The sequence below is a fragment of the Sciurus carolinensis genome, chromosome 4 (genome assembly GCF_902686445.1).
Source record: "Sciurus carolinensis chromosome 4, mSciCar1.2, whole genome shotgun sequence".
Lineage (NCBI taxonomy): Eukaryota > Metazoa > Chordata > Mammalia > Rodentia > Sciuridae > Sciurus > Sciurus carolinensis.
In genome coordinates, this window is record NC_062216.1 from 83,237,744 (window position 1) to 83,515,580 (window position 277,837).

The 277,837-nt window shown below is 36.8% G+C and overlaps 2 protein-coding genes and 1 non-coding gene across 3 annotated transcripts; 2 read left to right on the plus strand and 1 right to left on the minus strand.

Moving 5' to 3' along the window:
• The first annotated feature begins 1,777 nt into the window (after positions 1-1,777).
• Strap (serine/threonine kinase receptor associated protein) lies at positions 1,778-22,630 on the plus strand. Its single transcript, XM_047551349.1, has 10 exons — positions 1,778-2,205; positions 2,898-3,033; positions 11,242-11,323; positions 12,027-12,099; positions 14,473-14,569; positions 15,223-15,360; positions 17,626-17,762; positions 19,347-19,496; positions 19,960-20,025; positions 21,254-22,630. The coding sequence occupies exons 1-10, from the start codon at positions 2,094-2,096 to the stop codon at positions 21,313-21,315; spliced, it is 1,053 nt and encodes a 350-aa protein (XP_047407305.1). The 5' UTR covers positions 1,778-2,093; the 3' UTR covers positions 21,316-22,630.
• Positions 22,631-30,402: 7,772 nt separating this feature from the next.
• Positions 30,403-30,509, minus strand: LOC124984181 (U6 spliceosomal RNA). The gene has a single exon (XR_007108635.1). It is a non-coding gene; the product is annotated as a U6 spliceosomal RNA (small nuclear RNA).
• A 7,672-nt stretch (positions 30,510-38,181) lies between these two features.
• On the plus strand, positions 38,182-157,401 carry Dera (deoxyribose-phosphate aldolase). Its single transcript, XM_047550481.1, has 9 exons — positions 38,182-38,372; positions 80,453-80,550; positions 81,660-81,807; positions 83,383-83,478; positions 85,875-86,009; positions 103,171-103,299; positions 142,370-142,482; positions 147,927-148,076; positions 148,330-157,401. The coding sequence occupies exons 1-9, from the start codon at positions 38,342-38,344 to the stop codon at positions 148,384-148,386; spliced, it is 957 nt and encodes a 318-aa protein (XP_047406437.1). The 5' UTR covers positions 38,182-38,341; the 3' UTR covers positions 148,387-157,401.
• Positions 157,402-277,837: the final 120,436 nt, after the last annotated feature.

The window sequence follows — 277,837 nt, forward strand, 5'->3', positions numbered from 1 at the left end:
GTATTTTTCAAATATTCTTTCAGGGTAAGGAAACTCCCTGCTATTTCTAGTTCCTAAGAATTCTTATCATGGATGAATGCTGATTTTTACCAAAAAATTTTACATGTTTATCGATGCGATTATTTTTTGCTTCAGTCTTTTTAACATGGTTAATTATATTAATTGCAATGAACATCTCCTAATATTGATCTGACCTCGAGGGCCACACAATTGGTTTTGATACCTAACACTCTCAGAATTCAAAATCCAAACACGGGAGAAGTAATACATTCTTTAGAGTCGAAGTAGGAACCATAATTATAAGTTATATTCTTATCTATGCTCAATGAGCACTAAATGAACATACACTGATGTCTACCTGATTGGTTCTGTTGTTTTAACTTGAATGTGCCTTTTATTAACTTACCTCCCTCAGTAATGTAGCAATTCTATTTAATCAATAAACAATCATTTGTTAAATACTTAATAAATGTCATTCATTCTTCCCCACATCATGGTATAAATGAAGAAACCATAAACACTGCTCTTGTGGAGTTCATTATTTAAATGTGTAAGTGGTGTGTCTTTGTGTGTGTATATGGCAGGGTGGGGGGAGAATGAGGTGAGATTGGCTCAAAGGAGAACAAAAGATAATGAAAAACATAGAATAAGTGCTGTACTGCAAGTGGATGAAGAAAATATTAAGGAGATAGAATGAAGACATATTCCAAATTCCCATTCAAGTTATTTGACTTGAATCTTGAAGGACAGATGGTCATCTCCAATAGTACATGTTCACCTCAAAAAGATAAAATAAATATTCAGGTATTTGTGTTAAATATTGGTACATATATATGAAATGTTATGGCCTTTGGAATACAACAGTGAACAAAACACAAAAATCTCCGCTTTGTGCTTACATTTTAAGATTAAGGCAAGAAAGAAACAACTTGCCCAGAAATAGTGCCTTTCCTGCTTAGGAAAACTAAGCCATCAAAGCACAGTTCTGGTTATACAGAAGAATGGTCTCCTCAGTGGGTTAGAAGACAATACCAGAGTTTCTATTTACATTTACTTTTTTGGAATGCTTTAGTATTTCTATTTTTTGTTTATGCATTATAATGTAATTTGCAAATTATCGTCCAAATATTGGAAGTGCCGGCTCAAAATTTACTGATGCAAGTATTTAATCTAAAGAACTGAGGGTCTACTAACTCTAGGTCTCCGGGGAGGGGGGGGGATTTAACTGTATTTAAAACCATTTAGCATTCATGTCTGAAACACTAACAAAAAAGGAAAGTTTCAGAAGGGGTGGCTAGAGAAATAAAGGGTCATAACTTGTAGACAATCCCAGAGGAGCTGGTCCTATATCTTTTAATTAAAAAAAAAAAATCAAACGAGTTAAGATGATTTTCGCTGGCTTGGGCCGCCTTAGGTACTGCTCCAATTTCTGTACAGCAGTTAGAAAGCAGGTCACAGTCGGACCGCTCTGCGCGTAGTGCACAGAGGCAGCCAAGTCCGGGAGCGGACGCGCGTGGGAACACTTCTGGACCCCGTAATCTCCGTCCCAGGACATCACGAACGTTCTCACCCACTGGAGCTCGACAAAACCGACTGGGGTACAAAGCCCGAAAACCCTTCCAGGTGCCCTACGCAGTTGGCGTTAGGCCAGCCTCACGTGCCACCGAGCACTAGACTCGCGCCTGCGCATTCCCTCTTTGCTCTTTAAGCCTCTTACTATGCGAACCCACCCTCTCGCTGGACCGTCACTTCCGGTGGACGCTCTGCGTCATTGGTATCGTCACTTCCTGCCGATACCGGTGTGGACGGTGAGGATCGTGGCTCGGCCGGTGTTCCGGTTCTTTCCCTCCCCTACTTTCCTCCCTCCCTCCCTTTCCCTTCCTCGGCGGCTGTCGCTAGCCGGTGTTTGACTCCCTGACCCCTCCCTAACCCCTTCCTGACCTCGGTGCCACTGGATTGGCCTCCTTTTCTTGTTCCTTGGCCCAGCCCCAGTGTCAGGGCGGGGGGCCTTGTGGAGCGAGAGGCGCTGCAGCTGAGGAGAAGAGGACTACGACCCTCCACTCACCCGCCGAATAGCCGGGTGCGCCGCCGCCATGGCAATGAGGCAGACGCCGCTCACCTGCTCCGGCCACACGCGGCCGGTGGTTGATTTGGCCTTCAGTGGCATCACGCCTTATGGGTATTTTTTAATCAGTGCTTGCAAAGGTGAGCAAGGCCTCTGGCCCGGGACCCTGACGGCTAGGGCTGGACCGAAAGGGAGTGGGACTGGCAATCGCCAGTGCCCAATGGGTGGTGGGAGTGTTAACGTTGGAGGTAGGAGCCAACGCTGGTCTGATGGGGAAAAGAGTTGTGTTAAGGAATCCGCAATTGGAACCCAAGGGCCTTCTTTCTGACGCCTCTGACGAGGTCTAGTATTAGCCTCCAGCTAAGCCCCCTCCTCGTTTTTATTGCTGTTTCTAGGGAAGCTGGACTGCACCTTTCTAGGCGCTGTGGGCAACAAACACTGTAAATATACCTTTCCAGGATTTAGGGAAAGGGAAAAATTAGGCCAGGTCGAGTGATGCCTTACAAAGATGTTCGCTCTTGTCTCTCTGGATATTTTTTCGTATATTAGCCTCATTTTTTCCAAATGGGAGATGGAATTTAGGTTAATTTGGTTTGCCGAAAATAAAGACTCAAATCTAGATTGTTTTTACTCAAACCAGTGTTCCCATTCACATGTTTCCCATAAAGAATGACCGATTCAACTATTTATTTTTAGATAATTCTTAGTGACGCCAATGAGTGGGAATAAACAAACTTCAACCTTGCGATTCAATATAATAATTTGATGTTCGAATCTTAGATTTCAAGTAGTCTGAACTTCTAAATCACTTATCTTTTTAAACATTTTCTAGATGGTAAACCTATGTTACGCCAGGGAGACACAGGGGACTGGATTGGAACATTTTTGGGTCATAAAGGTGCCGTTTGGGGTGCAACGTTGAATAAGGATGCCACCAAAGCTGCTACAGCAGCTGCAGATTTCACAGCGTAAGTGTGACCAAAATGGCTAACTTTGTTCTCTGTGGATTGTGTCCTGAAAAAAATCAAAATCTTCAACCTCAGTTATTCATTATAATTCTGACTCATTACCTACCACATAGAGTACATGATGTTTCATTTCACCAAGATTCCATCCTGTTTCTCTGTATTTCTTTGTCTTCCCTGGTACTCAAAAGCTTCAGAGGCTTAGATGACTGACTTTTATGTGTTTGCAACCCAGGATTCTGCCTAATTACTAAGCACCACAGATAAAGAAATTTATTAATCTTTACAAGCATTTCTCTATGTGAGTTCCTTAGTAATATGTATCAATGACCCCAGATTTTTATTTCCGTTGCTTTGTTAACTGGATTTAGACATACTATGTCCCAAATTTAACTACTGTTTTTATTTTCTAAGGTTTTCTTAAGTTTGAATTGAATTTCCTTTCTTTCAGATTATAGTCTTTTTTTTTTTTTTTTTTTTTTTTACCAAATATCTGCTGACTACAGTATTCCTTAGTCTCTCACTACTTTAGTTCTAGTTTATTTTTTACTACTCGACACCATAAGTCTCTTAACCTTCTATTCATCTTCCATATTCCTGGCAAAATTTATCACATCACTTGTCAACCAGATGATCTTCTTGTTTTCCTTTGGCCATTTAGCAGTTTGTGACCTTGGGTGTATATTAGCATAACTTGGAGAGTTTTTAAAACATCAAATGCGTGTGTCCCAGAAATTCTGATTCAGTTGGTCTAAGGATGGAGTCACTATTGTTGGTTCTTTTTCCTCCCATAATTTCCTCTAGGTAATATGCCTGTAGCCTTAGAACCACTGGTGTAAGGGGCAGAATTTAGTTGTTAGCACTTTTTATTTTGGCTTATCCTAGTATATTAGCATTTTATGGCACTGCACACTGTAGACTCTGCAGTGTAGCTATACTAAATGGACTATTGCTGTAGTTCATTTTACTTGGTCTGACTTTTCGTTTTGCACATATTAAACTGACTTGCAATGACCTTCCTTTTCCCTTTGGACTTGTGTCATATTTTTTATAATTTGGTACCTGTAGTTCCTACCTATTTGTGGACAATTAAATATTTACTAATGAAGGCAATGTCAAAAGCGACTGACATACATAAACTTCCTTAGGCATGAAAACCTGGAGAGTAAAAGTGATCTTGTTGATCTTTTTTTCCTCTCTCTTTAAACAGAATTTCATACTAAGGAGTAATTGTGAACGAGTTTCCTCCTTTGCTTTAAGCAAATTAAACATAACAAGTTTAGCATGAAAAATGAATGCAAATTGAGGTAAATACATGACTTGTGTATTTGGTTGAAACTCAAGACATAAAATTTTATCATATGTAAAGTTTTTAAAGTAGAGAGAGGGTGAGAAAGGTAGTAGTGCTACGTAGGATTATATCAAAGATGGTAAAGAAAGGTCAGTAAGAAAAGTTATAAATACAATTCTGGACTTTTTTTCCTTGTCTCCAATGAATAAATTGCTATTATGTTATTACATATAACCATTGTAATGCTTTATACTCTGCCTTTTATAATACATAATCCCGATGAAAGAAACTGCTTGGTTTTATGTAAGTCCTTCCATGTCAATATTTTCATGCCAAAAGTTGCTTTTAATATGACAAAACACTTCTTTGTTGATTGTGGGAGGTGAAAATAGGAAGTAAAAGTGATTCTTGGACAAGGAAGGTGACTTATGGAATACTGGAAGGTTAAAATGAAGACTTCCCTTCTAGCTTAAGTGTCATTTTAAGGTCAGGGACCATGTTCAGTATCCCTGGTTTGTTCACTACTTTATATTTGCCAAATAAGTAACTTGAAAAAATTTTCTAAAGTAATCAAATGGATGTGTAAGTTATAGTTCTTGATTTCACTTATAGAATATTTGTGTCTATGATTGCTGTAAGTTTAGTTTATCTCAAAGTTTGTTTTTAATTCAGTTCAGTAAGAACATCATTGGAATGAATTTTATTGATTTTATAATGAATGTATAAAGTTGGATTAATATACACAACTCTAAATTTCAGATATCTGGTAAGCAGATTTAAAAATTTTTATAATGGTAATTAGATCTCAGTCTGGTGATAAACTAATAGTGAATAAAATGATATATTAAATGTAATTAGTTTATAAGAGTGAATGCTACATGCAGAAATTAGCATTAAAAGAGGTAAGCTTTTGGATTGTAGTTCTGCAAAGATACATTTTTGTTGACCTGAATTCTACTGCTGTTTGGCCCTGATTACATTAGCAGAATGTTTTGTCACCTGCTTGATGGTCTCATTCTGATGTTTTGTGCATAGCTTGTTAGGGAAATATGCCTGTCTCATGATAAGATCCATGAAGACTCTTGTTATGCATTTGACAAATTGTATTTGTCAGCCTTCAGGAAAAGACATAAAGGACAGTAGATAGGAATTACCATTCATGGAATAACTTGAAATGGGGAGTGAAAAGACGTGGAAAAAAAAAATGTGGCATTTAAGTACTTCACAGAATCTTGAAAAGCATCCAGATTTTATCTTGCTGCCAGAGGAACAGTTATATTAGTTTAGGTTACTTACAGAGTATTGTTAATAAAAAGAATCACACATTTGAGAGCATATCTCTGAATAGTATTGTTTTTGTACTTAACATTTCAGGTCTCAATGTTTTTGTTTATAAGTGATATTAAGAGCATGAACACTGGAGGTAGATGGCCTGCATTTGAATCCTGGCTCTATCATTTAATGTCTCTGTGACCTCAGGCCCTTAGTTTTATTATCTGTAAAAATTAAAATAATATGATACTTATTTCTTAGATTGGTTGTGAATATTAAGTTAATGTTTCAAATATTTAGAACATTGCTTGAATTTCTATGTAAGTGTTACATATATAAGGTAACAATGATAATTATGTAAGATAGAGTAGATTTAAATATCAAGAAGGAAGGTTTTTTTTTTTAAATTTATTTTACTTTATTTTATTTTTCTTTTTAAAGCCGTTTTTCTTCATTAAGACTTTGGGTACTATGATAGAATGGGAAAAAATATAATAACCATTGGCTTAAGTGCTGGTGTGCTAGCTATGCTGTGTATTTCCAGTTTGATCATAGAATTTTTTTTTAAACCTTAGTTTTTATTTTAGTAAAATGAGACTAAGACCAGTGAGGTTAGTGGAAAGACACGAACATCTTTTTCCATTGTATCCCTAAAGTCTAGCATAGTGCCTTTCACAAAGCAGGTGCTTGGTAAAAGGTGGTTCAAACTTACTCCCTCATTTTTATCTGTGCAGTGTGGAGTATGTGCGTTCATGTGTGTTTAGTCTGCCTGTTTAATAACTTGTTCAAGCTTGTGTTGATAGACCTCGATCTAGCTAAAGAGTAACTCCCCTGATCAGCTTGTCCGATTAGTCCTAATCGATCTAAATCATTTGTAAGAAGATCCTTTTGTCCTATTTTTATGTTTCTTTTTCTTTTTTTCTTTCTTTTTAGTTGTAGATGGACACCATACCTTTATTTTTATTGTTTTTTTGTGTGTGTGGTGCTGAGGATTGACCCCAGTGTCTCACATTTTCATGACAAGTACTCTACCACTGAGCTACAACCCCAGCTCCCATTCTTATACTTCTTAGAAATGCATAAATTTGTTCTATTTTTTGTGGATAAATTATATTCAGGTTAGCTTTGTGAGTCAGTTTCTGAAACACCATTCTTTTTTTCATCTTTTCTTTCAAAGCTAATTTTAGCCTTCCTTCATATGATACTCTTCTGTGTACCTCTACTTTTCCTCCCATCAAAATTGTTTTTTCGAGACTGCCAAAATAGAGAAGATTACTATGTTCTACTCCAGAGAGTGCTTAAAATAGATATGGAGCTGGCCCCAGGAATCTATACGTAATTATTATAGTTTGTTTCCACCAAAATTCAATTTGAGGTTATAGTGTCGAGAGGTGGTTGGGACATATAAGGGGCTATTAGAAATGAGGACACTACCTGCACTAATGGGTTGATGTTTTTCTCAAGAGACTTAATTAGTTTTCTTCAAGAATGGGGTATTATGGAGTACGTTTGGCACCATCCTGTAGTCTCTTTTGCACATGTGCTCCCTCAGTATGCATCTATTTTCCATTTCTGCTCTGTGCCTGGTATGAAACAGCATGAGGCTCTCACCAGAAGCCAAATACATGCTGGCATCCTGCCCTTGGACTTCCATAACTATGAGCCTTTTTCTTTATAAATTACATAGTGAGTTAATTTGCTTTTCATCACTGTAACAAATACCTGAAATAATAAAATTTAACAGAGAAAAGGTTTATTTTGGCTCACAGTTTTAGAGGTTTCTATGATCTCTTGACCCTTTTGCTTTGGGCCCATGATATCACAACATGGTTGGAATGTAAAAGAGAGCAAGAGTCTAGGATCTCAGGGTCCACTTCCAGGGCATGCACCCAGTGATCTAAAGACTGCCCACTTGGCTCCACTTATTCAGCATTTCTACCACTTCCCAGTAGCACCAAGCTGGGGACCAAGCCTTTAACACATGGGCCTTTGGGTCTATTCTAGATCCAAACTACAGCACCCAGTCTATGTTTGTTTTATGCTATACAACAGAAAATGAACTGTGACAATAAGTATATGGTCTTTTCTATTTTTCCCCCCATACCGGGAATTGAACTCAGACCCTTGTAGCATGTGTTCTATCACTGGGCTATACCCCCAGTCACTTTTTCCTGTAAAAAACTGGTTAAAAGATCTGACTTTTCTCTGAATGAGGGCCTTGATAAGTTAAAAAGTGGTATTATCTCTTTAACGACTTGATTGATATATTGTAATTAGGCACTGTTTTCCCTCCAGGGTAGCTTAATTGTTTCAATAAAGCTTTAAATAAGTGAGTTAAGCACCCCTTCTTTTGAGACTTATGTTTGGAAAGTGCATTCATTCTCATAAAAAAATGTCAGATAGCATTGAGTATTATGTGTAAGAAACTGAGATATAAGAGCTATTAATAATGTGGGAGGACTGGGGTCAGTGGTAGAGTGTTTGCCTGGCATGTGTGAGGCACTGGGTTCTGTCCTCAGCACCAGATACAAATAAATAAAATAAAGGCCCATTGACAACTAAAAAAAATTCTTAGAAAAATGGGAAGTCCCAAATATTAAAAAATAAAAAGTAAAAAAGTAATAATGTAGGGAGACAACAAAGTCTTCCTGAGCTGTGTAGAAAATAAATGCTGTATGATTAGCTATTGAAAAGATATTGTTAATGATGCTTTACTGTCTTGATTTGAGTTAGGCAGCCTACTTCATTGATGTCAGTTACTTTCCTGATGATTAAGTAATACATTGGAAAATATTTATATTAATCCACATTCCCTTTGGACTTTTATTGTAGTAGAAGTGTGTCAAGAGTTAGTACAAGTGTTTAGAATGTGATCTGTTAGAATGGCATGTCTAACAGGATTTCTAAATAGGAAAAAAAGACTGTTGATATATTAGCTGTCTTGTTTGGTCACTCCAGTTCTCTTCCTTCACAGGTAAATCCACATGGTCTGTGCAAAATCTTAAAATTTAGAATTCTTAATTAAGCCGGGCATGGTGGTCCTTGCCTGAAATCCCAGCAGCTCTGGAGGCTGAGGCAGGAGGAACACCAGTTCAAAGCAAGCCTCAGCAACGTCAAGGCATTTAGCAACTCAGTGAGACCCTGTCTCTGAGTAAAATACAAAATAGGACTGAAGTTGTGGCTCAGTGGTTGAATGCCCCTGAATTCAATTCCCGGTACCAAAAACAAAAAACAAACAAACAAAAAAGAATTCTTAATTAAGAATTTAAGGGACTGGAGAGATAGCCCAGTCGGTAGAGTGCTTGCCTTGTAAGCACAAGGCCCTGGGTTCAATCCCCAGCATCCTCCACTCTCCTCCCCCCCAAAAAAAAAGAATTTAAGAAGTTTTGGGAAAATAATGTAATGTACTTGAAGTTAGCATTTCAAAGGACATTGCTCAGAGTTTTGTTGAGATTCCTGAATAACTAGAATAGAAATATCAGATAATCAGTTTCCCTGTGATTGAGAATAAGCATGTAAACAAATTTTTAAAAAGCCAAATTAAGCACAGTGATCAGTGGAAGCTGAGTTCTATGGAAGAAGAGAAGGAAATGATTACCTCTTAGAGGTGAGGAATTACAGACTCAAGAGAATAATTGGAAAGAGTACATAGAAGCCTGAAAGAAAATGCTTGACTTATTTGAGGAATGATTTATGATTTTGGTGTGGATAGATTCACAGAAATAATGCAAAATGAGATTGGAAAAGTAGGTTGGGGCCAAGGAGTTGAATTGGAATGGGTTACTGGAGATTTCCTGTGTAGAGAAATGAATACTTGGGTGTTTAGTAGCCCTACTCAGAGTTGACATAATTTTTCTCAGAATATATTTTTCAGTCATTCATATGATTTATGTGTACAATACGCAAGGTTTGATGTTGTATCATCAGTTGCATGGTCTTTCATATTTCTTTTGTACATACTTGTCTGGTGCTTTAGACCATTTGACCATCGTGGCAACTAACTTGTCTAAATATTTGTGTAGAATAGTTTTTCCCTTCTTTTTCCACTGGTACATTTCTGCAAGCTTTGTGTGTGTCTGTGTGTGTGTGTGTGTTTGGGCGGGGCGGGGGTTGGTACTGGGGATTGAACCCTTAGGGCCTTGTGCATGGTAGGCAAGCACTCTATCAACTGAACTATATCCCCAGCCCTCTGCATGCTCCTTAAAACCACTAACTCTGTTACTTGATTTTTCTGGACTTTTCTTGCATAATTAGAAGTGTGGTTTTTCATTGTTTCTATAGGTGTATGTACTTGTTTTTTTTTTATATTTATTTAATGTGTTATTTAATGCATATTTTTCTCTTCAGCTAAACTGTACTAAAGCAGGAACTTTGTGGAACTTTTTTCCGCCCCATTTGTACTCTAACACTGAGCGTAGAAGGACATAATATGTTTGGTGTGTTTATAGTGTTTGTTAAGTAAACAAAAGTAAAGATACCCTTGCTTTTCATTGCCCACTTTCTTCCTAAAAATTAATGTCAATTATATTAAAATGAAAGTCTCCAAAGCATTTTTAACGGTTCTTTTCCCTGTATACATAGTTTCCTGGTTTATTTTTCAGTGACTTCTTCTAATCTAAAATTAATTCTTTTTTTAAAAAAATTCCTGTTCCTGTCTGGGTTCATTGGCGCACACCTGTAATCCCAGTGGCGTGGGAGGCTGAAGCAATAGGATCTTGAGTTCCAAACTAGCCTCAGCAACCTAGTGAGGCACTAACTCAGTGGGCCCTGTCTCAAAGTATAAAAAAGGACAGGGGTTGTGGCTCAGTGATTAAGCACTCCAGATTCAATTCCAGGTACCCTCTTCTCCCCCCCCCCCGGCAAAAAAAAAATTCCTCTTCCTTTTTTTTCTTTAGTCTATTTTGAGGAAACTCCTTAGAGTACTTTTATCAAGTATTGTTCAGCCATGACCCCCACCTTGACATATATACACACTATGTAGTATATATCTTACATAATATAGTAGTATATATCCTATATTTAGGGTGGGATAAGTCAGGGGAAACAAATATAATTTAGAGATTCAAATTTTCAGCTTAACATTGTACAATAAAAAGGTGTTACTTTGGGAGCAGTTAATTGGATTCACATTTGAAGATTTAAGTCAACTTTGAGGAAGAGATGAGGAAAATATTCTCTCCACTATCTTTTACATTTTATGTAACCTGTATCATGGTATTTCATTCTTATAAAATTTAAAAGACTTTTTTATTTTTTGTTTTGCTCACATGTGAGTAGATAACTGTGAAGAACAAATTGGCATGGTGAAACTAAAAATTGGTTGAAATGTTTTTCAGGCTTACTAAAAGGGTATTATAGGTTAAAAAAAAAGTAAGTAGGATGGATTGATTCATAAACCTTACTTTTCAAATCTGTTTTACTGTCAAAAGAAATTTAGGATTATAAGACTTTTATAGAGAAATTGCCTTGAGACTTATGTAGGTATTTTCTCAAATGAAGTCCAATAATGAGGGCTATTACAAAGGAGATTTATAAGGCATATATATAATTTTCTATATATTTAATTTATTTAGTAGTAATCAAAATTACCATTATTTATCCTTTCAGTATATTAACATTGCATAATGTCTTTTTCCCTCCACTTTTAGCAAAGTGTGGGATGCTGTCTCAGGAGATGAATTGATGACCCTGGCTCATAAACACATTGTCAAGACTGTGGATTTCACACAGGTATCAGAAAATGGAAATTTGTGTGGGACGTATGTCACATATGTCAATGGTACAGTGCTTACCTAGGATGTATAAGGATCTGGTTCAATACCCAGCAATGCAAAAAAAAAAGAAAAAAGGGAGGAAGGAAGATAACATTTATTTTAGGTAGTTAGATTGTTGTTATTGCAGTGTGATAAAGATTTTAGATTTGATTGGTTTGTATATGTGGCTTGTATTTTTGTGGAATATTTGATTTGTATTAATTTATATTTGGTTTGGTTGTATATTAAGCTGTACAAACTTGTTTTTTTCTTAATCCTGTGAGACTTTTAGATACCCTGGAATTCTTGTCTCAAGTCTTCCAACAAAAGCAGTAAATATCTAAAAAGCTCAAGTAATGTTTCTTAGTTATTCGGTAGGGAAAAGATAGATATATATGAGATCATCAAAGAAATGCTACTCAGGAGGGAGGAGAGCAGGATGAGAATTTATGTGGTATATTGTAACACATTTGAACTGGGAAGTTTTAAGGGGTTGGCATTTATGAGAAGGTCATTGTTCAACAGCATATTTTCAAGTAATTGGTTATATATTGCATTTCTTTGTGATGTTTGTAACTATATTTGGATATTATTTGGTCTTGAAGACATTTCCAAGAGAAATAACTATTAAAGTGGTTAGTCTGTTAACAGTTTACCCTTTTTTTTTTTTTGGTCTTTAGGATAGTAATTACTTGTTAACTGGGGGACAGGATAAACTGTTACGCATATATGACTTGAATAAACCTGAAGCAGGTAAGCATAATTTATGTACCGATTTCTGGCTTTGTTTTCTTTTCATTTAAACAAAATATAACTGATTGAAAGAGTATTCCAATTTGGAAAATATAGTCTCAAGAAAAATCATAGTCCATTATCTAGTATTAATCACTGTTAATATCTTTAGTTTTTTAATATAACGTCCCAGCCCCTTCTAGATTACTCTTGTATAGCCTTCTTGCAATTTAAAATTTTTATTACAGAAAGTTTTTTCATGGTATTAAGTTTTTATCAAGGTGCAGAATGTTACTACCTTTTGGTAATCTGTAGAAAGTGAAGATGATGTAAATTCTCAGTTGTTGCATGTTAGTGATTAGATTTTTGAACCATGTATGTTAACTGTTCAACAGAACCTTTTAAAATCTGTAATAAAAATTTTTTTTCATGTCACTGGTTGTTCTCTGAACTGTTTTTAATGACTGGTTTTTTTTCCTGTGGATATACATAAGTGAATTAACCAGTTTCTTATTATGGCCTGTTTGGGCTATTAGCGTATTTTAAATATGAAAAACAATATTATGCTAAACATCCTTATATTTGCCAATATTTTCACAGTATTTTCTTTAGATAACTGAGCAAAATGGAATTGTTGAAACAAAGAAGAGCATAAGTATTGGAAACCATTGATAGTGTCCTATCCACAGTTTTTTTTTTTTTTTTTTTTTTTTAATTCTGAGACAGTGTCTTGCTGAGTTGCTGAGGTCTCTTTAAATTGCTAGAACTAGCCTTAATTTTTGCAGTCCTCCTGCCTTAGCCTCCCAAGTGGCTACGATTGTAGGCATGTGCCACCATGCCCAGTTTATTACAGACTTTAAAACATTATTCTGTCATTACCTTGATGAATTCTCTCATTGTACAGAAATTGTGGACATCTTTTCTAGTCCACATGATTTCCTACACACAAAGCTATCAAAACACAATAAACAGACTTTTAAAAATTGATTGCTTATTGGTATTGTGTGTGTGTGTGTGTGAGAGAGAGATGCTGATATTGAACCCATAGTTTGTGTCTTTCAAACTTAATCATGGGCTTTTTTTTTTTTTTTTTTTTAATTAGATGAGTATCTTGATTATGTTGCCCATACTGGACTCCAACTTGGCAATCCTCCCTCTGCAGTCTCCCAGTAAGCTGGAATTAAATGCACTACTGTGCTCAGCTTTAGCACAGACATTTAATATCCATAAATCTATGAAATTTAGAAAGAGAAATGTGAAAGAGTAGTATCAGTACATTGGAAATTAAGCATTTATTTTCTTAAGATACCTTCTCTTTGAAGAAGCTTTTCTAAAGTGAGGAAACAACTGCTTTTATAGATTTCTTGTTCTCCATTTGCACCTAACTATTTTATTTATTTTATCAGTGCATTGAATTATACATCATAGTGGGATTTATTGTTACATATTCATACATTCTGCATTCTTTTTGATAGACTTACACTAAAACACAGCCAAGTACATTGACCTCAGTCCATGAATTTGTCCAGTGAAACAAATTCAGGGCTTGGGTGGACATTTTTCATTCTCTTTTACCTTGCCCAAAGCTGCTCTTTAGAAGTTGCTCCTCTACTGTACCGGCAATAGAAATTACAGCAATTAGTAGAATTTTTATCATATGCCAGACACCATATCAAGCACTTTAGATGTATATTTTTATCTGATTCTTACAGACTGCTATGTAATACCTATTGTTATCCCATTTTACAAATAAATGTAGTTTTCAAAAAAGTTAATGTGCCCAAAGTCCAAGTAGTGTTGAGTGGCATTGCTGTTTCCATTTGTTTTTGCCCAGAGATGACAATGTGAGTTTGTGTGTTTGTTTTAACCTGTTGAAGGGAAGTCTCCTACTTGAGCTGGGTTCCATTTTTTTGGATATTTTCCTCAATTACTTGTCCTGTTTTTCAGTTTCCTTCTAATTCCTACTTCCTAACAACAATGGTTTGGATAAAGGTTCCAAAATTAATGATGGCGTAGGCTTAGCTCAGACTACCTGTTTCCTGGGTCTGTGTTGTTATTAAATTATGCCTCATTAGTAGTTCTTACTAGTTATTTTTGCATTGTGGTATAATAATGCTTTTGAAAGTTATTAGTTGTATAGAAAATGAGCTTGAGGAAGTGATCGGTAGGTACACTCAGTTGTGTATAGCAAAGATCATCATTTTGGGTAGGTTTTAGTTCCAGTACAGAAAATCCAATGTATTCTAGTAAAAATCAAGTTTTAATTTTGCTGGGTGAAGAGTTGCAGTCCAATTTCAAATGTTCTGTTTTTCTCATTACATTTTTTAATTGTTCCTATAGTGCTCAGTTTAAAAAGTCAAATATTAAATATATTTTAAATTGTTTCATCTTAAGAACCTAAGGAAATCAGTGGTCACACTTCTGGTATTAAAAAGGCTCTTTGGTGCAGTGAGGATAAACAGATTCTTTCAGCTGATGATAAAACTGTTCGGTAAGTAATTTTTCTTTAATAATTTAAAGTTTGAAAAATTATTTTACCTTAAAGCTTATATTTTAAATATTTTTTATAACTAGCATGCAGGAAAAATTGAACATTAAATTTAAAGTGCACATATTCGTTTGGAGCTATCCATTTACAACTAGATACATAGAGGTCAGAAGAAACTTAATTAAAATTACTGACACCTATATCAGGAGGTGTTCTTAACATAGGTTTATGGACAGGCTGCTTAAAGGGAGTTAGTTCATGAAGCCCCTAAAATTCTATTCAGAGTTTTATGCTTGAGGAATCCTTTTGTGAAAAGATACATAGCTGTCATCAGATTAACAAAAAAACAGTTATTTATAAACAATTTAAAACAGTGCTGAAATTGATTAGATTAGGACATAGGTGTCTTAATGGCATAGTTTTGCTTGAGTTATTTGGAAAGTGTTTTTAGGTATTTGAGTTATTTCACCAACAATCTTCTAAAGATTTTGACATTTTATATCAACTCAATTTCTTTATATCTGAAATTTATTGTTTGGAAGGAAAGTTGTTTTTACTATCTATGGTTATCATTAGTTTATCTGCAGATATAATTAGAATTTAAACTTTTTTTTTCTTAAATGAATAGATGTGGCCATATTTTCCCTTTTTTTCAGCCTTTGGGATCATGCTACAATGACAGAAGTGAAATCTCTAAATTTTAATATGTCTGTTAGCAGTATGGAATATATTCCTGAGGGAGAGATCCTGGTTATTACTTATGGACGTTCTATTGCTTTTCATAGTGCAGTAAGGTATGTCCAGGGAATCTCTACATTTTTCTTTTTTTGGGTAAATTCAACATCTTTTATATATTTCTTAAAAGAACCACTGTTTGTTGTTATACTTAATGTTCTCTCTAAGACTATTGGGATCTCAAGCTTCTTTGTTTGTCATTTTAAATTTGTGGAGAGCTAGGTGTAGTGGTGCACACCTGTAATCTCTGTATTTTGGGAGGCTGAAGTAGGCTGATGGTTTTGCAAGTTCAAAACCATCCTAAGCAACTTAATAAGGCCCTAAGCAACTTAGCGATACCCTGTCTCAAAATAAAAAGGGACTGGGGATGTGACTTAGTAGTTAAGTACCCCTGGGTTCAATCCCCAGTATCAAAAAACATTTTTTTTGTTTTGGAGAAATGGTGATTTTTTTTTCCCCACTAGTTCTAACTATGTACATGCCTAATGATTCTTTTAAACAGACATAAGTTTTGTGACTAGAATATATCATAGTAAATGCTCTTATAGAAAATTTGGAAAATAATAACAATTGAAAAATATGTACCCACAGTCTTACAACCATAAATTCCAGAATGGTGGTTTTTATACCAGTCTTTTTTTTTTCTTTTTAATTCATGTTAAACACAAGCATATATTTGTGTTCTTTTTCTTTAATTACTAGGACCATGGTGAATATTATTATGGTGTTTTATTGAAAAGTATTCTTATTCATCAGAATGTCTTTGAAAACATTTCCATTTGCTGTATTGCATTATAAGTTGTACTAAATTATGTATCAGTTCTGTTTTAGCACTTCAGTGAGTGTTATGGTATATCTGTTTCCTTAATAGAATCCTGTAAGTGGAATTATTAATTTAAAGGATAGAAATGAGTTTAAAGTATTTAAACATGGTGCTCGATTGATTTCCGTGAACATGCCACACTGCACTCTGACTACAGTCCTACGTTTTTGTCCAAAGGGCTACTTCCAGAGCTAATTTTCACTTAATGAGAGAACAAGAGGCAGTGAAATTGAAATTTTAATAATGTGAAGGAATTCCTATATACACACAAAGAAATTGCAATCACAGGATACTTTTGTCTACAATCATTAAATTGTAAGCCATATTACTGCTCTTTTCTGGAGTTGGCAATGTACAATACTGCTTTAGACTGCTAACCTCAAATCCCATTTTGGTGGCAATAATTTGCTTACCAGTTGAATATTCAAACATTTCAGCCAGCAAGTTGCTATTTGGTGATACTGTGTAAATCATAACTAACTTTAATTTTCATGCTTTGTTCTATGTGTTCTTGGGAATAGGAGAGTGACATTTAGGAGATGGAATGTTATGTTCTGTGTTTAAGGCATTTCATGATTTTCAGGGTTAAACTGAAAAGGAGCCAATGTCTAGACTGTAATGAATTTTCAGTGATGATATTGTTATACATTGATTTTTTTTTAACTATATAACTGTAGTCTCAAATCTAGTTATTCTTTTACTATATGGTAGTAAAACCAGCTTTTATAACTGTTTCATATTTTATGGCATTTCTTGTTGCACAAGCTTAAACTGTCAATTGAGAATAACCTACAAACAGTCCTTTATATTAAAGCAATTAGATGCCTACTGTCAAGCTTTTGTTGCTGTCATTTACTAAGATAACACCTGCTTTGTGTAGAAAAATCTAAAAGTACTGAGAGGAAAATATTTTAAGGAGAAATTCTGGGAACTAGAAGTCTAGCTCAGGGGTAGAGTGCTTGCCTAGCATGTGCAAGGCCATGGGTTCAATCCCTAGAACCACAAGAAAAAAAAAATATATTTTAATTTAAAAATCCCAGGATATTATTCATACTATTTATTTTTTTATTTTTTAGTTGTAGAGGGACACAATACCTTTATTTTGTTTGTTTATTTTTATGTGGTGCTGGGAATTGAACCCATTGCCTCACACATGCAAGTCAAGTACTCTACCACTGAGCCACAACTCCAGGCCCTATCCGTACTATTTTAATTAGCAAAGATAGTGATTTCCAGAAATTTTACTGCTCAAAATTGCAGTGTCTTCATATTCCTGAGATGAACTCTACTTGGACATAGCATCCATCTGAACTTTTCTTTGCTTATGTAGTATGGAGTTTTTTGGTGTTTTTTATTTTTAAATAAATATCACTATTCATGTTTGACTAAATGAATATTTGTCCTGTTTCAGAATTTAGGAACAGTGTAAATGTAACTTTTCTTGTATTTATTTATGCAATATTAAAACTTTGCAAACTTATACTTTATTTTTTCCCCCCAGTTTGGATCCAATTAAATCGTTTGAAGCTCCTGCAACTATCAATTCTGCATCTCTTCATCCTGAGAAAGAATTTCTTGTTGCAGGAGGTGAAGATTTTAAACTTTATAAGTATGATTATAATAGTGGAGAAGAATTAGGTAAGTTTTCCTTTTTTGCCTCCCTTAAAATGATGTTGTTACCTAACTAAAACTTGGTGCTTACAAGTATAAAATTTAAGTTGTTTTATGTATTTTGGATAGAAATTGTTATAGACCTGTGAGTGAAATAGGCTGAACTCAATTTTTCTTTTCCTTTTAATTGAAATCATCCTTATGCTGATGTTTGGTACTTATTGTGCAGTAATTTTTTAGACTTTATTGGGGAGGGACAACTTTATGTCAAAATCATTTTAAGCAGATACAAGGAGATTTATTCTTTCTGAGATGTAGTGGATGTGTGTAGCTCCAATTACCTTACTCCCTTTCTTTTTGCCAATTTAGGAATTGTAAAGATTCTATAGAGAGTAATGTGGGTAAAATCACTGGCTTATTATAAAGTTACCTTTGAGAATATGACTTGGAGAGTTATTTTGTTCTTATTCTTTTTTGGAGTCTCCAGTTTTGCTGCCTTTTCATGCTGATAAGGGAACAAGGGAACAAGTAAGGTTAATATGAAGTTATGTACAATCTAACTTTATGTTTACCTGATGAACCAGATAGTTCAAAAGTTATGTGATACATACTTTGAGCCTTCCCAAATAATTTATGCTTTTAGTCCAAAAAAAACTCTACACACACACACACACACACACACACACACACACACACACACAAATATAGAGCAAGAGAGAAAACTGAACTGAAATATCTCCTGAGATCTGAGGCCACTGTGAATTTTAGACCTTGAACCCATCCATTCTCATTCCACAATTTCATGTTCTTTCTACTCCCATAACTTTTTTTTTCTTTTTTTGAGTGCTAGGGATTGAACCCGTGCCTTACATGTGCTAGGCAAGTGCTCTGTCACTAAGCTATTCCCCCAGCTCCTCTACTCTTACAACATTTTTATTCTCTTGTTGGACAGAGATGGAAGAAAAAACAGGAACATTGATCTAGTAAAATAGTGCTTTGAAGACTAACAAGATGTTGAGGCACTAGGATATAAATGAGAAAGTTTCATAAATATGACTTAAAATAATCTGTAAACTTTTTTGTTATATTTTATCAATTAAAATATTTAAAGATCAGTATTGATCCTGTATCTCTGTCTTGTGTAGTGAGGTCGTTAGTATATTCTACCATAGCCTGGTAGAAAATTAAGAGACAAAGTGTATAAAAGAGCTCCATCTGGTGGCTCTCTATAATCATAAGAATTAGTTCCCTAGTATAGAGGCAGAGTTTAGGTTATGGGAATTGGAATTGCACTGATAGACTTTAGATCTACTTTCTGTAGAATCTATGGGTTTTTTGTTTTTATTGACCCTTCTGCCATCCTTAATAGGACACAAAGATTCATTTTCTTTTTTGAAAGACAACCTAAAACTTGTATGTTAGATTTCTCTTAAGAAGAGATGGTATGATGTAGCACTTTGTGATGAGAATTACTTTATTTTCAATTATGTACACTTCTTTGTATTTACCCTTATGAATTTTTGCATTTCTCCAATAATAATCATCTTTAGTGTATCAGTACTTAACCTAATAATTATTAAATTGTCTAATAATCCTCATGTTCCTTTTCAGAATCTTACAAAGGACACTTTGGTCCCATTCACTGTGTGAGATTTAGTCCTGATGGAGAACTCTATGCCAGTGGTTCTGAAGATGGAACATTGAGACTATGGCAAACTGTGGTAGGAAAAACCTATGGCCTTTGGAAATGTGTGCTTCCTGGTAAGAATTTTTATTCAGAGCTTTCAAATTAAAATGCATGGTTTTGTGTTATTTGTTAATTCTGTTTCAATGTTTCTGTCTCAGTAAATTTTAAATTATCCAGTACAGTTTAAGCAAAGAAAAGCCATGATTATAATTGGCTACTTATGTTCTTCTGTTAGTTTTTTTTGTAAAATATATTTTACTTTTATTAAATTTTTAGCTCATTTGGTGAGTGGAGTGAACTTAATTCAAAAATTGTTAGAAGGCAATATAAAGAATTTATAAGTAAATGTATCTCATCTCTAGATTATATTACTTAATCCTTACCCATAAGATAGACATGTTTTAGAATCAGTTACTAAAACAAGAGTTATTCCTATTAAACATTGCTTAAAGCAGTATTGTCTTGCTCTTCTTGAGTATTAAATTGTAGAAATTACTTGTATTATCCTAATTCTTATAAACATTGCTCTTTTTATAGAAGAAGATAGTGGTGAGCTGGCAAAGCCAAAGATCAGTTTTCCAGAAACAGCTGAAGAGGAATTAGGTAAATACAAATGAATTGACTCATTTTTATGAGAGTCCTGGCAGATTTGAAACTGAAGTACTTAAGTGAGTTTTACTCACTGACAGAAAAAATTTAAAATGAACATATCGAATGTGAATAAATTTAATAATCGGAAGCATAAGTTTTTATACATACATATTTATAAACTGAATATTTAAATACCTACTGCATAATGGTGGGCACTGAGATATAGTGTGGACATGAACAATGTGGTTACTCTACTAGAATGTAAATATCTAACTTAGATGTTTTAGCAAATTAGTTAAACAGATTATTAAAATGGTAAGAAGAGTCAGGGAAAGTAACACTGGGGAACAAAATGGAGTACAGCATATGAGGAACTAGAAGAACTTCAGTATATGTCCCAAATTACGAAGAGACTAGAGAGAGAGGTTAGACCATTCAGGACCTCATTGCTTTATTAGAACTTGGAGAGTTTCATATGGAGATAATGAGAAACTTTTTGAATTTTAAGCAGAGGAATAATAACAAATTTAGATTTAAGTTTCTAAAGATTGCCTTGGCTATTATAGTATGGAGAGAAAAATTGGACTAGGAAAAAGAGTGAACCATTTATGTGGACATTATGGCCTAGAGGAGCAGTCATGTGGTTTTGAATGAGGGAATGTCAATAAGAACAGAAAAAGTTACATGGAATTGTTTTTCGTGGTAGAGTTGATGTCATAATGTTACTAAGTTAAATTTCAGATTGTTGGCATGAGAAACTGGGTATTATGATTTGGGAGCAATTAGGAAGAGATTTGCCATTTACTCATTAGTTTTCTTTAAATTTTATTCTTCTTAAGCACCTTTTTGCAGAAAACTTAATGTTTCATAGTTAATATTCTATTAACTAAGTATCAGGATTTGAATCCCTAAAGAAGAGGGCCAGTTCTCTGAAAACATGACTTTAATTCAGTGTTTATTGGATAGCTGGAGTTAATGAAAATTCAGCTTAGAAGGAGAAAACTTTTGTTTAAAGTGTGGTGTAAAAGAGTTAATGGATAATAAATGTATAAGTCTTTCTTGGTTGCTGTTTCAGTGGCCAGGGTCCAGTCATTAATGGTATGTGAGTTGCTCTATTCCCCCAACACACACACACAACCTAGTATGCTTAAAATTTTTTTTCTCCATTCAGTACACAGAAATGTGGGTTTGCTTCTTTCCTTTATTAAATTAACTAATGTGACCTTGTTTTTATTTGTAGAGGAAATTGCTTCAGAGAATTCAGATTCCATCTATTCTTCAACTCCTGAAGTTAAGGCCTGAGCATCAAGCATATGCCACAGATAGTATATAATTTATGGACTAAATGACCAAGCAGAGAAAAGCATCAGCCTTCCAGAGTTACTCTCTGCTTACAGTAAACACAGCAGTAAATAATGGGGAATACGAATTAGCTCCAGTGCTGGAACAACTTACTTGGTGTTACCTGTGAGTGAAAACTCGGAGTATCAGATGAAGGCAGGTGGAGGTAATGCTCTTGTAGCATGACAGCCTGTTGTCTTTTAATGAATATGTACAAGCCAACATCCAATTTCTCTTATTATAATTAAATTTCTTGTAGCTGTTTATGTTATTATGGAAAAGAAAAATATATTGGCCTATTTTTCTGACTTTTCCCTTAAAGCAGATTGCCTTTTTTTTTCTTCTTTTTTTGCTTTAGTTGTAAAGAAGAGGGAAAACATGATAAAGTAATTGGTTTGATTTCTCTTTCTATACACTGCTTCTGAACATCTAATTATTTTTAGTTGTCTAAATAAAATGCCTCTAAAACAAAACAGTGTTTTCTTTCTTTGGAAAAAACTAATAAATTTAAATTTTATGAATGAATATGGGAAGTGTTTCTACATCATGACCACAGTAAAAGACAATTTGTTTATACAGTCTGTAATATTAGTTTCTGAAATACATTTGCCTATACAAAATTTACAAATTTTCATGTCCTTTGTTCAAGTTGAATTTACCTCCCCACCTTCCTGAGTGGATAGCAGTGCTTAACCTGCCATTAAAAATGAAAACTTATGATGCATGCTAGTTATAAGAAATACAATAAAGCAATTACAGATAGAAAAATCACTTAACATCCTACCACTCCCCCCAGAAATTATTAAAATATCGTGAACATCATTGCACAGTAGTGTATTGCTGTGTGTATGAGAGATAATAATAAATGATTTTATGAAAGCAGAGTAACTGTAGAACTGTAATGTTTAAGACATACCATTTTATTTTACCTCATGAAATTTGGGTAACATTCAAGAAATGTTTTTACTAACTTTTTAATAAATTGGATCAGTTGAGTTTAGACTTTTTAAAATATGGAGGGAGGTGTTAAACTAGTAATTTAGAAATATTTTAGACTAATAACATCCTAATTCAAAGATATTTTGAATGACCTTTGATAACTTCTTAGAAGAAATAAAAGCCAACCAAAGAATAGGTTAATTTTTGAGGATTTCTGATAACCAGAAGAAAGAAAGCACTGTAGACTAGATAGTCACTGAGAGCCAAGAGAGGTGTGTTATAGGTAGAACAGATGATCCACAGATGATCTCACAGGGTGGTAGTGTTTTTGTGTCAGCTCATTACATGCCTGATTCTCTGCTTTGTAGCAGTATTGTCAATGTATCAAAGAGTTACTCAGACTAATTAAAGTCTGACTCTAAATAAAGTTGAGATTTATGTGTGTATCAAATTGAAATCATATTGCTTGGTATTTATGGAATTAACCAGTGGAATTTCTTCTACTTTTCATAAAAGTAATGACCCTGTACAGATGCAGTCCCTTATGTATTGGTTTCCTATTGCTGTTCTCACAAACTACTACAAATTTGTGACTTAAAACAAATTTTTTCTTGTTTAATAATTCCAAAAATAGGTCTTTACTGTGCTAGAGTCACGGAACTGGACCCAGGTGCAGTAGCTCATGCCTGTAATTCCAGTGACTAGGGAGACTTTGGCAGAAGTATCTCAAGTTTAAGAACTAAGTTCAATCCCTAGTAACAAAAATAAGATGATAAAATCAAGGTATTGACAGTTGTACTCCTTTGGAGGATCCAATAAAGAACCTGTTCCCCTGCCTTTTCTAGCTTCCTTTGTCTTAAAGCCAGCAGCATAGCATCTTCTAATCTCTGTCTTGACTCTCTTACTGCTCCTCTTCACATTTTTGACTGCGTGGTATCCACCTGGATGATCCTGGATAGTCTTCAGTTCAGGATCCTTAATCATATTTACAAAATCTGTTTTGCTATATAAGGTAACACATATACAGAATTTACTATAACAAGTTTGAGTATCAAACTTGAATTTCATGAGATTGCCCTGAATGTTTTCTGTACTCACTATCAGCAACATTCAACAATTGTCCTCTTATTTTTGAAGTATTTTGTTTGCTTCTGTGAGACAACACTCCTGGTCTTCCTTACTGTTGAATTTGCCAATTTCTCATTTTCTTCTTAACCTTAGGGCTGAGTTGTATTTATTTTCTAGTTCTATCTACAAAGAGGCAGTAGCAGGGGAGGGGACAGTAGGATCATTGTTAGTATTATGTAACATCTTTTGATACCTTCCAAGTGGTATATCCTTCCTGTCTCTCTGATGACCAGAGTTTGTGCAATAGTTGATTGTTCTAATTAATAAGCATTTCAAACATATAACACAAATCTTGGTATTTCAACCCGATGTTTCTCCCTTAGTTTATTCTCCAATAACTTGGTATGTTACTTTAAACTCATTTGTTCAGACTAAATGATGTGGAAGTCTTTGACTCCATTCTCTGTCATTCCTATATGTAATCAATATGCAAATCCCGTGGGCTCTTGTGAATATATGCTTTGTCTCATCTCCATAGTTGCCATCTGAGGCCAAGTCACCTTTCTCATTTAGATTGTTGGACTGCCTTCCAGACTTCTCCCTCTTGCTCCTTACCTGGCTCTTATCCTATCCATCTACACAATAGAGTCATTGCTTTAGAACTTAAAGAGACTGCTTTGTTTAAATCCATAGCAGCTTCCCATTACATCACATTTATATTATTATGATCTGGCTCCTGCCTTCTGTGACCTTTTTGTTTGTTTTCTTGCTAGCACTCCTCTAGCCATATTGGACTCATTTCTGTTTGAATTCATTTCCACTTCGCTTGCTATTTCTGCCAGTCGGTCCACTCTTACCTAAATGTTTATGGCTAACCCTTTCTTATGATTCAGTTCTAAAACACTTCTATATGTCTTCTCATCACTTAACTATTTTAGTCATAGTTTAAGATAGTATGAAATAATCTTGTGTATTTTTCATCTTCAATACTACTACCTTTGTCTAGAAAGGTGGCTGATAATGTGTACAGCACTTCTCTAGCATGTGTGAGGCACTGGGTTCAATTCTCAGTACCACATATAAATAAAGGAATAAAATAAAGGTCTATCAACATCTAAAAAATAAAATAGTTAAAAAGTCACTACATTAACACTAAAGTGTATCAGACCAGGAAGACTATTTTCCTTATCCCATCTGCATCAGACATCATCTCTGCTGGAGTCAGACCTGCCTCTCCAGTGAACGGGTGTACAGCTTTGACAGGTGTGAGACTCACACAGGATAAGCCCGCCTTGTATGATGCAATCTTTTCATCCTTACCCACTTTGTTTTTGATTCCATTCTTTGTAGACTCCTCTAGGTCCTAATATTCAATAATTCACTGTATGTATCCCAACTTCCTGCCTAATTTAGTAATGTACATTCTCAGTTTCAGTGACATCCACAGGTTTCTTCCAGGAAACAAATTGAATGTGGCTGATTCCCTTGAGCATATTTTTCATGTTAATAAACAAAGTTCAATACTTTTTGGTGGTGCTGGGGATTGACTGATGAGGCCTTACACATGATAGGCAATCACTCTCATCACTGAGCTATATACCACCCTGCCCTATTTTTTGTTGTTTTGTTTGTTTTGCTTGTAATTGAACCCAGGTCCTTGTACTTGCTAGGAAAGTGCTCTACCACTGAGCTATGCCCCCAGCCCCTCATTCTAATAACTGCAAAATAGCTTAGTAAAGATGTACCAAAATGCTGGGCATGGTGGCACACACCAGTAATCCCAGTGGCTTAGGAGGATTGCAAGTTCAAAGCCAGCTGCAGCAACTTAGCAGGACTCTGTCTCTAAAAAATAGAGAAAAGGACTGGGGATGTGACTCAATTCCTGGTACCAAAAAAAAAAAAAAAAAAAAAGGTGCCATAATGTATAATAATTTATAGGTTTACATTTTTAGTAGCTTCTCAAAGTCAGTGAAATAATACATAATAAAGTAGTTGCTTTTTCTTTTTTGAGACCAAGGTTGAGGGGGTAGGAATTGATGTCTACAAAAATGGAGAGGCATTGAAAATGCAGTCTTTGTCCTGCTATAACAAAATACCTCTGACTGGTATTTACAAAGGATAGGAATTAATTTTCTCTCAGTTCTGGAGGCTGAGAAGACCAAGAACAAGGTGTCGGCTGTATTTGTTTTCCCATGAGGGAAACCTTTTAAAAGGCTCAACATTTTAATGCTATCACATTGGCAACATATGAATTTTGGAGTGGACACCTTCAAACCATTGCATAGACCAAAGGAAAGTATTTCTCAAGCAGGTACCTTATTTTATACATGAGTGATTAATACTTTAAAATAAAAATTGATTCCTATTGGGTTACTATATAAATAAATTACTGTGCATGTATCTTTTACATAGGAAGATATCTAAACAAGAATTGGTAGAACAAAAACATTCTCAGAAGGAGACTTAAGCCTTCTTTACTATCTATAGAAATGTTCAATTACTGGTGTGACATTAAGAAACAAGGCCTAAATATGCATCTAAATGATAGCTAATCATTAACAATATTTTATAGGCTTAATCATTTTAGTGGGATAAAGGAACTTGGTCAAGTGGAAAATAACTGATTTTAGCTTGATGAGTATGGAAATAATATTAAGTATTATCTTAGGTTTTTATTTTTAATATTTTAGTTGTAGATGGACACAATAGCTTTATTTATTTTTATGTGGTGCCAAGGATCAAACCCAGTGCTCACATATGCCAGGCAAGTGCTCTACCAGTGAGCCACAACCCCAGCCCTATGTTTGTTAGGTTTTTATGTTAAGATATTTCGTACTCTTGAGTATCTCCCAATAAGCCAATGAGGTAGATTTGTTTTCCCCATTTTATGGGAAACCTGAATTTCAGTAATGATAAGGAGCTTGTCTAAGAAGTTTGGATTCAAGGAGATAATAGAGAACAGTAAGTATATCATCTTAGGGTTATACTGCCTAAAAAACTATCTCTAGACTTACAAACTAATCTCTCTATGCCTCGGTTTCTTTATCTGTGTGGGAGCATAATTGTTCTCACACAAAGTTTTTTAGGGATATATAAATTCATTTTTTTGAAGTATCAAATGATATAAAGCTTAACTCACAGGAAGTACCTAATATTAGCTAGTATTATATATTCTATCAGTGATTCCCCAAACTTCAGGATTTCATGACCAATAGATTAATAAAGAAGAAGAGGGACAAGATAGAATAGTCTGCTTCTTATCTTCCCAAGTGAGACTATTAAAAAAGAAAATTTACTATTGCAGTGTTCATAAAGAAAGGACATTTTAAAATCCAAGTTGGTGGTTAACAAGTCTCAGAATGAAGAACTGTTCTTTAAATTGAATCAATTTAGCTTTGTAAAAGGCCAATATAATTCTTATTTTTCTTATTTTACCATGAAATTAGATGTTCTGTAAGTCTCCCTCCAGTTTTGAAATATTTTCACTCTAATATTCATACTTTTCTCTAGCTCTTCCTGCTTCTACACTTTTCTCCATCTGCCCTAGAAATACTGACTGACAATTCACTTATGTGATTAGTTACCCAAGGAATCTACCAACAACTGCTCTTGTAAACCATAGGATAGAGACTGTATCAAATGAAAGTGAACTAGATAAAACAATAGTTACTATAAGAAAAGTAGCACAAACAGCAATATGCATTCATTCATCTAACAAATGTTTATAGCTTAGTACATTACCAGGTTCTCTTTTAGAACATAAGCATATGACAAATAAAGCACAAATAGTCTGTACACTTCCTTCTGGGCTTAAAATGTAAACTACTCCTAACTCCCAAGCCAGGTAGGTTCTTAGCAGCTTCAAGATAAAATATATTACATATTCCTAGAGCTTCAATTTTTGTTTTGTTTTGTCTTTTATATGGGGCAGGGGTGAACCCAGGGTACTTAACTGCATCCCTGGCCCTTTTTTATTTTTTATTTTTTTCATTTTGAAACCATCTCACTAAGTTGCTGGGGCTGTGTGATCCTCCTGCCTTGGCCTCTCGAGCCCTGGGGATTATAGGCATATGCCAGGAGCTTCAATTTTTATTGAAAAGAGGAGTGGGGATAGGAAGACAATTTCTCTGGCAACTAACATTTATAGTAAAGCATTCGTAAATAGGAACAGCATACAAAATTTACATGTTTAAAAAGTACTTAATATTTTAAAGACAATTTTACTTTTTCAAGAACCAGTTAGGACTATGGATCCAAATTGACATGTGCAATTCATCTTGTTCCCTAGGTTAGTGCCTCTTTACAGTTTATTCATATAATCATCATTGGATGAACTTGTTAAAAATACTGATTCCGGTATCCTAAAGATGCTGATTCAGTAGGACTGTGGTAAAGCCTAGAATTTGCTTCAGAAAAATAGTTGTTGACCATGTAACAACAAAACCCATTATTATGTACAATTACAATGTGCCAACATAAAATATGTTAAAAAAGAAAAAAAATTGAAAAACGTTTTTGGCAATTCAGTATAGTGGTCTATAGATTTTCTTTGAGAGGCTTTACCTTAGGGATACTTGAGAAGTTTCAAAAGGCAACAAATTTATTATTTATTTATTTAGGTACTAGGGATTGAACCCAGGGGCACTTTACCACTGAGCGACTCCCCAGCCCTTTTTTATTTATTTTGAGTTGCTGAAGACCTCACTAAGTTACTAAAGCTGCTCTCAAATTTGTGATTCTTCTGCCTCAGCTTCTTGAGTCACTGAGATTATAGCCATGCACCACCACACCTTGCAGAAGGCAATAAATTTAAAAGGGACCTTTATAAAATGAAATTTGGGAATGATTCTCTAATAATTTTTTTAAAAAGCCTATTTACATTCTACCCACTCTCTTAATTTTGTCAAGTTAAAATACTCAAACTACAGAGATTAATTCCAGATTGGTAATGTCCAACAGGTCAATTTCAGAAAAAGTTCTTTAGAAATTCTCATTAGAGCTGGTGTAGTGGTGCATACTTGTAATTCAAGCAACTTTGGAAGCTGAAGCAGAAGGATCAAAAGTTTGAGACCAGCCTGAGCAATTTAGTGAGACCCTGTCTCAAATGAAAAAAAAAAAAAAAAAGATAAATAAGGGCCAGGAGTATAACTCAGTGGTAAATCACCCTTGTGTGCTTCAAACTCTAGTATCAAAAAATAAAATAAATTCTTATTAGATTTATTTACAAAATGCTAATTTAATGTTCTAATGTTTAATTTTTATTTGTTTTTAGATATACATGACAGTAGGATGTATTTTGACATTTTACATACACGGAGTATAACTTCCCATTGTGGTTATACGTAATGGGGAGTTAAACTGTTCATGTATTATTATATGAACATAGGAAACATGTCCCATTCATTCTACTGTCTTTTTATTTCCACCCCTCTCCCTTCTCTTCATTCCCTTTTATCTACTCCAATGACCTTCTATTCCCCCCCCACACACACTCTTACTGTGTGTTAGCATATACATATCAGAGAAAACATTCTTGGGATTGGCTTATTTCACTTAACATGATAGTCCCCAGTTTCATCCACTTACCAGCAAATGCCATAATTTCATTCTTCTTTTATTGCTGAGTAATATTCCATTGTGTATATATACTACATTTTCTTTATCCATTCTTCTGTTGAAGGGCACCTACCTTGGTTCCATAGCTTAGCTATTGCAATTTGAACTGCTATAACCACTGATGTGGCTGAGTTACTATATCTTTGGGTATAGATATGGAGGAGTGGAAAAACTGGTTCAAATGGTGGTTCCATTCCAAGTTTTCTAAGGAATCTCCATACTGCTTTCCATAATGATCGCACAAATTTGCAGTTCCACCAACAATGTATGAGTGTGCCTTTTTCCCCACATCCTCATCAATACTTATTGTTTTTTGTATTCTTGATAATTGCCATTCTGACTAGAGTGAGATGAAATTTCAGTGTAGTTTTTATTTTCATTTCTCCAATTGCTAGAGATATTGAACATTTTTTCATATATTTGTTGACCAATCATATTTCTTCTGTGAAGTTCCTTTGCCTGTTTATTGATTGGGTTATTTGCTTTTTGATGTTAAATTTTGTGAGTTATTTATATATCTTGGAGATTAATGCTCTATCTGAGGTGCAGGTGGCAAAGATTTTCTCCCATTCTGTAGGCTCTCTCTTCACTTTATTGATTGTTTCCTTTGCTGTGAATAAGCTTCTTAGCTTGGTGCCATCCCATTTATTGATTCATGATTTTACTTCTTGAGCTTTCAGAATCTTGCTGAAGAATTTGGTTCCTAAGCCAATATGATGCAGAGTTGGGCCTACTTTCTTTTAGTAGACACAGGGTCTCCGGTCTGATGCCTAGGTCCTTGATCCACTTTGAGTTGAATTTTATGCAGGTGAGTGATAGGGGTTTTATTTCATTTTGCTACATATGGATTTCCAATTTTCCTAGCACCCTTTGTTGAAGAGGCTATCTTTTCTCCAATGTATGTTTATGGTAGCATTTCTCTTGTATGAGATATCTATATTTATGTGGGTTTGTCTCTGTATCTTCTATTCTGTTCCATTGGTCTTCAAATCTATTTTTGTGCCAATACCATGCTTTTTTTGTTACTATAGCTCTGTAGTATAATTTAAGGTCTGATATTGTGATGCCTGCTGCTTCACTTTTCTCACTAATGATTGCTTTGACTACTCTGGGCCTTATTTTCCAAAATGAATTTCATGACTGCCTGTTCTATTTCTATGAAGAACGTCACTGGAATTTTAATAGGAATTGCAATAAATCTGCATTGCACTTTTGGTAGTATGACCAATTTTGAAAATACTAATTCTACCTATCCAAGAAGATGGGAGAACTTTCTATCTAAGGTCTTCTTCAGTTTCTCTCGTTAGTGTTATGTAGTTTTCATTGTAGAGGTCTTCTGTTTCTTTTGTTTGATTTATTCCCAAATATTTAATTTTATTTACTTATGATTATAAAAAGGATTTATTAGATTGGCTTACATAACAAAAAAATATGGAACACTTCATGAGTTTTTGTATCATCTTTGCACAGGGGCCATGTTAATCTTCTCTGTATCACTCCATTTTTAGTATATGTACTGCTGAAGTGAGCACTCCAAATATTTTATTTTTTGAGGTGATTGTGAATGAATTAGTTTTCCTAATTTCTATTTCAGTTGATTCATCACTATAGGAACAAAATTGATTTATTGGTGTTAATAAATCCTGCTACTTTATATCCTGCTGTTTTATATCCTGCTACTTTGCTGAATTCATTTATGAGTTCTAAAAGTTTTCTGGTGGAGTCTTTTGGGTCTTCTAAATATAGAATCATATTGTTGGCAAATATGGGTAGTTTGAGTTCTTCTTTCCTATTTGTATTCCTTAATTTCTTTCTTCTAATTGCTTGACTAGAGTTTCAAGGCCTATATTGAATAGAAATGGTGAAAAAGGGCATTCTTGTCTTGTTCCAGTTTTTAGAGGGAGTGCTTTCAATTTTTCTCCATTTTGAATGATGTTGGCTTTGGGTTTGACATGTATAGCTTTTACAATTTTGAGGTATGTTCCTACTTATCCCTAGTTTTTATAGGGTTTGGGACATGAATGGATGTTGTATTTTGTCATATGCTTTTTCTGCATCTATTGAGATAAATATGTAATTCTTATCTTTAAGTCTATTGATATGATGAACTATGTTTATTGATTTTTGTATGTTGAACCAAACTTGCATCCCTCGTATGAACTCACTTGATTGTGGTGCACTATCTTTTTAATGTTTTTGTATACAATTTGCCAGTATTAAGTATTTTTGTATCTATGTTCATCAGGAATATTTGCCAGTATTTAAGAATTTTTGTGTCTGTGTTCACTAGGGATATTGGTCTGAAGTTTTCATTCCTTGATGTATCTTTGTCTGGTTTTGGTATCAGGGAGATACTAGCTTCATAGAATGAGTATGGGAGGGTTAAGATTGGTGTTAGTTCTTTTTTGAAGTTGTGGTAAAACTTGACTGAGAATCTATCTGGTCCTGGGTTTTTCTTTGTTGGTAGATTTTTCATGGTGTCTTCAATTTCATTGCTTGAAATTGATCTGTTCAAATTTTCTACATCCTCCTGATTCAATTTTGGCAGGTCATATGTCAGTAGAAATTTATCAATGTCTTCACAATTTTCTATTTTATTAGAGTATAAGTTTTCAAAATAGTTTCTGATTATCATCTGTATTTCAGTAGTGTCTATTGTGATATTTCCTTTTCATCATGAATTTTAGTAATTGTACTTTCTTTGCTAGCTTGGCTAAGGGTTTATCAATATTATTTATTTTTTCAAATAACCAACTTTTTGTTTTGTTGATTTTTTTGAATTTTTTTTGTTTCAATTTTGTTGATTTCAGTGCTGATTTTAATTATTTCCTGTCTTCTACTGCTTTTGGTGTTGAATTATTCTTTTTCCAGGGCTTTGAGATGTAATGTTAGGTTATTTATTTGGTGACTTTTTGTCTTTAATGAGTGAGCTCAATGCAATGAACTTTCCTCTTGGAGCTAAGTGCCTTCTTAGTGTCCCAGAGATTTTGATAGGTTTTGAACAGTATTGCTATTCTCATTTGCCTCTGAATATTTTTTAATTTCATCCCTGATTTCTTTTGCTATCCATTGGTCATTCAGGAGCATATTATCTAGACTCCAGGTGTTAAAGTAGCTTTTATTTTTTATTTGATTGCTATATAATTTCATTTCATTATGATCTGATGGAATGCAAGGTATTATGTCTATTTTTTCGTATTTGCTATGAGTTTCTTTGTAGCCTAAGATATGGTCTATTTTAGAGAAGAATCTGTGTGCTGCTGAGAAGAAAATGTATTCACTTATTGATGGATAAAATATTTTATATACGTCTGTTAATTCTAAATTATTAATTTTTGTTTTTTAGTTCTGTAGCATCTTTATTTAGCTTTTGTTTGGAGGATCTATCCAGTGGTGAGAGAGGTGTTGTAAAGTAACCCAGTAATATTGTGGTTGTGGTCTATTTGATTCTTAAAATTGAGAAGGGCTTGTTTGATGTACATAGATGTTCCATTATTTGGGTCACAAATATTTACAATTATTTTGTCTTGCTGATGTATAATTCCCTTAAGCAGTATGAAACATCATTCTTTGTTCTTTCTGTTTAACTTTGACTTGATGTTCACTTTATCTGACATGAGTATAGAAACCTCTGCTTGTTTATGAGATCCATGTGAATGACAGGTTATTTTTCCCCATTCTTTCCCTTCAGTCTGTGGATGACTTTGCTTATGAGGTGAATCTCTTGGAGACAGCATATGTTGGGTCTTTTTTTAAAATCCAAGCTGCCAGTCTGTGTCTTTTGACTGTTGAGTTTAGGCCATTTATGTTCAGTATTATTGAGATATGATCTTTATTCCTTGTCATTTTGATTTATTTCTGGTTTTTTAATTTGAATTAACTTCTCCTTTGATTGACTATTCTTCTAGTGTAGTACCTTCCTTTGCTTGTTTTCACTTTTATTTTTCACTTCATGAAATATCTAATTGAATATATTTTGTAGTGCAAGCTTTGTAATTGTGAATTCTTTTAACTTTCATTAATCATGGAAAGTTTTTATTTCATCATCAATTCTGAAACTTAATTTTGCTGGGGGTAGTATTCTTGGTTGGCATCCATTTTCTCTCAGAGCTTGGTATGTATTATTCCAAAACCTTCCAGCTTTGAGGGTCTGCTTTGTGAAATCAGCTGGGATCCAGGTTGGTTTTCCTCTAAATGTGATCTGTCATTTTTATTGTGCAACCTTTAAATTCTATCCTTATTCTATGTTAGGCATTTTCATAATAATGTGGCTTTGCGTGGGTCTGTTGTAATTTTCTATATTGGGGTCCTGTAAGCCTTCTATATTTGATTTTCATTTTGTTTTTTAGTTTTGGGAAATTTTCTGATATTAGTTCATTGAAAAGATTGTGCATTCCTTTGGTTTGTGTCTCCAAGTTTCCATCTATCCTGATAAATCTTAAATTTGTTCTTTTCATGTTATCCCATATTTCTTGGAAGTTCTGTTCATGGTCTTTTAACATCTTTTCTATATGGTCAACCTTATTTTCAAAATTGTATGTTTTGTTTTCATTGACTGAAACTCTGTTTCCCAAGTAGTCTAGTCTGTTGATGATGCTTTTCATTGAATTTTTAATTTGGTTTATTGATTCCTTCATTTTGAGAATTTGTGCTGATTTTTTTTTCAGAATCTCTGTCTCTTTATTGAAGTGATTTATCATTTCCTGAATTTTCTCTCTGATTTTGCTCCTTACAATGTTCTTTACTTTGCAGATCAGTTTAGCTATGCACATTCTAAACTCCTTCACTGACATTTCTTCCTCCTGGTATTAATTGATTCTGTTATAGAAGTATCTTGGTTTGTTTGGGGTGATTTGTTCCCTTGCTTTTTCACATTGTTTGTGTGCCTACCCATCTAACAGTATGGATCTGAGGAAGCAGAATTTCTACCCTGTGCACTTATATGTCCTTGAACATTTCCAGTACCTCACCTTTTAGGGGGAGACATATAATAACAAAAACCAGTGCAAACAATATATAGCATTAAATATAGTTCCTGCTATGACATTGTTTTAGTCAGTTTTTTCACTGCTTTGACTAAATGACCCAACAAGTACAACTGTAGAGGAAGAAAAGTTTATTTGGGGGCTCACAGTTTCAGAGGTCTCAGTCCATGGACAGCAGGTTCCATTCTTTGGGGCTCAAGGAGGGTTAGAACAACATGGCAGAAAAGTATGGTGGAAGGAAGCAGCTCACATGAAGATCAGAAAGCAGAAAGAGATCTCCACTTCCCAGATACAAATATATACCCCAAAGTCATGCCCCTAATGTCCCTCCTCCTCCACTCACACCCTACCACTTCAGTTACCACTTGGTTAATCACATTTGGAGGATTAATTAACTGATTGGGTTAAGACTCTCACAACCCAATCATTTCTCTGAACCTTCTTGCATTGTCTCACATGTGAGCTTGTGGGAGACAGCTCACATCCAAACTATAACAGACATCTACAATGTTCATTGTCACGATAAACAGAAATGATATGATCAGTTATTGCCTACAATAAAAACAATATATTTGCAAAAGGGTTTACAATTTTGAATGGTGGATAAGGAGAGGACAGAAATGATGTTAGGATGTGAGGATTATGAGGTAGAAGGAAAGAAGTTAGAAGTAAAAAATTAAAGGAAGAGTGAAAGAGAACAATAGAGATTGTTGTTAGCAGAAGAAAAGAGAGAAAGAGAATCAAGGGAAATAGATAAGTGAGAGGAAAAAAATCTATAAAGTAAAAATTTTTAAATATAAAAATGAAAAGAATATAAAACAAAACTGAAATACACTAATCAAATATCCTAGTCCTGAAAGTATTGATCCATGAAAAATAACTGGCTTCAAAAATTCTAGACATGAGGAAAAAAAACGAATATTTATAAAAGTCCATGAACCATTAAGGTCACATTTAAATGAAGAAAAGAAAATAGAAAAAAAAAAAGAAAAAGCTCAATGAAAAAGAATTATTTCCGTTGAATTCTCAGCTTCCCTTCTCAGCAGTTTTAGTTGGGGTCATCTGGAGCATGATGCTCGCTCCACCCTCAGGGTGGGGTTGTTAGACTAAGAGATGTAATCCCATAGGTGGGACTCCTGGAGGTGGGGTTTAGGCTTAGGTGGGCTCCAGGGTCTTAAATAAATGCCAGTTGTTCAGGAGAGTTTAAATCAGCACATCTTCAGAGCCTAGTAATTGCAGGTTCACACTGGAAGATTGTACCCCAGGGATCTTCCCTAGGTTCCACTTACATAGTGGAGGAGTCACTTCTTAGTCCACTATGTCACCTGTGGACCCCATGTTTCCTGATCTTGGGTTCAGTCTCCAAACTCAATCTCTACTTTCAAATTTCAGGCCAGCAAATGGAGAGACCAGCATTCAAGAGACCAGTATCTCTTCCAGTGGATCCTGTAAGCAGCCAGATTGGAGGGGGAAGGATAAAGTTGGGTGGGTTTTCACAACCAGTAGTTCCCTGTGTAAACCTCTTTCCATGTTTGATTTTCTCCTGGTTGCTTAGGCACACATGTTGTGCAGTGTGGGTTTGCCAGGCCTGTATTTTGGGCCAGTCTCAGGTGTACCAGTATTCAGCTCTCTTAGCTGATGGTCCCCACACAGTGCCTGCAAAATGTTTCTTCCTCTGTCCTCTACATGCAGCTGGGGGAGATTTGGCTTCTTTCCTGCACAAGGATCTTGTGCATCACACCTTTCAGTTTAGTCAGGCAGTGTCTTTCTTTGATCTCTGAACTCTCTGCACCCATACATGCCTAAGGTCTCCTAAGGCTGTGGATTTCTTTAGTTCCCTTATCCCTCCACTTTGCTGGGTGATGGACCCATGGTTCCTCCAGCTGCCATAACAGCTGTGGCGCTGGGGATTTTTCCTTATTTTATCATATCCAACCTCTTAAAATCCCTGATCTGCTTTGAATGTCCAGGATTCAATTCCAATAAAGTCCTCCCCTTTTGTTCATCTGTCTTGCCGAGAAGCTGCCTATCTGCTTTCTTGGTTTCAGGTCATGGAGCAGTTGGGAAAGCAACCTCCTCTATTCTGCCATCTTGAAACCCTCCAAAAATGCTAATTTCAGGTGACCTCCCTGATTCTACTTTAGTTTTTTTTTTTTCTGTTAAGCTAGGATAACAGTTTAAAATAATAGATTTATACAATAGATTTATGAATAGATTCATACAATAGAATTCAATAGATTTATGAATAGATTCATAACAAATGACTTGGAATCTGACTTGAAGTTATATCTACCTCTGATAATAGAATTCCATTTATTGTTTTTGAATCTTTTAGAACATCAGTGCTCTCAGTGCTAAAATCCACCAGGAATATACCTGCAGATGGACACAAGTGTGACTTGTTGCTCACCACAGAGAACCAGGGGAGTCTCTGTAAGATAGTGTTACAAACAGGATTTGGGTTTGTTTTGGGAGATTGGGGAAGGTTAAGGAAAGTGGGCTTTCTTCTGAATTGGATTTGAGCAGAAAGTGTTGATAATTCTATGATAGGGTTTCATAATTATCCAAAAGACAGGAAGAATGGAGTGAGGCTAAACTTATGGGGAAAGAAGTGGCAGTTACTTGTATTATCTGAGATGAGAGCTATTTGGTCATTTTTTGTGGTTTGTGCAATATTCACTGTTTTTCTGTGTTCAGATATGAGTTGTGTCATTTTTGATTCATGTTGGTTACAGTGGCCTTGGCCAATGTTGTTTTTTTGTAAAATTGCTTATGATGTTCATCTGGGGAACAATGGTCTGGTTGTAATTTCCAGGCTAGCTCCAGGCTCAGGGCCTGTTTTTCTCTCTCAGGGTTAAATAAAAATAAAGGTAAATGCTATTACATATATGAATCCAAAATATTCAGCAGTAGTTGTATGTGAACAAGGCAGAAAGGCAGCTCAATGTAAGGGAGTAAGCAAGATTACTTTTCTATTTAGCCCTACTATAGCTAACATTAATGGCTTCCATTTATTGAACACCTACCATGTACCATGCTATTTACTAGGTGCTTTACACATGCACAGTTTTGCAAACCAAATACATTTGATTGCCCCCATTTTGCAGACAAGTAGATAGCACATACATTCCCAGAATCTTCTGATCATTAAGTAGAATTGCTGGCATATTAATGAGTTTGGCCCTTTTTGGAGTCCACCACATTGTATTTCCATTGTATCAGTATGTCTCTCTCCACAGAATTTTGCTGTCAGTAGCTTTAACAATATAATATATAACTGTAAGGATTTCCCTGAAACTCAAATGCTATCATATATCCAAAAGTATCTAGAACAATAATTTCCTTATGGTAGACAGGCCACACTGAGAGTTCTGTTTTTTCTTTCTTTCCGTAGAACACAGATGCCTTTGATTATGAGTACAGATAAATTGTAGTAATCTAAAATGAAGTTGTGGAGTGCTGCCAGACAACTTAAAAAAAAAATCTTAGTATCACAGAATCATAATTTTAGAGATTGAAGAAGTTTAGAGATCAAGAAATTGTCAAGATTCTCTTATATATGCGGAAAATGAAGGTCAGAAATATGCTTAATCGGACCTATATCACATATTTAGTTATTGTTGGAGCTAGGCTGAGAACTCGATTTTTCAGGTCACATAGCTGTTCTTTCATGGATTTCAGATTAGAAGTCACAGTGTGCTTTGGGGCCCTTACAGAGCTAAAAGATCACTGCTGACATTTCAGAGCAGAGCTCTGGGGCTTGGACAAAATTTGAGGGCTGTGTATGAGGGGGGAGGGGAGTTTCCTCTCCCCTATTATGTAATCTTACAGTTAAAAGTATATATATATATATAGTTTTTCAGCGCAGTTGGGCAGCTTCAGCTGATTTATTTTTTCCTTTAGTGCCCTAGGATCCCCGGGGTGTTCCAGCCCTTTTTTAAATTTTGAGACGGTCTTGCTAAATTGCCTAGGCTGGCCTTGAACTTCGGATCCTCCTGCCCCAGCCTCCCGTGTTCCTGGGATTACAGGTCTACCCGTGGATACCGGCTTAGCATTTTAAAACCGGTTTTGGGAACATTACTTCCGGGAGCCACGCAATGCTGGAGGCGCGCTCCGGTGCAGGGGACCTGGGCGCCTCTGGCAGGAGCTGCGGGCAGGAAAGCGCAGAGGCCGCACAGCGCTGTCGAGGCCACACAGCGCTGTCGAGGCCACACAGCGCTGCGCTGGAGCCCGCACAGCCCTGCGGAGCTGGAGATCGCGGCCGCGGCGGGGGCGGGGCGAGGCGGCGCGAGGCGGGGCGAGGCGGGCAGAAGGCGGAAGGGCTGGGTGCGAGGTGCGGCCTGAGCGCAGGGGCCAGCAGCGCGGCCGGGGCTCACGTCATGGCTGCGCACAGTCGGGGCACGGAGTTCGGTAAGCCCCACGAGTCGCCTCCTTCCTTTTCCCCGCTTCCCGCATCACGGTCTTTCTCGCGGGGCCCGCCGCCGGCCGAGTGTCCGCAGAGGTTCCCAGCGGGCGGGAAGCGGTGGTGCCGGCCCGCGGCGGGCAGAGGCGGATCCCGGCGCTGCACTCTGGCCTGGGCTCCTTAGCCTCATTGCTGGAAGCGGAAGGAGCGGGAAAGGATGAGATTTCCGTCTTTCAACCGATCCGTTCACCTCTTAACTCTCTGTTTGCAAACAACAACAAAATCCCAAATAAGACCAGATTAAAAACCCAGCTTTCCCCCTCTTAATACTGCGTTTTAATTCTGGATTTCCAAAAATTATTTTGACATAATTATCCCTAAAATAGCCTTTTCCCCCAAGTGCCATGGCTCTGTGCAGAAAACACAGCATCGTAGATTGTGTATGATTTTAGGTGTTTACCAAAATTGCAAAAGTGCCTGTATTCTTTTAACATTTTACCTTTAATTTTTTGGTGGTTCTGGGGTCCAGACCCAGGGTAGGCAAGCGTTCCACCATTGAGGTACATCTCCAGTTCCCATCTTTCCTCTTATTGATAGTAGTTCAGATATTACTGGCTGGAAAGCTTATTTCATATTTCCTAAAATGTGAAAAATTTATAATTCACACACAACCTTGATGGGGCCCAAGGTTAATGGTTTAAATATATAACTTTACTCTCTTTAATATCCTGGATCTTTAACTTATTATCTATGATTTTTTTACTTTGTCCAAGTTTCTTCATCTGTAAAATAGTTATTAGAAAGGTATTTATCTCATGATTTGAAGATTAAATAAGGAGATAAATGTAAAGTGTTTGGTACATTGTGGGTATGTAGAAAGAGCTCAAATAATAGTGTGTAAGAAAGGTCTGTTTTTAGGGACTAATTTTTTGAAAATTCATTCAGGTACTTTAAAAGTGATTATTCATATTAAACAATTGAGACTTAAAGAGTGAAATATTTGTTGAGTGTTAGAGTCTAAATCTGCTTTTATAGATAGTTAATTTCTTCATGAAATTCATCCTGTCTTACCCACTGTTTACCAGAAGATTATGTTTTAAACTTAAGTTCTATCTCTGGAATGTAAACTTTAACAACAAATGAGTATAGGCTAGATTGGAGGATCCTGAAAGATGGATGGGGCTAGAGTTGGAGTGTTTTGTGTCTCTTTGGTATTTCTGAGGATATCGGCTATGCGAATAGGTCACAAAGAGGATATGCCATAATTTCCCCAAAATTTAAGTTGTAAAAATTTTCTTTCAAGGAATACAATTAAACCATTTTTCCTTTTTTTAGTTTGCAAAAAATTAGAACCACTTTATTTGTTGAAGAATAATAGTATAGATAAAACAACTGCTGTTTGGAATAAATGTGATTTTCATGCTCCTGCTTAAATGATCATAGCTTTGTTTTTATTATTTTCTTCATTAAAATCAGATACATTGCAAGGGTGTTTTTCCTTAACTGGTATTTACCTTTAACTTAGAGAGATTTAGCCTAAAATGCTAAAGTAAGTTATTTGAATTATTTATGTACTAGGGGAAAATCATTCAGTATTAATTTATGCATTGTCTTAATTGATGATTTTTATAGTGTTTTGTAATTGAAAGTCTTTTTAATGAACACTGCAACTAATTTTTTTAAGAAATTAACTCTCTTTAAAAGAAATTAATGTTTATTGTAGAAATTTTAGAAATTATGGTTAGCACAAGAAAGACTAGAATTATTCCTGATTCAATCACTGTAATATTTATTTTAGTATACTATATATATTTCCTAGTTCATGAACTAGGGGAAAAAAAAAAAAAAGATTTGTTTTGAGACCAAACCTGACCCTCATGATAAAAACCCTGCAAGGAAAACATTCTTTTAGCATGGCATTTGGGCATGCAAACAGGTTTCCACACTGGGAATGGACCCTCTAATCTTGATTTTAGAAGGTGGAGTAGGGAAGGGGTGGAGAAGGAAAGATAATAGAATGAGATAAACATCATTACCCTATGTACATGTATGATTACACAAACAGGGTGACTCTACTTGTACAACCAGAGAAATGAAAGTTGTACCCCATTTGTGTACAATGAATCAAAAATAAAGGTGAAGCCCAGCATTTCGAGACTTACCAAGTACTATGGGTGATTCTGAGTTCAATTTTGAGAACCCCTGGTATCATATCTCTGTGGTCCTACTATTCCTATTACACCCTGTGTGGTCTATTAAAATTATTGGATACCCTCTCTATTCTCTTAGACTGCTCTTAACTTTTCCTAAAATGTAGGTATCATAGGGGCAGTGATTTTCCTTTGGTTTGCTTATGTATCCCAGGCACTTAGCATAGTTCAACACAGATGACCCTCAGAAATGTCCCTTGAATGAAGGAATAAATTAGAACTACTTCCTGCTTGGGGGACCTTGGGCATCCACCTAGGCCACAGCCACAGCATGGGGACAGGTGCAGTGAGGCACTGCCCATTCTTCTTCTTTCTGAATATTGTTAAAATTCAGTTTTGTGACTTTTGTCTTTAAAGGTGTGTCAAGAGGCTTTTAAAGGATGTAAATAGTGTTGCTTCCTTTCAAATGTATTCTTAATAGTTTCCCGAGGACAGTGGAATTTCTTCAGTTGTAAACAAAGTGAACAGTTTAAGGAATCTATGGATTTCAAGTGAGAAATGACTAATATCTTTCCATTTTCATTAATTATTTATTGAGACAGAGGACATTAAAGTTTATTTTTGAATTAAAAAAACCAGTCCCTATTTAAAATTAAAAGAATAAGGTAGCATATTCTTTACTAGGTGTGTGAAAATTTTAATTCTTCACTCATGTGGTCAAGTAGAATTGAAAAATTTTTAGATTTTCGCATGGAATTTCTAAAGTGCAGTTAACTTGAGATTTTTTTTAACGATGTAATTGATTAATTTGTTTTTATGTCAATCAAGTATTTTTTCTTCTTAATACTTACAATATATACTCATGGGTGTGGTGGCACACACCTGTAATCCCAGTGCTACAGGAGGATTGCAGGTTCAAAACCAGCTTCAGCAATTTAGTGAGACCGTAATCAATTTAGCAAGACCCTGTCTCAAAATAAAAAGTTGGCTAATATTTCATTTATATTTATATATGATTTACATTTATATTTATTTATAGCATATAACCATTATATCCACTACTTCCTTATACTATATAATAAATGCAGAATAAACAATAATGTATTTTTGAAAAAAAATTTAAAAAAAATAAAAAAATAAAAAGTTGGGAATGTGGCTCAGTAGTTAAGTGCCCTTGGGTTCAATCCCTGTCACCAAAACAAAACAAAAAACAAGCAGTCTCACACATACACACGCACGCACGCACACACATGCTCAACCAACTAACCAACCAAAACCCCAAAACCAATATATATTAATTTGTTTCCTGGTATCATGGAAGATTACTTCCAGGACTCCCTTAGATACCCATATCTGCAAGTGCTTAAGTCCCTTATGTAAAATGACATAGTATTTGCATATAAACTATACACATTCTCCTTATATACTTCAATCATCTCTAGATTACTTATACCTGATACAGTATAAATGCTATGTAAATAGTTGCTATGCTATATTATTTATGAATAATAACAAGAAAAAGCATCTGTACATGTTCAGTACAGAGTTTTTTTCCCCTAAATATTTCCATTGGTGGTTAGTGGAATCCATGGATGGGGAATCCATTGCAGAGCAGACTGTATATTTCATTAGGTTTAATAGAGTACTTTTACAACCATTATCTCCTTTAATTCTCCATGTTATCCTTTGTGGTAGGTGTTACTCTCATTTCATTGATAAGAAAATGAAAGTCAAAAGAAAAAGTAACTTTTAATGTCTGCGAGCTGCTCATGTCTTAAGGCATAAGTTGAATGCTTTTCTGATTAGAAGTTCTTTACACTTTGTTTTATACCATGGCTGCCTTTAGATATATTATTCTCAGTTTTACACAATTAGTTTTATTCTGTAGTACTGCCTGTCTGACAAAATTAAATCAAAGACCCTGTCAGAACCAAAACAGGACAACAGTTGATATAGCTGAGTAACTGTTCTCTTTCATGTATGTGTAAAATATTCTAGGTAGAGAAATATTTACCATGTAGTAGGAAAAAAACATAATATGAAAATAATTATTTTATGCAGTTGTGATAATTATTTTGAAGGATTTATTATTTTCTCATGGAGTATTGATTATAAGCCAGCTTGATAATTTTTTTTTTAACTTTGAAATGATCTCAAACCTTTAGCAGAGATTCAGATACCATACGAAGAATTTTTCCCTCTGAACCATTTGAGGAAAATGGGTGATTGACATTGGGTTTTACCAACCCTGGATATTTATAGGGATATTTTCCTCATTAGGAATCATTGGTATCTGATTATTATCAGATCTGCAGACTTCAAGCATAGCCAGTTGTCCAATTTTGGATCTTTCAGAAAAATCTAGTTCAGAATTGCATACTTCCTTTAGTTGACCCATTTCTAGTCTTGTCTGGAATCATTACTCAGTCTTGTTTTGACTTGCAGGATCTTTATAGTTTTGAAGAATATAGGCCAGTTATTTTGTAGAACGTTCCTCAGATTCTGTCTGCTAATACTTTTTTCGTGGGTAGATGTAAGTTATGTGTCTTTCCCAGGAATACCACAGAAATGATGCTGTTTCCTCATTGCATCTTGTTAGTAGCACATGATGTTGATTTGTCTCTTTATTGGTGATATTTTGATCACTTGAATAAATGGTATTTGCCATGCTACTCCACTGTAAAGTTTAAGTTTTAGCCTTCATAATTAAAATGTGTTTTATGGTAGTTTTTTGAAACTAATTAAGGATCTTTTCCTCCGCTGACTTTACTTAATATTTATTAATTTATATTAGTATGTATTTGAGGTTTCTTTATTCTCCCAATTAATTATAATTGTTACTATTATGCTTTACTTTCAGATTTTGGTAATGGTAGCTCTTTCAAGCTACTTTTCTTTCTTTTCTTTTTGCTACCAGAGATTGAACCTAAGAGTGCTTAACCACTGACCCACATCAACAGCTCTTTATTTGTTAAAAAAATTTTTTTTTATTGTAAACAAATGGGATACATGTTGTTTCTCTGTTTGTACATGGCATAAAGGCATACCATTTGTGTAATCATAAATTTACATAGGGTAATGTTGTTTGATTCATTCTGTTATTTTTTCCCTTCCCCCCACCCCTCCCACCCCTCTTTTCCCTCTATACAGTCCTTCCTTCCTCGATTCTTGCCCCCCTCCCTAACCCTAACTCTAACCCTAACACAAACCCCTACCACCCCCCATTACGTGTCATCATCCACTTATTAGCGATATCATTTGTCCTTTGGTTTTTTGAGATTGGCTTATCTCACTTAGCATGATATTCTCCAATTTCATCCATTTGCCTGCAAATGCCATAATTTTATCATTCTTTATGGCTGAGTAATATTCCATTGTATATATATACCACAGTTTCTTTATCCATTCATCAATTGAAGGACATCTAGGTTGGTTCCACAATCTGGCTATTGTGAACTGAGCAGCTATGAACATTGATGTGGCTGTATCTCTGTAATATGCTGATTTTAAGTCCTTTGGGTATAGGCCAAGGAGTGGGATAGCTGGGTCAAATGGTGGTTCCATTCCAAGTTTTCTAAGGAGTCTCCACACTGCTTTCCAGAGTGGCTGCACTAATTTGCAGCCCCACCAGCAATGTAAGAGTGTACCTTTCTCCCCACATCCTCGCCAACACCTGTTGTTGCTTATATTCTTGATAATCGCCATTCTAATTGGGGTGAGATGGAATCTTAGGGTGGTTTTGATTTGCATTTCTCTTATTACTAGAGATGTTGAACATTTCTCCATATGTTTGTTGATTACTTGTAGATCTTCTTCTGTGAAGTGTCTATTCATTTCCTTAGCCCATTTGTCAATTGGATAATTTGCATTCTTGGTGTAGAGTTTTTTGAGTTCTTTATAGATTCTGGAGATTAGCGCTCTATTGAAGTATGATTGGCAAAGATTTTCTCCCACTCTGTAGGCTCTTTCTTCGCATTGCTGATAGTTTCCTTTGCTGAGAGAAAGCTTTTTAGTTTGAATCTATCCCAGTTATTAATTCTTGCTTTTATTTCTTGTGCTATGGGAGTCCTGTTGAGGAAGTCTGGTCCTAAGCCGACATGTTGAAGATCTGGACCTAGTTTTTATTCTGTAACCTGCAGGGTCTCTGGTCTGATTCCGAGATCCTTAATCCATTTTGAGTTTAGTTTCGTGCATGGTGAGAGATATGGGTTTAGTTTCATTCTGTTGCATATGGATTTCCAATTCTCCCGCACCATTTGTTGAAGAAGCTATCTTTTCTTCATTGCATATTTTTGGCCCCTTTGTCTAGTATGAGAAAATTGTATTTATTTGGGTTTGTGTCCGTGTCCTCTATTCTGTACCATTGATCCACCTTTCTATTTTGGTACCAATACCATGCCGTTTTTGTTACTATTGCTTTGTAGTAGAGTTGAAGATCTGGTATTGCGATACCCCCTGCTTCACTCTTTCTGCCAAGGATTGCTTTAGCTATTCTAGGTTTTTTATTCTTCCAGATGAATTTCATAATTGCTTGCTCTATTTCTGTAAGGTACATCATTGGGATTTTAATTGGAATTGCATTGAATCTGTAGAGCACTTTTAGTAGTATGGCCATTTTGACAATATTAATTCTTCCTATCCAAGAACATGGGAGATCTTTCCATCTTCTAAGGTTTTCTTTAATTTCTTTCTTTAGTGTTCTGTAGTTCTCATTGTAGAGGTCTTTCACCTCTTTTGTGAGATTGATTCCCAAGTATTTTATTTTTTTCGAGGCTATTGTGAATGGGGTAGTTTTCCTGATTTCTCTTTCTGAAGATTCATCGCTTATGTATAAAAATACCTTAGATTTATGTGCATTGATCTTATATCCCGCTACTTTACTGAATTCACTTATGAGATCTAAAAGTTTTGTGGTGGAATTTGCTGGTTCCTCTAAGTATACAATCATATCATCAGCAAATAGGGATAGTTTGAGTTCTTTTTTTCCTATTTGTATTCCTTTAATTTCTTTGGTCTGTCTAATTGCTCTGGCTAGAGTTTCAAGGACGATATTGAATAGAAGTGGTGAAAGAGGGCATCCCTGCCTTGTTCCAGTTTTTAGAGGGAATGCTTTCAGATTTTCACCATTTAGAATGATATTAGCCATGGGCTTAGCATAGATGGCCTTTACAATGTTAAGGAATGTTCCCACTATCCCTGTTTTTTCTAGTGTTTTGAGCATGAAGGGGTGCTGTATTTTATCAAATGCTTTTTCTGCATCTATCAAAATAATCATGTGATTCTTGACTTTAAGTCTGTTGATATGGTGAATGACATTTATTGATTTCCTGATGTTGAACCAACCTTGCATCCCTGGGATGAAACCCACTTGATCATGGTGCACTATCTTTTTAATATGTTTTTGTATGCGATTTGCTAAAATTTTGTTGAGAATTTTTGCGTTGATGTTCATTAAGGATATTGTTCTGAAGTTTTCTTTCCTCGATGTGTCTCTGTCTGGTTTAGGTATCAGGGTAATATTGGCTTCATAGAATGAGTTTGGGAGGGTTCCCTCCTCTTCTATTCTATGGAATACTTTGAGAAGTATTGGAATGAGCTCTTCTTTAAAGGTTTTGTAGAACTCGGCTGAGAACCCATCTGGTCCTGGACTTTTCTTTGTTGGTAGGCTTTTGGTGACTTCTTTTATTTCATTACTTGAAATTGGTCTATTTAAATTGTGTATGTCCTCCTCGTTCAGTTTAGGCAATTCATATGTCTCTAGAAACCTGTTGATGTCTTCGAAATTTTCTATTTTGTTGGAGTATAGATTTTCAAAATAGCTTCTAATTATGTTTTGTATTTCAATTGTGTCTGTTGTGATATTTCCTTGTTCATTCCAAATTTTAGTAATTTGGATTTTCTCTCATCTTCTCTTTGTTAGTGTGGCTAAGGGTTTATCAATTTTGTTTATTTTTTCAAAGAACCAACTATTTCTTTTGTCAATTTTTTGAATTTTTTTTTTTTTTTTGTTTCAATTTCGTTGATTTCAGCTCTGATTTTAACTATTTCCTGTCTTCTACTGCTTTTGATGTTGGTCTGTTTTTCTTTTTCTAGGGCTTTGAGCTGTAATGTTAGGTTGTTTATTTGTTAATTTTTTTCTTCTTTTATTGAATACGCTCCATGAAATAAATTTTCCTCTAAGTATTGCTTTCATAGTGTCCCAGAGATTTTGATACGATGTTTTTTTGTTCACATTTACCTCTAAGAATTTTTAAATTTCCTTCCTAATATCTTCTCTTATCCATTCATCATATAATAGCATATTGTTTAATCTCCAGGTGTTGGAGTAGTTTCTGTTTTTTATTCTGTCATTTATTTCTAATTTCAATCCATTATGATCTGACAGAATACAAGGTAGTGTCTCTATCTTCTTGTATTTGCTAATGTTAGCTTTGTGTCATAATATATGGTCTATTTTAGAGAAGGATCCATGTGCTGCTGAGAAGAAAGTGTATTCGCTCTTGGTTGGATGGTATATTCTATAAATGTCCTTTAAGTCTAAATTATTGATTATGTTATTGAGATCTATGGTTTCTTTGTTCAATTTTTGTTTGGAAGATCTGTCCAGTGGTGAGAGAGGCATGTTAAAATCACCTAGTATTATTGAGTTATGGTCTATTTGGTTTCTAAAATTGAGAAGAATTTGTTTGACATACATGGATGAGCCACTGTTTGGGGCATAGCTATTTATGATTGTTATGTCTTGCTGATTTATGCTTCCCTTAAGCAGTATGAAATGTCCTTCCTTATCCCTTCTGACTAACTTCGGCTTGAAGTCCACATTATCTGAAATGAGGATGGATACTCCAGCTTTTTTGCTGAGTCCATGTGCATGGTATGTTTTTCCCCATCCTTTCACCTTTAGTCTATGGGTATCTTTTTCTGTGAGATGAGTCTCTTGCTGACAACATATTGTTGGATCTTTCTTTTTAATCCAATCTGCCAGTCTATGTCTTTTGATTGATGAGTTCAGGCTGTTAATATTCAGGGTTATTATTGAGATATGATTTGTATTCCTGGTAATTTGGCTCATTTTTTGTTTTATTTTTGACACGACTTGGTTCCTCCTTTATTTGACAATTCCTTTAGGATAGTTCCTCCCTTTGCTGATTTGCTTCTTTGTTTTTCATCTCTTCCTCATGGAATATTTTGCTGAGAACGTTCTGTAATGCTGGCTTTCTTTTTGTAAATTCTTTTAGCTTTTATCATGGAATGATTTTATTTCATCGTCAAATCTCAAGGTAAGTTTTGCTGGGTATAAGATTCTTGGTTGGCATCCATTTTCTTTCAGGGCTTGAAAAATGTTGTTCCAGGCCCTTCTAGCTTTTAGGGTCTGGAATGAAAAGTCTGCTGATATCTGTGTTGGTTTCCCCCTGAATGTAATTTGGTTCTTTTCTCTCACAGCCTTTAAAATTCTGTCTTTATTTTGTATGTTAGGTATTTTCCTTATAACGTTCCTTGGTGTGGGTCTGTTGTAATTTTGTGTATTTGGAGTCCTATAAGCCTCTTGTACCTGATTTTCCATTTCGTTCTTCAGATTTGGGAAATTTTCTGATATTATTTCATTGAATAGATTGTTCATTCCTTTGGTTTGTTTCTCTAAGCCTTCCTCAATCCCAATAATTCTTAAATTTGACCTTTTCATGATATCCCATAATTCTTGTAGATCCTGTTCATGATTTCTTACCATCTTCTCTGTTTGGTCAATTTTTTTTTCAAGATTAAATATTTTGTCTTCGATATCTGAGGTTCTGTCTTCCAGGTGTTCTATCTATTGGTTATGCTTTCTATGGAGTTCTTAATTTGGTTTATTGTTTCCTTCATTTCAAGGATTTCTGTTTGGTTTTTTTTTCAATATCTCTAACTATTGAAATGATCTTTTGCTTCCTGTATTTGCTCTTTTAACTGTCGATTCGTGCGATCATTCAATGCCTGCCTTTGCTCTTTCATCTCATCATTCAGTGCTTGCATTTGCTCTTTCATCTCATCGTTTACTTCCCTGATCATTTTAATTATGTACATTCTGAACTCCCTTTCTGTCATTTCTTCTGTCATGCTGTCATTGGATTTTATTGATGTAACATCTAGATTTGTTTGGGACATTTTCTTCCCTTGTTTTCTCATATTGTTCAGGTATCAGTGGATCGCTGAGATGTTGTAGATTTCCTCTTTTGACTTATAGTGTCCCCGAAGATTTCTAGTATATCCCCTCTTATCCTTCAGTAGCCTGCAGACTTGGAGGAAGTTGATAATGCAGTACTCCACAAGGAAGCTGCCTCTCTAGGGGTGGTGGCCTTCAGGTGGGGTATATTCTCTGCTACTGGGCAGAGGTGCCTCCACTTGTTGACCAACGGTCATCCAAAGGAGAACTAGGCTGCGGGCTGAGGCAAGGCCTGTTTGGGCCTGTGTCTCTGGTTTTACTGTCCTTGTGGGAAAACCTCACCTGGCAGGGAAGACTCACCCGGTGGGGAGGTCTTGCTGATCAGTTCCCCTTCTAGAGGTTCCCCTCAATCTACAACTACCGTCTGGGCTGTGCAGCCTTCCTCTGCAACGTTCCCAGGGCCCCGGACCTACCTCCTGGGTCTGGGAACCTCGCTCTGCGCAGAAGAGTCTCCTTAGGTTGCCTCTCCTCAGAGAATCTGCCCGCAGTCCTGGAACCTTCGCTCTGCCCATCAGCTTGTCTCTGTGTGGCTCTTTCACCAAGAAGCCACCTAGGTCCTGGGACCGTGCTCTGCACCTAATTGCCTGAATGCGACCCTCCGCTCGCCTCCTCCTGTCGGCAGGTGCTCCGTAGTTGCTCTGAGTCCAAGCGACCTGCTGCACGCCTCCTCCTCTGGGCAGCCGCCTGAGCTCCAGTGCGGTCACTCCGAGTCCAAGTGATCCCCCACGTGCCTCTTCCTCCAGGCAGCTGCCCGGTGTTCCATGCGGTTGCTCTGAGTCCAAGCAACCTGCTGCCTACCTCCTCCTCCGGGTAGCCGCCCGGAGTTCCGGCGGGATGGCTCCAAGTCCAAGCGACCCGCCGCACTGCTCCTCCTCCTCTGGGCAGCCGCCTGGAATTCTGGTGCGGTTTCTCCCAGTCCATGCAACTTACTGCGCTCCTCCTCCTCCTCCGGACAGCCGCCTGGAGTTCCCACGCGGTTGCTCTGAGTCCGAACAACTCACCGCGCGCCTCGTCCTCTGAGCAGCTGCCTGGAGCCCCGGTGCAGTCACTCCGAGTCTAAGCGCTGTGCTGAGCGGACTCGTCGCCAATGCTCCCAGTTGTCCGAGTTCCCTGCTCCAGTGGGGGGAGGGGTGTCTCATTGGGCAACTCTACTTCCTAAAGTTCCCTGCATTCCAGGACTACCGCCCCATCCAGGACACCTCCCCAACGGGAGAGACTCACCAGGCGGCTTTGAGTTTATCCCAAGTCTCTCAATATCTCCTCTTCTTGAATCCTGAGTCCATTTCCTGGTGCTCAGGAGCCAGTCTTTGTCCCCAGGGATCTTCAGCTCCTGTGCGGCAGAGCAACCTGGGACTCTGAAGCAGGAGTCTTTTATTTTTATTTTGAGACAAGATTTCACTAAGTTGCCCAGGCTGGCCTTGAACCTGTGATCCTCCTGCCTTAACCTTTTGAGTCACTAGGATTATAGATGTGCTGTACTTTTCCTGACTTATTTCTTTACTTCTTCTTCCCTTTTTTTTTTTTTTTTTTAATTATACACTACAGGATTGAACCCAGGAGTGCTTTACCACTGAGCTATGTGTGCTGCTCTTTTTAGTTTGAATGTCCTCACTAAATTGCCCAGGGCAGTCTCAAATTTGCTATTCTCCTGCTTCAGCCTCCAGAGTAGCTAGGTTTATAGTTGTTCGCCACCATGTCCAACTGCTACATTTCTTCATTTCTGTCTCGAGGTGTTTCTAGCATATCTTATAATTTTTCTGTTCTCATGCTGGAGTCACCTTGTTCTCCAAGGAGCATTTTTTCAGGGGATAATGATATTAAGAAGCTAAGTTGTGAGCACTAGGTATGCTCCAGTAATTCGGGTGTCCCTGTTCCTAAGCCTCTTAGTTGGGAGAACTGAAAAATGTGTGTGTGCACACACACGCACACACACACACAGACACTTACTTCTGTATCTACCTATCATCTATTCTGTCTTTATCTCTCTATATCAGGAAACCAAGAATTCCCTAAGAGATGTATCCAGTTCTGGTCCACCACTACAGGATTTATTCCATTGTTTTCCTTTTCCATATTTGAAGCTCTCCTCATGCAAGACCCCACTTCTCTGCTACCTCCAGTCAAGTTTCTTCTTAACTGTCTCAGACTCTGACACCTGAATTAGGCAGCTCTCCCCATCTTGCTTGCCCTCCAACTCCTTTCAGCAGGCTGCTGTCTACATGGATATCCCACTTACTCTAGTCATTGTCTGTGGCACATGTAGATAACCTCCCGGCCCTGCCTGGGGTTTGCCTTTCCTTATCTGGCTGCCCCTCCATGCAGAATCTCTCCTTGTGAATAGACTCAGGGCTGCTCCATGTGTGGGTGTCTTCTTCACCTACTTGGATTCCCATACCCCACTCTGGGTGTGGGGGTGACCCCATTCCAAACTGGTTCAAGTGCCTGTCTTGTTCACCTCTTTCAGTTTTGTCTCACTGTTTTAGGGCACTTGTTTAGGAAGGGAGGGGGAAAGGGGCCAGAATAAAATTTTAAATTCATTTTTATACACATAGGAACGTTGTATGTGGATGTTCTGACACTTGTTACTTGGTGCTCCTGCTAATGAATGCCATGTGGAGACTAACCTGGTTTTTGCTCTTGCTGAGCTCAGTCTTGTAAATCATTATATACAGTATGATAAAGCTGACAATAGAAACATGGTAGGAAAGATAAAGATGAAGTCACTGACAGTCCAGGGGAGGCAGGGGAGGTGTGTTTTTTTTTTTTTTTTGAAAGGATATTTCTAACAGGGAATGACTTCTGCAAGGACAGTGAGCAAAAGCAGCCTGGCATGTTTCATTAAATATAGGAAACCCAATTTTCAGATTTTTGTTGTAATCTTCTCATTATATTATAGGGGCTAAGAATAATATTTTAGTGAAGAAAAATCCTATATGTGAAATACAGAGAGTCAACATAGTGACTGTACATTTTGAGATTTTAAATGGAACATCCTTTTATGAAAGCTTACTTTCATTCTACTTTGAAGTCTTTTACCTTTTGATTGTAAGCTATCTTTATTATTCTGATATTGCTTTGATAAATAGAAAAACTATAAAGAAATAATTTGGGTTTGTTGTATAATTAAATAATTAAAAGTCCTCCATGGTGCCTGCTAAGTTAAAAAACATTTTTTAAAGCAGCTGAGCCCTGTGGATTTTAATTATTAGGAAGGAAGACAAACTTCAAGCACTCATTTAAAATGGGATGCCTCTGCCAGGAAAGAAAGACTAGTAAATGAGACAGCAGACAGAGCCCTTGAGGATGTGATTTAAACATGTCACTAGAAATTGTTTAAGTGGAGAGTTCTGGCCCTTTTAAAACACTGTCTGTCACTTGAGGATTGGGTCACCTTGAAATGTGTTCATCTTTGAGTTAAAGGCATAAAAAGACACTTTGAAAATTTTCAGTCAACTTTGCTGTGTGTTGTGTGTCTATGGATGTACCGCTCCTCAGCCTGCCTGAGCTGTAACAGTCAGTTCCCTGGAAACCAAAGTGGTTGCAAGAGAAGGATAAATGTTTAATCTCAGCTCTGGCAAACTGTACAGATTTTTTAAAATGTTGAGACATTCGGGTTGCAACTTCTAGCTCTCTGTTTAGTCAGGCCTTTCTCCCCAAAAGCAATGCCTGAGATAAAAGTAGCTGCTGGTAATTACTTCCTAAAAAGTGCCACTTAGCTGGTGCTAAGTTCTTTTAGAGTATTGTTAATGATGTCAAATTGTTGTCTTTAAAATCTGGGAAAATATCCAAATTAACTTCTCATAATCCTGATTCTGATTTAAGCTTTTCAGCTGAATACCTTGTGGACATATTTCTATCCCAGCACTCAAGATAAATAGGGGTGTGTGTGTGCACATGCAATGTCATTTAAATGTGTACAGTTTGACATTGAACTAGGTATCTGGCATGCTTAAGGTATAGTCAGAGACTCCTGAATTATTATTACTTTTTTTTTGTTGGTACCAGGGACTGAAGCCAGGGATGCTTAATCACTGACCTACATCCCTGGCCCTTATTCCGTTTTATTTTGAGATGATCTTGTTGGGTTGCTTAGGGCCTTGCTAAGTTGCAGAAGCTGCCCTTGAACTTGTGATCCTCCTATCTCAGCCTCCCAAATTGCTGGGATTACTGGGTCCTGTCACCGTGCCCTGCAAGACCCCTAAATTCTAATGTAGAAATCCTTTAATAAATATTACTTCTTTCAAACATTTCAAATGCTATTATGTAAGAAAACTTAAGAGTGTCACATTTATGACACTACTTTTTAAAAACATACTATAGAATTTTGTAGCAGGAAGGAATCTTTTTTTTTTTTTTTTTTTTTTTCAGGTACCAGGATTGAACTCAGGGGCACTGGACCACTGAGCCACATCCCCAGCACTATTTTGTATTTTATTTAGAGACAGCTTCTCACTGAGTTGGTTAGCACCTCGCTTTTGCTGAGGCTGACTTTGAACTCATGGTCCTCCTGCCTCAGCCTCCCGAGCTGCTGGGGTTACAGGCTTGTGCCACTGAGCCAGGTAGGAAGTCATCTTAATTATCACTCCAACACCCTTTTGTTAACAGATGAGTAAACTGAGACCTAGAGAAGTTAAACCCTATGGTCACATGACTGGAGACAGTACTGAATTTGAAACTCAGGCTCTCTGATTTACTTTAATATGTTGCATTGCCTCCTTCTCCACCAGCTTTCAATGTTCCAATATCAGAATCACCTGAGAGGCCTGTTAAACATGAAGATTCCTGAACCCCCAAATAGCTTTAATTATTTGCATCATGTGGGGAGAAGGCCAGGAACCTGCATTTTACATCTCCATCATGAACATTAAAGACTCAGTACTAAAGTAAATTGTAGTCACGGATTAGGTAGAGTTTGAGAGACTCTTTACTTACTATATATTATTTTTGACAAATTCTGTCATTCTTATCTTTATATCTACATATATAATTTTTCTATTTAGTAAGCAAAGTTTCTATAAGCAAATATGGGGAGAAGTTAGCCTTTATTTTCTGATTGAAATAAGTGAGAAGATTTGATAAAATGAACATGAAAGCATATCAGAAGGATCAGGAGGCATGGCAGTTGCATATCTACCTATTGAAAGGTGCAGAGTCTCCAATCCAACAAGAAGCATGTTTTATTCAAAGATGCCAGTGGCTGGTGGAAAAATACACTGTTCTTTATGATCATTTTGGAAATTGACATGGGAATATTTAAGGATCTCCCATTAGCCAAAGACATGAGATTGTTTACCAGTAATAAGTAATAAATTTTCTGGTGGGAAAAATATTTTCACTTACTCTGGATGTTGTGAATTAAGTTTGTTTTGTGGACTCAGGAAGGAGGGAAGGTCCCATTGCATTTGATGAAGAAGTTCAATTGAGCTCTTACGTATTGAAGTTTTGAGGGAGTTTTTTTTTTTTTAAATATTTATGGAGAAACTTCAATGCTTCTATTAATTTTCAAAGGAAAAAACACATTTGTTTTAGTTTCATATCTCTACAAAGTTTAGTTTTCCTGCCCTTCCCCCACCTTCAAAAATGTTTTTTACTTGTTAGTAAGCAATCATTCATTACAGGTTGAACATTCCTAATCCAAAAATCCAAAATTCAAAATATTCCAAAATTCAGAACGTTTTGAGTGTTGACATGATGCCAGAAGTGGAAAATTCCATACCTGACTTCATGTGATTACTTGTAGTCTACACTCAGGCGCACTAAAAAATATTGTATAAAATTACCTTCATGCTTTGCATATATGAACATGAATGATGAGTGGTAGCTCAGTGGTAGAACACTTGCCTAGCATATGTAAAGCCCTGGGTTCACTCCCTAGTACTGCAAAACAAACAAATCAAAAACAAAAACAACCAAAAACCCCCAAAACTATAGAAACATGAATGAATTTTACATGTAGACATGGATCCTATCCCCAAAATATCTTATTATGTATATGTGTATATGCAAATATTCCTCAAAAATCTAAAATCTGAAACACTTTTTTAATCAAATATTTTGGATACAGTTTCCTTACCTGTATTACATAACCTCAAACTCACTCTTTGAACACATATATAGAGAGAACCTACTGTGAATTCCCATTTTTCATGTCTTCATCAAGCATATAAGAGCAATAGGAGTTGGGGAACCTCCTTGAGATGCTTCACTTCTCTCATCAAACTTTAAAATATTGCTGGAGACCTAGCTCTTTTTAAGGAAAGCAAACTTTGCCTGTCATCAGGATGTGCAGTTGCCTTGTTTGAAATGATTGACTAGTCAATTTGTTACTCACTAACTCTTGGATACACATTTAAAAGTACAATAGTCCTCCCTGATCCATGAGATGCCTGACCACAAGCATCATGTCTGAAACCTTGGTAAGACTGAAACCTATCTTTTTCTAGTATCTAAATATATACCTATACTAAAGTTTAATTTAAAAATTAGACTCAGAAGGAGATTAAGAATAACAAATAGAGCAGTTATAACAATGTGCTATAATGTTATATGAATGGAGTCTGTCTCTCAAAATATTGTATTATATTTACTCTTCTTATGATGCTGTGAAATGATACTTATAGGAAACACTTTATGACTTTTCTTTGGCATGTCTGAATTGCCAGCATCACTACTCTTGTGCTTTGGGGCCACTTTAAAGTAAAATATGGGTTACTTGAACACAAGCACTGCGGTACAGCAAGAATTGATCTGATAACTAAGACTGCTACTAAGTGACCATAGGGCAAGTAGCATATACAGTGTGGACACACTGAACAAAGGCATGATTCATGTTGCAGGCATGATTCATGTCTTGGGCATGATACAGTGGGATTGTGTAAGATTTCATCATGCTACTCAAAATGGCATAATATTTAAAATTTGATTTTTTTTGGAATTTTTCATTTAATATTTTTGGACCTTGAACGACCAAGGGTAACTGAACCATAGAAAGTGAAAACACAGATAAGGGGTTGCTGTACTGTGGAAAATCTTTTAAGCAAGGCAAAGATCTAGTAAGGTTTTGTTTTTCTTTCTTTCTTCTTCTTCCTGGTATCTTTTAGATACCAGGTTTGCTATGTTGTCCAGGCTGACCTCTAATTCCTGGGCTCTAGCAGTCCTTTTGCCTCAGCCTTCCTAGTATCAGGGACTAAAGGCATGCACTACCATACCCAGCTATAATAGGAGTTTTATCAGGGAAAACCCACCTCCATATTTCTGTCTCCAGGAAGAAAAAAAATTTTAGTCTGCAGATGAATATTGTGGTTGACTGTGTGTACTAATTACATAATATAGTGAAATTGTGGGTCATGGTGAGTAACATGTGCAGTTCAGAAAATAGGCATTGTTGCTGATAATGTTCAAGAACATTGCAAAGAAAAGTGAAGTTCTTTCTGCATTCTAAAGTTAAATCATTTTGGCACTTGACAATAGTTACTTTCACAAATCAAGTTGAATTAGGCATCTTGTGGAAGGAATGCCAGAGAATATTACTTAACCATGTATGTTTCCCTGAATCCTTTTTAGTTTAACTGGGAAAGATACAGGATTAGGACCAGTGAAAGATTGGGACCCAGGAACAGGAGTTCTAGTTTTTGATGATACCTGGCCATTGACTTTAAATAGGAGACTTCAATCCGCTGGCTTGTAGTTTGCAAATTTGTAAACAGACATCACATGTTCATCAGTTCTACTCTGGTGGCAGATGTTGATAATGGGGGAGGCAGTTCATGTGTGGAGACAAGGAATATCTAGGAAATTCTATTTCTCTGCTCAGTTTTGTTGTAAATCTAAAACTGCTCCAAAAGAATGTCCTCGGAACATCTCAAGAATCCCTCTAGTTCTGAATTTCTTTGAATCTTCATATTACTTAGAATGATCATCCAGTGGAATTGTAGGTCAGTGGTGTTCTGTGGTCTTGGAGTTCAGACCTTTTCCTTCCTTCTCTGGCCAGCACAGTCCTCTGGGTTTTAAGACTCAAAGTTCCAGTGGTCAGTTTACAGCCTACCCCCATTTTTGTTGATTGAGCATGACTGAATACATTACTATTTTTCTTCTCTCTAGTTCTTTTATAAATATATCATAAATCTTTGTGTTTAGAGCCTTTATTTTGTATTTGTTCATCTGCCTGGCCGAGTATTGATTATAATGCTAATGTTTCTTCCATAAAAATATGTTGTTGATGCACCTCTTCCTCTGTTCCTAGGAAGACTCGTTCTATCACATACCTGAATCACAATGGTGGCATGACAGCTGGTTTTTCTACATCTGGGCATTATTATCAGCCCCCCCCCCCAGGAAAATCCTATTTGATTAAACTTTTCCTTATTGTTTTCAAATAGAAAAAATTTTATTTATCTTCTCAGATTTACTTTTTTAATTATTTTGTTACTTTATGTAGTACATTTATTTATGAAAAATATATATTCCTACTTAAGTTATTATAGTCTGTTTTTAGCCAAAGGAAATTAATTAGTTGGTGGAAATAGCCAAATAATGTCAGCAAGTATATAAATGAAGTAAACTAGGTGGGAATTCTCAAGACTGAAAATAGGAGTGCCTAATAAATTCTGGTAAAATTGTGAGTCAAATAATCAGATTGTGTAGTATATTTTTTCACTCTTGAGAACATATATACAGCATTCTAGAAATAACTTGGATCTTAGAATCATAGAGGCCTGCGTTTCCTTATAACTCTGGCAGGTACTGTGTGATCTTGAATACTTAATTTAGTCTTTGAGCTTTATTTTCCTCCATCTGTAAAATGGACCTAGTCTCAATCTGGAAGTATATAGTGAGAATATTATATGAGAAATATAGTTAAATCATTCTTGAGCAATGAATAGATGGTAACCTTATTCAGTAATTCCAATTGCTCCTATATTGTCTTCTTGAAATAGTTACCTTCATTATTTCACCTCTTCCTTAGAGGTCTACTTGTTCTCTTCTGTTGGATTTTCTACCACTGATCTTTTAAGGTACCTTGACTTCCCCTGTGGTACCTACTGATTTTGGTCTTACTGTGGCTCCCTGCCTTCTAGGCACCATACCAGTTGTTTCACACATAATACCTCATTTAATATTCACAATTACTGGACTGGAATTGAAGCTCAGTGGTAGAGTGCTTGCCTCAGCATGACATAAACAAAATAAAGGTTAAATTCTTTAAAAATTATTCACAATTACTTTTGTGACCTAGCTTTATTACTTTTTTTTTTTTTGGTTCCAGGGATTGAAGCTAGGGGCGCTTAACCACTGAGCCACATCCCTGGCCAGTTTTTATTTTGTATTTTAAGAGGGTCTTGCTAAGTTGTTGAGGTGGCTTTGAACTTGCTATATTTCAGCCTCCCAAGCTGCTGGAATTACAGGCATGTGCCAACTTTCCCGGCTATTCGTCACACTTTTAAGGTATAAAAACTTACAAATCATAGGTAGATGAGGATTTGACTTTAAAGTCCAGTTTCCTTTTAAGAAAGGAAAAAAGATGTATTGAATAGCTACTGTTACATATTATACATGCTTTATACCATTGTCTGGCTACCCTTTGATTTGCAGAAAAAAATCTCTTCAGATGCTTGTTTACCAGTCTCATACTGCCTTTTCTAGGAACTTAAAATGGCCTTATAACTACCTGATGAGTCAAGCCCACGTACATTGCTCTCTTTCTAAAGATTCTGATCTTTTGACCCCATTCCTGTTGCCACCTCCAACTCTCTGCCACACATGAACACTCAGACACTGCTTTTGTCAAGCTGGCTTGGTCTTGGTTTTGTTCTTCGGGGCTGATGCCTCTGTTTGGAATGACGTTGGACATTATATCCTCTGCTGTTGGAGATTATCTCCGACCTTGGAAGTTGAGCTTACATCCTTCCACTTTTATGAAACTTTCTCCAATTCCTCTTGTCTTTTTTAAAAATTGCAGTTCTGGGGATGGAACCCAGGGCCTCACACATGCTGGACAAGTCCTGTATCATTGAGCTACACCCCTAACCCCCTTAAATTTAAAAACAAAAAACAAAAATACTTTAAAATTCAAGTATTTATATATTTACCTTTTGGTCTGTGTGGTATACATGATATGGGCAAACAATGAGAACAGAAAATGACTAGGGATGCAGAATAACCTGTTTGGACCCTTAACCCCTAAATAGTTGAGTGTCAGCTGAGGTCAGGGAGAGCCCTTAGGAAGTAGGGGGAATTCTGTTTTTGGGTGCACCAGCCACTTGCTCTATGCTTTCCCCACTGGTAGGAGTCAATTTTGAGGGTGCTTTTCTCTATTTTAAATGCTGTCTGGGAGGAGAATAGAAAATTCACTTCCTCCTAAGGTAGGAAAGACTGACGGTATAAAGAACTACTTTTCCTAGAAAAGAAATCTTTAATAGGTACCAAGAATGATACTTTAATTGTGCAGTTTAAACTAACCAAAGGGAATATTTGGTTGTGGGGAGCCCACTTGCTATCCCTGTAATCTTGCCATTTTGACTTCTGTCCACTGTTTCTTTATACAGCTGACCTTAAGTTCCTTTTCCAACTTTCTGGTTCTGTAGCTGTTAAATCCTGTCCTGTAGATAGGAGTAGGCTTCTTTGTGAAAACTGGACAAAACCCAGCTCCTTTAGAGAGCTATCCTGGTCACGTGACTTCCACCTCTGCTTGGGTTCTCCTGGGTCATTGGAGCTGCGGAGGGAAGCTTGTGTCCCTGTGGTGCACCACAAGGGAGAATGTCACAGAGTTATTGTAGAACTAACTCAGACTAACTTCTGAGTAGGCACATCTAATGACTTCTCTTTTAGAAGAAAGATGGTGCTTTAATGTTTTTGATGACTTGTCACAGAACATCTGAAAGCAGTGGGAAAACCAGGCCCCTTGTCAAAACCTGTGCCACAAAAGAACTTCCTGAGGAAAAATTGCAGGAGATCAGGTGCTGTGGGAAAGCAGTGTTTTGAATCAGCACCCAGCAGGTGGTGATTTCCACTCTCATTCAGTTTGGAACAGATATTCCCAGACAGTGTTGGCAGTCACTGTGCTCTACAATATAGCGAGGGTCTGTTTGTTTTTGGAGACAATATCAACTCAAGCCCTGTCTGCTTACAGTTAGAGAATTTTAGCACATGTTAGATGCCTGCTGTTTAAGGGATATACCTATATCCAGGCTCCTTCTACCTATGTGTGTGCTTAAATATATATTTAAGCACAGCAAAAGAGTTGCTGGAGAGCATGAAACTGGTAAATAGAGATGTGGAGAGCATTTAGTTTTTTTGTGCAAATCAAAGGTTAGTGAGATGATGACATAGGCATGTGTAATATGTATAGTAGCTACACAATACATCATTTCTCTTTTTCTTTCAAAATTAGCTCACTTCAGTTTCAATGGATGATCTCTTATCCCAGTTTGAGAATTAAGTTATGTAGTTCTAGGATGCCCTGATTAAATTTTTCTGCAAATAAATCTATATGGTAGTGTGGTTACTCATTTGTTTAAATATAGCTCTTTTGTTGAAAGGAAATTGGACTTTGAAGTTAGTGCCTGGCATTCAAATCCTGTTTCTTCTACCTATATTTTTGAGTTTTTATATTTAAAAAATGTGACAAATAAAAGCTAGTCATGGAGTAACTGCAAATATTAAATGGAGCATTATGTGTAGAACAACTGGCATGGTACCTGGAAGGCAGTGAGCCACAATGAGAATTACTTATCCTTCTCTTTACCCACAATCTTGGAGAATTCTGACCTTTAGGCTAAAGAGTAACTAATTGTGAACAAAGGTATTTGTGGACTGGAATGTAACATGGGGTATTGAGGGAGAAATTTCAAAGGGTCTGGGGCAGTTAAAACCCCAGTGTATGTTGGAATACAGTAGGAACTGAAATTAGATATGTATTCAATACCTTTATATTGAATTGCTGTAGCTATCATTACTCCCCGTACTGTGGGAATTTTTCAGTCCCAAATTCTAATATTTTTTCTGATATTTTTCATGATCAACACCTTTGAAAATTAGTCAATAGCCAGACCATAGCATAGATGTTCATTCAGTAAATCTTATTAGTGCCATATTATGACTATTTAAATTATCAGAGGCAGGGGCTCATACAGGACTCTTTTTGTCTTTCTCCTTTCTTTCCTTCCTTCATTCTTCCTTTTGAGGTGCTGGGAGTTGAACCCAGGAATGCTCTACCATGAAGCCAGATCCCCAGCCCTTTTTATTTTTATTTTTGAGACTGGGTTTTGCTATGTTGCCCAGGCTGGCCTTGAATTTGTAATTAAGTGAACCTTCTGCCTCAACCTTCTGGTTTCTGGGATTGTGGGTGTGCACTGCTCAACTGGGGCTCATATGTGATTTCTTGAGAATATTATTATTACTATTATTATTATTATTATTATTTTTTACTTAAAATTGGTTTCAAAATTCAAATATATAAATTTTAATAGAAAAATAGCAATTCTCAGTAGGTCATTTAAAAAATGAAAAAGTTAGATATCAGGAATAATATGAACTTAACAAATTTTAGGAAATGAAAATTAACAACCTTATGTTATTCATAATTTATATCTTACTTTATAGGTAACATTTAAAAGTAATTGTTCCTGGGAGAGATTATGTATTATGTTAAGTTCATGGTACATATAATAAGTTTTTCCTGAAGTGATATTTAAATGAGATGGTGTATGGTGATAGTATGACATTAAGTACTGGATAGTGGTAATGGGGGGATAGGTTTCAGGAAAAATAAGCAAAGATATTATAAAATCTTATATTTCCAATAATGTATTTTGCCATTTTTTGGAGCTTACCATTTTTACTTAAAAATGAAATAATTTTATTATTAACATTTAGTTTGTTCCATTCTTGAGCATTTGAGTAATATTTATGATGTTTTCACAGGATTAATTTTGGACAGATCTCTTTTAGATGAAAGTATCCTTGCAAACTTTGACTTATGTGGCTAGTATGGCATTCAGCAGAGGTAGCAGCTTTATGAATAATATCTATTGACTGATAGTATGAATTCAATAACAAACATAGCATTTTTAGACATTCTAAAATTTTAATTTAGTTAAGTCCTTCATCCTAGCCTTCCATTGAGAGAGAAGTCTTTCATTAAGAGGGAGGAGTTACATAGATTTTCTCTGACGCTTTTGGCTCCTAGGATAATTGATCAAACTTTTCAAAGGGCTGAGAATTGAATCTTTACATGACAGGGGGCCAGAGTATTCCAGCTTCTGATAAATTTGTCTGCAGTCTGACAATTCTTTCTGAATACTAGGCACATTTAGGGGCTTGGAGAAATGCTCATCAGAAGTTTCTTGGAGTACTTAAGTTGAAAGACTACATGTTTGGAAATCTAAATATGGTTTGGGAAGTCTCTGATGGTGTGTCTTTAAGAGAGCATAGAGTAACAAAACAAGATCTTGACAGTGAAATAAATGTCCTGTGATGGGAACTTCATTTGTTACCAATTTTATTAAAGATGTTAATTTTACTGAAAAGCATGAAAAATATGATATAGACTAATTTTTAGAAGTATGATCAGTTCAGGAATTGACTCACAACACTTGTTTATTTAAGTACGTTTCTGTGTGTGTTTTTGGAGATTTCACAAATATGTGTGAATCCATAGGGATCCCTAACTTGATGTATCTCAGTACAAGCATAGCCAGAGACTGAAGAAGTTTTACTTGACTTGGGCTGATAAAACAAGTCCATTTCATAAAGGCAAAGAAAGGCTAGGTAGAATGTAAAAGAAACTGCAAAGGACTTTTTGTCTTCTGGCTTCTAAAATGCTCTCTCCCATCCTCACAGAGCAAAGCATCTAGCGCACGGTGAGATTGCAGCCTTGATCTAAACCCATGATGTAAGTCCTTATGGTCTACAAGAGTAGGAGGTGCGTCCTTTAGGAGATAATAGTATATTTTCATCTACCATATACTCCTAGTAGTATATATTCTAGTATATATTCTAAGGAAACTTTTGAAATGGGTGGAAAATATGAAATAGCAGGGTGGAGTTTGAAGCATTTTTAGGAAATATCATGGATCCTTAATTTTAGATGTATGCCTGGCATCAAATCTTTTGGGAGAAGTAGTAGAGTGACAGAGTAATGTGCAAATATATAAAGGTGAAGTTGGGTCTTCAGTTATAGTCTAGGGTTTAAACTCTTTACTTCTAATTGGTTTCATTCAATTGATCTGAGAATATCCCTTTGAGAAAACAAAAAAGTGTTAATAGGCTGCCTCCCCCTTTTATAGAGGAGCATGAGGCTTGTGCTGTTCATCCTGATTGTAAAATGCTTCCCTCTTCTCTTTGAAAGTATTATTTTAATTTGTATTGGCAATATACATTTATATCTTCTAAAAAGACATAAGTCTGAAAGAGTCAGTACAGCAAACCTCAGGCCCTCCACTCTCTTCAAATCTAGCTGTTCCTTATGCCTGCTGGCTGCTCTCATGTACTCTGCTCCCTTTGCCAGCATTCTGGGGTGTCTTTAAGACTATTGTTTTGGTTCCCTTGTTTCCGTGTCTTCCTCTTGTTTCTCTTTCTGATTTTGGTGGAGCATAGTCATCAGTAATTCCTTGGAAACAAAAACTTTGAATATTAGAAAATGCTTTAATTCTTCTGTCACATTTAATTGATTACTTGGCTAAGTATAGAATTCTGTGTTGAAACATGGTTACTTAGGATTTAGAAAGTGTTCTTACATTGTCTTTAGCTATTATTCCAACGGAGAGATTTGATACTATTTCTTTTTTTTTTTTTTTTTTCCTTGAATACTAGTGATTGGACCCAGGGTTGTGCTCATGCTGAGCAAATACTTGACTACTGAGCTAAATACCCAGCCCTTTTATTTTTTATTTTGAGACAGGGTCTCACTAGTTGTTGCAGGTCTCCATAAATTGCTGAAGCTGTTTTAGAACTTGGTTCCTGCTGCAGCCTCCCAAGTAGCTGGGATTATAGGTGTGCACTACCACACTGACTTGATATTATTCTTTTTTTTTTTAACATTAAAAAAATTTTTTTCAGTTGTCAGTGGGTCTTTTATTTTATTTTATTTGTATGTGGTGCCGAGTGTTGAACCCAGGGCCTCACATGTGCCAGGCAAGTGCTCCACCACTGAGCCATAACCTCAGCCCTTCATATTATTCTTATCCGCATTTTGTAATGTGATCTCTTGACCACATTTGAAAATTTCCTTATCTTTAGAGTTCTGAAATTTCATAGTGTTATGCTTTGGTATAGTTCCCCTTGCCTCTCCTGCCTGCCTCCCTCCCTCCCTCCCTCCCTCCCTCCGTCCCTCCCTCCCTCCCTCCCTTCCTTCCTTCCTTCCTTCCTTCCTTCCTTCCTTCCTTCCTTCCTTCCTTCCTTCCCCATTTGCAAAGAAGAGTGAATTTTGTAGAAGACAAAGAACAATAAAATGTTTGATTTACGTATTAAATTAAGTCAGCACAAACCCATCAGTAGCTACCATATTTTCAGATGTGGTGTTTTGAACAAAATTGGCTTGTTTTGAACATAATGAGATTGATCATTTCAGAAAAACAAAATCTTATAAAATAAGTAGTGATGAATACTTTGACAATTTTTTATTTTTCATTTTTTTACCGTCTGACTATGTGAAAGATTATGCTTCTGTCTCCCCTGAGGCTGGCTAGGAACATATAACTGACTAGAACTGTGTTGGTCCCTCTTTTCTAATTGCCTGTACTTTCAGTTTGTGAGCCTTATGTGCTTTTAGTTCTGGGAGCATAAGGTTCTTTCCTTTTTTTGGCAGCGGGGAGGAGGTACTGGGGATTGAACTCAGGGGACTCAGCCACTGACCACTTCCCCAGCCCTATTTTGTATTTTGTTTTAGAGATAGGATCTCTAACTGAGTTGCTTAGCTCCTTGCTTTTGCTGAGGCTGGCTTTGAACTCAGGATCCTTCTGCCTCAGCCTCCAGAGCTGCTAGAATTATAGGTGTGCCCTACTGGGCCCAGCTTAAGGTTCTTTTCTTAAGTGATTTCTCTGATTTCTTCCCTTTGGTTTTCTTTTCAAATAATTTATTTTTAATTGGCAAAGATTACATATATATAGTGTATATTATGATGTTTTGAAGTATACGTACATTGTAGAATGGTTGACTTGAGCTAATTCACATGTATACTACCTCACATATATATTTTTCTTGATGAGAACACTTTAAAGTGTTCACTTTCTTAGTGGTTTTCAGGAGCACAATACATTGTTATTAACTGTAGTTACCATGTAGTACAATAGAACTCTCGAATTTATTCTTCTTCTCTAACTGAAACTTTGTATCCTTAAATCAATATCTCTAATCCCCCCAATTCCTATAACTAGCCTTCTATTCTTTGCTTTTGAGTGTTTTATGTTCTACATATAAGTTAGAATCATGTGGTTCTTCCTGTTCTGTGCCTGTTTATTTCTCTGGGCTAAATGTCATCCAGGTCCATCCCTATTGTCACAAATGACAAGATTTTCTTTTCTAAGGCTGAATAATATTCCATTTTGTAACTGTACCACATTTTCTTTGTTTCCCTTTTTTATTTTATGGTACTGGGGATTAAACCCAGGGGTGCTTTCCTACTGAGCTACATCCCTAGTCCTTTTTTATTTTATATTTTGAGATAGTGTCTTGTTAAGTTGAAGAGACTGACTTTGAGCTTGCAATCCTCCTTCCTCAGCCTCCTGAGTAGCTATTTTTACAGGTGTATGCCACTTTTCTTTATCCATTTATCTATCTGTTGACATTTAGGTTGATTCTATATCTTGGCTTTTTATAAATATGCTGCATTGAAAGTAGGAGTGCAGATGTCTTTTCAGTATATTAATTTCATTTCTTTGGATATATACCCAGTTGTGGAATTGTTGAATTAGTTCTATTTTTAGTTTTAGTGGTTTTTTTTTTTTTGGGGGGGGGATGCCTCCGTACTGTTCTTTGTAATGACTTTGCGATAACTAATTTATATTCCATCAACAGTGTGCAAAGGTTCCCTTTTTTCTACATTCTTTCACTTTCTTAAGTGTCTTTCTGGAATTCCTATTCTTTTTTCTTAATGATTTTCTTGTTTTGTGGCTGAGGACATTATTTTTAGTTATTTTGAAGTTTTCTTCTGGTGCCTACAGTGCTTTATTTTCCTCTAAGTGCTTCTGCTCACTTATCCCCCATTGCTTTCACTATGTCTTTTATGATCGATTTCATCATATATCAGATAATCATTAGTTGTGTATTTATCTTTAGGAGAGATGCAGTTGTATAGTAAGGAATTTAACCTTGTTCAAAGAAAGGTCTGGCTTTTGTGTTTGATTCATGGGACTACTCGGTCTGATAAGTGTGCCTTTGTTTACCTGGGAGCTTTTGGCCATTCCACATAGTCTAACAGTGTAATTCATGGTGAGTATTTTAAGATACATGGTGTTAACTTGAGTTCCACAGAGACTGGAGACTGAGGTCAGCCATCTTCATAGCTAACTATGTTTTTGTTACCCAAGCCCTAGTAAAAATTCTGGTTACTAAAGCCTAGGAGACCTTGGTTGACAGTACTGTGAGCATTTTGTCACCAATCACTGTCAGAGAGTCAACTCTGTTAATGGCTCCACTGGGAGAGAATAGCAGGAAGCTCTAGGTTGAGAACTCTCTTGGTCTCTGCCCTATTGTCTTCCTTTGGCTGTTTCTAATTTTTCTGGCATGGATGGGACTTATCACCATAGGGTTATCTTTTTTTTTTTTTTTTTTTTTTTTTTTTTTGCGGTGCTGAGGATCGAACCCAGGCACTCTACCGACTGAGCTATCTCCCCAGCCCCATAGGGTTATCTCGTTGGGCCATTTCATTCAAAGACTCTTTGGGTCAGTCTGGTTTTTTTTTTTTTTTTTTTTTTTTTTTTTTAATCTTGGCTTGGTTAGTCTGTGCAGAACGAGCCCTCCACTTTTTTGCGTGGGGTGTGCACAATCCTGACAATTGTTCTCAGGGTTAAGGAGGGGAAGGGAGCTAGTGGTAGCATTGAATATAGATTTCCACTAAGTTCTATTTTTCTCTACAATAATTCTGACAGCAGAAGTAGCACAGGGACTGAAGGAACACATTAACAGAAACACATAATATATAGGAGGTAGTCAGGAAAAACTTTGCAGAGTGATATTTAACTGAACCTGAAAGATGATAGAGGTAGCCAGGTGAGGCTGGAAGGAGGAGTATTCCAGGAACCCACATGTACATTCATTTGAACTGGTAGGTCCTTATTACTTGGAGAAGGGAAGCAAGTAAGGTGTCTGTTATAATGGTACACATATTAAAAAATATAGCACCAGGGATATAATAACAGTGGCAGTTTGTAGATTTAAGTTTATAGATTATGGTGGTTGACTAATTAGTATGATGCTGTGTTTTTTTTTTTTTTTCTGATAGATAAATACAGACAGTTTCTAAATGAAATTTTTGCTTAGGGGGTCAGGATTTAAACATATCACATTGGGTATGAGAAGTTTGGCTTTGCGAAGTGTTGAATGTTTATACTAGTTATAAGATTTTTTTCTTAATTTTTAAAAAGTTTTTTGTTTGCCTTTCAGAGGTCATTTGAAGTTTTTTTTTTTTTTAATGGTAATCTGATCAATTAGAGTAACTCTAAGTGGATACTGAAATTTCAATTAACTATTGCTCATACCTAAGTATTTAGATGGCAAACTAATGGTTCGAGGGATTTTGAATTCGTCTTCTAGAATGCCAAAGCAGAATGTAATCACACGTTCCAGGTTTAAACCTTTCAATGCCTCTCACTTGTGTATTAGATTAGATTTAATTGTCTCAATCCACCAATCTTAGCTTTTCATAATATGTTGCCAGCATGCTTTTCAGGCTTTATTTCTGTGTTTCTCTGATAAGTATTTGGTTCTTTAGGGAAAGCAAAAAATTCTTCCTGATTGAAATCAGAGTGGTTACCTCAAGGTCTTACTTAGATGGCCATTCTCTCTGCCTGTTCAGCTGTCTCCACCCATCTCACCTCTTCTTCACAGCCCTTGGTTTCACTCTTCAACCTGGCATTTGTTTTCTGTTCTCCCAGTTAGACATATGCTCTTTCCCTCAAGCTTCTATAGCACGTTCACCTCATTTACTGCTTCCTCATTAAAAAAGGCAGAATAAGTCATGAGAGCCTTTATTTCTACTTTTAACTTTACATCTCTTGATTACAAGAGTCATCTAACTTATTTCAGCCTCTAGTGTGTTAGGACTCATGAAATTTGTTTTTAGCTGACTTATATTTCACATTACTGATTATTTCCCCTATGATCTTTTTAAGGTCTGTTAGCCCACCTTTGAGAATATATATAATTATTTTAAGTTCTCCTGGTTCCGAATATCTCTTCAGAATATTTTATTTATATCTTCATTAAACATTATAATTTAATATCACAGACCAAAGAAACTCCTCATTTGGACTTATTTTTTCCACCTGTTTACTTTTTTCCTTTAACCATTTTCAGATAACCTTTACTGTTTTTCTTCCCAGATTTTCAAATAAGTATACATTCATGATACAGAATTGGCAGTTTCTCCCTGTTTTCATTCTGCCTTATATGTTAATCTGGTAAAAATCAATTGCTTGTGGCCATTTCCCCGTATCCAATATTTCAAGTGTAGAATCCTCGGAACTTCAGCATTCTCTGACCTGGTACTATTTACCTGTGAAACCCTATCTTTACTCCCAAACACAACTTTCTGCCATGGTTATCATTCTGGAAATAGGGCATAATTGGTCCTGAATTGGTCTTCCCATATAGATTAGACTCAGTGTTTGAAAAGTCTTTCCTCTACTTGACTGCTAGTTAATTTCTATTTGTCTGTCAGAGAAGGTCAGCTTGTTGAACCTACTTTGGCCAGCCTAGTCTTCTCATGGTGACAAGAGTTGGAGCTAGAACCCAAACTCCTGCCTTGCTCTGCACTATCAGTTTAGTACCACTGCCCAGATCAATTAAAGGATGACCCTCAAACCTAGTTGGGTGGTTCTTTTCTCCTAGTCACCTTCTAACTCTGTGGTTAAATTATCAGAGAGGACCAACAGCATCAAATCGACTGGATAGCAAGACTGGATAGCCAACACAGTGCCTGGTCAGAGGCAGTTTTCCTCGAATGATTGCTCTGTCTTCAGCTCCATGAATGAACCACATCACAGTACCCCAACCTAGAACACCTTTGTTGCATGTCAGTGTTAGGGCCTCACATGCTCCTGTAAATCCCCACCCGTGACAGTTCAGTACTAGGTCTTGATAGATGGCCTATGGGTAGGGATGTGTTACCACCAGTGCTGTATTAGATAAGTGTACTCAGAACTCTAACAAAGTAACAATGAAGAGGTGGGGTAACTATTGGACATTTTAAGTGCCTCTTTGACTTCTTGATTCAAGACAAGATGTACATTTCTTGAGCAGCTTTGATATGTGGATTGCTGAGGAAAACTGTATAGTCCTAACCTGTCAGGTTAGTAATTCCTTAAAATCGTTAATGAAGTTCTTTATACTAGGAACCTGGTAGAAGTACTTTTCTTAGCTTCTAAAAAAAAATCTTTGATAATGCTTCCTCTAAGAGTTTAAGGAAAAGGTCAGTGGAATTAAAAAGTACTGCTGCTTTCACAGATTTAAACATATTTAAACAAAAGCAAAAAGGAAAAAAATGAGTACAAATGAAAAGCTGCCATTTGCTCTGCAGAACTGTCTGTCCTTTGTTGACTGCAGTTTTATTATGGCAAGAAAATATTCTCAATGCTAGCAAAAGTCTTCGGAGGGAAGTTTAGAAAAGCAGTTGATGAATATCAAGTTAAAGATATTTTGAAAAGCTAAAAGTATATTAACTTTGTCAAAAAATTGAGCTGAATTTACAAACATGGGCATTCATTACTATGATATGGCCCAGTTTCACTATGAGTTTTTAAAATAAATTTAATTGAGGTATAATATGTGTACAGTATACTAATATTCAATATATAGTTTAGTTTTTACATATCTGTGTGAGTTTCAGTGTAATTTGATTATACATTTTATTGGTGGAGTGCTAAATAATTACATTTTGATGTATGGGAATAAAAATGAAATAAAATAACCCCTTGTGTGCCATTAAAAAAAATTCATCTGATTTTGAAAAAATACAAAGCCAACATTCAAAGGTCTTTAAAAACTAGATAAGAACTGTAGATCAGCTCAGATTTACTGACAAATGTTTCTTCCTCTTCAACGATCAGGTGTTTCTGATGGTCAATGGATGATGACCAGCAAATGGAGTTCTTGCCATGAAGAAGTAATTACAGTGCTCTCTTTAATCTCTTGTTTCCTTTCTTTAATTTTAATTCCTGTAGTCAATTGTAGTCTCAAGGTATTACTGTTTGTCCTGACTCAAGAGAATGCAATACATTCATGTAACTTTTATTACAGTATATTGTTACAATTGCTCCATTTTGTTATTTTCGTCAATTCTTTGAATAATTTATAAATTAAACTTTATCATAGAAAAGTACATGTGTATACAGGATTTGGTATTGTTCATGGTTTCAGGCATCCACTGGGGGTCATAGAATATCCCCATATCCGTATAAGGAGTGCTGCTGTATTTTAATTCATGATCAACTTTCTCACAAAACTAAGGTGTTTTACTTATTCTGCGTATAGAAAATATTTAAAGTTTGACCACTGTAACTTGTACTTTGTTATACTGTGGAAGCCTATTTGGTTGAAATTACAAATTGTCATCATGGTATTCAAGTACATTTCTTCATAAATTTCTTAATTTAATAAGAACATTGTTTTTATCATGATACTACCCTAACAAAATTTGTATCCATGTTACCACTGCAAAATCAAATAATTATATATTCCATGCTTACCATTGACAAAATGGTTCTTACTCTTCAACAAGTCAAATATTTCTAATTTCAGTGGGAATATCAGCCCCTACTCATGTGGTATTGTGCACCTGTGTCTCATGCATGCTTGGGCTCAGACCAAGGGACAACCATGTGGTATATCAAATGACTACAGAGACACAACAGTGTTGCCTACTACTACCCTCTAAGACTGGAGGGACTTTGCTGTCTCTAGCTGCAAATATTTTGAGTACCCTCAGTTATCAGTGAATGCTTTTCAAGCTGAGAATGTTGGTTATATTTTTCAGGGAAGTGGGGAAGACAATCAAGTTTTGATCTCCTTTCAGAATGAACTATTTGGTGAAGTGAGAATTTTGGACTTGCCTCTCCTATGCTGTTATTACTGGAGAGTGTGGCAGAAGCTGGAATCGACCAAGTCCATCCTGATTGACTTTATGTGAAAAAATGAAATACACAAGACAAATGCTAAGCCAGATGGAACAGGGACATGAACTGGGCAAATCTTGGGTGAACCAGGAGGGCATTATTTCCCTAGTGAGGACCAAAAGCTTAGCAGATGAACTGTACTGGGAAGAGTTGTTGAATTTGGCTCCAGTTTTCTCTTAGAGTATGGAGGTAAGGAGGCAGGCAGAGAGATCAGCCCTGAAGTCTAATCTGTGAACTCTTCCATATGGAGACCTGCCTAAGTAGTTACGGATAGTGAGTTAGAGGAAGCTCTTACTTGAATTTTGTGCTTTGTGTATTTATAGCCACTTATGGAATATACATTTTTCTTTGGTTATTTATACTCCAAAGGGGAATAATAGCACCATATTGATTATTTCTTATTTGTTTGGGTACAGATTTTAAAGACAAGAGAAATGCTGTAGTCAGGGGGCAGGTAGGATTTTGACCAGTCTCCACTGCTTTTGGAAGTGTTCCAGGTCAATCTGTTCCCTGTCCTGCTGGAACTTCCTGATTGACCTTCCCACAGTAGCCAAAGGGATTCTTTGAAAGTGTGAATCAGATCATGTCAGCGCTCTACTCAAAATGCTTCCATCTCACATCCAGTGATCTTTCCATGCTGAAAAAGTCCTTCTCAGTAGTCTTTCAAACTCTGTTGGCCATGCCTCACAGTGTGTGGTGTATTTTATTTTGCCCTGTAGTACCTGCTTCCACACATGTAAAGTAGATGATACTCATCTGTATTACATGAAGCACACCTGATATTTTCTATTTTCCTTTGTTTCTTCTTTTAATATGCTGACTGTAACAAGAAAAATTTGATTTCATAACATGTCCTTGAGTTATGACCCATTTTGTAAAAAACACTGTGTATAATTTGTTCCATACCTACCTCTCAGACTTCATCTTAACCACTCCCCTCACCTGGCCTTGCTCAGGCCCTCCATCTACACCTATGTCCCTGCTTTGCTTAAGATATGACCTTAGCAACTTTGTTCTTCTCTCTGTCTAGAAGTCTGCTTTCCTAGACAATATTATTCATCACTTCCCATTTCAGGTGGGTCTTTGCTCAAATGTTTTGTCATCCTTTCCTTGCCCTTACCGTCCCTGCATTCTCCATTTTCTTATCCTATGTAACTTTACACTATTGCCCATATGTAGTATACCATGTATTCAATAGATATTTATGTTTGTAATCTCTTATTAGAAAAAGCTCCACTGGAGTAAGGATTTTGTTTTTTCATTCATTGCTCAATCCACAGAGCCTATAGCCACGCCTAACACCAATGTGGGTATCCTTTTATATTTTGAATATATAAATAAATGAAATAAATAAATTTTGAATAAATAAATGAAATTCATAGTCAGGATTGCATTTATCTAACTTTCCAGGAGGCATTCTCTCCCCTTTCTGTCTCGTATCTTAAATTTAAGCCATTGACTTTGGTCAAAGATCCCTATAGTCTCTGTAAGCAAACTTGGAGCCATTATGTCTAGGAATACTGGGGTCCTGTGTCCCTCAAATATGGTCTGGAAAGGGAATGTGGTACAGGGAAAGTCTGTACCCTTGGTCCCACAGGCCTTCCATCTATAGGGAAGAGAAGGACTGTAGGTGGGCCATAGCAGCCTCTGAAGTGTGGGTTCATCTCACCCAGGTGTAGTGTTGGTGTCACCTAGGAATAATATAAAAATTAGGTTCTATCTGGAGGTCCGTAGTGCCAACATTTTTGGTCATCCTTTCTATGGGAATAGTAATATGGACATTCAGATGCCATCATTTTTGCCTGATGTTGAGTGGTTGTGCTGGGCTGGCATAGTGGCAGAGCGCAGTGGCCAGATATGGGTCATGAAATGTGAAAATGCCTGGGTGAGGGGCATTACTGGTTCCCTGGGCTACAGTGAGGCTGCCTGACTGGCACCTCCTGTGGTCTGCCTCTCACTGGTTGAACACACTACTGACTGGCAAGAGTTAAGTATATTTTGTTTTGTCTGCTCAACAAGAAATACTATGCTCTTTGTAGAATTTTTAAGTGATATGAAATATATCATGAGAAAGTAGAAATCTTATGTAATCCTATTTCTGAGGAGAAACACTTTGATCAATTTGATATTTATTCTCTCTCTTTTTTTTTTTTAAAAGCATATACCACAGATAAAAGTTTTGTATTTTGGTTTTTATAAACCTTCTATTTTTTATTTTTTTGGTGGAGGTGGGTATTGGGGAGTGAACTCAGGGTCACTAAACCACTGAGTCACATCCCCAGACCTGTTTTGTATTTTATTTGGAGACAGGGTCTCACTGAATTGCTTGGTGTCTTGCTGTTGCTGAGACTGGCTTTGAACTCGAAATCCTCCTGCCTCATCCTCCCAAGCTGCTGGGATTATAGATGTGGGCCACTGTGCCCAGCTTTATAGATTTTTTCTTTTTAAAAAACATGGCTGTGCAGATTATTTTCACCAAGCAATGTATCACAATCAGTTTTGTACTTCATACTTAATGAAGAACCTAATTCTTTTTTTTTAACCTAATTTTTTTAATGGCTGAATTATATTGCGTATTATAGATTTACTGTATTTTATTGAACTGGGCATAAATACTCCTCATACTACATTTGAATACTCAATGTAAGTATTTATATGGGACATACTGTGTGTGATGATTTTTTAAAAAACTCTGTGGCCCTGTTTGGACATCTTCAGTGATTCCTGAAGGATAAAGTCTAGTCCAGTGTTTCATAGAAGTATTCTATGAGATACAAAGTTTTAATTTTAAATTTTCTAGTATGCATATTAGAAGTAAAAAGAAATTAATGAGGTATTTTTAATAACATTCCATCAAATATATCCAAAATATTATAATTTTGCTGGGTAATCAACATAAAGTCTAACTAAAAAGATATTTTACATTCTTTTGGGATACTAAATCTTGGAAATCTATGTATTTTATACTTAAAACACATCTTATTTGAATTATCTATATTTCAGGGGCTCAGACAGGCTAATGTGACCGTTGGCTGCTGACGTGATAATATAGGTTGAGATTTCTTAGCCTAGTACTTAAGGTGCTTCACAAATGATCTAGCCAACCTGCTCTTGCTCCTGAAGCCCCCATATCCCACAAACCTGCAGCACTTTCTCTGTTTTTCCTGAATCCTACCATACTTCAAATGGAATTTTTCAACCTTGGCACTATTGATATTTGGAGAAGATAATTCTTTGTTAGGGAGATTGAATTGTGCATTGTAATGTTTAGCAGCATCCTTGGTCTCTACCCACTAAACAGGACCCACCAGACTGCCAGCTGTGACAGTCAGAGATATCTGCAGATGGAGAACCAGGGCTTTAAGGTCAATCTCAAATCTCTGACTTATCCACTAAGAGTTTTCCTAGCTACCTGGGTAAGACTACATCTGTGACTTGCCCTTCTGAATTTGACTTATTGTCTAGCCAGTATGGATAAAAGCTCTTTTTTATCATAAAGGTTTGAGAAATGTGTATTAAAGAAATTCCGTCTTTTTATTTTTTAAGGTGGAAATTTTATTGATTTTATAACGGAAACTTACATTTTTTGGTTCTTCAGCAAGCAAATCCCAATCAGTCATTGCTGGGGAAGCGTCTTGTATGCAGTGGTTGGAGGCATGACAGATGAAGGAGAAGGTCTTCCTTTCCTTCCTGACCCTGCAGTCATGCAGAGCACATGTCCTAGATTTTTTTCATATACAGCTTGAAGCCCTGAGCGAGAAGGAAGATAGCATTAATGGTGTCAGGTGGCAGCTGCTGTGGTGTCTTGGCCAGACCATTCCTGTTACATGCTGGCATTGTGCTTCTGGTTTTTGGCTTTCCATTGTTTTCTTTGGTTCCCATCTGTTTTTCTGCACTTGGTCTTCCAAACTTGTCTCAATTTATGAGCCCTTAATATCCTTCCCTTTTTGTTCCAGTCACCCAAGTCAGTTTTCATTTTTTTCCACTGAAAGATTCTTAACTAATAAATTAGCCTGGGGAACCATTTGGGAATTGCTGGTTCCAAGCACTGATTTTGCCCTTATATCTTGTTTTATGTTTTGATTTTTCTAGCTTCCAGGTCTGTGACTTTTCTCCCCAATTTTCTCCTTAAGGTTTTTCATGCAGGAGCTGTAACTTTTCTCACATCATTTAGCATGTTGCCTACATTTTAGAAATGCTGAATGGAGAGGTTGTATTTGGATATAATCTGCTTCATTTTGCTGAGGAGCTCCGACTGTCTTGACGAGCCACCAACTGCTGCTGAAAACTTGGGGGCAGGGCTAACCTGAACATCCTGGGAACAAATGGGATTGTACTAAGTAAAAAATTTTAGATAACAGAATAAGTGACTAGGCATTTTTAGTGACAAGATTAACCTACTGGCAGTAGTTGATGAATTGAGAAGTATAATTTGCAGAAATGGTAGATTGATTACTAAAGAGCATCAATAGTTGGGAATGGCTAATATCTCAAGGATGAATGAAGGATAAAGGAAGGTGGTAAAACCTTGAAATCATGATGTGATTCTACTATGTAAAGCAGGGTACAAAAATGAGGATATCTGGTAATGTGAACCTGTACTGTCTTCCACTGTGATGTTGGAGTGTTACATAATGAAGTGTTATAACCCATTTGGCCTGTGGATGCAAGACACACTGGAATGACAGCCGGATGGAAGAAAAGTGTAAGCAGAGAACAGATAAGATTGGTACAGAGGTGACAGATTGGGAGATCGAGTTGGTCTTTGTCTTGCCTGAATTCATTACTAACCTGGGCTTGTGTTGATGCCCTAAGGAGTGGGCAGGTGAATGTATGTTGAGATGGGAGTTAGAGATGAGGGGTAAGTGGCATTGTAGTAAGACTGTGGCAGTACGTACTGTCAGATTGCCAGTGTCTTTGTTCCTAGAACAGATACCTGTTTGGGTCCATGGACTGACTTAATCAGTGGAATGTGAGAGCTGGCAAGTGCCCTGCAGGGGTGTGGATATCTTAGAGCACTCATCCAGGATTTGTTGGATGCTGAACTTAGGGAAAAAGATTGTTTGTAGACCCCACCTGCTGGTAGGAATGGGGCTGTCAGAACAGTTTCTGTTCTCTACCTTTTTGGGTAGAAAACAGGCAAAGCTTCTGCTCATTTACTGTATAAATTGAACATCTAATGAACCTGACTGGAACAAACATGCAGTGACATCCAGGTATCTTTTTTTTCCTAGTCAGCTTAATCCTTTGCAAGGCCAAGGGTGAAAGATTAGACATGATCGAGTAATTTTTTTCATTAGTTTCAGTATAAAAAATAAGTTTACCGTGATGGAAGAGGCACAAATATTTATTGATCTACTATTTTTGTGCTAGGCATTTGTACATATGGGAGGGTATGAGTGTTTCCTGGGAGAATGCAAATTTGAATTGAAAACAAACATAATTTAGAAATAATAGATAAATTTATACAATTAAGAAGGTTATTGAGGAATATATTCTGGTAATAAAATATACTAGTATTATACCTGGAAATGACTGTTTAGAGACAACACTGGGAAAAAGATTTGGGTGATAGAGTTGAATATAAAAATTCAGAAAGAATTAATAGAAAGTAGAAAAATTAGTCTCTTATTTGCCCAATATGTTTTGGGAGAAAAGTCTGGTAATAAAATTTCATGATTTGTTTTTGTCTATAAGGAACAAAGTTAAAATCAAAATACAAAATGCATCTCCTTTGGTGGGGCTACTATTTGATGTTGCATGTTTTAGGAATACTGTGAAGAACACAAGAATATCTGTAGAAACAGAAATGAAAGTGATGACAAACCTAGAAAGTAGATTTGCTGGGAAAATTATCTCTGTTTCTACTGAGATTTGAACAGGAAAAAATAAATAAATTGTGAAACAAGTATTTGAGAACAAGTTAATAGTTGATAGAAGGGCCTGAAAGTCACTAAAGGGAAACAGTAGGATTTTTTCCAACAGAAAGTTTTAGGAAGAGTATCATTGACTTCCAATTATGGTTTCATGTCTGTTCTTCCCAAAGGCAGGTGTACTCAAAACCCCTCCTGGCTCCGATAGAAGATTCTGTAGTCTTGATGAGATTGTGTGCATTAGAATCACTTCTCCTGGAAAGGGGATGCTGAAGGGTGCTTGAATAAAATATTAAAAATTATGAAGGACATAACAAAGGCCAATCAGTCTTTTCTTTTCCCCAGACCCCCTAAGATGAGAACAAGGGTTATTTGATGAAATTAAAGAGTAGCAAATTAAGTGCTAATAAAATGAGATAGTCACTTATATAATTCATTGCCATGGGAGGTCACACGGGCAAATTCTGTGGCCAGATTAAATATGAGGTTGAATAATTTTATGACCACTAATGATATTTTTAGCAGTCAAGACTGATACTGTGAAGAAAGTGATCTTATTACATTCCCCAGTAGATGGTTTGCCAGGACCTCTGGCAGGTGGTGTCTGAAAAGTGTGAGAGCAGACCTTGTGGGCTCTAATCTTAGGTGGGCATTGTAACACAAATTAGTTTTTAAGGTGAATGATCCCAAGCATCCCATTCGTACTTTTGTCCCATCTTCTCTTGTGGAGGTCCAAAAGTGTTTTCCAATTAGAAGCAATTGAGAAAGTCATTGCCCAGAATTAAGAAAATCTGTGGAATCTGAGGTGGGGGATCACAAGTTCCAGGCCAGCCTTGACAATTTAGTGAGACCCTATCTCAAAATAAAAAAGTTAAAAAGGGTTGGGGTATAGCTCAGTGGTAGAGCAGTAGGTTCAATCCCCAGTATTTTTGGGAACTGCTCAACTTATTTATTGAATGCCATTCACATGTCAGGTATTCTTTCTCTTGGAGTTTTAAAAATCTTTTGGGAGTTTTAAAAATCTTTTGGGGATATAAACAATTTTTTTATCAGTTCCATTTCAAGTGATGGGGCTTGGCTAAAAGTATTCTGTGAAGTTGCATGGAAGCAAAAAGCAGCAAAGGAATACTCAACTTGGGAGGTTTAGGGAAGGCTCCCAGAGCAGGTGACCTTTGAACTGAACCTCAGTGTATGAGTAGGAGTTAATCTTCATGCAAGGTAGGGAAGGACAGTTGGGTTAGAAGGAACAAACTGAACACAGGGTTCAGAGAGGGAACATGACTTCCTGTGTCAGGACACTACCATCGTTTAGCAACACTGATGGAGGCAGAAGAGACCATAAAGAACAAGCCAGATGAGCAAGCGTCCTGGGTTTGCCTGAGACCTCTTGCCCGCAGCAGAGCTTCCTGTGCAGGCCTTAGTGGGTTTTGGGGAGTAGGGAAGAGAAGGGGAAGAACTTTGAGGAAGTGTCTCACAGTGCATCTGTGACAGCCTAGGATTCATCAGCTCCCTCTTTGGTCCACATCAGTAGTTACTTGGCAGTGAGTCTTGTGGGTCACATAGCTCTGCTTCATTTTTACTCTCTGCCTGAAATGATCTTTATCACCACTGTTAGTGTTAAAAAACAAATAAAAGAGACCCCCCCACCCCGTGTTTGAGAAGAGGGAGGTTCTTCTAGACCTTACATAAATTGGGGTGAGCCCTCTGTGACTGTCTCGTCTTGTTCCCTTGGACTCTGCCTAGAGCCAGCTCAGTCTTTGGTGGTAAAGAAGAGGCAGAAGTTGGCCTGACCCCAGCTTCTGCTTTCTCTCTGAAGTTGGCTCAGGAAACAAGCAGGAAAACGTACAATATTGAGGAGCAGAAGCAGATGGATTGAAATGTTAAAAATCTGTTTTATTAAATGAGTTCAGCTAACAAAATAATTTAATTAGGAAAAAAAAGGAAAGCCCCCAAACTCTGTTCCTTCTTTAGTAATATTTAAATGTGGAATTTCATTTATCTTTGAGAATTTCTGTATCATTAATGTTGATACTGTTAAGAAGAGGCAAATGGAAATGGGAGAAGTCTTATAAATATTGGTTTTCTTGGTGGTCCAATCTTTGTGGTAGAGGCTTTTTATAAAAAATATTTTTTAGTTGTAGATGGACACAATACCTTTATTTTATTTATTTATTTTTATGTGGTGCTGAGGATTGAATCCAGTGCCTCATGCATGCTAAGCAAGCACTCTACCACTGAGGTACAGTTCTACCCCCCCCCCCTTTTTTTTTTTTTGATACTGGAGATTTACCACTCTGGTGATTTACCACTGAATTACATCCCCAGCCCTTTTTTTTCATTTTGAGACAGTCTCACTAAGTTGCTTAGGGCCTTGCTAAATTGCTAAGGCTGGTCTTGAACTTGCAGTCCTCCTGTCTCAGCCTCTTGAATTGCTGGGATAACAGGCATGCACCACTGCACCCAGCTTTTGTGGTAGATGCAAATACTTTATTATTATTTGTGTCATTACATAGTGCGTATGCAATTGGCAGTTTTCCTTGTCATGTTATAGAACTGTGTAATTGGGATATGAATAACCTTTTCCATAGTAGAAAAATTTTCTTCTGAGATCATTCTTAAAAAATATGGAGTTCCTACAGGGATATAGAAATGAGGTTAGTTACAGAAGGTAAATAGACACATGCCCAATTTACTGTGGGGCTACCTGTTACTGAGTATCAGTGGAAAAAGTTGAAATACATACACAGGGCACTGTTGTTAGACTCTCAAAGGCAGATAAGATCTTGACTCACAATACAGTAAGTACAAGAAACAATTTTACCACAGTTCCTTGGTGAATGAAAGACAAGTTCTGTGGTAGAGGCACAACCAAATGTTAGCTCTGTCTGAGAGAGTCATGTTTTCCCCAGAGTTAAAACTTTTGTCAACTGGAAGCAAAGAGAGCAGATGTAGGTAGGGGAGGAGAACAGAAGTTACACAGATGTCTTCTGGAACTTTGAGTAGGTCCCCCCCACCCCCTGCTTTTTAAACTTCTGCTGTATCATTGTTGTTATCTCTGATACATTTTGAAAAATTCTCCTTTGATGGGCTGTATCATATCAGCATCTAGTAGATATTAATCTTGTCAGTAAGCGGGTATAACCAAGCATTGCTTTAAGCCCCAGCATTAATTCATTTAAGTATTTATTAATCTTGTTTGCTCCCTTGGACTAGACACTTACAAATAAGTTTTTGCTGTCAGAAATGAGGCATGTACCACAGGGAACACAATCCCTCCCCCCCATGTTCATTGTAATCTGTGCAGTGAATCAATACTGGTTCCTCTAGTTCACATAAACTTGATTTTAAGTGAAGTATGCCTTGTGGTGACTGGGATTCCTTCAACAAGGTTATATATTTGTTGTAAGAAAAAAACAGAAGTTTTTAAAGAGTATTGACATCAAATGGCAAATGTATCCTTTCTAGAACCCTATTTCTATAGGTGACTATATTAATAAAAATTTTCAGTTTCAAAAAGTGTTGTTCTTTCCCCTTTAGATCTTAGTTGGATTTCCAAAATACAGGTGAATCAGCCGGCAGTTCTGAGACGGGCACAACAAATCCAGGCTCGAAGAACCGTGAAAAAGGAGTGGCAAGTAAGGTTCTTCTTGAGCATTCTGTTCCTGTATTTCACAATGCATGGTCTCTTCCCTCAAGGCCACAATATTGAATTTCCCTCAAGATGCATCTAAACTTAAAAGATTGCAGCTGTCCATGACTTATTTTAATAATTCATATATGATGATGATGGGTTGGAGAAAGATAACATATTTATCCAAACAAGTTAAAAATCTTATCACTCTTGAGTGGCAAAACCGCAAATGAATTTGAGGCATCTTTATTCATGAGTGAATTAAATGGCATATTTTCTCAACGCATTTATTCAGTTTCTTAGACATGCCTTTTTTGGTTGTCTTCTGTTTTAATTTTAAAACCATAATGTCTAAACCTGGTGTGTCCACTGTTGAGGCCCTGAGGGGTAAGAGTTGACCTTCTTTGACCATCATGTTTATCTTACTTACTTTTCATAAATCACTTTTCAAAATTCCAAAGGTGATGTTTTGCAGAGTACTTATGGTCAGCATATTCTTCAGTGCCTACCAACCAAAGACATGCTTTGCAGCTCTAAAAGGAATTCAGAGTTCATTTCATAAGGGAGGCGAAATATTGTGATTGAATCCTTTAGAGTGATGTTTCACATTTTGCTCATCCTTAGAAATATTCTCATTGAAAAGATAATAGGAATGAATTGTGGAATAGGAATATTGTTTTTAAAATGGAGTTGGAGTCATTTGGAAAAAAACAACATGGAACTTAGAGACATTAAACAGTATCTCATCTCTAATCCTACTGTGGAAGGGAAAATTGAAATAGAAACCTTCTTCCTGAGTTCTTCCACATCAGGGTAGCCATGTTAAGTTCCTTGTGGATGAGATGGAAAAGTCAGAAGTGTGGAGATTTGGTCTACCAGGGTTTTCTGTTTGGGATATCAACAGAAGAAAAAAATTAAGGCTAGTCTTCCTTTTCACTTTTTTCTGAGTAATATTCATCTTGTCAATGAATCTTGTTTATACCTGTATCATCATGTGGTTTAGAATAGTGTAGATATCAGGTATTAGTATCCATATTTGTCTAATGAGTCTCTACTAACTGGGTTGGAGATTAATTTTAATTTTAATTTGCTTTTGCCTTTTCTTTTTACCAGGCTGCTTGGCTCCTGAAAGCTGTTACCTTTATAGATCTTACTACACTTTCAGGTGATGATACTTTTTCCAACATTCAAAGGCTCTGTTATAAAGCCAAATATCCAATCCGTGAAGATCTCTTAAAAGCTTTGAATATGCATGATAAAGGTAATGTTGTGAATAATGTATCTGGTGTTTACCTGCTTGCAATATCAATTACAAGACCTAAGAGGACTTAAGAGTCAGTTACTAACCATATGATAGTAGTAAAATCCAGGATGGGAGCTCTGATCATGTGTATGGACAAATAATTGAAATGTTCTTTAAAAATGGCAGGAATCCTGAATCCTGTTTTTACATACTTCTTTCTGTCCATAGATTGAAATTTGTGGTTGAGCGTTTCCTTATTTTATTTTATTTTTTTTTTTTCAATTCTTCAGTTTGGAAATTTTCTATCTAGTGACTCTAAAATACTGATTCTGATTCCCTAGCCACATATGAAAAAGTCAGTCTCATTACTTAATAATCACATCTCATACATAAAAGTATTTTCTGTGAGTCAATGAAATACTTTTGAGAATAAGATGCAAATGGGAAATATTGCATGCTTGTATATTAGGTTAGATCTTTCAGAAAAAGTCATTCTCACTTCTTTAGTATACATGAGAGAAAGACCTTTCCGCAGTTGCTGTTTAGTTTAGAACTTTAACATTTTAGTAATGGAGGAATCTTGAGAGTTGGTCCCCTATTTTCTAAGTGAGGAAACTGAGACTTGGAAGGATTAGAGGCATTTCCAAATGTTGGACTGGTTTTAGGAGTCAGTTCTTCTGTTTGTGAAGGGACACTTCATGGCTCTGGAGTACCTGTCTTTGCATTGCTAGAAATGTTGAACTAGCCCAATACAGATATCACAAATAATCTGTAAATAATTTATGCACCTCAATATTTGTGTAGTTTTTGAAAAGTCTTTATTACATTTCTTTTCAGTTGACAATAAAATTCTACCTTATTGGGGCTGGGGGAGCTCTTTGGTAGAATGTATGCTTAGTCTGCAGAAGGCCCTGGGTTCAGTTTCCAATACCAAATCCAAACAAACAAACAAAACAAAACAAAACAAACAAAGAAAAAAAAAAAAAACCCACCAGACTCCATCTTATTTTTTTTTCTCCATCTTATTAATAGCACTTAAAAGGAACATTTTTGCATGAGGTCTTATGACTCTGCTTGTTTTTATGGTAGCTATTTGATCTTTTTATTTTTATTTTTTTAAATTTTAGAGCTTATACCTTAAAATGAAGGCTCTAGATTCAGAAAGGAGTGATTTTAGTTAAATGTAATTTTGCTGTTCCACTCTGTATGTTTTACTTATACTTTTCTTCATTGACTCTCCTGTTTCAATGGTGTGCAAACCTGCATTTTTTTATCTACATGAAATAAAATATTTTAGTTGAGTCATGATGGAAAAGTCTACTGTTTATGAATTTAAAAAATGATGTTATATTAACCTTAAAGAACAGTATGTCAAAATTATTTCTATGACTATAATCAGAACATGATTCATATTTTCAAGAACTAAAAGGGACTACAGAACGTAAAAATCTTTTAAGTTTGTTGCAGCATCATCAGAGAACAGTTTTTTCCCTTATTTTGTTTTCTGCCAATGGTGTTGGAAAAATAATAATTAGCATATTGTGTGATTTAAACTTCATATAAAGAAGGCTGCTATGGTTTTTTTCTTCAAAGGCATTACTACAGCTGCTGTTTGTGTTTATCCTGCCCGGGTATGTGATGCTGTAAAAGCACTGAAGGCAGTAGGCTGTAATATCCCTGTGGCATCAGGTAAGCTTTGTTGCAGCTTTTGTTATTATTTTTCAGCCTTTTTTTCCTTCTACAATGTAGATGCCATGGGATATTATATATGATTTTAATTTATACTATTTTAAATTAATTTCATATATATAATTAGTTGTATTGATTCATGATTTTAGTATTTTTAGTTATTTAGTAAAGAGCAGACATTATGTTAAGTTCTACAAATAAAGACCTGTATCACCATGCTTAAGAAAACTAAGTTGTAGTCAGGTAAGAAAAAAAAAACATAATGTGCAATATAATTTTATAAATACACATGTATGTGTATGTATTCTGATATACATATGGAAGATATAGAAGTAAACCTATGTGGAAGGTACTGTTGTAACTCTGAGAAGTGAATTATTTGTTTTGTGAAGGTCAGTAACACTAAGAGTATGCATCATCACAGTGATGTAATTGCATTAGGTCTCAAAGGGTATGGAGGAGATGACAATGTTGATAAGTTTGAGATTGACACTTAGAGAATTTGTATGTGTGAAGGCACAAAAGCATGATCAGAAGACCAAAAGGGATTTGCAATTGTTGGGTCCAAAAGTAGGACAAAGAAGGTGCTGTGGAAATGGAAGCTGGAGAGGCGGTTCAGGGCCAGATGGCACAGGGCCTACAAACTGTGCCTTGTTTGAGCTATATTCTGATGATGGGGATGACCTCGAAAGGTTTTTTTTTAAGCAGTGGGGTGGCATGATCAGCTTCAGTGTAGTGAGTTAGCCGATGGTAGGAATAAGCTAGAAAGGGCCGAAATGGAGTTAGGGAGACTCACCACAGTCCATGGGAGAGGATGAGAACCCTCTGAAACCCAGAGGATACAGAAAAGAGGGTACATGCAGGAATTAACTGACTTAAGAATTTAAGATAGACTTAGCAGGATTAAGCAGGTACCAGGAAGAGGAAATTCTTGAAAGCCTCAGTTTAATGTGTGTGTGTGTGTGTGTGTCTGTGGACAGTTGATTGGATGGGCTGGCTGGATAGATAGACAGATAAAATTATATTCTACTTTTAAAAGATGTCAGAAAAGTATCCTGGTGCTTTAAAAAAGCAGTCTATAAACTGCAAGTTAGAGGCCAGTCTCAGCAATTTAGTAGGGCCCTCACCAACTTAGGGAGTCCTTATCTCAGAATAAAAAATAAAAAGGGCTGGGGATGTAGTTGAATGATAAAGCACCTCTGGGTTCAGTTTCTGGTACAAAAAACAAAACAAAACAAACAAAAACCCAGCAGTTTATAAAGACCACTAATTTATTTTGAGAGAAAAGCATCAGAAGGAACATGGTATACTGTATTTATGTACAACATATTTGTGAGGATTCACAAAGTATTTGGAAGCTATACCTTTATAGACCTTAATTTTTCATCAGCCTCAGCTTAGTTTTTCTTTATTCAACAGGGAGATCTGCTTCTCTCTAAGGTAGCTGATCCAAGGAATTTAATAACATCAAGGGAAGACAGTAGGTCATCTTTAGAAACAGAGATGGAGTGAATGATGAGCATATAAAAAAAATTTAAAAACTTTTCAAAAGTATAGATGTATTTTCATTTTCCTCTCACTTGTTCTTGACCCTCCTCTTGTCACCTCTGCCCTGGCCCAATTCTGTGGACTGATTAGGTGTTTTTCTCTTCTGTATCCCTTTTTCCTTTTTTCTCATTTGGTGGTTGCTTTTTCTTTTTCTTTTTTTAAAGATATTCAGTGAGAGGAACCTCTATTATGATCTGGTTATTACAGCTAAGGAGGTTCATTTGTAAGTGAGTAAATCAAGAGAAAATAGAGATAGGAAACTTGATCAAGAGTAGGATCCAGAATTAAGTAGTATTGATCAAAACAAGGTTATACCACTGTGTTGTGACCATCACTGTGATGATAACATGTGTTCCTTCTCCCTTTTTTCCTTCTTTCCTTTTGTACTGAGGGTTAAACTCAGGAGGACTTTACCACTGGGTCAAAGCCTCAGTCTCGGCCCTTTTAACTTAGAGAGGGTCTTCTTGCTAAGTTGCTGAGGCTGGTCTTGAACTTTCATTTCTTACAGTCTTCTCAGTTGCTGGGATTGCAGGTGTGCACCATCCTGGCTATTGATAACGTATTTTCTCAATTGCTGGTTACTTAGTACACCCTCATAAGCATCTTTGCAACAGCTTAATTTTAACCCTGTTAGAGAATATTTAATATTTGTCCTAACACAAATACAACATGAAATAACATTATTTCTTCACTCTTATGTTATACATAATGTTAGTGACATTCTTAAGTGTCATTTATTCTTTGTTCTCTAAATGCTGATTATTTTTGGGGGGGACACGAAATTCTTTGTTGAGCTACTTACCAATTGAAATTTTTCTCCACCCCCTTCCCTTTTTAATCTCTACTAGTGGCCACTGGCTTTCCAGCTGGGCAGACTCACTTAAAGACACGATTGGAAGAGATCAGATTAGCTGTGGAAGATGGAGCTTCAGAAATCGATGTGGTAATTAACAGGAGCTTGGTGCTGACAGGCCAGTGGGAAGGTAGGTGCATGTTCTTGCCTAAAAAGGAGTCCTAAACAGCTGTGGTGGTGCATGCCCGTAATCCCAGGGACTTGGGAGGCTGAGGCAGAAAGATTAAAAATTTGAGGCCCACCTAAGCAATTTATTTAGGCCCTAAGTAACTTAGTGAGACCCTGTTTCAAAATAAAAAATAAAAAGGGCTGAGGTTGTGGCTCAGTGGTAGCACCCCTGGGTTCAATCCCTAGTACCAAAAAAAAAAAAAAGTGCAGGGGATGTCCTAGTTCTTTCTTCCCTTTGGGGAGAAAAGAAGTGGGGATCTGGTAAGACACCATGTTTTGCAGATCACTGTTCTTGGTTACAAGTCACTAGATCAGAGGGTGAATTTGGGAGAAAACATGGATAAGATCGCTTGTCCTTGTGTCATTTACAAATCTAGGTAGATTCCAGTCTGCACGAACTTTCTAATATCATTTTGGGTATGTAGATGAATAGTTATTTTCATGTAGTAGATTCATGCACTTTTAAAAAATTTTTATTTTAATTTTTATTTTATATGCTTTTCTTGTAGAAAGGAGTAGTTATTACTATTATGTACTGTTTTTGTTACTCAGTACATGAATCACTTCAGGCAGGTTTTTTATGTAGTTTATTTTAATGTGTTGGTGGAAATCTCATTTTTTATACTAATCTTTGTGGACTTTAAGGATGTGGGATTATGAATGAGTTTACTAACTATTTTTACTCCTAGTATTATTTTTAAAAATTTTTTTATTCTTTTTAGTTATATGTGACAGTAGAGTGTATTTTTTAGTTGCATAAACTGCTTGTTCTAATTAGCTGTACGTGACAGTAGAATGCATTTATACATTTTGATAAATTATATGCAAATGGAAAAAAATCTCATTTTTCTGATTGTACATATTGTAGGATCACATCAATCATGAAGTGATATATGTACATGAGGTAATAATGTCTGTTTCATTCTACTATCCTTTCTACTCTATTCACCTTCCCCTCCCTTTACTCCCCTCTACTTAATCTAAAGTAACTCTATTCTTCCCTAGCCCTTCTCCTTATTGTGAATTAGTATCCACATATCAGAGAAAACATTTAGCCTTTGGTTTTTTGGGTTTGGCTTATTTCACTTAACATGATGTTCTCCAGCTCCATCCATCTACCAGCACATGCCATAATTTCATTCTTCTTTAAGACTGAATAATATTCCATCATATGTATATATACCACATTTTCTTTATCCTTTCATCTATTGAAGGGCACCTAGGTTGGTTCTATAGTTTAGCTATTGTGAGTTAAGCTGCTATAAACTTTGATGTGCTGTGTCACTGTAGTATGCTGATTTTAAGTCCTTTGGGTATAAACTGAGGAGTGGGATAACTGGGTCAAATGGTGGTTCCATTCCAAGGTTTCTGAGAACTCTCCATACTGCTTTTCATAATGGTTGCACCATTTTACATTCCCAGCAGCAATGTATGAATGTACCTTTTCCCTATGTCCTTGCCAACATTTATTGTTGCTTGTATTCTTTTTTTTTTTTTTTTTTTTGTGGTACTGGGGATTGAATCCAGGGCCTTATGCTTGTGAGGCAAGTACTTACTAACTGAGCGGTATCCCCAGCCCTTGTATTTTTGATAATTGCCATTCTGATTGGAGTGAGATGAAATCTTAGAGTAGTTTTGTTTTGTATTTCTCTAATTGCTAGAGATGTTGAACATTTTTTCATATATTTGTTGATAGATTGTGTATCTTCTGTGAAGTGTCTGTTCAGTTCCTTAGTCCATTTATTGATTGGGTTATTTGTTTATTTTGGTGTAAGGTTTTTTGAGTTCTTTATATATCCTGGAGATTAATGCTTTATCTGAGGTGCATGTGGTAGATTTTCTCCCAATCTATAGGCTCTCTCTTCACATTATTGATTCTTTTACTGAGAAGAAACTTTTTAGAGTAGAGTGTATTTTGACATATTATACATACATGGAATATAACCTCCCATTCTTGTGGTTGTATGTGATGTGGAGTTACACTGGTCGTATATTCATATATGAGCATAGGAAAGTAATGTCCCGTTCATTCTACTGTCTTTCCTATTCCCATCCCCTCTCCCTTTCCTTCTTTCCCCTTTGCCTAATCCAAAGTACTTCTATTCTTCCCTCCTGTCCCTCTTTTTGTGTGTTAGCATCCACATATCAGAGAGAGTATTTGGCCTTTGATGTTTTTGGGATTGGCTTTTTTCATTTGGCACGATAGTCTCTAGTTTCATCCATTTACTGGAAAATGCCATAATTTCATTCTTCTTTATGACTGTTACTCCTAGTTTTCTTATACATGGAATGTATATAAATCTCATATTCATCTTTGAGACTAAAGATTCACTCTCAGATTGTAAAAAGACATTGTCCTTTTTAGTAACAAGATACTATTTTTTTATAATTAGACATTAAAGAATCAAATAGATTTTAACTGTCTTAAATCTATTTTGTATACTAAAAATAAGACATCAATAACTAATGTAGGTACGATTCTCTCTGAAAAAAGTCATAGCAAATAATTTAACCAAAATCTTTTAATGAAACCACAAATTAAAGCCAGAAAGAAGCCAGGTGTGGTGACACATGCCTGTAGTCCCAGGGACTTGGCAGGCTGAGACAAGAGTGTTACAAGTTCAAGGACAGCCTTAGCAACTTAGCAAGACCTGTCTTAAAGTTAAAAAAAAAAAAAAAAAAAAGAAGGACTGGGGATGTAACTCAGTGCCACCGGTTTCAGTTCCCAGTACCATACACATATACAAAAGCCAGGAAGATATTTTTTTCTTTAGATATGTAAATGTAGGGTAAAAGCTACATTTTGTTCTGATTATGGAGGTTCCACCTACTCACTGTAATGAACAAAAATTCCAGATTTTAGTAAAGGACATGAACATTTTCCACACTCTCACTCCCTGGAAATAACCCTGACAGTACTGCAGTGTGACTTTCAAGACCTACCTGAACCCTTTAAAAAAGTTTAAATGATACCTATAATATTTATCTTCTTAACCTACTTATTGAACTTGCCAGCATCTCATGGATATCTTTCTTTGACTCTTTCTGTTCAACTTTGCAGTAGGCCCTCCTTTATCCACAGAGGATATCTTCCAAAACTGCAGTGGATACCTGAAATCTGAGAGAGTATTGAACCCTATATATACAATGTTTTTTTCCTCTACATATACAACTATGATGAAGTTTATAAATTAGGCACAATAAGGGATTAATAGCAATAATAATGAAATAGACAATTATAACAATATATTGCAATAAAAATTGTGTGAATGTGGTCTCTCTCTTAAAATATCTCATTGTGCTGTACTCACTCTTCTTGTGGTGATTTGACATGAAAAGACACCCATGTGATGAGATGACAAGTGGTGAATGCCATAGGCATTGCAGTGTAGCATTAGGTAACTACCTAAGGGCTATCTGAACACAAGCACTGTGGTATTGCAAGAGTTGACCCATGACTGAGATGACTGCTAAGTGACTTGGAGAAGGTGGCGTAGATGGTATGAATATGCTGGACAAAGGGTGATCCACATCCCTGGCAGAACAGTATGGGACAGCATAAGATTTTACCGCTCTACTCAGTGCAATTTAAAACTTCAGAATTACTTATTTCTGGACTTTTCCTCTTAGTATTTTTGTACTACAGTTGACCCTAGATAATTGAAACTGCAGAAAATAAAACAACTGATTAAAGGGGGACTACTATATTTATCTGCAAGGTCTTTATCTATCTGTAAAGCCTAATTCCATTTTTTATCAATTATGAATTGTTTTTGATTAGGAAGTAGCAAAGATTTAGGTAGGAGTTTAATTGCTCAAATATTTATTCTTTTATATGAAGTCCAGAGGAGGTAATTCTAGGGTGTTGTGCAGCCACCCAAATTTCTTAGAGACCTAGGCTACTTTCATCTTCTGGCTCCAAAGCACCTGATGTCTGCTGTCCTACCAACAGCACTGTGTTGTCTTAGGTGGTCTCTGAAGTTCTTTACTCTCCCCTTCTAGATGGTCGGAAGAAGGCTGTTCCTTCCAAAAGTCTTATACAACACTTACTTATTACATCTTCTTGACCTGAAACTGAGTTAAGTGACCACAATGATTGACTACAAGTGAAGCTGGGAGATGGGGTTTTATCTTGGAATATTAGCTACAATCCCATATATTTCCTTTCTATTGCCTACCCCCCCCAACCCATCTACCCTTGTCAACATTTTTAACCCTTGACAGCTTTAAATTCTCCACAGTTCACAAATAACTTTTTGCTCTTTCAATTCATGTTCCTTTGCTTATTATTGTTCATGTGTGTTTGGGGCAATTGTGATTATCCTTAAAAGATTAATTTTAAGTAGATATTCCTGTCCTTATGTATTAATTCTGCTTATCTGCTCTTAGTCACAGATTTCAGTTAATATTTAAAGCTCAAGTAAGAAGAAAAAGTGAGTACACATATTTAAAACAAATCTGGAAATAAACTGTGTGAATTAGTTGGATGAAAACCTCCGTGTCCTTTATGTCTTTATATTAAGCTGGTGTAAATATAGATGTACATCTTATATTATAACTAGTGCTACTATCTCTCAAATATTACTAATTAGAATATAAAATGTAATAGGAGATGTATTTTGATGTAATTGGCTTTTCCATAATGAACTAGGGTGGTTGTTTTTAAAGAACTGATACTTTCTCAATAGGTTTCCATGCAAAATATAATAACACATCTGTGTCCTAGACCATACTTTTGTTTTAACTTTTTTCTTATAGTGCTAATAACCTCTTGACCCAAAATGAATTGAAAAGGAACATTCAATACTAGAAATTTATTTCTAAATAGAAACCTGCAGTGACTTAGGACTTTTTTCACTTCAGTATTTTGTTTTAATTTTGATTCTCAATTTGATTACATAGTATATTTTTTAGTGTTATGTTTTAATATTATGTGTTTACTAAAGTAGGGACCTCCAATGAATGTTTTGGAATGTGCTGATGGAAATGTTTATCAGTCTATTTTTAAAATCTAGGTGCACTGAGGTTTGTAGGATACTTTGTAAAGTGCAATAGGAAGAATCCACTTTTTAGACCTAGACATTCAGAGTGCATCCTAACCATTTCTTGTGGTCAAGCCAGTCCCAGTGGAGGGTGTGAGCTGAGAGAGGAGACTGGTGAGGGGATTGTATTCCTCTTTTTGCATTCTGCTTGGCAACCATTCAGCATCTCTACTTTGCTCTTCTATGACCTTGTAGCTTCTTCATTGTTAGCATATGACCTCCCTGCTGCTTTTCAGAGGCCCCAGACACCTTCAGACAGTATCTTCTTAGAGCTTTTCCTTCTGGTCTGCTTTTCTTTGCTTCCTTTTTTCTCTTTCCTCCTAAGCCAGTCCTCTCACAGTGCTATGGCTCTTGTCTTCTGCAGAGGCCTTACTCCATGTTTTGGACACCATTGCTCTTCTGTCTCTTCAACCTTTCTGTTCTAGCTCATTCCATCAAACTTTAAATACACAAGATTTTCTTATCCATTTAAAAAAAAAAATCCTCACATGCCAACATTCCCTTTTGTCCTCAGCTAAATCTGCCTTTATTTTTCTCCTCTTTATGACTGAAATTCTTTTTTCTTTTCTCTTTTTGTGGTGCAGGCTCAAAACCAGAGCCTGTGCCTGTTAGGCAAGCACTCCACCACTGAGCTGCAGCCCATTTTAGGACTGAAATTGTTGAAAGAGTTCTATTTCTTCGTTTTGACAAGTTCTAATCAAGTTAACAATGCCTTCTCATTTCACTGCGCCCAGGAAATGCTCCTTGGTTATTGATTTAGTTTTATTCAGCAGTATTTGCAACAGTGGACTGTCTCTTCCTTCTGGAAACACTATCATGGCTTTGTAACTTTAAATTCCTGAGCTTCTCCTTTATGTTTCTGATTACTCCTGTGTCTGGGTTGCAAGCCTCTCCACCTCCTCTATCATCCCTGAAGTGTTTTGTCCCAGCACAAACTCTCCTCAGACTACACACTCTCCCATAGAAAGTTAATTTGAGTTATGTTCCCTATGACAAAGGCCTCTGAGCACTAGAGTCTGGGTCCACCTGACTTCGAACTCGTATTCCATTTTCCCACTAAACCATGTTGCTTTTCATGCATCCTTTCTTTAAATGTACACATTCAAAATTAGTGAATCCTGTTAAGATCAGAGAATGTCTTAGAGAGAAATCTATTAAAATATTTATATTTTCCTACTTTGTTAATAATTTCTATTCAATAAAATTCAATGTTTTTTTGATTATTCAGAATTATTCTGTTAGTGATTTTTATATTATCCTGGATTATGATGATGTTTTCAGGAGCTACTGAGATTCCTAAGATGATTTGCCACATAGGTGACAGTCCAGACTGCTGTGCTTTTTGATTTGTAGACCTTTTTAGTTAATATTGTTCTGGACCTTTTAACCTGGTCCTTGGCTGTTCAGCTTTTTCCTGTTGGGTCATATTAAGCTTGTTATGGCATGCTTTCTTTCCTGACAGTACTTCCCTCACTCCTTTCCATCTGAAGGTAGACATGTATACATGTATTTTGTCACTTGGGATGGTGGTTTTGACTGGATACACTGTGGAGTGTATTGTTGGTTCTCAGAATTACCCAGTAAACATTTTCTAAGTACTTGTCCAGCTCCTCTTCTCACAGAATCTCTCTCACTGCTGGGTGCACATGCAAAATCAGAATTGAGGGTTGGATGTGAGGAACAGGCTTTTAGACTGTGCAGACTGAGATTTGTGGCATTTTCTTTGAGCATTACTCAGTATCCTTGAGTGTTAGTTTTGGTGAGTGTTATTCCTATGAGTAAGTGTAATACAGTATTTCTTTATGGCAGTGTTGAAGTTGACATCTAAGTTACATTTCTCTAACAGTTCTTTGAAGAGAGCATTTGGCAGAAAGGTTTGTCATCTCATAAACCTTAATGAGTGGGTTTTGAAAATTACCTGTGTTCAATAGGGTGTAAATATACAGAGGTGTTTTCCACTTTTTAAAATGACCTTTCTGTACTGCATACATATACCTAATATATTTACCAGTAACATGGAAATGTTATCAATTCAGACCTTGCTCAGGAATCTTGTTCCTTGAACTTAGGATCTAAACTGAATTTTTACATTGGAGCTCCAGCAGACCTGGTTGAGACCTTCTGTGTGTTTCCTCCCGAAGTACAAATAACATACCTATTGAAGGTATTGTTTGTCTCCTGTACCCACAACCTCCTGTGCTTTTCATCTCTTTCAGTGGCTCATCCCTGAGTTGTTCTCTTAAACTTGATTTGTGGAGTATAAACCTCAGAGCTGTCAAGAGTTTCAGGATGAGAGAATGAAATTTCAGGGCCAAAGTCATGATATCTTTCATTTCTTACATGAAGTGGATCCTAAAATCTTGAATCCGTTCAATAATCTTTTTCTCTTATTTGCTTATTTTTGCACAAGAGGAATGATAGAACATCTCTGACAAGAAATTATTTTTCTTTCTTTTATAGAGCCATTAATTGTATTATTTCATCAGAAAAGCATTTCTAAATCTATATATACTTTTTAGGGAGGAATCACATAATCTATAATTTGTGTTTTCTTGGTTTTGAGGATTGTTTATAACAGAGGAATTCTGGAGATACTTATGGCAGCTGTATGCTTTTATGGGTTTTGTTTTTATGCTATGATTCTTCAGAACTTCAAATACTATTGACAAAAGTATGTGTGTTTTATTTCTTGTAGGTTTTTTTACTACCTGGTATTTTAGCCCATCTCTATTTTTATCTTACAAGTTTAATTAATTGCTTTGATGGATGAAGCTGTGTTCTTGAATATTTTGTTACTTTTTTAGTATTACAGGTGGCTGTACAATTTTATATTAAGTGTTTTACTGTACATATAATTATCTTAAGAGTTATTTTCAGGCCATTTTTGTGCAGTGTTGAACATCTTTCTGGTACTCAAAAATAATTGCTTAGATATGTTCATTAGCAATTATTTTTTAACTGCTTTTGAATAGCATGAAGTATAAAAGGAATTCTGCTTTATGGCTTTTGGATGGGATACACAGTTTCTAAGCACCGAATTCTTACATAATGCACCATGCTGCACATGCAGACTTTACTAACCAGGTTGTCTACATCTGAAGTAGTGCTTTTCCAAAAAAAACTTAACAAATTCTTAGCTACTTAAAGATTAAGAATAGACTTTCCTTTTAGATGGAACCTGGAGAGAAACAGGATGATTTTAGAGGGAAGTAAAGTGCTATAGGTCCTGTTGGCAGCTGGGGGCAGTGTTGCAGAAGTTAGAGCCAGTTTTTAACCTGTTGTGGAAGCTGAGGGAAAGGTTATCAGTGGATGCTAAGTTAGATAGCAGCAAGAAGTTCTGATACACATTGCATAGTAGGATGACTATAGACAACAATAATGAACTGTATATCTCAAAAGGTTTATATATATATATCTTTTTAAATATTAAAAATTAAATTGAAAAAACAAAATAGATGCAATATGACCCCCTTGCTCCCATCCACTGCTTGGATCTGCACTCAGACAGGCATTTCCCAGTGAGGCTGAGTTCTTTGACTTCTGTCAGCAAACACTCCACTAAGGCAGCCTTACTTGGTTTTCAACTGCAAGTACTGAACAGAGGTCATGTTATGACATCCACTTCTCATTAGTGTGGCAGTAGTAGGAGGGATGTGGGGGGACAGAGCAGGAGACAAGGCCTCTGCAAGTTTGCCATGATATTGATTAAGCAAGCATCTGCCATGTAATGTATCCTGGGTTTCTAGTATACCTACTTTCACTACTCCTGAAAACTTCATTATAAGTCAAAACATTTATTATCAGGTTTTTAATATAACATCATTATGCCGGCCACTTCTCTGGTATATGTGTTTTGTTAAATTTTGCATTATTCTGACTAATTTAAGTTGAGGTGTTTGAATTCCATTTGCATTTGTCAGTCATCTTTTATTATTACAAATTATTATTTTTCTGGTATGTGGCAAGGATTGTTCTTTCTTTTTTTAGATGGGGAATTTTCAGTTTTGTAATGCTGGAATTTTTAACAATGAACATATATTACATGAGTATGTGAGCAGAAAAAACAAGACTTTAGGGAATAGGATCATGATGTATGCAAAGACTTAACTATAAGGACTTTATTGAAGTATTATTTATAATAGCAAAAAATTTGTCTGAAGTATTTAATAATAGGAAAATTCTTAAATAAATTTTTATGTCCATGTGATAGCAGATTGTATAACTGATAAAAGTTGTGCTATAGACCTATATTTATAAATATGGAAAATACCAATGATTATATTTAACAACAAAAAAAAACAGGTTACAAGATAATGTCTGATATATAATCACATTCTTGAAACTTTAAAAACCAGAGTGTTTGATAGTCTCAAAAGCCTTTCAATAAGAAAAATGCTTAGGTGCTAAACAAATTATAATAAATATATCTCAAAAATGTATTTTTAATTTTTACTTTTGAGTAATTTTAAACTTACAGGAAAGTTGCAAAAATTGTATACAAAACTCCAGTTTGCTCATCTTTGCAGTCCCCAATTGTAAAAATCAACTTCATTTACCTTTTCCGCCAGTCTCTTATTCTCTCTTTATGGGCACATACACACAGTTTTTTTCTGAACTGCTTGTTGTTAAGTTTCAGACCTGCTGACCCATTACCCTTAAAACACTTGTATTTCCTAAAAAGAACACTTGTATCAAGCCAGAGCACACCATTAAATAAAAAGACTTTATTCAGATTTTGCAGATTGTCCCAGTAGTGTTCTTTATTAGGTCTAGGATCAATTGTTACATGTCTCTTTATTCTTCTTCAGTCTGGAACAGTTCTCTGTCTTTCCTTGTCATTGAAGATTAAAGGCCTGTTATTTTGTAAAATATACCTCAATTTGTATTGTTTGGTGTTTTTCTTATTATTAGATTCAAGTTATGCATTTTAGACAGAAATAACACAAACGTTTTGCTCTGTTCTTAGTGCATTATTTCAGGAGTCACGAAATGTTAGTTTTTCCAGTTCTTAATGATGATGCTTTTTTATTTGGCTAGGATGATTTTTGCCAAGTTTTTCTGTTGTAATTAATAAGTATTTTGCAATTTAATAAGTAGTTAATACATATTATAAATGGAGATATTTTTGAGACTGTGTTAATATCTTGTTACTCACCTTTCATTCACTATTTTATCATCCATTGATAATTCTTCAGTTATTACTTTGATAGTTACCATATGGTAATTTTCTAATTTCATCAATTCATCTATACTTAGTTGGCATTTCTTTGCCTCCCTCCATTCTTTCCTTCCTTCCTTCCTCCCTCCCTGTCCCTGTCTCTCTCACTCCCTCCTTTCTTCCCTCCCTCCCTTCCATTTATAAGAATTCATATATTTTTATTTTACTTAATTGATTAGAATCCTTTATGATCATTACTTTTTAAAAAATACCTTTATTTTGTTTATTTAGCTTTTATGTGGTGCTGGGGATCGAACTCAGTGCCTTACATGTGCTAGGCAAGTGCTCTACCATTGAGCTACAACCCCAGCTCTTATTACTTATTATTACTTATTTTGATACTCAGATTTGGCCAGTGGGAGCTGCTTCAAACTGGCTCCTTTGTGCTTTTGATGTTTCCATCATTTTTTGAGAACCTTCTTGCTTTCAGGCTTATCTTTGACTTTCTCTACCTCTGTTATGGTTTAGATATGGTGTCCCCTGAAAGCTCATGTGTGAGACAATGCAAGAAGGTTTGGAAGAGAAATGATTGGGTTACACCCTAATCAGTGAATTAATCCTGATGGGATTCACTGAGTGGAAACAGGTGGCAGGAGTGGTGTGGCTGGAGGAAGTGATTCATGGGGGATATGGCTAGAGGGTATATGTTTTGTATCTGGAGAGTGGAGTCTATCTCTCTGCTTCCCGATCATCATGTGAGCTCTTTCCCTCTGCCACAGCCTTCTACCGTGATGCTTAGCCTCACCTCAAGCCCTGAGGATTGGAGCTGGACTTCTATGGACTAAGACTTCTGAATTCACGAACCCTCAAATAAACTCTTGCTCCTCAGTTGTGCTGGTTGGATCCTTCAGTCACCACTGTGAAAAAGCTGACTTAAACAACCTCAGTCCTAGAGTCAGCCATTTCTCCAAGGAACTGTGTTTCCTTTTATTGAAGAATGTATTTAAAAACCAAGATCTGTGTGTTGAGTATACTCATTGCTATTGAAATATTCTTATTTCTAGACTTTCTCACCAGATGCATCTAGGAAATACACATACACAAAACACACACACACACAAACATATATATATATATCTGTAACTGTTTATTCATTCATCCATCCATCCATCCTTCTATCCTTCTTTCATCTAACAGTCTCTTTCCCTGTGGATTTATATTAGTATTCATGACTTAACATTGACAACCTCCATTACAATCCGGTATCACAAGGATTAGTCTCACCTTTCCCTTTTCTGTATTTATGCCCTTCTTTATTGTCAGTGAGAAATTTTACTTTTCTTACCTCAGTGTATTCATCTATTTGGTCAATATTTGCCTGTTTGATCAATTGTCTTATATATGACAGTGTCTGGACCCTGCAGTCTCTCTCCCTGGCCCAGCAAGGCTGGTGGTGTTCAGCAAGTCCTCCTTATCCCAGAATTCCCAGTCCTCACTGGGAAGGGTGTCTCTCACTTTCTCTGACACAGTGGACTACACCTTTCTCATCACCCATGATCTGGCAGCATATGAGCAAAGAATTTCCCTAGGCCCTAGTGACATGTCAGTCCTTTAGTCTTTATAGCAGTGGATAGCTGAGAGTACCCTACCCCTCTGCCTTTCTCCAGTTGAGAGCTATCACAGTTGTCAGAATTGTCTTAAGTCAATAAATAAAGGGTATTTTGTAATAGGTATTCAGTCTAAGCTTTTAGAGTAAATCAAATTTTATCTTTATTTTACATGTACTTATTATTAAAGATGGACCTGAGAGAAACATAATTAATTGATGACCTTCATAATCTTTTGAATAATTACTTTTATATTTATTCCTAGAATTTGAGAAGTGTTTGAGCTATAGAAGTAGGGCTGTTCTGTGTAATCTTGAGGAGAAAATGAAACTTGGAGTTCAGTAAGTTTCTCAAGTAACAGAGCTAAGTAGCAGCCAAGGAAAGGACTGGAAAGTTCTGATTCAAATCTGTGAACTCTACTGCAGTGTGATGCGCCTGTCCTGTTTCTATCCAGAAGGTTCATGGAACAATTTATAAATTGTTAGTAGATTGAATTATTTAAAATTAATTATTTTATGTTTCTGAATGACCTTGGAAGTTTTCATCCTATGTAACCTTTTTTCCTTGGAAGAATAAAAACCATGTTTTAGGATTATAACACCTAAAGGTAAAGTGAATAGTTTGAACTAGATGAGAATTGACATCCCTTTAGATTCTAGGCTTTTATTACTCTATTACTCCAAGTACTTGAACATATTTCTCAAGAATTCATTTTAACTACAGTATGTGTGCCAGGCATGCATGTGTGTGTGCTGGGACTGAGGCAAAAAAGTTTGAGGAAATAAAATTTTATTCCTCACCTGAAGACTTGAATTCTAATCTCTCTCATACCACGGACTAGTGATACGATTTTGGGCAAGTCATCCATCTTTCCACATTTCACTTTTCACATCTGAAGTGTGGTGGTAATTGCCAGCTACCTCACAAGGCATATTTAAATGTGTAGAAAACACTTTCAGCAGTTTTGAAGGAAGATGCTTTGAAAACTTAGGGGCTTTTTTATTCTTTTGAGAAATCATACCTCATGAAGAATGTTTTGGAAGTTTGATCTCTTGAACTTATTACGTCACTTGTAATTTTCTCTACATCTATATTCCAGTAGCAGTTATAGTAAATTTACATTATATTGCTGTCCTTTCCTGCTAATCTATCCATTAGTTTTTCCATTGTTTCACTCTTTTATATTGAAAAGAAGGTACCAGTTGAATGTGATAAAGGACATCATTTGAACTGAACTGGGTTATATTTCAATCTTCAAGTCACTTCAGTTTGCATATATCATGTATGTAGTTTCCAAGGTGTCTATCAGTAAAGTCAAAGTACTCAGAATGACCTAAACACTAATAATGCTTCTTAGTGGCTTCCTTGGCTTGTTTTGAAGTCAAATGTTCCTTTTATCTTATGTGTAAGATCTGCAAATTTAATTGAGCTTTCATAAGTTTTAGTATTACTTTAGTATTGCATATTTGCTTTTGTCATTCTTTTAAGTTTTGCATTTCTGTAAGTATATAAGAAAAGTGTAGATGACTAGTATGAAGAAATGAAGCCTATAAATGCATAGTTCTGTTTGTTCACACATATTATTTGTGTGCAAACTAAGCCCTCCTAAATAAAGAGGGTGAGAGAAATGTAGTAATTCCTGCTTGTTTGCTTAACTAGCAAGTAGCAAGTCATTCTGAGAGTGCTAGTCAGAGGACTATGGACTCTGAGTTTAATTAATATTTGTAATATAGAGTAATCTTTCCTCCCAGACTGCTTTTCTAGTGCCCTAAAGAGGTTGCATTTTTATTTTATTTAATTTTTTTGAGGTTGCATTTTATGTTATTTAAGGAACATAGATTGTGGTGTCCTCTGCTTTTCTAAGTTCCCTGCTATTCAAACTTAATAAGGTCAGTAGCTCTGATAACAGTAACACCACTACCAGCAATAGGAAAGCAAGTATCTGACTTTCCTAGAGCACTATTAACTGTAGGTGAGACTAGAGACTTTCCCTTCCTCTTTATCTGTATTAACCTGTTTGGCACTCATTGTACCTCTATCAGGGTACACACTTTGATTATCCTGTTTTATAGATGAGGAACCTAGAACAAAGCCTAAGAGTTAAGTAACTTGCTCAAATCAAACAACAAATTAGTGGTAGAGCTGGGGTATAAATGCACATTGTTGTCCATCCTTCCTCAGTAAATAATTTTTACGCTAGAATTATGAGTTGAAAATGACTGGATCCAATTCCAATTAAGTTAAGATGAAAAGGGATGTATTAGGAAATCCTAGAGTGACTCACTGAATAAGTAAGAAGCCTGGAGAATAAGACTTTGAAAAAAGGACCATGGAAGACCAGTTGGCAGAGAATGCACCTCAACTGTGCCACAGGAAGTTTGGCTGCACTAACACTGATGGTGCTGTTGCTATGGCCAGCACAGTTCCAGAGTCCTGACTGGTGGCCAATCCCTGGGCCACGGGACCCATGGGTCCTCTGCTAGGGATGATGTTCCAGTAGAAAAGAAAATCAGATTCTTCTTTCATCTTGCATCTTGTAGTAAGATTCAAAGACCCTGGTATAAGCAGTCACTTGAGGGAGCCAATATCACATTCAAGAAAACCCAGATTTGTAGATGTTTTGGTTTAATTTTTCTGGTATATTTTGGGCAGGATGATAACAGAAGGAAATGATAACTTTCCAAATGTTGAACCTTAAAAAATAAGGAATTTTTTCAGGAGAACTTAATCTTGTTATGTGGTGAAATAGGTCACTAAAGTGATTTGAGAAAAATCACTGGGAAATTGGCAGCTAAAGAATGAGAGGTCACTGGTTGTCTATTTGTTAAATCCAGTTAAGCTATAAATGATCACTTTTTGTTCACTCTGGGTCATAGATTAAATAGTGTAACTTACAAATGGCTGGTAACTGGACAAGTCAAAAATACATTTAGATTTTCTAATTTTAATAGTAGGTAAAGAAATTCACTGATAGTACTCTTTATAAAAAGGATGATAGTTTTGTTGATAAATATGGTTGTTGTCAATGTTTTAAGAATTTGTTAAACAGAGTTCTCTTTAGCAAATGCTGTGATAAAATGTCTTCAAGCCTTACCTGATGGTTTACCTGATGGCTCATTGATTTGTAAGTACTAATCTATACAACAGAATTTCTATTTGGTACAAGGAGTTGGGTCAGGCCATGAAATAAGATTTGACTTTTATCACACACCACTTAATGGAAACTCATTTTATTAGAATTCTGAACTTAATAGTGATTAAACTTTTTGATTGCTTATAGTATGTCAACAATATGTAAAGTACTTTATATATATCTTCTCTTTTAATTCTAAACTAAATATAATTGATACTTTAAGGAAGAAACTGAGACTGAGAAATAACTTGCTTGAGGTCCTGCAGGAAATGGTGGAGCTGGATTTTAAGTGTACATTTGGGGCTGGGGGCGATAGCTCAGCTGGTAGAGTGCTTGCCTCGAAAGCACAAGGCCCTGAGTTTGATCCCCAGTACTGCAAAAAAAAAAAAAAAAAAAAAAAAAGTGTACATTTGTTTGACTCTAAAGCCTACTTTCAATGTTAATACTTAATTTTGAAAGAAAACCATTAAATCACAAGTTGTGGATTAGCACTCTTGAATTTTTAGATCAGGAGATTGCCTTGTTACTTGTTCCTAGAGAACAATTTTCTCTTTTTAGAGTCAGTGGCTCAAGAAATGTCATTCCATCCAAGATTCATTTTCTGAGTTAAAAGAATGTAAATTTTTATTGCTGCATAGGCTGTTACTATTTATAACATTATTGTACAAGTCGTCATACTGGATATGTGGCCCACACAACTTTCTCATAGGTTTGGGTTAACAGGCAGAGTCAGGCGGGCTGTGTGGCATCTCAGATCATCTCTAGCACTAGAAACTAGTTGTTATTAAGGATTTATGAGCATATTCAGTCCTTTCTTGAAAAACTTGTGGGTACCACCTCCTAGTGGTAACGAATCTCTAAACTTAGCACGCATCTTATATAGATTATCTCTTTTTATTGTATTGTTTTTACCTTCAAACTTCAAATTAAGTTCAGGTTTTCTATGATTGGGAAGGCAAGTTTTGTTCATTTTATTGTAACTTTTATGGTTTTGACTGAATTTACTGACTTGAGACTAAATTTTAATCTTTTATATATAGATATATCAGAGTAAATCTATAAATTATAAAACTCTCATCTTAGCATTAAAAATGCTAATCCTAACCCTTATTGTGAATGTTTCTCTCTTGCCCAGTTTAGTCCATATGTTTACAAAACTGCTTGCTATGATACGCACATACACATGGAAAAGACGAAGCCCACCTTGGTCTTGACAGTGTGACAGTAGTCTGGGTTCTATAAATGAAGGTAGCTAGCTGATACAGGGTAAAAGCCCAGATCCACTGGTGTCATTGACAAAAACCTGTTAAATAATTCTTCAGAAATTTAATACTTATTGTATCTTATTTGTTTACTAAAATTTTGTTACTTAATATTCATTAAAATTCTGTTACTTTAATACTTTTATATCTTATTTGTTTACTAAAGTTCAGTTTTATCTTATTGTATACATAGTTTGGTGTGTGTGTGTGTGTGTGTGTATAATTTTTAAAAATCAAGCTGCTTTCTTGGTACCATATGGAGCTCTAGAAAGCAGATGTGGTGTGGGTTCAGAGAAATAGATTTAAGGCTGCATCACTGAATGCCTCGGTGGATAGCTTTATGCACATATATCCAATAATACGTGGCCAGAGTCAATCTTTTTAGTCGGATATATAGACATAAAACCTTGTAGGTAGTGAATCAAATGGTTCTGTCTTTATTGTCATTAGCAGGGCTCTCAGGAAAGGTCTGCTATCTACTCCAAGAGAACCTAGTTTATATGAATAGAAGAATTAATAGAGATGTAAGGGGTGTTTTTTTTTTTTTTTTTGTACTTTGCAGTGTGGTATACACCTTTATGTATGTTAAACTTTTTTTCTGATAAGTCAACCATTATATGAAAGAGGTGGAAATTACTTGTAATCTACATGGCATTGTAACAATATTTAAAAAGCTTCCTGACTCTGGACCTAGGGCCAGGACTGAGAAATGGTTTCCTGGTGGCAAACTAAGCATTCCTTGTTACAGGAGGTGAACTGCAACAGAATGCTCTAGGCAATATTAAATTGGGGTGATTTTTAGAAAGTGACAAATGTTTTATGTTTCCTAAATCTGAAATGGGTTCTACCAGCTCTAAACGGCTGCCAAGTTATGTTATCACTTGCCTGCTTTGTAACTGCCTCAATTATTTTCTTCCCCAGCCCTGTATGATGAGATCCGTCAGTTTCGCAAGGCCTGTGGGGAGGCTCATCTCAAAACCATCTTAGCAACAGGAGAACTCGGCTCTCTCACTAATGTCTATAAAGCCAGTATGATAGCAATGATGGCAGGTAAGTGTTTTATATTCAAATGATGTTTTGTATTGGATTGATGTATTAGGAAGAATAAGTAAATGAAAGCATTTGGCTATTATTAAAAGTTCTAATCACTTGGAATTTTTTTGTGTGGGAGGTGTGAGATATTTTATGAATACAAGTACAGTGCAAACTGGTCTAAAACTCTTGGCTTTCTTCCACATTTCCTGTGGTGTTTCATTGTTGCACTATTCTTACAAGGCAGTAGATGGCTCTCTTGTTAGTGAATTGCCTTTTGTATTATTTGATTATTCCTTCATCAACATATGTTAGATAGGACTTACTGCTCTGACTTCTTTCTCTCTGTGAATTTAAGCTTTGGATTTTTCGCAGAGATGTGTACCCATATTATTCAAGGCAGCTTCTGCTGTTGTGTTAATTTAAAAAAAAAATTAGTGTGGTATTGTTTTTCATACTTTCAAATGTAGGTTGTCTTATTCTTTATTTCTGCAAATAGCAGATCTATCCATTCAGACATGCAACCTTGAAACCTCAGAGTTGTGCTTGATTTTTATCTTCAGTTTGAGAGTTCTCTTCTTTATTGCATCTGTCCTCCACATTGTTGCAAAATGATCTTTTTAAATAGTAATTTGATTATGGCACTGCTTGCTTAAATTCCTTTAGTTGCTTCTCTTCTTTCAGATAAAGCATTAATTCCTTAACCATCATTTTAAAAAATTCCTTTCTAAGACCCTCCTCATGTCTCTACCATCTTATTTTTCCTTCACCCCAAAGGCTTCAACCATATGGAATGATACATAGTTCCTGTGGCTGGTGCCATCCAAACCTTTGCATCTTTGTATTTGCTGTGCCCCTGCCTAGAATGCCTTTTGCTCAAATAATTCCTTGGTGTCTTTGCATTCAGCACAGGTATCATCCTTTTCAGGAATATTTTCCTAAAACCACTTCTTCCTCTGCCACTTGGCTCATTTTCTCCTGTGTGCCCCCATATCATTCTGTTATTAAAACTTCTGTTAGTTTATCACACTGTATGTGATTAAAGGCTGAATTCTGAGTACCCTACTAGGGACCTCACATTTGGATGAAGTTATCTGGCTTCTCTGGTCTTAAATGTGGACATCCATTGTAGTTGCCCTCTTGAATTTTATACTCCATTATATTTCTTGAAAGTTCTGTCAGACCCGATAGATCATCTATGGAACTCTAATGAAAATCGGCCTCCTAGGCATTAATGGTGCTGTTGCCCTTGTCATCACTGCTGGATCCAGAAAATATCTGCTCTGACTGTCCCATTTAGAGCAAATCTCTGAAAACCTAAGGATAAGAAGGAACAGAACACTGAACAGTGGTTCATTTTAGATATGTTGGCATTTCAGTGGTCCATGGTGATAGACTGCTGCAACTCTTAGAAACCTGGGAAAAGCCCTTTAGGGTCTTAGGGAGACTTATAGTCTTCCTTTCATGCTCTGTGCCAAGATGGGGGATTGCTAGCTCAGGCAACAAAGTAAAAGTTTAGAAATGAACACCAGCAGCCAGCCATTTGTACTACCCATTTTATGGTAGCCTCACTATTGGTGTATGCATGAGACTGAGGTACTCAACAGAGTCACATCTGAGCCAGTCTTGAAGCATCTGTTTAGTTTATTCATCTGGTATAGTTTATTCATTCTGAGAGGTGAACCAATCCTGTTCTACCCTCTGCACATACTACTTATGGTAGGAACATGGTATGAGGTCATTATACTTTGGAAGCCTCTGTTCCACTATGTATCCCTCCTAGCCACAGGGAAAATTTGATTAGAAACATTCTCTCTCTCCCTCCCTCTCTGCTAATTTTTCTGTCCATGTTGTTTATCTGCTTCATTTTTTTTTTTTTTTCATTTAACCAGTGTTCTTTTGAGAATGCACTGTGAGTAATGACTGCTTGTCATATGCTTTACCAGGTACTTTTTCTTTCTCTCTCCTCTTCCTCTGTAAATTTAAAATTTTTTACATTGTGTTCATTTTATATGTAACTCACCAAATAACCCTCCCTGTTAATAATTGACTAAATTTACATGACTTTCTACTGTATTTTTTTTCTTTTCACTGATTTATTTAAAAAATCAATTTTATTTTAGTAAATTTGCATTCAGTGTAATTCATATACTAAATATATAGTGGGATGATTTTTAGTAATTCATATACACTTGTAGCTACTACTCCAAATCAAGAAGTAGAATATTTCCATCATCCCAGAAATACTTACACACCTCTTAATAGTCAATTTCAAACTTTTTTCCTGCTGTTCCAGGTGCAGTCACTGATCTGATTTTATCACCATGTGTCAGCTTTTGCAGTTTTAGAATATCACATAATCATATGATATGTATGCACTTTTGTGCTTGTCTTTGCCCTTCTTGCTCAAGATAATAGCTGAGATCTTAAGGAGTTTACTTAGAAGTATTCCATTGTACAAATACATTGAGTTCTAAAATTATTGGTAAAAAGTCAGATATTCTTTTCTTAGTCTGGTGTCTGTAGGCTCTGTAGTTGTATCTCATTCTCCATTCAGAATATGATTTATTTTTGTTTTCTTTCCTATTGCTTTTGTTCTCCTCCTCCCCTTCCTCCTCTTCCCTTTCTTCCGCCTTCTTCTTGCAAGTCTTATAAGGAGTTTGGCAATTTTACTAATCTTTTTAAAGAACCAAACTTATTTTTTCCATGGTGTTAAGGTATTTTCTAATTCTGTTTGTGACTTCTCTTGTCATATAGAATGAAGATGAGATGTATGATTTCCAAACATTTAGTGCTTTTCTGGATGTTTTATTGTTATTCTATAATTGGAAATTTTGTTACACTCAGTATCTATTGTAAGGCTTTTTGTTTTTTAAAATTAATGAGATTTTGATTTTATAGTTCATTTTATGTTATCTTTAGGCAAATGCTTCAGGTTCACTTAAAAGATTGGATGTTTGCAGATGTTGGTGCAAATGTCAGGTCAAGTTGGCTGATAGCTTTTTTAGATATTTTTTGTTTTGTTTTTGGTATATTGGTTCTATTAATTACTGAGAGGGTATTTAAAATCTCAAATATGATTGTGGATTTGTTTCCATGTTCATGTTCCTTTAGAATGTCAGTTTTTTCTTCGTGTGTTTTGGAGCTCTGTTATTAGGTATATATACTTTTAGGGTTGTTAAGTTTACCTTTTGAATTATCAAATTCATCATTATGAGATGTCCCTCTTTATCTCTACTACTAGTCCTTGTCTGAATGTCCATGTTTTCTAATATTAATTCAGCCACACCAGTTTTCTTGTATTTTCCATTTGCATACCTCCTTTACCCCATCCTTTTATTTTCAATCCATCTGCATGTATATATTTTACATATATATCTCTTAAAAGAAGGAAATCCTATCATTTATGACAGCATGGATAGATCTGGAGATCATTATGTTAAGTGAAATTATCCAGGCACAGAAAGACAAGTACCACATGATCTCGTTCATATGTTGGATCTAAAAATGTTAATCTCATAGACATTGACAGTAGAATGATGGTTCTAAAAGCCAGGGAAAGGTGGGAAAATGTTACTCAATAGATACTAAGTTATAGTTAAGTAGGAGCAAGAAGTTCTTTTGTGCTGCTAGACAGTAGAGTAACTATGGACAATAATTACTGTACATTTCTAAGAGCTACAAGAAAGAATTTTGAAAATTTTCACCAGAAAGAAATGATGTTTGAGAAGTTAGATGTGTTTAACCAGATTTAAACATTATGCAGTGTATACATGTATCCAAGTATTTCAAGTTAACCCACTAATATATGTAACTTTCATGCTTTTATATATGTTAAAATTAATTAAAAAATTAATTTTAAAAATAAAAATGAAAGTACATATCTTGTAGACAGTCTTCTAAAATTTTTTTGTGATAATCTCTACTTTTTAATCAAAGAGTTTTGTCCATTTACATTTTATATAATTATTGATGTGGTAGGATTTACATCTGTCATCTTGCAATTTATTTTCTATTTGTTTTGATCTCCTTTTTGTTCATCTTGTCTGGTCTTATTTCTTCTACTGGATTCTTATCTACTGTCTCTTTTTATCTTTAAAATGGTTGCTCTAGCAATTAGATTTACATCCTTTTTTTTTTTTTTTTTTTTTTTTTTTTTGGGGCAGTGCTGGGGATCAAACCCAGGGCTTTATTTGACAGGCAAGCACTCTATCAACTGAGCTATCTCCCCAGCCCCCAAAATTTACATTCTTAATTAAACCTAGTCTTCTTAGAATTAATACTGTTCCACTTCGCACTTATGTCACAAATGTAAGAACTTTGCTGTAGTTTCATTTGTATCCATCTTCATTGGTCCTTTGAATTATTTTTATTTTCTTATACATATGTTATAAACCCCACATTACAGCGATGCAATTATAATAGTTATATTTTTCTTAAGGAAATTAAAAGAAAACTAAGCTAAGTTATTGTTTCATGTTTTCCACACATATATTATTTCCATTATTATTTCATCCTGTAGATGTCAGTTTCCATCTCGTGGGACTCGGGATATAACTCAGGGATAGAGTGATAGCTGAGTATGCATGAAGACCAGGGTTTGATGCCCAGCAAATCCCCTTCTCCCCACCCCAGAGTTTCCATCTTATATAATTCAGCCTGGAAAATTTACAGTGAAAATTTTTGGTGATGAAATCTTTCAGTATTTATTCATCTTCATGGAGGTGTCTTTTTATCACCCCTCTATTTCAAGCATAGTTCACTGGATACAGAACTCTGGGTTAAGGTTTATTCTTATTTTCACCTTTAAATATTTTACTCCATTTCTTGGACTTCTGTTTCTTCTTGTTTTTCTCTGCATAATGTCATATCTTACACTGACTATGGGCAAACAATATTTTCTCCTTGTCATTATTTTTTTTACTAATTCCAGTATGATGTGCCTAAATATGGTTTTGTTTGTATATAGGCTCTTGGAGTTTGCTGAACTTATTGGATCTATAGGTTAATGTTTTCCAACAATTTAGGACATTATTACAACTGTTTTTTTCAAATATATTTTCTAGCTCATTCTTCCTTTTCTTCTAGGACCCCAAAATACGTTGTGTTAGACTGCTTGATATCGTCCCATAGGTTACTAAAGTCCCATTTATTTTAATTCCCTCCTTCCTCCAAATTGGCTAATTTACATGGATTTTTCTTCATGTTCATTGCCCTTTGTTTTGTATCTCAACTCTGCTCTAAGGCCATCCAGTGAAATTTATACTACTGCACATTTTTGGCTTTAAAATTTTCATTTGATTTAAAATTTTTTTTGTTTTCTACTGAGTGCCCCCATTTTTTCCCTCATTGAGATCATGTTTTCCTATAAACCTGAGCAGATTTATAATAGCTGATTTGAAGTCCTTATCTGCTACTCTATACATCTGGATTTTCTCAGGGTCTATATCTTGACCTACCAATTTTCTAGTACCTGCAAATATTTCATTCAGTTTTATAGGTATTTATAGCCAGAGGGCAAGACTAGAAACATTCTGTAATGTCTGAAATTCTACACCACTTATTGTTTTTCCATTAACTTAAAATCAGAGTCTCAAAAGGAGAGAGAGACCTAAAATTTTCATTCATAATAATTTATTTTGTAATTTTGGTAGCCATTTTGATTATTGCAAAAAAAATTCTGGAGAAAGTGGGTAGGGATATATAACTATGTTAGTCTGGTGTTAGACATCATTTTAAGAGAAAACTTAGTTAACTGAGATGTTTGCAGTTTTGGTCAGTGCTATGGTTTGAATATCCTCTCTGAAACTCATGTTGAAACTTAATCACCAGTAAAACAGTATTAAGAGATGGTACTTTTAAGAGATGCTTAGGTCTGCCTTCATGAATGGATTAATGCTGTTACAGCAGGAGTGGGCTGGTTTTTGGGAGAGTAGGTTTGTTATACATTTGACTCCCTCTTTCCCTCTCTCTCTGCTTCTCATATTCTTCCTTGCCCTTCTGCCATACTATAATGCAGTATGGAGACTCTTGCCACATGACAACATGTTCTTGGATTTCCTAGTATCTAGAACAGTGAACCAAAATAACTTTCATTATTTATGATTTATCCAGTTTGTGGTGTTCAGTTATAGTAGCAGAAAAATGGACTATGTGACAGTCAAATAAGTGACTAGTAGCCCACTTTGGTTCTTATTTAGTAATTGTCCAGAATGTTTTAGGGCAATTAGCACATCATAGGAGTATGAAGACTGGGGCTTTTTTTTTTTTTTTCCCCTGTACCAGGATTGAACCCAGGGGCACTCAACCACTGAGACATATCCCCAGCCCTTTGTGTATCTTATTTAGAGACAGGGTCTTGCTGAGTTGCTTAAGGCCTCATGAAGTTGCTGAGACTGGCTTTGAATTTGCAATCCTACTGCCTCAGCCTCCTGAGCTGCTGGGATTACAGGTGTGTGCCATCATGCCAAGCAAGACCAGGGCTTTTGTACTGTCTTGTACATTTGTGACTTCATTCAAAAAAATTAATATGATTATCAATGCAAATGAAGTCAGGTATGCAAATACATTATAAACTATAAGTACTTTGCAAGGTATTAAAATAACCCATCCTACTTTAGTGAGAAAGTTAACAAAATTAAATATTTTTTCTAGACTTTTGCAAGGTATTATTCAGAACAACACTTTTCAAAACCATTTGGCTCAGCTGTAGGAGATTCATGATATTGTGCTGAGTTTCTTTCTGCACTGAACCCAAAGCTTACTATATTTTTATTCAATGAATCTTAGATATGAACTTGTAAAAAAAGAGAGGTGTGAAAAGAATCTCATTGAGAATCACAATTAGATGTGGTGCTGTTAATTGTATTTTTGTGTTATACTTTGTAGTCATGTGTATTTATCATTTCTCCTAATTTTTCAGTGGGGGCGGGTACCAGGGATTGAACCCAGAAGCATTTAACAACTGAGCTGCATCCCCAACCCTTTTTTCTTTTTTGTTTTGAGACAAGGTCTCATTAAGTTACTGAGAGCCTACCTAACTTGCTGAGGCTGCCTTTGAATTTGGGATCCTCCTGCCTCAGCCTCCCTAACTGCTGGGATTATAGGTGTGCACAACTGTGCCTAGCATCACTCCTAATTTTTGCACTCTGGAAGCTATAAAGCCACATCAGCTCTTCAGACAACTAGTGAAATATCATTTAACTTGGTTCTGATTCTAGAATCAAGTCAAGAATCAGAAATTAAAATATGTTCAATAGAAGAAAAATAGGTGATATAATCTATAATACAAGAGTAGTAGCTAAAATTTCTTTATGTTTATTAGGTAACAGGGTCCATTTTAAGAACTTTGTTCATATTTATAGTTAATCTTTGCAATTACCCTATGAGGTAGGAACTCTCATATGATAAAATAAGAAAATCAGCTACAAGAATGTTCTTGCTCCTGTAGTACATGATCATTGTTGACAATTGGAAATTTCTGGATACTTTTGTCGTTGTTATATCACTTCTTTTGTCCATAATTTCCTCCCTTCCTTTAACCATTTTTAAAGATTTAATAAAATTACCATATTCTCTCAAACCTCCCTTTTTTATCTAAAGACAGAATTAATTAACAGACCATGCTTCTGCACTTCTTGGACGTTATAAATACCAGTAGCATTTGCCATGTAATATGGCCATCAGTTGTTTAACCTGGTTAGATTGTTTGCAAAATTATGAGCTCCCTTGAGGCCAAGGACTACATGTGCTTACTATCATGTCTGGTATCTAGTAGAACCTAGGAAAATATTTTCAAATGTACAAATGAATGAGTGAGAGAAAAAAAGGGAGGGGGGTATGAAAAATGGTGGAATGAGATAGACATCATTACCCTGTGTACATGTATGATTACATGAATGGTGTGAATCTATATCATGCACAACTGTAGAAACAAAAAGATGTACCCCATTTGTGTACAATGAATCAAAATGCAGTCTGTAAAAATAAAATAATAATTTAAAAAAAGGAAAAGTGAAATTTGAAAATCTAAATGTATCTTGCCACAGTCTTGTAAGGTTTGAACATGCTATTTTAGAGAATGAACATTTTTAAAAAGTTGGACCAAAAAATAGATAATTTATACCTCTGACAAGGAGATTATATTTCCAAGGCATTTTTGGCAATGCCAGGCAGTGGTATAACATATTAAAGGTGTGTAAGGATTCTGAGCAAATAGTTTTAGAGGCAAGAAAGATCTAGAGAGAACTTTTGCTTTGACTTTTTGGTCAAAGGAAAATGGAGCTTCCATTTACTTTAGTGAAAATATGGTGAGAGATCTCAAATACAAGTGAAGGAGGAGGTAAGGTGGGAGTAAACAATTTGAAGGGATTATAATCAGGTGAGCCAAACCAGAGCCTAATTTTTTTTTTCCATCAAGCAATCCAAAGACAAGGTGATAAGAAGCAAGATAAGGAAACATGCTTACAGAAAAGGAAAGTCTAAAGCAGGTCAATCTACTGCTAAGGGATTTCCGCCCAGCAAATGCACACATTAAGAATAATGCCAGAATGTAGAAAAGTGGGTTTATCTTTCAGTAGCGGTGGACTGTTCACACACATGCAACAGCTAACAAGCCCTGTTCTGAAGTTATTCTAGACCTTATCTTTGGAAATAATACAGGCATGATAAATAAGGTTGGAGTAGAAAAGCACTAAAGATGCAATCATAATGTCATCAGGTTTGAATTGCTGATGAAGATCTGTGGGAAGAGTACTAACACAAAAATATGGAGCTTGAAAAAAAGCAGACCTTGAAGGAATGCAAAATGAGTTTTGAACTTGGCTGGAATTTTGCAGTATATAGGAAATCAAAATGACAAAAATAGGAACCAGGGGAGGGAATATTCGAAATTCAATCCAATAAGATCAAAGTAATGCAAAAACAATGAGATGAAACAGAGAAATAAGAGAAAATATAAGGTAAGTCATTAAATGATAAAATAAAGGGGGAAATAGTGAGAATCTTGCTACCACTGAGGAAACCAAAACACTAAAAATGCATAGTGATTAGTAGCAAATTAATATATGAGGAGTTTTAGAATGTAAATGTGAATCAAGTAGTAAATGACACTGTAGATTTATTTTTCTAAAGTTTGACACAAGTCACACTGAGTCCTTTGTCTTAGGCTGTAAATCTTTCTGTACTCAAGGAATATTGATCCAGATGGCATATCTAGACCCCTGTGGTGTTCCAGCCTGTTTTTTTTTTTAATAAGATCTTGCCTTCGATTTAAAAAGGTATTTATGAAATGATGTGCTATAACTGAAAGTTCATCATTAGCGAAATTTTAAGAATAGAGATGTATATTGGATAAAGAGTTAAAGGATTTAAAGTATGACTTTATTTACAGTTCCTTAAACTAGCCTTGGAAATTAAACCATTTATAGGGTAAAAACTAATTAACTTGCCATCTCATCCGTGGAGGAAATTTAAATTCAGGCCCCCAAGCAAAAATTTCAAAGTTTACCCCCACTTATCCTCTTGCTTTCCTTTGTTGAATGCAAAATAAAGAGCTGTGGCAAGGAAAGAAGTTATCAATTTTCTGGCCTCCCAGCAATGCAGGAACTACTGACAGTGCATTTTGGTGTATGCCTATCACTTTAACAGAAAGGTTAAGTATATGACATACCTTTAAACACAAAGTGTTTTCTTTGCTCCTTGATGACTGGGGAAAAAAAGAGAAGATCAAAAGCTCATAAGCTTAGTTTTTTACGTGGTACATACTATTCTATGTAAAATTTTACAGTATGAAATTTAAAAAATATAACCCAACTCATTCCAGAATCACATCACTGCCTCTTCTGGGCCTAAGTTGTCTAGAGGAATTCATAGGCACCAAGGCTAGTGCATGTAAGATCCAAGAAGTGTTTATTGATAGATTTAGGTGTCAGTCATATGTATAGGGGCAGCGACAGATTATTTGTAAACAACATATCAAAATCAATTTTTAATAAGGCTGTATTTTCGTATTAAAAGAAACACGAAGGGATTTTCTCCTCTAAGTGAAATTCTGGTTGTGATATAAAAATTGAACCTTGTTTATGTGTCTGAAATTCTGTTATTCATTTGTCTGTAATTCCTAACATTTAAGTTTTGGTTAGTCATTCTTTCCTAACTGTGCTATGTAGTTATGGATCTATTCACAAATTTAAAATGCTGGGAAATTAAATCCTTAAATGGATCTCAGTATATTATATCAAGTACATACTTGGTATTTACATTTATTTAATGAACGAATGAATGAATATCAATAAACAATATGAAGTTGATAGTTTACACATTCTTTTCATAATAATCTGAAGAAGGAGGTTAAAGAGGTATCTTATCATCTATTACTAGGTGAAAACTTGAAGCACAGAAGTTAGCAACTGGACCAAGGCTACACACGGAGTGTTAAGTAGCAGAGTTCTGAAGGACTCTTGACTCTAAATTCCATGGTTTACTCTCTCACAGTCCTGCTCGCTACTCTGCAGTTGATCTGTGTAAAGGATATTACCTGTAAACTCTGTTGAACCTTTGGAGGCACAGAAGTGTTTCTAAAGTCCCTGAATGAGATTCTGCGTTGTCCTGTGCTCTTCTACTTAGAACAAAAGAAGGGAGACAAGAGAGACCCAATATTTGGAGAAAAAGTATAGTAGGTGGTAGGCATGAAATCAACATGAAAAGAAAGAATGAAAGCAAGCCCAAGGCCCTACCGAAGGTAAGTCCATAGTAAATACTATTAAAATAAAAAGACAGGGGGTTTAGAGGGGAAGGATCGCTCCACTGTTTTTTTGACCTTACTGATGACCATGAAATAGTGCACCTAGAAAATTAGCAGGGTCCTGACTGAATTGCCACTTGAGTTCTGTACTGAAGTTCATCTTTCTTTTCAGATTCCCTTACACAGGGTCCTGAGGGTACAGCTAGGGAGGGATAGTGAAAGTGATTCTTTCTGATTTCCACCTGATAAAGTATAGGAAAGATGATCAGAGCTCTGGGCAGTGTGAGACTAAAGGAAAAGTGGTCTGATGGAAGGGTCTGGGAGAGTGGAAATGACACAAGAGCACATTTAGAGGAAAGTCATAGCATAGGATGAGGGAAATAGAAACCTTCCAATGAAGAGCCATTGACAAGAAAGTAGATGTCTAGTGTAGGAAAAGAAAACTCATGGGGGTTATGGTATTGTGTTCAAATACTTGTAAGACATTCCTGAAAAAGGAAGATTTTTCTCAATTACCCCAAGGAAATAGGACTGGGACCAGCTATTAGAAGTTCTGTAAAGATAGACTTAGGCCTAGTTATTATGAGAAAGAATTGTGAAAGTTCAATTCATCCAGAAATTGAATGGGCCCCATCAGGAGATAAGAGATGTTCTAAGCACTGGCTGAATGACAACAGGATGGAACTACTGTCAGACGCATGATACACAGCAGCCCCTATAGATACATTTGGTTTCAAACTCAATGGGAGCCTCTGCTACAGAAGAGAAAACATTTTATCCACTTAGACATCTGCACACACACATACACATACACGTGCAGTGTGTGTAAAATTTTTAGCATAAATATATATATATATATATATATATATATATATATCTAAAATTTTAGCATATACATTCACAATTTAATAATCCGGACCCCAAAATACAGGTATAATGGGGAAAAAATAAGTGTTTTAGATTTCTAAGGATGATCTAACAAGGTACCACAAACTGGGTGTCTTAGAACAAAGGAAGTCATTTTCATGTTTCTGGAGAGTAGCAATCCAAAGTCAAAGTGTGGGCAGGGCCCTGCTCCCTCTTAGTCCTGTAAGGGAGAATCCTTCCTTGTCTTTTTACCTTAAAGTGTTTGCTGGCAATACTTGACATCCCTTGGCCTGTAGATGCATTATTCTAGTCTCTGCTTTCCTCATTGCATGACATCCTTCTCTTTTCTTCCTCTAAGGATACTAATCATATAATGGCCCACCTTACTCAGTGTGACCTCATCTTAACCAATTACATCTGCAATGATCCTATTTCAAAATAAGTCACTTTCTGAGGTATTGGGGGTTTGGATTTTGACATACTTTGTGGGGCACTATTCAACCCATAGCCAGGAGAAATAGGTTTCTTGCTCTCTGGTTCTATTATTTTCTATAAAGACCTAAAGAAGTTAGAGAAAAAAGATTTTGAGTCAAACCAGCAAACTTGAATTCAGGTACAAAAGATTGATTTTTCCCTCTAAGCAATGTTGTATGGTTTTGTGGGTTGGGGAAATCTAGTAGATATTAAATATTTTTATCTGCAAAAAGCATTTGGTAAGGTTCTCAATGGGAGATTAATGGCTAAAATAAAGAATGAGGCATTAGGAGATAAATTTGCTTATGAGCAAGAGACAGAGACTAACGGTGGAAGGAAATACTTTTTAGATTGGAAAGGAGTGACATACAGCACAAGCCAGGAATCAGTTTTGGGACCTATGGGTTTTTCACTTTATTTTTATTGGACTTTGTAATAAAAATACAGATCTTCAAACAGCCCAAGACAGAGTGAGTAATACTACAAGCATCAGTAATCAAAAGTTATTCTCTATCATAAAGTAAATGACTGATAATAAATACTGACACAAGACTACACAATGTACCATAATATTATAAAATGGAGCAAGTGATTCTCCTGTGTTCTCTTTTCTTTTGCATGGGTGAATATTTCTTTATTTGCTTTTTAAAAAATATTTGCAGGTTTCTAGGTTTACTTTATAAACCAAATAAATGAAAAAATATATTTTTTTAAATTTGGAAAGATATATTAACTGAAGGAAAAATTGGTTGAAGCAAGACAAAGGTTATATTGCCATTGCTAGAATAAAAGAAACGAAGGGCCCTGTATGTTAAATTGCTCAGCAAGCTATTCAGTAAAAAGACTTAAAAAGTGAGGGGGCGTTATTGAAATCATCAGCTTCTTCTGCAGTCATGACTTTAATGGAAGCATATACAAAAAAGCCATTGTTGGAATGATGAAACCGCATATCTGAGGGAGTGAAATATAGTGTGGAACTTTTTCCTTCCCTTTTTAAATTTTAATATGGCTCTAAAAAATCCATAAAATTCAGTGATTGTATATGTAATTTTTGTCTTCCTAGAAACTGGTTAAGTATGTGGGAAATAAACTTTTAAATTGGAATTTAACCTGCAACTTTGCTTGTCTAAGTCACTTTACAAATCCATCTGTTTCTTCATTATTTGCCAAAAGAAGCAGACCAAATATGGGATTGTAAATTAGTACAACCACAATGGAAATGAGTAAGGAGTTTCCTCAAAAGACTAGGCATGGAACCACCATCTGACTCAGGTATACCAGTCCTCGTTATTTATCTAGAAGGATTAAAGTCATCATACTATAGCAGTATGTACATATACCCATGTTTAGAGCAGCATAATTCATATTAGTCAAACTATGGAACCAGCCTAGTTTTCCATCAACAGATGAATGGATAAGATGAATGTGTATATATACAAAATGGAGTTTTATTCAGCCATAAAGAAAATGAAATTATATTATTTGCAGGAAAATGAATGGATCTAGAGACCATTATGTTAATAAATCAGACTCATAAGGTCAAGAGTTGTGTATTTTCTCTCAAATGTGGAAGCTAGAGAGGAAAAAGGAAAAGAAAGGTGGGGTTCATCTCATAGAAATCAAAACGAGATGAGTAGAGAGAACCCAGGAGGTTAGGAGTTAGAAAAGGAGGGGGGAAATGTTGGGGAATGATATTGGCCAAATTATATTGTTATATTGTGTGTATGTATGAATATGTAACAACAAATCCTACCATTATGCACACCTATAATTCACCAATAAAAATGTGGGGAAAAATAGATCAAATAAACACTCAAAAGTTAACTTATAAAAGGTAAAATGCTTGGAAAACCATAAGGGTTATGAAGTATTTAAAAAGTTCACTAACCTGAAATCTTTCAGTTTGTAGGTGAGAAACCCAAGATCCAGAAAGATCAAATTTACAAGGAACTAAAATAAACACATAAACTAAAACAACTGAAGTCAAAGCACAATCTAGAGTAAGTTTCTCTAGGACTGCACATTAGAGTTTTCTCAAGGACTTCCTAAATGGCTTTTGGAAAGATCCAAGACTCAGCCACCAGAGATTCTGGTTAATTAAATGGTCTTGTGTGGAACCCAGGGAATTAGTACTTCTTAAACAATACTTTGTAAAATTCCCCAGGTGCTTCTGTTGTGTGGGCAGGAAAAAGAACCTCTGATCTAGAATACAGGTTTCCTAGTAATAAGACAGGAAGTCTTTCAATTTATACTATTTATAGTTTAGAAAATATTTAGAGAAATTGTTTCAAATTCTGAGAGAAGCCTTAGGCAGAGGCAGTCCACAGTTAACAAGCCAGTTGTTCTAGTAGTTATCTATTTTACAAATTTCTTGTTCAGTATGCTGAACCAGTATTTCTGGAGAAACAAGATCACACATGAAAATTTGGCCAGGTGGGCATCAATTGTTCTGTAAGTCTCAGCCAACACAGTTAACAGTGGTTTTGTAAGCACATGAATTTATATTTTTAATTTAGGTCTCTAAGAATATTATCCTTCACTGCCATGAAAACAGTAGCAAGGTTTCTCCTTCCCTCTTCAAACTGCCCACTTCCAAGTTGTATCCGTGAATGGAAGGAAATGAGGGATGCAAGGCTGAATGAAGATTGAAGAATGGGAGAGAAAGAGAAGGAGGCTAGTTAAAAAGAAAAGGATAGGGTTTCTGCCATCCAAATTCTAGGGATATTTCTTTCCTTTCAGTAGGCTTATCCATCAAGTATTGTACATATTGTATTTATTGGACATTATTCTAGGTGTTGCAGAAGGATTACAAGAGGGAAAAATAAGTACCACATAGCCCCTGGAATCTAAAAAGTGTCATTGCTTAGTGTGGTGAGAATGTAAAAACAGGTGATATGATTTGTCCTGTTGTGAATGGAGGAACTGTAAGCACACCTTTTCCAAGCACTACAGAAACACAGGTACCGTCTCTGGAGGAGCCATAGAAGAATTCATGAAACAAATGATGTATGAGAGTTGCTAGGTGTAGATGGGAAGGAAGACTTTTCAGGAGAAATCACTGGTTCTTTTTCATAGCCATGTGTAAGAACATGTCATGTTGAGGAAACTGCTCTGGACAGGAATACAATAAATGGAGTAGTGGCCAGGATCAGGGATGAAGTGGGTAAGTAATTGGGAGCCTAGTACCCTCTTAAGGAATGAGTTTCCTTGTTTGGAAGTATGGAAAATTTTCAGCCGGAGGAAGGAGCAATAGACTGAATAATTGCTCATTCATTGAGTAATTTACTCATTCATTGAGTAATTTACTCATTCATTCATTATTGTTGATGGGATATCTGCTCCATGTCAGACACCAGTGATTTAGTCAGTTTTTCACTGCTGTGACCAAAGGACCTGAGAAGAACGATTAAAGGAGAAAAAGTTTATTTTGGGGTCCACCGTTTTAGAGGTCTCAGTCATAGACAGCTGACTCCATTGCACTGGGCCCAAATGAGGCAGAACATCATGGTGGAAGGGTGTGGTAGAGGAAAGCAGCTCAAGACATCACACCAGGAAGCAGTATCACTTGTCTACTCAGAAGGACAAAATATATACTCCAAAAGCATGCCTCCAATGCCCTACCTCCTCTGGTCACACCCTACCAGCTTATAGGTAGCACCCAGTGGATTAAAGCACTGATTAGGTTAAGGCTCATAACCCCATCATTTCTCTTCTGAACTTTCTTGCTTTGTCTCATACATGAGCATTTGGGGGATACCTCATATCTAAACCATAACAAGGAACAAAGATTACTATGACACCCTTTCTGCGGATACTTTGTAGTAATGAAATAAAGATTAAATTTTTGTCTTTGGGTAAGGGTCAGCTAGAGATGGGAAACCCATGAGGAACCTGTGATACCTACCTGGCCAGCCAGGAAGAGAGCTGAATGAGGCAGTGCAGTGGGAGGGAGGTGCATGGATGGCTGTGGGACGTGCTAGGGAGTAGAGCTACAGAACCAAGCAAGATGGCTTATGCCTCTGATCCTAGCTACTCAGGAGACTGAGGCAGGCTGAGGCAGGATGATTGCAAATTTGAGGCTAACCTGTGCAATTTAGCTAGACCTGTCTCCAGAGGGCTGGGCATGTAGCTGAGTGGTGGAGCACCCCTGGGTTAAATCTCCAGTACTGCCCCCCCCAAAAAAAAAAAAAAAAAAAAAGAATAGAGAAAAACTACTTAAGAATGACCTCATGCTGAGCAGGGGAACTAGTGGGCCACTGGCTCATGGCTCATAGTCGTATCATTTGTCAGGCTAGGGAATTTAAGAGAAGCAAGGATTTAAAATTTTTTTTTAACCCCAGCCCAGGAACCAGAGCCTCTGCTTCCCTTTATAAGACTTTTCACCTGTTCATTCTGTTCCTGGTTTTTTGCAGAGTGCAGCAGAGTCTTACCATTTCTCTCCACTTTTATTTTCTTATAACAAGGAAAAAAATTAACAGTTTTAAAGAAATCCGGTTAAGGCTGTGAAGGTGAAAGAGAGGCTATTTTTCTGCTTAGAAAGCATTAACAAGACAAAGCATGTAAATAAAATGAAGAACTAGTACAGTTGTTTTAGTGATTTAGGAGGAAAAAGGAATTCATGCTTTAACTTGAATTGTCAGGATGATGTTTTACTTGCTGGTGACCCAAGAATGAGTGTACTAGTATGCTTTTTGTAAAAAATTTATCACCAACTGAGGCATCGAAAGTAAGTTTCCTATGTTAAGAAGCTGCTAAATTGGGCAGGGACAACAGAGGAGGCACTGAATAGTCAATGAAATTGGAAAGAATTTTGATCACCCATGTCACACAAAGCCTGCAAAGGGCTGTTTGTAGAATGTTAGCTGCTATCACACTGGTTTGATATTAACATTCTAGTGAATAATTAAAATATGCCTGTTTATTTTTTAATAAAAAGGAAAAGCATATAAGTTACCTCAGAGTTTGCAGTGATACCTATAATTGCATCCATCAGATGTTGAGGTTTTTACCAGGATTGTGGATTAGGTAACTTAGAAATAAAGCAGATGTTCTTTTGCCTCTCTCTTCATTCTTTACAGTACTCACTATTATAATGCCTTTCAACAATACAAAATTAAAATCCTTAAAACTGCTTTGAGGTATTTTCCTTACAGTTGGTATTTCCTAAATTGTGTGATTATTAAATATATTTTCCTTCTGGAGTTATTTTTGAAGTACATTTCTCATTTCATTTTCTCTCCATGAGCACATACCCAGGCATAGCTGATACTCTTTCTTCCTGCCTTGCTTTTTAAAATCCAGACTCCCATGAGGTGATCAAATTCTTCCTTATAATTGAATTTACTTTTCTATTAAACCCACCCCTTTCCACTAACTGTTTTATTAGGCTCCTTCAAGACTAGAGTGGGAAAGTTCAGTGTTTTTTTGTTTTTTGTTTTTTGTTTTTTTTTTAAGACAAGTAACTAGAAAAGTGTAACTCAGACCAACACCTGAAAGGGATTCCTGTTCTATAACAGGGAGAGGCATAGGCTTATGTGGTACTTGTGAATCCCTCACCTGATGGGTTTATGTGACATGTTTCATGATTTTTAAGTGATCAGTGCTTTAGTAACTCTAGACATGTGGAATTCTGGACTCCACCAACTTTTTTTTTTTTTTTTCATTTTTCTTTTGGTACTGGGAATTTTACCTCAGAGCAATTTACTATTGAGCTACACCCTCAGCCCCTGTTTTTCTTTTTTGAGATAGAGTCTTGCTAAATTGCTTAAGGCCTCACTAAGTTGCTGAGGCTGATTTTGAACTTTTGATCCCCTGCCTCAGTCTCCCAGCTACTGGGATTACAGGCATGTGCCACCTTGCCTGACTGGACTCCACTAAGTTTTAAAAGACCTGTCTGAACTCATGTTAGGTAACATAACAGTGTGAGCAGAGACATAAGAGGGAAGTTGCAATGGAGGAAAGGCAAGAATAGAATCAATGGCATTAGTAGAAGAGTTTCCTGAGGAGGATGGGGTAATGAGTTGGGAGAATATTAAGACTAAATGCTCTGTTTCCTATTCCCTAGAACCAGAATTGGCTGGCATGATGGAGGAGGCATTTTGCTGGAAACTTTCTCAAAGAGTTCAAGTGCCCAGGGAACTTAGAAATGAAGTCCCAATGTGGACTTTCCAGACAAAATATTTCTTTCCTTAGTGCCCCAAATAAAGTCAAATCAAATAAAATTAGAATAATGGTTATCATGGACTTTGTAGTAGCCAGATTATTCTTTAACTCTAATTTATTTGCCAGAGAAATCATAGATGTATAAAGAAATACCAGGTAGGACCCAGTGCATAGAACCTTGAGTTAAATGTGGCTTTTATGCATGACCAGAAACTGGCAAAACCTTTGGCAGAGAACTTGTAACTACTTCTGCTCCTTAGAGCTGCCCCCTATTACTTAATTGCTGAGGTTGGCTTTGAATTTGCAGTCCTCCTGCCTCAGCCTCCCAAGCTGCTGGATTATAGGCCTGTGCCATCATGTCCAGCAGTGACCCTGTTTTCAAATAAGGTCACCTGCAGACATGCTGGGGATTAGGACTTCACCTTATGAATTTGGGTTGGATACCATTCAGCGCAGAACAAACAAGTTCAAAATGAGGAGAGCAAATCAGGAATTTAGGCAGAAACTTTTGCTCATGTGCTTAAGGGAAGAGACTTGTCTTAGCAATGAAAGAAGCTTCAAAATTGTAAGTCTCTATTATTGTGGGCTGTGTGACAACTAAGAACAACCGTAAAGTGACCATAGAACTGGAAGTAGACTATGGGACTGATGGAAGAAAAGCCAGGTGAGTATGGTTTGTGGGGAAGTACCAGAAAGCAAGAGTGAGACAAGACCTGACTCACAGTGAGAGGTGTTTCATAACTTCATCTTAACATTCCTGGTCCAAATTTTAAATCTTTGGTACCAATATTTAATGATCAGAGCAACCCATCCTCAACCTAGCAGATGATAGGGGTGTAAAGGGTTGTAGAGATGGACAGTCAGATGTGCCCTGGCCTTCCTATGTCCTAAGAAAAAGTTGTTATGCAGACTGCTTAGGAAGGCTAGTAAGATTATATATTATTTTCACGAAGGGTAAAATGTGCTGTTCTGGTGCAGCCTGGGATTTCCTACTTTGAGAAAGCTGGAGAAATACATTTTGGTTTCCAGCCAATATGAATTTACAAACTTTCAGAATGTAATTCAATTCTAGGTTGGAGAAATGCATTATTAAACTGTTCAATTTAATAATTAAAAGTAGGAGAAAATGTAATTGATTTATCTGAGTAGTCAACTAGCAGTTTAATATATGCAGATCATTTGAATCTAAGTCTAAACCAAATATTCAAAATACAAATAGATAAAAAAATAAGCAGCACATATAATTCCCCCAGTCTCTACATAAGTCCTCTGCAGAAAACAAAATAAAATAACAGAAGCTTTAACCACTGTCTAAACTCAGTCCCCTACCCAATCTTGTTAGAAATCTAGAATCATGCTTCCTGAAATCCATTTGTAAATGCTACAACTCTCAATTTTTGTTAATGCCTTTAAAAAAAGAAAGCTGATGAGGAAAAGGGGAACTCCCCCCAGTATTTTCTGATATAAAAGGAGACTTTTCACCTTCCTAAATTTTTATCAATAATCACTTTATTAAGTGATACACTCTCTTATTTAAAACAAGGTATTTGCACATGTATCTTTTGTACATGACAAGTGACTCAGTGGGCTTTCTTTCTTTGTTCATGTTCTTACTTCAAAAATTAAGGTGGATTGTATTTATTCATTTTTTTAAGAAGTAAAGAAAATTCTATAAATTAAGATAGTTAAGAAATGCCTTGGGAGTATATAAAATCAAGGTTGGGAACCACTGATTTATAAAGATCATCTGTGTATGTGTGTTTCTTAGTGAAGGGGGTTAGAGAATTTTTGATAATTTAATGGTATTCATGAACCTACTTTAAGAATTAGAGTCTATGAATAACTAGATAAAGTAAGAAACAGCAGCTGAGGATTTGGTTTCTTGCCCTATAGAGTTCAAATTGAATTTTGCTAAAAGACAGTTTATAAGTTTAAAAGATTAAGGTTTCTTTTCTTTTCATGCAGTGTACTTCAAACACATTTTCATTAGCTTATCATCCCAGTGAGCTCAACAGCACATGCCCTGGGATGATTTGGAGCACAGGACAAATAGTGTCAGAACTGAAAAGGTTTCTTGCCTCTAACCCAGTGAAGAAAGATTTTGTATTTTGGTACTATTTTCAGCTAAAACTGTGATTTCTGACTAGTGTTTTTTTAAACAATATTTCAGTGAAAACCTTGACAAAGAAGTCTCGTGGTCATTAACTTAGAGGAACACTGTGTGCTCTATATCCCTGTAAGCCATTGTGCACGTGCATGTACAAAAGAACTTGTAAGTTCACAAAAAGGAACTCTGTATACTTTAGTTTAAGCCCATCATGTCAAACTTATTTTAAGTTTAGAAAAGTTTTTCTCATGAATCAATATTGAATCAAACAACAGAGCAAGTGAATACTTACTAGGTTCTGTCAGATCTTATAGACACAGAAGATTATGTTCTGTGGGAATTTAAATTTTTAAGCAAAAAAGATTACAATGAACATATAACTATAGGAGTATAAGCATGCAGGCATAAGTGATCCAATTTTAGAAAACCTCCCTTACAATTTTTTAAAATACTACTTCGTCTTTTTTCCTTTGGCTAATGTCTGAAATTCCACTGTTAGATCCTCATGCTTTAGTTTAAGCCTGTTAAAATTTAAATGTATTTGGAGGAGGTAATATGTTCAACAAATGTGCCACATTACTTGTGAAAATTAGTTGATAGATGAAGAGAACTAGATGTGAACTTTTGAAAATATTTGATAAAACAAAAAATCCAGTGAGAGTTAAGACTAGGTTACAGTCACTTCTACTTCCTGCCCTTCTTCTCCCAATGAAAAGAATCAGGAAGTTTGCAACCAGAACCAGAAACTTTGAGTGCATGTGTATACACACACACACACACACACACACACACACACACACAGACGCACACGCACACACACACACAAACAAAAAAAAAAAGGGAGGATGGGAGAAGCTTTCTCTTCAGGCTGAAAATTGCTGCAAATGGAGATATTTTGTGTTCATGCTTTAAATAAGTAGCTGAGAAAAAAGAGCAGAAGAAATTTAATACAGATTTGTTTAATTAAACTGACTGAAAGGAGGACTAAAGTTGGGAAAACAAAATCAGAACTTTACCCATTAGCAGCCCTAATTTAGATTGTGCCTGAACCACACTGCCTTGTCCACACTCTGCTCCTCCAGCTCCTGAAGATAAAAACCTCTGTTGTTTATTCCTCATGCACGTGTTGTGGATTCCATGCCTGTCTTGTCATCCTGATGGAACCTCCTGACTGTCCCTTTCCTGCCCAACACTTTGTCCACATCTCTTAGCCCATCTCTCTGCCACACTCAACATAGAGCAGTGTCTCATCAGGGACAGGAGCTTATTTATCATTGCTAAAATCACATCCCAGAACATAGTAGTTACTTACAAATATCTTGGGCAGGACGGAGGTCAAGGAAAAGTCATGGGAGCCAGAAAGTGTATAAGCCTGTGCACCATCAAGGATTTCTGAAGATTCCTTCTTGGGCACTTTAGTCTTAAAATACATCCTGTTCCAGTGGTACTTCACACTTTCTCAGCAAGATGATTTCAGCTAGATCCTGAAGTGTATGTAACTACTTTATTTTTCAAGATATATCAGGCTATTTATAAAACTCTTTAAACAGTGCCTGACACTTGCTAAGTGCTATGTACGTATTTATTAAAGAAAATAATTAAATAAAAACAATTTTTTATACAAGTAGGCAGTTGCATCTGTAGAATCATTAAAAATAGTGATATCCATTATAGATATTATTCTTTATTAAAGCTTGCCTAGTACTGAATTCATTTATATTTTGTAAGTGTTTATTAGGTTATACTATTAATAAGATACTGTGTTGGCTACCAGTATCATGACTGAGGCAATCCCAGCCTTCAGAAAGTGTAGTTACTGGGGTTGGGAGGATTCAGGAGCAGGCACAAAGAGAAATTGCTCAGCTCACTCAGGCCTGTCCGTATCTTTTCTGATTAGCTTTTTAAGATTAGTACTTAGTTTCTTCCTCCATTTTCTGCTACTGCTAGAGCTCCTTAAGTTCTTTCTTTCTTCGATAACACAGTTCCTTTGTCTCTGTTTGTTCAACAACTTGTTCACACAGATCTCTAGTCTCTCGGATGGTGGTTCTCCAGTAAGAAATCTGCTGCTCCATGGCTTCTAACTTGGCAGCTATTTCTAAGGAATTCTAACAGTTTTCTCAAGTCCTCTTTCTCCTGCTTTTTCCTTCTACATTTCATGCAGCTGAATTCAACCCCTGTCTGATTTTACCTGTGTAGACGGAATGGGGAGTTAGGGCCTGGCTAACTGGCGTTGTTGGGACAATATCATTGGAAATTAACAAATGTAGTGTAGCGCTGGATTTCTAGGTCAGCAGAGCTAAAGTAAACAGTTCAGGGACTATATATCAGTTTGGATTGAATGCAATTGCAAATAGCACCAAACCTGACAAAAGGGCTTAAATAAATAAGGAATTTCCCCCCCTATAACAAGAATTCTGGAGATGTAGGCAAGCCACTACCTTTGGTTCCTTACTACATTTGAATTGGTGCCTTTTGATCTTTTGGTGTTTTCTTCATGTTTGCATTCTAAGTGGGAACAAAGCAATGGTAATGCCATTTTATACATACAAAAAACAGATTTTTTTCATCTCTCTTTCTTGAATTTTGACAGGGAGAGAAAGGATGCAGGGCACAAAATTGATAAGACAGAGGGTATTTCTGCAAAAACAATAAATAGACTGGCTTAGGAGATGGAATGCCTACTGACTAAAAAGTCTGGACTTTGTGAGTTATAGAAACCTGTATTCAAATTCCACTAATAAAACCAATATGTTGTTGTCTCACAGGAGCTGACCAATCTCTAAGAGCCCTGGCTTCTTCATTTCTTCCTCCTCTTGTTACTTTAAGTGAAGGTAGTAAGAGTTACCTGCCTTTTGAGATTCTGTGGCGATAAAGTGACAGTAGATGTGTGAAGTGTATAGGTGGAGCCAAGCATGGAGTGATTTCAGAGAAGAGACTTACTGCTAGTACTACTACTAATGCTACTACTACCCTACTGTGCCATGTCATGGCCATCATCAGAACCGCTAGAGTCTAAGATGCTTCCGTGAGTAGCTGAATAGAACAATAGAATGTAGGTTAAGTTCAGATCCTGGAGAGGCGAAATCCTAGTGTCCTGTTTAAGTAGCTGGAGCTTTTGTGAAGAAAAAGCCACAGTCAACCAGTTTTATCCATCCATCTCGCTCTGCAACTTTTCAGATCCTTGTATTAAAACATTTTTGTAGTCTTTAGTTTTCATGTATTCAGGATAAAAACCTGGACCGAGACATGCCAGAAAGCTTTCTTCTCAAGAGTAAACTTAAGATATTTGTGACAGAAGCACAAATCAGTGGACCTCTGGTGTATGCTGGTGCTGTTAGCAGTCTCTCCCGTTTTCCAAATGCCTCTTCACTTTATAGGTTATCTCTATGAATCTCATTTCCCATTTTGGTGATAAACTTAACAGCTGAAATTTTTTCTTCACCAAGTTTTATATTTTAGTTATCCATGCATTCACTGCGGATTTTGACATTTAATAACTCCTGAAGTGCATGGAGAAATTACATCTTATGACATAGAGGACTCTAACATGTACTTGAAGGCAAGGAATAAATGCCACACTCAAAGCAATTATACAGGGAGTATTCAAAACATTAAAAATGTATCAGAAAGTTTAAATGCAGATTCCAAAGGAAGGTCGATAAGAAACCTGACAGTATAAATATTAAGAAACTATACTGTTTTCTGCTGGGGGGAGGTCACCTAAAATAAATGGTCTTTTAGTCAAACCTATTAGTTTTATAATAGGAATTTCTGTGAAAGACAGATAAAAACCTTTATGTTAAGTCTGTGGTGTAAGTTATTTGCCTGAAATACATATGATTACTGTATGGTCATGTATCATTTCTAAGTTTTAGAAAAGGAACCAGTGGCCCTTCTGCTATGAGGAAACTATAAGTATGAGCATATATATATATTCATGGGCAAAAGAGTGCCTTGGGAAAAAAAAAAAAAAGCAGATGCCATCCAAGGAGATCCTAGATGAGTTCTAGTTAACCTGCAAAGTAGATCCAGCTTGCGGCCTGTTCAGTATTATCTCTTGACTGCCACAGTATCAGGTCAGGACCTCTCTTCCTGCTTGCCTTACCCCTTTTTTCTCCTTGCCTTCTTTTTCATTCTTTCAACTTGCCTCATATGTCTTCAGGGATTTGTGACTGATTTCATCCCAGTGATATGTAACATGATCTGGCAAAAGTTGGCTTTTTTCTGATTGTACCTAATCCCCAGAGGAGGTTTTCTGGTCTCTGTAGCTCTCTCCTTTGCCAGTGCATACCTCTTTTGTTGAGGAATCAAGGTCTCTTGGTGATAGCTGAGTGAAAGTGAAGAAAGATAAAAATGAAGACGTGACTAGTGAAAAAATGGGGACAGAATTTTAACTTGAAAATTGTTTGTGAACAGAAGGTAAGAGGAAGCATTGTCTCTGTAAGTGGTTGGTAAGTGGGAACTGCAGTAGCCCAGATGGCCAGCCGGAGAGCCCCTCACAGTGAATGCTTTCCACTCAGAGCCTTTCAAGGTCCACCCATCTGTAGGTCTGCTAATGGGAAACAGGAGTTCTCCAGGTACAGCAGAATAATCGCCTCGAGATAAAACTCCCTGCAGAAAAATTAACACAGCTCCTTTTATGAAAGGACAGGTCACTGTAAAAAGTAACTATACGTACTTATCATTGGTTGTTGAGAAAAAAAGATTTATGATGACATTGAGGTATGATAATCTCAAATATGTTCTGCATTGTTTTTAAAAGCTTTGTGTTTAAAATTCAGAGCACTTTCTAATCCTGATAAAGTAGCCTAATTTTCTAGCTTGCTTTGTTCAGTAAAATGTATTTCTAAATCCATTTTAAGCAGCTCTTTCTTCAATTTGAGTAATTTTCTCTCAAGTTAATAGATTGCACACAAGCATACCTGACTTTTAATGTTAATATATGCTATATATTCCAAACTTGCTAGTGACAATAGAAAGCACAATCAAAATGAAATTCAGTTGTTTAAAGCATATCTTGCTTGTTATTTTGTTAAAATGTTTCTTCATTTTACTTCTCTTTGCCAAAGCATAATGATACCAAATCATATTTTACCTTGTATTGAGGTTTCATCTCCTTCCCTTATCACAAAAATGAAGGAAAAAAGAATGTGTATGTAGGGTTGTGTCATTTTTAAGATGAGGTGACTTTAAGACTACCATATCAATAGAGGACATTTGCCTAACTATGTAAACCCTGCATAAATTAGTTCAGCTATAGGGTCTGGCCAAAAGAAAAAGCATTTGATTTTGAGGCATTTGATGTCAATAATTGATTTATAGACAGATTTTGCTTTAGATTGAGTATGAAACGCTTCAATGTTTTATCCTGAGTATTATACCTGTAGAATAACAATACCTGTGGCTATTTCTGACTTTCTGGCATTTTCTTTTGCTCATAGGGGACTAATTTAATTGCCATGAGTCTTATTTTTATTTTTTTTTCCTTCTCAGCAGTGCCACCAGCTCTCTGAAAAACAGAGAGCAATGTGGTGGAGATGGATAAAGATTTTTTCTAATTTAAATCGTCAATCCAAGAGAAAATATATGTTATATAACTGAGTCAATGTCTCCTTCCTCTGATGGGCCATAATTCCATAAAGAACAGCCTCATGTGTTCCTACTGCTGTGTCTCCAGTTTCTAGAAGAATACAAGCACATACTAGGTGCTCAGTAAATATTAAAATGGAATTGGAAAAGAGATGCCCACTCCTGAGTCTTGAAATGTAATTTTAGAGTTACCCATGTGGGTCTGAAAACCAAATGCAAGACCTGTTTCAGAACAGGATTAAGGGGCCAGTCAATTAGACACCTTTTCCAGGGTGCTAATCTGTAATATGCATTGAAACCACCGAAAATGTTCAAAGCAGAGAAAATGTATTCTCTACTGTTGTGAAGTGGGATTAGACATAGGCATTCTAGGGACATCTCACATGTTTCCTAAACAGATAATCTCTGCTTTCTGTGAGGGGTGGATTGAGTGGTTACAGACCTTTTGTTTTGCTAAGTGAAGTATTCAAATTTGGGGGCAGAACTGAATTGTTTGGACAAGAAAGAAGAGCCAAGGACTGTCAGCAGGAATCTTCTTATTCTACTGTATGTCTATTGCCCCCCCCATCAGTAAATTTTAAATCAACATTTAAAGGATATTGACCTAAGAGGGTGTCAGATCATTAACCTATGCAGATTGATTACATGTTTAGGTGTCTTATTGAAGCCCTGGACCAGTGCTGTCTAATAGAGATATGCAATTTTATTTTTTTAGTAGTTACATTAATCACTTAAAAAGAAACAGATGAAATAGTAATTATAGTAACATATTTTATTCAACCTAATAAATCCACAATCTATCATTTCAAAGTATAATTGATTTAAAAATTACTGTGATATTTTACAATGTATTTTTTGTACTCAATCTTCAAAGTCTTGTGTGTATTTCACACTTAGAACACATCTCAGTTTGGACTTACCCACGTTTCAGGTGCTCAGTATGCCTAAATGGTGTGTGGCCACTGTATGAGACAGTGCAGCCCTTCAGTTACAGAGCAGAGCTAGGGATTCCCATCTGGCATCACTGAGCTGCTCCTGAAAAGCCCTTTACCCATAGTTCTCTCTTTGACCTATAGGAAGTTTAATGTTGCTATTACTCTTTTTAAGTTTTTGTCAGGAAAAAAAATTATAAATATGTTAGAGTATTTTTCTTTAAAAGTAATTCTTTAGTAGTTTAGTTCTTGCATATGAATGCTGTTCATTTGGCTAAACTTACTTATTGAGTAAAACATCATGTGTGGATAGCCCTATCTGTTTAAATAAATCATGGGCTATATTTGGATGATTAGAGGAGGCCTGGATTATGGATGTCATGTATGGGAGCTAAGAGGAAACTACTTACAGAGAAGACTAGAAACAACCTTGAAATTGAGTTCAGGTAAAGGGCAAAGGTACAGATGATTATGTATGCTTGCCATTGTCAGATAATGGATAATTTTACTTAGAGTTCATTTTACTAGATAGTTTTTCTTTGTCTCCTTTCTCCCTTATGAACTCACTCCCCCTTTTTTGGTGGTTTTCGTTTTCGTCTTTTTTTTTTTTTTTTTTCATTGAGGCATAATTCACATATGATAATGTTGACCCTTGAAAGTATACACTGCAAGGGGTTTTAGCATATTCACAAAGTCCTCAGCCATCTCTCTAGTTTTGATTACAAATCCAGTATGCACTTACTCCTAATTCTCCTTTGACAACATACTCAAGATGACAACGGGAAGAGAGAAAGAATTATAGGGCAGCAACTTTTTTCAGAGTTCATATTTGAACTATTGACTGTTTGTAGATTCTTACAAATATTTTCTAGAGAACTAATACATGTTAAAAATTAGAGCAGGTACAAAGCTAAAGTTTGGAGACATCTTCTTGTTGCCCATTGATTCTTGATCCAAAATGCTGACCATGTTGCCTTATAAACACATGAATTAATATTTTTTTCCAAATTTGGAGCAAAAACCCCCAAAACCCTAGAGTTTATAAGATTATGTTTAATGTAATATAAAACTGAAGGCATCTGTATTTGATCAGTAGCTCATTTCCAGAATTACTACAGTTCTAAAATTCATATTCAGTAACCTAAATTTTTTTTTTTCTTTTTAAATTTTATCATTAATTTTATTTCAGTTTGTTTTGAGGTGCAGAAATCAAAGGAGGAGGGATGAGGGTTTAAAACATTTTTATCCTCTGCTGCTTTAACAGTGGGCCCTCTGTACTCTCAGAACCGTCTGTCATTCCCACACCAAGGATCCCATTGGTTTAGAAGGAAAGCTATACCAACTAAACCATTCTCTGGCAGCTTCTAAGTACTAGGCACAATAACCCAAAATTTAAAAGCGAAAGGAAACTTCTGGCATATAAGGCATAACTCAACGATTATTTTTATCAACAGTTTACCACATATCTTTGAATGGTTAGCATATTGTTTAGAATATTCTTCCAGGAACATTACTGTCAATTACCAAGGATTATAAACCTTGTAGTCCATTTGAACCATACTAGTTTGCATTCTTTGAAATGGCCACATCTTTATTCTTATTGAGGGGAAGGAAACTGCAAGGAATGTGGTTATCATGAGCTAATCTTACCCTTAGGGTATTAGTGATATTTTCTCACCTGAAATTGCAGTTGCTTTCTGATTGCCATTCTGCTTGAACATGCCTTACTGCTTAATTTTGATGCTGTGTTACCCTGCACACATGACAGACTTGGACCCACAGAGAAGTATTTCCATAGCTCACTATTCAGATTGAAGGGAAGAACTGGAGAGAGCGGGTGATTTTTATTTTTTAATTTTTCTTCTTATGCCTTTCTTTATTCTCTTTCACAAAATATCCGCCCCCTCTTTTCTCACATGGGTAACTGTTATCTCTGGGCCAGGTAAGTGTACCTTTGGGGAGTAATTGTCAGCAGATTGAGTATGGTACCCTGTTAGTATCTGCATAGGAGCTTTTGCCTTCCCACTTTACTCTGGTCAATTCCTCAGCCACGAAACTGAATTTTATATCTTACCCCAAATTATGTTCAAACCTATGTTAAGTAAAAGAATACAATATTTGATAACTATGTTTTAATTTGGGGCTTCATATTCTTGTATACTTTGTTTATTTCTTTAAAAAGTGTCTTGTTGCAGGTTGCAAGTATAAATTAGTGTCAGAATTACCATACAAAACTCTCTTGCTAACTTTGATCGGTAATTTCTTAGAGAGCAATAGAAAACATGGGACTAATGAATAATGTGCCCAGAAGCTCTTATTATAGGGTTGGCATGAAATCCACTAATGACAAGCTTTTTCAAGCAGCAGTTGATTTTAAATCCTATTTTTCTTTAGTAAAGTATAAAATGTTAATAATACCTTCCATTGTGCTGTTCTTTTGTCGCATAGTAGCACATATCTTCCATGTTCACCAAGACTCTTTTAAAGATCTTACTAGTAACTTCCTATATCATAAATAAGATTTGTTCAGGAAATAAAAATGTATGTTTTCCCATTGTTAGCTATATGTTTTTCTAATAATCACATCTGAAGCTTATTATGCAGTAATAGCCTTAAGATATTATTTTTTTAAATGTACTACTTTGGTCTTAATACTAGTTTTTAATCTCTTCTTGTTTCTATGAAGTCTGAATGAGATTTTCAAAATTGAATAATAATTTGATCCGTTAATCTTTTGAAGCTAGTAATTTTATTTTCCTCTCTTTGCAGTCTCTGAGGTTCGCAAATGAATAGAGCTTCATTACTGCAGTCTGCATTTAATAACCATTATCCATTATCTTGTAATTAAGACTCCCTGTAACGAATCATGAGGACAATGCAAAAATACATAGTACATTTCTTTAATGAACTGGAAAATGTTCATCTTGTTCTATTTAGTAATGAGTTGCTGAATAGTCATTAAATCCACTGGAGAATAGAGCTAGATGGATTTTGAAGACTGTCTTGAGTTTGTGGTTAATCTATTAGAATTAAAATTTCATCTTCTATTTTTATCAACAGCTGATTAGAAGTCATTCTGTTTGACCAAATTGATTAGAAGACCATATACAAGGGCAGCTGTTGTTTAATGAAAGTTTTTAATGAAACTGTACCATGGAGACTTGTAATTATAGGCCTTAGAAAAGCTTTGAGTAGCTTTCGACCACAAAAAAAAGTATTGTGCTAAAGATTTCAAATGAGAAAAATAAAAAGTACAATTTAATATAATACTATAAATTTATTATTAATTTAATTTCAACTAATCACAGTTGAATGCTGGACTATTTAGTGTGCTGTTTTTGAATTTTTCAGGCCTTTCATCTCTTAGTTTAGTCATTTTGTTGATTGTGAGCATGGATGAAAGAACATTTGTGTGGATGGCATATTTTAATTGTGAGATATTTTCTCATAAAGTTTTCCCCTCAAACTGAGCACAGGTAGACTTGGCTAATGTTGGATTTACATGAGCTCTGAGGAGGGTCTACAGTGCTCTGTGATAGTGGTAATTGAGAAGGTAGCATTTATTTCTCTAAGGCAATTTTATTTAAGCCGAGGGGCAAGGGCAGCAATATTAAAATGAGAAGTGAAACAAAAGTGCATACCTACTCAGTCTCAGTGGACAATCCATTGTTCTTTTGACAGTAGTGAAGTACCAGTGTACTTTCTAAACTTAGATTTTTTTCCCCCTGGATTTAAAGAAATAGCCAGTGCCTTCATGCTTGAACTGTGTGTGACTTTATTGTCTTTCCTCAACATATCCAATATAGACAGTAAAGTTAACATTTCAAAACGTGGGTTTTATGTGATAAGATCTCATGTTGCCTAAAGAAAGAGCACAATTTATGTTTGCAGGTTCAGAACCTTCTTTATGATAAGGGACATTTACAGAAACATATTCTGAAACATGCAAACATACCTCCCCAACACAGATTCCTTAGGGATGTACATTCCTTGTTTGGATGTTCCTTACTCTTTTGTGCTTTAGAGTTTTTCCTAAGGGTGAGATTCTTCCATTTGCCCCTCTCATTTTTAAAATTTATCTTTTCTTCAAGGTCTATAGCAAATCCTACCTGTTCAGAAGTCTTTGTGTATTATTCTAGCTTACATGAATCTCTTTGAACCTTTCCAGTCTTATTGATCATACTTGGCATATGTCCAAAATACCTTATACACTATATATATTCTTATTTCAATCCACATCTAATCTCTGGATGACAAAGGCTTAGCTTGGTATTTAATGACTTTTAGTTCCAACTTTGGTTGTCTGTGTGAAGAACTTGGAGGTTCTACTCCTGTTCTCAGAGGAAGAAACAGCTAAATAAACTGAAAATCAATCATATTTCTCAGAAACCACAAAGAATTGAGGATGCAGGGTAAACTACCACTTCTCAGTCTGTGGAGGTACTTACTTAACAATGTAAGTCTACTTAACAGGAATGGAAGTGGCTAGAGCCAAAAACTAGTAGGAATACTAAAATGATAATTTTGACAGTTTTTGGAGTCTAAGGATAGCCCCTACACTCTTGTGGGTTTTACTTCTGGGAACTCCCACCAAGTTGTCACAGTGAAGAGTTAAGTAAGGTCCCTTCTTGGCTATGGAAGGGAAAAGGGAAGATAATCATTATGAAATATGCTCAGAGTGTTCCACATAACAAAGCCCACTTTCCAGGACAAAGACTTTACCAGAGTCTTTTCCCACTTGGAATCCTTATCCCATCAAAGTAGGGGGAGGAGTTAAAAAAAAAAAAGTGTGAAAGTCACATTCCAGGGACCTAGGCACATCTCTTTTGTGATTTAGTTATAAGATTGTAGAATACTTGTCGTCCCTCTTCTATCACCACCATACCAACATGACCCTAGTATAATAATAGCAAATTATACCTGTTAGAGATGAAACACCATCTCTGAGGAGGAGATTTAGGGGAGCCCAAGGCAAAAACAAGGATAGTATGTGATTTTGAGGCCTGTGGTACCTGTAACTACAGCAAATGTATGTTTAATTAAACATAGCCCGACTCCTAGCTAGAATAACATAAAACCTGACACGAGAGACCTGTTTAGTTCCTCTTACCCAATACATCATATGTGACTTTCAACAAAAAATTACAGTGGATGCTAAAAGGCAATAAACCTCCCACATTTTATAGGGATGAAACAAGCATCAGAACAGATTCAAATATAATGTAGATGTTGAAATTATATGATAAAGAATCTAAAATAACTGACTAGTATGTAATGGATTCACTGGAAAAACAGATGACATGAAAAAATATAGGTAATCAGAGATGGGAATGCCAAGAAAGAATCAAAAGGAAATATTAGAAGTTAAAAATATTGGAACAAAAATGAAGAGTGTCTTTAATGGGCCCATTAGTAGACAGAACATAGCCGAGAAAAACAATCAGTGCTCATGAAGATAAGTCAATAGAAACTTACTAAACTAAAATGTAAGGAAAAAAAACGATTGGGGTTAAGGGAGGCAAAAACAGAACATCCAAAAACTTTGGGATGAATTAAAAAAGTTATAATGTATAATTGGAATAAGAAGAAAGAATAAAGAGAGCAACAATATACTGGAAGTAAAAACAGTTAAGAACTTTCCCAAATGAATGGACACTAAACCACAGGTCTAGGAAGCTCAGAGAATGCCAAGTAGGATATGTATGCATGTATTCTCATGTATTTTCTCTCTCTCTCTTTCTCTCTCTCTCTCTCTGTCCCCCCCCTCTACACACACATACACACACACAATCTACCTGCATCTAGAAATATCATACTTAAATTGAAAAGCAAATCAAAGAAATAGAAAATCTTGGGGAAAAAAAAGCTACAGAAAGAAAACACTTTACTTACAGAAGAAAAAGTAAATAATTGTAACAGTCTTCTCATCAGAAACCATGTCAGCAAGGAGTGAGTGGAAATTGTTAACAGTGTTTAAAGCAAAACCCCCAACAACCTATAGTTCTATACCCAGTGAAATTATCCTTCAAAACTGAACTCAAACAAAAAGCAAAGGGACTCTATAAGAAATATTAGAAGTCCTTCAGGGAGGAAGAAAATGATATAAATCAGAAAGTCTTGTTCATTAGAAATAGGAAGAAGAACATCAGAGAAGAAATAAATGAAGATTAAAATCAATTTTCCTTAATTGATCTTAAAGATAACTATTTAATAATATAACATTTTATTGAGTAATTTTATCATAGGAGTAACGGAAATGAATGACATTAGCATTATAAAAGACGAGAATGAAATTAGAGATATTTTGTTAAAAGATATCTGCAGTACCCATGTAGTGGTATGATGTTATTTGAAGGTAAACCTTCATTAGGTAGACATACATATTGAAAATGCTAGGGCAGTCACAAAAAAATTTACCAAAGAAGTATAATTGATATGATGAGAGTAGATGAAATGGAATCATATAAAATGCTCAATTGAAGTTAGCAAAGTCAGGAAAAAGAGGTATAAAAATATTTAAAAAATGTAAAAGTTATAAACATGGTAGATATTAATACAGTGATATCAATATTCACTTTAAATGTTAATGGTCTAAATATACCAATTAAGAGATTATAAAAAAGCAGGTTGCTACGATATGTTGTCCATAAGAAATCCACCTTAAATGTAGAAGATTTAAAGTAAAGGGTTGGAGAACAATATGCCATGCTAACACTCAGGAGTAGCTATGTTAGTTTCAGACAAAGAAGACTTTAGAAAAGATCCATTATGAGGTATAAAAAATGATATTACATACTGAGAAAAAGTCATTTCTTCAAGAAAACAGAACATTCCTAATTATGTCTGTGCCTCATAAGAGAGCATCAAAATATGTGAGGCAAAATCCAGTACCACTGAAAAGAAGAATAGATAAGTCTATCATAGCTAGAGACTCCCAAACCCCCATTTCAGTAAATGGTAGCTTAAACAGGCAGATGTGGTTGACCTGAAGATCACTGTCCTTCAGTATGATCAAATTGACACTTATAGAAAGCTCCATCCAACAGTAGCTGAATACATATTCAATGTCACATGGGACATTAATTATGGCAGGCCACATTTGGGCCCATAGAACATACCCTAACAAACTTAAAAGAATACAAATCATATAAAGTGTGTTCTAAGAGCACAATGGAATGAAATTTAGAAACTAATAGCAGAAAGATAGGTGAAAAATACCCAAATGTTTGGAAATTAAACAACACAATCTTAAATAACATATGGGTCAAAGAAGAAGTCTCAAGAAATTTAAAAATAATTTGAACTAAATTAAAATGAAAATTATTATTTGAGAGATGACTCAAACCAATTGCATAGAGGAAAATTTATAGCATTAGATGCATATATTAGAAAAGAAGAATTGTCTAAAGTGAATAATGTAAGCTTTTACTTTAGAGAGAGAAGAACAATTTAAGCCTAAAGCAAATGGAAGAAAACAGAAATTAGAACACAAATTAATGAAATTAAAAGCAAAGACAATAGAAGAAAAAAGTTTTAAAACCTAAATGCTATTGCTTTGAAAAGTAAGTTTAGTGAATCTCAAGCTAGGCTAATCAAGAATAAAAGGTATGATAAATAAAACAGATCTTGTGTATCTTGTGTATAAGATACAAATTGCCCATACCAGAAATGAAAGAGGGGTTATCACTACTGTTTCCGTGAACATTTAAAGGATAATAAAGGGCTATGTGAAAAACATTATGCCCACAAATTTGATAAAGTAGACAAAATGGATTAATTCCTTGAAAGACATAAGCAGCCAAAACTCAAAAGGAGAAATAGTCTTACTGGCCCATATATATTAAAGAAGTTATTTAAATTTGTTAATTTTATATTTACATAAAGTATTTTATGTGATTGTTTATATGAATTATATGTTTATATAAGTCATGTGAACATCACATGTTTATGTAAATGTTTTGTAAAATAGTGGTTTTACTTAATAATTTAACTTTATTAAAGAACAGTAATTATAACTTTCCTAAGGAAAGCACCTGGATGGTTTAACTGAACATTTAAGAAATAATACCTCTCCACAATCTCAGAAAATAAAAGAGAACACTCATTTTATGAGACCATCATTATTTTAACAGCAAAACCTGATAAAGACACTATAAGAACAAAAAGTTACAGATCAATATTTCATGAATATATATATATGTATATAAAAGATCTATAAAATATTAGCAAAATGAGACCAACAGACCAACAATGTATGAAAAGATATACAACTTGACCAAATGTGATTTACTCCAGTCATCACAAAAACACTGGACATATAATATCATCAAGAGACATTATACAAAATACCTGACCAATACTTTCAAAACTGCCCTATTATTAGAATCAGGAAAATCTAAGGAACTGTTGGAGTCAAAAGGAATCTATGGAGAAATGAAAAGTAGTATCCTGGATGGGATTGGATAGTGAGTAAAATAAAAGAAATCTAAATAAAGTATGGGCTTTGAGTATAATAATTCCTTAACTGTAATAAACCTACCACACTAATGGAGGATGGTAATAAGAAGGGAAACTGGGTGTGGAGTTAACTCTGTACTACCTCTGTACTTTTTCTGTAAATCTAAGTTGGTTCTAAACTTAAAAGTTTATTTAAAAGTAAATAAATTAAACAATATTTTGTCCTGAGACGCCTGCTCAGTTTTATTACTGGGACTGGAATGAAGTACAAAATTGTTTTTCCTTCCTCATTAGTCATTTAAAGGTGGAAAGTATTGTAGTTTGCTTTTTCTCAGTAGCTGTGGCTGGCCATCCAACCATCCATCCTTAAATTATTTATTGGGTTCCTTCTGTGTGTCACCCCTGGGGGTGTAGAAGTGTATAAGAAAGTTGCAGCACATGAACCCAGAGGCCCTCATACAGTACAATCAAGAAAATGGAGCAAACACCTGTGTAGGCCACTGTAGCCACTCTGGGCAACTGTTGGTACTTTGGTGGATGCTCTGGCCCTCCCAGTATATTAGGAAGAGTTTTTCCAATCTTACCCTGCCAAAAGTTGGCTCTTTTGAGTAACTTCAGATAGTATGATTTTTTAATGATCATGCCTTTTTTAAAATAACTCTTCAAATGTATTCTCAGTTCTTTATCTTAATAATTGTATAAGATGCTTAGTATTTAAATGCTATTCAGTGTTGTACTCCAGTGGCTTTTAGTAAATCCAAAGGTAATGTCATTATTAGGAAGACATATTTGGGTCTCATTGTGAATTCTTTTGGGATGTTTCCCTTAACTACTTATATCTATATGGAAGCTTTATTCTCTTCCTTGTTTTTTTTTTTTGGTACCAGAGATTGAACCCAGAAACACTTAACCACTGAGTCACATCCCCAACCCTTTATATTTTTTATTTAGACACAGGGTCTTTCTAAAACTGTTTAGGGCCTCACTAAGTTGCTAAGGCTGGCTTTGAACTTGTGATCCTTCTGCCTCAGCCTCCTGAGCTGCTAGGATTACAGGCATGCACCACTGTGCCTGGCTTCAGTCTCTTCCCTTTGATCATCTTATTTTTATGTTTTAGGGGCCGGACCTCAGTTCTTTAGTGCACTTACCCATTCATGTATTAATGAACAGATAGCATGAACTTGTCAGGTAACTATCACAGTAACATATGCCTGCTGCAAGGCCTTTGCACTTTTTTTTCCTGGTTGTGATGCTCTTTCCCCAGATTTCCTTCATTCAATATCTATTTGAGTTTCACTGATCAGAGATGCTATCATGATGACTCTTTAAACCAAACTGCCCCTTTTCAACTTCATCACTCTGATTCATTACATTGTACTTTCTACAGAGCATCTATTTCCACTTGACATTTATTATATATTTGTTTATCATCTTTCTCTTTTAGAACATCTTCACAAGGGCGAAACTTTATTTTATTTATTTATTTTTTATCTATTCCAAACATTTAGAATGAGTCCAACATTTAATGAGCACTCAGCAAATGTTTGTTGAATGAATGCTTGTATGGCAGGCATGTCTCCATTCTTCCAATTGACCTACAGACCCAAAGAAAAGAAGGCTTCCCATGACTTCCTCTGATGTGTCAAGAATTTCCCTGATATCTACACAAAGTGCACACCTACCTTGGGTGTTTGCTTCATTTATATTTGTATACTACTTGACAGTTCTCAGAATTTTTATTTAATTTTGATTCATTGCAGAGTTTTTTCATAGAGATTGTCTCTTTTGGTCACCTTGTGTAACACTATGAAGCAAGTAGAATTTCTTTAGACGTATTTTATAAACAAGGAAGGTAAGGAGATTGAATTTGCAAGGTAACTATCAGAGCCAGAGCTAGAAACCAGAGCTTCTAACTTCTAGCTCATTGAGTGATATGTGTTGAGTGATATGTGTTTCTCTTCCACTTGTATCTTGAGTATATGGTTTTAAGACATGAGCTTGAAGTAGTTGTTTCTGTATTTTCCACACACCTATTCACAGTGTGCTTTATAAAGGGATGTTTGCCTGAGCCTTTCAGTGCACAGAACTATTGTGGAAGTAATCTTTTTCAACTGAAACTAGTGGGGAAAGTTTTGGCTACTTGTTCCTACAGGTTCTGTCTTTCATGGACCTTTGAAGAATCTCATATTAGTTTTAGTATGGTTTCACAAATTTGGTGGAGTAAGGCTGTGAATTTGTACATGAATCACCTGGGAACCTTGTTTATGTTAGAGTCCGAATCAGTTGGTTTGGTGTAGGGTCTGAGTCTGCTTTTTTTTTTTTTTAAATCACTTAAAAATTAATTTATTTAAATTGACACATAAAATTGTCCATATTTGTGGGATACCTGTGATGTTTCAGTACTTATATACATTGGTTAATGTTCCAGTCTGAAAGAACATGTCTATCTCCTGAAACACTTTTCTTTGTGGTGAAAACATTAACATACCTTTTCTTTAGCTTTGTTTGTTTGTTTAATATACAGTAACTGTCATGATCTACAGTCACCTATTGTGTAGTAGAACACCAGATCATATTTCTCCAGACTGTAACTTAATGCCTGTTGACCTTTCCCTGTCCCCCTCTTCCCTATTTTCTCTGGTGGACCTATGCTGCCTGTGTATCACTCACATTTTGAGTATTTCAGGGATAGGTATCTACATGAAAGATGGAGTCCTTATTTAGGCAACCCTAGGTAAGTGTCTTAGAGACACTATATGTATCTAAAGTTCTGCATGTGTGCATATCCTTACTATTAACCTCATGAGAGTTACTTAACTTTCTTGTGCCTCCATTTCCTCTTTAAAGATGGAGCTCATAGGTGAGGGAGAGGGGAGGTACTGGGCAATGAAATTAACCAAATTATGTTGTGTGCATGTATGAGTATGTGACAGTGAATCCCACTATTATTTATAATTGTTATGCACCAATTCAAACATTATTTAAAAAAAATAAAAATAAAGATGGAGGCGATACTAGTACTTAGTGAGCAACAGTGGTTGTAAGGATTGACTTACAATTTAATAATTGTAAAGCACCAGTTTTATAATGCATAGCACACAGCACTCAATTCATCTTAGCTATTGTTATCATTTCCTTGTGTCCTTGTGTTCTTCTGTTAAGCTACATAAATAGGTTTAAGATATATTTGAAAGAAGGAAGTTGTTTAATATGTTTGCAAAATATGCAATAGCATTGTGTCATTCATGGAAATCCTAATCTGGTTGGAAGACACCATGCTTTCATTAATGAACAATGCAGTAGAAATCAGCTCAGGTTGATTATTCTTGTGTTATCACAACTGTGCTATGTACTTACTATCAAGCATGGGAAAATGAGTACACACTCCAGTTTTGTGGTAAAGTGTCATGATATGTGATATTAAGCACAGAGCATAAAATTATTTTTGTTCATCTCGGTTATCCATTAAACAGACTATCCTGATTTTAATTGTGGTGTCGAAATATGAGGTAAGAGTCTCAGAAGTCCCTAAGAACTTATTGGACACCTAGATTAATTCTTCTGATGATAAGAAGGGAAAAAATGCAAACAAAAGTGTTTTAAAGGTAGATTTTAGTTTTAATTTTTGAAATAATTAATGAAAAGTAAACTTGTGTTCCTCAGGGGAAAATTTTTACATAATTCATTCTTTCACTGATTTAAATATAAAAAATAAGTTTTTAATTAACATGGGAGTTTTTCTTGCTTTTGTTTTAGGATCAGATTTTATTAAGACCTCTACTGGAAAAGAAACAGTAAATGCCACCTTCCCAGTAGCTATAGTAATGCTACGGGCCATTAGAGATTTCTTCTGGAAAACTGGAAACAAGGTATATTATTGGCCAGCAAATCTTTCTTCATAGTAAAGATAATGTTATTTATAATACTCGTTATAGCCACTGCGATAACTGTCTTTTTATGCAGAAGGTGTGAATGAGTTACCTTTATTAAGATAAATGTTTAATTTACCTTTCATTATGAAAGAACACATTTATAGGGAAAATGTGCGATTAATGAAAGTGAGTGTGAGTGTGGGCGTAAGTACGTGTGATCAAGATGTAAACTTGCTGCATGTCCTTTTATTAACCAAAGACAATTTTATCACTGACAAGAGATTCCTAAATGGGTTCTTTAACGAACTAATTCTGCTGCAACACAGAGCTTTCTGGCAAGGTGTTGGCCAGTGAAAACAGGTTAATGCAGAAATTAAACTTCCTTGAGGAATGGAAAGAATTGCAGAGTAACATTTATTGAATGATAAGCTGTGGTGGTGATATGAAAAGTATGCAATATAATGGGAAATAATCTTTTCCTGTCATTATTGAAGGACACACATAAATTGGTTTTTCTGTTGGGAAACCCCCGGTCCAGAAAAACTTATTACTTTTAATAATATGAGGTGAAGAGAAAATTCTCGAGGAGATGAACTTATTAAACAAAATAATGAAATGCTGTGAAACAGCAGGGAAAAGGTAGCTAGACGTTATATAGCTCTTGAATTAAATATCCATTTTTGCGTTTTATGGCAGTTGGATGTGCTCTTTGGAAGACTGTTAAGCTGAGGAGGGTATATGCTAGCTTTTGTCAGCTTTTCAAAAAATAATACATATATTTTGAAACATATGAAGTTAAAAAGGGAAAATGTGTATGAGGTGTTTTTTAAAAATGAATTTAGATTTTCCTTTTCACTTCAAGTTACTTGTCTAGCTGCATATTATCTCAAAGGATTTTTTACATCATTGGAGAAAAGGTAGAGTGAGTGTGTGTGTGTGTGTGTGTGTGTGTGTGTGTGTGTTTAATGAGACATTCTCTTCCTGAGGGACATCTTTAAAAAACCAATCTCTTGATTTCCGCCAAATAGGACCCCCCAAAAGACCTTTAATCCTTCACCAACTGGATATGATGACTATATATGTGACTGTAACTTAAGTTTATTTTGGAATTGGGTAATTTTTTGGAATATACTGGTTGTAAAAGGAAATAAACTTACAAAATTTTCTCCCTCATAATAATCTCACATCTGAAGTACAAATAGAAGAAATGTTTCTTGTGACCTACATGTAATAGCAGATCCAATTTGAGTAACCTCTATTTGAAAATCTTTCTGCAATGATAACCTAAAGAAAATAAAGTTATCTGCAAATAAGTTAAAGAAAAACATTAAAAAAAAAAAAAAAGAAAAAGAACCTATAAAAATGAGAAATCTCTCTTTGGTCTCTCAGTAGAAAACTACCACCACTCATTAGACCAGTGATTCTCAATCTCAAAGAACTTGAAAATCAAACATGAGATTTTTTATACATATTAATGCTTAAACCCCCATCCCTGGCTATTCTGGGTTATTCCTCAGGCATATGCATTTCATAAGTTTCATTGTTAGGGTTCAAACATGCCATTTGGAATCCAATCCTGTTTTGCTCTCAAAGAGCAGCTATTGAGTAGTTAACCATGTGCCATGTTAACCTATCTTGGAATGCAAAAATGAACAAGTCCCTTCCCAGGAGTGTTCTTAGACAACATGCAAAATAGTTCAAAGAAAAGTTTTTAAGTCCTCAGTGTTCTAGACCGGGTTTCAGAGGGAGGAACATTTTGCTGTTTCAATCCTTTCTTCTTAATTGCATTGCATTCATCCCTCAGTTTAATAAACTAAGTCCAGCTGGTTTTAAGAAAAGGACAGGTACAAGTCAAATCATTCTCATTAATCATGTTTGACTTCAAACAAAGAAGATCTGTGTATGTATTTGCAAATCATGGTACAGCTTTTGGGTTGCTGACAAGTTGCACCAGCAGCTTTTAGATGGTACAGTTTCTACTTCATTGATTTAAGCGATGTTTTACAATGTGATCAGCCGCCTTCCAGACCATGATTAGTGTCACTCCTGAGAAGCAGAGGTTTAATATTTCATAACTGATTTCATTACAGATTTATGTTTTCCATATTCTCTCCCTCAAAAAAAAAAGATTAACTTATATAAGAACCTGCTTTGGAAACATTGCCAAACAGACTTGCTGACACAAATTGAACTATATAGAAAATCTATATGAGATACTGCCTAATTGACAGGAAGGCTCCTGTGATTAACATGTATGCTAATAACAGCTAATTGATGTTTTTTTTTTTTTTTTTTTGTCTTTTTTTCAACAAATAACCTCATCCTACATACTCTACCCTGCTGCCTTACAGAGTACTGGCTTGGGCTGGGGAGCTATAGCAGGTATGGTTAGAAGTGCTGCTGTGTGAGGTTGTGTGGTGGAGATAGGGAAACCAGGAAAGAGACTGACTGATGTTCTATGCTAGCAATGATGAGGGTCTAGTCTAAAATGTAGACATGCGGGCAGAGAGGAAGGTATGCATATCCAGAAGTTAAGTAGGTAGGCTTGGCAGGACTTGACTATTGAGTGGGTGTGTCCTGGTCAGGGAATGATAGAGTTCAAGTTCACATGAGGTTTCCTGCTTGGGTTGATCATAGAACCATTCATTTATTGTCTCCCCTCTCCAGCATTCTGTTAGCAATCATCTCCTGCTGATGTTCCTTTCAAAGACCACCTCTGAGTGATAAAATGCAAGAATTTTATATATGGGCTCTCAGGGGTATTGTTTGTTTGACTCCATCTGTAGATTTTCTACTTTGCAGGATGTTCAAGTTCCTGGACAAAGTAAACCCAGATGAAGAGGTTCTTACTGTATGTGGAGCATATTTTCCCTTTCCTAATGGATATAGGACATTATTTACAAACAACAATTTTGGCTGACTTGGGCTGTGTGATAGTCAACCCTTAAAAACTTCTAAAATATTTAGATCCCCTATACTGTCTTTCTGTTGTACTTATGTAATTGGTCTTTCTGCATGATAGAACTTTGTGTGCCTACTGCTTCAGGAAAAAAGTCCCTGCAATTAAGTAGATTAAAACAACTGTCAATTCTCCTCCTTGGAATGCTGCCAGTTTGGTTAGGGTGACCTTGTGGCCTCACTGATTCTGTCCTCTTTTTTTAAAGTACATATCTGCTTTTGAATCTTGTGAAGGCTTATTTAAATTAACACCCATAAATCAATGACATTCCTATACACTGATGACAAATCAGTTGAAAGAGAAATCAAGAAAACTATCCCATTCACAATAGCCTCAAAAAAAAAAAAAAAAAATAGAATACTTGGGAATCAATCTAACAAAAGAAGTGAAAGACCTCTATAGTGAAAACTACAGAACACTAAAGAAAGAAATTGAAGAAAAACTTACAAGGTGGAAAGATCTCCCATGTTCTTGGATAGGCAGAATTAACACTGTCAAAATGGCCATACTACCAAAAGCGCTATGCAGATTTAATGCAATTCCCATTAAAATTCCAGTGATGTTCTCACAGAAAAAGCAGTCATGAAGTTCTTTTGGAAAATTAAGAGGCCCAGAATATCCAAATCAATTCTTAGCAAGAAATGTAATGCAGGAGGCATCACAATACCAGACCTTAAATTATACTACAGAGCTATAGAACAAAAATGGCATGGAATTGGCACAAAAATAGAATTGAAGACCAATGGAACAGAATATAAGACACAGAGATATACCCACATAAACACAGTTATCTCATACTAGACAAAGGTGCCATAAACATACATTGGAGAAAAGACAACCTCTTCAATGAATGTTGCTGGGAAAATTGAAAATCCACGTTGTAGACTGAAACTGAGTCTCTGTATCTCACCCTGTACAAAACTCAACTCAAAGTGGATCCAGGACCTTGGCATTAGACCAAAGACTCAGTACCTACTAGAAGAAAATGTAGGCCCAACTCTCCATCATATTTGCTCAGGAGTGGACTTCCTCAATAAGACTCCTAAAGCACGAGAAGTAAAATCAAATCAGGAATCACTAAATGGGATGGCATCAAGCTAAAAAGCTTCTTCACAGCAAAGGAAACAATCAAGAACATGAACAGAGAGCCTGCAGAATGGGAGAAAATCTTTACCACATGCACCTGAGATAGAGCATTAATCTCCAGGATATTCAAAGAACCCACAAAATTTGATACCAAAAAAAAAAAAAAAAAAAAAAACCCAATCAATAAATGGGCAAAGGAACTGAACAGTTACTTCACAGAAGAAATATGACCGGTCAACAAACACATGAAAAAATGTTCAATATCTCTAGTAATTAGAGAAATGAAAATCAAAACTACTCTAAGATTTCACTTCACTCCAATCAGAATGGTGATTATCAAGAATACAGGCAACAATAAATGTTGGCAAGGATGTGGGTAGAAAGGTTCGCTCTGGAAAGCAGTATGGAGATTCCTTAGAAAACTTGGAATGGAACTACCATTTGACTCAGTTATCCCATTCCTTGGCTTATACCCAAAGTATTTAAAATCAGCATACTATAGTATTGCAGCTACATCAATGTATAACAGCTCAATTCACAGTAGTAGCTAAGCTGTGGAACCATCTTAGGTGCCCTTCGACAGATGAATGGATAAAGAAAATGTGGTATGTATATACAATGGAATATTATTCAGCCATAAACAAGAATGAAATTATGGCATTTGCTGGGAAATGGATGGAACTGGAGAATACCATGCTAAGTGAAATAAGCCAATCCCCAAAAAACCAAAGGCCAAATATGGTTTCTGATATGTGGATGCTAACCCATAACAAGAGAGGGTATGGAGGATAATTATAGAAGTTTATTGGATTAGACATACAGGAATGAAGGGAAGGGAGGGAAAGGGAATAGGAAACACAGTAGCATGAATCAGACATAACTTTCCTGTGCTCATATATGAGTACATGACTAGTGTAACTCCACATTGTTAACACAAGAATGGGCTCAAATTTGTAATGGGTTGCACCCCATGTATGTATAATGTTTGTACGTATATTAAAATACACCCTATTGTGTATATCTAAAAACATTAAATTAAAAAAAAAGATGTGGAAAGAATGGACTTTTGTGGTAGATTTTCCTGTTTATTGACACCTTTCTTTTCTGTTCTAGGCTCAGCTACAATCTAGATGGTTAAGGTTTATGACTTTCCAAGAAGTGAAATGCTAATGAGGGTTATTAGCCCTTATTAATGTCTCCTTAGAAGCTGGGGGCATTCCTCTCATTAATTTTGGAAGTTGCTTTGTAGAGCGAATGGGTGTGAATAAGCAATGCATGGTTTTTTTGCTGGATGAACTGAAAAAGACTAAAGTGAGAGAGAGAAGATCAAGATTCTGCATAAACCCAGTATCATTTTTTAAATCAACCCAGTAACAAGAGTCATCTTCCCTTTTAGGTAGGCTTTAAGCCAGCAGGAGGCATCCGCAGTGCCAAGGACTCCCTTGCTTGGCTCTCTCTTATAAAGGAGGAACTTGGGGATGAGTGGCTGAAGCCAGAACTCTTCCGCATAGGTGCCAGTTCCCTGCTTACAGACATTGAGAGACAGGTAAGCGGTAATGCCTTTGTCCTTGGAATGAATTGACAAGTGCTTTTGAGAAATTGAAAACTAGAGATGAAAACTCATCTAATTTGCCTCATCATACCCAAACCTCTACTTTCTTCCAAGCAGATCTCCACCTAAAGTAGGTTGGGCAGAGTCTGCTGGAATGTATTCATTATTATGTGATAGCATAATTATTATATTAGATTTATGATTTTATAAGAATTACTAATGAACTGAACTCTGATTTACCTTACAGATTTACCATCATGTGACTGGCAGATATGCGGCATATCATGATCTCCCAATGTCTTAAATTGGCAACCTGACCCAGAAAAGTTATTTGCAACAGTGTTTAAAGTCTTTTTTCTGCCTAATTGCTAAAACTATTGAAAAATAGGGGAATAGGTAACTGATTTTTTTCCCCTAAGATGTTCACTGGTCTTAGAGGATGAATGAAAAAGCAAACTAATCCACATGTGGTACTCATTTCAGGCATGTCTGAAATGGTCTTAATTACCAGATGATCTACACTATTAATTTTGTGAGTTTTTTACCCTAAAAATTCTGAGTAAAATGTTAATGATAACTTGGACAACATCAAATTCTAAGGGGGGAAGAAAAAGTTAAACTGCCCACATGTGCTCCAGAAAAAAGAAAAGAAAAAAAGAAAAAAGCAACATTGCTGAGCTGCTGCTGTAAGGACTTTAGGAGCTACTGATTTGGCAGTAACTTTCCGTCATGAAAACCCATCAGTTTTTGCAATGAACGTGCTCTTTTATTACTAGTTTTACTAATGAAGTTTCTGACATCATTTTATGGAACTATGAATATCATTGAATTTTTTAAATAAAAACTCCCTGTGGTTGTTTCTTTTTTAAAAAACCAGTTTACATATTAAAAAATTAATTCATGAAACATATAAAGAGGTTTTATCGGTGACTTTCTGAATATCTTTAGTAGATTCCTTTGTTTTATATATCAGACAAAGCACCTTAGTACATTGTGAGTGAATGTAACTCTTAAGGTTTTCTGGTGAAGTGAATAGGGTTCAGAAAGCAGCAAACACTAATATGGCACTTACTGTGTACTAAGCTCTTTACCTATATGAATTTATTTAATCCTTATTTAATCATTATAATGCTAAGATAAGTACAGTAAAGTTTTGTAATCCTTTCAGTAGTAAGTACTGATATTATCATCCTTTTAGGCAGATAAGGGACTGGGACCAGAACTTAAGCAACCTGCCAAAGGTTGCTCAAAGTTAGCAGAGTCAAGAATCAAGCCCAGGTGGGCATGCAGGCTGCTAGTCTATGCAGTCTCCATGTGTGGCTGTCACACAGCTGGATGCACAGGAACAGAGCCCACTGAGCTCCAGGGAGTGGTGATCGGCCTCATGCTCTGCCAGCTCCAATGTCCTCTGTCTCCCTTCCTCCCACCTCCAGCCTTGTTGCTTGCTAGCATCTCTACCACATTATAGAACCTAAGTTTCCTTAAATGGTGATTTACATCAAGTCTTTTTTCCTTCCCTGAACAATGGTCCAGTTACTCATAAGCAAAAATCCCGGACTGGTAGCCTGCTTTAGTCTCCTCTCATCTGCCAGGTTCCAGTTAAACCTCTGTTTGTCTCTCTTTGGGACCTTGGCCTAATCTGTTCACATCTCTTCACCTCTGTTTCTTCATCTGTGAAATAAAGGGGTTAGGGCAGGTGATATCAAGGTTTTCAGACCTAAAATTATACTACCCCAAGGATAATTAGAATAATCCAAGAAAACATTTTATGGCTAGAAAGAGAAAACACTTTGTACCAATCTAAATTAGAATTTGCCTCTTGGGAGTCAATTAAGCAAGTCCCTCCAAGCATCTTTCTTCACTAAAGGAAAGGACTAAAATAAGAATGGAAAAGAAATCTTGCTTTCCTCCAGTGCCTTAGCAGAATGCTGACTCTTGACTTGTGCCTTTGGACATGGTCCGTGGCTCAGAATGCCATCTTCAGCTTCATAATATGCTGGCCCAGGTGCCCACCTGTGCAATGGCCAGTCACCTTTGGAGAAGAAACATTACAGAAAAATAATTACTTTCTATCACCTTTGAAGCTGTTCTAATTTCACTGGGGTTTCTGTTTTCCTCCCATTAAACCCAGCTGGTCATTTTAGTTGATCAAGTGAACAGGCATCATTATCTTCAATTTTAATTTATATGAGGCATCCACTGAAATTGACCTCTATGGACAATTATAGATGCACATAGGAAATTAAGACTGGTGAATCCCTCAAACCTATTAGAGGCTGATGAGCATGGCCTGTAATGGTAAGTAATGTTACATTTTGAGGGACAATTTATTCCAAGGACTGTGGGGCTCTTCATCAGGAATGTCTGCCCCTTCTTACCTGGCTCTTGAAATCAGATGTAATACAGATGACTTTAATGGAAACACCATATTTAATGTTGATTGCTATGAAAACATAAGAGGAAGAGGTCATTTTTGAGGTGACTGTGATTTACTACAAGCAGATTTGTGTACTTCAGAACATTAGTAGCAGATGCTTTATGCAATCAAAATGAATCATTGTGTTCTGTATTTAAAGATTCTAAGTTAAAAGAAGTATCCCCCCATTGTTGGAATTGTTCAATAAAGCATAGTAGGCCCTAAAGTTGTTTTTTTAATCAATCACATAAGTTGGGCCTTAAATGAACTGTAGAGAATATCTAGTTCATCCCTGTCATTTTTTTTACATGGGAAGAGAAACTCAGTGAAGAAGTCACTTGGGCAAGGTCATATGGAAGTTCAGAGCTGAGGTTAGAACCCACATCCGCACCAGAGGATGAAATATTTTACAAGACACAGCCAGTCTTTGCAATTGAAAATTTCTTGCTGGTTTTTTTACACCCTGTCATATGTTCTTTTGCTTGTCAGCATGTGTAGTTCAGTTTGAGACCTACTTTTGTCCCTAGGAATCTTCCAAATGGCATTTTGGAGAAGACCAGCCATCTCCCCCTCACCCAAGTTATGATGTGATTGATTTCATTTGTTAGAATTTCATAATTTGGGGTGATTTCTCATTCTGAATTTTTTTAAAAAGTTGAGTTTTGATTTTAGGAGGAAAAAAAGGAGACTCTTGGATTCTTATTTGTGTACACATGGGGAGAAACTGACTTGTGAACTCAGGACAGTTTTAAAATTTACACATTCCTTGCCTCTCTCTGAAGTATTTCAACATAAATGAGAAGATGAGATGAGTTAGTTCACATGTGAAATAGCTTTGAAGGAGACCTATGCAGAAGTGAGAACTGTCCCAGATACCTGAAAGTGTGTCCACACGCTTTCATGGCACAGTCCCTGTCCTGATCAAGCAGAACACTTTGTGTTATGCAGAGACGCCTTAGATAAGCCAAATTTAGAGAAACCAAATCAGTTTCTTCAGAAAAATCAACTTAAGAGTGCAGAGGAAAGCCAACATTGATTTTTCTTGCATCAACCTGACAATTCTTTTTTTGACAAAACAAATGGGCCAGAGTGCAGAGATTTAAAGAATTAGGAAGAATTTGAATAGATCTTACCTTAAAGAGAATGAAATGTTTGGCCCATTTTGGCACTAGGAAAAATGTATGAGGTGAAGTCAATTTCTACATTTATTTTCCTGATGGTACTCAGGAGTCTTTTCTCCCAAAGGAAAATATGTATTTTATAACAACCACCAAGTGATCCTTTCTAGAAATGGCCACAGGTAACATCTGGCTGATATATAAAATATGTAGTAAAAATAATCATTTTTAATTAACTAAAACCTGCTCAGGAGAGAGAGTAGAGGAATATCCATCTGGTCAATTCTTATTTAATAGGGCAAATGAGGATCAGAATGTTTAATGCAATATATGTGAAATACTCAGTGACCTTATAATGAACTAAAACTTTTTAAGGAAAAAACAGGAATGAGAAGGAGTCAGAAGATCTAGAAAGGACAGACCAAAATTTTGTTTTTTATTTAAAAAGTACAACTTGTATTATAAAATATGGAAAGATTATTGGAAGCCTAGATTTTATGTCATTGGTTTCTCTGATTTGATGTCAGGGAACGTTTTCAAAATAACTATATTTTATTCTGGAAGTGGATAAGGATGATGAATAGTTTTAAAAGGTGATATAAAGATAAAAGGAATTGGGATAATTAAGCTTCAGGAGAAGATTGGAAGGTACTTAATATCTAATCCACTATCCCAGGAAGTTATACCTGTATTAGAATTTAGTGAGCAAGAGTTCCATACTTCCTTAGAAGAAGAAATAAATTCAGGCCACACACAACGTTAGGTTAGTTCTGGGGAAGAACTCCAGTGCTCTGAAATGTGTTAAGGTGCATCTTGCTGTTCGCGTCTCCAAAATGATTCTCCTTTGCAGTAGTTTTGGTATTCTGCCAAAGAAAGTGGCCCTCAAACTTCAATATACATCAGAATTAAGAGAGAGCTTTATAAAACAGCATTCTAGGTCCTGCCGGAAGAATTTCTAATCAGCAGTTTGGCTGGGCCTGAGAATCTATTTCCAAGTGCCCTGTGTTGTCAATGCTGTCCAAGAGCCACACTTTTCAGACCACTGGACATGAAATCAGCTTACTGAGCTGTAGGTTCCAGAATAATGCATTCATTAAGCAGTAAAGCCCACCAGCTGTAGTACTTTTTTACCATGAAACTCCAGGATAAATATACATATTTTTTGGCTTTTCCTAACCAAGAATAGGAGGAGTGATGGAAATGACATTACCCCTTAATAATCCTTTCACAGTAGGCAATGAATTTGATTTTACTTTGAGCTTAAAAACAAGTATTGGAGCCTAGAATAAATGCCTTAGACAAATTTAGAATCATCCATAAAATCTCCAAAGGATTTCAGCTAACCAACATTCAAGTGTGTTTGATTTTATCACTTTGGAACACTTTAACTTTCGATGATTCAAATATAATAATGTACTTAAAATCAAGACCTATTTTAACGGAGCCCATGGTTTAACTTCCATCTGGAATGGGTAAGATGTTCTAGGGAAAGGTATGTTCAGAGATACTTGGCTCTTTAGTATGAAGGATCTGAGTAGATGATCTCTAGAGCTAATGAAAATATTAGTTCCTTGGCATTTTCAACACTGAAAAATGTTTGAAATCATCTTTTGTCTTTTCATTGTGTACTCTGCCAGTATTATACATAGTTAAGTTCAGTTTATAGACAACAGAAGTCTTTCTAGGATAAGCAGAAAAGATACTTACTTTTCAAAGCTTGTTGAGTATTTTACAGGATATCTGGGAAGACCAGATGGTTGAATGTAGGTGCAGCCAGCTCTGAACATGTCCAAACCACTCTTTAAAATGGTAGCAGTGAAGACTCATTTAAAATGTTACTGGAACTTGTTATGTGAACCTCTGCCTTTGCCCCAGAAAACTGTATTTATTACAGTGTGAAAGGTGGATTCTTCACGTTGCTCTGTTAGGTATCAAGTTCCCCGGCAGTCTGACTCTTAGGGCCTTGGTCATGTGTTTCTGCTCTTGTTGTCAGCTAAGAAAGCAAATCAAGGCTGCCTTGGGTACAGCATACAGTACTCAAAAGATGTTTGACGGTCAAGGGATCATGACAGTTGTCAACTACAATATAACAAAATGGAGCTGGAGAAAAGATGTATTATACTTTTTCGTAGGAAAGGACTCAATGTCCTTTAGTTGTATTTGCATTTTCAATTAGTCTCCAAAGATGACCTCTGCAAAGTCTCCCCTCTTGGTCTCATACAAATAGATGCAGAGAAGTTTTATGGAGTTTTATTCTCTCACTAGCAACATTTAGTGGCTTTTCCTCTAAATACTTAAAGTTCTGTTTAGATGGCTGTCTGCTGAGTCTGTTGACTTCTTACTAAGAGTAATGACTAGTTTTTCTAATTCCTTCCCTCATCTTTCACCTAAACTCATCTGACTCTGATTATATAATTTTTATGATATTTTTAGACTTTGAAATATTCTTATAGCCCTAATATGTGGTTTATTAGCTTTAATAATCTTTCTGTTCTCTGTTCTATTAGATGAGAAAGTCTACTTACCCACCCACACTTTGTCCTTTTTGACTCCAAACCTTTTCTGTGTTATTTCTATATTGTTGGAGCTTATAACATTTAAGTTCTGTTCTGTGACCATAATCTTCACACTTGTTTATTCTTAGTCCTAAAGCTAGATGAAGTCAATACTCATGACCATTTCTCCCCATTGATCTCTTTGATTTTCAGAGTTTGGCCTCTAATAGTTTCTTCAAGAAGGGTGTGGGGACTATATTCCCTCCATTTTTCCAAGTTCAAAAATGTTTACTGTCCCTACACTTTATGACTAGCCTTATACAGTTCTTAGATCACACCCTTCATTTCCCTGAGAACTTCGTCCCATTGTCTTTGAACTTTGAACACTGTTGTGAAGAGTAGCATTAAACTTTGTGCTGCAGTGCACAACTGATTTTTCTCTTAATTTTAGTAACTTTACTAAAACATGAATCAAAGTTGAATGTTTTGTGTCAATTTTTCCTGGGTTTCAGCATGCCTTCTCAAGTCTATAGATTCATGACTTATATTTTTGAAAAGTTACTTTGAAGTATACCTTTGATCTTTTTCCTGTTTTCTTACGATTTTTTAACCTCTTCTTCAGGATGCTGGTTATTAAATACAAAATCTTTTTATCTGTCCTTTCTAGCTATTATTTTCTCCAGTTCTTTTGAATTATTTTTTCTACTTCATTTTGCACTCTTTTTTCCATTCCTGTCATCCTTGTTATTTCCATATTTCCACCACAGTCTGGTTACTGCCAATTTAATATTTGTTTCCTGGGCTCTATCACATCATGTTCATTTCTTATTGTCTTGCAGTGTCTTCCCTGAGCCCTTGTATATTTGATATAAACTCTTGCTTTATGGATAAGGTAGCTTTGTTTGGGTTTTTGTTTGTTTTTAAGTTGATGGCAATATCTTTGGTTTAAATTTTTATCTATTCCATGCAAATGTCTTTCCTGGCAAGTAATCTTTTTTCCATTTTTTCCTCATTTATTTATTCTCATATTTTCTCATAGTAGTTTTGCATAGGTGCTCATTTTTTAATGAGGTCAGTTTTTTCTGGACCCACTACAGACAAGAAGTTTTGTGGAGATATGTCATGCCTATGCCTAGTGGAAATTCTTGTTATTTGCAGACATTTAAGTTCCTTATGACTCAGAAATGAGTATTTGTTTCTTTGGGCCTTCACTTTCCCTAGGGACTGGAGATGAACAGATTTAGGGTTACTCATGGTGCCATTCTCTTCTGTGGCCCTTCCTCAACAACAGGATGCTTCCTGCAAATACGGTTTGCTGTATGATTTTTCTTTTATCTTCACCTCTCCTCCTTTTGGATGCCAGACTGGACCCTGAACAATGTCTGGTGTCAGCCCATGGACCTATTTGTAGAAGATCTAGGTTCATCTTCCTGGTTTGTGCCACCTACTTTGATCTACAGCCTTGGTCTGAGGCTAAGGAGTTGGAATTTGCATTAAGTGTTACATTTGAATGGAAGAGTTGTTAAGTTTGGAATGAATATAAATTCTAATTCACTTTGAAATAGTAGAAGCAACAGTAACTCTAAAACCGAAAGTGCTAAGAAATGGGGGCTGAAGCTGCAATGCCTGAGGCATCTGTTATTATTCAGTATCTCACCCTCAGATAAAACTTATCTTCCCCATTGGAATGTGGAGGGGAATAATAAATAAAACTGATTCTGGGAAGCGCCTGGCATGTAGAAACTGTGCAAAAATTCCAGTTATTCTCTACAAAGCTGGAAAATCAGACGTTTAAAAATAGACTTATTTGAGCAATACAAGTCTAATCTTTTTATATGCATGAACATGTGCTTTCTGTTCCAGTTCTACCTACTGGGCACCCTTTAAACTCATTCATCACTAAGCAACATCAGAAAAGAAGGTTCAGATCAGAAGCCATTTCTCACTTTTCTGACTTACTGTAAAAATGGATTTCTATCATTCTTACAATAAAATTATTTTTGCATTTTGTCTTTTTCTGAGTCTCTTTCTATGGCAGGCAGGTTGCAGGAGCAGGAGGATGCAAAGGGTGGGGTGGGGTTTATGCTATGTAGTGTCAATTTTACAAAGCAGAGCTGGTAGAAGGATCTCTAACCTGTAGCTTTGCAAGTCTGGGACTTAAAAAGTCAAGTGGAGAGAAATCTGTCACTAAAAGGCTCTCAGTACAGCAAAGACACCAGTCTGGGATGGATATAGGGATCCAGACTTAACTAGGAAATTGCAGACTAAGGACTTGGGGGCCAGTGGCAAACAAGTGAAGCAGGGGTGGTCTAGGTCAGAGATCTGGTTGATCTCTGTATTCTTCCTTCACAATAGCACACTATACCTGGAACTTGGCACAGGGGCAGATAGACAGTCTTGCATTTAGTTTGTCTACATTTTTTTTGGACCCCCTTGAGTGGAAACTCTGAAGGGCAAGCTTGTCATAAACAGATTTGACCCCACTACAATATCCTGCACAGCATCTTACAGAGAATGGATGCTCCAGATTTACATGATGATTTAAAAGATAATTTTTGCTATGGATAAATACAGCCAATTATAAAATGAGACCAGTCCACAAATTAAGCATATAGACCAAGGGGGCATATAGGTAGTCCAAAATACAGCATTGCTAGGGACCTAAGTTCCAAATAGCAGTTTTTCATAAAATAGCTCAACTTCGATATATTTTAACTTTGGAGGTGGGATAGGGAAATGGTACATTTTCAGATGCTGAAACTTGCTGGATGAGTTGCAAATGTATGAAAAACAGTTTGGGAAAACAATTTTTATTCATTAAGCTGTTTGTTTTGATAGACAAAAAAAGCACATATCTTTTTTTAAGTGATGTTTATTTCATGTTTTGAGTGGCAGCAAAAATAATTGTATGTTTGAAATCTTTGAAATCTGTTTTAATGCTTTTAAAATGACTTAAGAGCTAATGTGCCAAATTTACTCACTGTGTAAGCCATTCCATGGTTGAAAGTCAGTTTCACTTTCCAAGCTTTATGGAACTACTTAATATGTTATTAGATTATGTCCTTTAAACTGTAGTCGCTGTCTGTATCTGGTGGACTAATTCAAACATTTGACACACCTGGAGCAAGGTTTTGCAAAGGAGGGAGATTATAGTTGTATAAATGCTTGGTTTGAGCTTTAAAAAGTGCATATGAATATTTTTGGATATAATAGAATTATGTAAACATGGTCTTATAATAGGATTTCAGTTGGTAGATTCAATATTTATGCTGAGAATTAGCTTTCAAAAAATACTAACTGCCTTTATAATTTGAAAAACCTTTTGTTTTGATGAGACTGTGTTAAAAAGGTTTGGATAAACCTTTGGATTAAACTCAAACCTAAGAACAGTCTCCAGTGTTTCCTGTGTGCCTACTAAATGTGCATCTCAAGTTATGGTCGGTTCAGAATTCCTCATGCCTATATTGGGTAAGTAGTAACTGATAATTTATTGTACATTTAGTATGTGGTGGGCACTGTGCTATGTGCCTAATCTATATTAACTGTTTGATCTTCCAACAAATCTATGAAATAGGCATGATTGTTAACATTTTATAGATGTATCGATGGATGAAGGCATGGAGAAATTAGTGATTTGTCTTAAGGCCACACATGCCATGATCTGAGGTCAATTAATTGCTCTAGCTCCAGTGCCTGTGCTTCTCATGAATATCCCAGACTGTGGACTCGGCACTCTGGGAAAATACCTTCATGCCATTCTTTCAAGAATTTCAGGTGAGTAAGAATACACCCCAAAGTCATTGAATGTAGCCATCTAGCCAGTGACCATGTTCTCATGCAGTTTGTGGGCTGCTGTGGAGATGGGGGGAAATAGCAGTGCAGTGGAACCTCTGTAATGAGCTGCTTAGGGACAAAGCAGTGCCTTCCATTAGGTTAAACATGCTATACAAAGTTCTATTATGTTTACCAATGGTCTTAGGGTCTGGAATTCAGTCCGTGTTATTTCCAAATCCTTAAAGAATGAACTGTGACACTACAGTTTTCTATCATTATGGCTATAAATACAAAACGCAGAAAGGCATCCACCCAAGAATAAAGCTAGGAGGAAAATAGTAAGAATAAAACATAAATTGTTAGGTTTAGGGGATAATTATTGATGGCATTGGTCTGGCAAGATCTAGATAGAAAATGAGGGTAATTTGCAAAGATTTCAGGGGCAGGGTAAAAGTTGGGTAGATTTGTGAGGGTCAAATGATGCAGACAGATTTCAGATGGTGCAATGACATGTGTAAATTATTATGTAGTGAAATAAGGATGTCTTTGTGCCTGGTGCTTCTAAATTTGTTGGAAGAAAAAAATGTCAGGAATAAAGGCTGAGAACTGTATCAGAGATGCTGTTAGATATCTTTTCCCCTATTTTTTGACGGTGGATATAACATCTTATTTGTATTTATATCCTTGGTGCTCTGTATATAATATCTTAATATCACTCGAATTTGTTCTATGTAAAAAATACCACGTGACAGAGGGGAGAATATATTAGGAAGATAAGTGAAGTTTTATTCAGGAGGTGATGCTTGAGAATGAGTAGGGATTTTTCAGGTGGAGATGTGGGCTGTGCTGTGGGGCGGGTGTTGGGTAGAAGACAGACTTTATCCGCCTTCCTGTTTTCTGTGAAGGGAAGTTCTGAGTGTACCACTCCTGCTTCCTTTTTTTTCCTCTTCAGTCCTCCCTGTCAAGAAAGATGGAATGTTTTACCTTGTTCAGGGCTATGAGATTAGAAGGATAAGGAGCTGGGTATTTGCTTGTGGCTTAAGTCTTTCCTCCTTCCTCCTCTTAGGAATGAGCCCTTTATCCATTAAAAAAATTTAATTGTATCTGGGGAGTCTAGTGCTGCCCGCACCCAGGCAGGTGTGTCAGTGGACATTCAGGGGTAGAATGTTAAGAAACCTATTGTTGCCGTACAGTAGGCTCCATTCTTCAGAATCAACTCTGTGGCAATTGAAGTGATACTGGGTTCTCTCCCTGTGTGTTTCTTTTGTTCTACCTCAGTTTAGTAAGAATTTGGAGGTTGTTTTTTTAATTGGGTTGCCCCTCAAATCCTAATCTCTATGGGACAGGCATTTTGGAAGACATAATATATGTGTAGAAGTATGTAGAACTGAAAATTTATAATGTATTTCAGAAGGAATCAGAATTTGGAATGGCTTTAAGAGGAAATATGTCAGAAAGGATAACCAAGGAAGATTTAGGGTTGAATTATGAAGGAATTTATATGTGACATACCTAAGAATTAGACATCACTCTTGGATTTTATTGTTCCTAAAGTCCAGACACCTCTAGGGGATATAGTAACCTTCCAAGAGATTCATAAAGCCAAAACTATTTTCAAATAATACCAGGATATTATTATTATTATTAATTTATTCTTGCTCTGATGAGTGTATCGGGGGGTTTTCTAGAAGCTATACAATTACAGAAGATTGAATGCAGAAGTAGATAAGTCTTTTCAGCTTCTTTCATAACAGAATGTCTTCCTTTAAGCCTGTTACTAAAGGTGTAATGCAATGCCACATGCTTTACTGGTAGGTTTTTTTTTTCTTTGAATAGGTATCTTTCATTAAAAAATTATTTGTCTTAACAGGCAGTAGATAAGTAATTTCTTTGTATACATTTATATAAAATTAGTTTATCATAAATTAAATATTAGCAAATATAACCCATATGAACAAAAGCTCTTTTGTTAAGAGGTCCTGATACTAAAAAGTTTGAGGATGGCTATAATAGTGGGGAGATATTTGAGGCTTCATAGAATCAGCACAATTCATATTGGTACCCAATTCTTCAAAAGTTATAGAAACTGGCCATGCCTGGTGTTGGCAGTGAAGTGGAAAGTAAGTGTTATTCTGTTTCACCACAGAAGTAGGAATTGGTATAGCCTTTAAGAAGGGTTTTTGGCAATGTGTACCAAGGCACTGTAAGTGCATACTCTGACTTAAAGAGTTGCACATTTAGGAATTATCCTAAGGAAAAGTTGGACAGATGTCAAAGATATAAATAGTATATATGAATACCTATTACAGTAGTGTTTATAAAAATTAAAAAGTAGAAAACAACCTTAGGGCCCATGTTTAAAATTTTGTTCATTGTGGAAATCATTGAATCAGCCTGTGAACCAGGCTGTGACTTGATACTTTTAATTATAATAAGATGGAGAATTCAACATTTCAAGAAACAGGCTGGCCAAAGGATCCACTGTGCCCTTTATTCTTTATCAAATTCAGCACCCAAATAATATTCCAAACTTACCCACTCTACCATTAGCCATTTGTCTGAAGGTGAAAGTATTTAAAATCCATAAGGTTCAGATTCTGGAGTTGGTATTGTTTTCCCAAAGACCCAGGAGGCAGCAGGGATGGAGAAATTAATTGCTACACAACTGCAAGTCTGCAGATTTGATTGGGCTACCCTTCCTGGGACAAAATTTCAAACTACAACAAAACTCTATTATATCTTCCTATTGCCATATTTGGTTATAAAAATGAATTTTTCACAAAAATTATAAAGACACATTGAAATTAAAAAGTAACATGGTTTATAAATTAATAGGGTCTAATAAAAAGATTCACAGATGTGACTCATTTCCAATAGTGTGAATGTGCAGGTTTCTCAAGGTATAACAGCATGGTGACTCTTAACAATATTAGATTTGTTCCCAAAAGAAGAAAAAAAAATTGCTTTGTTGGCACCAGAATTTTCAAGCCCACTTGGAATTTCCCCAAGAAACCCTAACGATAATATAGTAATAGGGAACTGGTAAAATAGTGGCATGTGAATACAAGAATGAGGATATAGAGGTGATTTTTCAGATGTGGAAAGAAGTTTATAATATTGTGTTCAATATAGAAAAAATGCTTATAATAATAAGAACATGTATGATTATAAAATGATTATATTAGTCTATCACATTGAACTTTTCTGGTTATAGAGAGCAGAAACCAGGCTAATATCCAGTGTTGGGACTTTATTATTACCATACATTAAAAGCAACCAAAGCCATGCAATCAGGCTTCACAGGAAAGCAAGGAACTGTAGTTCTGGGGTTCGTGTAGCCTAGCTGCGCCACCACGGCAGCAGTGTTGGTCCTTCCTCTTGTGCTCTTAGCAGAATTCAGTTTCTGTCCCTTTCTGGCATTTGCTACCTGCCTTGCTCTGTATCTTCCAATATTGGTTCTTTTCCCAACTGCATTCTCTCTTTTCACCTTTCTAATTTAAATTCTTCAGAGAAAACCTTATCAAGCAAGTTAATATTTGTTTTCTCCATTTGAACCATGCCACTCAAAGACCACTGGACCACCTATGACTGGGTTGTCTTTGGCCAGCTACTTCACCCAACACTATCAGTCATGGTTGAGGAAACAGAGTTATGATGTAGTGTAGAGAATGGGGACCTACATATAAGGAAGCACTTGGAGCTGAGCTACTTTCCTCAGCAAGAGGATGAGGATACAGCACCTTAGAAGAAAGGCATGGGCACGGTAACATGATGAACCTTACCTGTTTGGTAGAAATATATTTACCTATGTGTTTCAGTGTAGGAAAAACTCTGGGAGATTACTTTCCGATGTTTCACCAGTAGCAGTTATCTTTTTTTTTTTTTTGGTTGTCAATGGACCTTTATTTTTTTATTTATATGCTGAGATTCAAACCCAGTGCCTCACACATGTTAGGCAAATGCTCTACCACTGAGCTACAACCCCAGTCCAGCAGCAGTTGTCTTTAAGTTGAATGATTATTGATACATTTAAAATTTTTCTTTTGGCCTATGTATTATCTCAAATTTCTTTCATTTAAGATAATGTCTGTGAGATGTATTCATATGGTTGCTGTATCAAGAATTTGCTCTTTTTTATTGTTGAATAGTATTCCTTTATGTATCAAGATGCTTATCCATTCACTTGGGGATGTGATTATTTTCAGTCTAAGATTTTTATGACTAAAGCAGTTAGCCACTTTCCTGTATGAATCTTTAAAAATTTTTTTTTTTTTGTTATTTTTCTTGGCTAAGCACCTGAAAATGGAATTGTGGGGTCATTGGATGGGCTCTGTTTAGCTTCAAGAGAAGCTCCCACACTGATTTCCAAAGTAGATGTGCTACTTCACATTCCCACCAGCAGTTTTTCTGTGTTCTGATTACTTCATCTCTTCCCCAACATTTGGTAATATCAGTCTTTTTAGTTTTGTCCATTTGACTGGGTATATAGTTGTCTCATTTTGATTTTATTTGTATTTCTTTGATGACTCAGGATGTTGAGCAGTTTGCCCTCAATTCTAGTCCTCTGTGCTAAACTTGGTGTCCATGATCAAATGGGGATGTTATAATTTAAAATTCACATCAACTGTGGAAAATAGTTGGTACAATTTGCTTATTGATTTACTTTATTCCCACCTGGTTGAAGTATAATTGTACATACACCTTTAGGACATTGTGTTAGTTTCTGTCTCTTCCATGCATTTTTTTTCTTCCATTATTTAGTTGGATTTAACACGAAGTATAACTACTTCCTAGGTAAAATCCTCATGATAATTTATATGATAATCATGAAGTGGAGCCTTTCAGATTACTTAATGCCTTGTACTTGGAGCATGTCTTTCTTCAGGAGTGCTCTAAGCCCTTTGAACTTAATATTCACAACATCTTTGTGAAGTGAGTAAGAAGCACTGGGAGAAGAAACTGAAATTCCAGAAGGCAAAGCAACTTAGCCCACATCTCAGAGTAAACCAGTGAGATTCAGATTTGTCACTTGAATCCTCATCTCTTGATGTGTCGCCAGACTCTATCCTAGTAAACCAAGTTACCTCTCCTTATAGGGCAATAAAAGTTTCAAATAAAGTCAAGCCTCTTCATCTGCTGATGTGAAGTTAATATAGCTCCCCCCAAATCTTTCAGAACAAGAAAGTTTTCATGATCTGTGCCATGTAGAGTCCCTGCGGATTTGTGCACTGATGGTTATAAAGAAAAACAGAGTCATTCTGCCCATAGAAAAAAATGTGTGAGAATGCAGTAATGCAAAAAACAAGTTTCAAAGAACAATGCACAAAATCTATCCTCTCATGCACACATAAATATTTTCAAATAAGAAGACTCTGGGTTTTGAGAAAAACAACAAAGGCAGGCATAGGTCCTCTAGCAACAAAGAAATAAAACACACCAGTGTTCCAGGTTTGCTTTTCCTCTATCTGAACATATTGCATATTTAAAGAGTCACTCTAAAGTAATATGTCTGATGTTTAACAAACATGTCAGAATCCCTACACCCAAATAGGTACTTTTCTTCCTCAAAGGAGGCATCTTGGGATGTTATACACCTACTTCAATGTCACTTTGTCACTGATAAAAACATTTTTGGAAATTCTGCTTTGGAGTTGCCTTTAGAGCCTTAGGAACACATGACTATCTTCAGGATTCTGCAGCTCCATAAAAAAGATACTTCAATATTCTCTCACCATTTTATTCCCTTATGTCTTAAGCTCCTTATTCTTGGTTTCTTCTTACTCTAGGGCTCTACCCAAGTGATTCTTATCCCCTAGTTTAAAATTTTTTATTGACACAAAATAATCACATTTATTTATGGGGTATAGTGTGATAATTTGATACATGTACATAGTATGTAAATGATTGAATCAGGATAATTTGCATTTCATCTCCTTAAACAATTTTCATTTCTTTGTCCTTGGAAACTTAAAACCCTTCTAGTTTTAATAAAACATATGATACATTGTTATAAACTGTGACACCCTTCTTGGCTATAGAATCCTAGTACTTACTCTTCCTCCCTGTGTTTTGGTACCCATTCCTGATCCCCCCACCTTTTTTATTGGCACTGGAAATTGAACCCAGTGTCCACGCATGCTAGGTAAAGGCTCTACCACTGAGCTACATCCCCAGCCCATATTCTCCTGTTTTTTAAATCTATTACTTAATGTCTCTTTATAATTCAGACAACAACCCCAAAGTTTTAGCTGTAATGTTTACTTCTCTTCTTGACCATAATCCTGATTTTTCTTCTGCCCAATGTGCAACAGGCTACTTCAGGTAAAAATCCTGGAGCAGCCTGACACCTGGAGTAGTTATCTGGTCCCACCCTAGACATATAAGGACACACCCGCTGCACCCAGCATACCCATGAGCCATGGCTAATGACTTGGTGACTGTGATTATTGTCTTCTAAGAGCAATATTAATTTGTCAAAATAACCCAAAGTCATTTGGTACCAAACCTGGTGAATGGCATGAAGATTAGAGCTCTGTAAGGAAAATAAAGTATAAAATAGTGGCTATAGAGCCATGAGGGTGGATGTACCCTATGGCTGTAAGTACTGCATTGAATCACTCACTGTGGATGAGGGAATTCTGCTTCCATCTGCAGCCAAGGTTCATACCTTGCTCCCAATACCTGCAGGTCAGCTGGAGCTCTGCTTCCTTCTGTCTTCACTCTGCATCACTTACGGATGGGACTCATCTCCTGAGAGAGGAAATGACTCCTGGTGATCCCCAAACATTTGGGGACACTAATGGTGAACTATGAGTAACCATAGATGGTGAAAGGGAAAATTAATTTAGTTTTTTTTTAAAGTTTATTTTAGTTTAGTTATTTATATCTTTATTAGGGGAGAGCAGTCATGTTTAATGTATCTCCAAAAACTTTGAAATATTCACTTTTGCCCGAATTAAGACAAAAATGAACTTACATTTCCCAAGCATGGGAAAACAGATTACCACAAACAGAAACAGGCAACCTGACTATTTGGCTACGGTCATCACTCTTGCTGGAAGATGACCTACCTGTGTGTGACAGGTTGACATATTTGACTCCATGGAAATGTCATAGGCCAGGCTATATGGGAAATGACTAAATAAACTCCATTTCACCCTTAGACTCCATGCCATGTAGGAAATGCTTCTCCCATGGTGACACCCCACCTCAGTACCCATCAACAGTTGCTTAGCACAGCATGTTTGGCAACACAAAATGGCAGTTCTTATATAATGTAAAATTGTTCTCTTTTTGGTTCCTATTTTTCTTAGACAATGTACCATGTCAACAGCAATTGTCTAGATGTTAGTAACCATTCTTTAACTTGTACCCAACTGTGGTCATTTTGACCCACTTCCCCTTCTGCTTATGATTTTAGATCTCATGATGTTAGTTTATAATTTTGAATCATAGCAACAGACATTTATGATTGATGTACCCACGTGCTTTACTTATGGTATAAAACCCCCTGCGACCCTTTGCTCCGGGCTGTTCTCCCAATAGCCATTTTGGGCATTGTGTGAGAGAGTCAGCTGGCTGGCTAACAAAGACTCTTAGATTTGGCTTTAATAGTGGTGATCAGTCTGTTCTTAAGTTGTGCCCCACAACATGTGGAATTTCTAGATGGTGTGTATGTATTGGCTTAAGTAAAAAAGTGCAGTGCATCATTTGTAATACTTCTCATGTCAGATTCACCTGAAGAAATTGATTTAAAAGAAACCCGCCTAACTAATAAAAATGCTGAAGATTAGTGCCAGGATTCAGAGGAGTGAATAAGAGAACATGGTGGTTCTCCAAGCTCATGTGGGAAGGAGGGAATCATCAGAATTGACAGGGAGGGCAGGTCAGGCCAGGCAGAAGGCATTGGGAGGCCCAGTCAGCACTGCCCTTCTCTCCATCAGCAAGGCTGGAACATAACCACATGGAGGGAAGTGGAGAAGAGTGCAGGCAGGAAGTTATATCTCATTTTGTCTTCCCTCCATGCACTTAGCTCGGAGTTTCCAACGTGCAGGGAGAGGATAGAAAGGGCACTCTGTCAATGCTCCATCATAGCAATCCTACAAAGGAAACAGATTTTAAAAGCTGCAAGAAGGATTTATGACTTCAGGGACCTTTGTGAGTCCTTTTATTAGCCTAGTACATCACCTCTCTCCCATCTTTATGCTGACAACACTTCTCAGCCCTTCTCTGGATTTCTTGTCAAACTGGGCAACTATATAAAATGAACAGACAAGAGTGCAGCACAGAGCTGATTGATTCCAGCGTGTGCCTGCACATTAGGAGCAATCTTATTCTGCTAAGAGGTTCTCTTATGCAGTCTTCCAGTGGGGGAATCTTGGATTGTTTCTGACAACTATTTTTTTAAAGAGTTTTATTTTTTCTTATGGTCTTCCTAAGAGCATAAATCAACACATAAAGAATATCACACACTAGCCTTTATTGTTTTACAAAAGTTGTTTGAAAGTTTGGAGTTGTTTCTCATGAGTTTGGCTTGGTCATCAAAGTCAGTTAATAGTGCACGCCCGTTCAAGCCAGACTCCTCCTCCTTTCCATTTGCTTTGCTTATGAATGTGAAGTTCAAAAGGGATAGCCCAACTGTACCTCCTCTGAGAAGCCTCCCTTGATTCCTCCAGATCATTCATTTCTTCTCCCTCTATTCCAGCAACAAAAACAGTAGCAAAAATCCCAGTGGCAAAAATTTGATGAACATCTACACATTCTCTTGACCTTAGTCTAGGTACACAGACACACCAGTTCTCTTCAACAATCCTAAGATGTCTACACAGTGATTTTCTGAGGCCCCCAGCATAGTTAAGTGACTTGCCCAGGATGATACAAGTGGACATTAACCTAGAAACAGGCAGTTGACTCCAGAGCATGGACTTTTTTTTTTCTTCACTTTTAAAAAAAATTGTTTTAATTAGTTGTACATGACAGTAGGATGCACTTTGATACATCATATATAATGGAGTATAATTTCTCAGTCTTCTGGTTGTACATGATGTAAATATCACTGGTCATATAGTTATTTATGTACATCGGGTGGTAATGTCTAATTCATTGTACTATCCTTCCTACCTCCATAACTTCCTCTCTGCATTCTTTTTTTTTTATTGTAAACAAATGGGATACATGTTGTTCCTCTATTTGTACATGTACTCAAGGCATACCATTTGTGTAATCGTAAATTTACATAGGGCAATGTTGTTTAATTCATTCTGTTATTTTTTTCCCTCCCCCCACCCCTCCCACCCCTCTTTTCCCTCTATACAGTCCTTCCTTCCTTCATTCTTACCACCCTCCTTATCCCTAACCCTAAACCTAACCCTAACCCTAACGCTAACATCTCCCACCCCCCATTATATGTCCTCATCCGCTTGTCAGCAAGATCATTCGTCCTTTAGTTTTTTGATATTGGATTATCTCACTTAGCATGATATTTTCCAATTTCATCCATTTGCCTGCAAATGCCATAATTTTATCATTCTTCATGGCAGAGTAATATTCCATTGTATATATATGCCACAGTTTCTTTATCCATTCATCTACTGAAGGCCATCTAGGTTGGTTCCACAGTCTGGCCATTGTGAATTGAGCAGCTGTGAACATTGATGTGGCTATATCTCTGTAGTATGCTGATTTTAAGTCCTTTGGGTATAGGCCAAGGAGTGGGATAGCTGGGTCAAATGGTGGTTCCATTCCAAGCTTTCTGAGGAATCTCTATACTGCTTTCCAGAGTGGCTGCACTAATTTGCAACCCCACCAGCAATGTATGAGTGTACCTTTTTCCCCACATCATCGCCAACACCTATTGTTGCTTGTGTTCTTGATAATCGCCATTCTAATTGGGGTGAGATGGAATCTTAGGGTAGTTTTGATTTGTATTTCTCTTATTACTAGAGATGTTGAACATTTTTTTCATTTATCTGTTGATTGCTTGTATATCTTCTGTGAAGTGTCTGTTCATTTCCTTAGCCCATTTGTTGATTGGATTATTTGTATTCTTGGTGTAGAGTTTTTTGAGTTCTTTATAGATTCTGGAAATTAGCATTCTATCTGAAGTATGAGTGGCAAAGATATTCTCCCACTCTGTAGGCTCTCTCTTCACATTACTGATAGTTTCCTTTGCTGAGAGAAAGTTTTTTAGTTTGAATCTATCCCAGTTGTTGATTCTTGCTTTTATTTCTTGTGCTATGGGAGTCCTATTAAGGAAGTCCGATCCTAAGCCAACAAGTTGAACGTTTGGACCTCCTTTTTCTTCTATAAGATGCAGGGTCTCTGGTCTGATTCCAAGGTCCTTGATCCATTTTGAGTTGAGTTTTGTGCAGGGTGAGAGATAGGGGTTGAATTTCATTCTGTTGCATATGGATTTCCAGTTTTCCCAGCACCATTTGTTGAAGAGGCTATCTTTTCTCCATTGCATATTTTTGGCCCCTTTGTCTAGTATGAGAAAATTGTATTTATTTGGGTTTGTGTCCATGTCCTCTATTCTGTACCATTGATTGATCTAGCTGTCTATTTTGGTACCAATACCATGCCATTTTTGTTACTATTGCTTTGTATTAGAGTTGAAGATCTGGTATTGCAATACCCCCTGCTTCACTCTTTCTATTGAGGATTGCATTAGCTATTCTGGGTTTTTTATTCTTCCAGATGAATTTCATAATTGCTTGCTCTATTTCTGATTTTAAATGAAATTGCATTCAATCTGTATAGCACTTTAGGTAGTATGGCCATTTTGACAATATTAATTCTGCCTATCCAAGAACATGGGAGATCTTTCCATCTTCCGAGGTTTTCTTTAATTTCTTTCTTTAGTGTTCTGTAGTTCTCATTGTAGAGGTCTTTCACCTCTTTTGTGAGATTGATTCCCAAGTATTTTATTTTTTTCGATGCTATTGTGAATGGGGTAATTTTCCTAACTTCTCTTTCTGAAGATTCATCACTTATGTATAAAAATGCATTGGATTTATGAGCATTGATCTTGTAACCTGCTACTTTACTGAATTCACTTATGAGTTCTAAAAGTTTTCTGGTGGAATTTCCAGGTTCCTCTAAATATATAATCATGTCATCAGCGAACAGGGATAGTTTGAGTTCTTCTTTTCCAATTTGTATCCCAGACATCAACAAATTTCTAGAGACATATGAATTACCTAAACTGAACAAGGAGGACATACATAATTTAAATAGATCAATTTCAAGTAATGAAATAGAAGAAGTCATCAAAAGCCTACCAACAAAGAAAAGTCCGGGACCAGGTGGGTTCTCAGCCGAGTTCTACAAAACCTTTAAAGAAGAGCTCATTCCAATACTCTTCAAAGTATTCCATGAAATAGAAGAGGAGGGAACCCTCCCAAACTCATTCTATGAAGCCAATATCACCCTGTTACCTAAACCAGACAGAGACACATCGAGGAAAGAAAATTTCAAACCAATATCCTTAATGAACATCGAAGCAAAAATTCTCAACAAAATTTTAGCAAATCACATACAAAAATATATTAAAAAGATAGTGCACCATGATCAAGTGGGTTTTATCCCAGGGATGCAAGGTTGGTTCAACATCCGGAAATCAATAAATGTCATTCACCATATCAACATAATCACATGATTATTTCAATAGATGCAGAAAAAGCATTCAATAAAATACAGCATCGCTTCATGCTCAAAACACTAGAAAAAATTGGGGTAGTGGGAACATTCCTTAACATTGTAAAGGCCATCTACGCTAAGCCCATGGCCAATATCATTCTAAATGGTGAAAAACTGAAAGCATTCCCCCTAAAAACTGGAACAAGGCAGGGATCCCTCTTTCACCACTTCTATTCAACTTTGTCCTTGAGACTCTAGCCAGAGCAATTAGACAAACCAAAGAAATTAAAGGGATACGAATTGGAAAAGAAGAACTCTCTGCATTCTTAACTTCTCTCTGTGGCCTCTGTTTTACACTCTTACTGGCATAAAACTTTAGGAACAATCATAACAATTGTAGTTAACATTTTCCAAGTGTTGTGCAAGCTAACTTCAGTGTTTTCATTTGACTTAGATGTACACATTCTATTCATGCTCTCCACTTTGGACTGATGAGTAAGGAAGGATAGAAAAGAAGAGAAATTAAGTGTTGCTCTGTCTTTGCCTTTTCTTTAATACCATTTTCAATATAACCAGCAGAAAAGTCAGAAAGGATCTAACAGTCTTCCTTAGTTGTTCATATTTCTTTGAATGTAACTATCTTCTTTCTCTATTTTGAATATTTCTGGTTCAAAGGGAAAGAGTAGACTATTAGGTGGTCAGTTCTTGCCCCACTTCTTAGCATAGATGTAACATACCTAGTGCTTGCTTTAAATCTCACTGAGCCCACATCTGTGGCAGGCCCACTGGAATTCTGTTGGCATGAGGTATCCCTAGTGCTCTGCATCAATGGAGTAGCAATGGACTGAGGTGGACTCACTCACTGTGCTATTGTCTCTGTTTGGTGCATGCTCCATGCTCATGTTGGACTTCACTTACAGAACACACATTCAAAAAAATTATTTTGATAGTCAGTGACAACAGAGCATCCAACCAAGTGCAGGGCCCTCCTGAGGTTTGTGTGACTTTCACACATTTTGCATGTACATGAAGCCCACTGTGGTTACAAAGGAGTTAGTTGCTTTAATTTTCATTTTTCAGATCAGACACAGGTGGAGGACCAGGTAAAGCAGCCTAAGTTTGAATAAGTGGAAATTGGAAAAATCTGGATTTGAACCCTGGTCTGACTATCTGAACCCAAATTTCACTCTCATAACTATTCAGTATAGTAGTAACTCAGCTATGTAACTCTAAATTTTGATTGATTTTAATCATCTAAAATAAGCATCAAATGTGAATTATAGAAAGTCCAAATTTCTCTCCCTTTGTAGTCAATCTCCACATAACATTTGACTGATGCACCCTGCCTTGTATTATAATTTATATTTTTCTAAATACTTTGCCAATACCTTATTTCATTTGATAATTAACATAATCTTAAGGGAACCAGGCACTGTTATTCATTTTGTAGGTAAGGAAATTGAGGCTCAGAGGCACAAAATGACTCTTCCAGGTGACATGCAGCAACAGGGCACTAGCTTGGAAGGAGAGAAAATCAACCCTTACCAGATACTGAATCTGTTACTGCCTTGATCTTGGACTTACCAACCTCCAGAACTGTGAGAAATAAATTTTAAATATGTATTAATTATCTAGTTTTAGATATTTTGTTATAGTCCTGTGTCTAAGGAAACACGTGAGATTGAAAGTCCAAGATTGGGTGGCCCTATTTGCTTGGACTCTGATGAGGGCCTTGTAGTTGCATCACAACATGGTAGAGAAGCAGAAAGGGAAGCAACTATATGTTGAAGTGTGTAGGGTAACCTTGTTTTAAAATAGCCTGCTCCCGAGAGAACTCTCCCTGAGAGACCATCATTAATCTCTCTGAGGATGGTGCCCTCATGACCTAACCACCTCCCACTAGGCCCCACCTCTTACATGTTCCACCACCTCAGCATCAGCACCCTGGAGAACAAGCCTCCAGCACCTGAACCCTTGGGGGACAAACCACATTCAAGCTTTAGCACAGCACAAGCAGACTAAGACAACAAACCACCTCCTGGTCGGAACTGAAATAAATACAGTAGGACTTGTGTACAAGTGATAGGAAAGAAAGAGCATTGGGTACTAAAGCAAAATGAGGTTTTTATACAAGTCCCTTTATGTGGCAGAGAGCATGGGCAGTGGAATGAAATCTGTGTGTTGCTGTCTCAGACTGGGTCCAAGTACAGTTCTGCCCCTTCATTGGGAAAACTCGGTTACTTTATTTCTGAGCCTCAAGTCTTCATATGCTAAAAGAAACACTAATATTTACCTTGAAGGACTATTTCATCGGAAAGTAAGAAAACAGCTGGGGCCGGTAACAAACCTGTGGATCATGATCTGCAAGTCATTCCAGCAGTGAAGAGCTCAGCGGCCTCTATTGCAGGGAAGTTTGCTGCCAAACATGAACTTGGTAAAGGAAACCTTGAGAGTCTTACACGGATTCTTCTTCTTCCCAGTCTCTGCTTCTGCTTCTATCATGTCATCAGAGTTTAGTATGAAGAAGAAACGCCATCAGGTACTGTGATTAATACATAAAGATGGGCAAAATGCGCTGGACTGTGAACATTCCAGTCTTACTCCAATACCACTTCAGAGATTTCATTGTGAAATCATTTTAAAGGATGAACTAATGGGTAGTTTGGCTGCACTCATTAGATTTGAAATCATTATTAATTTTTTAAATACCACAATAACATTGATTCAGATGAACCTTTATAACATAGAAATTGTATAGTATTTAGGAGTAATTAACATCCTTTAATTAGGAGGAATTGCCAAGTAGTTTTCTCTCTTGGCTCTGTTGTAGCTAGTACAGCTGGATGAAATTTAATCACAAAGGAAACAGCTTGTGTTTCATGTTATATTTGCCTTTAATGGATTAAAATATTCTTTGGTATTATATTTTATCATAAAAAGGTACATTTGAATCATCAATGTTAGAGAATGTGAACAGTCCAAATGCCATAAACCTTACAGAGAAAACCTTTCACCTAGATATGTACACATGGGGTATAAAGTAAGTTTAGAAACTTGATCTGTCTGTCCATATGCTCACTGAGTTGTGTAGATCTTAATACTGGCTTTGCTATTTTTATTCCTCAGGATCACAATATAAAGTTTCATATTTTCATGTGCATTTAGAGTAAATGTTACTCCTTGCTAACCGGAGAGGCATTTAGGCAATCGCTGGGTATGAAAATTGCTGACATTTTCTGAATTTCAAATGACAAATGAAATGCTCCTGTCAGTTTACTGTGTAACTCCAGAGCATATGGTGCTTCTGCTGGTGGGTGTTATTTCAAAGTTTGCAAATCACACCATGAGAAAGTCCCTCTGGTGGGCTCCTGGAATACTTAGCAACTGTGAATCTGAAGTGACAGTACAGAGAGAAGGGACAAAAAAAAAAAAATAGCTTTTTACCCTTTTTTTTTTTTTTTTGACAAGGAGAAGGCAGTACAAAGTGAATGATAAGTTAATTCATGGAGGTAGAAGGGTTGAAGTACTAATCTAGCAAGAGAAAAAGCAGCAGTTTTTCCCTTTATAGGACAAAGTAGGAAATCATCTCAATTCTTAAAACAGTGTTTAATATCAGACTTCAGAGAAATAATAAAGATTTAGGGAATGACTAGAATTAGAGTAATTGTCAAAGATCCTACACAAAAGCTGAGAAAAGGAGGAAAGCATTGTTTCAAGTGATAGAGAATGGTGACAAAATTATATCTATCCCTGAAATCACAAAATAACTCCAAATAATGAAGACTTGAAAAGAAAGCCTCCGCTATTCAAGCTGGGGCAGTTTATTTAAATCTAGTTCCCAGCAGAGTCTTATTTCTTTCATTGTGATCTATTTTAATGGGGCACTTTGTTTTGTTCAATAATGCCTACATTCAAGAACATTTCTACAGTGGTCAAGCAACCAGTCAATTAAAATGGAAAAGCCAGTGAACTGGTTGCTGGGACTAATTTATTAGCCAGTTCCACTACAGTAGTTTGCCAACTGTCCTCAGGATACTGTCCAAGGCTCATGATTTCTTGTATATTCCTCCTTGGAATCCAAAACTTTCCATTGGTCTCCCACCACACACACACACACACACACACACACACACACACACAATTTTTAAAATTTATGCCTAAAGAGTACAGAAAAGATGTGAGTGACCTAAAATTATGACATTCCTTTAAAAGTGAAAATAATTTCACCCCCAAATTAATAGAATCCTAGATTTTTCATGTGGGAAATGCAGAATCTCCAGTAAACTATGCAAGTGTGTAGACTAGCATTGAATCTCATCAGATATTCTAGGTTCTTGGAACTTCAGGTGTTAGAAGTGGACCCCAGATACTAACAACAATCAATAAATAAAATGCAATGACTTCTAAGTATGACATGTGAATTATATCATATAATCCTCACAGTCACTTACAAACTTTCTATTCCCATTTCACAGATGAGGAAATTGAAGACAAGGAGGCCAAGCATCCTACTCAAGTGTCCTTAGGAAGTAGTGTAGCAGTTTCCTCCTTGTGGTAATGATGTGCAGCAAAATTTGATTAATTTTCCTGCAAGACCTTCAGGCCCCACACCCTCCCACACACTCACTAGCCCTATGCTGAGTAGTAAAGCTCCACATTTGTGCTTTAGGACTCTGAATTTTTTTTCTCAGATTGTATAGATCATTGGATCTAAGGGTGGATCATATACAGGCTGAACTCAGCCCATTATTTCCTTTTTGCCAAGACTGGAGGACTTATCTGAGGTTTTGGATGGCACAGAGGCACAGAAGAGGCCGGTAGGCTGATACAGACAAGGATCCCTGTAAAGAACAGTGGGCATGAGGGACCATGTGATCCTTGGAGAGAAGGAAAGAGCAAACTCTGTTGTTGGTGCTACCCAAACCCCAGTTCTTAGCTGCAAGAGATTTAATGGACTTCTTGCACATGAGTTTCATGGGAAATATTGGCATGAGATCTGCTATTTTGCTGTTGCCATTATTCTGCCTCCCCCACACCACTTTACAACCCTGATTGTTAGCCCCCGAACCCCCTCGCCAGTCATTGGTCCGTTGTTATTAGCCCACAAAATTCTACTGCTTAAGAATAGTTCCCCCACCATTTTCTCTCTCTCTCCCTAGCTCTTGCTCTTGTGTGCACTCTCTTGCTTTCTCTCTCTCTCTCTCTCTCTCACTCTTTCTCTCTCTCATCCTGCAAGCAGACACTCTGCCTGTCCACTTAATAAAATCTCTTGCATGAGTTCCCTTGTCTGGAATGGTTTCTGGGTGCTTTCAGGAAACCCCTCTGATCATCTACTGAAACCCTTTTTTATTTTATTTATTAACCATGCTTGAGTGAGTTCCTGTTATATATATCCAAATCATTTGTTTTAGTCAGCTTTTTCACTGTTGTGACTAAAAGATCTGACCAGAACAATTGTAGAGGAGGAACAGTTTATTTGAGGGCTCATGGTTTCAGAGGTCTCAGTTCATAGACAGCTTGCTCTATTCCTTAGGGTTCAAGGTGAGACAGAACATCATGGCAGAAGAGTGTGGTGGAGGAAAGTGGCTCACACAATGATCACGAAGCAGAGAGAGAGACTCCACTCTCCAGATACAAAATATATACCTGAAAGAATGGCCCAGGTGCCTTACCTCCTCCAGCCACACTCTATCTGTCTTCAGTTACCACTCAGTTAATCCTACCAGGGGATCAATTCACTGATTGGGTTAAGGCTTTTATGACCCAATCATTTATCCTCTAAACCTTCTGGCATTGTCTTGCACATGAGTTTTGGGGGACACTTAATATCTAAACCAAAACATGATTCTTAAGAAAATTATGACTCTTCTTAGAGGGGCTTCTGTTCTACTTAACCCCAACCACTCTGAATAGTTACTCCAGAACATGTGTTCATTCATGGACTTCAGAAATGCCTATCTTCCCCCCAATATTGACACTGTTATCAGAAGACAGGACTGACAGAGTGAAAATAAAGATGCTAAGTCCCACTTACTGCCAGTAAGACTCAGGATGAGTTTTAAACAATATAGTTTGTCAAGTCACTCATTACAAGTATTGGCATATCAGTCTCTTTCAAAATGTTTGTTTTCCACATTTCCATTTATTCAGTAAAATATAGCAAATTTGGGTCTTACAATTTATAAGTTATGCCTCTAGAAATCTGTTCTTCCATAAATACATTAGCACATTTTAAAGTGTATGTCTCCATTTTCATTTGGAGATGTGTAAGTGGCACAGTGAGTTAAAAGTGGAGTCAGTTTGACCGATAATACTGGCTACTTTGAAGGCTCAGAAGAGTGTCTGGCTCACCAAAAGAGTTCAGAGAATGCTAGCTAGCATTAATTATTATTTTGGTATCACCATTATACCTCTGACCTCTTTCCTTTCTCAACTGCATCATTCCTACACTCTGTTGATTGGTACTAACCAAGCTTGTTCTTTAAATTCTGTGCAAAGACATCGTTGATGAGTAAATTTGATTAATAGTAGCTGTTTTTCCTTTCTTAAAAGTAATGGTTATTAGCTTTCTGTATCTTATTTGCTTGTGAATCTAATTCTTTTCAGTATGTCCCAAGAAATATTGAAAAACATTCAAAAGTTCTCTGTAGACTTTTAGTTTGTGTTATAATTTTCTAGAATATAAGAATTGTTCCTTCCTTCCTTCCTTTCTTCCTTCCTTCCTTCCTTCCTTCCTTCCTTCCTTCCTTCCTTCCTTCCTTCCTTCCTTCCTTCTTCCTTTTCTTGCATCTTCTCTCTTCTCCCCTCTCTCCTCTCTCTTGTCTGGGATCAGTCAACCAGGTGTCCTTACCCATAGTAGAGGCTGACCCATCGTCCCATTCTAAGACAATTGGTATAGGACTATGTAGTCTAAATGGCCTTGCCTGCCTGCCTGCCTTCTTTCCTTCCTTTCTTCCTTTTTCCTTAAAAAAAAATCAGAATGTGAGAAACTGCTGATGAGAGATATTTTACTAGGACCACATTTAAACATACTTTCCAACTCTTTCCTTTGTCTGTGGTTCTTTAGTAATTGAGGATGTACATCTTGAGGGTGATTTGTAGTTATACTCAACAAAATCCAGAGCATGGATTTTGGTGTGGCTCTTCCAGTCTTATGTTTTTATTTCACATCAAAATATAAGAGGAAAGAAATATAAGAGTGAAAGAAAGCATTTAGTATAGGGAATCCAACAGGAAACCATGACAGAAAATACTTGGTTGTATATTACTTCAGGGTAAGGATATGTCTTCTTGTAGGTTCACTCTCAATCAATGTCGACTAAACTGATATTAATTCTTCCTTTAGTACACTGGAAATAGAATGTTTTCCTTTATCATAAATTAGTGTATTTCTTCAGAGCATCAGTATAAACAGACAGCTAGGTGTTTATAGTGATACTATCATTTCATTTTATAGAAAAATAATACTTATAGGAAGAGAGGAGAAACTGTGGTTTTATGTTGTGTATCTCTATGAAAGTTTCTATCACTACTCTATCCTATTAGTGAAGCTACTGTTGTGATTCTGTATTACAAAATGTTACCCCGACAGATATTAGGCCGAGCTGCTTCGATGAGCCACTTATCCTCAAAATGACAGAAGTCCTGAGTCGTCATCAGATTCAGCATTGGGGAAGTACACATAACATCCATTGCAAGGACCACCTTTGAAATAACAAGATTTCCCAGTGTGCTGTGGACATTAGTGCTTAGAAAACAGGATGTCAGGTCACAGTGGGAAAGGAAACCTCCAGGAGCTGCCCATATGTGAACTCAGATGTGAGTCACGAAGGAGTGCCAAGTGGCTAATGAGTTCAGATTGAAGGCATGGTCAAAGAACTAGCTGAGAGATGACACTTGCACAAACTATCTCTGAGAAGCAGCCATCTGAGCAGAGCAGTTGCTAAGAGCAAACAGACCATGAACAAGCTTTAAACACCAGGTACCCCATACTCCATCTTAAGGCTCTTTAAACAATCACCAGGGCCACAGAATGCCTCTGTGTGAGTCTAAGGAAGGTGTCCCTCTGGATTGACAAAGGAGAAAAAGACCACTTTCTAGCAGGATGTGGCAGCTATCAAACTATTGCTTCTCTGCCACAGATCAACACTTTGTGGCCCTGATAATTGATTCTGTAACATTTCTTACTTGCCAAATGCCACTAAGCTAAGCTTCTCAATAGCAGGTGCAGGCAGGGACACTGCAGAAGAAGGGGCTCTTCCTCAGGAGCAATGCATGTTCTATTTTGGCATTTGTGGCAATTAATGGGAAGACCTGTTGGCCTGTTCCCCCAGCTCTACAAACAGTGACTTCCCAGCAGGTCGTGTTCTTGCTGCACATCATCTCTGACATTCAGTGGACCCCACTGTGTTCTGTCCCTCAGCTTGGTGGCAGGGGTCTTTTTATAGATTTACTTCTTATTTGGATGCTTTGCCTCAGTCCTATAGGTAGTGGCACCTCTCTCCTATGTCCCTGTATTGTTTGGAGATCCCTTTACTCTTACTGGATGACCCTCTATTACTTCTCTCTCCCCTTGTACTATTCTTTCTATTAAATTTTCCCTACTAAAATTATGTGTGGATTCTGCCTTCTGCATGAACCCTGACTGACACAATGAATGCATTAGAAAGGTGGCCCTTTGACAAGATTTAATGAATAAAGGAGCCATTGTGCAAAGGAAAAAAAGGCCTTTCTTTCCCAGAGGCAGTATTTCCTTACCAAGGTATTGAGCTTGTTTTGGTGACAGCTGACTTCAGTCCCTATTTGCTCCAGCACATTGGGCCAGCACCTGTGAAGAAGTGCATAACTTGTCCAACCATTAGGAATAGTTCTTATCCAGACTTCTGAAGCTCTGTGGACTCAAAGTTTAATTGCTGTGTTTCTGATTTCAAGATTATCTCATGCTGGTGGAGGAGACAAGTAAGTAGATAATCGGAACAGTTTTGATGGAAGGAAATATAGAGTACTAGGGAAAATGTAAAAAAGTCCCTATATCTATTGTAACAAAACAAGTTAATCTGCAACATAGAAGCTTGCAACAATATTTTTTATCTTACACATTTCCATGAGTCAGAAATTTGGGAACAGTTCAGTTGAATGATCTGGCTTGGGATCTTTTATAATCTTATATATAGGATGTCAACCAGGGCTTCTGTCACCTGAAGGCTTGACTGGAGGTGAAGAATTTGCTTCTAAGATGGTTCACTGGCAGGCAAGTTGATGCTGGTTGTTGGCAGAAGGCCTCCTCATTGACCTCTCCATAGGGCTGGTAAATGGCTGGTGGTTTCCCCCAGAGTAGGTGAATGAAGAAAGAACAAGGTAGACTTAGTCCTTTTATGACCTATTATCAAAAGTCACACATTTGACAGTTTCCCATAGATTATACAGAATGTGGCAATTAGGAGGCAAGAGTCATTGCCATTGTAAAAGCAGGCTACTGTAGACCCCACAGGACAAAATGGAGAGAGAGCTTTGGAGGTGAGTCTGGAAGTCCAAGTTAATAAGACAAATGCAGCAGAAGAAGGTTTGCAGCAAAGACATCAGTATGTGGAAAGGGAGAGGTAAGGTGAAAGGCTAAGGGAAAAAATAGATCACACTCTTGTAAGATTCAGAGTTTTGAGGTAGGAGAATGGTGCTGAGCAAAAACAGTGAGAAATAATAACGTAATGCCTGGATATATCACCCAAGGTGAAGCCATAAAGCTTAGCATTTCTTTTTAGGGGATATGGGTATCCATGATTCTTAACATTTGCATTTCAAAAGGCAGCCAAAGAGATTCAGTGTTCTTGGTGCAGTGTCAATTTCCAAATCTTTTTAGAAGTGGAGTGGAATGCCTTTAGAGGGTATCTCCTGCCTTCTTCACTTTTCTTTCTCCTGTTCTCTTCTCCTTAAACAGATTTGAGGAGCATGGCTGGCGTGAACTGAGAGATTGTTTTAGTCAAACTTTTTACCACTGTGACCAAAAGACCTGGGAAAAAAAACTTTAGAGGAGGAATAACTTATTTGGGGCTCAGGGTTTCAGAAGTTCCAGTCCATAGATGGCTAACTCCATTGCTTTGGGCCCAAGATGAGGCAGAATATCAGGATGAAAGGGTGTGACTGAGGAAAGCAGCTCAGGGCATGAAAATCAGGAAACAGAGAGAGAGACTTTCACTTACCAGAAACAAAATATAAACGCCAATACCACACCCCAAGTGACCTACCTCCTCCAGCCACTCCCTACCTGCATGCAGTTACCCCACAGTTAATATTCTGCTTTCTATTGCTCTTACCTAACAGACCAATCATCATCATCATCATCATCATCATCATCAAAATCTTCTTCTCCCTAATATCAGTAAAGAGACATAGATTTTCCACCTGAAGATGGCAGCTTAATCAGCACACTTATTATTAATGGGAAAACTTGAACACTTGTTTTTGATCGAGATAAAATCCTAGGGAGATAGATTCTAATGAAACTGGAGAGGCATGTGAAACAAATTTTGAGGGAGGATAGAATAAGAAGGTGTTCTTGATTTAGTTTGTAGAGTGTTAACTTTTACTGTGCCATTTGATGCCTCTAGATAGCAATGTTAACAAAGAAAACCTAAGGCTAGTTGCAACTATTAGTAAATATAAAAAAGTCATAATACAAATCAAACTTATAGATACAAGAAATAACTATGGCAATATAATTGTAACATTAAAACAATTACTAGCCTGTGTGGTGGCGCATGCCTGTAATTCCAGTGGCTCAGGAGGCTGAGGCAGGAGAATTGTGAGCTCAAAACCAGCCTCAGTAAAAGCGAGGTGCTACTCAACTCAGTGATTCCCTGTCTCTAAATAAAATACAAAATGGGGCTGGGGATGTGACTCAGTGGTCAGGTGCCCCTGAGTTTAATCCCTGGTACCCGCCCCCCCCAAAAAAAAACCCACCATAATTATTTTGGGAAATTATATAATATTCCAAGGGTTTAAAGAGTTAACATTAGATAATGACCTGACATTGTTTTAAGTGTTTTACCTGTTTCAATTCATGTAGTTATCTCTGTAATCCTACTTCTTTTATTATATAGACAGAGACTATAACAGAGTGAAGTTAAGTAACTTGCCAATAATCACACAGCTCTAAGAGGCAGAGCTACGATTTTAACCCACTGTTATGCTTCTTAAACTCCCCTCTACACTGTTAGTAAAACATCTGGATTAAAAATATCCCTTCAAATATTATAAACCTTAGTTTCCTTATCTCTTAGTAGGGATAATAATGCTTGCATGATAGGATTGTTGTACATTGTAGTCATTACATTAAAATGTACATTGTAGATGGTACAATATTTGTTAAAAGTTCTAATAGTGTTTGTTAATGTATGAAGTCCTTAATAAATGACAGTTATTTAAAATTCTGATTATCTTCTCTGAGTTAGGCAAAATGTCAATTATCTGGGGAGTAAAACAAACAAATCTGTAACCAAGATTAATGACTGAAAGAAGAGATCATATAGGTCACAAATTCAGCCTGATAGAGTAAGAAGTTCTGTGAAGAAGAGTATGGATTTTCTTATCTGCTTTCAAAACTGCTATTTTTATTAGTAGATCATTATCTGAATAATCATCTTAATTTTTAAAGACCCAATTTACTCAGTAGATGAAGAAGCAAAAAAACCAAAATGATTACCAGCATCGCTCTGTACCTTTTGGCCTGTCCCATTAGCTCTACTCAATCTGTACTCAAGAAGGAAAAAATATCATTTTGGGGACTGAAATAGAGATGGACTATAAGGTGATTGGTTTTTCCATTTGCTTTTAAAAGAAAAGGGAAATGAGAGTATAATATGGAGTAATGTCTGTACCATATGATTGTAGATAAATCAAATATAATAATGTGCTATTCTAGCACAAAACAACAACTGATTCATTCTCCTTGTTCTAAAAGTCCATGAACATGTGCATACACATGTTCTAAGTGAAAACCCTCTTTTTCAGACTTATTAATTGAAAAGACCTCACAAAAAATATCCATATAAGACCAGGTCTCTCTGTTGGTTTAAACTAACTTGGATGGGCCACAAAGAAGAAAAGAATGCAACAATTTGCTCTTGGGGGATTTTAGGAAATTTAGAAACATGGCTAGAACTGAAATACCGCAGCATCTCAGGTTTGTAACCAAGGCAACTCTTCCTGCTCTGCATTCAGACTTTCCTGTTGATTATCTATTGTAATGCCAATAATTGCAGCTGAGAGGAGTCTCTGTTTGTTGTGAGAGACAATTAGCACTTGAAATAAAATAACAGATTCAAATAAATTGGGAGACTCAACAGTGTGACCTGATCTCTTAGGAACAAGCAACAGCTTTGGAATAGAACTGACTCTTGTGTTTGCAGCAGCCTCCAGAGGGAGAGAGTCATCATCCAACGTTACTAAGGTCTTACTGGTGATTACTCTAGCTGTTATGATTGAAAACCATTTGTTTCCTCTCAGATTATATTGGAAAATAGCTTAATAAATCCAATTCTGCAAGACGGTGATACTAAATTTTCAAGGACAGACTTATTCAAACAACTTGTCTCTATATGTAGTGCTTCATTAAAAATATTTTCCCCAATTACTATTATAATTACTCCTCACTTTTATATAGACTGTATTTTAAAATGCTGTTTATTTTAATTCTTATGTGAATGGAAAGCTTACAACTCCTGATCTCCATATCTTTGCCTCACCTGTAATTTTTGCTTCCCAAATGAAAATCTCTATTATTATTATGACCATTTACTGAAACCACTGCATGGCACAGACTCTAAAAATTCCTGTTAATTAGTCTCTAGACCCATGACTCTTAGAGAGTTTTTACAAGTTGCAGTAAATCTTTAGTGTTTCCAGGAAAATAAGTTTTCCCTGATTCAACTCTATTTGTTTTTGGAGATTCATTTATTACTTGCATAATCACTCTGGTCTTCATTTCCACATGATGGGATTTCTGCTAGAATAATATTCCTAACCCCTCCTGTTAGTTATCTGATTTGTAAGTTCAAGAGAAGAAACTGAACATGCTGGACATGATCTAGCCCTTCCTAGACTTTCCTTTTTAGAGTGAACATGTCCTCGGGATTCATGCATTCTTGTCAGTCCTCTGCCATGTGGTAAGGGCTCTGTTTCTAGGGGGAATGGCCTGCAGCTGTCAAACTACACCAGTGAACAAGGAAAAAAGTATTTTAAATTCAGCGATAAAGGCAGATCTAAAGCCACATTCTCCAATCAGCTTTAACAGTAATAAAGCTGTTGGTTTGATCTCCATCTGTCTATCTTTTCTAACTCTAAATTGGTTCTGAATTCAATTGGGACAGAGGGATGTTATTTACTGGCTGTTCCTGAACACCTAACATATGTTTTCCATATCAAATGTAGTCGATAAATATTAACTAATGACAAAGTCATAGAATATAAATTCCACAAGAGCAAAGCCTTTGCTTATCTCATTTACTGACATTTCTCCAGCACATAAAAGTTGTTTGAAAAAAAAAAAAAAACAACACAGTTCAGATCACAAATATTCTCACTCCCATTTTAGTATAAAGCATTGGGAGTACTTCAAAATTTTTGTAACGCCCAAGAGATTAATGAAAGATGATCTCGATGTGAATGAAAGGAACAGAATCACTGCAGAGTCCCTGAATTATTCACATCTGAGATTGACAGTGTGATGTGCCTCAGCCTGCTATGTAGGCTTATGGAAGGCTTGATTTTTGTTCAGGATCATAGTACTGAGAAATCTCAAGTGATGAAAGAGGAACAAAGAACACTGACACAGGTCAGTAGTAAAGTCCTCAGGAACACAGGAAAAGATCTGAGGGTGTGAAAGGTGGATCCCAAAGTAGATTTGGAGCTCACACAGTACTGTGTATGAAGCAATCTGAACCACCACTCCATCAGGATGTATAGACTGACAGAGGACATTATGTCACGTGATGCTGGGAAATATGTTTCCAAAATGTGAAGCCATTCTTGTCACCAATGAGCATGGACTCTAAAATCCATACTGTGATTCTGTCTACTAAAGATACAGCCATTGGCAAAGAAAAATCCATGAGGAGAACAAGCATTTACATGTTGGACAGAAAAAGTCCCAGGGAAACCCTCAAATGGGTGCTTAAGGACAACCATGGACATCTGTAGATGAAAAGAGCAAGAATTTGTCCCAGAGATACACAAAATGGTGAAAAGATGATGTGTATCTCTCATTCTGTGCATAGATTCAATTCCCCAGAAACTTCTTAGGAAATTCCAAGGTTACATCCTTCTTCTGGGTATTGTTCTCTATAAGACACAACTATTAAGAGTTAACACCATGGTGCCTAGCATTGGTCAGTCTGCAAACAGAAGAGCATAATTCTGTCTTAATAAGGCATGGTACTTTAGCATCAGGGTTCCTGGAGTTCTGTAGTAGTTCCTAAGTGTAGACTTTGGGATTGGAGTGCCTGGGTTTGAACTCTACCTAGCCACTGGGTAGCTGGTGGTAAAACCTTGGTTTAAGTTATTTGTCATTTTTAACCTAAGTTTTGTCTGTGTATTAAGGTATAGATGGAGATTAGACCAGTACTTATCACATAGAGCTGTATCAAGAATTTGATAAGGCGTGTCATTTGCATTAATATGTATGTAAAATGAATTGATTATCCATTTATATAAATTTAATGAGTTTTTCAAAATGGGCAATCCACATAAAGCCCTTTACACTGTGACTGGCATATGATCAAGTTCATGCACACAGTAAGATATTGCTATTAATAGATCCTGCAAACATGTATTGAGTTCCTGCTGTGTACTGTCAAAAATGTGCTAAATATCCTATGACAGCTATCCAACCATACTTTATATTTCATCTTTATCCTCAGCTTCTGAAAGATGAGAATTTTCTTTTTCTCTACAATGCTGATATTTTTCTTCCAACAAGTATGAATAGTATATAAATGAATTACCTTTTTCCACTGCCTTCCTCTTTGCTGTAGGAATTTCAGTGACAATAAGTTGGTGGGGTAATCAGAAAGCTCTGGAACTCTTTCTGCTTTTACTATCCTGGTATTGCTTAAGGAATAGTATTCCTATTGCTGATTTCCCCATTCCCACCCCCGGCTTTTCCTTCTTTGAATATTTTTAAGACCCTAGTATGTTCATTCTATAATGTTAAAAGCTGCAGAAATCTCAAGAAGTGAAACACACACAGTCTCGATCTCTTGTCTGTTTCTGTTTCTCCATGTTCTCAAGCATTTAGAATCTGAGTAAACAAGGCATAAAAACTTAAATACAGTAGGTTTTTATGACAACACAAGACCCTGTTGTGAGACGTGTACCAAAGTCGATGATATACAGTCAGTGGGTTTCCTTACCCACCTAGCATGTAATACTACCAACTTCTGCTGTGAATAATTTAGGGTTTTTTCCCCCCTTTCACAAAGAGATAGCTTTACTCTGTAGATTGCAATGTAAAGATTACCTAAAGATTACCAAATTGTTACATGAACTTACTATTCAATCAAGAATAAGTTAGAGATATAAATACTATGTGAGGGAAACTCAATATCAATAACATATTTGGAATTTGACTCAATTATTTATTAGAGGAACTTGAAAATCATCACCAAATTCATATTGGTTATATATGAGCATAGGCAATGAGGAGTGGGTAAGGGGGTACGGGAGAGGAATGAAATTATGCTACATGCCTATATGAATATATCACAATGAATCCCACTTTTATATATAATTATAATGTACCAATTAAGAAAACAAACAGAAGGGAGATCAGTAAAATAGAGGTAGGGAATCTGGAGGAGGGAAGAAGTAAAAAAATATATATGAAACACAGACACTTCTAAAGAAGGGAAAAACTTGGAAAGTAACAAAGCCAAAAGGACAGGGATGATCACTGGCAGTAAATTCACATGAGAATGTAATTGTAGGGGCTGCAGAAAAAAAAAAAAAAAAAGCAACATGACTTTAAACTACGCAAAGAAATCACACTAGAAATCACACTATAGGCAAGTCTGAATCTATCGCCTTGGTAAAGATACTTTTGGAATAATACACATGGAAATGAAGATTTAGACATGAAAAGCACAAGTGATTATAAGGACCTGCCAGATTGATTTATGAGCTGAGTGGCACAGCCACCACCTAAATATGTGCATATATGTGGGTATCTCTCACAGATACCAAATGATTATCAAAATAATTACAGTTTTCTGTAGCTCTATTGTAAGGGACAAGTCTTTGTTGGCTTAAGTACAATCCTTTGCCTTGAAGAGATAATTTTAAAATGTGTCACCAGGTAGGCCCTAACCAGGAAATAAAACCGTATGCAGTTCTCAGACAATTGTTGAATTCAAGTTCATTGGTTATAAACCAAGGAGACCATAGTTTTAAAACAGATGATTCTAGAGGCAATATAATGGTAATAGAATCGAAAAATAACTTTAACTGAAAGATAACTAGTAGTTGTTGCTGGGTTTGTGTTTTTGGCCAATAGCCCAAAAACAGAGCTTGAGATTTTCTAACTATGCTAACATTGTAAAGGGAGAGGTGACTAACAACCTTAGGAGAAGAAAGGTAATAGAATGAAAAAAAAATTTTTTAAATGGTCAAAGTGTGGGATATGCCCACTCAGCAACATTGTTTCTTAGAAAAGGTGAGAGAGCTTGAATTAATTTAATTATAATCAGGAAAGTGTTCAAATTACCTTGTTTTTGTTAAAAAAAATGATAACTACTATAAGCTATAAATTACTGAAATTGTTGAATGAATATATAAAGAAAACATCAATGTTTTAAGTAGAGGATAAAAATAGTTCTTGTTAGAGACACTATTTGCTCAAAATGACTGACTATGCATATATAAATGTTATGAAAGAAATAACTTTAAATTCTTTAATGTGATCAACTGACATTTTGGTGTTTTATTATGATCTTCAAAAAAAGTCAACCGAAAATGTGGACAATTTTAGAACATATAAGTCTCAAAACTGATTACTTCCCATTTATAAATGGACTTTGGAATATATTCAGCATGAATTATTTTCCATTTGGAAATAATTGTCTAGAAGTGGTATAAAAAAGTTATAGCAAACACACAACTTATAAAACTAAAGTATTTTAATGATTGTGTTTCCACATGTATTTATGCTTGAGTTTATGGGAAGTGTTTTGAAATTCATGCAGAGCACTGAAAAAAATTATAAGACAAATGATTCAAATTGAGGTCAACCAAGTTATAAATCAAAACATAAATGTACTTCACAGTACATTTAGTTCCAACATAGTTCATAAAATAACCTGTTTACTTGCTGAAACAAAGCATATAAATTTAAAATTTATTCTCATCAGAATTAACATCTTTTGAAAAAGCCAAAATTAACTCCAGTTCATCACTCCTCTGTGCAAAAACCTTCCATTGCCTGCTATTGTTTACTGACTCAAATTCACAACTTAAAGCTTATAGGCAACTCAATTATTTTCTCCACAGTGTAAGTGATTCAATCTGCGTTTTCTGTTTCTTTAATTTGTCGCTTATAACTTAATAGTCAGTCACTTATTTGTGAAGCAAACAGGATAGATAATAATTTTAAGTATTTTTGTAATTATATTGAAATTGTTTCAAATTCAAATTTTCAAATTGTCTATAGAAGATGTTTTATATGTTTCTTTTGAAATAGTATTGCAAACTCAAATGCCTATGGAGGCTAAGTAGGTAACAAAATGAGTACAGTAGGTCTGGAGGAGACAAGGCAAATGGGAGCAGTCACCCCTATTTATGGGTTGGTCTCTACACAGTCCTAAGAATTGATGTGCAGTAACAGCACCTGTGGTTGCTAGCTCTTCCAATTCTTTAAGAGATGTCAGACATCTAACTTTCATTTTTCACCTTAAAAACTTTTGAATGTTGTCAACTGATTGAAATTTATTTATTATAATGTTTTTAGGTGCTGGGGTTTGAATCCAGGACTTTGCACATGCTAGGTAAGTGTTCTACCATGGAGCCACATTCTCAACCCATGACTGAAATATACAAAACCAAAAAACCATGTAAACCCCAAAAGAAAATAAAGTTTTTAGCCTCAATATTGTCCTTGGGGGCTGGAGTTGTGGCTCAGTGGTAGAACGCTTGCTTAGCATGTGTGAGGCACTGGGTTCAATCCTCAGAACCACATATAAATAAATGAATGAAATAAAGGTCAACTAACATCTAAAAAAATATTTTAAAAAATTGTCCTTGGACTTCTAGTTTTAACCTCTATGGCAAACTACAAACCAATTAAACTCTTGTGTTACAGTTCAATTTTCTACCCTGCTCTCCTTATTCATGCAAATTCATGGGCCAGGACAGCTGCCTTTCTTCTTTTTTCCTGTCAACTCACTCTTCCTGAAACTTCTGATCTCTTTGCTATGGTCTAAATGTTTGTGTCTTCCACTAAGTTCATATATTGAAATGCTAACTCTCAAAGTCATGGAATTGAGGGTAGGGCCTTGGGGAGGTGATTAGGTCCTGAGGGTGGGGCCCTCACAATGAGATTAGTGCACAATAGGAAAGAGGCCCTGGAGGGGAAAAAATTAATGTTTTTTATTTACTTATAAGTTTACTTATAAGTAAATAAAAAACATACAAACAGATTTTCTGCATCTATTGTTGTGGGGCACAACTTAAGAACAGACTGATCGCCACTGAGAAGTTCAAATTTGAGAGTTATTAGCCAGCCAGCTGACTCTGTCACACAATGCCCAAAATGGCTATTGGGAGAACAGCCCGGAGCAAAGGGTTGCAGGGGGTTTTATACCATAAGTAAAGCATGTCGGTACATCAATCATAAGTGTCTGTTGCTATGATTCAAAATTACAAACTAACATCATGAGATCTAAAATCATAAGTAGAAGGGGAAGTGGGTCAAAATGACCTTAGTTGGGTACAAGTTAAAGAATGGTTACTAACATCTAGACAATTGCTGTTGACATGGTACATTGTCTAAGAAAAATAGGAACCAAAAAGAGAACAATTTTACATTATATAAGAACTGCCATTTTGTGTTGCCAAACATGCTATGCTAAGCAACTGTTGATGGGTACAGAGGTGGGATGTCACCATGGGAGAAGCATTTCCTACATGGCATGGAGTCTCAGGGTGAAATGGAGTCTATTTAGTCATTTCCCATATAGCCTGACCTTTAACATTTCCATGGAGTCACATAGGTCAACTCATCACACTATGGATTATTGAATACATTTTCTAAGCCAAGTTCTGCTTGTATCATACTCATCTGTTCTAGAACAAACAGAACTATTTGTATTGCTAAGCATATGAACTCTAAAGGCAGAGATTGTTTTACTAAGCCTGATACTTAGGAGTCACTTAGTAAACGCTTGTAGAACTGGATTGAATTGGATATAGAGGCTATCACTTGCATATGTATCATCAGCAATATTTTTCATGAAGACTTTCATCTGAGTTGAATATACAGGGTTAATATTTACGGGGCTAAAGTCTAGTGAAAAAAAAATCTGTTAAATAATGTTCCTTAACAGATGGTGCATTTGTTTCCTTAATGAAATATCCTGACTGTGTAGAGTTGTCATAATTAAGTAATAGCTCCCTGTACAATCTTTGGTAACTAAAGACTTTCCTATGTGTCAACTCTGTGTTCCAAGCCTGATGTGCAGCTGCTCCTGAATTTGATGCAGTGTGAAGTGTTTCTGGGTGGATTTCCTTTCTGTATCCCAAACAGTTACTGAAGTCCTTGTTGGGTCTAGTTTGAGAAGGCAGGCCATTTAGAGTGAACTTGGCCTATATGGTTTATTTCTAAAATGATCCTGAAATCCAGGACACAGAATTTTTTGTTTGTTTGCTTTTGGGTTATTCAAAGCTTGGAATGATGCTTGAGTTAATACCCTGGAGGTTTCAATAAGGCTCGAGAGTGTTGGATATTTTCCTCTTCTCTATTGAGTAGAAATTATCATTCATTCTTTTCTGTTTGATCTGTATAAATAATGCATTGTTTACATGCCAGCTGGGTGTGTGTTAGGAACAGCATTTAAATTGCAATCAAGAAACCAGCTGTTTGACCTGGAAGAGCAAGGAAGTTACCTGATATCCTGTAGGGGTTCAGACCATGGGAAAAAGGTTTGGGATTCTAGCAGTTGAAAGAAGATGTGAGGTGCAGTTGGGATTGTAGACATGCTTTATTTGAAGGCAGCAACAGGCCCCTGAGTCTTTCCAATAGGCCTTTTTTATGTGCAAACCAAACGAAGGCATAATGCCAACGTGTTACATAAGTGAGCTCATGCTCATAAGCAAATATTTATAACCTTGAGTATATATGCTGAATCAGAGTATTTATGACCTTGACTACATATTAAATCATAGCGGGTTGGAAGTCTCAGTGAGGGAGTTAACTCTAGTCATCTTGGGCCTGCCCCACACCTGAGCACCTCAAGTCTTGTTTTGTGATGTGTAAGATTAGAAAATGAGAATGCCTACATCTTAGAATAATCCCTATCTCTGGATTAAATGAAATAATATATTTGAAAGCCCTTTGTGAACATGCTATTCTAGTACTATTTTTTATTTAAATAACTTTTGCACTTTATTCTTGGTGGGAGATATTTAGTTTCTTGGGAACCCTTTGGAGTCAGCAAACTAGGGCTGGATCTGTGTATTATCGAATCCTTTCCTAAACCAAATTCTGCCTTGTATTGTACACATGGTTAGGCCAAATCTGGCCCACTGGTTTGCATCTTGTCTCTGGCTGCTTCACTTGACAATCACAGAGTCAAGTAGTTTCAACACAGAGCTTATATCCTGAAAAGTTGAAAATATTTAATATCTAGCTCTTTAGAAAGAGTCTGCTGACTCTGGCATAGTTTTTCACTCACAGGAAATATTCAAACATTTGACTTCAAGTCTGAACTTGAAGAGTGCCCCAACAAGACCCTCTCAGGTTTACTATTTATTTTTCCTGTGGTCACAGGGCAGGAATGAAAACACCTGTGGGATTTGGGACCAAGACAATAATTACTTCTCAGTCTTATCTCCTGCAGCCAGAAGAAAACATCTGCTTTTTTAATTCTGCAGAGAAGGGCAGAATTAAAACTGTCTAGGGACTTCCGCTATATCTCCGAACAGAGAAGGAAGGGTGGAAGGCAGGCAAGAACATTTCCGGTTTAACCAAATGAAAAGTTAAGGGAAATCAAGTGAGAAGGGTGAAGTATTGGCTTTAAAGTTTAAATCTAAATAGGTCTCATTGCCATTCCTGTACCAATGGATAGATGTTGGCAAAAATCCCGCTAATTCTTTGATTTGTTTAATAAAAGTCACTTAAAAAAATCAAATGGATCACCGGGCAGGAATTTGACCAGAAACACCTTCCAAGTGATAATTAGCTTGCCAATTTTTCTCTGAGTTTTATGTTAGCATAAATATTCATGACACATTCCCCATCAAATTGTAAGTTCTTCAGGAAACACTGTTATCAGTTTAAGAAGAACATGAATCAGACTGATAAAGCTAATTGGTTAGGGTTCTTTTTTCTCCTTCATTTTAAATAAAGCTGTCGAAGGTTCCCAGGGTAATGAAGAGCTTTGTTGTTATGACAACTGCTTATTCCTTCCCTTTGAAGAAGCTTGTGATGTGATAGGCAACACATCAGGAATAATTAAAACAAATGATAAGCGAGACGCACCCACGTAGTTAAAAAAACAGAAGCTCAAACCGTTTTACTGGTCTTCAATTACTGTTTTCATGGCAGGAAATTCATGTAATCTGAGCTGGTCATTTGTGCAATTCCCACAGTTTCTATATCTGAGGATGATGCTACTCAGGGAGATTTAGATACACCCTGAGATCTCTTTTGCCTACTGCATCTCACTGTCCAACCTACTCTTCTCCAAGAAGCGATGGTTTTCAGGGCGATGGTGCACTCTAAAGTGATTGAGAAAGTTCACTTAGTGTACCTCAATTACTTCCCGTAAGAAGGACTGTTGTGCTATACTATAGAACTCACTGGCTGAACCACAAAATAGCATGCATTTGTCTTTTTCCAGGGCTTTCTGATTCCTTTTCTTTTCTAACCCCTCTCTGAACACCTCTATGAACTGGTTGGCATTATCCCTACCTCACAGTGAAAGAATGCAATCCCTGAAGAGTGTAAAGGACACACGCAAGGTCATCCAGCTGGAAGTAGTTAAGTGCGAATTCCAGCTCGAGTTTTTGATTCCAACAGATCTTTACATAATGCTATGTAGCTATACATGATGCTATAGCTGAAAGAAAAAACTGGTTTGAATAATTAAAACATAGCAGATAATTCTGTACTGGGGAATGCTATTACTATTACTTTATTTCCTTCTCATTTCCTTGCTATACTCTTAGCCTATCTAGACAAATCATTTTATCTCCTAGCTTCAGGTAATGAACCTTTGGAAGTTATGAAAATTTTATGCTTAAAACACAGAATCTTTTCTTTTTTTAAAAAATGATACAGACTAGGATATAAAATATGAGTTTCTCTACACATAGTAAGGACAAGTATGGTTTTATGAGATGTTTATTTCTTTTTATATATACTTGGGTATGCTTGGTTGTAATTTGTGGTCTACAAAGTTTGAAAGCCACCTCTCTAACACTGTTATTGATTCTCACTTGATTCTCTAATTTCATTTCACTTTTCTGGGAGATATTTGTTTAATAAATGGTAACTGCAAAAAGAGGTTTGACTACCACTGTCTAAAAAGTAATAAGTATGCTGTTCTTCTTACATAAAATTAAACAAGCTATTCTGTCATTTTCTTAGTCCATTCTGGCTGCTGTTGCCAAACACTTTCCATTGGGTGTTTTATCAAAAACAGAAATTTATTCCTCACAGTCCTAGAGACTGAGAAGTTCAAGATCAAGTCCCTGGGAGTCAGCATCTGTGAGGGACCGCTTCCTCAGAGACACATGACTTCTCACTGTAAGCTGACAGATGGAAGGGGTGTGTGTGGGTTTCTCTGTAATCTCTTCAATGAGGGTACAGGTCCCATTCCTAAGAGCTCTAACCTCATGACCTAATCACTTTCCAGAACCATCCCTTGGGGGATTAGGATTTCAACATAACATTTGAAGGTCACAAACATTTAGACCATAGAAGCCAATCAGGAGGTTCAGAGAAAGAATACTGTGGCCAATTGATGTGGCATACATTGGACAAGCTTCTCTTCCTCCTTGTTTCGTGTCAACCTCTTCAATATTACTGAACAGTTCCTGGGGCATAACCACTGCTGTTACTAGAAATGGTCATAGAGAATTGGGAAGAAGGTTTATGAAAAGAATGGGTATGAAAGTATATTGAACATACATACAGAGTATCCTATGAAGTATTCTTGTTGCAAATATTTAACCTAAAATTCACCAAACCTCTGGACCTCTCACCTGCAGAGGAAATACAGGTGATAGAGGCACAAGTTAAGCACCATAATGAAGAGGTGGACAAATCCAAAGTGTGAAAGATTCTGAGACAAGTTGCTTTGGATTTCCCAGAAAGAAAATGTCATGGAGGAAAAAGAAGTAGAGGTAATGTCCTAAATTAAAAGAGGCTAAAGAGACAACCAAATGTAATGAATAAGTTTGATTATTGCATGGAAAAAAAGTGTATAAAAGTCACTTTTGGCATACTTGAAGAAAATTATATATGGATTGGACGCATTGTTCATTTTCTTAAGCATGATAATATTATGGTTATATAGCAAAATGACTTTATTATTAGGATATGAATGTTGAGGTATTTAAAAATGGATGTCATATCAATAATCTGTAATTTACTCTCTAATGATTCAGCCACCTATCATCTCTCTATCATGATAGACATAGATTAAGCACATGTGAACAAATACTAACAACTTGTAAATTTGGGTTAACAATACATGAGTGTTTTATATTATTCTTTCAACCTTTTTGTAATTTTAAAAGTTTTTAAAATAGAAAGATTATGTTAAAAGTGCAGAAAAAATCTCTGACTCATAGGGTTTTTATTTTATGCCATTTGTCTTTATTTTAAAAACTGCCATAACTTAAAATGTTTTTAGTGTTCTTGACTGCTAATTTCATCATGTGTGTTATTTGTGGGCAGAATTATATGAAGGAATATAATTCCTTTATACTCCAGGGAGACTGGATGAAACCCCCCACAGAACTTGCTCTAAAGACTTGTTTTTTCTGGTACTCTGCACCCTGAATTCTAACTGCCTTGGTCCAGCCAGACTTACAGCTCTGCTTCCTTGACAGGAGTACATCTCTGAGCTTTTCCTTTCCTTTCCTGCAGGCTGGGAACTCCTCCAGTTAATAAGATGGGGCATTCCTTAGACTCACCTATTTTTTTTTCCTGAATTTCAGTGACATTGCCTTTAATTTTCTGATGTCCAAATTCTTGAAAACCATTTTTTCCATATATATTGTTTCATTCTTTTGTTTTTTAAATTTTGTTTCATTTTAGTTGTTTAAACCAGGGGGTAAGTCTTGTTTTAATTTTTTTTTTCTTTGGTCTTGACTAGAAGTAAATGTCTCTTGTCATTTGTGAGGCCCTAGCAGAGAATTCCATGAAGTGTTACAGTAATGATGAAAAATCTAAATTCTTTGGATGAAATGGATAATAAATATTAGTTACACAGATTAATAAACAAAGTACTATGTTTGGAGGAGATACTTCTGAGAAGAAAAGCAGAGGAGAACAGGATTGCCTATGTACCCTCTTCAGTCAGGTCATTGGGTCTTCAATGATGCCATTGGCCAGGGACTACTTTCTATAAAGCTACAGTGGCTAGTGTAGCGGTGAGGGAAATGAAACATTACTACTTGGCAGGATGGAAACACTTCAATTTTTCATGCTAATGTCTTCACAGAAATAAAAGAAAATACATTTCAACAGATTCTAAAAAAAAGTGGGATGAAATTTACAGTATCTAAAGTATGATATATCTTTGGCTTGAGATACCCAGTTTACGAAATAAAGTCACAGCACTTCAAAGACCAGTCTCTTGCTGACTTGATCCCACTCTGAAATTTCTTCTTTTTTCAGCAGTGAAAACAATGTGTTGCATGAATGTAGTGATATTTGGGGAGAGCCCAGTGTGTCAATGTAGAACATTATCTTAGCTGTGTGTAACGAGGAGTCCTGCGGCCTGAAAAAATGGGAGACTGCTGTGCCTACCAGCATTACTGTGAGCACATTATTCTCCACATAAAGCCGGGGGCCACTGTGAATTTGAAAAGAAAAAACATGCACTAAGCTGTCTGAGAATTATATAATTCTTGAAATACAAATTGTCCTTCACTTTTCTTTTAAATCTACTTAAGTACCTATAAAGCTTTGAAGAGGGATTTTAATGACTTAATGCAAAAACTGTGTGTAAATTTAGTGTGACTGAAACTTTCCCCCCTCCTTTTAAACTCTTGAATAAAGGACATGATAGTTTCTGAGGTTGAGATATATGGTTTATTAACATACCCAAATCAGAAGGGCCATTTTAGATCATGGAAATGCAGCTTTATTTTTACCTTTCAGGGAGTGGCCACCTTTCCACTGATTGGCACGCAGAACCCATGTTATTGAAAGGGCAAACAAGAGGATGAGCTGAGACCATGATTTCTGTATTGTGGATGATGGAAATGGAATATAGCCTAGTCTAGTTTTCAAACCAAAATAAGTTTAGTTACTGTTATATCACATACATATTCTGTCTGCTATGCATACAGGCAACATGGAATGGTTGGAAAATCCTTTGAAAAATCCCATAATGCCTTCTACTTGTCATTCATTTGTTTTGGTTAAGTTATGCTATCCCATTGGCCTCTCAACCGAAAAATATTTTGGGGAGAGCTGTTACACATCTCACAGTGAAACTTTTTCTTCATGTCACAAGAAAGAAGGGGCCACACGCAAGACCTGAGTGCTTGGGAGGAAGGAGTAATAGAAGGGATGTGGAAAAGGAAGGTGGGAACCAAAGACATACTTCCTACTTCAGAATTTGGTCAAGGAGCATGGTGCCATCATGCTTTCATTCATTCATTTAATCGTTCATTCAAGTCAACAAATATTTTATTATGTGTAAACAAGTAATTTATCTCTATCATCAAATAGGATTTTTGTATTATGGACTAGGAATAGAAACTCAGTTCTCAGTGTGGACATGACAGACTGAAAGGTCATAGGATAATAGATTATAGAAAATATGAAAGGCCAATCACAGTTCAAAGCATAAAGTGTTACATAATGAACATAGTGCAAGTTATAACATTCACAGTTCAGAGGGAAGAACTCTAAGGCAAAAAGGGGAAGGACTGGATGGATAACTAGAAGTGGAGATGGCACCAAGATTTTAACCTGGATAGCAAGGTACTATCACAGAGTCATCACAGATGAGATATAAAATGCAGGGAAAGGAACAAATTTTGAAAGAAGATAATGAGTTTGGTTTTGGCGTCAATGTCCAGTGGTGGTTGGATGTAGTGGCCTGGACAAGGGAAAGCATTTCTAGACCAAAGGTAGACAGAAGAGTTATCTGTTTTGAAGTGTTTAATATGTTGTTAATGGGATTGCCCAAAGACAAAATACACTGAAAAAAAAGGTCAAGGATAGCTTAAGAACTTTAACAAGATGCACAAGCAATGTGGAAAAAACTGATTTGGAAGTTGGAGGCATGCAAAGACCAGGATGAAACTAAGGGATGGTGTTATGATAGAAACCAAAAGCAGAGAGAGTGTCATGGGGGTAAGAAGGGATTGTTGTTGGTGCCACATGTTTTAGAGGAGTTGGTGAGACCAATTTAGAAACCTGACACTGGAGGACAGTGAAAATAGATTGAGTAGCACCATGAGAGTGGAAGCCAGCCTTCAGTGGGCTGAAGAGTAAATGTCAGAAAAAGAAGTGTAGATGTTGAGTGAACTTGCCCAAGGCAGTAAGCCTCTCCACAATGGGGTCTCTGGTCAAGAAATTGCTTTGGTTACTAAAGAAATTATCAGAGAAAGGCAAGAAAGAGAACATATACAGATACTCAACTTGGTAGTTTTTAAAAACAATGATTTAAAAGAAATTGGAAACAACCTTAATGTTCAACTTAAGGTATTAAGTAATTGATGATTCAGTTATATGATAAAAAAAATCACCTTTAAAATTATAATGGAGAAAATATATAGACATAAAAAATACCTGTGATATATGTTTTCTAAGACTTCTGCATGGAAACTGTAGTCATTTAAAAAAAAATTAGAGAAAGTGATTAGGAAGGCCACCTACATCCAAACTAAGCTGGGTTATGAATAGAGGGCAGAAAAAAGGCAGTTATTGCAGGGGACTCAATCAATAACAGATTTTTTTCCTTCTTCCTCCCCTTCCTTCATTATCTTTCTTAATCTTTAATTACTTAGAGATTCTTGAACATACATACTTATTCTGAGGAAGTAGCTGAAAAAAAAAGATTTAAAATACTGAAATTTGGGCATGGGATATGGAAGAATAAGTGAAAAATCAGGATTTATCTGAATTTGAGAAGAAAATCAGATCCACAGGAGAGTTGAAGTGTATAATATTAATTAAGAATGAAGATGAGATGGGGAAGAAGAAATACATACAAATGAGTGTGTAAGTGACAATCAGAAGAGATTCTGAGAAATGTTCCTCCAGTACATTTTACATTTCTGTGAAAAGCAAAAAAAAGCTTTGTCACCCATCTTCAGAATATAAGCCGGGTATAGGTGAGACTGTAAAATTGAGAAAAGTTGAAGTTTAGGAGTAGGGAATGCAAAAGAATACATGAGCTTTATGGTTGCAAACTTACAAGGTGTTACAATGTGTGCCTTGCTTCTTTTGGCAGCAATTCCATAATAAGCCATAAAAATGGGTTGAGGGAGCACAGTACTGGTGTATTAATGATAGGACTTTACCTACTTAAAAGTGTGAGGAGATAAGGTCCTGCCTCTCCAGCGTGTCACAATCATTAACAGGTATTTGTTGAATTCTCATGATCAAGACACTGAGGAGAATGCAAAAATGATGAGAGGTGGTACCCAGCCTGATGGAACTTATATTTGGTTGGGGAGATGAATCATAGCCAGTTGAAAAGTTAACTACATTTCAAGGTAATTTTGCCATAAGTGATGAAAGTAGCATGAAGAATCAGAGAGATGATTAATCACTTACAACTGGAGCAGTCAAGGAAGATTTCATATTATTTTTATATTGCCTTTGTATATTTATTTATTTCTCCTTTCCAGTAGGATAGGCACTGCCATATTCATCTTCTACCCCTATCACATTTCCTTGTATGTGACATGCACTTAGTAACCATCACTGAATAAATGGACTAATGAATAAATGAATAAACAAATCAAGTCAGATTTGAATAGGTGGAAGGGATAGAAATTTATTCCAGTAGGATTATGGTCATACATAAAAATACAGAAGAAGGGAGAAAAGAAACTAGCTTTTACTGAGTATGTATATTCCAGGCACGGGGTTATGTTTTCACCTACATTAGTGATTCATTGTTACAACGAACCTCTGAAATTGATCCAAATATCCCCACTTTAGAGGATGCAAACATGGTAGGTGCGGTGATACATGCCTGTAATCCCAACTACTTGGGAAGTTGAAGCAGGAAGACCACAAGTTTGAGGCCAACCTCAGCAACTTAGACCTGTCTCAAATTAGAAATAAGGAGAGTACTGGAGTTGTAACTCAGTGGTAGAGCACTGGCCTAGTGTATATGAGGTCTTATTTAAAAATAAAAATAAAGAAGATCCAAATGCTCCAGGTTTTAGTCAGTTTTTGCATCACTGTCACCAAAATACCTGACAAGAACAACTTAGAGGAGGAGTTTATTTGGGGTTCACAGTTTCAGAGTTCTCACTCTAAAGATGGATGGCTCCATTGTTCTGGGCCCTAGGTAAGGCAGCTCATCATGGTGGAAGGTCCCAGTGGAGAAAATCTGTTCAGTTTATGGCAGGGTCAGAAAACAGAGACAGAGGTGGGGAAAGAGGCCACAGAGCAGATACACCCTTCCAGTACACACCTGCAGTGACCCACCACTTCCAGCTATGCCCCACCAGCCTATAGTTTCCACCCAGTCAGTCTATTCAAACTAGGATGAACTGACTGAGTTACAGCTCTCACAATCCAGTCCTTTTTACTTCTGAATATTCCTGCATTAACACGAGATTTTGGGGGATACCTCATACCCAAATCATAATAAGGAGTTTCAGGGAGATTAGACAACTTGCACACATAGTGAGTAAATGTCAGTGTTGAGACTAGAAGCTCTGGGCTCAATGCTGGGTTCAGGACAGAGAAGGTAGTTTCAGATACTCCCTTGCAGGGATATGACTGTGTCTAGTTGATGGCAGCACGTTGTGCTTCTCTACTTTTACACTCCTGCAACTTCTAGTTATATGTCAGTACATGGTTGTGGTGGTTCCTTGAATCTAACTGCCTATGACATCAAATCAAAAGTCCTCAGCGTGGTAAAAAGGCCTTGCATGGCGTGGCCCCGGCTTCCTCTCCCCAGCCTCATTTTCAGCTAATGATTCCCATTCACCAATATCCACACTCTGGTTTTCCTGACCTATGCTTGCTCATTTACTCTTTGACCTTCTTTCTTGCTATTTTTTATGCCTCTGTTGCCCTTCCTCATATTGTCACCTATTCATCTTTTTAAATTTAACTCCATGGTCACTTGTCCTTTCCTCACTTGTAAATAATATTGGTTACATGAATTGATCTTTTGTCTTCCTGAGACTCCATTAAATTATCTTCTCTTTTTCCTCAAATAGCTATGCTAATGGATTTTTATCTTCTTTTTTCTTCCCCCAAAAAAGTCCTCAGCCAAAGGGCAGTTTAATATTTCTACAGTTACATGTAGCCTTCTCTACTTCAATATTGTGAAACACAAGGGAAATGTAGGTACTTGTCCCCGAGGCTATGGCTTTGAAATTTTGTACCTTCTGTAACTATTGAACCTTCTCCCCTCATCCCATGGGATAAAGAAAAAAGGGAAATTGAAGTTATGCATACATATATACTGATTCATTTAGAGTCCATATAATTCTTCAGTTTTATCAAGTTGTGGAATTCCTGAACTCTTTCCCCTGAATCTTGTTCTGCCTCTACTGCTTTCTATTCATTTCAGGGCTTCGTGCTAAGCTGCTGGAGAGGAATAGAGAGGAATTTTGTACAGACTCTGTCCTGTGGTGGTGACCAGAAAGTAACTGCACAGGCCACCTCTAGGGGACTTTTGAATCTCAGAAACTGGGAGGAAAATTTTGGTGCACTGAGAGAGTTCTTTCTCAGGAACAACATGAAACAACACCCTTGTCTGGCTCTCGGGATTAATTAGCACTGTTCTAAAATAAATCCTTTAGAGAATTTTACTTCTCTGCAACAGAAAGCTATTTTCAAATTTGGATCAATTTGCAATTATTAAATTAGACTAAAGATGGTCTGCTCATGTAGCCCTTTTAATCTGTATGTTGCTTACGTCTCCAAAACTAATACCATCTTCCCTCCCATGGTGACCAGATCTTACCTCCAAGGCCTGGGTGCAGAGTGTGAGTAAGTGTGATCCTTGCTACAGACTGGGCCTGGAGTTAAGTGGTCACGGAGATGGGGGTTGCTGTACAGTTTAGCCTGACTTAAGTTCAAAGATATTTAGAGGCAGCCCTTTTAGTCACCAGGGGGGAAAGGAGGATTGTTCCAGGAGCTCTCAGGAGATCTTTGCTACTTCTCTATAGTTATATGGCAGGTGCAAGAGCAGAAGCAATCACTCCTGCACCCCTTGTCCAGCAAGCAGGGGTTCCCGGCTTGTCCACACCTCCTCCAGATCATCAGACTCTCTCCCTCAAGTAGTATCACAGAACATTGGTCTGTGCCTTCTTGCACTTCATTGCTTCTAATGAAATCTGATAAAACTTCTGTTGCTTATCAAAGAACACAAATGTCAGGTACAAAGGTGAAATAAAACACAGGTCAGGTCAAAATTACATCTTTAGGAGTTTATTTATGCAGTTGCTAAAAATCTATACCAAGTCCTAAAATTATCTATGCATTGATAACAACTAAAAGTCATAGATATCAGAAATAAATGTCCAATCTTTGTTAAGGGGTCAAATTTTGTTTTGTTTCTTTTTGAGTTTTGAAAATGAAACTTGAGGGATCATGGAAGCACTTTCCTCTTTAGAATGTGCTCCCGCAGCTAAAGGAAGTACACTGACTAAAAATATTACACTGACTGCCCAAGTTTCCAGGAAACATCACAGAAATAAAAAAGAAAAACTCAAACATCATTTTAGCTACATATTTATGTACATTTAAAATTTTTGGAGGGATAAATTCTTAGATGTGAATGTTTGCATTCAAGTGTATAAAAATTTTGTAGACATTATCAGATTACTCTCATGAAAGATGAAAACAGTTTATATCAGGTCTCGTTTTCCTTATTACTAGATGTTACTACAGGAAAATTATTCGAAATCAGTGAAATTTAAATTTGAAATTTTGAACTCACATCTACTGAACTGTGATAGAAATGCAAAACAGCTTCTTTAATATTAACAAGGGCAATGTTTTAATTTCATGCACATATCATATAGCAGCTCATGTCCTCAAGTTTAATTAATCTCAACACACTTATTTAGCATGCCTTATTGATTGTGTCTCTCCTAAGTCCAAGGGACTGCATTATGGCTGGTAACAAAAACTTGCATACCACGTGGTCCACTACTCTGAAGAAATTCCTAATAGCCTGTGAACCCCAGCATGTAAATCATGATAAGAGAGCTAGAGAATGGCAATAATGATAATAAGCAACATTATAAAGAGAGGAATATGTTCCTTTATTCAAGCACCATGTTTAGGCTCTAAACAGGCAGAAACCTGAAAAACCCATGTAGAATCAAACGCCAGCACATGACCTATGCTTTAATGTAAAATAGTAAATGATATGAAATGATTACAAACATAGGTAGTGTTTTAGTCAGCTTTTATTGTCACTATGACTAAAAGACCTGACAAGAACAGTTTTAGAGGAGGAAAAGTTTACTTGGTGGCTCACAGTTTCAGAGGCCTCAGTCCATAGACAGCCAGCTCCATTCCTCAGGGTTTAAGGGGAAGCAGGACATCATGGCAGAAGAGTGTGGTGGAGGAATGCAGGTCAAGACATGGCCACCAAGAAGCAGAGAGCAAGCGAGAGAGAGAGAGAGACTCCACTTGCCAGATACAAAATATATACTCCAAAGGCATGCTCCCATGACCTACCTCCTCTAGCTACACCCTACCTGCCCTTCAGTTACCACTCAGTTAATCCTGTCAGGGGATTAATTCACTGATTGGGTTAAGGCTCTCATATCCCAGTCATTTCACCTCATGCATTGTTTTATGCATGAGTTTTTGGGGGACATCTCACATCCAAACCATAGCAGGTGGTGTTATGTATTTTTTTCAACTATCCCAAAGTGTGAAACTCAAACACTACAAAGGCATCCTGAACAGTATCTTGAATTGCTATCTAAAGTCTCTGCCTAATTCTTTAGGTTAAAATCTCAAATAGATACCAAATTAAAGAAGCCACATAGCACAGAGAAGAAATGTCACAGAAAAGTGTTGACATGTTATAGATTTTTCAAGGATGGCATAATTATCTCCTATAGCATTTATCCCCATAATGGAGGTGAATGGATGACTCTGAACACGTGCAGAATGTCATTATGCAGAATCGAACAATGTTGAATAAGAGAAGACAGTAAACTTTAGGCAGAAAGGGACTCTGTCTGTTCACCACTGTTTCCACTGCTTTGGCTCCAGTGCTCAGACCTAGAAAACTTTTAATAAATACTGGTGGAATGAGTGAACAAGAATATTGTGATACTAGCAATCTGTTGCAAGCTTTCACTCAAATTGAATTTCAATATATGTAGAAAATAATTTAAAGGCCAAACTCCTAGACATCTTTGAAACTTTGAAGCAAAATTCTTCAGAACATAGACTCAAAAGACTCAGAAGTGGCAAGGTGAAATGCAAGCTTGCAGTGACCAAGTAAGCTTGCTGCATAAAGGGACTGAAAAGAGGAATGGTTGAATTACTCTCTGTAGTGGATGCTGTGGCATGCTGAGCAGTCCCTCCTCATTCCATGATGTCTGGGAATGCCAGCAGTTGACAACCCTCAGCTGAATGGGGCTCCAGGAGTTACTCAGGGAGAGCTCCTTAGCTTGAGGTCACACTGCTTCTCCTAAAGCAGCCCAAACACGTGACTGGCTGATGAAGGGCAAGGTGGAATGTGTGTAATTAAGTCCCATGCTTCACCTCATGGTGGCTCTACTGGGAACAGCTATCCCAGCTCCAGTGCCTTCTGTGGGATTGTTTGAGGTCTGTATTTTGCCTGCATCAGAGTTCCATTCTTCTGCCACAGAATCCATCTTCCTCCACTTGCTCACAGGTTCTAGTTCCCAGGGGCACTCGGTAGTAAATGCCACACACAAAGGTCTGTTTCAGCGCTGGCTTGCTAGGGTGTCTGACAAGACACTCCATGTCACCTATTACTTATAAATAGAGAGGAGACACTCTCAGAGCTAAAACTTCCCAGGGAGATTTGAGCTTAGGGCCTTGTATAAACTCAGTGCTAGGCAACCAGGTATCCCCAACATTTAAAAATGATCATCAGAGAGTCAGAAATGACTGGACTGGGTTATAAGGATTAAATTAAAACTTATCTTTGTTTTCTTACACAGAGACACATCTCCTTCACACTGAATGTCTGCTGAGTGCTACATGTCCATACTTTTTAGTACCAAAACATACCTTGCTAGGGTTTTGATTTTCTTTACCCAATGTTCCAAATTTTATTCTCCTTTTGATTTTTTTTTCTTAGCACTTACAGTTGATTTCTTTCATTCTTTGAAGAGTTGTATTTCTGAGGGGATAGGTAACTGTTTGGATCCAGCAAAATATCAAGACCAAACTTTTTCATTCTGTATGTTCAACTATAGATGGTCCTCAAGATTAATCTAGTCATTCCCTGAAACTTTTTTAGAATGTCTTAGTTTGGAATCTATTTTCTACCACATAGCTGCTTATTATGATGTGACATTGGAAAATGTTTTCAATTTTTAAGTATAATTAATATTTATTTAGCCTTTATATTCATTTGATACTTTTATTATAAAATAAAATGAAGATCCAGAAAGTCATACAAAATCATGTAGATTAATTAAGTAACATTTGTGGTAACCACTACCTGGGTTTAGAAATAGAATTTTTCAGTATCTCAGAAGCTCCTCCTGGCACCTCATCTCAAACTCAACACTTCTTCCCTCAGAGCAACTTCTGTCCTAATCTGTAATAACCACTTTCTGGAATTTCTTCACAGTTTCATCAAAAAATGTGAATCTCCAATGGAGTATTACTCAGTCATAAAGAAGAATGAAATCATGGCATTTGCCAGTAAATGGATGGATCTGGAGACTATCATGCTAGCTGAAATAAGCCAATCCCCCAAAACCAAAGGTTGAATGTTCTCTCTGATACATGGAAGCTAACCCACAATAAGGGGAGAGGGGAGGAAGGGAAGAATAGTTCAGTGGACTAGAAAAAGGAGATAAAGGAAAGGAAGGGGGGATAGGAAAATGAGAGACAGTGGAATGAATCTGACATAACTTTCCTATGTATATATGTGAATACACCACAGCGAATCCCACCATTGTGTACCACCACAAGACTGGGGCCCTAATTAGAATAAGATATATTCCATGCTTGTATAATTATATCAAAATGGACTCTACTATCATGTATGACTAAAAAAACCAATAAAATAAAAAATGTGTATCCCTACACACTGTAATTTTGTCTCACCTATTTTAAAAATTTTAAGTCTTTACATTTCTTTTAATCTTCAAATTTCCTCCTTCCCTTTCTTTTCCTTACAGAATATTTATTGAAGAACTTAAGGAATTTGACCTACAGTTTCCCATGGTCTGGACTGTTCATTAACACTTTTTTCTGCCTTCTGTAGTCCCTACAAATTGGCAACTGGATCTAGGCAGTTGGCCAAACTCGTGTACTTCCTTTTGCAAGATGAAGGGACGTCAATTCCCACCCCACTCTTTCAGACATCTCAGTTAAAGCTCCGATTGTCCTGTAGTTGGCTGGTGAACCTCTTCAAGTTGACTTTTGGGTTGTTTTAATACTACCCTTTGATCACTTCTCTGTTACTTGGCATGACAGAGTTTTTGCAGGCTCATCTTGTACATTTCTTGCCTCAGACATGGTCATAGTCACTTCTCCAAGAAACCCTGGGTGGTTTTGGAGGGAAGAACACCCAGGTGTTCCAATACTGGCATCTGTATGCTGGAGATGGTCATTGTTTGTAGGTGTCTTCAGTGGACAAAATCACTTCATGAGTTCATACTGGTAGTTCTAATTTAAATTCAGGAACACAGGGCTTTTAACTTTTGTGTTGTGTCTGTATTTCCTTTCTTGAATACCAAAATCTTAGTTCTCAAGGATATAGTGATAGAATCAGAACACTGCCTAATTACTTATTTACCCACTTCCAATGTTACATATTCAAACAACACTAACACCATCACTGGCAATTTAATTACTGAAAAATAACTAAATTTTTTGCATATACTTTCCTCATTCTTCCATTCATTTTTATAGCTACTATACATTTTCTAAGCATATAGCCACTAATAATACACTTTCCCCTTTTAATGCTCATTTGCTCTCCATTCTATAACAGCAGTATGTTGCATATATTTAGCTCTTGCCACCAGTCCTTGTGTCTCTAGTGATTTTGCTTCTCTGAAACTCATTTCTAGTATATTCCCTAGGAAGGGCTCATGGGAATAATATTCTTTGAGTTCTTATATGTTGATAACTGTTTGTTTATACTCTTTGTATCTAAAAGTCAGTTTTGCTGGATAAAAAACTTTAAATTTCCTTTATACATTTCTTTCCTTGAGTATATTAATTAGGTTACTCTATTTTCTTCTGTCATAGAACAGAGTTGCTGTACAGTCTCATAGTAACCTATTTTTTTCCCTTTATTAGTCATTCGCTTTTTGTTTCTTACATGTTCTAAAACCATTTTTCTTTAAAATTCAAAAATTTTTATTAGCATATGCCTTGGTACCAGACATTTTGAGTCATTTTTGCAGACATATTTCAGTATATGGTATCTGTTCCTTTGTTAATTCAGGAAAGTATCTTTGATTTATTGTTTTTAGAATTTATTCTTTTCCGTATTTTCTTCTTCCATAGGGATTCTTACATTATGTCGTTCAAATTTTCTTTGTCTGTTTCTCTTTAATAGTTTTTATTTCTTTTTTGATTTTTAAAAATTTCCTCAATTTCACCTTGTATCCTCTTAAGACATATTCTGTGCTTATTTGCTTTTGTGTTCCTTCTAGTTTAGTCTTCATTGCCAAAGTGACTTTTTCATTTATTTATAATTCTTTCCTGTGTTCTGTCACCTGGTTTATGAGTTTTCCTAATTCTGATGTATGCTGTTCTTTTACATTTTGTATCATTTTCATAATGTCTTTTAGCTCATTTTGAAATGTTTCAGTTTTGATCTGTCTCTTTCTGATATGCTTTTATTATCTAGAGTGAATTTATTCTGCTCTTTATTCTCTTTTATCTTCTAACTACTTTGCAGAGCACTTGACGTCAATACTTTCTTATTGCTCATTTTTATGTGAAGTCAGTTTTCTGAGATTTCAGATCCTGGTTTGGAGTAGTTTTGGTAACTTTGGAGAATTCCCTTTTTTGGGTTCTTTCCCAAACCTTCCAGTTCTGTTCTCTGCCTCTACTCTTACTTGAATTCTATCTTTTCTGTCCTTTGTCTCTATTGGGCTATTATGCTGCTAGATCTGAATTCCATTCCAGTAGCTTCTCCTCAGGGCAGGGCCCTTTCCTGAAAGGGAGACCTGTTCTGGAAGAAAACTCATGGAGCCCCATTTCCTCCAGACTCACCCCAGCCCCTAGCACTTGTCCACATGGATTGGGTAAAACCCTTTTCATCTTCTCTCTACTCCCAACTTGGCTTTGTCTTTGCTTCTTCATTTTCTCCTGCACAGACAGACACCACCCTGGTCTTGGGGCTATTGGTGGATTGTTCTCACCAGCTCATTTTCTGAGTTTTACAAAAAAAATCTTTAATTGTAAATGCCAGTCATAGATTTTGGTTTGCTTTCTAATTGCTTTGTCTATTTTCATGTAGAGATCAAAAGACAGAGATAAATATAAACATAAATGTTTATACACATACCATGTCCATTGCCACCATCTTCTCCTGAGTACAGAGTTTGCTAAACACTCTACATATTTAGTTTCATTCAATTTTTATAACATCTCAGTGGGTGTAGTAATAATTATCATTCTTATTTCACACAGAAGCAATCTTGGGTTCAAGAGGCCAAATAGTTTCTTAAGTGATAGAGAATTTGAACCTATGTCTGATTGATCATGAAGTCTGCTAATCATTATGTAAATAATATTTTTAAATCAGGTCTTTAACATATATATTCCAACAGAATACCAAAACATTGTAATTTCTAGTTAAGAAAATATTAGAAAATTTTCATCTTTGGTTGATTTTTTCTTTTCTCTTGTGCATGTTCTCAAATTTCTAATGAGTAGATATTAACTTTGAAATGAAATACCCAAATACATTTTACTTTAAAAATGAGAGCATGATTGAAAGGTACCTTTACTAGTCTTTGAAAACTTATTCAATCCATGGTGTACCCAAAATACAGTATGTATATGTGTGTGTTTGTGTGTGTGTGTGTGTGTGTGTGTATTTTAATTAAATCAGCAAATTATGCATCTGCAATATTGCATAGTTACAGTGCAGATCTGTATTTAGACAGATCTGAGTTTAAATATTGGGTCTTTGTGTTTTCTGGATTACTATGAGAAAATAATTCAGCACCTTTAAGCTTCAGTTTCCTTATCTGTAAAATGGGAGTAACTTCATAGGGTTGTCCTGAGCAGGAAAGAACGATTGAAACAAAGCACTCAAAGAAGTTCTCAGAAATAATAAGTACTCACTAAATATGAATAGCTGTCGAACAAGTAAATAAAAAAAAAAATAAAGGAAATAGGCCTTAAGGGAAATAGATGGCAGATGATAGCCATCATGAAAATATATTCTGTGTAATATCAAGTCTTTAGAAATAGATTTTTTTTGGTTTACTTGTTTTAGAGTAGAAAGATTTTCCCCAAATTTAATCAAAGGTCAATGATTGCCTTTTTAAAAATTAATAACTGGGAGAGACAAGCATCATAGTAAGTGGCCTTAGATCAGGTGGTGTGGTGTGGCAGTGACAGCTTACATTTCACATAAAAGGCAGGTATAGGTCAGATACTTGTTGTAACTTGGAAACTGACTTTCTGTGGTGTTCTGGGGCAGACTGGAAATTGCCCTGCTGGGCTAGTATATGCTTGCCAGAAAACTTTGTCAGGCTTCCTCAGGAACTGTTTTGGAAGGTCATTTATAACGTTGGTAATTATAAACATATTGTACTGAAGTGGTAACTTCACATGTGCATTGTTGAGTATTGTTAGAATGTTCAACTGTACTGAGTCTAATTGGTTATAAGAGTGTGGGTTTTGGGGGGGACAATATAAAACACTCCTTCCCTCTACCACTGAATTTGAAGTTTTATGATATAATAATAGAAACATTGAGATAATAGAAACATTTAATTTTACAAAAAAATTTTATTTACTTATTTTTATGTGGTGCTGAGGATTGAACCCAGAGCCTAACACGTGCTAGGTAAGTGTTCTCTCTACCACTGAGTCATAACCCCAGCCCCCCAAAGCATTTAGTTTTATGGAGCACAAATGAATGATTTGAAATGGCTCCCCCTCTGACTTCTGACTATAGGATTATTTGTTCAGTGATAAGATGCCTGTTAGTATCCAGAACTAGTACAGAGGCCGTTTTCTCTGTCCAGATCCTGGGGATGACAGAGAAAGGTTGGTGCATGTCTTGCTAAGAAAATCCCCTGGTGCCTTGGCTGTGGGGCTGACTGAGGTGCAGGCTGAGGTGTATTCCTGCTCATTAGTGACTGCATTCACTCCCCTGCTTTCCAGAATCCAGCTCCCCACCCTGAGTGAAACCACCTGGGAAGTCGGCTAGTGCTGACAATAAGCTTCTGTGAGAACAACTTTGCCCTTGGCTCCAGTGCATTCCCATGAAGGGAAATCATAAAGTAAAAAGAATCCGTTAGCTAATGGAGGGATGTAGTAAATGTAAAAAATTAAAATTAATCTTTTATATGTGTTTGCAACAAGTTGTTTCTTCCTAGCTATTAAAAATAACCTATCAAAATTAAAAGACAAAATACAAATTACAATAAGTGTAAAATTTAAATGTTATTTAAATAGAGCTGACATTTTAAATTTATTTTAAAATATTGAATTAAGTCTTATTAACTATTTTTATAAAGATAAAATTACTCAAGATTCTAATGTTCAATATCCATTATGTTTCCAGTATAAAGAAATAATAGGTTGCTTTGTGAATGTTATATCTAGTTATCTAGCTTAATGGTTCTCGGCCAGTGGACCAGAGGGAATTGTACCTCCTGGGGGGAACTTTGGTAATGTCTAGAGGTATTTTTGGTTGTCACAAGTTGTAGGAAAAAGGGAAATGAGGGGAGAGATGCGACTGGCATCTAATGGATGCTGCTTCATATCTTAGAGTACACATGACAGAACCCCTCCCCAACAAAGAATTATCCTACTGTAAATGTAAAAGTTGAGAGATTAGGACACACACACGTACATACACATACACACGCACACAGATGTGTCGTATGAATAGTTTATGATTGCAAAATGTTCTTCAGCTACCACATGCCAGGGTTGCATATATTGTACTAATTTGTGAGTACCTGTAGAACCACAAATTGGAACACAAGGAAAAGAAAGAAAACATTCAGCATTACTGGGAAGCAATACTTGGGTTTGCAGTAATCTATTGTGTTTGTGTTATCTCTGAGGAAAGTTTTGACAAGTTAATTTGTCTCATCTCTTAAATGCCTCTGCCTGAGATCCTCCTACTCTAAGCAGTGCCCATTTGTCAGGAGCAGCATAGCCCACAAACTTTTACAATGAAATGAAGTTGCTTTCTCTGTGGGGGATATGGGATGAAGGTTGGAGAGTGTTTCCCTGGGTCTTCCCAGTGTTGGTCATGAGGTGAATGTTTGCAGTTGTGTTTTGCCCGCTCTGCTCCTGAGGGACTGAGGCACAAACGCAGTCTTCAATGAATGTGTGTGTGTGTGTGTGTGTGTGTGTGTGTGTACGTGAGGGCACTATGTATACCCCGTGGGTACAGAACCAACCCAACATGGAGGCCTCATGTCCACAGATATGAGGACAATACTGACACAAGTATTTTAAAAAATTGTGTGAATCTTGTGGCCTTGAATTTTCAACTTTAAATCAGAAAGTATTTAGCTAAGAATCAAGTCAGAAATAAATGAAGCGTATGTTAATATTAGAATTCATTTTCCAGTTATACTTGAATACTGCAATAAAGGACAAGCATTTCTGTTGGCTGATAGACTCTCAAGTAAAGGGCAGTGTGTGTGCCTAGAGCAAGTTTATAGGTGAAGAAGCTGGATGTGGGTGAGACCTGGGCTCCGGGGTCTACTTCTGCAACTGCCTTTGCTTGATTCTACCCTGGGGATCCCAAGTGAAAGAAAACTTCCCTTTAAATACTTTCACTTTGCAGGGTCTTATTTCCCTTCCCCACTCCAATTTCCCTGGTTCATTTTCTCTTAATTGGTCCTGATTGGAAGTCATCATAAATCAGAATAATTTCTCTTTCATGCTCTTCAAATTTTAACTTACCAAAAAAAGTCTTTAGCTGGAAATGTCCATAAAAAATGAATGTCAGTGGTTTCATCTTTAACAGGGAGAAAATGAAACTCAGACATTTTGGAGTCACAGTCAAACTACCTCAGTATGATTGTGAATTGATTTATATAGGGCCTTTAAGAAACTTCATGTCCTTTTTGGAATGTACTAAGCAGGAATCACTCTTTCACAAATCTAGAAATTATAGCCACCCATGAAGTTAAATGCTATATCTGTCTTAGCCTGGTCTGTACTGGACTGATAATTTACTTCAAGACTCAAAAAGGCGATTTGACTCTGCTATCTAGTTCTCAAAATGACTTACTCAATACTGAGTATTTAGATAAAGACTAAAAATACTTCCCTCCTTCCCTCCTGCTTCTCCTTCCTTCTTTCCTTCTTTCCTTCCCTTCCTCCTTCCTTCCTTCCTTCCTACCTTCCTTCCCTCCTTCTTTTTTCACTTCCTACCTTCTTTACTTTCAATTTATAATGCATATGCTGTGAGTGACAGCCTGCTATCACCATGTAGGAAACCATGTAGGGAATGCAATTTATGTATGGATAGAGGTTATTCATGTTCCCTTAGCTCCAAGGTTGCAAATGGCAACAACCTGCATTTTAGCAACTGGTAATCATTTTTGAATAATTTAAAATTCCTCATATTAAAGACTTTTGTGCATCAGTATTTGTGAATTTGTTAGAGGTCAACCACCAAATTATTGTGATTGAGAAGGGGCAGGGTATATGTAAGTTACTTCATTTTGAATAGCTGCTGAAATTGTTTTATCTATTCTATTACCTTGCTCAAGTAGTAGAGTCTGGGTATGAGTAGCCTCAGGGAAAGGCTAAGAAGACATTTTGGTGAAACAAGTCCAAGAACCCAACTCAAATCAAAGGCTAGCCTACTTTGTTAAGTATTCATTAAATTTTTAATGTTCACCGTAAAATGTTGCGTAGGTCAGCAGGAAAGTCTGGATGTTAAGAGAGTAGAAAATTCATCTTGGAATTGTCTTGTTTATTCCCTGTGGTTCAACAGAGACACTTCCCAACAGAGTCTGTCTCATGTGGCCAACTCAAGAAGGCCAATAGGAAGGCTGCCTTACTTTATTTTTACTTTTGGGCCATAAGATCTTGAAAAAGCACTGAACTTTCTTTTTTTTATTAATAGGTTTTATTATTTAGAGAAGTTTTAGGTTTACAGAAAAATTGAAAAGAATAGACTTTCCACATCCCCCCTACCCTACATCCCTTGTTGTTAACATCTTGTATTAGTGGGACATTTGTTACAACTGATGCAATAACTCAGACACACTGTTATTATCCAAAGTCTGCTGTTTACATTACTGAACATTATTTTATCTATTCATAAAATGGTGACAGCATTGATTTATTTCTTTTCTTATTTCTAAGGCCTAAATGTGGGAAATATCAATTATAATGGGGTTCTACTGAATTCCCCAAATTTCATACTGAAGCAAGGCAGTGTAGTATGACATACACCAGTGGTTTCAAGGAATAATGAAGAGAGGGTAGTTGTTGTTTTCTGAAGAGGAAGGACAGGATGGGGTTCTAGAGATCAGGCAAAAGGACCTGTCAAAGGAGGGCTGAACAGTGAAATATCATTTTCCCTTCTTCAGATTTTGTTCAGTCTTCATTTAGCGTTTCATCATTCCTCTTAACCATCTGTTGAAGGAAAAACAGAAATTTTGGAGTGTTCACATTTGGGGAGAGGCACCAACATGAGATCTATCACTATTTTATCCTACAGGATGCAAAAATCTACTTGGCCAGAAAACTATATCCATCCCTTTAGCTTTCCAACACCCCTTTAAAAGAAGTTGCTAATAATCATGTCTTAGATGGTATTTTTCATCTCCCTTGTTGAGCTAAAGTAATCATGCTCCTGAGATGCTCTTGCTTATTCTATGCCTTGTAGTCACATACAAGAAGGCAGGAGTGGAGACATGGAGAAAGTAAAGGACAGGGTGAGAAAAGGAAGGGGACAGACAGAGGGAAAGAACACGGCCTTCATTAAGCACATACAATGTGTCAAACACAGCATCAGGCACATTACATTTTAGAAAGTTAAACCATTTATCTGTTACTTTCTTTTAAAAATTTTTTAAAAAATTTGTTTTAATTAGTTATTCATGACAGTAGAATGCATTTCATATAAAATGGAGTATAATTTCTCATTCTTCTGGTTATACATGATATAGAATACCACTGGTCATATAGTTATCTGAGTACATAGGGTAATAATGTCTGATTCATTCTATTATCCTTTCTACCCACAAGCCCCTCTCTCCCTTCACTCACCTCTACCTAATCTAAAGTAACTCTGTCTGTTACTTCCTTTACCCATTCCAAAGATTGCTGGGTATGTGAAATTAACTTACTGTTTTCAGATCAAGTAATAATAACTTAACAATTACTTTCTATTTCCCTGAACCAGGTGGTATCTTTGGATGGGGAAAGAGAAATGCTCTTTCCCTTACTAAATAGATCATACATAAGCCCATACTCAGAAACAGTTTTGTATTCTACAGGTCCCCTGAGCTCTGACAGTATGCTAAAAGTCCTGATGAAGCTACTCACATCTGTTGAGGGTTTTTCTGTGTTTCCTTAGGAGCAGCAAGTTTAGTGATAAGAGATAGATGAATAAAGCCTAGAGAGCAATTAACAGGCTAGATGTACCTTATCTAATCAGATTGTGACATTTTTCACACAAAAGCTTTCCTTGAGTGGCTGCCTAGAAGGTGTTTTGTGGAGAACACAGATGCTTAAAATGAATACCTGCTTTTTAGATGAACACATTGGGATTACAGATCTGATTTTTCCTGATTCTTTCTTTCTTTCTTTCTTTCTTTCTTTCTTTCTTTCTTTCTTTCTTTCTTTCTTTCTTTCTTTCTTTCTTTTTCTTTCTTTCTTTCTTTCATTCTTTTTCTCTATCTCTTTTTGAAGAGTCCTATCTTTGGGCTAAGAAGATTTGAAATCCTCAGTGAAATCTTACCTTTTTTCACAGTTGAAACAGACATTCACTTGATTCTACTGGCCTGCTGGAATTCATAGACCATGGGGGAAAAATTAAGGGAGAGATGAGGAGGGATCAAGCTGAATTTGTTAGTCCAAAGGATTTTTTTTCCAGTAAGCATGGTGGGGTGCTTTTGCATATTGATCAACCTGGTCTGCTATTAAAATATATGCTAAGACCCACTTTTTGGATTAAAATGTCCTGTATCTTCTCTTCTTGTATGAAGATGAAGAGCTTCTGTTCAAGATTAGAATTTGAAGCAGTAATCATTTTGACTATAACTTTCAAAGGATCCTGCTACTCATTAGCTAAATCAAGAAGGCAAGAAATGGACTGGGTCAGGGGAGGGAAGGAAGTGCATGAACAATGAATTCTGTTTGGACATATTGACTATTAGACAGCTATTAGCAGAGGTACCTAACAGATGGAATTAGAGATAGTTCTGAAGCTCAGAAGAGAGACTTGGGCTAAAGTTTGAAATTTGGTTCATCTAGGCATAGTGATATATAATAAACAAGATTTCTTAGGGAAAGTGGTACACATAGTGGGAAATAGATTTTGGGTAGAAGTGTGGACCAGATACCAAGCTCTGGTGGCATTGATAGCAAAAGAAAGTCAGTATAACAAAATTACCACCAGGACACATGATACCTGACTGTGACTGAAATAGAAACCTCTGGTGGTCTAAACCATGATGAGAAAGATGTCTTCATAAATTGCACTCTGAAATAGATGGTCCAATTAGTGGTGGGTGAGCACAAGACAGGGAATAGTTCAGAGCACAAGGTTACACAAAGATTTGTTTGTGTAGGGGACCAGTGCGTGAGAGAATGGGAGAGGTAGAAACCTAATGCTTAAAATGAGGGGAAAGTAGTGTGTGTATGTGTGTGTGTTTGTGTGTGTGTGTGTGAAGTTTGAGCTGCAGAATATTCAGAGTATCCCTTTGTACTTAGCAGATGTTTATGAAACTAATATTATGTATATAAATATATTCCAGAAATAACTAATATTTACTTGACTTTCCACACATTCATCATCCACCTAGTAAAAACATTAGTATGAAGCTTAAGATTCCTCACTGTCAACAATGTGCATTTAAAATTGCAAAACTGCAAAAATCCAAGGTGTGAGGGTGCCTAGCCTTTCTTGAGTTCATTTATTAATTTTTAAGTTTGTTCAGCAAATGTGTGTTGACTTCTTCCTGTCAAACACTTGTTTAAACACACACAGGGTCAGGGAAAATGATTTTTCCTCTTGCTGGGCAACAGAGTCACAGAGCAAAGCAGTACTTTTTTTTTATTATTATTTTATTGTAAACAAATGGGATACATGTTGTTTCTCTGTTTCTACATGGCGTAAAGGCATACCATTTGTGTAATCATAAATTTACATAGAGTAATGCTGTTTGATTCATTTTGTTATTTTTTCCCTTCCCCCCCCACCCCTCCCACCCCTCTTTTCCCTCTATACCGATCTTCCTTCCTCCATTCTTGCCCCCCTCCCTAACCCTAACTCTAACACTAACACTAACCCCTCCCACCCCCCATTATGTGTCATCATCCACTTATTAGTGATATCATTCGTCCTTTGTTTTTTTGAGATTGGCTTATCTCACTTAGCATGATATTCTCCAATTTCATCCATTTGCCTGCAAATGCCATAATTTTATCATTCTTTATGGCTGAGTAATATTCCATTGTATATATATACCACAGTTTCTTTATCCATTCATCAATTGAAGGACATCTAGGTTGGTTCCACAATCTGGCTATTGTGAACTGAGCAGCTATGAACATTGATGTGGCTGTATCTCTGTAATATGCTGATTTTAAGTCCTTTGGGTATAGGCCAAGGAGTGGGATAGCTGGGTCAAATGGTGGTTCCATTCCAAGTTTTCTAAGGAGTCTCCACACTGGCAAAGCAGTACTTTGAGGTGGGTGTGAGAAGTAGGGTGCTCCCTGTCTTGGCTAGAGACCTCCCCAGGAAGGTCACTCTAGGAGGAGGAGGGCACTGCCATTGACTGTTTGTGTTCCTATAACAAAGTACCTGAGGTTAGGTACTTTAAAAGAGGTTAATTTGACTCACAGTTTTGATGGCTAGAGGGTCCAAACAGCAGGTTTCAGCATCTTGACAAGGGTCCCCTGGCTGCATCACAGCATTAAGGAGAAGCAGAAAAGGAACTGGCCATATGCAGAAGGGCTAAGTCTCGCTCCATGAGAGCAGCATTCATCTCTTCCAAGGAGGTGTCCCCATGACCCAGGTACCTACCACTAGACCTCTTAAAGTTTCCCCTACTTCAACACTGCCACGCAGGGGACCAAGTTTCCTGTGTGTGAGACTCTGGGTTTCACACTCAAGTCTAAACCATCATAAGACCCTTGATGTTTAGGTAACAGAATAGCCTGAAGAAAAGCAGCGCAGACAAGAGTTAGTCACACCACATTGAGAAGTAATATGTTGAAAACTCAATTCTTCATCTTTCTCCTTCCCTGCAACTTCTCCTCCTGAATTTAATTCTCTTGGGACAGCATCATCATCCCCTCAGTAAGTGTTTTCCTAAGTGCTTTCTAAACTGTGACCCATTAATGAGTCGTAAAACCAATGTAATGGGCTGTGACTACCATTTAAAACAAAAGCAGAACAGAAAATACAGAGTACATTGCACATAGTAAGGCTGAGTTTTTTTTTTTTTAATGAAACTTGAATCTCAGTTATATATAGGTGTGTGTGTGTGTATGTGGGATTGCATGTGTGTACGTAAGGTCTTCATGTAACATTCCTTAGTGTCGATCACGGTCACAATTTTTTGAAAGATGTTGCTCTCTGTCATCCAGCTGAGAAACCTGGGGATGACATTTGCTTTTTCCTTCTGGTTAAATATGTCTCCTTTCCAGCTTGTCCTTTGCTGCCTTCCTTCAAGTCTTCACTGACTCAGAGAGATTTATTTCACTAACCTCTTAACTGCTCTGTCTTTCAGTAGTACCTTTCTCATACTCTCTTGTACTTAGCTGCAGAAGTCATCCTCTGGTATATGTAGGTTCTGGTCCCAGCCCACCAACTAGCCAAATCTCCTTCCACCATCCCTCGACTGCTGTTCCATAAGCATACTAAAAGAATTTCTGTGCCTTAAACACTCTTTTTTAACTTCTTCCAAAACTCATGTTTTTTTCTCTGCCTGGATGTCCTTTGCATTTTTTTAAAATCCCTTATTGTTATGTACAGTTCTTTCTGGGATCTGAGAGGGTATAGTTCTAGGGCCCCTATCAGATACTGATTTCCTTATAAACAATGGTGTATGTAGTATTTGCATATAACCTATCCACATCTTCCAGTGTACTTTAAATTGCCTCTAGATTACTTATAATACCTAATACAATGTAAATGCTATGTGAATTGTTGCTATGCTGTATTCTTTAGGGAATGATAACAAGAAAAATGTCTCTGTAGTTGTTCAGTACAGATATATTTCTTTTCCAAGTATTTTCCATCTGCAGTTGGTTGAATCTACATATATGGAACGCACAGATACAAAGAGCTGAATTATTTAATTTCCCCCTTCTTCAAAGATTTAGCTCAAGGTTACCACTTCTGGTAAATATCTCCTGGCCCATAAGTCTGATGTCTCTCTCTTTGTTGTTTTTCTAAAATACTTTGTACACACCTTCTCAAATGTATTGCATTGTGTTTGAATTTCAGTCTACAACCTAGGAAAGCAAAATATATAACTATGCTATGGTTCAGTTTGTATTTTGGGGTGCCATTATCCCAGTATTATTGACAATAAATGCCAGTTTAAGGCTTAACCTCTTTCTTCCAGAACTGAGGCTGATTTAAGGACCTTGCATGGGGCTAAGGCTTGGTCAGAGGAGGTCTATGAAGGGGAGCATGTGATTCTTGATGTTGTCTCAAGCTAAAATGCTCTGTACTTCCATTACCCCACATTGGAGGTTAAATCGTGTCCCTCCCCTGCTCACAAAATATGTTAAATTCCTAATCCTGGTACCTGTGAATGCAATCTTGTTTTGAAATAGGATCTTTGAAAATGTAACCAAGTTAAGACAAGGTCATACTAGGTTTGAGTGGGCCTTAAATTTATAGGGAGAGAGAGATATGAAGACACAGAAAAGACACAGGAAAAAAGGTCAAAAGTCTTCAGAAGGAGCATGGTCTGCTAACACCTTGCTATTGGACTTCTGGTCTAAACTGAGAAGATGTATTTCTGTTGGCCTAAGCCATCCAGTGTGTGGTATTTTGTTATGATACACCTAGGCAACTAGTCTACTCTGTCATCCATATGACCCTTTCAGGTCTCCATGGGTACCTGACTTGCTAGGTAGTGATTCTTGTGGCACTATGTAGATTTGCCAGATAGGACCCAAGCTGGCCTTGAACTAGTGATCCTTCTGCCTCATCCTTCTGAGTAGCTGGAATTATAGGCATGTTCTATTGTGCCCATCTTCTTATTTCTTTATGGGCAAACTTCCAATAATTTTAATGAACACACAATAGGAGGTTCCCAGTAAACTCAAACTTTAGTTAGTTGTGCAAAGAAAATGCATAGTCCTAATTTTTCAATGATAAACTGACTTTTATAAGCTTCTACCTCCTGGAGAGTAGTAGGGGGGAAAGCAGCTATATTTTTGTCTATAGTGTGTAAATAGTCTATGTAAATTGGAATCTATGAGATGACTCCAATAAAATGTTCAGTCTTCTGGAATTCCATCCCCATGCTTACTGTATTTGTTTTCTAAGGGCCCCTTTAACAATGTGCCACAGACTGGTGGACTTAAAACAGACAAATGCATTGTCTCAGTTTTGGAGGCTAAACATCTGAAATTAAGGTGCTGGCAGGGTCCTGCTCCATCTAAAACTTCCAACGTGTCCTTCCTTGCTTCTTCCTAGCTTCTAAAAACTTAGCGGTTTGCTAGCAATCTTTGGCAGTCCTTGGTTTGCAGCTGCATAATTCTAGTACATGCCTTTGTCACAGTGTGCATTCTCCCATGTCTTCATGTGCTCCTCTTCTTATGAGAATACCTGGCACACCGGGTAAGGAACCTACTCTACTCCAGTAAGACACCATCTTAACTAATTATGTCTACAATTAAGGTCACATTCTGGGGTACTGTGGAGTAGGATTTCAAAATATTTTTTGGGGAGGGGACATGATTCAAATCACGAGCAAATATGTTTTGTTAAAGATGACATCGAGTTATATGAAGGAGGATATGGCTTACTTGACCATTGGCCATTGCTTTCTGCTGGTCTCTGCTGAGGGGTGGTTGTTCTAAGTTGCTTCTAAACTGATTGCTAAAGTGCAACTTGTCCTAGTCCTTTGTTCTAATAGTGTCCTCTGCTGAAGTGCTGGCTCATTCATGATCCATTCTCTCTCTGCTTGGTCAATTCTCAATGAACATCCTAGTGTTCCTTTGGGAGTATGTGGGAAATTCCATTCAAATTTCTCAAGTCTCTCCAATTCTCAGGAACTGAGGGCTTTCGGGAGAACTAAATCCAGCTTCCTCTGCTGAAGGTGATGAGCCATTCAGATTACATTACTGTAGCCTCTTCTGGATAAAGGAGGATGCATAAAACACCCCATTCCAGAGTCATAAATAGGAGGCAGAGTGATAACCTCTCATCTCTTGGGCTCTTCTGCATATGACTGTAGGTTTCTGCAACTTTTCCTGCATCCAACTCTTTCTAATTCCAAATTGGCCTGAGATGAGATAAAAGGGAGAAAATAATAGTGAAGGATTCTGAACTCTGCCTTCCTTTTCTATCTCTGTCTTCCATCTTCTTTTCACAATCTTTTGGGCTGAAAGGGGTGGTATTATGGTTTAGACGTGTTGTGCTCCAAAAGTCACATGTGAGACCACACAAGAAGGTTTAGAGGAGAAAGTATTGGGTTACAGCCTTAAACTAATCAGTGAATTAATCCCTGATGGGATTAACTGCATGGTGAATGGAGATAGGTAGGGTGGGGCTGGAGGAGGTGTTTCATTGGGGGCATAGCTATGGGGTATATATTTTGTATGTGGAGTGTGAGTCTTTTTCTGCTTTCTGATCATCACATGAGATGTTTCCCTTTGCCACACTCTTCTGCCATGATGTTCTGCCTCACCTTGAACCCCGAGGAATAGAGTTAGCTTTCTATGGATTAAGACCTCTGAAACTGTGAGCCCTCAAATAAACTTTTCTTCCCTAAAATTGTTCTGTTCAGATTTTTTAGTCACAGCAGTGAAAAGGCTGACTAAAACAGGTAGGTTTTTTTTTTTTTTTTTTCCTTCTGTGTTAAATAGGCCTTCTACCTTACAGCAACAAACCTTACTGCCATTCATCCTGGAAGAAGGGAGGCCTTTTTCAGTTTGCAAGGAATTGGAACCCTCTGCATATGGGTTTCAATATGGGAAATTTCAGAAGCTTATAAATTAAGAATAAACAGATAATCAAATAAACCAGTTTAGTATTACAGAAATTATCTGAAGAAGGGGAGGCATTGAGAGACTCGGACTGAAGTGGAGCCACGGGTGAGTCTGCCCACTGGGTAAAGCTCGGCCCGGGTGGCAGGCCCAGATAGAGGTGGCTTATCGGAGCCAGGCAGGGCAGCTAGAGTCATCCACAGGCAGTCCTGCGCACTCCGGCCCCGCCCACACAGCCAGCTTCTCCAGGTTCTCGGAACGGAACTGGCCCGCTAGTGAGAGCCTGTCTGAACAGAGCACGCTCCGAGTCCCGGAGCTGCTGCAGTGCAGTGTACTCCTGCAAAGAACCAGCGGAGAGGCTCGATCTGCAGTCAGCCTCAGGGATAAGGTCAGGGCAGCCGGAGACCTCTTCAGGCGGCTCTGCCCACTCCGGCTGCGGGCTCTCTTCACGGGGCGATCCAAGATGGCGGCCTAGAGGGAGACTGCACCTCCGGTCGCTCCACAACCCAGGAGTTAAGAAGGGGAGGCATTGAGAGACTCGGACTGAAGTGGAGCCACGGGTGAGTCTGCCCACTGGGTAAAGCTCGGCCCGGGTGGCAGGCCCAGATAGAGGTGGCTTATCGGAGCCGGGCAGGGCAGCTAGAGTCATCCACAGGCAGTCCTGCGCACTCCGGCCCCGCCCACACAGCCAGCTTCTCCAGGTTCTCGGAACGGAACTGGCCCGCTAGTGAGAGCCTGTCTGAACAGAGCACGCTCCGAGTCCCGGAGCTGCTGCAGTGCAGTGTACTCCTGCAAAGAACCAGCGGAGAGGCTCGATCTGCAGTCAGTCTCAGGGATAAGGTCAGGGCAGCTGGAGACCTCTTCAGGCGGCTCTGCCCACTCCGGCTGCGGGCTCTCTTCACGGGGCGATCCAAGATGGCGGCCTAGAGGGAGACTGCACCCCCGGTCGCTCCAGAACCCAGGAGTTAAGAAGGGGAGGCATTGAGAGACTCGGACTGAAGTGGAGCCACGGGTGATTCTGCCCACTGGGTAAAGCTCAGCCCGGGTGGCAGGCCCAGATAGAGGTGGCTTAGCAGAGCCGGGCAGGGCAGCTTGAGTCTTCCCAAGGTAGTCTTCCACACTCCGGCAGTGGGCTCTTCCCACACGGCCAGCTGCACGGTGCAGGCCCACAGTGAGAGCATTTCCGCACAGAGCCAGTTCCAAAACGTGGAACCAGTAGGGGGCTAGGGGCAGTATTCTTCGAATGAGCTGCTTTATCAGATTCCTCCAAGACATCAGGCTACTGAAGGCTGGGAGGTGATACACTGGAAATCTAGTGGGACACTATAAGCCAATAGTGGAAAACTGCAATATCTCAAGGTCCCATTGACAACTGACCATTATGAGAAAACAAGGGAAGAAAATGTCCCAAGCAAACCTAGATACTACATCAATAAAACCCAATGACAGCAGAGCAGAAGAAATGACAGAAAGGGAGTTCAGAATGTACGTAATTAAAACGATCAGGGAAGCTAATGAGGAGATGAAAGAGCAAATGCAGGCATTGAAGGAGGAGATGAAAGAGCAAATGCAGGCATTAAATGATCGCACCAATCAACAGTTAAAAGACCAAATACGGGAAGCAAGAGATCATTTCAATAAAGAGTTAGAGATACTGAAGAAAAACCAAACTGAAATCCTTGAAATGAAGGAAACAATAAACCAAGTTAAAAACTCCATAGAAAGCATAACCAATAGGATAGAACACCTGGAAGACAGAACCTCAGACATTGAAGACAAAATATTTAACCTTGAAAACAAAGTGGAACAAACAGAGAAGATGGTAAGAAATCATGAACAGAATCTCCAAGAACTATGGGATATCATGAAAAGGCCAAATTTGAGAATTATTGGGATTGAGGAAGGCTTAGAGAAACAAACCAAAGGAATGAACAATCTATTCAATGAAATAATAACAGAAAATTTCCCAAATCTGAAGAACGAAATGGAGAACCAAGTACAAGAGGCTTATAGAACTCCAAACATACAAAATTACAACAGACCCACACCAAGGCACATTATTATGAAAATACCTAACATACAAAATAAAGACAGAATTTTAAAGGCCGCGAGAGAAAAGAATCAAATTACATTCAGAGGGAAACCAATAAGAATATCAGCAGATTTTTCAATCCAGACCCTAAAAGCTAGAAGGGCCTGGAACAACATATACCAAGCCCTGAAAGAAAATGGATGCCAACCAAGAATCTTATACCCAGCAAAACTTACCTTCAAATTTGACGATGAAATAAGATCCTTCCATGATAAACAAAAGCTAAAGGAATTTACAAAAAGAAAGCCAGCATTACAGAACATTCTCAGCAAAATATTCCATGAGGAAGAGATGAAAAACAACGATGCAAATCAGCAACAGGAGGCGCTAGCCTAAAGGAATAGCCAAATAAAGGAGAAACCAAATCATGTCAAAAACAAATATGAGTCAATTGACTGGGAATACAAATCATATCACAATAATAACCCTGAATGTTAATGGCCTGAATTCATCAATCAAAAGACACAGACTGGCAGATTGGATTAAAAAGAAAAATCCAACAATATGCTGCCTGCAAGAGACACATCTCATAGAAAGAGACACCCATAGACTAAAGGTGAAAGGATGGGGAAAAACATACCATGCACACGGACACAGCAAAAAAGCTGGAGTATCCATCCTCATCTCAGATAATGTGGACTTCAAACCAAAACTAGTCAGAAGGGATAAAGAAGGACATTACATGCTGCTTAAGGGAAGCATAAATCAGCAAGACATAACAATCATAAATATCTATGCCCCGAACATTGGCTCACCCACGTACGTCAAACAAATCCTTCTCAATTCCAGAAATCAAATAGACCACAACACAATAATACTAGGTGATTTTAACACACCTCTCTCACCACTGGATAGATCGTCCAAACAAAAATTGAATAAAGAAACTATAGATCTCAACAACACAATCAGCAATTTAGACTTAACGGACATATATAGAATATACCATCCAACAAAGAATGAATACACTTTCTTCTCAGCAGCACATGGATCCTTCTCTAAAATAGACCATATTTTATGCCACAAAGCTACTGTTAGTAAATACAAGAAGATAGAGATACTACCTTGTACTCTATCAGATCATAATGGATTGAAATTAGAAATAAATGACAGAATAAAAAACAGAAACTTCTCCAATACCTGGAGACTAAATAATACACTATTATATGATGAATGGATAACAGAAGACATCAGGAGGGAAATAAAAAATTCTTAGAAGTAAACGAGAACAAAGACACATCATATCAAAATCTCTGGGACACTATGAAAGCAGTACTTAGAGGAAGATTTATTTCATGGGGTGCATTCAAAAAAAGAAGTAGAAATCAACAAATAAACGAGTTAACACTACAGCTCAAAGCACTAGAAAAAGAAGAGCAGACCAATACCAAAAGTAGTAGAAGACAGGAAATAGTTAAAATCAGAGCCGAAATCAACGAAATCGAAACAAAAGAAACAATCGGAAAAATTAATAAAATAAATAGTTGGTTCTTTGAAAAAATAATAAAATTGATAAACCCTTAGCCACACTAACAAAGAGAAAGAGGGAGAAAACTCAAATTACTAAAATTCGGAATGAACAAGGAAACATCACAACAGACACGAGTGAAATACAAAACATAATTAGAAGCTATTTCGAAAATCTATACTCCAACAAAACAGAAAACCTTGAAGACATCAACAAATTTCTAGAGACATATGAACTACCTAAACTGAACGAGGAGGACATACACAACTTAAATAAACCAATTTCAAGCAATGAAATAGAAGAGGTCATCAAAAGCCTACCAACAAAGAAAAGTCCAGGACCAGATGGGTTCTCAGCCGAGTTCTATAAAACCTTTAAAGAAGAGCTCATTCCAATACTCCTCAAACTATTCCATGAAATAGAAGAGGAGGGAACCCTACCAAACTCGTTCTATGAAGCCAATATCACCCTGATACCTAAACCAGACAGAGACACATCAAGGAAAGAAAATTTCAGACCAATATCCTTAATGAACATCGATGCAAAAATTCTCAACAAAATTTTAGCAAATCGCATACAAATATATATTAAAAAGATAGTGCACCACGATCAAGTGGGTTTTATCCCAGGGATGCAAGGTTGGTTCAACATTCGGAAATCAATAAATGTCATTCACCATATCAACAGACTTAAAGTTAAGAATCACATGATTATTTCAATAGATGCAGAAAAAGCATTTGATAAAATACAGCATCCCTTCATGCTCAAAACACTAGAAAAAATTGGGGTAATGGGAACATTCCTAAACATTATAAAGGCCATCTACGCTAAGCCCATGGCTAATATCATTCTAAATGGTGAAAAACTGAAAGCGTTCCCCCTAAAAACTGGAACAAGGCAGGGATGCCCTCTTTCACCGCTTCTATTCAACATCGTCCTTGAGACTCTAGCCAGAGCAATCAGACAAACCAAAGAAATTAAAGGGATACGAATAGGAAAAGAAGAACTCAAACTATCCCTGTTCGCTGATGACATGATTATATATTTAGAGGAACCTGGAAATTCCACCAGAAAACTTTTAGAACTCATAAGTGAATTCAGTAAAGTAGCAGGTTACAAGATCAATGCTCATAAATCCAATGCATTTTATACATAAGTGATGAATCTTCAGAAAGAGAAATTAGGAAAACTACCCCATTCACAATAGCATCGAAAAAAATAAAATACTTGGGAATCAATCTCACAAAAGAGGTGAAAGACCTCTACAATGAGAACTACAGAACACTAAAGAAAGAAATTCAAGAAAACCTTAGAAGATGGAAAGATCTCCCATGTTCCTGGATAGGCAGAATTAATATCGTCAAAATGGCTATACTACCTAAAGTTCTATACAGATTCAATGCAATTCCAATTAAAATCCCAATGATGTACCTCGCAGAATTAGAGCAAGCAATTATGAAATTCATCTGGAAGAATAAAAAACCTAGAATAGCTAAAGCAATCCTCAGTAGCAAGAGCGAAGCAGGGGGTATTGCAATACCAGATCTTCAACTCTACTACAAAGCAATAGTAACAAAAACGGCATGGTATTGGTACCAAAATAGACAGGTAGATCAATGGTACAGAATAGAGGACATGGACACAAACCCAAATAAATACAATTTTCTCATACTAGACAAAGGTTCCAACAATATGCAATGGAGAAAAGATAGCCTCTTCAACAAATGGTGCTGGGAAAACTGGAAAACTATATGCAATAGAATGAAACTAAACCCCTATCTCTCACCCTACACAAAACTCAACTCAAAATGGATCAAGGACCTCGGAATCAGACCAGAGACCCTGCATCTTATAGAAGAAAAAGTAGGTCCAAATCTTCAACTTGTTGGCTCAGGATCAGATTTCCTTAACAGGACTCCCATAGCACAAGAAATAAAAGCAAGAATAAACAACTGGGATAGATTCAAACTAAAAAGCTTTCTCTCAGCAAAGGAAACTATCAGAAATGTGAAGAGAGAGCCTACAGAGTGGGAGAATATCTTTGCCAACCATACCTCAGATAGAGCGCTAATTTCCAGAATCTATAAAGAACTCAAAAAACTCTACACTAAGAATACAAATAATCCAATCAACAAATGGGCTAAGGAAATGAACAGACACTTCACAGAAGAAGATGTACAAGTAATCAACAGATATATGAAAAAATGTTCAACATCCCTAGTAATAAGGGAAATGCAAATCAAAACCACCCTAAGATTTCATCTCACCCCAATTAGAATGGCGATTATCAAGAATACAAGCAACAATAGGTGTTGGCGAGGATGTGGTGAAAAAGGAACACTCATACATTGCTGGTGGGGTTGCAAATTAGTGCAACCACTCTGGAAAGCAGTGTGGAGATTCCTCAGAAAGCTTGGAATGGAAACACCATTTGACCCAGCTATCCCACTCCTTGGCCTATACCCAAAGGACTTAAAATCAGCATACTACAGAGATACAGCCACATCAATGTTCATTGCTGCTCAATTCACCATAGCCAGATTGTGGAACCAACCTAGATGCCCTTCAGTTGATGAATGGATAAGAAACTGTGGCATATTTATACAATGGAATATTACTCCGCAATGAAGAATGATAAAATTATGGCATTTGTAGGCAAATGGTCGAAATTGGAGAATATCATGCTAAGTGAGATAAGCCAATCTCAAAAAACTAAAGGACAAATGATCTCGCTGATAAGCGGATGAGGACATATAATGGGGGGTGGGAGGGGCTAGCATTAGGTTTAGGGTTAGGTTTAGAGTTAGGCTAAGGAGAGCAGTAAGAATGAAGGAAAGAAGGACTGTGTAGAGGGAAAAGAGGGGTGGGAGGGGTGGGAGGGGTGGGAGGGGTGGGGGGGAGGGGAAAAATATAATAAACATCATTACCCTATGTAAACGTAAAAAAAATAAAAAAAAATAAAAAAAAAATAAAAATAAAAAAAAAAAAATAAAAAAAAAAAAAAGGAGTTTAAATTCAAAAAAAAAAAAAAAAAAAAAAAAAAAAAAAAAAAGAAATTATCTTACACATTAATAACCTGGATTACATTATTATATAATACATAACATAAATAGTTCACTATAGTATATTAGTTAAAATACTGGGCTTCAAGCTGATACTGCCTCAGTTAGATCCCAATTCTGTCACTTACTGTTTGAGATTGGGGAAGTTACTTAATCTTTGTGAGTGTCTGTTTCCTGGTCTTGAAAACAGGAATAGAAACAATGCCTCCCTTGAAGTTTGTTGTGAAGATTAAAAGGAGTTATGATGTATTCTAAGAGTGCCTGTCATATAGTGAGCGCTCAGGGAATGCTGGCCAGTGTTACTGGTACTATTTATTTGACATTACCTGCATTATGTTATCCTATGATTTTCCTTTTTTAAACAAACATTTTTAGTTGTAGATGGACACAATACCTTTATTTTATTTATTTATTTTTATGTGGTACTGAGGATCGAACCCAGTGCCTCATGTGTGCGAGGCAAGCACTTTGCCACTGAGCCCCAGACCCAGCCCTATTCTTCCTTTTTTCATCCAGAAAATTGCTATACTCTTTCTTTGGTATTTTTTCTTATTTTGAAAATACACTGCCTATCACATAGGAGATCTTCTGCCTTGACACAGGTACATTTCAGACTTGGACCAGAAATTGCTAAGGTAGCATGGTGGGTTTGCAGCCCATGCATACGTGGTAGGCTGATCAAGACCCATGAATTCAGTGTTGAATAACCCCTGCCCTGCGACAGTCATCAGCTTTCTAAGCTAAAGAGGACAAATGGTCAGCTCCTTCTTAAATGCTAAAATAGAAATGACATCGTTTATTTTTTGTTCATTTATTTTTAAGTAGTGTTTTTCTTTGTATTTCGTATGTAGAAAAGATCATATTGTAGGACAGTTTTCATCTTTCTGTATGATACATGCATCAGTTTAAAATAAATATAATATAAAATGTTATGAAACAACCCTTATCCTTCCTGGTGGAAAGAGAATGCTTTGATGTCTGATGTTTAATTCATACTGCTATGTGGACACCACCCCCACCCCGGATGATTTATTGATTTTTGAGAGTAAGAGCTCAATTGAAAGGTAAAGTTCTATAAGGACAGAAGATGAAGGCTGCCATAACCAAATGTGTATCTTGCTGATTACTTTTGATGAAGGACTATTTTGCTGTGCTTGTTTTATTCTATGGGGCTTAGCAAGACAACTTCCTTGCAGCCTATTTCAAGGAGCAATGGAACCCAGATCATGAGAGCTCCCCACTTGCTTTGTGCCAGCAAATGCTTATTGAAACATGATCGTGACTCCCAGCTTTCTTTCTGGAAATTATAGGGTTTGGAAATGACTGCAGTGGGACTTAGTGAGGTTCTGCTCTATTTTAACCTGAGTTTTTCTGAATACAGCTTAAAAGCCATTAGTTCTTATTCTGTGTTCTTGACTAATGAGAATAATTGATTCCTGTCTTCTTTTTACATTACCTATTCAAGTATTTTTATCCATTAAGCTTTCCCTTTTAAAGTGATGTTTTTAAGAAATGCCAGATAGATGAACTGTGAGTAGAAGTTACAGGCTATACTAATAGAAGAGGGGAGTTACCTTATTTCTGGGTCATTAAACTGATTGGGTAGAACTGGAATTAGACAAACAGTATTTTTCCATCTCTGACTTCAGTATGTCTATCAAGTTGGGATAAAATGCTTTGCTTAATGTTTTTCATTTACCTCCTTGCTCACTTATTACTTGAGTTTGTTCTTTATAGAATTTTAGAGCAGGAAGTATAATTTGAAGCCATGTAGCCCAACTTCATATCTTACAGATGGCACAGGATAGTTAGGTTCTCTCCAGGGGAGTTTTCTCACATGCTTGAAATGTTTTTCTCCTTGTTCTTTTTATGGTCATCAATATGTTACCTTTCAGGTCTTAGTTGAAATCTTAAATGTTAGATGTCATGACTTTAAGGAGACCTCTTCTGCTCTCCTTTCTAGAAAGCATCTTTGTCCTTTCCCTATCACTGTGCTTTTTTGATTTGCTTCCTAGAACTAACAACACAAGTCACGGTGTGTTGCATTATTACTTGTTCACTTTCTGCTTTTTCTGCTACACCATGAAATTCATGAAGGCGAGGATGGTGATGTGTTGCTTACCATTATGTCTCTAGTGGCCCATCAAGATGCGTGATACTATGTGGCCCTTCATATGAGCATGGGGACCACAACTTCAACTTCTGTTTTCTTGTTTTGTTTTACACACACACACACACCCACCCACACACACACGCACACACACACCCAACCCTGATACAAACCAACATCATCGTTCGCGTCAATATCTGACTTTGTGACTGCTGTTAGGATTTTGTAAGTAGTGTTGCACCCTGAGTACACAAAGGATTTCTTGGCTTCTGTTATGTGGAAGGGGCTAATACAATCATTCAAAAATTATTATCTGTGGGATCTGGAAGTGGGTGGTCATTAGTCTTTTTTTTTTTTTTTTAATTTCCACAGTGAAAATATAGATTCTGAAATTGAAAATACATGGTAAGCTAAAGAACCAATTTTCTAAACAGTAGGTAGACAAGCTTGTATAACAAGCTGATGCCAGTTATTTTGAGAATTTGGCTGCTATAGGACACTGTGCTGAGCCATAGTTTGCAATTGTAGTGCAAGTTAGGGTCATCTGTAGAGTTTTGGAAAAACACTGATGTCCTGCATCTACCACTGGATCCTCCATGCGTGGGTCCTGGGTGTGTTTATGTTTCAAAATTGTCACTTGTTCTGTTGTGTGACAGAGATTAGAACAAAGTAGATGATGAAGTTGGTCTAGGGTAACCAAATTTGTGTTCCGTGTGATAACTATGCTTTTTTTTTTTGGAAACAAATAAGCCAGTTCCTATAGAAACTGAAAGATTATGCATAATACTTCATTTTCTTGACTGAAGATATTTTATAGTTAATCAATAGTGTTACTTTAAGCTATTGTCTGCATATTTGGTTACAGAACAGTTATGAAAATAGTTGTGACTTGTTTTAAATGTGGTCTATCTACATGGTAATTCTGTGGGAGTGATCAGTGTTCTTGGAAATATGCCAGTTGAGCCTTCATGTAGATTTGTCACCTCTCTCCACCCACACACCATATGGATTCCTTCTTCAGCTTGAAGTCAGGGTTCAGGGCTTGTGTCCTTCAGCTAGCTTTCCATAAACAGCCTCATCAACTCTCCTTGAGCACACACATGGCTTGTAAAGCTACTCCAGGTTCACCTTTGTGGATCTCAGTGTTTTGTGCACACACTCCCCTGAGGGGCATATTAGTCACAATGGCTCTTAATAGCAGTTCAACAACTTTTAATATGGATAGCAAGGGCCTGAAGACATATGGACCCAACCAATGACTGTCCAGTAAATATTTGTTGATTAAACTAGTGACCAGTTCTGCTCATTCCATGCAAGCATTTTCACAAGGGCAAGTTAAAAAAAAAAAAAAAAAAAAAAGAGGGGTTTGGGAGGGGAGAAGGTTTGTTGGCAGTTTGTTCCTGTGAAATAAAAATGAAATAGAGTTTTCTTTTTTCTTGTGGCTGATTTCCTTTCACAGGTTTCTTCACCACTGGCTAGTGGCCAACTTTGTCAGAGCTGAAACATCAGACAGCTAGAAAGAGGTTCTCAGTTGATAAATATTTGATTTACAAGGTATTGAGAGGTTTAAAGAAAGGGAAGGGAGTTTGCCTAATGGGAGTTGTGTTTAATATAGTGAGGAAGATCACCAATAACCAGGTCTGTTTTTCTTCACAATGGCCAGTGGGTACCTAACTGTATTAGCCTTGTTGCTCCACAGATTGTGCAGGATGAAGCTGACAACCAGGCAAAACTGAGGAGGACTGGGATGCTCCTGGTTCCACAACAGAATACAGCTGAAGGGAATATTCTTAGATTTTCTTTTCTTCTTTTCTATAACCTGTGATAAATATTGTATGTCTCAGCAGCATAGGGAAAAAAATGATTGATCCTTTCTCAGTGATATAGATATGTGGCTGTATATGTTATATGCAGAATGAATGATTGAGAGGGAGTGGGGGGGCAAAGAGAGAGACACGAGCTGCTATGTATAGAATTGCCAATAGCAATCTATCAAAGGAATGGCGCGAGTGCTAGACTGGATGCTGAATTTTATCTTTCATTTAATCATTTGTTGTTTTTCTGTTATCAAAGTTTTGTTTCATTTTAAATTTTACTTCTCCTCCCTACTTCCAAAGATCCAAAGAAATAGGCACAATTAGGGAAGAATCTGAATCAAATGCTTAAGAAAACACAGTGCTGCCTTTTGTATATACTGTGAATCTCATGTACAAAGATAACCCCACCGATCCAGTAGTGCACTTTAAGAACATTTCACTTTAAATTGTCCCCCCTCCTGTGTAGAATAGTGCAGATCATCCATTCTCAATGGGGGCAATGTTGCCACTAAGGGAGCAAAAATTGGTTCTTGGGGGGCAGCAAAATTATTAGATATCATTATGGTTTATGGTCCTCCAACGGGCCATTGTACATAAATAGATATAGAGTATCTAAGTTCATCTCCACCTTATAATGGGAAGCTTTAACTACTGAAATTTTTTTCTTTGTTGAATGTGTTATTTGGAAGGATATTTAATCAGGCAATTTTACAAAGACTTTGCTTTATGTGAAACTTAATTTCAAGAGTAACAGTTGAACAACAACAAAAAGCAAACACTAAAACATAAACAAACAAAAATAGTATGTAGACTTGCAGGTGTAAGTCCTAATTCTACCTGGATTAGTCACCTGTTAGTTTCCTCAAACTGTTGGAGAGACTGAGAATGTGGGTGGAAGATGTTCATTGCCATTTTGGAAAAATGTGCCAGTCTCCTATTATGAATACTATGCTGTAGACTTTTTGAAGTGTAGTAGGTAAAATCCTTGAGTCTGTTTACACAAGCAATGGAGATGGGTTTATGAGTTCTTATTAGAACTTTTAAGGTTTTTCCTCTCCTTCCATAGAATGAACATCACTCAGTGCTTCATTATGAAGTGCCTTGTTTTGTTCATGGTGGCTTTATGTGCTTATCTTGTCTTACCATCTAATTGTGTACTCTGAAAGAAAAAAAGATCATATAGAACCACAAAGCATTACAGGAAAAGGAAGGAAACTCATTCTTCATAGACAAAATTCACTTAGATCATTTGTACATTCATCATTCCACACAAATTTATTGTATACTTATAACACAGCAGGCATTGTGTTAGAACTTTGGGAAGTTCAGATATAAATTAGTCATCAGTTAATCATAATTTTAGAGAACTTAGAGCAACACATTTTTGCATGCCTTAAATTTTTTTTTTTAAATTTCTAATGGTTGAAGTTTGTATGAATAGATCATGATTTGTTCTATTTTCTGTTATTGTTGGTCTTTTAATTCCTATTATAACAGGAACATCCTTACATGCAAAACTTAATTCATAACTTGGTATTCCTACTTCAAAATTTGTAGAAGTGGAATCACTAGGCTCAAAAGTATAGGTACTTTAAAATATCTTGATTTTAATGCTACTTTTATATTTCTTTCCAACAGATTTTTACCAGTTTTCACTCCGGGTAGCAATGTGTGAATGTGACTGTCTCACTCTATCCTTACTGGAAATGAATATTATTATTATTATTGTGAAACTCTTGGTTAACAATATATAGGAGAAAAAAATGTTACTGAACACAAAAAAGATTGCACCACTCTTTGCTTTTTAAGGAAGTAGCATAATTCAAAATAATGGGAAAACAAATATCTAAACTATTTATTTTTATTTTGGAGATTTTGGAGTTGATAGAAGAGCAGAACAGGAAATTTCAGTTTCAGTCAGTTCAGTTTTTCTGTGCTGGAAGTGGAAAACAGAATAGAGATGTATTATTCAGGGAGAAATATCAGTGACAGGATGCCTTGGGCCAATTAGGGGGTGGAAACCGTAGCATCAAATGAGAGAGTTCAGTTTTGACACAGTTGGGAGACTGCGGGGAGATGGTGGTGGTGGAGTGGTAATATGACAACTGGGAGGACCAGTCTCTAAGGAAATAGACTTGGGGAAATAGTAGCTCAAAACCTTCCTGTCACCATCAATCTTGGGTAAGTCTGTTTTATGTATGCATACTAAGAGAGGAATGTGTTCTATTTTGTGGCACGTGGCTTGCAAAAAGAAATGGCAAGATGCTCCATTCATACGCTGAACTCATGGACCCAAAGTACAGTAAGATTTAGAAAGAATTGTAAGTGATGCTGAAGAACTCCAAAGGCATTAGGAAGGATTTAGACTTTCCACTGTGAAGTCACAATTAGGTTATATTTCACTGGTATTTAAAGTTGGATTTTTAAATTAGTTATGAGGATGAACATCTTTCTCATATGGTTGTTCAATTTTTCTTCAGTGAATTATCTATTCAGATCTTTTGCTACTAGCATTCATAACTTACATGAAAAGATGCATCTAAGCTATATTGGAATGGGACAAAACAAATTCTTTCACAGCAAGACCAAAATAGCCTTTATAATGGCAAATGATATTCAGTCAATAATGAAATTCTAGATGGTCTTGCTTGAGGACAAGGGCTTAAGAATACCTCTACCATTGAAAGTCTCCAACAATGATTTGTTGAGTATATAAGAAGACTACTTGATTCTGCTGAATTTCTCTTGCTAGGAAAAATCTAGGATTATTCCACTTATATTTAAAGAGCAACAAGAAATTCCTTCTCTACCAACTTTATGTATTAGATAGGATTCTCCAGAGAGCAAACCAATAGTACATGTCAAGAGCTAGATGGGCAGATAGATAATAGATAGATGTGAGGGACTTATTTGGGTAATTGACTCTTGATTATGGAGGCTGGGAAGTCTCCTAACTGCCATCTGAAAGCTGGACACTCTGGGATGTGGTTCAGTCCCATTCCCAAAGCCTCAGAACCAGGGAATCTGAGGGGTAACTCTCAGTACAAGACCAAAGACCTGAGAAGTCAAGGAGCTTCTGTGGGTCCTGGAGTGCCAAGGTCAGAGAGCCTGGGGTTCTGATGTCCAGAGCAGGAGGAAAATAGCTTCAGGAGAGATGGGGGTGGGTAGGGGTGAGGAAAAGAGAGAGAGAGTTTTCTTTCCTTTTTTTGTTTTTTTGGCCCCTACCTGATTGGATGGTGCCCACCCACAGTGAGGGCAAATCTTCCCCACTCAGTCCCGGACTCACTTGTTAATCTTCTCTGCAAACAATGCTCACTCACAGACACACCTACAAGAAAGGCTTTACCAGTTCTCTAGGTATTCCTTGATCCCGTCAAATCGACACTTAAAATTGACCATCACACTCCAGCAGCATTATCTCTTAGCTCCAAACTGGCCCCGTGGGTTAAGAGATAAAATGAACATTTTTCTCTGCAGCCTGAGGTAAACTATGCATTTTTTCAAGAGAGAAGAAGTGGATGAGGAAGCACAGGCCCTAGGACCATGGCTCACATCAGGCTGAAGTCTGGAGGGTGGCTTCATGAAGCTCATGGGAATCCAAACTTTGGAGCTAAGTGCCAGCCCACCAGGTTGGTCTCTTCTCTCCATGGTAATGAGATGTTCAGTTTCCAGTGAAGTACACTTCACAAAAAAAGAAATTCAAAGGTGACTTTGTTTTGTTTCCGATTTGAACACTATCAGAATATCCATGAAAAAAAAAAAAGTCAATCTCGAAAGGGTTTATCATCATAATAGTAATATTTTAAAAGTGATAAACTTCAAAAGCAGAATGGGCTTTTGTTTACTTTCCTGCTGGGACAGATAGTGTCCCACAGGATTCTCCTTTGGGAATCCTTGTCAGAGGATGAAAAGAACAAGTTTTATGTAGGCAGTGTCAGTTTCTACTTTCTTAAAAAACAAAACAAAACAAAACAAAAAAACCCCAAACAAACAATCAACAAAAAATGCCATCTCTTACAATACTTTGCCATGTGGATACAGTAAAATTTCAGTGACTGCTATTCACTGATATGTGTAAAAAGAATTATTTTAAAGGTTTATTTGATCAGCATATTTCATTAAGATTCTGCCTAAATGGGAAGAGGCTGAAAATATTGAGATTAGAGTCCTTTGGCCCCAGATCATTGACAAACTGGTTTATGACACAAGTCAAACTCCCAAACCAAAGAACAGAAACCCTGGGGACAAGTTTATTAGGTTTACTTAAATGAACATAGGTCTTGGAATGGCAGTGTCATTACCTGTAGCTAAAACTTATTCTAAGGAGCAGGACTGAGCTGGACAAACTGATTCAAACTGTGTAGCAATATCCAGGAAACCCTGATTATGTACTTCCTGGGATTGTGAGACAAATATTACCTTTACTAGATGGAAAAAGATTTAAAAGTACCAATAAGATGAACTTTGTCTACCAACTTTCCCCCAAAGAAACTGAACCAGGTTCGGAGTTCCTGGGTAGCCCTGATACACAGGGAGCTGTGACATGTTGCAGGGTTTTGCCTCCCCACACACAGCTCGTCTGCATTTGTGTTCTGAAATATTCTTCAGAAGACTATCACAACTCAGACCATCTTCTCTGTATTAGTTAGACTTTTTGATTGACAAATGACAGAAACACAACTCTAATTGCTTTGGCATAAAAAAAAAATAGTTCATGAACGTGGGAAACTACAAAATGTCAAGCTAGAACTACCTTGATATAGGTCTTGTTCTAGAAGCTAAAATGATGGAACCAGGACCAGTTCTGTCTTCATCTCTTCACTCTGCCTTCCTTCACTGGTTTCATTCACTGCTCTTTTTTGGAGGCAAGTAGGCAGTTTGTAGCCTAGACCTGCATTCTCTATGGCTTATGTGTTACAGGGAAATAGAACACCACTCCTAAATTGTTAAGACATAGTTTTGGGATTAATTGTCGCTGTGATAGTGAATGAATCACTGTGGCCAGAAGGATGAATTTTTTTTCTTATGTAACTCTGAGTCACATGCTCATTTCTGGAGCTGGAGGTTGTATCAAACTACTCCAGAGTTCCATGGTAGGAGAGTGGAGGAGGGTGGTTGAACAAAGGAAATAAGAGAGGCCCTGATACCATGGCAGTGGAGAGTTGCGTTGTTTGGATTGGAAATGTCCCCCAAAGGCCTGTGTGTTTCAGGCTTGGTTCCCAGCTCATGGCACTATTGGGAGGAAGTTAGATTATTGGGGGTATGTCATTGAAGGGGCTATTGGGATCCCGACCCCTTTTCTCCCTCTCTGTTTCCTGGTCACCATGAGGAACAGGCCTCCTCTGCCACACGTTCCCTCCACAGTGTATGGCTGCACTGCAGGCCCAAAGCAATGGGCTAATAAACCATGGACTGAAACCTCTGAAACAATGAGCCAAAATAAACCTTTCTTCCTTATAAGTTTATTGTCTCAGTTATCTTTTCACAATGGCAGAAAGCTGACTAACACATGGTGCATGGCCAAAAGACAAAAGGCTGGTCCATAATTCTATAGGTTTACTAAGCAAACATGAAGCTAGCTCCTTCCAAAGACTAAACACAGATCCATTGGAATAGGAATTAGCAAACTGAACTTTCATTGGAAGACCATGTGCTCTATGCCTCATAAAAGCAACTGGAGGACAGTCACCTTTCCTTCCATCCTCTTGGAAAAGAACAAGTTCACTTCTGGGAAATGGGCTTCTGACCTACAAAGAAACTTGATTATTTCTTGTAACATAATTTTCTTTTTTTGACTTTTAGCCAGAATAAAAGTTAACTCTGTTATCAGCTTACTGGGAGGTTGTCTGTGGAGGTTTTAGAGCCAGAGTTGGATATAAGATAAATGTGATGCTCCTATAAAGATATTTTTAGAAACAATGAATATCATTAATGTGTCACTAATATCAATAAACATTTGAATTTCTTAAGACTTTTTTGGTCTTCTTGTGACTCTTTCTTTGCAGAATATCACCTACGTCCAAGACTTTAGACAGAGTCCTACGTGGGTAGATGCTCCTCACATCTTTCTCCCGACAAGATTCAGTTTCTATACCCAAACTTTTTTTTTTTTTTTTTTTTCACATAAGGGAGTTTATTAAGCAAACAAAGTGTCTCCCTGCAGGGTAAGAGAGAAAATGAGAGGAAAAGAAAGGGAACGAGAAAGGGCGCACGCTAGAGAGAGTGGAAAAGCGAAGAGGATAGAGAAAATGAGTCGGAGAGAGAGAAGCATGAGAAAAGATGGTGGGGTAGCTACAGTGAAGCAGTTGAATTCTGCCGGGCTAACAGGGGACCAATAATGGAGAAAGATACTTGCAAGCTGACTGATGAACCAATAGCTAGCTAGGATGTTAACAGACTGACAGTAGTTGGGAGGTGGGGAAATGGCTGCAATGGAAAGGGTGAGGGGAGCAGTTTTGTACATTACATTCCCCTGTTTCTGTTTTTATAAGAAAATCTTTTGTTCTCTAGTTCTTTCTGAAGCCTTCTCTCCCCTTCCTGCCTAAGTGACTGGGGCTGGTTTTGCAGGTGAGATGTAAAAAGTTCATTCTCCTTCCAGACTTCCAAAGGCAGATGGTTTTCATGGACTTCATTTCCTCTATTTGACTGATCCCCTATTTCTACATTAACCGCCTGTCCCCAATTCTGGCTTCATTCACCCCTCTAATTTTAGGAACTCCTTCACTGCTGTAGGGAAAGGGGGTGATGACCGATCTGGCTTCTTCGAGCTGGAAGGGAGCAGCGTGGGTCAAGCAGTTTGGAGTTCCCTTTATAGAAATCGGGTTAATCAAGGGGTCTATACCCACACTTTAACTCAACTCCTACTGGCACCTCCAACCCATTATATTTAACTCTAAACTCATTATCTTGAGTTCTTTTCTACCAGAATTGGACAGACTGAGTTGTGTTTCTCCCACATTCATATATTGAAGCTTACTCCTAAAAGTGACTATATAGGAGGCAGGATCTCTAGGGAGATAATTAAGGTTAAATGAGGTCATGAGTATGGGGCCCTAAACTGAAAGTTTGGGTTCTAAGAAGAGGAAGAGACACCAGAAATCAATCTCCATTCTGTGTCCCACCTTTGCCCCCTCCTTCTACCTCACAGCTGTCTCAAACAATAGGCTAGATGAAAAGGCAAGGGAAGAATCTTAGAGATTGGGTTCTGGGATCAGCCTTCAGACCCCTAATCACCTAAGGCTCTCACATCCATCTTTGTTGGTGAACAGGCTAATTTTTTCCCCTTGAGTTCATCTCTCCCTTTTGTAAGTTGTAGGCAGTCAGAAGCAGTCCTTTCTAGACATTTATTTCAGTAGCAAAATTCTTTGAGACAAGAGTTTACAAAGGTGGTTGGATGTGATAACTCATACCTGCAATCCCAGTGACATAGGAAGCTGAGGCAGGAGGATCATAAGTTTGAGACCAGCCTCAGCAACTTAGCAAGGCCCTATGGAACTTAGTGTGAGATCCTGTCTCAAAATAAAAAAAAGTTACTGGGGATGTAGTTCAGTGGTACAATGCCTATGAGTTCAATCCCCAGTATTAAATAAAGGAAAAAAAAAAAAAAAAAAAGAAAGAAAGAAAAATTAGGAGTTTACAAAAGCTTTGCCAGGGAATGCTTAGTATCTGTAGCTTTTTGTATCTAAAAGCCTCCTTCTCTGGTGCACTAATAATAAGCCAATGTCACATATTTCAAATAATACACTATTAGCATCCCACATATAGTAGTTAGTTTTGTGTTAGTTTAAACAAAGCAACTACCAAATAGGGAACACAAAGTATAAAACAAGGTCAAAGACGTTTCCTCATTTACCTAATCACCTGAATTTCAGGTTGATAGGTAACTACTCCATTTAAATAATCAGGGACTTCAATTCCTTCTGTTATTTTCCCACCATGTAGGGTATTGTCTTCATCTGTAGCAGGAAAGCTGTATCTCAGTTGTGTCCAAGGTATAAAGGGAAACTTAGGGAGGAGGCATACCTAGAAGTAGACACGTTTACCATTTGCCTACCTTTGATGGTAAAACGTAACTGGGAGATGTAGTATGACTGAGTTGCTTTGTACAAAGCTTCCATTCTATCATTTTGGAAGAAGTGATAATGAACTACATTAGATAGCTAGCAGTCTTTGTTGCAGGGGGCTAGGATAGAATTAGGGAGACCAGTTAAGAGGTTACTGCAAGGGTCTTTGTAGGATGGCAATAGTAAAAATGTTCAGAAGGAACTGGAGTTTAGAAATATCTTGAAAGACAAGAAGAAATTGCGGATGGGTTAGATGTGGATATGAGAGATGACTCTAAGATTTTTGGCTGGTACACCTTAGTAGTGATATATACTGAGAAGAGCAAGATTATGAGGAAAGCAGAACAGGGAAAAGCAACTGTTGAGTTGATGAGACATCTAGGTAAACAGGTCAAAGAAGAAGATGGATGTATGAATTTAGAGTTCAAAAACATTATTAGAGATGTCAATTTCTGTGTGTAGATGATATTTAAAGCCACTCATCTGCTTGTACTATCTGGAGAATTGAGTCTTACTGCACTCCAGGGCTAAGAGGTCAAGGAGATGAGGAGAGACTAACAAAGAAGATTGAGGAGGAGTGGCCAGGGATGTAGGGGGAAAGCAGAGAGATAGTTTCCCTGAATAAAAGAAAAGAATGTTTCAGGAAAGATGAAATGGCAGATTATGTCGAATGTAGTGAATACTTCTCTGAAGTGGAAACTGACAACCAAGCAGCAGTTGAGACCACTGGTGACATTGACTCAGTGATTTTATTGAACTGGAGTGAGTTGAAGAGAGGATGGAAGATGAAGAAGTAAAGACCTAACATGAACACCATTTAGAGGAATTTGTGTATAAAGAGAAGTAGAGGAATGAGTAGTGACTTGAGGGAGACTGTGGGAACTGGAGAGGGTGAGATATTAAAACTGGTTTTATACTTATGGGAAAAAATCCAGCAGAGAGGAAATTATGTTCTATAAGGGGAAGATAGTGTTTGAGAGGCCCTTAGAGGTGAGATCTAGTGCTTAGTGTGGATCTTTGTCTTATAAAGGAAGGCCACAACTCATCCATTGTAACGAGGGAAGGGTAAATGGGTCTGAACAAGTGAGTGGACAGACACGACAGTGAAGTGAGTGGGCATTCTCCTCTGAGGACGTCCGCTTTTCAGTGGGGTAGGATGCAGGGTCATCAGTTCAGAGCGCGGACCAGGAGAGAGTTGTTGGAGGGTTGAGGAGGGATGAGAAATGTGAAATTATGGTCCAGAAGAAGAGGGAGTGAATGTAGTAAACAAGTGTGGCGTTGTCCCTTGATGTCCATGATAATGGGCTTAGAGTGAGACAGTAAGAACTGAACGTTTTTCTCCAGCCTCATTAGCTTTGCGTTTGTGGGTAAAGAGAAGACAGTGTTGGTTCAGTGTTGGGTTCGACCAGGTGACTCAGTCAAAAGACAGGAACCAGGCTGGTAACTGGGACAGGGAACATTTAACATGAATAACAGAACCCAGGTGGAAGATGGCTAAGTACTAAAGATGTAAAAGAGAACTTTAAGGTACACAAAGGTGGCAACTGCAGAGAGGCTACATGCCTGCATGCCAAGGCACTGGGGGCAAGTTGTAAGAAAGTCTCTTCCTTCTTGTAGCCTTGTGGTCACCCTCTAGTACTCTCTACGGGCAGAACCCGTCCTGAAGGAATTTCTCCAGAATCCAGCTCCGGTATTTCAAAGCAGAGCATAGAAGGATGTGTTTGGAGTTGAAAGACGAAAACTTAATATCTGATACAACTAGTGAATACCAGGTGTGCAGAGGGGACATGAGAAGTGGGACCAGAGAGAGATTTTCATAATGAATAGTACGATCGAACCTGGATAAGGATGGGTGGGGAAGAAAACGGAGGTGAGAGGCAGTTAACAGAGGTGAGACTCAGGGCCACTATGTAGTGATGGTGTGACTTGCACACCTATTGCCCAAGGCTCTGGAATCCACTGAAGGACCCAGTGGGACCCAAGGAAAGATCGGAGGGTCCCAGGGATGAACAAATCTGACTTACCCTGCCACTGTAAAACATCATCATGAAGGTCTTCCAGACTGATTCTGGTGAAGAAAATAAGCGAACAAACTACTTCTTGTCAAGGCGTTTTCTTTTATTATAAACACCATGGAGAAGGCAAAAATTTCTCCTAGACTAGGATTATTAAACAGTACAAAACTCAAGCATCTTTCAGTGCTTCTTTACTTTATTTTCCAAGCTAAGGAAGATAAAAATAAGAGGTTTACTTCTATTAATTTGTTGATAAAACAAAATACTAAATATGTTTTCCAAACTACATGAAGATTCTCATATTCATGGCCTCCATCTCTCCCTCCTCTCACCCTTTTGAGAACCTTTGACTCCAACATGTAACTGTCTAATAGGGGAATTTTAGGTATCAGCTGGAGGCCATGCAGAAGAAATCTCAGGCGGGAAGCATTTTACCCCACTACAATCATACCAGTAACTGACAGTCAGCTCTGCCTGCCAGTAATTATATCCTGTCAGAGTTCACAGACACTTGCATTTCACATAGATGTGTGAATTGCACGTCTTATATTTCTTAGTAGGGGCCCGGCCTATGGCAACATTTTTACAAAATGACGGTTTTCAGGAAGGTATGGGATCTTATTTAAGTGAAAAAATAATAATAATAGTGATTCTTCACCATAGGACTACAAGTGATTAATGAATTTGCAGAGTTAGCAACATAGCTAAAGTCATTAGCACAAGTTTGGTTTTGAGTTGTTTATTTACAAGTCTGTAGAAGACTACCAGAGCCATTTGGGGTAACAGGTAGGGTGGTCTTAGTTCTTTTATCTGCATTTTTTTCTTCTTGGAACTACATTTTTATTACAGTAAGATAGACATAACATAAAATTTACCATTTTAACCTACTCATCCTGATCTCTCAAGGGTAAGCTGCCTCTTTTTAATCTACCTATGCAATATAAAATTAAGAGCCAATTACACCACCATCAAATAGAGAAGGGCTTTTAAAGGATAACTGGAGAGTGATATACAAGGTTTCCTAATCACTACACCTAATTGCAAAGAGCAGTAAAGAATTTTTCATGAGTATCTGAACTATAATTAAATACAAATAATCAAGTATGAACCTTCCATTATTTTAGCAATGTGCTCTCTGAGGCAACTAAACTTTTCCCAGAGGAAATAGATCACTGTTTGCAGTAAGTCAAATGTGTATGGAAAAAAGAGGGCATATAATAAAGTGGTAAATAAGAGAGAGGACTGCAGAAAAGTAGCTGAGGAATCATTGAGTCAGAAAGATGTAAGAGAACTTTAGAGGACCAAATGGAGAAGAATTAAATGTAAAAGAAAGACCTACATCAACATGAAGGACAGATAGAGATGCAGGGTTAAGAAGGTAGGATGTGGATTATATATCTAACCCCCTAGGGGAAGGTCAACTAAAAGCAATCCATTCTGAGCTGGATTTTACTGGGGAATTCCTCATGGAATAGGAACAAGTTCAGCATCAAATTTCTTTTCATGTGACTGTTGGTGCCTGGATGAGCAAAAGACCCTGGAAATGGGCTCCCTCCCTGTGGAGATGGGGGGAGGATTCTAGGAGGAAGCTAGTGGGGTCAATGTGGATAGGGGAGGATTCCTGCCCTTGAACTTGGAGAATTCACTCTTCCATTCATTAATCCATCCATCCATCCATCCATCCATCCATCCATCCACTCATGCATTTTGTACTTAAACATTTCTTTTGACATTTTCTGATTTACAGGTAAAATCATGTTTTTTTGCAGTTATGAACAAGAGGAACACATTTTTCCCTTTCATTTTAGCTAAGGAGAAAGACAATTAACATGCAGGTAAATAAGAAAATATCAGTTCTTAATATCTTCTATGAAGAAATTGCAGTATAAAGGAGGGAAAGAATATACATTTTCTTATGTGGGATGAAACGTTAGACTCTTCTGTTTTTCCTCTCTCCTCTCCTGCTGTCATTTCTTCTTCCTTTCCTTCCTTCACACATTTTATTGAGCCCATATTATGTACCAGGCATTTCTGATTTATATTTTCATGCTGCCCAACCTTCAGCCAGAGAAAAAGTACAGTATTTTTTCACATTATAGGTCCTCAGTAGATTATTTGTATGAGTCAGTTGTTCACAAACTTAGACTATATGAAATGAAGAACAGGAGTTATCAAAAGAGATGAAAGAAAAATATTAAGTATAATTAACAGAAATAGATTAAAATTAGATGACAGTGAGCCTTATTGGCACAAATAATGACTATATCAATATGGCATTTCAAATAGCAGGACGCCATCATTTATCTCACTTCTGTGTCTCATCTGTCTTATGAATTTGGAGAAAGCAAGGCATTTTGCCAAATTCAGAAGTAATTCAAATGCTATATATTAAGAATTTTGACTGAAACTTATACATGTCTGTATTCGAGCTCTAGTTGCTGGCAAGATAAAATTTCCTAGTTAAAAGAAAATCATTTCTTAAGATTATGGGGTGGGGGAGAGAGAGAGAGAGAGAGAGAGAGAGAGACTGATTTAATAACCCAATGTGTAGAGTTAATTGTAAAGAATCATAAACAGATGAGATGCGCTGATATCTTCTTAAGAGGTGAAAGGGAGGACAAAGGGAAAACAATGAGTGGCAGAGCACAGGTTGGGAGCTGTCGCCTTTGATCATAGAGCCTTAGCATCTTGGTGACTAACAAGCTTAGGTTGATTTTCCCTGGTGAAGAAGTTGTTGATGACAGAGGCCAAACATTTCACTGTTAACTCTCCTGGTAATAGCTGTCTCTCTTTTTCAAGCTGTGGTGGAAATGGAACAATGCACAGGAATGCCCATGCTGGACTCTCTGCCCACCTCCTATGCAAATGTTACAGGATTTACCTGACTTAGCAGCACAGCACTGCAGAAGCTCCCTGAATTCATTCTGATTCCTACCCCTGTTTGCAAAGGCTATATGGGCTTGTAGAAAATGTGGGCATTAAGCAGGAAAAAATCACAGCCACACTGACACTTTTGAGAAGTGTGGGTTTACCATAAAATATAACCCATCTGAAAGCCTAGTAAGAAAGTTATGGGTGTCTTAGGGGGGCAGTGGCTTCTCCACAATTGACTTGGGCAGATGTTGCAAGTGGTATTATCTTGCAACATTCACATTCATGAATAAATTCTCTCAACTGAAGGCATATAAATATACATTCATGAAAGAACCCACACGACTTATTTTTAGGAGATCACATAAAATATTTATGTCCCTCTGTCCTCTTAACCAATTACTTCCTGACGGAAAAAAAAAATGTACAAAAAACGCGATTAAAAATTTACCTTGTAACAAATAACTTGCAATTAACTCATTCATTTCCACACTATTACATTCTCAGTTATAGTTAGGGTGTATTGTAAAATAACTATCACTTTTGAACCTTTCAAATGAGGAATACACCATATCAATGGTGGCAGGCAAGTCAAAACACAATGTAGATTTCATATCAATCAGAATGTCAAATGATCTCATTAGAGTTTCAGGTCTATCTGTGGGTGCATTTCAACTATTCTGCTTTTCCTGCATGAAAGTTTAGCAAAGATTAAGTCATTTACCCACGACAGTTGGCTAAGGCAGCTGAGTAGAGGCTTTGATGAAATGTGTCAGTCATTTTCCAGCAACTCTGCCTTCGACTACCAGTAGGCTATCGGGAGTAACCGCTGTCACAGAGCTATTGCCAATGTGGTTGGATTTCTTTTGACAGAACATTTTTCCTCTAAATTTTGTTTAACTTGTTTGTGAACCTTTTCTTCTTTACTGTATATATTGTTAAAATTAACTTTCTGAACATCAAAGTCTGGAATTACTTTTTGGAAAAAATAAAACTTTGGGAAGTAATAAATTGAAAAGATGAGTTTTAGAATTTGTTTGAAGAAAATAGTACATGTGTAGTACATAATTAAATAATGCATGTCGCTTCTTCTCCTATTTATATAATATTTGGTTCCAAGTTGTTGTTGTTTTTTTTTTTTTTTTTTTTTTGAGAAAAAGGAAAAAGAAGGTTTATTGCTTTGCTAGCAAAGGAGAAACACAGGGGACTTCTGTCCCAAAGGCTGTGATTCTGCACATCAGCAGATACAGGAGATTTTAAGGAGGTGACTTAAAGCCTACATTCCACGCGTTCTCTGTCTGAAGTTGAAATTCACTTGTTAATTTGGGAGACAGTCATTTCTGAGATCTTCTGGTATCATCCCCAAAGTCTGGATTACTTCATTCCTGTGGTTGGTATGTACTCAGGGACAGGTAACTCTACCAGGATGGGGAAGAATGGTAATCCTGTTTCTGTGAGATTAGGGAGGGGGAGAGATTAGGGAGGAGCAGGGAGAGAGGAAGAGAAAGAAACATGTCCATTTATAAAATAAGTTGCTGTGGCAGAGCAGCAAGGGCTATATTCAGAGCACAAAGTGGACCACTGTTATATTTCCCCACTGTCAACTTCTACATTCCATTTCTACAGAAAAGTGGGTGACAACATCTCCAAACTGCTTCCTGCTGAAAGGGGGCAAAGTTTGGGGAAGCAACCCAAAATCCTTGTTCTCTATCAGGTGGGATGTGGACCATTAAGGACATTGAGCATCAGAACAGTACAGAGGTCCAGTGGCAGATGACAGGTGACTGGACAAGCATACACAGGGCAGGGATCATGCAAATGGCCAAAGTTGTTGCATTTCCTGAGTTCAGTTTCCTTTTTCTCAAAGTGGGCCATCTCATGATGGAGCAATCTGTACTGTTCAGGGAGAAAAGGTAGGAGTTCTCTGAAGCAAAAGGAGCTTTGACAGCTGCTGGCATAGTCCCTCAGTCCATCCCTTTACTCACAGGAACAGCTTCTCTGGTTCATCCCAAGGCAAACTCCCCTGCAGTTGTCTCTCAACAAGTTAGCTAGCACCATGAATCCTCAGCATGTGAAAGTGGGATTCCTCGGAAATCCAGGCCTGCCCGAGAAAGATGGAACAGGGGGTGCTTTTGGGTCCCATCTGGGTCACCAGATTTGTGGCTGAAAGCTTGGTCCTTGTCCCTGATGCCAATCCAATAACGAGGACACCGTTTTGAGAAAAAGGAAAAAGGTTTATTGCTTTGCTAGCAAAGGAGAAATACGGAGGACTCCTGTCCCAAAGGCTGTGATTCTGCCACCTACTCTTATTTAGCTTAATTCTCAGAATCAAATACAGTTTCTGGTCTTGTCCTCCTCAAACTTGAGGCAAATTCAAATGTCTAGTGCTGCCGATACGTAGCATAAACTCTAAACATCTGCTTTGGCATTAGTTATATAAAGTAGAAAGATCTTGGTCTTCCAAAGGTCTTGGAAACAGATTACTCCAGCAACTATTTCAACTACTTCAGATACAGAACTTCTAAACCTGGCTACTTCTCTGAGGAATTGGTGGTGACCAGATCCTAATGAAATGCAGAGTCTCTGAGCACGTGTACCCAAATGTCACATAAAATGACAGGCAGATTTAACATATAAGAAAATAAATTTGAGGCAATGACCATCTGTTATTAAAAGAGTGATGTTATGTAATCTTTAAATGTTTTCTTAAACTGAAAGGAAATACTTTATATTATATAAAAAATAGGTAGAAGGCCTGTGACTTTTATTTGGAAGTGCTTTATGGAACTCTTAGCTTTACAACACAGTTTTTGGCTAATAACTTAGCAATGGTTGACTAGAGTGACTTTTATAATGAAATGGATTAGCCTGGGTATCAACTCTGTCAATTTAAAGCAGAGGACCTTCTATTTCAAAATTAATCTGTCAAATTAGCTTGTGAGTGTTTTCCAAAACCAAGTATTCATCTTAGGATTTTACATGTTGATTTAGGACCTTAGTGAAAGACACGTATTAAGGAAACAGAACTAAACAGCGAAAACATTGTTAAATATTTTGATAATTATATATAATTAGGAACTTTATTTTGGGTTAATCCTTTAGGACAAAATTTTTATAAAAAAAATCATGAGTTGTGTTTTGTGTTCCTGAAAACTTTTGGTAGGTGAATTATCAATTGGCATTGATGTTAGGAGGAAAAAGACATGTCAACAGATAATTACAATAAAATGGGATTTGTGCCAAGTCCTCCAAGAAGTCTCCTCCCTTTCCATATGGGAATTTTGGCAATGGCAGAATCAGGGTGTTGGTGAATTTGCTGAAGTGCTTGCAATCAGGTTACAGGATTAAAGAACTTTGGAAGAAGGAACTTAAAACAGTCTTCCTATTGATGATAGGTTGAATATGAAGGAGATAATGTGAAATAGGATAAAGAAAGGACATTATTAAGATTATTCAAGAACTTACTGTGGCATTATAATTGAAATTAAAATTTTACCTAAAATCAAGTACAGTTTTAATGCTTAAAATTTATGCAATACCTTGTGTTTTTCAGAATAATTTCTCATTGTTAGCATTGCCTTAAAAGGTAATTTTGATTTTAATGTATTCATTCATATACCATTCTTTCACTCAACAAATATGTTCTGTGCCAGATACTCTCAAGAGTTGGAAATTCAAAGATGAATGGCATTGCTCCTATGTTTACAGGATTGTATTCTTGCTGGTCTGTGAATATCTTTGAGGGCAAATTCCTGGTAGCATATTGATACTCACTGCCTGTACTCTGAATGAATATTTAAACTCATGTTTTGATCAAGTTGGCAAATGAGGGATTCTTTCACAAAATAGAAGTTTGGATGTGATAAAAGCATAGGTCCTGGTATCAGAAACCCTGGTTTTAAGTATTAGCTTGGATATATGCTAGTGTGACACTGGAAAATTCACTTAACTTTTTCAGTCTCATTTTTCTCATCTCAAGGATAAAATAATATTTTCTTTATAAGGGTGAATGTGAAAATGCTTTTTAAAGTACTACTTACATGTTAGTCATTATTACAAATAAGATTCCAATATTCTACATTATAGTGTGATGTTTTAAAGGGAAGTGGCCTGTTTAGTAGTGCATCAGTATATCCTTTCCAGAACAGATAAATCAAGAGAGTTAGTCTTGGCAGGATGCCAGTTACCCTGGGGGAAATTGCTTCAGTGATAAGAATCAAAAGCCAGGACTGAAGACTCTTTGTAGCTGAACCTATACAAGAGCACTGGAAGTGCTGTGGCTTGGTGGTAGCTCAGATCCCGTGAAGTCGTTACTGAAGGCCCAGCATTCTAAGTCTACTGCAGCAAGGCAAGCTTGCTCCTTGGGCAATTAACGGTCCCAGCAATCACCACTCGAGCATCTGAATTCTGGTTCTGGCATTCTGACATTTAAAACTTCGATGAGTGGGAGTTAAGAATTGGATGGTTTTTATGATAAGGGGTATTGTGGATGCTGCTAAAAATATGTGAAGACAGAAATAATTGAAATGAGGTGGGGTTTATAAGCAGTGGGCTGATAACATGGGTTATATCATGCTGCCACCACCACGAACAACGATGTGTTGACAGTTTAGCAAACATGATCCATTATCTCTATTAAAACTCATGAAAAACTTGTAAAGCACTTATTCTCACTTCATTTTACAAATTAAAGGACATATTCGGATGCATCTGGTGACTTGTCTAAGGCCATATTGCAAGCAAATTGACTCAGCTCCTGTGAATTCAGATCCACTGCTGTTTGTGTGAGATGACTACCTCTTTATCCTCTGAAAGCCAGGATGTTGGGGAGTCAAGCAGCATGGACTGAGGAAACAAATTGTTCTCATCTGCTAACAGTATTTCCTATAGGATGCCTTGAATTGTTTTTATATATGTGTATTTTCTCCATTATGAAGTGAAAACTCAAAAGCGGTAAGTACAGTCTTATTCTCCCTTTTCATTCCAGATAACTCAAAGGGCAGTAAATATTACAAGTAGACTGGATAAATACATTTTAGCAATTATTAATATTGCAATATCTATTAAAATTTTTCTTTCTATTCAAATATCTTTATTATAAACTGCTAGGCCTCCTTCCCTCTCTTATACAAATTATGTTACAAACACACAGACTTCACTACTGAGCCTGTCTCATGCTGCTTGATATATCTGGAGTACCCCATGACCAGCACAGCATGGCAGGCCTATGCAGGCAGGGGTGTTTCTGAGCAGGCCCCCATGTGGACATGTTTCCCAGGACTGTGATTCTCTTTTCTAGAAATGTAGTATGAGACACTTTCAATCTGTAATGTGGTTTTCCATTTTTTTTCCTTCTTGTTCGTTTCTTCGTTCTTCAGACTTCAATATTTGGTTCAGTTTATTAAAGAGAGTGGAGACAGAAGGGAGAACAAAGGTTGAAGTGGAATGAGTGAAGAAAAATGCTAAATATATGTCGAACTTTAAAACATGATTTGTATTCTTAATTCATTAGCCTAAGTCTCATCTTGAACAATTAGACTCTAAGCTGATTCATAGGATGGAAGCTTAGTTGAGACCAGTGTGTGAGTGTAAAGCTGCTCCTGGCAGTGTAAGATCTATCTGGTTCTCTTTGATACTCCAAGCTCTTTCTCTCCTGCCTGCTCTCTTTAGAAAATAGTAAGCAACCCTTGGACTTCTAAGGGTGGCCGCTGAAATTGACAATGCTGTAGGTTTCTGACCACAAAAATCTCTACCCAGTAATTCTTAACCAGCAGGACATAAGAGACATATCTTGGGAGTTTCGCAAACTATCTGAGCTACTCATTCTTCCTCCAGTAAGGTATCAGAACATCTAGAAAGGACAGGGTGCATGTGCCTTTTGAAAAAGCTTCCTAGTTGATTCAATTTGATCTTCGCCCTAAGAATTGATGGTTTTAACCATGTTAAGAACATGGTTTTTGGATTCAGTCACTTCAGGATTCAAATCCTTGTTCTATCACTGGTTGACTTCATGCCTTTGGAAGAATTATGTAACTTTTCTAATATTGTTTTCTCATTTGAAAAGTGTAGTTAAGAATTTCTCAAATGCAGACAAAAGCATAAGCTTATTGGCATGTATAAGACATATATTAAAAACTAATAAGCATTGATAAAAGAAATGAAGGAAGACTTAAGGAAGAATTAAGGAATTCTGTGGAAAATACATCACATTCATAGTTTGGAAGACTAGATATGGTTAAAAATACTCTTCACAAGTTGATCTATGGAGACAGTCCAATGTCAATGAAAATCTTAGTGTGAGTGTGATTTTTATAGAAAAAAGACAAGCTGATTCTAAAAGTTTTAAGAGAGACACAAAGGATTTGGAATAGACAAAAACAATTTTGAAAAAGAAAAATGAATACGGAGAACTTAAACCACCTCACCTACCATAGTAATCAATACATATTCTGTCACAGTAATCAATACAGTACAATATTGCCATAAAGATAGACATATAGGTAGAAGAAATGGAATAGACACCCTCTATTCTGAGGAATGGAATAGACATATATTCTCCATTGATTTTTGACAAAGGTGGCAAGATTACTCAAGGGGGAAAAGAATAGTCCTTTTAGGAAATGGCATTGAAAGAACTGGTTGCTTGGGAAAAATATTAATCCCCACCCTACTATACAACAGACATTAAAATAAGCTGGAGATGGATCATAGACCTAAAGGCAAGTGATAAAACTGAAGAGAAGATAGGAAAAAATTTAACATTGGTGTACAAAAAGGTTTTAGGACACAAAAGTACTAAACATTAAAGAAATAGTTGATAAATTGAACTGGATCAAAATTGAGATTTTCCTTTTTAAAGATTGAGTAAACAAAAAGAAAGCAATAGACCAAGGGAAAGTACTTGTGATATCTAAAAAAGATCCTGAATCCCAAATAGATCAATAAATCCTACAACTCAGTAAGAAGATAAATCACTTCCCAAAGTGAGCAAAACATTTGAACAGATACTTAAAAACAAGAAGACAGGCTGATAAACACATGAAAAGTCATGAAAAGATTCTTAATATCACTAGTCATTCAGGAAATTCAAATTCTAAGGAAAATGAAATTCTACTTCACACCCATTAGAATGGTTCAAATGAAAAAGACTGACAATATCCAGAGCTGGGGAGGATGTGGAGCAACTAAAATGCAAAATATGTACATATTGTACACAGGCGTGCATGTGCATGTAAAGTTTTTCCTTTACAACAACAGTCAACTATACTGAGGTCTAATTTTAAATGATGAGATGTACTCATGTGGAGAGTTTGATGAGTTTTTTAAGAGCAAATACATCATATAATTACCACCCAAGTAAAAATCTTTCCAAAATGTTTCCTTGGAATATACATACTTAAATTCCTTAAGTATCTTGTACATAGTACAAGTTCAGAACATTTTATGCACTATTATTTTTGGCATTGGGAAACTTTGAGTTTAATGGTAGGATATATGGAAGTGTGTAACCTCACCAGTTACATTTTGGTCAGACTTCCTGAAATTCAAGAAACCCTTAAATGTCAACTTTAAAAAAATACAAACTTGAAAATATATTGGGCTAATTTGAGAGATCACCAGTAGTAGTCTAAAATTGTGTACATGAAACACAAGAATAAAATACAAGACATGAAATGAAATATAAATGAAATATGGGAATATAAATATGATTATTAAGCACTGATAGTAATTTATAGAGTCTTTTTTTAAAAAACAAAAAAAAAAGAAGCAGATATTTTGTTGGAATAACAATAATTTAAGTTCCTCAATGAAAATTGGTCAATATTAGCAAGATAAAGTCTTGCTGGTTCTTCAGATGCTTCTTTATGAAGAATCTGGAAGAAATTTTCACTGTGGTGGGAGGTGTCATGTTCATACAAGAGCATAAGTAAGTATCATGACTTGAGGATGTGGACATACTATCCAGAGGTGGGACCTGGGGAAGGGCCATCATGAGAAATGATGCTGGACACCTGGCAGATTCTGAATAAGCTGAAAAGCAACCCACCTGGAAATATGAGGATTCGCACCATTTATTGAAATGGTTCATGTGAAAATGCTTTGAATTCCGTAATGAATCTGACTCACGTACCCTCCTAGGCATGAACTGGAGCCTCTCACTGAAGTGAAGAACAAAAATAGAAAACTGTGTATATATAAGAGAGCTTGAAAAAGATTTGTCATTTTAATAATTCAAAGTTTGATATAAGATTCCTGATTCGGGTTCTCCTATTTAAAAATAAAAAAATCTAAAAATGTGAAAAAATAATCTAATCAATCAACCTAGCCACATATAAAAACCAGATGCTCTCTTAGACTGCAAACATGGCGGCTAGTCTCTGTACTGGGATGGTAAGGTAGCTAGCTGGGAGGCTGTAGAAATATGTTAGGAATCTCCTCAGGTTAGTAAAGAACGTGAAGACCATGTTGGATGAAGGATGAATGAAAAGGGAAAGGTCAAATCTTTGAAGGTCTGTCATTTTAAGTCAGAACAAAATTTTTCTTTGCAGCTCTAAAGACTGGGAAAAAACCCACTGGTTAGAAATTAAACGTGGGAGCTTTGGACTTGAATCATTATAAGGGGTTTCAGATGTTTTGCCTCTGCAGGAATGTTCTGAGGAAGGAAGAGAACTCATCTTACCATAGGGTAGCTCATTTCTTCAATGAGCTTGTTAACTGTGAGAAACCCTACCATAGTTAGATTAGATTCTGGAGAGTTCAAGTTCTGTCTCTGCCATGTTCTAGCGGCATGCTTTTGGACATGTTGCTTAATGTCTGTGAGTTCATTTTCCCCAACTTTAGAATGGTATTTATCTCAAGATTTCTATGAAGAACCAATACATAGATGATACCTAGAGCAACCTAGAAATTAGTAAGAGTATATTCAGTGTTAGCTACTGATTATAATTTTTACCTTTCTGGAGCATGGGTGTAGAGATTTCTGTGTGAAGTGAGGAGTTGGTCAAGATAGTCTCTAAGATTTCACCCATTTGTATTTATGGTATATTGAGAAACACTTCTCAGAAATCATTGGCAGGTGATATTGAGTATTGATTGTGGAATTATCTCCCAAGCAGATTTTGAAATGGTGAACTTCATCTGGGTATAATTTCACATGAATTTTTCAAGCCAGTTAAAAGAGTCGAAGATGAGCTGATTTTTCTTTCCAACAAGTCCTTCATCCATGTTCCTGGATCACCTTTCATGTGAGTGATTCTTTTTTTTTTTTTTTTTTTTGCAGTACTGGGGATTGAAACCAGGGCCTTGTGCTTGCGAGGCAAGCATTCTACCAACTGAGCTATCTCCCCAGCCCTGAGAGATTCTTTTTGATGTGAGAAAAAGAGCAGGATGCAATGTCCTTTTCTGTTTTTTTTTTTTTTCCTAAGAATTATACTAAAGTTGGAGGGCCCGGTCATGTTCTCTGGTAATATTGAATAACAGCCTAAAATCGGTAGGGGAAAAATCTCAACCCAACAAACAGTATCAATATAATATATATTCAGTAATTACTGAATATATATTATGACATAGCACTGTGCTGAGCACTGGAAATCATATTCATTTAAAGTCCAAATCATGTACTACTTAAAAAATACTTGGTCCAAGTATATGTTATTATACACTTCCATGTAACAAAGTACCTCCTAAATTAATGACTTTTGTGTGTGCTGTGCTCAGTAAAGTAGTTCTTATGGACTGAGTTGTGGTCAGTGGTACCTTGACTGGACAGCCCTGCTTCTGTGGGTAGGTAGGATATTGGCAGGAGTTGTGGGGTGACTGAGCAACCTATATCTCATTTTTCATCAGGCTAGCCTGGACATGTTCTCATTGCAGTCAGGAATTCAAGAGGAGTTGAATGTACAAGGCCTCCAGAAGTTAGGTTTAAAATCTTCACATCATCCTTCTCACCAAACTCCACTGACCAAAGCAAGCCACAAATCAAGCCTAAATTCCCACTTCTTCTTGGGAGGCCGGCAAGCTCCCATTGTAAAGAGCAGAGATACAGGGAGACCAATAGCTGGGGCCACCAGTGTTGCCATCTACCATAAGATGCCATCATCAAATAGATGAGAAATGTTCATATAACCTTTCTGTAGAGTTACATTACACGCAAGACCCTGTAAGAGAAGAACCATATTCAGTGTATAAACTTCTTGAAAATAATGAAAAGGGGAGTCAAAATGGGCCTCTGCCACTTCTCACCCATTTGTTTTCTTTTACTTTGGCAGTGTTCCCAGCAGACATACAATAAGCTAACAAAGGTGCAAAAATTTTTAAAATAGCCGATGATATCAATTATAAAACTGTAGTGTCCAGAGTAATTTAACTAAAGGTACCAGAGTAAATAGCCAGTCAAATGAATGTTCTAGAGGTATGAAGATTAATTATACAGTGCAAGAACCAGGGACTTCTGTTTACAGACAAGGAGTTAAATTCTCACAGCAGCTCTAGAGAAGACTTTTGAATTAATGGCTAATTTCAAACAAAGCATTTAATGTCACCACTTGAAATGTTTCAGTAATAATTCAAACGGTTTAATTCTAAGCCACTTATGATTAAATTTCAAATATGCTAAGGTATTATTAGACATTTATGGGAAAAATCATTTTTTCCCCCTGCAAATTAAATGTTCTTCTTTGACAATTATTCAAGTTATGATGGGGGTTCTTGTTTCCTTTTAATTATAGCCCAAACACTTATATGGATAAAGCAGCAATATGATCACTATTTCATTTTGGAGCCATTATTACCGAAATGCAAAATATCTCAATCTCTAGCCCTCTCCCCCTCCCCCTAGGTTTTCTTTTTAATCCCATAAAAGCATCTGTCTTTGATTTCAAGTGGAGTACCTGCTGTGCAGGATGCAATGCAAATCCAATTTGTGTGTAACAAAACCAAATGGGCTGAAATGAACTCTGCATTTTAAAGATGTTTTTGTTTAATCATTGCCATCACTCCTCTTTAATGAATGCATAATCAAGTTAAACTTCAGGCAAGAAATGGAATGGCTCTTCTTAAGACAGGAAAGCAGATTCTTGTGATATTCCTCATTGCTGATCTGCCTCCCATTCCTGGGATGGCAGAAAAGGAAAAAGAAAGATTTTCAAATGTGTATTATGGCAAACTGTTGAGAACTATGGCATGAGCAGTCTCACCACTCATTTCTTTTTCCACTTCCTTCAGAAATAGCTATAAATAGTGTTTAGTAGGACGTGAGGATGCAGGATTCCTGGTTCTCATCTTATCCTTCCCTTCTCTGCATGTCACAGAAGATAGGAGGTATGATATGGTACTTGGGGAGTTTAGAGGGGTCTGTGACTTGAGGTATTTCTGTGCTACAAATACGTAGCCTAAATATGTAATTTCCTAAGTGAAACTTCCATGAGTTTTTTTTTTTTTTTTTTTTTTTAAGGAGAGACTCTCCTACAAAGATCTCAAGGTGTCGGATGACTTGTGTACAGTCATATGCTGTTCAGATAGATCAATTGTAAACAAGGAAAGGAGATGAGAGACTATTTTATAATGTTAGGTCCTTATAATAGTGTAATTTGCTTGTTTTCCAGATGAGACAGTCAAGCACAAAATGGACATTGACTAACATGAGGTCAGATGGTCAGTTAGTGGGAGAGTCAGACTGATCCTTAGTCTTTGCAAAGCAACATGAAAATAAAACATTTGATACTGCAAAACAGAGCTGGCAGACCGCCAAAAAGAAATATATTCTAGAAGTTTGGTTAGCTGATGAGCTGTCTGCATGAGCTTTGTGTTATTCAAGGTGAATGTGATGACAATAGGGTTGGGTACAATATGTGCAGCTCAAAATATTGTTCGCAAGCAAAAATCTAAGAATTTAGGAGGGTGCCAGGATGTAGGACTTTATTTCTTCTAATTACTTTTAATGGATAAGAATTAGAATTGGTTTTATTTATAGCTGAGATGGGATTTGCAAAATTCTAACAGCTTGAACACCTGCCATTATGCCTGAAATTCCAAGATTGCAAGTTATTTTTACATGGTAAGGTGTTGTTATCTATTAGGGGAAAATTCCTCTGGAGCAGTAACACTGAATCAGCATCTGTCCTTTACCCTTTAATTTCAAAAGTCTCATCAATTTTCTTTCTGATTAGGAACAAGTCATTGGGAGCAAGGTCCAGGATTGGACACAACTGTTAAGATTTGATGATTAGTGGAAAGGTTAAAGAAGGTTGGAGAATGGCCTACAGGTTCTGCAAAAAGGGTTGTGAAAAGCAAGCGGATGGGCCTCACTGGAGAAAGCCTCAAAGCCAGATGCATGTATTTATAACTTGTCAGAGGGTGGCTGTCCCTGGGTTAAGCAGCTTGGAGAGCAGATATACCAGTGAGTGTTCCAAACGTTTTATTTTTGGAGTTCCCTCATCTTTAATCTTTTTTGGTTGTCCTTTACATTTATCTGTCCTAAAAATTTTCCATGTGGTGGGAAGAAAAATTGTAATCATAACAATTAAAGTACATTCTAAGCAAAGAGCATTTGCATATTATTTCATCTTATATCACAGCACTACCAAATGACTTTCAATAATTTTATATAAGGGAGGCTTAAAGACACATGTGTTCTTTCTTTACTCAAATATTTCAATATCCAAATTGCACTAGCCAGTCAATGAGACCTCTTGACTTCAATATTTCATTTTTCTTTATACAGCTATCAGGATGACTCCTTTTAAATATTGGTATAGAAGGTTACCTATGTAAGTAGATTGAGCCAGTAGTCTATTTTTTAGTTATGTTTAGATTTTCTGAGGGGAGTAAGTTAAAGTTATTATGTACTTTGCCTTAATATGGTGCATAATTTTGAGCAGTGGGCTATGCATGACTGAGGTGTTCACAGATAAGATTATCTGGGGAGATATACTTGCCAACAGGACACAAATATGCTGACTACCAAAGGGTCACAGTTGCAATAATTTACAAAATTTGAATCAGAAACCTTTTAAGACCCTTTCAACACAAGAGTCTGTATCAAAATCCTAACACGTCTTTGTATTGATAATTCAGTTGTTATCAACCTACGTGGCCACTGGATGTCCCCACTCTTCCTCAAATGCAGCAGAGGTATCACTTAACTGGCAGTTATAAAAACAATGCATTTTCCAGGGAAACTTCGGAAAGATCCCGCAAGAGTTCTGGGTGCACATGGCAGCTTCGATGCCCCTGGTAATAGCAGGAGGGATTAGAAATGGGTAGTTTAAGAGACTGAGTCTGGTGGGAGGAATTCTCTGGGTCTTGCCACTCTGTATCATTACATCTTTACTTTCATAATTCTCTCCAGTGCCCAGCTTTCTAAAGTGCTCTAAGAAGGAAGTAAGTCTGAGTATATTGCTATTAAAATCACTGGAAATGAAACAAGTATGCATTGGGAAGGGTGAGAATATGGCAAGATGACTAGGGCAATCTTGTAAAATATGTGGAAAATTGCCTCATGGGAGTATGAGATATAAAATATATGGCATTCTTTAGCATGGAGAAAGGTCTGAATTTGGACAACTCATTCGTTCTCAGCAGTTATACCTAACAGGTAATAATTTTGCAGCACAGGACAGAACATTGGACTTAGAGACTTAGAGTCAAGAGACTGAGATTTAAGCCTTATTTCTATTACTTACTTGCTTAGTAACAATGAAACAGGGATGCTTTGTGTCTCTGAAACTCAGGCCTTTCTCTGCAAAATGGGATAATACAACTTTCCTCAGATTTCCTGAGAAGCACATATGCTATTTTATATATGAAAGAGCCTAGGACCTAATGGTTACAGAAAAAAAAAAAAAACAAAAACCAAATTTTTTAAGAATTTGGGAGACAATTAAAAGTTAGAAAGGATTTTAAGTCTTCAAAAGATCTTTGATATAGTTAAATGGAAAACAGAAGGATTTAGTATTACTTATAATGTATTTCATTATCTACTCTGTTAGTAAAAATTATTTAACTGTATCAGCCTCCACTTTGCAAATGACCAGAAGGGAGAATTACACATAGCTAGTAAATGCCTCACCTAACAAAGCCCAAAGCCTAGGAAAGTGGAGTCTTAAAAGAAAAGCACTCTAGATAGTTATTTCTTAGGATTTATCGAGAAACAAAGGAGGGCAAATAAAGTGAGCTTCTTTACTGATGAGAAGCTAGAGTATAGAGTGCCGTGCAAAGTCAAAGCAAAGTGCCTCTGTGCCATCAATCACATTGCAGGGTAGAAGTCAGGTTGAGAGGACACAGTGCAGTAGATTTTGCCATTTGTTCTTCAACAAGGTCCTGAAACATTCAGAGAATATAGAAAACTGAGGATTTCCCTTTCTGAATAGGCTCCCAAAGGAAGTCTCATTCCTCTAATTCCATTCTACCACGCGACTATTTTATTTCCATTTAGGGAAAACAATAAAACTTGCTTGTAACTAAGGAGCAGTCCCTGCACGTAGTTCCTGCTGGGAAAACAGTATTGGCGCTCATCTACTAGGAGAGCGTTCTTGCTCACTCCTAAGCACCAACTACCAGGCTACTAATTAGTATTTCTCAAAGGAAGAGGCTGACTTTGCTTTTTGGTTATACATTCTCTACTGCAGCATCCGTGTCTCTATATATTGTAGCATAAGTAAGTAAGTAAATAAATAAATAAAAATCCAGTAGTACTTCTGGCATTGACAGCTTAAATAAAAGTTAACTCAGATGCTATCTGCTTAGAATGACTATCAGTAAGATTCAAAGGTTCATATTAGCATTGGCTTAGTTGATTCTAAACTGCTAGAGGTTTGGTAGTTCAGGAGTAGGGTGGATGAAGAAGTCAAGTAATTGGAGGCCACAGCCAAGGCATAACTCTTTGTAAATTGGTATGTGAAAGCTTTTATTGACCATATTTTGTAAAAAGAATACCCACAGAGCAACCATGCAAGGGACTGTGTGTAGCAAATTAGAGTCTCTGCTGCCTTTAAGATTTGTTCACCTAAGGCACAGATTTGAATTTATCAAGAACTGGGGTAAGGTCTCACAGATGTTTCCCATTTTTGGAAACTGATCCTATAAATTGATTTTAAGTCAAGCACTTTTACTCATTCAATAAATGCCAATGGGGAAAAACATTACCCATTGGGAATAAAAAATGATGTAGTTGAAATTCGTTTCCCAGTTTGGGTAATAAGTTGGACTTTATTTGTCCAGACTGTCTCCCTATGTCCCCATGTTGTCTAGCTGTTTGTAGTTTGGAAGATGACTGAACAAATAAGGAGAAAAGTAGGAGTGGAACTGCCAAGTGAAGTTGGCCCTTCTGTCTGAGAATTGAACTGCAAACCTAATTAATTCTAAGCAGCTGATCACAGGAGTCTAAACTGAACTCAAACTTTTGTGTGTTCTAGAATCATTCAAGATGCTTGTTTAAAGCATAGAATCTTGGGTCTCACTCCTAGATATTTTGAATAAGTGCATCAAACTATAGGACCCAAGAATCTTTATTTTTAAAAACATTTTTATTTTTAATGGACGTGTAGCAATAGCATAGATTTATGTGCCATTTCAATACATGTATACAAGGGAATGATTAGATCAGAGCAATGGTGTAACTGTTACCTCAGACAGATAACATTTCTTTGTATTGGAAATAGTCTTTATTTTTATAGATATTATTGGTGATTCATATTTAGATGATTCTTGGACCAAACTTTGAGAAACATTGGTGAATGATAATATGAGTCATTTGAAATTCACAAGATGAAAATAGTCAGGATGCTATGAAGAAACAAAGCTTCACTTCTTCCTTTGAGAAGGAAAATTGAGGGTAGAAGGAGGCATGGAGGAAACAAAGTCAGCCAGATACCTGTAGTATTGACTATTACATTCACACGTCTTGGAAAATACATGAACATTTTCTTTTATCATTGGATAATGACTACCTATTGTCCACTTGGCATGTGGACCACCACATGGTTGGGAAGTTAGAGGAATCAAGAACATGGACTTTCTAAGTCTGACTCTTAGCTCTGCCACTTATTAGCTGTGTGGCTCGGGCAAAGTTAATCTCTGAATGCCTGTGTTTCCTCATCTATAAGATGGAAATAATAATAGTACTTATTCCATACTGATGTTGTGAAAGTTAAATGCATGATTATAAATCAAAGTGCTCAGAATGGTGCCTGCCTTAGTCAGTGCTAGATAAAGGTAAGCTATGTCTACTCTCACTTTTAGTTCAGAGTTTTTTTGGGAAAGATGATGACATAGGTGATATTAGATTGCAAGGCACTGGGATAGAGTCATTCAGAATAGCAGGGAAAAAAAAACGTAGAGTTTGTGAGCCCTTGAATTGTGCCAGGTCATTTTGTAGATTGACTTTGTTATTTTAAGATATCTCTATCTTGTAAACTTGTCTGTATTTGAACTTCTACATTTTCAGATTTTGCTTTTGCTTTGGTTCTTTGGAAGGCCTACATGAAAATTTTTAGCACTGATATAAAGTAATTAATGCCCTTACCGTGCTCATTCTTGGTCTTCAGGAGATCTTTGAGGTAAGCATTTACCTATAGATATTGAAGTACACTGGCAGATACCAAGTGCATTTTTTTTTTCCCACCAAATTTCTGAAAGAGTACAGAGACTCTGAAAGATTAGAAATTCTGAACTTATATGGGGCTTTCTCCTGAATCCATTTTCTATGATCCCCAGATAAGTGGTGTTCACCCAAGTGCAGTTTTGCCCTATCCTTCTGTGGAAGAATTTGGCAATGTCTTGAGATATTTTTGGTGGTCACAAGTAGGTGGTGCTAATGGCATCTATTGGGCACAGGTCAGGAATGCCACAAAATATTCTATAATGCACAGGCAGCCATCCACAACGAAGAATTATCTAACCCAAATGTCAACAGGGTTGAGGTTGAGAAACCCTGCTTTAGAGCAATAACTGCCAATGGAAACAATATTGCCCACTGGGAATAAAAAAAATGCCATTGAAATTAGTTTTCTAATTCTAGTAACAAACTTGACTGTCTCTACCCAGAATGCTTCTCCATGTCCCCTTGTTGTCTAGATGTTTGTAACAGCAGAAGCCCAGGTAGAGATTGGAGGCAGTTCTAGGGAAACTGGGAACTTCCTGGGGAGAGGTAGCAGAGCTGGGGCTGAGGAAGACTGGCATTCATTCCTTTCCTTCTGGGCTGTTCTTTAGCAATAGGGTGGGCTTTAGGTTCCAAATGTTGGTTTGTGTAGATGACACTCCTGCCAAAACTCTTTGGGTCTTCATGACCTGGTTCCATGGGACGCCCTCTTACCATGTTGAGTCATATCACTTATCCCCCTCATAGGTCAGATGCTAGGTTCACATAAAATTAAATGCTTGATTCAGAAGCAGACAATTTAAATTTCTTTTCCTGCAGCATAGACTTTATCAGGGGAGACATTTTCTCACTTGGGCAATGGAGTCCCTATAATAATTAGCACTAATTGAGATCCAGGTAGGCAGCTTAAGTAGAAAGACTGATAACTAAATCACTCATGGTGGTGACCTATGGGACTAGTCTCACAGGTCCTCATTTAGTCACACAAATGAAGAAGAAGGTAGAATTTAATGACATTAATAAGTTAGTTTTCAGGAAGCATTAATATTTGTTATAAATAATAAACCAAATATTTCTTTGGGCTAAATGCCATGTGCCAAACACACACACACACACACACACACACACACACAAACACACACACACTTCTCTCAAGGGGTGTCTAATCTCTACCTAACAATAATAGAGAGCATAGGCCAGCAAAATTATTCTTTGAATAATATATAGGTCTGCCTGGTAGCCTGGGGACAATATCACATGCATCCCAGTCATGTCCCTGGAGTGTCTTTGTGTGACTTTCACTTAACTTTTCTTCAGTTTCTCTATTATTAAAGTGACTAAACCTTTATTGTTTTCTATCCTGTGAAAGTCCTTCTATACCTCTGGAGAACTACATTGGAGGTGAGGCCAACATCAGAGAGAGCTATGAAATTTAAAAAGATGTGAGTTCATTAGCTTTCTAGGGTTATATCCTAATTTTGGGGTGAAACAGTGTGGCAGTGAGAGAGAAAGTCATACCTACCATAGAAAATAAGATGTGCATTGGTAAGACTCTGGCTTTGTTGTGTAGACCCAGGGAATAGATGGCACTCAGAGTTCACTGGATTTTGACAGTTTCTCTCTAATCTCTTTCATGATAGTACAGAATAAAAAGTGGTCTGGATTGTATGAAGGTAGATTTTTAATAATCTAGGAAAAATGTGGCAGATGCCAAGCCTATAAGAGTGGCAGTAATATTTATACTCTCTTTTGTTCTTTGGATTTTTCCATAAGGGGAGAAAAGAATTATCTGGATTCTAGTTCCAGCTTTGAACTAGAAGAAAGAAAGGAGAAAGAATCCTCCATATACCAAAGAGAAGAGATTGAACTAGATGACATATAAGTTCCATTCAAAGATGGTTCTTTAAACTCAACTCCATGATGTTCAAGAGGACTAAGTTCAATCCAAAACAACATTCTGTGATAGAAGTCTATGTGAGAAGCAGAGTGACATTTCTATGATCTGTAACCTGGAAATGCCTCAATCCTGAACAAGATCTGAAACTCGGATCTTATCCTGGACAAATTTATCATTAGGCTTAATTTACTGCTTATGAGTTCCAAGCTTGAGTGTAAGCTGCTGTCACCCCAAATAAATGAATGCATTTCTCTTTTGGCAAAACCAAGCCAGTGAGGTCACCTACCAGAGCCCTGCAAACTCTGCACAAGAGCACTGCAAACTCTATACATTCTTTGCCCAGGGAGAAACTCTTAGAGATGAGAATGCTAGATACCAGCACATATTCTGGGTGACTGAGATAATGTTGAATACATGCAGTAGTGTCCATTTTTTTCTATTTTCCCGTTCACACTAATACCTCCACAAGACCCGAAAGTTCTTGGCTACTCTGCTTTGGTGTTTGTGTGGCAGAGTGGAGCACAAAATGAGGCAACTATTTGGCAGAGGATGAAAATGTGGCATTAGCAAACTTAGGGCTTCAGAATATAAAAACCCAGAAGGCTCTAGCAGAGTAACAATGCCTAAAACAGTCAAAATACTGATAGTAGGTCCAAGGAAGAAATGGACCAACATGTTGTATAATGTAAATGTAATCCCCTGTTTTCAGTTCTCATATCTGTAATGTTCCCAAGTTCAACTCCTTCTGATAATTATTCCTGACCTGAGATGGTATCCTGAAAATCACATGGTCATAGGGAAAATCTCATGGGAAGTCTGAATGGAAAAGAAAGAAATCACTTGCAGTGCTGGGTACTGCAATGTTTGGAAGCCATTCCTATATAAAAATTAGAAATAGAAGTGATTTGGAAGGTGGGATATGCTAGTTTGATGGTAAATGGCTAGAATGCAGGGGAAGTGCCACAGGAAGCATCCAAGTGGAATATCTTGGAGCAGAGTTTTTAAACCTACCCTAGCAGCATAAGGTGTGGTATACAACATTGCCTGATGGACCTACCTTGGAAAGGAAAAATAGTCAACATTAAGTTCTTTGACTTTTCCACCTTAAAAATTAAGTACAATTGCTTAGTTGTACTTAATCTCCTGCCCTGACATTCCACATCAGGTCCTCTTTAGTGGTCTCCAAAATTTACTTTATTTTTGTTCCTTGGCATGCATTTACCCTACTTGTGTCAGCTGTAGTCCAGTTTTCCTCTGCTAAACTATTCTATTCCCAACCTTATGCTCACATGCTTTGTTCCTATTGAGTCGTTTCTGTCTCCAGTTTCAGGGATGGACAGTAGGATAGGGTCCTGGGTAACTAGAGAATTGTATTGCTTTAACCACAGTGATTGTTTCAGAAACACACACATGACCCATTAGAATCAATGAAATGTACTGAGACAGTTACTGAAAATTCTGAGAAAAGAAGTTGTACCTAACTTGTTTTATGCAGCCATCTGTTGACCATGAAGTGAGTCTGATTGAAAGTAAAGTCAACATGGAGGACAGATGTAGAGAACAGGAAAAGAGGCATTGAATTCTTATGTTTTCATAAGCTATCCCTAACACCATATCAAGGGACCAGGACTGACTTCGGGAACATACCTACCGTGTAGTTAGTTGTACAAGGCCTCATGAGCACAGGGGCCCTGTGCTTGGTTTAATGCTCTGCTGTTGCTCGTTGGAAGTGAAATCCAATAGGAAAATGGAGCATGTGTATGAACGGAAGAGAGTGTGTAATTTGCATGCCTGGCATTCCTTGTCTACCACTTGTAAATAGCATTCATGATGAACCACAGAACTCCAGTGAGCCCCACAACGTGTCCAGATTTAGTTGAGACTCAAAGTGAGTATGAGGTAAGCTTGTTATGTCTACAAATAAGTAAACAGGGTGCTGACATCAGAGAGCCAGTTTTCTTTGTGAATTAGAATTTACTTCCAATGCAGAAAGTAATGATGTTCTAAGAAACACAAATGACTAAAGAACCTGTTCAGATCCTTTCTTTTGCTACTTCCCATATTTGTTAACCATTTTCACTAAAAATGATGATATAGAAGGAAGGAGAAAGAAAGGATAACCCCAGTTGCAGTTTCTTTTAATCTTTCCTTATTCATAAACAATCTAGGACAGAGCATTGGCAGGATGTGTACACATCAAGAAGTGAAATGAATACACCAATAAAAAATGTGGAAAAACAAGAAGTGAAGTAAAAACAGTTGAATTAGTTTTTGCAGGGTTCCCACAGCTCTGGGAAGAATGATACACATGTACACAGTAGGTATAAGTTATGAAATATAAATTGTGTGATTTTGGTGTTCTGTATGTGAGTTAAGGGCTCTTATTTTTGCATTTAAAAACTTGTCAGTATGTGATACAGAGATGAGTGGTAAAATTCATACTATTAATTTAAAAATTTAATTTTTCTTTACTTAGAATCACTTAAATAGCAGAAACAGACACAAACAAAAACAAAGCTGAAACAAAACAACAACAAAAAAACCCCAACAAAACTGCCATTACAAATCAGAAGGAGATCCTAGTAGTAGGAAAAAGAAACTTATGTTTTAGGACCATTAATGGCAATTTCTCCCTGCTTTTGGAAGTAGGGTAGTCATGTTTTAATTTTTTACTGCACTCTGCAAACTATGTAGCCAGCTCTGCAAAGAACTTGTAAGAGTTTGTTAGGGCCACCGTAACAAAATACTACAGACTAGGTGGCTTAAACAATGGAAATAAATATTTTCACAGTTTTGGAGACTGGAAGTCCAAGATCTAGGTGCTGGCAAGGGTTGGTTTCCTCTAAAGCCTCTTTCCTTGGCTTGCAGGTAGCCCGCCTCTTGCTCCCTCCTTCCTCTCTGCATGTATGCCTCTGATGTTCTTTGTGTGCTCAGATTTGCTCTTCTTTAGGGATATTAGTCAGATTGGATTAGGACTCATCCATAGAACCTCCCTGAACTTTGTCTTTTTAACTCCAATACAGTCACATTCTGAGGTACTGAGGGTTAAGGATTCAACATAGAATAGTTTTCCCTTATCCCTAGGGTCCCAAAACCCCTTGAAGCCATGAATAGCACCCAATTCTGTAATTTAATGCTGTCTATCTTAATTAAGCACTTATTATGCACTGTGCTTTGCAGTTGGAGATGGGACAACAAAATGAACATGGAATATTTTTCTTTCTTCACCATTTCACAGACAGAAGATTATGTTATTAACCTTAGCAGATGACTTCTTTTCTTTCCTTAAGAACATCCACCTTTTCACCTAAAGAAAGAACTCTATGATTTCTTTTCATATATCATAATTGCCAGCTTCACTCCTTTTATGCTTTGAGCCATTTTTAAGTAAAATAAGGGCATTTAAAGATAGTCATAGAGACACTACAGCAGTTGATCTATATGGCTAGTGACTAATATAAAGGTAGTCTAAACAGTGAGGGCTTGCTGGACAAAGGGATGAATCCTGTCCTGATCAGGACAGAGTAGGATGGCCCAAGATTTCATCATGCTACTCATAATAGTGCTTGATTTAAAACTTATGAATTGCTTATTTCTGTGATTTTTCTATTCAATATTTTGGACTGAGATTGACCATGGATAACTGAAACCAAATAAAGTAAAACTGAAGAGGGAGGAATATGAACATATGGGGGGATATAATTTAGTCTATAATAGAACTTTTCAATCGTATTAAACTTTTCAATAAATTCCCTTTTTCTTCACATCTAGGTAGGGCTTTTTGCTTGTTTGTTTTTTGATTTGTTTTGTTTTTTAAATCACTCTGAATTTGAAAGGATCTAACTGAGTCAGTTTCCCAGTCCAACCTCTCAGCATCAGCTCAGTATTCAGCTACCAATGGACAGAATATTTTTACTGCTCTTAAGCAACTTGGAAATGAGGAAAAAGAGACAGCTAAAGTTGTCATGAAATGGAACCAAACACTTGTGAAAGTATATCTTTAACCTCATTCATGAAACTCAGAAAATACTGGTTTTAGTGGAGATCAAGTATCAGCTCCTTCATTTTCACAGATAGTAGAATGAGGAAAGAATTGGAGAATTCAAATTAAATCCACATAGCCCAGGAAGCAAATACTGGAACCCACAGCCCCACGATGACTGGGTCAGAATTCTTTCCATTCTACTTGGTGGTACCTACCTTTCCATAGTCGAGGTGAAGGGCAGAATTTTGATCCCTGAATTGATTCACTTGTTTAATAAAAACTCATCTCCCAAGTTGTGTTTGTATATTTTTTTAAACAAAGGATCATTTGAATAAAATATTTACCAATTTTTCAAAATCCCTGGCTAAGTTCAAGCCAGCAAAATAAGTGCTGTAGAGAGGTTCTTATTAAAATAACTTTTAAAAAACAGAAGTGATGCAAATAAAGGCATTTCTCATTAGGAAAAATCACAAATGCCACAATATAAACTGAAATTTTTGCAGCTGTGACTTCAATTGCAATATGTATAAAATAATAATTACAGAAAGCAACTTTTCTGAGACAATAATGGGCTTCAGAATCAGGATTGAAATTTAAAATTTAGAATACCCTCCACCCTTCCTCTGGAGTTAATTTCACATGCAGGGCATAGATTTTGGTCTCAAGAACTAACAGGGAGCAGAAATACTATTTTACTTGCACAATTTTCTAAAGAGGAATCACGTACAGGGTGGATGGATATTTTTTATTTATTGAATGTTCTCAGCATTTCTCATTGGTGTCTCTAAGCAGCAGAACTAAGATCAATAGGAAGGCATAAAGTTGTAAGATGGGAATGAAAAATGAGATTAAGAGTAATGCTTGTGAAAATGCAAAGATACCTGCCGGAGACACAGTGGGGGCTGCATGACCCAGGCTCTCTTAAGCTCTCCTTTTTTTTTTGCATGACAGGCCAACACTGTGGCCCCTTGGAAAAGGTTCTTTCCAAAGTGTGGAGAAATACAAGGCACTGTTGAGATAGAGGTAGTGACAGCATGGGACTCCAAGGGAAATGAGTGTTCAGTTAGAGATGAGGTATTTGTCACTGCCCTAAATACATACCACCGCAAAGTAACGTGGCTGTCTTTTGAGTTGTTTATTTTTTCCCACAAACATTCTAATACATCCAAATGACTGTTTTCCTTCAAAATAGTCACCTTGACAATACATGTATTATAACACAGTAGCCATTACTTAAAACATTTTTGGGATTGCCTTTATTCTTTTAATAGATTCAGAGCTAATGAACATTGGTCTGTTGGATTTCAGAAATGGCCAGAAGTCAGCAAGTGCCAAGTTTGGCAGATAAAGCCATGATTTAAGTGAATCCTTCTGTTCACCCCCTCCCTTCCTTCTTCCCTCTTTCACAAAGCCTGCATCTAAACTGAGACCTTTGTAGTTGTGACTTCAGTTACAGGAAGTGTGAGGTAATCAATAGAAAGCAGCTTCTCAAAGGCACTAGACTGGGTCATGCAACCCCTACTGTTTTCCCACCCTTCTTCCCTCCCTCCCTCCTTTCCAACCTTTCTTCTCTCCTTCTTTCCTTTTTTCCTTCCTTTCTCCTTCCCTCCTTCCTCCTTTTCACAATTAGTAATAAAAAATTGAGACTCAACATAAATTAAAGGAATTGATTGTCTTACATGGTTAGTAAAATGATGCTGAAGACAATGAATGTTGAAAAATGGTAACATCATAAATAGAGCTTCCTGGGGTGGTTGTTCTGAAGGCTGGGATATTCAAGTACATTCAGTTTCTTGTAAAACACACAGCTTGGCTACAGGATGTAATATTTTCAAGTATCTTGGTTATGCACAAAATATAAATTTATTTTATATAGTTCAACTAAATGTACATTCAGAGAGCATTATTCCATGGGTATAAATAACAGTCTAAGTCAATTCTGAATTTTCTGTCTTTCTGTTCTAAGTTCCATCAAGTAATGATATTTCCTTTTTCCTGGAGTTCATCTAAGCTGTGAGGTTTTCACATTTTACCACAGTAATAAAGAGAAGAGACAGAATCTTTCCTTGGTCTTCACCTGCCTTTCCTGGTCTCTCCTGAGCTTGCAGTTCTCCCTTTGGTCCTCATGCTGCTTCCCACTGTCCTGTCCTCCACTGGGACCACAAGGCCTGTCCAGGGACACCTGTTCTTTTCTTTTGCTCTCACTCTCACTTTTCCTTCTTTCAGGGATTTCCTTTTAATATATCTTTCTCAAAATAGTCCCCCCTCCCCCAAATTTAAGGTTCTGTTCTAGTGCTTTGGGACAACTTGCAAGATAACAAAACTGGTAATCATATGTAGATTTTTAGTTATATAACCAACAACCCATTTCTTGCAGCTCAGATTTCTCAGTGGCTATAAATGACTTTGAAAGAAAGAGTACTCCTCACCAATAATACAGAGAAATCTCCAATGCACACTTTTCACAGTGAAGATTAGGAATGGTTGGTAAATCTTTAATGGATAATTGACTGTGTCATGAACCTGTGGGAAACCACGGAGGGCGTGTTTCCCATACCTTTTGGAGGTGCTGGAGACTCAGAGAAGTCTTGGGCCCTCTACTCCTTGACATCTCATGAAGTCATTTGGCTCTACTACTGCCTTGGTTTTGTGGTAAGGAAGAAAAACTGGCACACAGCAGGGTCTCTATGAATATTTATCAATTGGCTGATTGAATGAATCAGATGCTGTTTCCCAGAATTCCAGAAGATTGTATGTTTTCTCTTTTTTGGACTCTCCAAATTATGCAAGTATTATTTCTCTTTTCCACTATCCTTCAAACTATTCCTGGATGGGAGTGGAGAGAAAAGGATGAGGCCTCTTCTGAAAGACTCTGCAAGAATAATTCCAGGTCTCTAAGGACACCCTGTGGCAGCATGGTCACCCAAAGAGGTTGCCAAGTGCCCCACCTGTTTGGTTATGTGATACTCCTCCTTGAGGTATTAGATGAGAACTGCTTCTGGATTCCTCTCAAGCCTAGGTGCTCTGTCCTCATCCTTTTGTGTACTAGGTACTGTACTTGGTATATCAAGCCGTCAATGAATATAAGTAGTTAATGTGATATGAATTTTCACATTCATAGTTAAAGTATTTGAAACAGGTTTTTTTTTGGGTGACTGTACGGGGGATTGAACTCAGGGGCACTTGGTCACAGAGCCACACTCCCAGCCCTATTTTGTATTTTATTTAGAGACAAGGTCTCAGTTGCTTAGCACCTCACTTTTGCTGAGGTTGAGTTTGGACTTGAGATCCTCCTGCCTCAGCCTCCCAAGCCATTGGGATTACAGGTGTGTACCCCTGTGCCCAGTGAGATAGGCTGTTTTGACATTTCTGAGTATTACTGGTGTTTTCTAGACTTTGTTAGTTATCTCAGAAAAGTAAAAATGTTGTCTTAGGATTACCTGCATCTTTGTAAACCTCTCCTCCTGGACAGGTTTACAAAGTGGGTTAAGACCAAAAGATTACAATTCCCTAGTAAACATTCTTTATAGTGTCCAAATGTTAGGGAGTGGATTTCCTTTTAATATATCTTTCTCAAAATAGTCCCCCCCCCCCCCCCCAAATTTAAGGTTCTGTTCTAGTGCTTTGGGACAACTTGCAAGATAACAAAGCTGGTAATCATATGTAGATTTTTGGTTATATAACCAACAACCCATTTCTTGCAGCTCAGATTTCTCAGTGGCTATAAATGACTTTGAAAGAAAGAGTACTCCTCACCAATAATACAGAGAAATCTCCAATGCACACTTTGCACAATGAAGATTAGGAATGGTTGGTAAATCTTTAATGGATAATTGGCTCCATTCTTCATGGTTTATGAGAACAGCTGCAACAAACCCTCTAGACTGAAATGTTCTGAATTCTGCTGAGAAGGGTCAGCTTTTCTCCTTCCTTCCCATTCTCTTACCTTCCTTCCTTCCCTTTTCTTCTTTTTATTTTCCCTATTACATTTCTACCTAGCATGTCTTTAACCTGGCTAACTAGATTTGCACAGAAGTAATTGTACTTATGATTGGCATGTGTGTGTGTGTGTGTGTGTGTGTGTGTGTTATTTATTTCTAGTTGCTTAAATCCCATTCTATCCAATTCAGCTGTATATATAAGCTATTTTTTAAGGAGAAAGAATAAAATCCAAGGAAGATACTGGGAGTCTAAGATACACAGCTTCCTTTCATCATATTCCAAAGGCAGAAAGTTATTGTATGTCCTTAGAATCAAGACAAAATTTTATCAAATGCATTCAATACTTGATCTTTATTGATTTGGATTCATTACAGTGAGGCAGCACAGTCAATAGGAAGGATGAGAGTTAGAAAATATTGTTGCTTAATCTTAGATTTAGGGCAGATTGTTTAACTATAGTTTTGAAATCAGGAACTTCTTAAACTGAGACAAGTACGTACATTCAGTGTTTTTTATATGGTATTTCTCTTGTCTAAGTTTTGACATTGGATCTTCCAAACATTAAATGAGAAAACTGGACTATCAAGAAGCATCTATTAAGCAACTAATTGCATATATCATAGATGCACTGATAGCATTTGTAACACATTAAAAATTTTTATTATGAAATATTTCAAACACACACAGAAGTAGTATGGATGACATGATGAAATTCTGTGTACTCAAATCCCAACTTTGACATTTATCAGCTCATAGCCAGTTTTTATTTAACTGAACCATCGTCCATTTCCTCACAGGCCAAACTATTTTGAAGCACATCCTAGGTATCATGTCATTTTTATCCACCAGTATTTCCATGTGACTATCTAGAAGATAAGGATTCTTTAAAAATATAATTAGTATGTCTTTATCACACCTAAAAATTAACAATAATTCCTTAATATTTTCAAATATTATTAGTGTTCAAATTTATCCCATCTTAAACGTTTGTTTATAAAATCAAGATTTAAATAAGTCCCAATATTGGAATGGATGAATATAATTTTTAACTTCTTGTAATCTAAATATGGTCCCTCTCTTTTTTTTCTTTCTGATAGAAATTGAACTTTTTATCCCGTGAGTCTCCTTGTGTCTGGATTTTGCTGATTGCATCCCTGTGGTGTCATGTAACATGTTCCTACATCCCCTGTCTGTGTTTTTTGTGAAGTGTTAGTTAGATCTAGAGGCTTAATCTACAATATAGGTGGTGATGTGTGTGTCTATTAGATGAAACTTAATGTCCATTATTCTTTATTTTGCATACATTTTTAAACATAGATTATGCATATTATGTTCACTTTGTTCTATGTCCTATCTGCCAAGAGATTTTACATGCTTTTAGAGGGAGTTTGGCATCCTATGTAGCTCCTTTTCCAAGGCTGGTCTCACAGCAGGTGACCTGTACAATGTTTATTGACTTGCTCTCTGCCTTCCAAACAAGAATCTAGGGCATAAACATTAGCAAACATAGTGAGTCACCAGACTTCATTTTACTCTTTATTAAGATGCTAAGGCAGGAGGACAGATGAATTTAACAACTTTTGTTCCTTAAGGAGGAAAATAAGTTACCTCTATGAAGGCTTGCACTGTTTTAAAGAACAACCCTATATAAAGATTTCATAAGCAATCCAGACCTTATTTGTTTCTTTGCTTTTTTATATGGTGATTGTATGTGTGATGCTTTAACTCCATCTATAATTTGATTATGAACAGGAAGGAAGAGGAGACCTGCTAATTACATACATGGAGAAATTCCAAATTCCATGGAGTGAAGACTTGTTACGAAGAATCAAGAACTTTTTGTTTTGATAAATGAGAATTCTGCTTCTTTAGCTCTTTTGGTCTGAAAATTGGATGCATTTAGGGCCTGATAGTAAGGTGATTCTTATGAGTGGATAAAAGTTTCGTTTGGGATAAAATAAATGGGAAAGACAAATGATTTTAGTTTTTCTGAAATGATAATGAGATATATTAATATACACCTACTAAAAATTTGAGAACATAGATGATATCCAGCAAACATTGAGGAGGAAGGAAAAATAGGTGGTGACATGTTGATGTTGACTATTTCCCTTTCTGAGGGTCTGTGCCACATATGTTAGTACATGTGTTGATGCACAAACTACTGGGAAGAATATATTCTTATTCCTATTTTGCGGATGTGGAAATTAAATCTCAGAGATTTAATAGCATGTCAAAGGCTTCCCAGCTACTCCCTGGTAAAAACTTAGTTCAAATCCAGTCAGTCTGATTCTCAAGCCTATGCACTTTCCTAGCACTTCCCAAAGGTCTAGTGAATACCAGTGTTGAGAAGTGGTGCTGTGAATTTAGAAGACTCTTAAACACCAAGTCCTTTTCATTTTAGCAATTTACAATGCACATAATAAAGCTTCTTGAAAAGTCCTACAAAAATCAAACCAAATTAAATTTGTTAAAGCCAGTATTTAGCAATTGATACTTTTTTCTGCTTCCATAATAATTCTTTGGAAAGTACACATTTCACTAAGCTGGACTGAATAAAGCTGAGGTTTTACCAACCACACAGGTGTTTACTTATGGATAAGTCACATTGCCTATCTGGACTTAGACTTTCTCATTTATAAAAATAAAAATTTGGCTAGATGTTCCCTAAGGTTCTTTTTAAGTATAACTGTTTGATGGTGGCAATTCATTTTTGCATGAACTTTGTGTTTTGTATAGATTACTAACAGGGTAGAGTAAATCACTGTATTTCCAATAGACACCTCAAACTCATTGTGTACAAACACACTTTTTTCACTTCTGAATTTATTTAATTTCTGAATTTATTTACCTAGTTAAGTAGCATGAACAGTCTCTTAGTTGCTTCAGTTTGAAACCTGGTAATGTTCCTCGACTCCTTTTCCCTTGTCAACAGCACATCTAGACAGGACAGCTTTGTGATTAAATTTGTGGCCTTTGGTGCTGAGCTCGATGGATGTTGGTGCTACCTGTGCAAGCAGTTTGACATCTCTGTGTTCCAGTTTCCTTATGATATGAGAATGATAATTCTAAGAACATAGATTTATTGAGAAAATGATATAATTAAATGCTCAATGGAAATTCAAAATATGGTCTATTCTGATTTCTATCTTCAAATCTCTTACTTTTTCCTTCTCATCTCTGTTCTATGTTCTATCAATCTAACCCCATACCTCTTTACCTCTGATAATCACCTAACTAGGCTCTTTAAGTCTTGTTTAGTCCCTGCCAGTTTATCCTTTACATTTTCAACCACGTGATCTTTTTGAAAATACACATCTGTCATACTACTCTGCCCTTAAGTCTTGTGTTCAGTCATACCAAATGACCTGCCATTCTCAGAATAAGCTGTGCTGTTTATTTCTCTCTTTGATTTTTTGCTTATGCTACTTATTAAGGTTACCAGAATGCTTCTGTCCCTGTCCTTTATTTGTGTAGCAGATCTTCATCCATCTTTAAATTTAAAACGTCCACAGCAACATTTCTGTTGCAGATGAGATTCTAGAATCTTGCTATTCAGCAAGAGATAGTGTCTATTCCTCTTCCTTTAAATCTAGACAGAGCTTTCTGATTGCCTTCAAGAATACATCAGGGCAGGCTGGGGAGATAGCTCAGCTGGTAGGGCGCTTGCCTTGCAAGTACAAGGCCCTGAGTTTGATCCCCAGTACCGCAAAAAGAATACAGCAGGGTAGTTGTGCTGCATAGGCCTGAATGAGCTGTACAAGGCAATAAGTTTTCTACCTGACTTTCTTTCTTTCTTTCTTGCATCATTTGCCCAAGAATGTCAGCCACCAAGCTCTGAAGAAACTTGAAGTTACCCCTGTAGAGAAACAACATGAAGAGTCCCATATAGAGAGTTTTCTAGTGTAGACTCTTTATCTTTCTACATTTTGGTACAAAGATCTCTGCCTTCAGACAGCCCCTATTGTCTATAATGTAGAGGTAACATACAGGAAATGAAGAACACTAGTGAAAGTGATGTCCCTAATGGGGCAAGAAAAGAGACTTTGGGAAAGTATTCTGCTAGGTAGACTTACTCACTACTGTAGAAACTCACTATTTAGCGTGAATTAGAAGAGAAAGTTTGTGAACTAGCCAGTGACCTTCACGGCCAGTCCTACACTCGAGCTCCTTTGTAACTGAAACCTTCTCCAGGGTGTTGCAGATGGCAATCTGCGCTAGCCGTCTGGGATGCGACTCCTGCTTCAACAGTAGTGATAAAGTTTCTCGCACTCACTGTCGTTGTGGGAAGCAGACTCGTGTTGAAGTGTTGTTATTAATGAGAATTACTGCTGGACAGCTTGAACTAGAGGATAATTTATTCTCCGTGAACTTCTAATTGCAGTAAACCAGTTCATTCACTGCCACACTTGTCCATCTTGTTTGTTCCTGTCTTTCAGCCGCGGTTGGCTGCAACGGAATAAGGCAGCACTGATTGAGTGGCAAGAGGAAAAAATGTTTGCATCTCTGGACACACCGTAGAAATGGGTCAGAATGATCTAACTTGTGTAAGAGGGGCTTGGGAAAGAGGAAAGAGCAGTCTGCTATGGACAAGAGGGTCATAACTCATGTGAATCCAGGCACCTACTATGTGCAAGGCACTGTACTACAATTGAAATCTGTTTCCAGATGGCCACTGACTGCACTCATGTGTGATGCATGCACTTTCCCCTCTGATGTTTCTGATAGAGAACTCGTTCCCTTATTTTAAAATTCAGCATGTCCTCTCCATTCACTTTCTCATTTTACTTCAATAGATTGCTTGGGGGAAATGAAAACTGTTCACGATGACACGTATGTTTTCTTGGTGGTATCTTAGAAGATATGACACCCTCCCCTTAATTTTTGCCAAATTTCTGCCTCCCATGTATTTTCTTCTTCTCCTTTTTTTCCTGAATCATAAAATTGTCACCTTGCTTTTTGCATAAGTCATGAAATGTGTCCCTGACTTGTTGCTACCATGGTAATAGACACTTGTCATAGGCTATTGACTCATTACTTTATTTACATGCAATTTGGTCACTTGTGGGTTAGCAGGCTTCAGAACAACCTGATTCCTAGCCAGTAAATGGATTCAAACCTGTCTATGACAGATGATAGATTAGAGTTTGGGTGCTGTTATTATTTAATAGTTAGTAAGGTTTCTGAGTGGGCTAATGACAGGGCATCATCTGGGGAAATGATCCTGGGTATCGATCAGCATCTATTTTACTATAGATGACCTTAGTGGGACACATAGCCAGAGAGAGGGACAGGGGAATCTTGTCATCTGGATCCTTGATTATCCTAGGTCATTTTATATTCAGTGGAGAACAGAGCTGGAAGGATCCTGGGGAGTGGCTGTGTAGATGCTAAGGAAACAGCCTAATTGACTTCTACTTTCCATTTTGATGTAAAGATGACTGTTTTATACAAGAAACAGATGGTTTACACTGAGATTTGTGGGACAATAGAAAAATACCCATCGAACAATTCTTAAGTAAATGTACACACTCCTGCTATTGGGGTTCCATCTTTGGGTGTAAGTAAGAGACAAGTCATTATTTATGAAAGGGGAGGAAGGAGCATACCCAGGGAGTGTTGAGAACCATCATCTTTTAATCTAGTAGTTGTTGATGGAGTAAGTCATATTCTTATGCACTGAGAGATAAAACCTGAAATCCACTGTGCTAAGGTGTCTCCCTTAAAATTCCCCTGAGCATAAAATACCTAAAAATCTGTTGTAAACAAAAGTTATGCTGAGAGGCAGCTAGGTGGAGGGTACTAGCTTCTGGATTTTGCAGCCAGACCCCTTGTACTCTGGCTTTGTCCATACTGACTGCATCACCTGTGGAATGTGTTAACACCTCTGTGCTTCAGTTTCTTATCTATAAGATGGAGCTAACCATTGCATTTAACTCACAGGGTGAGCTAAAGTACCCAAGAAGTAGAATAGGATGTCAGACTCAGTAAGTAGTATGGGAATTTTCACAATTACTAAATATACTTTGGGATAAATATATTTCTCATTCACTTATCAGGGAAAACGTTTGGCCTTTGGTTTTTTTGGGTTGGCTTATTTCACTTAGCATGATATTCTCCAATTCCATCCATTTATCTGCAAATGACATAACATTATTCTTTATGACTGAATAATATTCCATTGTTTATATATACCTCAGTGTGGATGAGGAGATGTGGGGGGTAAGAGAAGAATGGAGGAACTTTAGATTACACAGAGGGAAATGAGAGAGAGGGGATATGAAAAAATGGTGGAATGAGACATATATCATTACCCTGTGTACATGTATGATCACATGAATGGTATGAATCTACATCATGCACAGCCATAGAAATGAAATGATGTACCCCATTTGTGTTAAATTAATCAAAATGCAGTCTGTAAAAAAAAGAATTAAAATATGTAAATTTTAATTGCTCTTTATCAAGGCACTTTGAAACCAAAGGTAGCATGCGCAGGTCATTTTGATGAGAAGAGAGCTGAAAGAACACTTTTGAGTTGGGACCCCTCTCCCAATGTGGTCAGTCTGAGTGGGTTTTCAGTGGGGTGCACCTGACAACCTGTGATCCACAGGAGAATGGCACCTGGCTCCAAAGGGCAAGCTGAGTGGGGGAGAAGAAACATTAGACAGATGCTTGTTTTTTATTTACCATTTTTTAATTGTTTGTTCTATTTAGTTATACATGATAGCAGAATACATTTTGATTCATTATACACAAATGGAGGTACAAATTTTCATTTCTCTGACTGCACACTATGTAGATTCACACCATTCATATAATCATACCTGTACATAGGATAATGATATTGGTCTCAGTCCACTATCTTTCCTTCCCCCTCCCTCTCCCCCACTCATTTCCCTCTATACCATCCAACATTCCTCCATTCTTCCCTTACCCCTCCCCGCTTTATTTACCATTTTATTAGTGTCTCTAACGTCGATGTGATCTTTGCTTTCATTCTCGTTCCCTTTTAGATGATGTACAGAGAGTTCCGCCTGAGTGGTTGGGGATGATCCAGTATTGGTGATATTATGAGTGTTGTTCGTAGAAGGAGCTGGCCCTTTAGAGGCAGACAGATCAAGGTTCAGGTCCTAACTGGGTCACCTGCTTTCTCTGCAACTCCTGATAAATCACTTACTGCCTCAGAGTTGCAATTTCTCATTTACAAAATGGGCAGGCTAAAATGTGCCTGCCTCCCCGAGTGCTGGTGCTAATCAAACGTGATAATATGTGTGTGACAGCGACTTGTAAACTGTAAAGGGTGACATAGATATGAGCTGCTGTTATTAGTGATTCCTTTAATTTCCTTGCTCTCTACAAGCAGACCTGAATTTAGCAGCACCTGTGTGCTGTCATCACTTGGTAGCTGATTTTATTTGAAGCTTTTATTCATAAGCCTGTGACCAGTAATTGTACACTGGCTTCTCTTGCAGTAAAGATTGTATATGACTATTGCTGGACTGATTCAGGGGACCAGTGCAGAAGCTCTCTTTACACAGAACAAGGAATTCTGCCAGTTTTCAGGAGAAGTTATTCTCTCTCCTTCAATTTGTAAATCACATATTATTAATAGAAAACTTATTGGAATCATGAACTGTTTGGTGCTATTGTTACTCTGATAGTTGATAAAACACTCAGAAACCAAGAGAATTAGAGGTTGGCCAGGGTGGAATGAATGCTATAAATCAAGATTACCTGAAGGGGATATGAGAGATAAGGGATTAAGCTGAGTACAGAGATAAAAAGGGGGAAATATCCAAAGAGCTTGGAAAAAAAAAAATCTTCCACCTTCCAGGAACAGATCTGAGTGTTATTTTGTGCTATTAAGAAAAAGTCACACTGATGGAAACATTTTCACTGATAAATTCATGTAATAAGAATTTTTTTTTTGTCATTTTGTACACAGGCTCAATGCAGTAATTTTTGGCTTGAAGTATTACAAGAAAAAAAGTAAGA

Coding starts and splice junctions, on each gene's coding strand:
- Dera (XM_047550481.1), top strand. CDS start 38,342: ATGGCTGCGCACAGTCGGGGCACGGAGTTCG. Junction 81,808..83,382: donor TTTGAATATGCATGATAAAG/GTAATGTTGTGA, acceptor TTTTCTTCAAAG/GCATTACTACAGCTGCTGTT. Junction 103,300..142,369: donor TATGATAGCAATGATGGCAG/GTAAGTGTTTTA, acceptor CTTTTGTTTTAG/GATCAGATTTTATTAAGACC.
- Strap (XM_047551349.1), top strand. CDS start 2,094: ATGGCAATGAGGCAGACGCCGCTCACCTGCTCCGGCCACACGCGGCCG. Junction 2,206..2,897: donor TTTAATCAGTGCTTGCAAAG/GTGAGCAAGGCC, acceptor AACATTTTCTAG/ATGGTAAACCTATGTTACGC. Junction 19,497..19,959: donor TTGGAAATGTGTGCTTCCTG/GTAAGAATTTTT, acceptor CTCTTTTTATAG/AAGAAGATAGTGGTGAGCTG.